This window comes from Bos indicus, chromosome 14, assembly GCF_029378745.1.
Source record: "Bos indicus isolate NIAB-ARS_2022 breed Sahiwal x Tharparkar chromosome 14, NIAB-ARS_B.indTharparkar_mat_pri_1.0, whole genome shotgun sequence".
Lineage (NCBI taxonomy): Eukaryota > Metazoa > Chordata > Mammalia > Artiodactyla > Bovidae > Bos > Bos indicus.
In genome coordinates this window covers 695,651-959,083 of record NC_091773.1, presented here as the reverse complement: position 1 = coordinate 959,083, position 263,433 = coordinate 695,651, and the positions used below count along the sequence as shown (strand labels likewise).

At 58.2% G+C, this 263,433-nt stretch overlaps 24 protein-coding genes, 1 long non-coding RNA gene and 2 other non-coding genes across 80 annotated transcripts in view; 15 read left to right on the top strand and 12 right to left on the bottom strand.

Annotated features, from left to right (window-relative positions):
* Positions 1-18,161, top strand: part of SPATC1 (spermatogenesis and centriole associated 1) — a 29,854-nt gene extending 11,693 nt beyond the window's left edge. Inside the window, exons 2-5 of one of the 3 annotated variants that reach the window (XM_070803037.1) lie at positions 10,517-11,173; positions 11,680-11,790; positions 11,899-12,038; positions 17,206-18,161. In XM_070803037.1, coding sequence (XP_070659138.1) covers positions 10,517-11,173; positions 11,680-11,790; positions 11,899-12,038; positions 17,206-17,535 — 1,238 coding nt within the window. In that variant the 3' untranslated portion in view covers positions 17,536-18,161. Of the gene's footprint in view, positions 1-10,516; positions 11,174-11,277; positions 11,791-11,898; positions 12,039-17,205 lie in introns of all 3 variants that reach the window. The other 2 variants (XM_070803036.1, XM_070803038.1) reach the window with 2 other exon arrangements.
* TRNAG-UCC (transfer RNA glycine (anticodon UCC)) lies at positions 2,365-2,437 on the top strand. Its single transcript has one exon. It is a non-coding gene; the product is annotated as a tRNA-Gly (tRNA).
* Positions 18,162-18,874: 713 nt separating the features above from the next.
* LOC109568415 (sphingomyelin phosphodiesterase 5) lies at positions 18,875-22,224 on the top strand. Of its 3 annotated transcripts, XM_070803047.1 has the most exons (8): positions 18,875-19,326; positions 19,576-20,487; positions 20,582-20,780; positions 20,869-21,009; positions 21,123-21,212; positions 21,308-21,371; positions 21,448-21,583; positions 21,655-22,224. In XM_070803047.1, exons 2-8 carry the CDS (start codon positions 19,663-19,665, stop codon positions 21,745-21,747), a joined length of 1,548 nt encoding a protein of 515 aa, XP_070659148.1. In that variant the 5' UTR covers positions 18,875-19,326; positions 19,576-19,662; the 3' UTR covers positions 21,748-22,224. The 3 variants fall into 3 exon arrangements, with proteins under 3 accessions (XP_070659148.1, XP_019829258.2, XP_070659147.1); XM_019973699.2 differs by lacking the exon at positions 18,875-19,326 and having other exon boundaries at positions 19,403-20,487; positions 20,582-20,654; XM_070803046.1 differs by lacking the exon at positions 18,875-19,326 and having other exon boundaries at positions 19,403-20,487.
* On the bottom strand, positions 21,808-32,872 carry OPLAH (5-oxoprolinase, ATP-hydrolysing). Of its 3 annotated transcripts, XM_070803028.1 has the most exons (28): positions 32,638-32,872; positions 30,729-30,952; positions 30,466-30,657; positions 29,872-29,971; positions 29,670-29,793; positions 29,479-29,500; positions 29,305-29,349; positions 29,072-29,237; positions 28,848-28,986; positions 28,688-28,755; positions 28,294-28,559; positions 28,095-28,207; positions 27,837-28,007; positions 27,562-27,699; positions 27,343-27,481; positions 27,096-27,208; positions 26,708-26,859; positions 25,979-26,139; positions 25,797-25,898; positions 25,552-25,726; positions 23,900-24,084; positions 23,635-23,781; positions 23,413-23,547; positions 23,086-23,235; positions 22,819-22,976; positions 22,573-22,733; positions 22,302-22,399; positions 21,808-22,016 (listed from the first exon to the last, which is right to left on the bottom strand). In XM_070803028.1, exons 1-28 carry the CDS (start codon positions 32,870-32,872, stop codon positions 21,870-21,872), a joined length of 4,026 nt encoding a protein of 1,341 aa, XP_070659129.1. In that variant the 3' UTR covers positions 21,808-21,869. The 3 variants fall into 3 exon arrangements, with proteins under 3 accessions (XP_070659129.1, XP_070659128.1, XP_019829113.2); XM_070803027.1 differs by having other exon boundaries at positions 29,305-29,500; XM_019973554.2 differs by lacking the exon at positions 32,638-32,872 and adding an exon at positions 31,412-31,564 and having other exon boundaries at positions 29,305-29,500.
* A 6,498-nt stretch (positions 32,873-39,370) lies between these two features.
* Positions 39,371-41,261, top strand: EXOSC4 (exosome component 4). Its single transcript, XM_019973668.2, has 3 exons — positions 39,371-39,616; positions 40,551-40,757; positions 40,860-41,261. Exons 1-3 carry the CDS (start codon positions 39,446-39,448, stop codon positions 41,217-41,219), a joined length of 738 nt encoding a protein of 245 aa, XP_019829227.1. The 5' UTR covers positions 39,371-39,445; the 3' UTR covers positions 41,220-41,261.
* Positions 40,230-42,425, bottom strand: LOC139187005 (uncharacterized). Its single transcript, XR_011570701.1, has 2 exons — positions 42,342-42,425; positions 40,230-40,780 (listed from the first exon to the last, which is right to left on the bottom strand). It is a non-coding gene; the product is annotated as an uncharacterized lncRNA (long non-coding RNA).
* Positions 42,426-42,494: 69 nt separating this feature from the next.
* Positions 42,495-45,787, top strand: GPAA1 (glycosylphosphatidylinositol anchor attachment 1). Its single transcript, XM_019973587.2, has 12 exons — positions 42,495-42,634; positions 42,858-43,037; positions 43,123-43,234; positions 43,402-43,549; positions 43,629-43,730; positions 43,818-44,014; positions 44,087-44,283; positions 44,382-44,535; positions 44,698-44,781; positions 44,935-45,125; positions 45,206-45,376; positions 45,477-45,787. The coding sequence occupies exons 1-12, from the start codon at positions 42,561-42,563 to the stop codon at positions 45,718-45,720; spliced, it is 1,854 nt and encodes a 617-aa protein (XP_019829146.1). The 5' UTR covers positions 42,495-42,560; the 3' UTR covers positions 45,721-45,787.
* A 10,098-nt stretch (positions 45,788-55,885) lies between these two features.
* On the top strand, positions 55,886-58,289 carry CYC1 (cytochrome c1). The gene is made up of 7 exons (XM_019973386.2): positions 55,886-56,061; positions 56,639-56,835; positions 56,918-57,044; positions 57,130-57,287; positions 57,373-57,533; positions 57,785-57,885; positions 57,987-58,289. The coding sequence occupies exons 1-7, from the start codon at positions 55,933-55,935 to the stop codon at positions 58,089-58,091; spliced, it is 978 nt and encodes a 325-aa protein (XP_019828945.2). The 5' UTR covers positions 55,886-55,932; the 3' UTR covers positions 58,092-58,289.
* A 1,225-nt stretch (positions 58,290-59,514) lies between these two features.
* On the bottom strand, positions 59,515-63,613 carry SHARPIN (SHANK associated RH domain interactor). The gene is made up of 9 exons (XM_019973641.2): positions 62,826-63,613; positions 62,362-62,536; positions 60,741-60,878; positions 60,525-60,666; positions 60,350-60,440; positions 60,118-60,271; positions 59,920-60,038; positions 59,709-59,837; positions 59,515-59,638 (listed from the first exon to the last, which is right to left on the bottom strand). The coding sequence occupies exons 1-9, from the start codon at positions 63,021-63,023 to the stop codon at positions 59,555-59,557; spliced, it is 1,230 nt and encodes a 409-aa protein (XP_019829200.2). The 5' UTR covers positions 63,024-63,613; the 3' UTR covers positions 59,515-59,554.
* Positions 63,614-63,644: 31 nt separating this feature from the next.
* On the top strand, positions 63,645-66,687 carry MAF1 (MAF1 homolog, negative regulator of RNA polymerase III). 3 transcript variants are annotated; one of them, XM_019973662.2, is made up of 8 exons: positions 63,645-64,002; positions 64,724-64,846; positions 64,950-65,078; positions 65,154-65,319; positions 65,450-65,571; positions 65,661-65,780; positions 65,940-66,080; positions 66,207-66,687. In XM_019973662.2, exons 2-8 carry the CDS (start codon positions 64,764-64,766, stop codon positions 66,226-66,228), a joined length of 783 nt encoding a protein of 260 aa, XP_019829221.1. In that variant the 5' UTR covers positions 63,645-64,002; positions 64,724-64,763; the 3' UTR covers positions 66,229-66,687. The 3 variants fall into 3 exon arrangements, with proteins under 3 accessions (XP_019829221.1, XP_019829222.1, XP_019829224.1); XM_019973663.2 differs by having other exon boundaries at positions 64,598-64,846; XM_019973665.2 differs by lacking the exon at positions 65,940-66,080.
* A 116-nt stretch (positions 66,688-66,803) lies between these two features.
* On the top strand, positions 66,804-75,431 carry WDR97 (WD repeat domain 97). 6 transcript variants are annotated; one of them, XM_070803023.1, is made up of 24 exons: positions 66,804-66,938; positions 67,109-67,239; positions 67,418-68,046; positions 68,222-68,343; positions 68,538-69,243; positions 69,315-69,457; positions 69,544-69,780; positions 69,854-69,944; positions 70,121-70,253; positions 70,325-70,464; positions 70,721-70,781; positions 70,929-71,078; positions 71,154-71,384; positions 71,463-71,588; positions 71,675-71,758; positions 72,589-72,717; positions 72,809-73,015; positions 73,099-73,293; positions 73,383-73,580; positions 73,657-73,778; positions 73,848-74,010; positions 74,283-74,845; positions 74,942-75,003; positions 75,103-75,431. In XM_070803023.1, the coding sequence occupies exons 1-24, from the start codon at positions 66,809-66,811 to the stop codon at positions 75,303-75,305; spliced, it is 4,956 nt and encodes a 1,651-aa protein (XP_070659124.1). In that variant the 5' UTR covers positions 66,804-66,808; the 3' UTR covers positions 75,306-75,431. The 6 variants fall into 6 exon arrangements, with proteins under 6 accessions (XP_070659124.1, XP_019829255.2, XP_070659125.1 ...); XM_019973696.2 differs by having other exon boundaries at positions 70,343-70,464; positions 70,929-71,384; XM_070803024.1 differs by having other exon boundaries at positions 70,929-71,384; positions 74,583-74,845.
* Positions 75,432-81,141: 5,710 nt separating this feature from the next.
* HGH1 (HGH1 homolog) lies at positions 81,142-84,105 on the top strand. The gene is made up of 6 exons (XM_019973650.2): positions 81,142-81,839; positions 81,912-82,012; positions 82,103-82,201; positions 82,409-82,500; positions 82,590-82,712; positions 82,789-84,105. The coding sequence occupies exons 1-6, from the start codon at positions 81,277-81,279 to the stop codon at positions 82,966-82,968; spliced, it is 1,158 nt and encodes a 385-aa protein (XP_019829209.1). The 5' UTR covers positions 81,142-81,276; the 3' UTR covers positions 82,969-84,105.
* A 119-nt stretch (positions 84,106-84,224) lies between these two features.
* On the bottom strand, positions 84,225-87,854 carry LOC109568166 (testis-specific serine/threonine-protein kinase 5-like). Its single transcript, XM_070802998.1, has 8 exons — positions 86,756-87,854; positions 86,290-86,397; positions 85,928-86,130; positions 85,788-85,843; positions 85,357-85,489; positions 85,147-85,262; positions 84,600-84,734; positions 84,225-84,520 (listed from the first exon to the last, which is right to left on the bottom strand). The coding sequence occupies exons 1-8, from the start codon at positions 86,957-86,959 to the stop codon at positions 84,225-84,227; spliced, it is 1,251 nt and encodes a 416-aa protein (XP_070659099.1). The 5' UTR covers positions 86,960-87,854.
* Positions 87,855-93,999: 6,145 nt separating this feature from the next.
* Positions 94,000-143,793, top strand: MROH1 (maestro heat like repeat family member 1). 18 transcript variants are annotated; one of them, XM_070803018.1, is made up of 43 exons: positions 94,001-94,101; positions 108,506-108,586; positions 109,214-109,359; positions 110,191-110,322; positions 110,755-110,917; positions 111,090-111,188; positions 115,932-116,083; positions 116,446-116,586; positions 116,823-116,915; positions 119,803-119,881; positions 120,010-120,123; positions 121,034-121,107; positions 122,167-122,289; positions 123,975-124,082; positions 124,220-124,364; positions 124,446-124,486; positions 124,771-124,912; positions 125,215-125,267; positions 125,753-125,860; positions 126,251-126,367; positions 126,448-126,570; positions 127,301-127,447; positions 127,536-127,562; positions 128,354-128,476; positions 128,582-128,661; positions 128,732-128,843; positions 129,004-129,099; positions 129,536-129,640; positions 131,256-131,391; positions 131,510-131,622; positions 132,597-132,749; positions 137,344-137,498; positions 139,416-139,581; positions 140,153-140,349; positions 140,915-141,052; positions 141,307-141,421; positions 141,707-141,853; positions 142,030-142,218; positions 142,350-142,505; positions 142,574-142,708; positions 142,778-142,880; positions 142,989-143,054; positions 143,528-143,793. In XM_070803018.1, exons 2-43 carry the CDS (start codon positions 108,565-108,567, stop codon positions 143,611-143,613), a joined length of 4,920 nt encoding a protein of 1,639 aa, XP_070659119.1. In that variant the 5' UTR covers positions 94,001-94,101; positions 108,506-108,564; the 3' UTR covers positions 143,614-143,793. The 18 variants fall into 18 exon arrangements, with proteins under 18 accessions (XP_070659122.1, XP_070659119.1, XP_070659117.1 ...); XM_070803016.1 differs by having other exon boundaries at positions 128,732-128,882; XM_070803010.1 differs by having other exon boundaries at positions 124,717-124,912; positions 125,215-125,327; positions 128,732-128,882; positions 128,989-129,099; positions 141,626-141,853.
* On the top strand, positions 104,498-104,620 carry LOC139187017 (small Cajal body-specific RNA 15). Its single transcript, XR_011570723.1, has one exon. It is a non-coding gene; the product is annotated as a small Cajal body-specific RNA 15 (non-coding RNA).
* A 77-nt stretch (positions 143,794-143,870) lies between the features above and the next one.
* Positions 143,871-182,285, bottom strand: BOP1 (BOP1 ribosomal biogenesis factor). Its single transcript, XM_070802997.1, has 25 exons — positions 182,239-182,285; positions 182,043-182,160; positions 181,289-181,671; positions 179,995-180,097; positions 179,457-179,638; positions 178,246-178,327; positions 177,762-177,928; positions 177,431-177,607; positions 164,141-164,161; positions 162,398-163,106; positions 160,758-160,958; positions 156,346-156,426; positions 146,579-146,733; positions 146,385-146,502; positions 146,207-146,308; positions 145,916-146,128; positions 145,672-145,833; positions 145,521-145,601; positions 145,374-145,443; positions 145,155-145,287; positions 144,893-145,073; positions 144,524-144,812; positions 144,367-144,451; positions 144,184-144,291; positions 143,871-144,104 (listed from the first exon to the last, which is right to left on the bottom strand). The coding sequence occupies exons 1-25, from the start codon at positions 182,283-182,285 to the stop codon at positions 143,951-143,953; spliced, it is 4,122 nt and encodes a 1,373-aa protein (XP_070659098.1). The 3' UTR covers positions 143,871-143,950.
* SCX (scleraxis bHLH transcription factor) lies at positions 148,134-150,101 on the top strand. Its single transcript, XM_019973677.2, has 2 exons — positions 148,134-148,924; positions 149,776-150,101. Exons 1-2 carry the CDS (start codon positions 148,352-148,354, stop codon positions 149,812-149,814), a joined length of 612 nt encoding a protein of 203 aa, XP_019829236.2. The 5' UTR covers positions 148,134-148,351; the 3' UTR covers positions 149,815-150,101.
* On the top strand, positions 162,720-182,406 carry HSF1 (heat shock transcription factor 1). 7 transcript variants are annotated; one of them, XM_070803042.1, is made up of 14 exons: positions 162,720-162,943; positions 177,443-177,551; positions 177,822-177,958; positions 178,196-178,320; positions 179,476-179,551; positions 179,618-179,679; positions 179,766-179,862; positions 179,942-180,078; positions 180,160-180,429; positions 180,785-180,868; positions 181,405-181,510; positions 181,589-181,654; positions 181,755-181,824; positions 181,895-182,406. In XM_070803042.1, the coding sequence occupies exons 1-14, from the start codon at positions 162,827-162,829 to the stop codon at positions 182,098-182,100; spliced, it is 1,662 nt and encodes a 553-aa protein (XP_070659143.1). In that variant the 5' UTR covers positions 162,720-162,826; the 3' UTR covers positions 182,101-182,406. The 7 variants fall into 7 exon arrangements, with proteins under 7 accessions (XP_070659143.1, XP_070659142.1, XP_070659141.1 ...); XM_070803041.1 differs by having other exon boundaries at positions 181,752-181,824; XM_070803040.1 differs by having other exon boundaries at positions 178,163-178,320.
* Positions 182,407-183,659: 1,253 nt separating this feature from the next.
* On the bottom strand, positions 183,660-192,430 carry DGAT1 (diacylglycerol O-acyltransferase 1). Its single transcript, XM_070803049.1, has 17 exons — positions 192,064-192,430; positions 188,360-188,447; positions 186,376-186,416; positions 186,211-186,296; positions 186,066-186,118; positions 185,745-185,850; positions 185,542-185,655; positions 185,367-185,441; positions 185,192-185,295; positions 185,063-185,101; positions 184,947-184,988; positions 184,829-184,873; positions 184,642-184,754; positions 184,489-184,554; positions 184,314-184,401; positions 184,164-184,226; positions 183,660-184,091 (listed from the first exon to the last, which is right to left on the bottom strand). The coding sequence occupies exons 1-17, from the start codon at positions 192,252-192,254 to the stop codon at positions 183,936-183,938; spliced, it is 1,470 nt and encodes a 489-aa protein (XP_070659150.1). The 5' UTR covers positions 192,255-192,430; the 3' UTR covers positions 183,660-183,935.
* Positions 192,431-196,250: 3,820 nt separating this feature from the next.
* Positions 196,251-202,595, bottom strand: SCRT1 (scratch family transcriptional repressor 1). Its single transcript, XM_070803052.1, has 2 exons — positions 201,766-202,595; positions 196,251-199,810 (listed from the first exon to the last, which is right to left on the bottom strand). Exons 1-2 carry the CDS (start codon positions 201,878-201,880, stop codon positions 198,867-198,869), a joined length of 1,059 nt encoding a protein of 352 aa, XP_070659153.1. The 5' UTR covers positions 201,881-202,595; the 3' UTR covers positions 196,251-198,866.
* Positions 202,346-203,979, bottom strand: LOC139186994 (nascent polypeptide-associated complex subunit alpha, muscle-specific form-like). Its single transcript, XM_070802996.1, has 2 exons — positions 202,951-203,979; positions 202,346-202,624 (listed from the first exon to the last, which is right to left on the bottom strand). Exons 1-2 carry the CDS (start codon positions 203,977-203,979, stop codon positions 202,346-202,348), a joined length of 1,308 nt encoding a protein of 435 aa, XP_070659097.1.
* A 5,735-nt stretch (positions 203,980-209,714) lies between these two features.
* Positions 209,715-212,069, bottom strand: TMEM249 (transmembrane protein 249). Its single transcript, XM_019973385.2, has 8 exons — positions 211,931-212,069; positions 211,825-211,847; positions 211,478-211,675; positions 211,253-211,403; positions 210,804-210,898; positions 210,503-210,698; positions 210,260-210,345; positions 209,715-210,016 (listed from the first exon to the last, which is right to left on the bottom strand). The coding sequence occupies exons 1-8, from the start codon at positions 212,067-212,069 to the stop codon at positions 209,834-209,836; spliced, it is 1,071 nt and encodes a 356-aa protein (XP_019828944.2). The 3' UTR covers positions 209,715-209,833.
* Positions 212,070-212,490: 421 nt separating this feature from the next.
* On the bottom strand, positions 212,491-215,531 carry FBXL6 (F-box and leucine rich repeat protein 6). 2 transcript variants are annotated; one of them, XM_070802255.1, is made up of 9 exons: positions 215,083-215,531; positions 214,664-214,822; positions 214,437-214,500; positions 214,015-214,146; positions 213,833-213,940; positions 213,714-213,746; positions 213,333-213,564; positions 212,999-213,245; positions 212,491-212,736 (listed from the first exon to the last, which is right to left on the bottom strand). In XM_070802255.1, the coding sequence occupies exons 1-9, from the start codon at positions 215,478-215,480 to the stop codon at positions 212,586-212,588; spliced, it is 1,524 nt and encodes a 507-aa protein (XP_070658356.1). In that variant the 5' UTR covers positions 215,481-215,531; the 3' UTR covers positions 212,491-212,585. The 2 variants fall into 2 exon arrangements, with proteins under 2 accessions (XP_070658356.1, XP_019828943.2); XM_019973384.2 differs by having other exon boundaries at positions 213,633-213,746; positions 215,083-215,530.
* A 73-nt stretch (positions 215,532-215,604) lies between these two features.
* SLC52A2 (solute carrier family 52 member 2) lies at positions 215,605-218,310 on the top strand. Of its 12 annotated transcripts, none has more exons than XM_070802252.1 (6): positions 215,605-216,088; positions 216,305-216,497; positions 216,599-217,472; positions 217,567-217,690; positions 217,768-217,906; positions 218,132-218,310. In XM_070802252.1, exons 2-6 carry the CDS (start codon positions 216,368-216,370, stop codon positions 218,293-218,295), a joined length of 1,431 nt encoding a protein of 476 aa, XP_070658353.1. In that variant the 5' UTR covers positions 215,605-216,088; positions 216,305-216,367; the 3' UTR covers positions 218,296-218,310. The 12 variants fall into 12 exon arrangements, with proteins under 12 accessions (XP_070658353.1, XP_070658350.1, XP_070658348.1 ...); XM_070802247.1 differs by having other exon boundaries at positions 215,606-215,667; positions 215,976-216,088; positions 217,768-218,310; XM_070802253.1 differs by having other exon boundaries at positions 215,607-216,088; positions 216,599-216,714; positions 217,105-217,472; positions 217,768-218,310.
* Positions 218,311-225,927: 7,617 nt separating this feature from the next.
* On the top strand, positions 225,928-239,535 carry ADCK5 (aarF domain containing kinase 5). Of its 4 annotated transcripts, none has more exons than XM_019973600.2 (15): positions 225,928-226,007; positions 232,574-232,677; positions 233,111-233,260; positions 236,977-237,052; positions 237,161-237,361; positions 237,442-237,582; positions 237,655-237,768; positions 237,840-237,971; positions 238,130-238,213; positions 238,311-238,392; positions 238,474-238,552; positions 238,632-238,723; positions 238,785-239,037; positions 239,107-239,223; positions 239,302-239,535. In XM_019973600.2, exons 1-15 carry the CDS (start codon positions 225,996-225,998, stop codon positions 239,405-239,407), a joined length of 1,743 nt encoding a protein of 580 aa, XP_019829159.1. In that variant the 5' UTR covers positions 225,928-225,995; the 3' UTR covers positions 239,408-239,535. The 4 variants fall into 4 exon arrangements, with proteins under 4 accessions (XP_019829159.1, XP_019829160.1, XP_019829158.1 ...); XM_019973601.2 differs by having other exon boundaries at positions 237,643-237,768; positions 239,112-239,223; XM_019973599.2 differs by having other exon boundaries at positions 237,643-237,768.
* On the bottom strand, positions 239,524-254,002 carry CPSF1 (cleavage and polyadenylation specific factor 1). Of its 3 annotated transcripts, none has more exons than XM_070802241.1 (38): positions 253,903-254,002; positions 253,667-253,825; positions 247,579-247,606; positions 247,347-247,513; positions 247,187-247,267; positions 246,954-247,105; positions 246,727-246,873; positions 246,472-246,611; positions 246,279-246,389; positions 246,113-246,206; positions 245,937-246,024; positions 245,741-245,863; positions 245,611-245,662; positions 245,246-245,340; positions 245,102-245,176; positions 244,932-245,012; positions 244,772-244,861; positions 244,492-244,602; positions 244,282-244,423; positions 244,020-244,198; positions 243,801-243,937; positions 243,471-243,645; positions 243,189-243,395; positions 243,026-243,115; positions 242,802-242,945; positions 242,563-242,715; positions 241,729-241,845; positions 241,512-241,602; positions 241,356-241,440; positions 241,114-241,255; positions 240,889-241,041; positions 240,636-240,812; positions 240,487-240,553; positions 240,369-240,416; positions 240,132-240,287; positions 239,932-240,061; positions 239,713-239,851; positions 239,524-239,637 (listed from the first exon to the last, which is right to left on the bottom strand). In XM_070802241.1, exons 2-38 carry the CDS (start codon positions 253,808-253,810, stop codon positions 239,590-239,592), a joined length of 4,359 nt encoding a protein of 1,452 aa, XP_070658342.1. In that variant the 5' UTR covers positions 253,811-253,825; positions 253,903-254,002; the 3' UTR covers positions 239,524-239,589. The 3 variants fall into 3 exon arrangements, with proteins under 3 accessions (XP_070658342.1, XP_070658343.1, XP_070658344.1); XM_070802242.1 differs by having other exon boundaries at positions 243,801-243,934; XM_070802243.1 differs by having other exon boundaries at positions 247,347-247,489.
* A 3,989-nt stretch (positions 254,003-257,991) lies between these two features.
* SLC39A4 (solute carrier family 39 member 4) lies at positions 257,992-262,934 on the bottom strand. Its single transcript, XM_019978079.2, has 12 exons — positions 262,196-262,934; positions 261,474-261,758; positions 260,905-261,100; positions 260,662-260,804; positions 260,398-260,569; positions 259,873-260,045; positions 259,624-259,761; positions 259,416-259,544; positions 259,181-259,235; positions 258,899-259,051; positions 258,354-258,541; positions 257,992-258,266 (listed from the first exon to the last, which is right to left on the bottom strand). The coding sequence occupies exons 1-12, from the start codon at positions 262,394-262,396 to the stop codon at positions 258,138-258,140; spliced, it is 1,962 nt and encodes a 653-aa protein (XP_019833638.2). The 5' UTR covers positions 262,397-262,934; the 3' UTR covers positions 257,992-258,137.
* Positions 262,935-263,433: the final 499 nt, after the last annotated feature.

Genomic DNA, 263,433 nt, shown 5'->3' with positions numbered 1-263,433 from the left:
GCTTTAGTCCTTCCAATGAATATTCAGGACTGATTCCCTTTAGGATGGACTGGTTGGATCTCCTTGCTGTCCAACGGACTCTCAAGAGACTTCTCCAACACCACAGTTCAAAAGCATCAATTGTTTGGCTCTCAGTTTTCTTCATGGTCCGATTCTCACATCCATACATGACTACTGAAAAAATCATAGCTTTGACTAGATTGACCTTTATATGCAAAGTAATATCTCTGCTTTTTAGTACACTATCAAGGTTTGTCATAGATTTTCTTCTAAGGAGCAAGCATCTTTTAATTTCATGGCTGCAGTCACCATCTGCAGTGATTTTGGAGCCCAAGAAAATAAAGTCTGTCACTGTTTCCATTGTTTCCCCATCTATTTCCCATGAAGTGATGGGACCGGATGCCATGATCTTCATTTTTTGAATGTTGTGTTTTAAGCCAGTTTTTTCACTCTCCTCTTTCACTTTCATTAAGAGTCTCTTCAGTTCCTCTTCACTTTCTGCCATAAGGGTGGTGTCATTTGCATATCTGAGGTTATTGATACTTCTCCCAGCAATCTTGATTCTAGTTTGTGCTTCATCGAGCCAGGCATTTCAAATGATGTACTCTGCATATAGGGCTTCCCTTGTGGCTCAGCTGGTAAAGAATCCACCTGCGATTCGGGAAACCTGGGTTTGATCCCTGGGTTGGGAGGATCCCCTGGAGAAGGGAAAGGCTACCCACTTGGGTATTCTGGTGTGGAAAATTCCATGGACTGCATAGTCCATGGGGTCACAAAGAGTCTGACACGACTGAACAATTTTCACTCACTCACTCACTCAGCATATAAGTTAAATAAGTAGGGTGACAATATACAACCCTGACGTATTCCTTTCCGAATTTGGAACCAGTCCGTTGTTCCATGTCCAGTTCTAATTGTTGCTTCTTGACCTGCATACAGATGTCTCAAGAGGCAGGTCAGGTGGTCTGGTATTCCCATCTCTTTAAGAATGTTCCACAATTTGTTATGATCCACACAGTCAAAGGCTTTGGCATAGTCAATGAAGCAGAAGTAGATAGTTTTCTGGAACTCTCTTGCTTTTTCTATGATCCAACAGATGTGGGCAATTTGATCTCTGGTTCCTCTGCCTCTTCTAAATCCAGCTTGAACATCTGGAAGTGTTTGGTTCATGTATTGTTGAAGCCTCGCTTGGAGAATTTTGAGCATTATTTACTAGTGTGTGAGATAAGTGCAATTGTGCGGTAGTTTGAGCATTCTTTGGCATTGTCTTTCTTTGGGATTGGAATGAAAACTGACCTTTTCCAGTCTTGTAGCCACTGCTGAGTTTTCCAAATTTGCTGGCATATTGAGTGCAGCACTTTCACAGCATCATCTTTCAGAACTTGAAATACCTTAACTGAAATTCCATCACCTCCACTAGCTTTGTTTGTGGTGATGCTTCCTAAGGCCCGCTTGACTTGGCATTCCAGGATGTCTGGCTCTAGGTGAGTGATCACACCATCGTGATTATCTGGGTTGTGAAGATCTTTTTGTACGGTTCTTCTGTGTATTCTTGCCACCTCTTCTTAATATCTTCTGCTTCTGTCAGGTCCATACCATTTCTGTTCTTTACTGTAAAATGTTCCCTTGGTATCTCTAATATTCTTGAAGAGATCTCTAGTCTTTCCCATTTTATTGTTTTTCTCTATTTCTTTGCATTGATCACTAGAGAAGGGTTTCTCATCTCGCCCTGCTATTCTTTGGAACTCTGTGTTCAGATGGGTATATCTTTCCTTTTCTCCTTTGCCTTTCACTTTTCTTTTCTCAGCTATTTGTAAGGCCTCCTCAGACAACAATTTTACCTTTTTGTATTTCTTTTTCTTGAGCATAGTCTTGAGCACTACCTCCTATACAATGTCACGAACCTCCGTCCATTGTTGTTCAGGCACTCCGTCTATCAGATCGAATCCCTTGAATCTATTTCTCACTTCTACTGTATAATCATAAGGGATTTAATTTAGGTCATACCTGAATGGTCTAGTGGTTTTCCCTACTTTCTTCAATTTGAGTCTGAATTGGAAATAAGGAGTTCGTGATCTGAGCCACAGTCAGCTCCAGGTCTTGTTTTTGCTGACTGTATAGAGCTTCTCCATCTTTGGCTGCCAACAATATGATCAATCTGATCTCAGTATTGACCGTCTGATATCCATGTGTAGAGTCATCCCTTGTGTTGTTGGAAGAGGGTGTTTGCTATGACCAGTGTGTTCTCTTGGCAAAACTCTGTTAGCCTTTGCCCGGCTTCATTTTGTACTCCAAAGCCAAATTTTCCTTCTTTTCCCATTCATCTCTTAATAACAATTTTATTAAGATATAATTCACTGGACTTCCTTGGTGGTCCAATGGTTAAGACTTTGCATTTCCAATGCAGGGGGCACAGGTTCAATCCCTGGTCAGGGAACTAAGATTCTCATGCCACAAGGCAAGGCCAATAAACAAACAAACAAAAGATATAATTCACATACATACCATACAATTCACCCATTTAAAGTGTACAATTTAATATTTTTTGATATATGCACAGATATGTACAAACACCACCATAACAGCTTTAGAACTCTTTCATCACCCCAAAAATAAATCCTTTAGCAATCACATTCCTACCACTCAATCCTCCTCAGCTCTAAGCAACCACTAATTTACTCTCTGCTATTATGGATGTTTGTTCTGGACATTCCATATAAGTGGATTCATATATAAGTGGCTTTTATGGCTGGTTCCTTTCATTTAGCATAATGTTTTCAAGGTTTATCCATGTTATAGCATGAATCAGTACTTCTAGGTGGGAGATGGGGGACATTGTTTTTATGGATGAATAATATTCCATTAATGGATGTACCACATTCATTTATCCATTCATCAGTTCATGGACTTTTGTTTCCTCCTTTTGGCTATTATTAATAATGATGCTGTAAGCCTTCACGTACAAGTTTTTGTGTGCATATATGTTTCCATTTCTCTTGACTGTATAGCCAGGCGTGAATTTGCCGTGTCCTATATAGCTCTATGTTTAACTCTGAGGAACTGCCAGGTTGTGTTGCAGTGGAGCGGCATAATTTTACATAGGCCACCATTAATGTAGGAGCATTTCTGTTCCTCCACATCCTGCCAATACTTATTCTCTGACTTTTTGATTATAGCCACCTTGGTGGGTTAGAAGTGGTATATCATTCTGATGTTAATTTGCATTTCCCTGATGACTAATGAGATTGAGCAACTTTTCATGTATTTATTGGCCATTTTTGTTTCATCCTTGAGAAATGCCTGTTCAGATCTTTGGTCCATTTTTAAATTGGACTATTTGGTTTTTATTATTGAGTTGTAAGAGTTCTTTATATAATCTGGATATAAGTCCCTTATCAAATATATGATTTGGAAATATTTTCTCCCATTTTGTCTTTTCAGTTTCTTGAGAGTGTGCTTTGAAACACAAAAGCTTTTAATTTTGATGAAATCCAACTTATTGTTTCTTTTATTGCTCTGATAGGGAGTTCATGGAATCTGTAAATCAACTAGGGGAGTATATGCTATCTTCACAATATTAAGTCTTCCAATCCATAAACATAGGATATTTTCCATTTATTTAGAGTTTCTTTCATTTCTGTCAATAATGTTTATAGTTTTCAGAGCATAAGTTTTGCCTATCTTTTGTTAAATTTATTCCCAAATATTTTACTCTTTTTGATGCTATTGTCTTAATTTTACTTCTGGATTATTCATTGATAGTATATGGAAATACAGTCGACTTTTGTAGACCTGCCAATGAATCTTGCACTCTGTATTCTAAGGACCACACAACTCCTTCAGCTAGTTACCTGTTACCTGATTGAGTTTGGGATCTCACATGGCTGGCACAGGGGTCACAGTTTATAGGGTCATTCTGTGGACAATTCCTAGACTGACCCTTTTTTTTTTTCTTTTTAATTTTTTTTATTGAAGGATAATTGCTTTACAAAATTTTGTTGTTTTCTGTCAAACCTCAACCTGAATGAGCCATAGGTATACATATATCCCCTCCCTTTTGAACCTCCCTCCCAACTCCCTCCCCATCCCACCCCTCTAGGTTGATACAGAGCCCCTGTTTGAGTTTCCTGAGCCATACAGCAAATTCCCATTGGCTGTCGATTTTACGTATGGTAATGTAAGTTTCCATGTTACTCTTTCCATACATCTCACCCTCTTTTCTCCGGATGTCCATAAGTCTATTCTCTGTATCTGTTTCTCCATTGCTGCCCTGTAAATAAGTTCTTCAGTACCATTCTTCTAGATTCCATATATATGTGTTAGAATACCATATTTCTCTTTCTGACTCACTTCACTCTGTATAATAGGTTCTAGGTTCATCCACCTCATCAGGACTGACTCAAATGCACTCCTCTTTATGGCTGAGTAATATTCCATCGTGTATATGTACCACAACTTCTTTTTCCATTCATCTGTCGATGGACATCTAGGTTGCTTCCATGTTCTAGCTATTGTAAATAGTGCTGCAGTGAACAGTGGGATACATGTGTCTTTTTCAGTTTTGGTTTCTTAAGGTTATATGCCTAGGAGTGGGATTGCTGGGTCATATAGTGGCTTCATTCCTAGTTTTTTAAATAATCTCCATACCATCTTTCATAGTGGCTGTATCAATTTACATTCTCACTAACAGTGCAAGAGTGTTCCCTTTTCTCCACACCTTCTCCAGAATTTATTGCTTGTAGACTTTTTATGATGGCCATTCTGAGTGGTGTGAGGTGCTATCTCAATGTAGTTTTGATTTGCATTTCTCTAATAATGAGCAATGTTGAGCATCTTTTCATGTGTTTGTTAGCCATCTGTATGTCTTCTTTGGAGAAATGTCTGCTTAGGTCTTCTTCCCACTTTTTGACTGGGTTCTTTGTTTTTCTGGCATTGAGTTGTATGAGCTGCTTATGTATTTTGGAAATTAATCCTTTGTCAGTTGTTTAATTTGCTATTATCTTCTCCTATTCTGAGGCTGTCTTTTCACCTTGCTTATAGTTTCCTTTGCTGTGTAAAAGCTTTTAAGTTTAATCAAGTCTCACTTATTTACTTTTGTTTTTGTTTCCATTACTCTAGGAGGTGGGTCATAGAGGATCTTGCTTTGATTTATGTCATTGGGTGTTCTGCCTTTGTTTCCTCTAAGAGTTTTGTCATTTCTGGTCTTACATTCAGGTCTTTAATCCATTTTGAGTTTGTCTTTGTGTATGGTGTTAGGAAGTGTTCTAATTTCATTATTTTATATGTAGCTGTCCAGTTTCCCCAGCACTATTTATTGAAGAGGCTGTCTTGCTTCCTTTGTCAAAAATAAGGTACCCATAGGTGCATGGGTTAATTTCTGGGCTTTCTATCTTGTTCCATTGGTCTATATTTCTGTTTTTGTGCCAGTACCATACTGTCTTGATGACTGTAACTTTGTAGTATAATCTGAAGTCAGGAAGGTTGCTTCCTTCAGCTCCATTCTTCTTTCTCAAGACTGCTTTGGCTATTCGGGGTCTTTTGTGTTTCCATATGAATTGAGAAATTTTTTGTTCTAGTTCTGTGAAAAATGCCATTGGTAATTTGATAGGGATCACATTGAATTTGTAGAATAGTCATTTTCACAATATTGATTCTTCCTACCCAGGAACATGGAATATCTCTCCATCTGTTTATGTCATCTTTGATTTCTTTCATCAGTGTCTTATAATTTTCTATGTACAGTTCTTTTGTCTCCTTGCTGCTGCTAAGTCGCTTCAGTCGTGTTCGACTCTGTGCGACTGCATGGACTGCAGCCTACCAGGCTCCACTGTCCATGGGATTTCCAGGCAAGAATACTGGAGTGGGGTGCCATTGCCTTCTCCTTAGGTAAGTTTATTCCTAGAAATTTAATTCTTTTTGTTGCAATGGTAAATGAGATTGATTCCTTAATTTCTCTTTCTGATTTTTCATTGTTAGTATATAGAAATGCAAGTGATTTCTGTGAATTGATTTTGTATCCTGCAACTTTGCAAAATTCACTGATTAGCTCTAGTAATTTTCTGGTACTATCTTTAGGGTTTTCTCTGTACAGTATCATGTCATCTGCAAACAAAGAGCTTTATTTCTTCTTTTCCTATCTGGATTCCTTTTATTTCTTTTTCTTCTCTGACTGCTGTAGCTAGGACTTCCAAAGCTATGTTGAATAATAGTGGTGAAAGTGGACACTCTTGTCTTGTTCCTGATCTTAGGGGGAATGCTCTCAGTTTTTCACCATTGAGAATAATGTTTGCTGTAGGCTTATCATATACAGCCTTTACTATGTTGAAGTAAATTCTTCCTATGCTCATTTTTTGAAGAGTTTTAATCACAAATGGGTGCTGAATTTTGTCAAAGGCTTCTTTTGCATCTATTGAGATTATCATATGCATTTTATCTTTCAATTTGTTAATATGATCTATCACATTGATTGATTTGTGTATATTGAAGAATCCTTGCATTCCTGGAATAAACCCAACTTGATCATGGTGTATGAGCTTTTTGATGTGTTGCTGAATGCTGTTTGCCAGAAGTTTGTTGAGGATTTTTGCATCTATGTTCATCAGTGATATTGGCCTGTAGTTTTCTTTTTTGTGTTGTCTTTGTCTGGTTTTGGTATCAGGGTGATGGTGGCCTCGTAGAATGAGTTTGGAAGTGTTCCTTCCTCTGCAATTTTTGGAAACAGTTTTAGAAGGATAGGCATTAGCTCTTCTCTAAATGTTTGACAAAATTCTCCTGTGAAGCCATCTGGTCCTGGGCTTTTGTTTTGGGGGAGATTTTTTTTTTTTATCACAGCTTCAATTTCAGTGCTTGTAATTGGGTTGTTCATAATTTCTATTTCTTCCTGGTTCAGTCTTGAAAGATTGAACTTTTCTAAGAATCTGTCCATTTCTTCCATGTTATCCATTTTATTGCCATACAGTTGTTCATAATAGCCTCTTATAATCCTTTGTATTTCTGCATTGTCTTTTGTAACCTCTCCTTTTTCATTTTTCATTTTGTTGATTTTATTCTTCTCTCTTTTTTTCTTGATGAATCTGGCTAAAGGTTTGTCAATTTGTTTATCTTCTCAAAGAACCAGCTTTTAGCTTTATCTTTACTATTGTTTCCTTCATTTCTTTTTCATTTATTTCTGCTCATATCTTTATGATGTCTGTCCTTCTACTAATTTGGGTTTTTTTGTTGTTCTTCTTCTTTTTCCAGTTGTTTTAGGTGTAAAGTTAGGTTGTGTATTCGATGTTTTTCTTGTTTCTTGAGGTAGAATTGTATTGCTATAAACTTCCCTCTTAGAACTGCTTTTGCTGCAGTTCAATACATAAGGAGCACCTCAATACATAAGACAAATACTAACAGACATAAAAGGAGAAATTGACAGTAACTCAATCCCATAAGTTTTGAGTTGTTGTGTTTTCATTGTCATTTGTTTCTAGAAATTTTTTGATTTCCCTTTTGATTTCTTCAGTAACCTGTTGGTTATTTAGAATGTGTTGTTTAATCTCCATGTATTTGTGCTTCTTACAGTTTTTTTCTTGTAATTGATATCTAGTCTCATAAGCCTTGTGGTTGGGGAAGGTGCTTAATATGATTTCAATTTTCTTAAATTTACTGAGGTTGGATTTGTGACCCAAGATGTGGTCTATCCCAGAGAATGTTCCATGTGCACTTGAGAAGAAGGTATATTCTTCCGCATTTGGATGCAATGTCCTGAAGATATCAATGAGATCCACTGCATCTAATGTATCATTCAAGACTTGTGTTTCCTTATTAATTTTCTGTTTTGATGATCTGTCCATTGGTGAGAGTGGGGTGTTAAAGTCTCCTACTATTCTTGTGTTCCTGTCAGTTTCTCCTTTTATGTCTGTTAGTGTTTGTCTTATGTATTGAGGTGCTCCTATGTTGGGTGCATAGATATTTACAATTGTTATGTCTTCCTCTTGAATTGATACCTTGATCATTAGGTAGTGTCCTTCCTTATCTCTTGTAATATTCTTTATTTTAAGGTCTATTTTTTCTGATATGAGGGTTGCTAGTCCAGCTTTCTTTAGCTTCCCATTTGTATGGACTATATTTTTCCACCCTCTCACTTTCTAGACTGACCCTTTTTTAAGTCTCAGGTTTCATCTGTGCTCATATATAATCATATTCTTCATGTTTATTGAACACTTCCTGTGGCCCAAGCACTGCTCCAGGCACAGGGCAACAGCAGCACACAGACGAAGCCCTGCCTGCATGGAGCTTCCATGCTAATCGAGGGAGCCAGGGCAAACCAGTAAGTTGTTGCAGAGTGTCTTAGAGCGGGATAAGTGCCAAGAAGGAAGTCATCGAGGAGAGGGGAAGGAGCAGGTGGCCTGAAGGAACCTGGCAATTCCGGATGGAAGACCTCCCTGAGAAGGTCTCACCTGAAGGATGAGTGGCAGTGCAGGGCCAACCAGGCACACAGGAAGAGCAGTCCAGGTGGAAATGATCGAGTGAGTCACTCAGTCACGTCCAACTCTTTGCGACCCCATGGACTATACAGTCCATGGCATTCTCCAGGCCAGAATACTGGATTAGGTAGACATTTCCTTCTCCAGAGGATCTTCCCAACCCAGGAATCAAACCCAGGTCTCCCGCATTGCAGGCGGATTGCAATGGGACCAGCCAAGGCAAAGACAGAGGCAAGGGCGTGGTGGGGGCATCAGTGAGATGGTCTCAGAGACCATGAGGACCGACTGTGCAGAGATTGTCTTCTCTCCCGAGTCCTGGAGATGCTGCCTAAGTCATCCAGACCCCAGGCTCCTGGAAGAGGAGGCGGGCCGAGGAGGACGGACACTCAGCTCGGATGTCCATGCCCTACCACCTCTGGCCCACCACTGCCCAGTCCCTCACACACTTCCTCCCCATGGGCTCTTCCCTTAAGCATTACTGTCTCCTCAATCCTAAAGCAAAAATCCCAAAAAGTCAAAACAAGAAATCATCAAAGACTGATTCTGAAATTTTAATTTATTTGTTTGGAAAAAATAACAAAACTTAAAATGTTTGGCTGGATGTCCTGGTAGTGTAGCACCAATGTACCACCCCCAGGACTTCGAAGGGAACATCAGATGTTCTAAGGGGTCTTAAAGCAGAGGGGCTCGGCAGTGTGCATCGAGAAACTGTAAAATGTCTGTTTTCAGAGGGTGGGGGAATAACAAAGATTTATATAGTAGTATTTTTGTTCCTGGGAAAACTGGAATCAATAGAATCCCCCAACTGAAATCGGCTCGATAAATAATGGCACGTACACAAGATGGAAACCACCATGGCCAAATAAGCACTGTTTTCCAAGAATGACACAGCTGGAGGGAGCATCTCCCAGAGACGGGGCACATAAGGACATAGGGACATAGAGTCAGTGTACACGTGTGCGTGGCCTGGGAGCCAGGAACAGCTGGCTTCACCTTTTTTTAAATGGCTGAGAGAAAAATCAAAGGAGAGGACTATTTCACAACATGGAAGAAGCCCATGAAATTCAAATACTAGCATTCGTGAATTTTTGCTGCCACACATCCACGTCCATTTGTTTCCACGTTGTCCTTGAAAACTTGAAAACAGCCACGATGACAGAGCTGAGAAGCTGCAGCAAGAGTGGCCAGGAAGGCTGGAGGTCTGTAGACAGCTCCTCACTGAGGGGTCTGCCAGCCCCTGACCCGCATAACCACCTGGAGACGTCTTCAAGGCCACACACACAGGGCTTTGCAATACGACGCACTGCAGGGCGACAGGTCGACCAGTGGTGTTCATCGCTTTTTGACTTGTCTGTGTTTCCATTCTTTCCTTATCATAAGCATGTTCTGCTTTTATTTTTATAACGTGGAAGCTTCCATCAAACTGCACACTCACAGACGCCTTTCCCACGCCCTCCCTAGGGGACTTCTCCTTCCAACAGGGGTCACTTGGTCATTCTGGAGCAGTTTCCTCAGGAACCAGGGGCAAACAGGCCCCCAGGCCGCATGCGGGGGTGGGCACAGCAGGCCCTCCTGCAGCCGCATCCCCTGCGGGTAGGCAGGGGCCAGGCACACCCTGGGCTCCAGCCACTTCCAGTTCCGGCCCCCTGACGGTCCCTCATGTTGTGAGCTTCAGCTGTCCTTAGGAGGACAGTGGTCAGGAGGCCTGGGCCCACCTCTCCCCACCAGGGCACAGAGGGGTCAACTTGGCCACCTGTGTGTTCAAACCGTCCCCTCTTCAGCAAGGGGTCAGCAGCTCAGGGCAGCGGCTTGTCTGAGGGGCAGGTAGCGTGGAAGGTCCTGGCGGCGGGGGCAGGCGTTTAGGGAGGTGATCCTGGGAGGAAGCAGGTGCCCTCAGAGGATAGAGACGAGGAGCCAGATCCTCGCGTGGGATCCGCCTAGAGGGGAGGCTCAGAGAGTTGGTCAGCTCATCGGAAGCAGATGGGCCTCGTGGTCCAGGCCCTGCCACAGTGGGAGAGAGCCTGGCGTCTCAGTGCTTTCTCTGTGTCCCCCAGGTGTCTTCCTGCCCCCGTCCCCGGCAGCAGCAAACGAACCCATCCTGGAAGAAGTGGGGATTGTGGCTCTGGCACCCCTGGCCGACGTGCTAAACAGCCCGCAGCCCAGCCCCGTGGCAGGCCCCATCGTGAGCCCCCTGGCAGGCCCTCTCAACACGCTGCTGCCCGGCCCAGGGCCCACCTCCCAGAGCAGCCCACTCACCAGCCTCCTGAGCAGCCACCTGGCCAGCCCCCTGGTAGTGCCCCAAGTGGGCACACCAACCAGCTCTCTGGGCCTGCCCTCCACCGGCTCCCTGATGCCCAGCAACCCCCTGGCGGGCCCCACGGCAGTGCCCCCAGGGGGCACACCAACCAGTTCCCTGGGCCTGCCCTCCACCGGCCCCCTGACTCCAGGAAGCCCCCTGGTGGGCCCCCTAGCTGTGTCTCAGAACGGCCCCCTGATGCCCGCTATGACAGGCTCGGGGGTCCTCTCCCTGAACAGCCCCCTGCTCACCTCCACGGCCGCCCCTCTAGGTGTCTCTCAGAACGTTCTGGCCAACCCCATGAACAATCTGGTGCTGTCGGAGGCCCCACGGGTGAGGCTGGCAGAGCCGCTCCGAGGATATCCCCCGGGACCCCACCCCTCGGCTGACAGGGGACCTTCTGCCACCTCCAAAGGTAACAGATGCGGGGATGGGGGGTGGGCCCTGCCAGGCCAGTCCTTGGTCCTGCCTCGCTCTAATCTGCCTCCTTTCCTTTCTGCCCCTCCCGCACATCACTAGTTTCACTCCCCACTGAGCACCCCCAGCCAACCCAGGAGCCGGAGCCCCTCAGCATGACATTTGTGGGTGCACCCATCCAGACCTCCACCCCTGTTGGTGCCCTGGGCACTCCAGGCCCCGTGATAGCCTTCTCCTATGGCACCTCAGATGCTCAGACACAGCCTGGCGGCCCCCAGGGACAAGTGATCCCTGCCTCTGTCCCTGTCTCAACTGCCTCCAACATGGCCATCCTCACCTCTGCCCCTACCCCCACCCCCACAGTGACCACCAGCTACACCCCCTCAAGCACACCGCACCCCTCTGCTCGAACACACCACTCCCCATCCCGGCCCTCGCCCACCCCTCACTCCCCTCCACGCAACCCCCGCTCCCCACCGCGAACCTCGTCCTCCCCGGCTTCAGTCACCGACGCCCGTGGTCCACGCGGCCCAGAGCAGTCTCGGAAAAGCATCCTGGAGTTGGAGCGGAAGCTAGCCCACCGCAAGAGCAGCAAGTTCCCCGACAGCTCTCGAGGTCAGCGCGAGGCTGGGGTCCCCTCTGCTGCCCATGGAGACCTCCCAGGCACCCCTTGGGCTGCTGGCCACAGCCACTGATCACTCTGTCCACCCCTGTTGTCCCCAGAATCAAAGCAGCTAGCCTGGGAGAGGCTGGTGGGGGAGATCGCCTTCCAGCTGGACCGCAGGATCCTGTCCAGCATCTTCCCCGAGCGTGTGAGGCTCTATGGCTTCACAGTCTCCAACATTCCAGAGAAGATCATCCAGGTGTGTCCTGCCCATCCCCACTGGCCACCGGAGGGCCTGCCCGCCACTGCAAGGGTGGGGAGCTTGCTGGCTCTCGACGGGCTTCTGGGGGCCAGCCAGGCAGAGCACAGCAGAATCTGAGGGCACCCAGGGATGCAGGAAGCTCAGTGCTCAGTCCAGCGGCCAGCAGGTGTCCAGGGTGTCCGGCCGCAGGGGCCTGTGTCCCAGCCCCATGGGAGGCCTTCCCAAAGAGCAGAGCAGCGAGGGCCCCCTCAGGGTCAGATGTGCGCTCCCAGCCTTCTCACTGCGTGGCCTCTGGACCTCCGAGCTCTGCTCCCAAGGGCCCTTCCCCAGGCTGGCAGAGCTGAGGCCTCAGCCTTCTTCCCCGAGGGGTCTGAGTCCTCAAGGGTCACAGGTGGACACAGTGGAGGCTGGTTTTCGGAGCCTCTGAGTAGCTGGCAGCCTGGTGGCCATTGAGGCTGGGCTAATTCCAGTCCATTCCCAGCCTGCCCTCCACTGAGCCCACTACCCCCAAGGGACATGGAGAACAGTGCTTCCCAAACGAGTCTGGGCGCTTCTTGCCGCCACCGTGTACTAGGCGCTGACGAATGGGAGCCTGGGGGTGGGGGGGCGTGGGCCGGACACCCTGCGGCCCTGCTCCCCAAAATGAGCGAAGGCACGCCCTTCGCGACTGACGCCCCGCGGGTGGGGGCGGCGGTGAGCGCACAGGAGTAGGGGGCGCGAGGGTGGCAGCCTCTGCCTCTCAGCTTTCATCCGCGGGGACTGAGCCCTCTGTGCCCCTTCCTCTCTCCTTGGCGGGGCTGTCAGCCTGAGTCTGAGTGGGCAGAAATGACGTTCGGTTACAATGGGCTCATCAGTTCCGCGGGTTGCATTTGCCTTCTCCATTTGTTAAGGTGTCCGTTTAGGTTTTTAATTTTACCCTGGCCAGAATTATCTGCCTTTTCCTTTATCTGTGCTTTTCAAGTCTTGTGTAAGACTGGAGCTGCCAGCCCCGCCTCAGTCCCCTCTTCCAGTCCACGTGTGTGGGCTCCGGTCCTCCCTTCCAGCCCTGCCACAAGCCGATGTCCTAATCCAGCTGCAGAGGTAGCCTGGGCATCCTTCTTCCAGACTGTAGTAGCTCCTCTTGGCCCTTCACTCTTCAGTAAGAATTTCAGGGTCTGTCAAGTTCTAAGAAAAATCCAGTTCAAATGTTTGGGTTTTCATTGGTTTACAGGTTGAGCTGGGGACGTTTCCCATCTTTGCCCCATTGGTATCCTTGTGTTACTGGTGTCAGCAAGCCCACGTTGCTAACATCCGGTTTGACGACCCTTGACCTGTCTTGGGAGCTAAAATTCAGACTTAAATTGAAGTAGGGAAAACCATTAGGCAATTCAGGTATGACCTAAATCAAATCCCTTACGATTATATAGTAAAAGTGACAAATAGATTCAAGGGATTCGATCTGATAGACAGAGTGCCTGAACAACAATGGACGGAGGTTCGTAACACTGTACAGGAGGCAGTGACCAAGACCATTCCCAAGAAAAAGAAATGCAAAAAGGTAAAATGGTTCTGAGGAGGCCTTACAAATAGCTGAGAAAAGAAGCAAGAGGCAAAGGAGAAAAGGAAAAACATACCCATCTGAATGCAGAGTTTGAGAGAATAGCAAGGAAAGATGAGAAATCCTTCTTTGTGATCAATACAAAGAAATATAGGAAAATAGAATGGAAAAGATGAGATCTCTTCAAGAAAATTAGAGATACCAAGGGAACATTTCATGTAAAGATGGGCTCAATAAAGAACAGAAACAGTATGGACTTAACAGAAGCAGAAGATATTAAGAACAGGTGGCAAGAATACACAGAAGAACTGTACAAAAAAGATCTTCATGACTCAGATAACTACAATGGTGTGATCACTCACCTGGACCCATACATTCTGTGGTCCAAAGTCAAGTGGGCCTTAGGAAGCATCACCATGAACAAAGCTTGTGGAGGTGACATAATTCCAGCTGAGCTATTTTAAATACTCAGAGATGATGCTGTGGAAGTGCTGCACTCAGTACACCAGCAAATTTGGAAAACTCAGCAGTGGCCACTGGACTGGAACAGGTCAGTTTTCATTCCAATCCCAAAGAAAGGCAATGCCAAAGAATGCTCAAACTACCACACAATTGCACTCATCTCACACGCTAGCAAAATAGTGCTAAAATTCTCCAAGCCAGCTTCAACAGCTCATGAACCAAGAACTTTCAGATGTTCAAGCTGGATTTAGAAAAGGCAGAGGAACCAGAGATCAAATTGCCAACATCCACTGGATCATAGGAAAAGCAAGAGAATTCCAGAAAAACATCTACTTCTGCTTCATTGACTAGGCTAAAGCCTTTGACTGTGTGCATCACAACAAACTGTGGAAAATTGTTAAACAGATGAGAATACCAGTCTACCTTACCTGCCTCCTGAGAAATCTGTATGCAGGTCAAGAAGCAACAGTTAGAACTGGACATGGAACAATGGACTGGTTCCAAATTGGGAAAGGAGTACATCAAGGCTATATATTGTCACCCTGCTTATTTAACTTATGTGCAGAGTACATCATGCAAAATGCCGGGCTGGATGAAGCACAAGCTGGAATCAAGATTGCTGGGAGAAATATCAATAAATCTCAGATATGCAGGTGACACCACCCTTGTGGCAGAAATCAAAGAGGAACTAAAGAGTTTCCTGATGAAAGTGAAACAGGAGAGTGGAAAAGCTGCCTTCAGTTCACTCGCTCAGTTGTGTCCAACTCTTTGGGACCCCCATGGAGTGCAGCATGCCAGGCTTCCCTGTCCATCAGCAACTTCCAGAGCTTGCTCAAAGCTGGCTTAAAAATCAACACTCAAAAAACACAGATCATGGCATCTGGTCCCATCACTTCATGGCAAATAGATGGGGAAACAATGGAAATAGTGACAGACTTTATTTTCTTGGGCTCCAAAGTCATGGAAGATGGTGACTGGAGCCATGAAATTAAAAGATGCTTGCTCCTTGGAAGAAAAGCTATGACCAATCTAGACAGCATATTAAAAAGCAGAGACGTTACTTTGCTGACAAATTTGTGAATAATCAAAGCTATGGTTTTTGCAGTAGTCATGTATGGATGTGAGAGTTGGACCATAAAGAAGGCTGAGTGCCATAGAATTGATGCTTTTGAACTATGGTGTTGGAGAAGACTCATGAGAGTCCCTTGGAGAGCAAGGAGGTCAAACCAGTCAATCCTAAAGGAAATCAATCCTGAATACTAACTGGAAGGACTGATGCTGAAGCTGAAACTCCAGTACTTTGGCCACCTGACTCAAAGAACCAACTCACTGAAAAAGACCTTGATGGTGGGAAAGATTGAAGGCAGAAGGGGACAACAGGGGATGAGATGGTTGGATGGCATCCCTGACTCAATGGACATGAGTTTGAGCAAGCTCTGGGAGATGGTGATGGACAGGAAGCCTGGTGTGCTGCAGTCCATGGGGTCGCAAAGAATGGGACTCAACTGAGTGACTGAACTGAACTGAACTGACCTGTCCTGGACCACAGCCACCACTCCTGCTGTGTCATGCGTGCAGGCACGGCGGCTATTCAAAAATGGGCACATGACACAGAGAAGCACAATATTTATGTCTCTAAAATGCTGCGTCTGATATCTAGTTGGCAAAGATTACATTAAATTGTAAGGTAAAGTCTAGTTGCCCATGTAGATTAGACATCAAACCGTGGAAAGAGGGTTTGAGTTGTTTGAAACTGCCCATTTAAATGGAAATAAGCTCGGTCTTTCAGTGCCTGGGCTGTGCAAGTCCTCCCCTTCCCCACCACTCTTCGCCCTGCCGGATTGTTTCTACTTATACTGGGCAATAGTCACAGCCCTAAATGCAACTCCCCAGAGAAGAGGCAAGAAGAGGAGGCAGAATGTCTGTAAGGCAATTTTTCAGTGTTTAAGAAAGTCAATAGTTCCGCCAATACTCCAGCACTCCAGCCTCCACCTTGCTGGCCTCCAGCAGATGGAGCCAGATGGAACCCAGGTCAGGAAGACAGGCCTGTCCCAGTGTTGCAAAGTGGCTCAGGGTTGCCCCTGCCAGAAGTCAGAGGCTGCTTTGGCTGAACCCTAACATGAGCCTGGTGCTCCGCTCACACGACCACCCAGGTAGGGGCAGACAGGGAACTAACTGGAGAAGGCGATGCTTGAGCGGACTGGGCGACCCTAGGAGGTGGCATCTAGGGAACTGCGGGCAGAGGGTGAGCAGGGCCAGATGGGGGCCTTGAGGGTCAGCCCTGGCCCTGGAGCTGGAGCAGCGGGAACCACACGGGGGCTCTAACTGGGCAACACCCAGCCAATTCCGTGCACTGCCAACCCACTGTTTCATGGGCCTGGGGGCAGCGGTACCAGCGACAGGTACAGAATTTGCAGGACCAAGTGCACAGGAAAACACAGCACTCCTTGTTCAAAAATTAAGACCTCGAGATTGCTTCAGCAGAACTTCAAGCTGAGGGCACCAGAAGGCAGTGGAGGGAGGGATTGGGAGGCGGGGTGCAGGCCCAGCCCGGCAGGGACAAAGTAGGTAAAGACCGACCTCAGGCCCAGACACCGGAGCCGGCGCCCGAGTGACAGCAGTGCTGGGACTCAGGGCCTTGGCTCTGGGCCCGGGGTTGTCAGCACATGGTGAGGGCTGGAAGGGACCCCCGCAGGGTGTGGGCACAAGATGCTAAGGATGGGGTGTTGGGACAGGGGGCCTAGAGAACAGCCTGAGAAGTAGGAAGGCCGGACCCAGGAGGAGGCCTGGGAAAGACCCTGGGTGGCGTTTTCCCAGTCAGGCAACCCTGGGGGTTTGGGGAGGTCCCCTGGTGTCTCATCACCAGCAGCCACGCCCTCCGTCCTCTGCTGCTTGTGGCCCCAGCTCAGTCCAATTCCAGGTGGTGGATGGAGCTGGTGATGGGGCTGCTGGAAGCTCTGAGCTCAGGCTCAGCCCACAGGGTTCCCCCACCCTGGATCCCTAGAGGCGCCTCGGCCAGGGCCTCCAGGAGACCTCCCTGCAGGTCCCGCCCTCCGACCGTGATCCTGGCGGAACCACACCCCACAGCCTCCTTTGCCCCCATGTGTTTGCCTGCTCTTGGGCCAGGGTGGAGCCAAGGGTCCCTGACCATTGCTGTCCCCTCAGGCCTCCCTGAACCCCAGTGACCACAAGCTGGATGAGGAGCTGTGCCAGACGCTCACACAGCGCTACGTGAGCATCATGAACCGGCTGCAGAGCTTGGGCTACAACGGGCGGGTGCACCCGGCGCTGACGGAGCAGCTGGTGAATGCTTACGGCATCCTGCGGGAGCGGCCGGAGCTGGCCGCGTCCGAGGGTGGCTCCTATACAGTGGACTTCCTGCAGCGCGTGCTGGTGGAGACTGTGCACCCCAGCATGCTCACTGATGCGCTGCTGCTGCTCTCCTGCCTCAGCCAGCTGGCCCACGATGATGGCAAGCCCATGTTCATCTGGTGACGCCACCATTAAAGCTTCCCTCGGACGCTGGCCGTTGGGCCCGGGCCGGTACTCCTGGGTGGTGCCGCCTCCTCTGGGGCCCTTCCGTCCTGTCTGCTCTCAGGGCTCCTGCCCCTCGGGGTCCCCGGAGAGAGCCCCAAGGCCAAATTTCAGCAGCTGTCATGCTGAGGGGGTGTTCCAGAGGCCCCACATCTCCCCTCACATGGCCTGAGGCCTGGAATAGCCAGAGCAGGAAGCGAGAAGGAGCCGAGCTGGCAGCGGGTGTGTGGGTGTGCCCGCAGCCCTGACCACCTGCTGGCGGCCAGGTGAGGCCTGGGCCCAGAGCAGAAGGCAGAGTGGGCTCCAGAGGAGGCTGTGGGCACAGGAGCGCCTCCCTCTGCACTAGGCAGGGACAAGGAGGGTGGGGACATGTTTTCTGGACCCTCATCAAGGGCAGGGGGACATTAAAGGGACAGGAGCCAGGAGAAAGAGACTCACTCACACCTGGGCACTGGGCAGCCCAGGGAGGTGGGGGCCCTGCAAGGCCAAAGGCTCCCGCAGGAAGGGACTAGACTGTGAGAGTCAGAACTGGGAGGGCAGCTCCCCACTATTGAAGGGGCACAGCTGAGCAGCACAGGAGAGCTGGAGTGGGGTGGGGTAGGAGGGGACACGGGAGGTAACCTATAGACTCAGAGAGGGAAGGCTGGTGGGGAGTGCGAGATGCCCTGAGTGTAGGCCAGGGTGCTTGTCCCTTCAGGACCTGCATGAGGAGCGGAGAGGGCCTTCCTGCAGGAGGGGAAGAGGCCAGAGGTGGTGGTGGGGATGCGGACCCCAGCCAGGAGGCTTCCCGAGTACCGCTGCCCACCAGCCTGAGGATCACCAGGGGACAGAGGAGCCACCGGGCATGGGTTAATGTCAGCTACCAGCAAGAGGGTACAGAGGAGAGGGGGTTAGTGTGAGCTGGGGTCTCTGGCCCCAGAGCTGCTGCCTCTCTGCAGCCTTACTCCCCTCCCCCCAGGCCTACTTCAGCAGATGAAATCAGACCCCTGGGAAAGGCAGGGAGGGCCCCTGCATACAGACAGGCAGAGAGCCCTAGGTGCGCCTAGCTCTGTCTGCTGAGAAGGCTGAACAACAGGACAGACGGTAGGAAGGAGCACACCCAGCACCAGACCTTGATTTCTACAGGGGATCCGGGATTTCTGGAAAATTTGGGGGGGGGGCGGTGCGAGGAGCAGAACCCCTTCTCTGTGTCTGCAGGCGGGAAGGGCAACCCTGGCCCAAGCTTCAGGGCAATTTAGGAGCCAACCGTAAGAGCTCTAGGAACCGCTTCGCAGCTGGAATGAGAAAGATGGGGGCCAGGGAGGGGAGGGCAAGGCAGCACCTGAGCAAGGCTAAGCAGCTCGGTCCTGGGACCCAATAGAGTGGCTCCCATCTGGCTCGCGTGCCCCGGAGGGCCAAGCCGGCCGCGCAGAGCTGAACCAACGGTCCTTCCCCCAGACTGGAAGTTTCTCGTGGTAGGCCTACAGAGCCGACGCAGAGCTGGCGGCTGGTTAGGCTGCTCGAGTCCGCCCCTCGTCTGCGGGCGTGTCTTCGTACTCAGGTGCTAGACGTCACGAACCGGGGCACAGTTCGGGGTTGGGTATACGCCGCAGTCTGGGCAGCAGGAGCGAAGGGCCACTTCACCCTGACTGGCGGGAGGAGGCAGAGAGCTGGACGCAGCGCGCGTCGCACTCCGTCTGGCCGCCGGACACGGGAAAAGTGCCGGCCTCCGCTGGGTGTGGGCTGCACCCGGGAGCTGCGCTGGTCCGCGCGGTCTGCGAGTTCTCCTTAAGGCTTTTAGGGGAGGGCGGGGCGAGGGGCTTCTGGGGCGGGACCAGGGTCCCTTCTGCTTTCCTTTTGGTTCTCTCCAACCGCCGCAGAGACTCCGCGCCAGTGAGCAGAGGGCGGTTTCCCGGGCGGCTCCGCCAGCGTCCGCACCCTCAAGCTCGCGGGGCACAGCGCCTTCCCGACCCCGCGCACAAGCTGTGCCACGTGGCCTTGACCCCTGCGACTCCCCTGCAGCTCCCGCGGACGAACGCACGGATCGACTCGCACGCTGGAAGCCAATGAGTCGTCGGAGACTCACACTGCCGAAGAGCCTCGTGCGCCATGCCATCCCCGCCCGACTGGCCCCCGACGCCCTGCGCCCTACGACCCTCGCCCTTCCCGCACCCTGTGCTGCACGCTCTCCACCGCCTGACCCGCGCGCTGCTTTTCCCGGCCTACTGGGCCCTGGACCAGCTGCTGGGCTGCTGGGCGCCGGCCGAGAGCCGGAGCGAGCAGAGCTGGCTGAGAACCGCCGCAGGCGCCGGGGTCGCGCTGCTGCTGCTGCTCGCGGCCCTGCCCCTGACTCTCCCGGCGCTACTGCTCTGGCTGCTGCTGCAGGCCTGGCGCCGCCCCTTCTGCTACCAGCCTCCTCCGCGGTGCTGGGCGCCCCCTGCGCCCTGGTGCCCCCGCACTGAGCCCGCGCGCAGCTTCGGCTTCTTCAGCGCAAACCTGTGCCTGCTCCCCGACGGGCTGGCGCGCTTCAACAACTTGCCGCACACGCAGCGGCGGGCCGCGGCTGTGGGCGCCGTGCTGCTCGCCGGCCTGCGGCGTTCGCCCTATGGGGCTACGGGCTGCGGTTCGCCAGTGCAGGCGATGCCGTGCGGGGTGCTGACAGGCGCCATGCCAGCGAGTCTGGACTTCGTGTGTCTGCAGGAGGCGTTCGATCTTCGCGCAGAGCGACGCCTGGTTAGCCTCCTGGCATCTAATCTGGGCCCGGTATTGTACGACGTGGGCACATTCGGCCTGCAGCCCGGCCTACACCTCAAGTTGCTGGGCAGTGGGCTGCTGCTGGCCTCGCGCTATCCGCTGCTGCGCGCCGCCTTCCAGTCCTTCCCCCACGCACGTGGCGAGGATGCTCTGGCCTCCAAGGGACTACTTTCCGCGCAGGTACCTGTCCCCTGTACGCGGCGCTCCCAGACCAGGGAGGGGCGGGGCTTGGAGTGGAACACGCGAAGGAGCACCAAGGTCCGTGGTGTTGCAGGCGCAGCTGGGCATCCTGGACGGGCGCCGCGTCGTGGGCTTCCTGCACTGCACACACTTGCACGCGCCCAGCGGTGAGCCCTGCCGGGTTCGTAAGCAGGAGGCCCCTCTGCGTGGCGGCGGCGGCGAGTCCCAACCCTGGCCAGCACCTCCCCTCCTTGCAAAGTTTATGCACTGCCCCAGCCGCCGCGAGTCCCTAGGTGGGCTAGCGGATCAGGATGGGGTGGGGCGGGGGGCGAAGCTGGGTGTCCAGGATGCGGACACCGGCTCCTCCGCCCCGCCCCGCAGAGGACGGGCTCCTGCGCTGCAAACAGCTGACGGTGCTTCTGGACTGGGCCGAGCAGTTCGAGGCGGAGAGCCGCCAGAGTGACGAGGCTGTGGCCTTCAGCGTGCTCCTGGGTGACCTCAACTTCGACAACTGCTCGCTAGGTAAGACGGCCCGCCCCCCCCCCCCCCCACACACACACCCTGCGCGCGCGTGCACACACACATACACACACACTCACATATACACACACACCCCGAATGTCACCTCTCCACAGACCACCAGCAGGAACAGGAGCACCGGTTTTTCAGCTGCTTCCGGGACCCCTGCCGGCTGGGCACGCGCCGGGAGCAGCCCTGGGCCCTGGGTACGCCGGGGCGGGGCAGCCGGATGGGGGCGGGCGGACCTCAGGCGGGCTCCGCGGAGACGCCCACTGATAACGCCCTTCCCCGCCCACCCCAGGGACGTTGCTGAGACCCTCGGAGCTCCGCCGCTCCGTGGCCTGCTCGCCGGAGATGCTGCGTAGGTGAGTGGCTACCTGGGGGTCAGACAAGGTCGGGAATGAGGGCTGCCCTGACCCTGGTGACACGGCCTCTCCTCAGGGCCCTGGAGCAGAAGAAAGGGCGCCGCCGCTACCTGGCAGGCCCTCCCCGTGGAGGCCCCCCAGCTGAGTCCTGGCGGGGCCGGCGCCTGGACTACATCACCTACCGCAGCGCGCCTGGAGGCCTTCTGAGCCCGGTAAGTGCCAGAGCTCAGGGTATGGGCCTGCCGTGCTGGGGCGACTCTCCAACCTGCCTCCCGCCCTCCAGGAGGTGGAGCAGGTGACATTCAGCACTGCCCTGGCCGGGCTCACAGACCACCTGGCCGTGGGACTTCGGCTCCGAGTGTCCACGTCCTCCTAAGGCCAGCTTGCAGGAGACAGGTGCCAGAACGGGTGGAAAGACGGACGGTGACACAGAACGTGAGCCTGGCCAGTCGCCAGGGGAAACGGCGACTTCAGGGATCTTTATTGTGTGGGCCCTCCTCACACAGCCTCCTGGGCCCTGCGGTACTCATACACGCTGCCCCTCTCCGGGAAGGCTAGGGGCTGCAAGGGCGAACCTGGCAGTGGGGCGGGGTCTTCCGGGTCCCCGTAGCCCCCACCGCCTGGTGTGTGCAGACAGAACACGTCCTGTGGAGCAGAGGGGCAGGATCAACCTGGGCCTGGCGCTGCCCTGCCTCCCGCTGCAGGCCCCATCCCCACGGGGCAGCGTGTCCATATCGGCCAGCTTGGACCCCGGAGCCCGGGTCCTCGGCCCCTTATTCTTTTTTTTTTTTTTTTTTCGGCCCCCTATTCTTGCAGGAGCCAAATTAAACTCGGTCTCCGCTTATCTCCACAATTCCATTCACCCTCTGTGGGATGAGGGCCACTGGGGTGGGGGAGTGAGGATGGGACAGGCCAGGCCGCAGTCCTTACCCCGGGGTACACGGGCACCGAGGTCTTCCCACCCAGGTTTACTGTCCGGCCGTCCTTCCGGATGAGTAGGTTTAGGCCCCGGGCACCAGGCTCACCCCCTGCAGGAAGAGGCAAGGTGGGAGTGGCCCAGGAGGCAAGGAAGTGAAAGATGGGGGAGGGGGGTTGTTTAGTGGGGAAACAGGAGGACAGATGGGACAGGAGGTGGGTGGGGAACAGAATCCCCACGGCGATAGGGGCTGGGCGTGGCGGGGGGGGAGGGGGAACCACTTACCCATCAGGCCATACGGCTGGAAGGCGCGGCGCTCAGTCAGCACGGACAGCAGCGCCTCCTCGCGGAAAAGCAGCTCACGGATAATGCCATCGCCGCCCCGGAAGCGGCCGCGACCCCCGGACCCCAGCCTTAGCTCGAAGCGGCGCAGGATAACCGGGTACCTGCACGGTCCTGGGCTCAGCCCAGCCGGCTCCGCCCCCGCGCTGCCCAGCCCCGCCCCCCCCGGCCCCCCCCCCCAGCCGTCACCTGCTCTCCAGGATCTCGGGGTCGGTGATGCGCGTGTTGGTCATGTGGCTGTGCACGCCGCTGCGACCGTGCCAACCCGGTCCCGCGCCCGCACCGCCCGCCACCGTCTCGTAGTAGCCCATGTGGGCGTTGCCCAAGGTCACGTTGTTCATGCAGCCCTGGCAGGGGCAAGGGGTCGCTGCGCTGGCTGCGAGTGCAGCCCCTCCCTGCCGCCCGCAGCCCTTCCCCGCCTCTGGCCGCACAAAGCGTCCCCTGGGCCCACCGCACCTGGGAAGCGGCGCAGGCCCCGAAGGCCCCCAGGATGACGTCCACCACGCGCTGCGACGTGAGCACGTTGCCGCCCACCACGGCCGCGTCGGGGGAAGGGTCTAGGATGGAGCCTTTAGGAATCACCACGCGCACCGGAGCCAGGCAGCCCTGAGGGCAGAGGGCGGCTGTCAACAAGGAGGGGGGGTGCGGGGGTGTGTGTGGAGGGAGGTACACCACCTGCTCCCTAAGATCTAGCCGACCTTGAGCTGACCTCTCCCGGTCACTGAGGGTGACCCGGGCTTGGGATGGAGCCGCTGTCCCTGCACACAGCACAGCCCCGCGCACCTGGTTGAGTGGAATGTCGCGGCCAACCAGACAGCGAAGACAGTAGATGAGCGCAGACAGCGTGATGGCCCGCGGCGCGTTGAGGTTGCCGAACACCTCCGGCCCTGAGCCGCTGAAATCAAACACCGCGCTACCCTGCCCACCAGAGTGGGGGAGAGGTCAGCAGCCCGGCAGGTGTGCCCGTGATGCCCGAGGAGGTACCCACCCCCTCCCAAGACTGACCTGACTCATGTTGATCTGCACTCGGAGTCGGATAGGGGAACCGTCGTCCATGTGGTCCTCTGCAGACACCTCCAGGGGCAGGCCCCGGGCCTGCCGGGCAGTTCCAAAGGCCCGGAGCATGTCCCTCACAGCGAGCTCCGCGTTTGCCTGGCGGGGAGTTCAGCATCAGCCATGTCCCTTCCAGGTGGGCCAGGTGCCCCTTCCTCCTCTGCCCACCCACCTGGGGGCGAGCACAGAGCTACCCGCTCTGCTGCCCCCGGCTCACCTGAATGTGGCCCATGTAGGCCTGCACCACGTCCAGGCCGTACTGCCCGATGAGCTCGCCCACCAGCTGGATGCCCTTCTGGTTGGCCGCCACCTGGGCGCGCAGATCCGACAGGTTGTCGTGCAGGTTCCGTGTCCCGCTGCAGCCTGGAATCTTGCCTGGCGCCCGCAGGGCTTCAGTCACCGCTAAATGGATGGGACCGCCACTGAGCCACCTGGGAGTCCCAGGGCCGCCTGGTGCCCTGCTCCTCTGCCGGGGCACTGCAGGCTCCACGTGTTGGCCCAGCACTGGCTCCCTACTACTCTGCTGACTCTTCCCCCATCCGCTGAACCTTCTCATCACACCCCAGTCCCCCAGGGCACCCTAGAATAGACAGGTAGCTTTGCTGTGACCACACATGGGCTGGAGGTAAGGGCAGGGGCAGGGGGCAGGTTCCCCGAGCAAACTCTCCCCACCACCTCCATTCCTCCTGCCCTACCTCCCACTGGCCCACTCTCCAGCCTTTTCTAGGCCTCCCGCCAAGAGGAAAAACCACTTCCCTTATTTAACCCCCCCCTCCCCACCAGGGCCTACCACTCGCAGCCACAGCCAATCACTTTGAAAGAGCATCAGCATGGCTGTCTGTTCCCCCATCCCTGGCCCCAGCAGACCAGGACAAAGCCTCCACCCATGGCAAGCAGTACAGGTTCGACCCCAAGGACCACTCCGTGCCTTGGGAAAGCGCCTCTCCTGAGTCTGGGTCAGGATCCTCTCTGAGGCTCCCTGGCCACCGGGTCCTCTGCCTGTCCATGTCCCTCAGGGGTCCCTGCCCTCTGCCCCCACCCCGCACTGACCCAGGCAGCAGCCAGGCCTCGGCCCCTTTATCTGTGTCCTCACACCCACAGCAGCACATGGTCTGGTCACCCATCACCTGTTCTCACTCTGAGATGCCCCCGGGGGTCTCACCCCTGGCAGCCTCACACTGGCCGTCCCGCCCCCAGGTCCCACCAAAGCTGCTGCCCCACCTCCTCAGCAACCACAGAGCCAGAACCTCCGTCCTACAGCTGTCCAAACTTCATTCCCTCCCCCATGCCCAAATCCCACCAGACACCAACCCTGACCTCCAGACCACCTTCACCCTTGTCCCCAGCTTGAGGCTCAGCATCCCCCAGGGCAGGAAGAGCCCTCACCCCACCCCACCCCCGCCTGGCCTGCAGGCCATCCTCCGACCCTCTATGTACTGCATGTCAGCAAGTGCACCAGCAGACCAGCTCGGGCCCAGCTGAAGCCCTTCACAGCTGCCCCGCCACCTATTGCCCTGACCCAGGCCCATGGAAGCTCTCCAGGAGCCTGTAGCCCCTGGCACCCCTGTTTGTCTGCAGCCCCCAGACCCAAGGCAAACCAGTGTATGAATTATAAACAGAAGCAGCTGCCCACCTTGAATTAGGCTTCTCCCTCTCCTGCACCCTTGGGTGTCCTGGCCAACAACCCACCCCCAAACCACTGAGGCCTCCCTGGGCCCAGGCACAACTTAGCTCAGCGCCTCTGATTATCTCTGAGAGATACTGTGCAACCACTCTGCGGGGTCACTGCCTGGCTACCCCAGCCTGGAGGCTGGCCTGGGGGGAGGGCAGGTAGGAAGCAGCCAGATGTACCAGCCCAGTGCCACTCACCCTCTTCCTGGAAGACTCCCCCATGCACAAGTTTGAAGGAAAGGAAGACCGCGCCCTCCTGCTGCAGGCTGGTGGAGTGGGGGGGCATGGAGCCTGGTGTGATGCCCCCAATGTCTGCATGGTGCCCACGGCTGGCCACATAGAACACAGGCCGTGTCTGACCCGGCCAAAACACCTAGGGGTGGGAGCAACGGTCAGCAGCGCCGGTGGCCCTCCTCCACAGGTCCCTGGGCAGTGCCCCTCACCGGTGTGATGACAGTCAGGTCTGGCAAGTGGCTGCCCCCCGCGCTGGGGTGGTTGCTCAGCAGCACATCGCCGGGGTGGAGATCAGCCCCCAACTGCTGAATCTGAAGCCAAGAGACAGGTGCAGAGTGGGGAGGGGGAAGGGCTGAGGGGTAGGGGCGTCAGGGGAAGGGGCCTCCCGAACCTGGAACTGCACCGTCTCCTGCATGGCACCCAGGTGCACAGGGATGTGAGGGGCGTTGGAGACCAGCCCCCCGTCGGGCCCAAAGAGGGCGCAGGAGAAGTCCAGACGCTCCTTGATGTTGGTGGAGATGGCCGTGCGCTGCAGGATGCGGCCCATCTGCTCTGGGGGCACATAGTGACCAGATGCCCGCTGGCCCCATGTTGCCCACAGCCCGGCCTGGGTACAGAGGGGCGGGGCCCACCGCCTTCAAGGCCTCTGAGTCCCAGACCCAGGACCCGAAGCGGGTGATGGTGACGGTGTACCTAGACACGTGAGGACGTGGCCAGACGTCTTGCTCGTGCCAAGGGCAGCCCTTCCCTTCTCAGCCCTGCCCGGTGCCCCCATCAACCCCACGCCCTGCCTCCTGCAGTAAGAACCCAATGTTAGTGGCCCCAGCAAGCACCTAGCCTGACCCTGAGCCTGGGTTCCCTGTGCAGAGCCCAGATCACACGGTGCTGGGAGGGCAAAAGCACCCCCCTGCCCCAGACCTGCAGGTGCAGCAGGTCCATCCCAGGGCTGGGGCCACACTGCCTGCCCCACTGCTCAGAGGCTCTGCTTCTGCCCTTCCCCCGATCGCACTTTCTCCCTGCATACCCCTGCCAGGCACCCCAGCACACACTGCCCAGCGTGCAGACCCCCACCCTGCACCGCAGGGAGCAGGTGAGGGAGCAGGACTGTGCAGCCACTCACCAGCAATGCTCATGAAGCGGTGGGAGAAGATGGAAAGGTGGATGGGGTCAAGCTGCGTGCCCACCACGCTGGCTGTCTCAGCCCCCACAGAGATGCGGATGTCCCCAGTCTCAGTCACCTCTGCCTGGCAGCCTGGCTCCACCAGGATGGTACTGGGGGCAGGGGAGCAGAGGGGCTGGAGAAGCCAGGCCAGACCCCCACCCAACCAGGGTCCCCACATACCCAGGCCAAGGAACATCCCAACCGTGAAGGGACCCCAGAGTCCTCCAGACTCCTGCAGCTGGGGCCAGAGGACCGACCCACCCCCCCCACCCCCGCCCACCAGGGCCCCACAGTTCACCCTGGGCCTCACCCCACACACCCCCACCCCAGCCAGGCCTCAGCCCACCTGTTGCTGTCAATGATGAGGCAGGGCCCCTGAAGCTTGTGCCCACAGCCCAGCTCTCCCAACAGGTACACAGGGGTCTCCTGGTAGCCCCCCTCAAAGTAGCACTGGGTCATCTGAGGAGGGTGTGGGGTGAGCAGGGTTCCAGGCCCAGAGCTCTCCCTGACTCCCCCTCCACTCCTGTCCTCACGTCCCAGTGGCTGTGGGTGGGTGGGTGGGCGGGTGGGTGGGCACACGTGGGATCACTAACCTTATCTACCCGGGGAGGCCCACTATGGGCTTTTGGGACGTCCTCGAGGTGAAGGCTGCTGCTGCCGGTGCCCCTGACCCGCACGTCATCCACCACCACCGGCCGCTCGGGAATAATGAAGCCGAACTCCCTCATGTACCTGCGTCCCGAGGGGACTGTCAGGGGCGGCAGCCAGGCCAACCCATGCGCCCGGGCTCCTGGGAGGCGGAGGTCACATACCTCTCCACAAAGGCTGCCCCAAAGTCACCAGCTCGGGGTGAGCGGGCACTGGCCGGGTGCTGGTGGGCAGACACCATCAGGGCGCAGTCCGTGCCCTGGTAGCGCAGGTGCAGGAAGCTCTCGGTGCTGATCTGGGACCTGCAATGGTGGCAGGTGGGGGTGCTAGCACAGGGGGCCAGGTGGGGGCGCCTCCTGCAGCTCTCAGAGCCTGGCCCTCCCCGACTGCCACTGACGGGACCCCAAGTGAGGTGGCCTGGTAGCCCCCAGAGCCCCACCTGGGGAAGCCCTGGGCCCGCAGGGCCTCCACACACTGCTCCTCCAGGCGGCCCAGCCTCTGGTCCAGCTGCGCAAAGGTCTCGGGAGCATATGGCAGGGAGCAGGGCTCCTGCGCCTCATGCACCACATCAGCCAGGGCCAGCCCCAGCGCCGACAGCAGCCCACTGTGCCTACAGGACAAGGACGGCAGAGCGGTGGGTACAGTGTCTCCCAAAGTGGGACCCCTCCCCGGACCCATGCACTGCACCCAGACACACCTGTGAATGTGCACAGTGTCCATGCCCAGGGCCCGGGCAATGGCACAAGCATGCTGCCCACCAGCTCCCCCAAAGCAGGCCAGCACGTGGGCCGAGGGGTCATGACCTCGTGCCTGGGGAACCAGAAGGGGATCAGTGGCCCCTACATCCACCTGGCCCCCCCAACTCCCCCTACAGGCAAGGGCAGAGGTGGGCGTACCTGCGTGAGTGCACGGATGGGCCGACACATGGCCTCGTTGGCCACACGCACAAACCCCATGGCCACCTCCTCCAGGCTCAGCGGGGAGGCCGGGCAAGGCCCATTGGTCAGGAAGCTGTTGACCTCCGTGGCCACAGCCTCCAGGGCCTTTCGGGACGCCTCCGGGGACAGTGGCTGGTCCTCTCCCGGCCCAAAAATGCAGGGGAAGGAGGCAGGCAGCAGGCGACCCAGGACCAGATTAGCATCCGTCACTGTCACAGGGCCCCCTGGGAGGTGTGGACAGTGTGGGGGCTGGGGGCTGTAGGTGGGTGCCAGGCGTGGCCAGTGGGGGTGGGGCTGGGGGAGGGGCTGGGCTGTGCCGGAAGGGTCTCAGGGAGAGTATGCCGGCGCTTACCTTTTCGGTAGCAGGCGGGGCCAGGGTGGGCTCCCGCAGACTCTGGCCCCACCACGAAGAGGCCCGACCTTTGGAGAGGGGACTGGCGTTGGAGGCGGGTTGGGAGGCGGGTTAGGAGGCGGGGCTGGGGGTCCCCGCACAGGTGCAGGATGGTACTGACCTGAAGAAGAGGCGGGAGCCCCCACCGGCTGCCACAGTGTTGATATCCAGCTGGGGGGCCTGGAGGGTGACACCAGCCGTGCTGGCCTCGAAAACATGCTCAAACTCGCCAGCATAGCGGCTCACGTCGGTAGACGTGCCTGGTGGGGGTGGGGAGCAAGGACACCCAGATGCTGCCCAGCCCAGCAACTGAGGCCCCCGGACCCCACCCTCGGGCCCTCATACCTCCCATGTCAAAGCCGATGACTGGCTGGCCGCCCTCCACCCGGTAGGTGGTGGCTGAGTAACCAACCACGCCCCCCGCAGGGCCGGAGAGCACAGCGCGGGAGCCGCTGAAGGAGTCCATGGGCGCCAGCCCACCGTCGGAGCGCATGAACAGCACCTGCACGTCCTGTGGGCAGGCGAGCGGTGAGGGGCGGGTTGGGGCGGGCCAGGGGCGGGCAGGGAGGGGGTCTCACCTTGAGCTGACCCTGGAAGCCACGGCGGAAGCCCTGCACGTAGCGCTGGATGGTGGGCGTGAGATAGGCGTCAGCACAGGCCGTGTGCCCCCGGGGCACAATGCGCACCATGGGCATGGCCTCCGAGGACAGCGACACATGCGTGAAGCCCAGTTCCCGGGCCAGGGCGCCCACCTGCTGCTCGTGCTGGGCCCACCTAGGAGGACCGAGCGCCACTGAGACCCAACCCCACCCGCCGGCCCGCACGCCGCATGCCCGCCCCTGCTCCACCCGCGCCCCGCACGCCGTCCCGCCCCCCACCCCCAGCATGCCGGCCCAGACCCCGGCCCCCGCCCCGCGTCCCCGCCCCACCACAGCCCACTCACGTGTACGAGTGCATGAGCACCACGGCCAAGCTGCGGATGCCCCGGGACAGGAGACCTTCCAGCTTCCCTCGCAGGCCCCCCAGGTCCACAGGCTGCTGCACTTCCAGTAGGTCCCCTGTGCAGCCTGCGGGGAAGCCGCGGGGTCGGGGTCAAAGGCTGTCAGTGCCTGCTGCCCCGCCCCCAGCACTTGGCGGCGCCGTACCTTTCACGGGTGTCCCAGCACCCGGCTCCCCTCGATAGAGCACCACCCGTTCGTCCACTTCCAGCACCTCCTCGTACAGCGTCTCGGGCATGGGCACGGCCTGAGGGCGGGCAGAGGCTCAGAGGGGGCCCAGGCCTGAGGGTCCTTGCTGGGGTCCTGCGTGGATGGGGCGATGCAGGCAAAGGGGATGTGTCCCAGTGGGCAGCCCCAGGAGACACAGTCAGACGGGATGGTCCCAGGAGACAGTCAGACTGGGTGGCCCCAGGAAGGCCCACCCGGTGTGGCTTTCTGCCCCCAGGCATCTGAGTGCCGTCAGCTGTCTGCCCTCACAGAGCTGCTCCATCCCAGAACCCCCCAGAGGGGCGAGGGTCAGCGTCCAGGACAGGGCAGAGTGGAGGACAGGCCCAGGACAACACGTGGCCACTCAGGGCTGGGGGGGACTCAGTGTCCCACCATGAGTGTCCAGAACCTGTTATCAGCTGTGGCCTTGGGCTAGCACTGACCCTTCCAAGGACTGCCCTCCCTGAGAGGCCTAGGCACCCCAGGGAAAATGTGCTCTGCGGAGTCAGCCACCGCTGAGGTGGATGAGCTCACCAGGTCAAAGAGGTCCGCGCGGGCCTGGGTGCCCACGTGCAGCAGGTCTCGGAACCCGCGCGTCACCAGCAGTGCCACCCGCTCTCCCCGCCGTTCCAACAGCGCATTGGTCGCCACCGTGGTGCCCATGCGGATGCTGGCGATGCGACTGGTGTCCAGGGGCCGGTCCCGCGGCAGCAGCACGCCCCCCTCCTGGAACCACGTGGTCAGACTTCAGGCCTCTGGCCCAGAGACCCCTCCACCCGCCACCCTGCCCTGCCCACCTGCTCCAGGACGCGGCGGATGCCTTCAGTGGGGGCGTCTGCATAGTTGGCAGGGTCTTCTGAAAGCAGCTTTAGGACCCTCACGTGCCCCCCTGGGCACTGGGCAAAGACATCTGTGAAGGTGCCTCCACGGTCGATGGCAAAATGGAAGCGCTCCTCCGGGCCACCCATGGTGATGGGGCTGGAGTCCAGCAGCGACTCCTCAGCCGGCAGTCCTGGGAGAACTGGCCAGAAGCAGTGGGTCATCCATAGGCGGGCAGCCCTGAGCAGAGCTGGGATGGGGAGAGGACGGGATTCCGGGCCCAGAAGGGGCCCTGGGTGGAGTCAGAGCTGGGCAAGTCCGGTCTGGGCCTAATGCCCCCTGTGCCTACTCCCCAGTTCCAGTGCCCAGGGCTGCGGCGGAAACCCAGGGCCTCCTGGAGCAGGACTTTCCGAGGAGGAGGTGCAGCAGGAGCCCTGGGGCTGGGGTTTCTGGACCCTTTAAGCAGGAAGAGGCACTTGCGTTGGGGGCAGGTGAGAGAAGGCTCACTGCCCGAAGGCTCGACCTTGGAGCAAGAGGGGACGGGGACCGGGCGGAGCCTGCGCAGACGGCCGGCCGGGGCCGGGGCCGGGAGGCGAGGAGGAGCGCGCGGCGGGGGCGATCGGGGGCAAGGGGTGAGGAGAAGAGCGGGGAGGGTCCCCACCTGGCCTGTCGGCTCCGGGTCGCTCGCCGTCAGTTCGGCAGCCTGCCCGCGCCCGCCCCCAGCCCGGAAGCGGGACCCGCCCCCCGCACGACCGGTCCCGGCGCTCCGGGCTCTCCGGTTGCGTCAGGATCGGGCGGCCCGGAGCCGTCCCCTCCCTCGGCCGCGAGCCATCCCGAGTACGGCGGGGCGGGGCCGAGCTGGGCCGGAGGGCGGTGGGCGTCTCCTTGCCGATCCCCGCGGAGGCAGCCCTGTGCCGGCGCGGCCCCACCCCGCGGCCCGGCCCGCGGGCACCTGGGCTCGGCGACCGCCCGGCCCTCCGCCGGCTCGGAGCTCGCTGGGTGTGGACGCCCCGGGAAGCCTCTTCCAGGCGCCCCGGGAGAGGGGAGCAAGCTGCCCAGACGACCTCGGAGTGCGCCCCAGCGCGCCGCGGTTGCAGGGACGGGGGAGTCGGGGAGCGACGCGGGAGGCTGGAATTGAGGGTCCTGGCAGCCAGGAGTTCGAATCCTGGAGAAAGCCTTCGCTCTCCACAGGCGCTGTGGGCAGGGGGCCCTCCACACCACCCTCCCTGGCCGACCCTGCGGCACTCCTGCTGATGTAGCCAGACAGCAGGTCAGTCCCGTGACCACCAGGGGGACGGCTGCCCCTCCCTGGCGTGCTCCTCTGTGGACTGAAAGCTGCCTGGCTGCCTGCCCAGGTCTGAGGTGGGCTCAAGCTGTGAAGGGCTCTAGAAAAGGAACGGTGGGGGATAGGCGGTTTCCCAAGAGCAGCAGCAGGTGAAGGGGGCCCCCTTACCTCAGAGATCAGGCAGACAGGGGGCCAGACGGCTAGGGACATCATCCACACCTTGGCCCCTGGCCCACCCCCGGCTTTGCACTCCCTTGCTGGCCTTTGAAGCTGGTCCCAGGAGGAGAGGGGGAAGTGGGCTGCTTTAAGGGCGCAGGCTCCGGGCTGCACGCTGGCTGTGGCAGGGCTCCCCACTGACCGGCCTCTAGCCACCTCAGTGTCCCCCATATGTTGGGGGGTTGAAGGGCAGTCACATGGCTCCCTCCCTTTGGTCCACCTCTGCTGCACCCCTGAAAGAGCCCCCGTTCCAGACCCCCCTTCCTCCACAGCCCCTGTCAGCACCTGACAGGACACGGCCCAGGGACACAAAGGGCCCCCACTTTGCTACACGGCTGAACTGGTGGAGCCTGTGGCCCCCGCAGAGTCCCCGGCCCGGCGTGCACCTCTCTCCACATCCTTGAACTTGATGGTTCTGCGCCGGGGGAGCCGGGGACTGGCAGCCACCTCAGCCAGGAGCCCGGGGCCACAGAAGCTCAGGCTGCTGCCCCGGTTCCTGAGCACCAGCTTCAGCTCCTGGTTCTCCTGGATGAGCTGCACCAGCCGCCGCAGCTCCTCGTTTTCCTGTGCCAGCCGCTGGATCTCCTGCCGCAGGCCCTCGTAGCTGCTGAGGAGGGACATGCCCGGCAGCGGTGGGCAGCAGCTGCTGGCGGCAGGCAGGCTGGCCAGGGGGCAGCGGACCCTGCCATTGTGAGGTCAGCGGCTCCCTACCCCCCACCGCAGCCACATTCCGGGGCTTCAGAGCCAGCACCCAGCAGTTCCGAGCACCCTGAGCGGGGCACCTCCCGACCTCTGGCCTCTGGCTCATGAGTAGAGGAGCCCAGATCTGCCCCAGACTTGGGAGTCCCTCCCGGAAGCCCCTCCTGGTGGACAGAAGGTTCTGGGTCCCAGCCTATCATGGTGGTGTTGCAGGAAAGGAGCTGAATGATTCAGGCGTCCCTCCTCCCCACTGGCCACCCGCTGCTCATGCCAGGTTGTGGGGCTGGGTCTCTGGGCACAGTCCCAGAGGTGGTGGTGGCCAGCACATCATCTGAAGGGGGCAGGTGGGTGGACGTTTGAGCTGCCCTGAGGGAGGGGGTGTGTCTGGCCCAGCAGCAGCAGGAGCTGGACTGGCCTCAGAGACTCTGGGGGGTCAGAGCTTGGGGGCGCGGGGTAAGCTCGCAAGCACCTTAGGGTAAGCGCAGGAGGTCCTCCCGTGCGGATGGCAGGGAGAGTCATTGTCCCATGAAGGACAGGCACCCCAGATGAGGCACCACGTTCAGGGCCACAACCTCAGGGAACAGGGTGGGGCAGGCAGCAGGGAGGCCCCAGCAGACAAGGACAGCAGTTCCTGAGGGCAGGGGAGCCCCCTCAAAGGCAACAACTGGGTTTGTACTTGAGAACATATGAAGGCCTTCCTTCCTTCTCCCCATGTGTTTTCTAGTGGGATGGTTCTGTGTAGTTGCCATTATTTTGAGTCATTTCTTCCATTATGATTTATTTCATGTCGTTTTTTGCATTTTGCGGGCCTGCTCACTGCAGTTTCCACTTGTTAGCCAGTAGTGCAGAGGAACCTAGGAAAGATGAGAAGACAAGGCCTCCCCCTCAACACCCACCCATGGGTCAGACCCCAGCAGGGTGAGAGGCCAGGCAGAAGGACTAGCAGCTCCACAGGACGGCGGAGCAGGCTGACTCTCCTCGACGCCAAGCGTGGAGTCGAGGAGGACAGTGGAGGTCTCAGTGAGAAGTTACCTAAGAGTTCAAACACGTTACCAGAAACGTGAAGGCTTAAAACAGCAGACATTTATTCTCTTCCAGCTCTAAAGGCCAGAAGTCCAAACTAAGTCTTATGGGCTAAAATAACAGATAGTTCCTTCCGGACGGTCCGGGGGAGAGTTTGTTCTTTGCTGTGTCCAGTGGCCAGCACTCCCTGGCTTGAGGCTGCCTCACTCCACAACTCTGCCTCCAAGGTCACCTCTCCTGCTCTTCTGCATCCAAATACCCCTTTGCTGCCACCTTGAAAGGACCGTCATGTTTCCATGGGGGCCCCCTGGATACTCCAACACACATGCTCCTTCTCAAAACCCTTAGCTTAATCATATCTGCAGAGTTCCTTCTGCCACAGAAGGTGACATTCATGGTCTCTGGGAATCAGAACCTAGCTATCTCTGCGGGTATTCTCCAGCCTATTATGCCGGCTGGATGTGGGGCAGACTTGAAAGTGTTCCCCAGGTGCACCCTGATTCATCAGCAAAGGACAGCTCACCACTGACTTGGGAGCTGAAGCACAACCTTTGCCCAGCCGGTAGCTGAACGCTCCACTGACTCAGACACGACTTCTCAGCAGCTGGGCTTAACTGTAAGAGGGGGTGGGGGGAGGCGGGGGGCTGAGTAGTACGTCGGAAGCTTCACACCGTAGAGGAACATACTCCACAGAACCGCTCCGACAAGCCCCAGAACTAATGAACTAACTGCAACAGCAACAAGGCCAAGGAAGAGCCCGCTGGTCACAGCCCAGAGTTCCTGCAACAGATCAGTAACTCTGCCAACTGGCCGCTGACCCCTCTTGGGATGGACCACCGCTGAGATGCATCCATGCTGCCCGGGGGGCCTGGGGCAAGGGCCAGATTCACTGTGAAGTCAGGAGGCTCAGGATCCCTCCAGGTCAGGGCCTCAGCAGAGTGTTCACAGGGTTGCACACTCTGTAAAATTTCCAAAAGCATGTCATCACAGTGAGGTTAATTTTCTATTCCCACTGCACCCAGCATTGTGTCATTTCTTCCCCTGCTGTTGGGGATGGGTGGGGGCATGGTGGGCTCTGCTCAGGCAGGCTGAGGTGGGAGCAGCTGCTCCCTGGTGTTGTTCAGGTATTGCTGTCATTCTGGTACAGAAGTGACTCTCAGGAACACAGCCGCCTCTCAGTGCTGGGCGTCACCAACATCAGGCTGATGGAGTTGGCTAATTTCTTCAATTCAAAAAACATCTAAAATGTGATAAACAGCCCCTAAAGACCCTGAAATCTTAGGGCTCATATGTAAAAGAAATCTGATAGAGGTTTTCTCAAATTTAACAATTCTGAGAATGTACACAATATTAGATAAAGCTACCATCTAGTAGCTCAGATGGCAAAGAATCTACCTGCAATGCAGGAGACCAGGATTCGATCCTTGGGTTGGGAAGATCTCTTGGAGAAGGGAAAGGCTACCCACTCCAGTATTCTGGCCTGGAGAATTCCTTGGGGTCACAAAGAATCTAACACAACTGAATGACTTTCACTTTCACTTTCTAGTATTCTTGCCTGGAGAATTCCATGGGCAGAGGAGCCTTGCAGGCTACAGCCCATGGGGTTGCAGAGTCGGACACGACTAAGCAACTAACAAACACAGCTAAAGGGAGATGATTGGACAGCATCATCGACTCAATGGACATGCATCTGAGCAAACTCCAGGAGATGGTGAAGGACAGGGAAGACTGGCCTGCTGCAGTCCGTGGGGTTGCAGAGTTGGACATGACTTAGTAACTGAACAAGCTGAAGGGGCTGTTACCTGAAAACAACTTTATACCCAAGCTAGTTAAGTTATAAAAATAATCTTTGATTAAACATGTTAGAGGGGAGACTAAACTATCCTCTCTTTATATAGAAGGGGACATCATGAAAGTGTCACCATCTTAAGACGCCATCAGATTTTGTATCCACAAAGCACAGGGGAAACATGTTAGAGAAATATATCAGGAAGTTAAGTGAGGACATTATGTTTGTTTTTTGTGTTTTGTGATGTTTGTGATATCGGTCAACTTTAAAAATTTGTGTTGAGACCTCCTTGGTGGTACAGCCAGTGGTTAAGAATCCACCTTCCAATGCAAGGGATGCAGGTTGAATCCCTGGTCAGGGAACTAAGGTTCCACATGCTGCAGGGCAACTAAGCCCTCATGCTGCAAAGACCCAGTGCAGCCAAAAAAATATTAGTGTTCTGTGTTGGGACTTCTTTCCTCGCTCTGTTCCCTTAATTTTGGATATACGATCTTGTCCTCCTTCTTAAAAAGGGCCCTGAGATGGCTCTCCTTCAGAAGACAGTTGCAAAATTGCTGTGTCTGGGAACCTAGGTTTCAGGAGGGCTCCTGCCATTCCCCAGTGAGAGGGGCTCAAACCTCAACTCTTTGTACAAATAAATGTGCTTTATGCCGAACCCCTGCTTTCCTCTTAGGAGTCCAGGTACGTACCAGGCAGAGGGTGCCTATGACTGTGACCAGCCCCTATGAACACCCTGGGCCCTGAGTCTCCAGTGAGCTTCTCTGGTGGCCAGCATGTCACGCACCATGTTGCAATCTGTTGCTGGGTGAATGGAGAGTGTCCCCTGAGATTTCTCAGGGAGAGGACTTTGGAAGGAGGCACCTGGTTTCCTCTGACTTTGCCCCAGCAGGCTTTTCCCTTTGATTTTCATTAACATCCTTTCCCTTGAATCCTGGTCATGAGTACAATTCTGTGTGCTGAATTCTGTGAGTTCTAGTAAATAACTGAATCCAGGGCCACGGCTGCTCTTGGGGATCTTCAACACAGCTCCCAAATCTGTATAAGCTTTATACCCCTCAAACCTGAATCCACCCAGGTGTGTATGCTGTGACTAGAACACAAAGGCCAGAGAACCAAGGGGTTCTCATTCCTGAAGTGCCCAGACCTTAAACCAGAGATACTACTGGGGGTGGGGGGTGGGGGCGGGAGAGGACACTTCCACGAGGGGCACAGCAAGGCATGCACTATGAAAAGAACAGCCAGCCCCCCCAGTCACTTTGGGCTCCTTAGGCCCAGAACCAACATTATTCTGATTATCCTGAGCTGCTAGGGCCAACCATGCAACAGGCAGGGCACCCAGGGGCTTCCACCTGCGTCAATGGACTACAGCAATCTTGACCTAGTGAGAACAGAAACACGAAGTGTCCACAGTGCTGAGAAAAAGGCCTGTGTGACTCCACCGGTAACCTGCTCAGTCCAGCTGAAGAGCCGAGGGTGAGGGCACTGAGCCAAACAGAGGATGACAGCCATCACGGCCATGGCCCAGGCGCAGTGACAAGGCCTCGTGCAGCAGTATTCCAGACCACCTCAGAGGGGTCACTGTGCCTGGGACTTAGGCCCAAGCCCACCACAGCATGTCTGTTCCACCTGCTCTTCCCACAGCTTGACATTGAACTGCTCCTGTGGACGGGGAGGGGGCACCATGTCACCTCCCCTTGAGCCTGGCAGACCTTTGTGACTGCCTTGACCCAGAGTCTGGCAAGAGTGACACTACTGACTTCTGGAGGCTAGGTCTTAGAACGCCACGAATACCCACTTTGTCTTGGGAGGCCACCTTGGTGCCGTGCTTTGCGGAAGCCCAAGCTGGATGGAGAGGCCACATAAAGGTGTGCTGTCTCTCAGAGCCCCAGTTGAGCCCTGGCCAACAGCCAGCACCTGCCACCAAAGACGTGAGGGAGGAAGGCTTCACGACAATGCTGGTCACCATCAACAATGACCACAGACAGGAAAGCCCCAAGTGCACACGGCCCTCAGTCCCTGTCAATGTCGCCTCCCTGTGGTCAGTGTCACAGCCCTGCTGATTTATCCTTCCACGCTCAAACCTGAAGCATGGGATCTGGCTTCTAAGCACTGCAGAGGAGCTGAATAATGCCCTAAGTTTAGTCCTAAGTTGTGTCTGACTCTTACAACCCCATGAGCTATAGCCCACCAGTCTCCTCTGTCCGTAAGATTCTCCAAGCAAGAAGACTGGAGTGGGTTGCCATTTCCTTTTCCAGGGGATCTTCCCAACCCAGGGATCAAACCCAGGTCTCCTCCACTGCAGGTAGATTCTTTACCAGCTGAGCCATAAGAGAAGCCCGAATAATGCAGATGAGGAGGGGAATGAGCTCCCTGATGGTGACCTTGACCACCAAGCAAAAGGTATCTGGAAACAAGAGGCAGCTGTGGAGGAAAACATTTCATCTCTCCTCCTGTGAGCCCCTCCGCTGTTCCAGGGCACTTGCATCAGGCCAGGAAATTCAAGAGGAATGGCAGTAACCCTCTGAAGGGGGAAGGATTATGTAACTTTTAACATTTATTCCAGGTGGGAAAGGAGGGAGAATGTAACTCCCACACAGCCTTCACTCAGAAAGTCACTGCACTGGGGTTCCATCCCCCAGACCCCCGGGACACACATCCACTGCCCACAATGGGGTGGTTGCTGGGTACATTCTACTTATTACTTGATACTCGTATCAAGCAAAAAATTAAGAGTTCCACAGGATTACTTGGACAGATCTGATAAAATATTTTTGAGTTAAATGCAGAAGTGTATGAAACAATGCCATTTTTAAAAATAAGAGTTCCAAAGGCCATTATATGGCTGTACATGTACAACTGTATATACATGTGTCTGTGTGTGACTTGGATGTAATTATGAGTGTGGAGAAAAACATGGAACCATTTTTTAAGCTATAGTAGATAGGGGGATGCTTGCAGAGAAAGAAGGCAACATGGAAAACTGAAACTAAAAAATCTGACCATGTGTACGTACAACATAAATATGTCTGCTTTTTAAACGGACAAATGTAAAACCTAAACGGTTAAAAAATTAAAAACAAACAAACAAGCGAACAGAGCGTATATCTCAGCTTGGGAGAACGCCTGCATTTATGATTGCGGAAGAACTTAAGACCAGCAGTGGCGGCTATCCTCGCAAACCTCGAGGGAGATGCCAAGCGTCAAGCAGAAGTAAAGGCGAGCCAGCGGCGCGGGGAGCGCGAGGCTCAGTGGAGAGGCAGAGGGAGAGGCGGCGGCGCGGCGGGAGCCCCGCACCCCGGGTCCCGGCAAGGGCCCGGGCCGGCGGCGACCAAGGCGGCGTGGGGCGGGCAGGCCCGGATGGTAGAAGGATCCGCCCCCACGACAACCCGGGAAGAAACGACACGGCGACTCCACGTCCAGCATGCCTCCAGCCCTGCAGGCGCGAGCCCGTACCGCAAAAGGCCTCAGGGGTCCCTCCACGCGCCCCAGAGCCACAGTTCCGCACGGACCGGAAGTGAGATATGGTGCCCTCGGGCACTCTGGGAGAATCGCAGGGCTCCAGAACCGGAAGTTGGAGTCGGTGCCCCGGAAACCGTAGTCCCCGGGAATCGGAAGTGGGGAGTCAGTTCTACCGGGAATTGTAGTTCTGCCGAGCGCTCAAGCGGGGTTAGCGCCCGGGCAGCATGGCTGGGCTGGAGCTCCTATCGGACCAGGGCTACCGAGTGGACGGGCGGCGCGCTGGGGAGCTGCGCAAGATCCAGGCGCGGATGGGTGTATTCGCGCAGGCCGACGGTTCGGCCTACATCGAACAGGGCAACACCAAGGCACTGGCGGTGGTCTACGGGCCTCACGAGGCGAGTGGGCGCGCGCGAGCCGGGCTTCCTCCGAGGGCAACTGCGTCTGTGAAGGGCTACCAGGCTGAGTAGAGGCCTCGGGGGTGAGGCTGGCGCCCGCCGCCTTGTGGGGCCGCGGCCAAAGTCCTAACAGTGTCCTGCACGATGGTCCCTGCCTTTCCCCAGCGCTCGCCACTCCCCTTTGTTACTCCTAAAACCGCCAGGGCCGCTCCCACTCGCTCCCTCACCTCTCAGCTCCACTCCGACGTCACCTCCGGTGATACCTCACCCCATCCCACCCGACCACCTTACCCACCCTTTACAAGTCAAGTTTCCTCCTTTACATCCACACACTTATCTGGTTTCCCGCACCCGCCTCCTCAGACATAAATTTAACTTATTTCTCACTGTTTGTCTCCTCACTGGAACATAAACTCCGTGAAGACAGAGAGTGTTAATAAAACCGCTTGGGTTTATCACCACTCCAGCGATGGAGACTTAAGGCCAGAGAGGTAGAAGCATGGCAGTCTTGCAGAGCAGAAAGGCTGGTGATGGGGAAGGAGGGGAGGGTAATTCCAAATGAGACTGAGGGATTTCTAGGGAAGCAGGAATTCAGGACCTTTGTAAACAGGGAAAAGATTCAAGATTTTTAATCTCACGCGTGATGGAACCCTTTATAAGGTAAGCAGTATATGTATTGCGTGGAGGAGGTAGAATCAGACGATATATGTAAACAGATTCTCATACAAAGGAAGCATGGGTCGGGAGAGGACGAGTCAAGAGTGGAAACAGGGAGGCCTGTCAGGAGAGAGATCCAGGGGCGATGGTAGCTTAGCGCCTGGCCCAATGGCCCTCCCTCGGGCTGTGTTTTGCAGGTAAAGTGGTTGCTTGTTGGGATGTTGGAGGTAGAGGGAGGAAGGGCCTGGCTCATGTGTTCTCCCCCACCCTACCCCAGATCCGAGGCTCCCGGGCACGAGCCCTGCCTGACCGGGCCCTGGTAAACTGTCAGTACAGTTCTGCAACCTTCAGCACAGGGGAACGCAAACGGCGGCCACACGGGGACCGCAAGTCCTGCGAGATGGGTCTGCAGCTGCGTCAGACCTTCGAGGCAGCCATCCTTACACAGCTGCACCCACGCTCCCAGATTGACATCTATGTGCAGGTGAGCAGGCAGCAGCCCTCAGCCTGTGGAGAGGAGAGAGAAAAGAGGAGGGGTTGGGGTTCAGCGGCTTGAAGGACTGATGCCACTGGGGGGTTCCTGCAGGTGCTGCAGGCAGACGGCGGGACCTATGCAGCTTGTGTGAATGCAGCCACGCTGGCAGTGTTGGACGCAGGGATACCCATGCGGGACTTTGTGTGTGCCTGCTCAGCTGGCTTTGTGGATGGAACAGCCTTGGCAGACCTCAGCCACGTGGAGGAAGCAGCTGGGGGCCCCCAGCTGGCCCTGGCCTTGCTACCAGCCTCAGGCCAGATTGCACTGCTTGAGATGGATGCCAGGCTGCATGAGGACCACCTGGAGCAGGTGCTAGAGGCGGCTGCCCGGGCTTCCCGGGATGTACACACCGTACTGGACCGTGTGGTCCGGCAGCATGTACAAGAGGCCTCTGTCTTGCTGGGGGACTGAGCACATGGCCACCCAGGCCCAGAATAAAACCCAAGCACCTTCCACTGTACTTTTATCTCTTCCCCACCGCACTTCCTTGCCCTTGGATCCTGGCCTGGTGCTGGCTCCAGCAGTGACTAAGGGTCCGCCCCCCAGACATGCACTACACACCCCTTGCAGTCAGTCCTGCTCACCCTGCTCATCAGGGTGCTTCAGGTGAGCACCCTGGAGAAGGGGGATGTCCCTGAATGAAGTGAGCAGCCTGGGCCAAGAAGGGTTTGAGGCAGCTGGGCAGTGAGACACAGCCTGGTATAATGAGCCACGCCCCAGGACCATGGAGTCTGTCATTCTTATCCCAACACATCCAGAGTCCTGAGCACAAGTCCTGAGGGGTGGCTTTGGGTATTCACCATGGTCATGTGGGGGCCGTGTCCCACATCCTCTGGATTGTGGCTTGGACTGAAGGGTCTCTTGCCCCCTTAGGAGCCTTTTGGGCCTGTCCTGCTACTTACCTTGGGCTACAAAAGTACAACAGACACATAATGTCACCTGGAGTCTTCTCAGTTCTGACCCTAAGTCATACAGACACTCCCTGCTGCCCCACCACTGCACCTTCGTCTTTCAGGCTCCCCCTTCTTCCACCTCAGACCTGAGCCCTGACCACCAGCCCCTGCAGCCTGAACCAAGGGGCTGCTGCTTCTCTAATATCCCAGGCACCTCCTGGCCCAGACAGGGGTGCTTCCCACTTTCTACTCAACACACCCTAGCTCCTTTGAAATCCTTTGGCCAGTAGTATCATGCACCTTCTTCCCTGTGGTCATCTGACCCCAATGATTTTGGTTCTGGGCACATGCTTGATTCCACTCAGCTGGTTTTGGTTACCGACATCCATTGGAATGGACCCGCCAACGCCTTGGCTTCTCTGTCCGCGGAAGCCCCCTCACATCCTACCACGGCACTCAGACCGGTCAGTGCCAGTGGGAGCACCTTCAGAAATCTGGCGTCTATGCTCTGATCGCCGCTTCCCCTTTTACTCTCAGCTGCCCTATTCATCACTCTTCTCTGATTCCAGTTGAAGCCGAGCTTTCTCGGGCGGCCGGTAGTCTTCATTGCCTCCGGTGCCGCACACCGCGGGTAGCCTACCTGGAGGCCGCCCCCTCTCGACCGGCTACGGGCTGGGGAACGCAGACCCGGCTTCGCTCCCTCCACAGCGGTTCTGCTTTGGGCATGCGCAGCGGCGCGAGAGCTGTCGGGACCGGAAGTACGGGCGGGCGCGGAGCCCGGGTCTGACAGGAGCGGCGCGCGGGGTCGGCCGCCGTAACTGGCAGTTGGAGCGCCGTCCCGGAGCCGCCCGGCTCTGCCATGGGCCTCCTGTCGGACCCGGTGCGCCGGCGCGCCCTCGCCCGTCTCGTGCTGCGCCTCAACGCGCCGCTCTGGTGAGGGCGGGGCCCCGGGGGCAGAGGCCCCTCAGACCGCTCGCGCCCGTCCCCTCCCGCCCACCGGGATCAGTCGGGACCTCAGGCTTGGGGCTCAGCTCTCCCGTCAGGCGTCCCGGGACTCGGTCCAGGTCCCGCAGATATGCCCTCTCCATTCCCAGTGCAGAGACCGAGAGGCAGGGCCTCTAACGCTCCAGTGGTCCCTCCGTCCCTTTCCCCGCAGCGTGCTGAGCTATGTGGCGGGCATCGCTTGGTTCCTGGCGCTGGCTTTCCCGCCGCTGACCCAGCGCACTTACATGTCGGAGAATGCCATGGGCTCCACCATGGTGGAGGAGCAGTTTGCGGGCGGAGACCGTGCCCGGAGCCTTGCCCGGGACTTCGCTGCCCACCGCAGGAAGTCGGGGTGAGCGGCAGAGCCATGGTTATCAGAGAAGCAATGTCAGTCAAGGCCAGTGAACTCTGCTCAGAAGCTCTCTTTGTGTCTCCAGGGCTCTGCCAGTGGCCTGGCTGGAGCGGACGATGCGGTCAGTGGGGCTGGAGGTCTACACGCAGAGTTTCTCCCGGAAACTGCCCTTTCCAGATGAGACCCACGAGCGCTATGTATTGTGGGGGAGGGGTGTGCCTGCAACCGTGAAGCACCTTGAGGGGACGGGGGGATGTCCTGGGGCCAGAGCAGTCACTGGTGGGCATTCTAGGACTAGAAGGGGAGGCTCTCAGCCGCCTCGAGTGCGGTCGTGCTGAGGCTCCCCCCCAAATACTGCGTGCAGATGGTGTCGGGCATCAACGTGTATGGCATCCTCCGGGCACCTCGCGCTGCCAGCACGGAGTCCCTGGTGCTCACCGTGCCCTGTGGCCCTGACTCTACCAACAGCCAGGCTGTCGGGTTGATGCTGGCTCTTGCTGCCCACTTCCGGGGTGAGGCTCAGGGGCTCCTGCTGGCAAGAGAGGGTTTGGCCACCGCCTCAGACCGTGCTGACCCGCTTCTGGTCTCTAGGGCAGATTTACTGGGCCAAAGACATCATCTTCCTGGTGACGGAACACGACCTCCTGGGCACTGAGGCTTGGCTTGAAGCCTACCACGACGTCAACATCACTGGTGGGTGCTCTTGCCTGGCCCTGGCCCCTCCCAGGGCCACTGTCCTCACTGGTCACTTGTTGGCAGCTCACTCACCTGCTTCCACAGGTATGCAGTCATCGCCCCTGCAGGGCCGGGCTGGGGCCATCCAGGCAGCTGTGGCCCTGGAGCTGAGCAGCGATGTGGTCACTAGCCTCGACGTGGCCGTGGAGGGGCTCAATGGACAGCTGCCCAACCTGGACCTGCTCAACCTCTTCCAGACCTTCTGCCAGAAAGGGGGGCTGTTGTGCACGCTGCAGGGCAAGGTAGGGCCACCTGCCTGGGTAGCATGGGACCTGTGTGTCGGGCCTATCTGACTTTGTCCCCAATCTTCTAAGCTGCAACCCCAGGACTGGACCTCAATAGATGGGCCACTGCAGAGTGTACAAACGCTGCTGCTCATGGTTCTGCAGCAGGCCTCCGGCCGCCCCCACGGTGCCCATGGCCTCTTCCTGCGCTACCGCGTGGAGGCCTTGACCCTCCGTGGCATCAATAGCTTCCGCCAGTATAAGTATGATCTGGTGGCAGTGGGCAAGTAAGTGGCTTCTGATTTCCCCTTTGCATGCTTGGGGCAGGGTAGTGAGTGGGTGCCTGGGGGTCTGGCCGTCTATGACCCTGGCCCACACCCGACAGGGCTCTGGAGGGCATGTTCCGCAAGCTCAACCATCTTCTGGAGCGCCTGCACCAGTCCTTCTTCTTCTACCTGCTCCCTGCGCTCTCCCGCTTCGTCTCCATTGGCCTCTACATGCCGGCCGCCGGTTTTTTGCTCCTGGTCCTCGGTCTCAAGATATCCTCTGCCTCCACTGTCTGTTTGTGGCTCGCTTCAGGTCCCCCCACTCTAGGCTGGGGAGAGCTCTCCATCCTTGGGGCAGGGGAGTAGGAGTGAGCCCTGGGTCCCCCACTGGGCAGAGCCCATTACACCTCTCATCAGAGTCCTTAACTCATCCACGCTCTGGAACTGTGGATGCAGCTGCATGAGGCTGGAGTGGGTCCTGAGGAGGCTGGGGAGAATCCCCCCCACCCTCTAACACAGGTGATGGTTCCCCCTGCTGCTATTGGGGTGAGCTTTTAGGGTCCCAGGTGGTAATTACTGCTGCTGTTCAGTCTCAGCTGCAGTGGAATGGGGAGGGTCCTTGGGACTCCCTTGGTCCTAGGATCCGTCTCCAAGTGCCCATGTGCCCTGCAGGGTGTGGGGCTGGCCTCGCTTGTGGCACCCTTGCTGGTCTCCCAGGCCATGGGCCTGGCACTCTACATCCTACCAGTGCTGGGTCAACACGTGGCCACCCAGCACTTCCCCGTGGCTGAGGCCGAGGCTGTGGTGCTGACGCTGCTGGCCATCTATGCAGCTGGCCTGGCACTGCCACACAACACCCACCGGTGAGGAGCTGGGCTGGGTGGTCGTGGGCAGGTGCACCCTGGACGTGCAGGCAGCTGCCTCTGAGCCCCTTGCCTTGCAGGGTGGTGAGCACACAGGCCCCAGACAGGGGCTGGATGGCACTGAAGCTGGTGGCCCTCATCTACCTGGCACTACAACTGGCCTGCATCACCCTCACCAACTTCTCTCTGGGCTTCCTACTGGCTGCCAGCATGGTACCCGCTGCTGCCATCACCAAGCCCTCTGGGCCCCGGTACGTGCTGCTCAGCCCCCACTGCAGAGCCCGCACCCCTCCCCATGGGTTCTACCTCACACGTTCCTCCTCCCTGCCTGGTGCCTCTGCTCCTCCCCAGGGCGCTCTACGCTGCCCTGCTGGTGCTGACGAGCCCAGCAGCTACACTCCTGGGCAGCCTGTTCCTGTGGCGGGAGCTGCAGGAGGCACCGCTCTCCCTGACCGAGGGCTGGCAGCTCTTCCTGGCCACGCTGGCCCAGGGCGTGCTGGAGCACCACACCTACGGCGCCCTGCTCTTCCCACTGCTGGCTCTGGGCCTCTACCCCTGCTGGCTGCTCTTCTGGAACGTGCTCTTCTGGAAGTGACGGAGGCAGCTGGGAGTTCCCCATGTTCTCTTCTTCCTAGGAAATAAACAGTTCTGTTTCAGATGTCCTTTGGGCTCCTGGCCCACTGTCTGCTGTGTATGTGGGGCCACAGGCCCTGTGGTGAGAAACTGCTTGCAGGGCCTGGCACCCTGCTCGGCTGCTTCTGGTCCACTTACCGTGTGGCAGGAATGAGGGCCCCAGTGCCAGCCTTGGGAGGAGAGCCTGGGTGGACACTCAGACCTGACTGCAGCCCCAAGTGGACTCTCCCAACGTCGGGGGTCTCTGTGCATCATGGTCCAGTGCTGAGTAGGAGGAAGCATGGCGGGCAACGCTTGGGGCCCTGATGGGAGCTGAGGCGCCAGAGACCCCCACGGCGCCATCTCCAGTGCTGGAACTAAGGGGACACAGGAGGCCCCGGGTATGGGGAATGTCGGCCAGAACTTTGATGTGGGCTTGGGGTGCGGCAGGAGGAGCCCCTCTCCCGGCCTCCTGGGAGTGCCCACGAGAGATGGGACGGAGATGGAGCTGCTGAGCCCACCCAGCTCCACCCAGAGCAACAGCCCAGGACAGGGGCGACCCGAGTTCTGAGGGGCAGGGCACTGACGCGGGGCTGCACAGAGGCCTCAGGCTGGGCCAAGCCTCCTGAGAGGGACTAGGATGTCCAGTGCCTGTTGGGGAGGGGGAGGAAGGCAAAGTGGGCCATCTGGTGATGCCAGGGCCACATGAGGCCGAGAGTCAAGGTGCCCTGCCAGGGTGGCGATCCCAGTACAGTCCTGCAAGCCTCAGTGCTGAAAGGAGCGCACCAGCTCCGGACACTCTCCTGCAGCACCACATCCTGAAATGGGGTGACCTGGGACCGTCCCAAGGAGGAAGCTCCAGGCCCCAGACCCCCCACCCAGGCCTGCCTCTGTGGTGGGGCTCCTCTTCTTGTGGGAGACTTTCCTCAACACCTAGGGGTCCCTGACTCCACCGTGGGAGAGGGCCAGCACCTGGAGGGCTTTACTCTGGGACTTCTCAGCATTGAAGGGTACAGGCACCCTGGGTCCAGATTGTTCTGGATGGGCTGGAGCAAGGGTGTTGGAGACCACTGTGACTGCAGCCTGCCCTTGGCCTGTGTGTCTTCTAGTCACTTCCCTGTTGAAAAAACTTCAGATCCTGAGGCTGGGCAAAGACTTGCAGCCCACCCCCCACCCCCGCACCCCTAGAAATGCCTCCAGGCTACCTCTCTCAGGACTCTCCCCTGGTCGATCAGGCACCATTGGTCTGCGGGCTCCCTGTCTTACAAGGTGGAAGAGATCTCGGCTCTGCTGTGGTCTCCCTGTTGACTGCAGACCGGCATTCTACCAGGCTTCAGCCTCGATCAGCCATTTTTAACTAGACTTCGGCAGTCACTTAAAACACAAATTGTGGAAATATATTACTTCATGAAACGACTATTTGCTGTTTGAGCTTAGCTTTGCAGAACTGGATTTTGGCACTGATTTTCATTAATGTCACTTTGTGTGCTGTACGTTTTATAAAGAAAGAAAATGTCAGGCTCTCAAGATACAGATGAGATGTACAAGGGCTGCGTATGTGGTCCCACAGGGTTAACTCTGAAGGTATCCCTCTCCCTCAGTCACGGGACCCTCATTTTGGCATGAGCACAGGCCACCATGTATAAAGACGCTCCCAGACTACGTGCAGCTAGGTGAGGTCATGTGACTACAGAGGCCCCTAGACCTGAGCAGAAGCTTCAAGGGTGAGTCCGGTTCAGTTCAGTCGCTCAGTCATGTCTGATTCTTTGCGACCCCATGGACTGTAGCACACCAGGCCTCCCTGTCCATCGCCAACTCTCTGAGTTTACTCAAACTCATGTCCATTGAGTCGGTGATGCCATGCAATTATCTCCCTCTCTCATCCCCTTCTCCACCTGCCTTCAATCTTTCCCAGCTGCAGGGTCTTTTCAAATGAGTCAGTTCTTCGCATCAGGTGGCCAAAGTATTGGAGTTTCAGCTTCAGCATCAGTCCTTCCAATGAATATTCAGGACTGATTTCCTTTAGGATGGACTGGTTGGATCTCTTGCAGCCCAAGGGACTCTCAAGAGTCACCACACTTCAAAAGCATCAATTCTTCAGCACTTAGCTTTCTTTATAGTCCAACTCACACATCCATACGAGACTACTGGAAAAACCATAGCTTTGACTAGATGAACCTTTGTTGACAAAGTAATGTCTCCTTTTGAATATGCTGTCCAGGTTGGTCATAACTTTTCTTCCAAGGAGTAAGCGTCTTTTAATTTCATGGCTGGGGTCACCATCTGCAGTGATTTTGGAGCCCCCCAAAATAAAGTCTGATACTGTTTCCATTATTTCCCCATCTATTTGCCATGAAGTGATGGGACCAGATGCCATGATCTTTTCTGAATGTTGAGTTTTAAGCCAACTTTTTCACTCCCCTCTTTCACTTTCATCAAGGGGCTCTTTAGTTCTTCTTCACTTTCTGCCATAAGGGTGGTGTCATCTGCATATCTGAGGTTATTGATATTTCTCCCGGCAATCTTGATTCCAGCTTGTGCTTCTCCCAGCCCAGAATTTCACATGATGTACTCTGCATATAATTTAAATAAGCAGGGTGACAATATACAGCCTTGATGTACTCCTTTTCCTATTTGGAACCAGTCTGTTGTTCCATGTCCAGTTCTAACTGCTGCTTCCTGACCTGCATACAGATTTCTCAAGAAGCAGATCAGGTGGTCTGGTATTCCCATCTCTTGAAGAATTTTCCAGAGTTTGTTGTGGTCCACACAGTCGAAGGCTTTGGCATAGTCAATAAAGCAGTAGTAGATGTTTTTCTGGAACTCTCTTGCTTTTTCAATGATCCAGTGGATGTTGGCAATTTGATCTCTGGTTCCTCTGCCTTTTCAAAATCCAGCTTGAACATCTGGAAGTTCACAGTTCACATACTGTTGAAGCCTGGCTTGGAGAATTTTGAGCATTACTTTGCTAGCATGTGAAATGAGTACAATTGTGCGGTAGTTTGAGCATTCTTTGGTATTGCCTTTCTTTGGGCTTGGAATGAGAACTGACCTTTTCCAGTCCTGTGGCCACTGCTGAGTTTTCCAAATTTGCTGGCATATTGAGTGCAGCACTTTCACAGCATCATTTTTTAGGATTTGGAATAGCTCAACTGGAATTCCATCACCTCTACTAGCTTTGTTTGTGATGATGCTTCCTAAGGCACACTTGACTTCACATTCTAGGATGTCTGGCTCTAGGTTGGTGATCACAGCATTGTGATTATCTGGGTCGTGAAGATCTTTTTTGTACAGTTCTGTGTATTCTTGCCACCTCTTCTTAACATCTTCTGCTTCTGTTAGGTCCATACCATTTCTGTCCTTATTGTGCCCATCCCTTGGGTGAATCCATGCAGACATCAAACAGCTGCTTCTTTCCCATCCTTGGGGATGTGGAATGAAGCACGTCAGAGATGTAAGCTTCAGCCCACCCTGAGGGTTGGAGGAGACAAGAGGGGGACTCCCTGGACCTCCAAGACCCTGGGCTGCTAAACTAGGCTTCATTTGCAAGAAAGAGAAACAAATCTCTACCATGTTTGAGTCATTATTTGGAGTTTTCTGACACTACAGTCCAGTTCCTACAAGGTGTCTGTTGCTGAGCCACCCAGGAACTCTCAGGCAGTTGCCAGCTGGAAGCATCTAGAAGTATGTATGCATCTACAACTGTGCGTATCTGTTGTGTTGATCACCAGCCTTAGTAATAAGTACTCGATATTCCTTTGCAGGTTGCCTCCCACGCCCCAGAACAGGAGCTCTGTGGGGCAGGGCCTTTGTCTTACTTTCTGCCTCTTTTCCAGCAGAGCCAAGGACTGGAAAGGTAGAATATACACCTGTGTTTGTTGAATGAAAGAAGAAAAGAATCAGAGGGATCCCTTCTGGAAGTCCAGGAGGAAGCTGGGGTCAGGCCCGTTGCCATCCTCGGGGCTCAGGGCTGGGGATACGGGGTGAAGTCTGGGAGGTCGAGGGTGCAGGACCCGCCTCAGGACACACAGCAGCTTCCCCACAGCCAGGCCTTCTGCAGACACCCTGTGGTTGGCTGGCTGTCCCAGGTTAGCTCTGTGCTCTTCTCAGACCCTTTGCCAAGTCACCCCATTCCACCTGGGGCTTCAAGGTGGGGGCTCTGGGCTGCCTTAGGGTCCTTTCCAGGCTCCAGCTGCCTTCATGCCCACACTCAAGTCCTGCCTCCTGTCTAGGCCCCTCTTCTGAGGCCACATCTATCACCTCTGCCTCCTGGATCTGCCACGGTCCCCTTTAAGTCATCTCTTCCCAACCTGAACACCTACTCTGCATGCACCTCCTCCCTGTGCCCTCACCCAATTCTGGACCTGGGGTCCACTTTGCCTCCCTTCCAGGGATGCCCCTTGCATCTGGGATAAAATTAAGCCTCCTCACCTTGCTCTCCAAGACCTGCACAACCAACTCCTGCCTTCACAACATTTTTATTGCACACAGAAGTAACACTGTACCCCCGCTCCCCTTTTATCCTTACCCTATTTTCTGTCTCTGGGTTTCTGGAAACTGGACTTTGATAAGAATGAATAGGATCCCTTATCTGCGGGGTATCCATTCCAGGACTCCCAGTGGATGCTTGAAACTCTGGATAGCACTGAATCTGACTTTCTGTTCCTGTCTTCCACCCACAAATTTAATGCCTTTTCCATCGTAACCAAGCACTTAGGGTTAGGGTTAAAAGGCTTTCCGTATTTGTGGCTTGTGGGCTCTAAAGCACTGGCTCAGTAATTGTGGTGCATGGGCTTAGATGCCCCGGAGCATGTGGGATCTCTCCAGACCAGAGATCGAACCCGTGTCCCCTGCACTGGCAGGTGGATTCTTATCCATTGTACCACTGGGGAAGTCTAATAACAGCAATTTAGAATTCTAAATTTCCCTCTTAGCACCTCTCTTGATGGTGCTAAGTTTTGATATGTTGTGTTTTTGTTTTCATTCATCTCAAAGTATTTTCTAAGTTTTTCTGTGATTTCTTCTTTGGATTTTTTTTTTAGGAGTATGTTATTTAATTTTCACATAATTGTGAATTTCCCTACTCTCCTTCTGTTATTGATTTTTAATTTCATTCTGTTGTGGTCAGAAAACATACTTTATGATTTTACTACCCTTAAATTTATTGAAACTTGTTTTATTGCCTAACATATTGATCTATCCTAAAGAACATTCCATGTGCACCTGGGAAGAATATGTACTCTCCTGTTGTTGGGTGGGGTGTTACACGGATGTGTTTAGGTCTGCTTGGCTTGCTGTGTTGGTCAAATCTTTCTTTTCTTTGCTCATGATCTGTCTATTTGTTCCATCCATTACTGGGAGTGGGTACTGAAGTCTCCCAACTGTTATGTTAAATGTTATGTTTCTCCCTTCAATTCTGTACAGTTTTGCTTCATGTATTTTGGGGCTCTGTTAGTCTAATGTATCTTTATAACTGTCATCTTGATGAACTGACCTTTTTTTTTCCATTATAAAATGTCCTTCTTTAATGCTAGTATCAACATCTGTCTTAAAGTTTATATTGTCTGATATTAGTATAGCCCCTCTAACTCTCTTTTGGTTACTGTTGATGTGGTGTATATTTTTCCAAATTTTTACTATTTGTGTCTTTGAATATAAAATGTGTTTCTTATAGGCATTGTATAGTTGGATCATGACTTTTTAAAAATTCATTATTCTAAGCTCTACCCTTTAATTGGTGACTTTAATCTATTTACATTTAACGTAATTAATGATATAGTACAGTTATATCTGCTGTCTTGGTATTTGGGCTTCCCTCATAGCTCAGTCAGTAAAGAATCTGCCTGAAGTGCAGGAGACCCGGGTTCGATCCCTGAGTCGGGAAGATCCCCTGGAGAAGGAAATGGCAACCCACTCCAGTATTCTTGCCTGGAGAATCCCATGGACAGAGGAGCCTGGCAGGCTACAGTCCCTGGTGTTGCAAGAGTCAAACGTGATTTAGCGACTAAACCACCACCATCTTGATATTTGTTCTCTATGTGTCTTATGTCTTTCTCTCCCTCAGTTTCTTCATTATTGTATTTGTGTGTGTGGTTAGATATTTTACAGTGTACCATTTTAATTCCTTTGTTATTTCTTTGACTATATTTTTTTATTTATTTTCTTAGTGGTTGCCTTTGGGATCACAATTGACATATTAATTTGTACAATCTGATTCAGATTAACATTAAATTAATTTTAATTGTGTTAAAAAATGTTTCTCCTATATAACTGTTTCCCCCTTCTTTATTTATTGCCATAGATTCCATCTCATATAGTGCATCTGTCTACATAGGGTTGTTTTTTTTTTTGGTCACACTGTGCTGCTTGTGGGATCTTAGTTCCCTGACCAGGGATTGAACCTAGGCCCTTGACAGTGAAAGCAGAGAGGCCTAACCACTGGACCACCAAGGAATTCCTTATACTCATAGATTTATAATTATTGCTTTATGCTGCTGCTGCTGCTAAGTTGCTTCCGTTATGTCCTACTCTGTGCGATCCCAGAGACGGCAGCCCACCAGGCTCCCCCGTCACTGGGATTCTCCAGGCAAGAACACTGGAGTGGGTTGTCATTTCCTTCTCCAATGCATGAAAGTGAAAAGTGAAAGTGAAGTCGCTCAGTCGTGTCCGACTCTTAGTGACCCCAGGGACTGTAGCCCACCAGGCTCCTCTGTCCATGGGATTTGCCAGGCAAGAGTACTGGAGTGGGGTGCCGTTGCCTTCTCTGCAGGAGTTTTTAAATCAGATAGAAAAAAGTTACAAAAAGCATTTGTACTTGTCTATGTAGTTGCCTGTGCTGGTGCTTTTATTTTCTCATGTGGATCTGAGTTATCGTCTAGTGTTCTTTCATTTCAGCCTAAGGACTCCATTTGGTATTTCTTGGAGGGCAGGGTGTTTGTGACAAACTCTCAGTTTATCTGGAAACGTCTTAATTGCCTCCTTTTTTTTTTTTTTTTTTTTTGAGAGATGGTTTTGCCAGATATAGAATTCTTGGTTGGCAGATTTACCTGGTTTATTCTTTCAGCACTTGAACCAACTCATACCACCACGTTCTGGCCTCCATGGTTTCTGGTATGAGATTTTCTGTTAATTTTATTGAGGACTACTTGTATGTGATGAGTTACTTCTCTCTTGCTGGTTTTTTTTTTAGGTTTTTTTTTTTTTTTTTTTCCTTTTTAACAATTTATGATGTGTACAGGTGTACTTCATCCTACTTGGGGTTCTTTAACTTCCTGTATGTGTAGAATACATACATGTTTGTTTGTTTCAGTCAAATTTGGAAAGTTTTCAGTCACAATTTCTTTAAATATTGTTTTTGTCCCTTACTTTATTTCTCCTTTGCTCCTGAGAATTTTGTATAGGTTGGTATGCTTAGTGATGTCCCACAGGTCGCTGAGGCTCTGTTAATTTTTACTCCTTTTTTTTTGGTTTGTTTTGCAGATCAGACGATCTCAATTGACCTAACTTCAAGTTCGCTAATTCTTTCATCTGCTTACTCAAACCTGCAGTAGAGCCCTTCAGTAAAATGTTTCATTTCCATTGTTGTACATTTCAACTCCATCATTTCTATTTGGATTCTCTTTGTAATTTCTTTTTATTGACATTCTCTATTTCATGAGACATTATTATACTTTCCTCTAGTTTTTTAGATATTATGGCTCATTGAACATACTTTTTAATTCAATTTTTTATTAAAAGATTTTTACTTTTAGTGGAGTATAGTTTATTTACAATGTTGTGTGTTAGTTTCTGCTATACAGCAAAATGAAAGTTATACATACACATACATCCCCTCTTTTAGATCTTTTCCCATGTGACTCATTACAGAGTATTGAGTAGAGTTACCTGTGCTATACAGAAAGTCCTCATTAGTTATCTATTTTATATGTGGTGGTATGTATATATCATATTTAGCCCCTCCTTCTTTAAATTATATTTAGCTAAATTTCCCCAGGAGTAGTTCCTATTGATTGGTTCTTTTTATCCCCATTTATAGGCCAGACCCTCTCCTTTCTTTAGATGTCACATAATTTTTTGTTGAAAGCTAGACATTTTAAATGATTTGTTGTTGTGGTTGTTCAGTCACTCAGTCGTGTCCAACTCTTTGAGATCCCATGGACTGCAGCATGCCAGGCTTCCCTGTCTTTCACTATCTCCTGGAGTTTGCTCAAACTCATGTCCACTGAGTTGGTGATGCCATCCAACCATCTCATCCTGTGTCGCCCCCTTCTCCTCCTGCCTTCAATCTTTCCCAGCATCAGGGTCTTTTCCAATGAGTTGGCTCTTTGCATCAGATGGCCAGAGTACTGGAGCTTCAGCTTCAGCATCAGTCCTTCCAGTGAATATTCAGGGTTGATTTCCTTTAGGACTGACTGGATTTAATGATACAAAGTGGAAATTCTGGACATTAGATTCCAAGTTTTGTTACTGTTGCTGCTGTGGTAGTTGTATTGGTATAGTGACTTTTCTCAACTAATTCTATCAAGTAAGTCTACTATTTGTCATGGGTAGCCAGCAAAGTCTCTACCTGGTTAGCTCAGTGGTCAGATAAATGACTGGACAGAAATTTCCTTAAGTGTCTGGAACCAATAATTGTTCAGTTGCTCAGTCATGTCTGACTCTTTTTGACCCTATGGACTGCAGCATACCAGGCTTCCCTGTCCTTCACAGTCTCTTAGAGTTTGCTCAAACTCATGTCCATTGAATCCGTGATACCATCCAACCCCTTTATCCTCTGTTGTCCCCTTCTCCTCCTGCCTTCAATCTTTCAAAGTATCAGGGTCTTTGCCAATTAGTTGACTGTTCACATCAGGTGGCCAAAGTACTGGTGCTTCAGCTTCAGCATCAGTCCTTCCAATGAATATTCAGGACTGATTTCCTTTAGGATGGACTGATTCAATCTCCCTGCTGTCCAAGCGATACTCTCAAGAGTCTTCTCCAGTACCACAGTTCTAAAGCATCAGTTCTTCAGAGCTCAGCCTTCTTTATGGTTCCACTCTCACATCCATACATGACTACTGGAAAAACCATAGCTTTTACTAGAGAGACCTTTGCTGGCCAAGTGATGTCTCTGCTTTTCAATACACTGTCCAGGTTTGTCATAGTTTTTCTTCCAAGGAGCAAGTATCTTTTAATTTCATAACCAATAAATCTCTATCTTTTTCTAAGTGGCTCTGGGTGCATGTAGGACATGCTTCAGAATTCAGCCAGGCAATTTACAACTCTGCTTTAGGCTTCAACTGTGCACAGAGCCTCAAGGTTAGCCAGAAGTGAGCACTTAGGGCTTTTTCTGGTCTTTCATGAGATACACTGTCCTACTTATGTTCGGGATTTTCTGTATTCTGGAAATACGTGCTGTGCTGTGCTTAGTCGCTCAGTCGTGTCCGATTCTTTGCGACCCCCATAGAATGTATAGCCCGCCAGGATCCTCTGTCTGTGGGGATTCTCCAGGCAATACCGGAGTGGGTTGCCATGCCCTCCTCCAGGGAATTTTCTCAACCCAGGAATGAAACCCAGGTCTCCTGCACTGCAGGCAGATTCTTCACAGTCTGAGCGCCCTGTGGACATTGTATTCCCCTTTCTTCCTTTCAAACTTTTTGGTTAGTCTATTACTTGCACCAGTTGTTCTCCATTGCCTCGGGGAAATTACAACACTTGCCAGAATTGCCTTCAACAGTCTTGGGGGTTAGGCTAATAGCTCTGGACAAGCTGAGTAGGCTTGGCAAGTGGGGTTTACAGGGGGCCATCAGACTGGTTAAATAATGGCAATTCTTTGCAATGAAGGTGTTCTTCCACCGCTCCAAGTCGGGAAATATTGTTGGACGAAAGCGTGCAATAAAGCGGTGGATTCCGGGTTAGGGGCATCTAGGCGTAGGCGCGCAGCACAGCTGAGCCTTGGAGAGATCAGCCGCGGGACTAGGGTAACCAGGAAGTTGGGCGTTGTCACGGCAACAGAGAGACACAACACCGACTTGCACAACCTCAGGCTTCCACAACGACTGGAGTAGCACCGCGATGCGGTGCGCGGCCCTGAAGGACAGAGCCCACCCCCCGCCCCGCCCCGCCTCCTCACACGCCTCCCGGCTATCGCGAGGTTGACTATCCTTTGCCGCCGCAGAGGCCGACGGGAGCGGTGGCCGCGCTGAAGAGGGCCAAGATGGCGGCGGCGGCGGCTACGCTTCGCGGGGCGATGGTGGGCCCGCGGGGCGCGGGGCTGCCGGGAGCGCGGGCCCGAGGTCTGCTGTGTGGCGCGCGGCCCGGGCAGCTCCCACTACGGACACCCCAGGTGAGCTCTGGCCCTGAAACTGGCCGCCGCGCGGCCCCGCATCCCGCTGAAGGTCACCGCGGGGAGGCTCCCGGCGCGGGCTTTGGCAGCGCGGGAGCGGCCTCCGCACCTGGGCCCCCGCCCCGGCCGGACCCCCGCCGCCTGCTGACCTTGGGCGCCTGGGAGCAGGGCTGGCCTCCACTCCTCCGAGCAGCACAAGGGCCTGATGCCGAGCGTGGGGGGCTGCGGGGCGGGCTCGCCGCCGGCTCGGGACCGGGGGCTTCCCCGGGGGTCGCGCCGAGGCTCGCTCCGGCCCCGGCCTCCCAGACTGGGCCCGCGTCCTGAACTGACCTCAGCCTGACCTCAGCAGCTGCTTGTGACCTTGGCCTGTCCCCGCACCCTTGCTCACTTCGGCCTGATTCCCGGCCCAGGATCCAAGATCACGCCTCACATCTCCTCCTCGGGGACAGAGCGGGTCGAGGGGTCCGCGGCGGGGAGGGCAGTGGCGCGCGAGGTGGCCGGTGTTGGGTGCATGAGAGTCAGATCCACAGGTAGGGCTGGGTGGTGTTCTGAAAGGCGCTGAGCGGGACTCTTGCAGGCAGTGTCGTTGTCGTCGAAGTCTGGCCTGTCCCGGGGCCGGAAAGTGATTCTGTCAGCGCTGGGCATGCTGGCGGCAGGGGGTGCAGGGCTGGCAGTGGCTCTGCATTCTGCTGTGAGTGCTAGTGACCTGGAGCTGCACCCTCCCAGCTATCCGTGGTCCCACCGTGGCCTCCTCTCCTCCCTGGACCACACCAGGTGTGTGGCTGGCTGGGGGAGTTTATGGGTGGACCGGGTGGGGTGGAATCCTTGGCGCCCCTAACCCTGTCTCTCTCTCCAGCATCCGGAGGGGTTTCCAGGTGTACAAGCAGGTGTGCTCCTCCTGCCACAGCATGGACTATGTGGCCTACCGCCACCTGGTGGGCGTGTGCTACACAGAGGATGAAGCCAAGGCGCTGGCTGAGGAGGTGGGCACCGGGCATGCAAAGGACCCAAGTATTGGGGCTCCTGCTGTGCTGGACAGCAGGGTTGTGATGGGTCTCTCGGTGGCAGGTGGAGGTTCAGGACGGCCCCAATGAAGATGGGGAGATGTTCATGCGCCCAGGGAAGCTGTCTGACTACTTCCCCAAACCATACCCCAACCCCGAGGCTGCACGTGCAGCCAACAACGGAGCACTGCCCCCTGACCTCAGCTACATCGTGCGAGCTAGGTAAGGGGCTGCCTGCAGGGTGGTGTGGGGAGTGAGGAAGGCCCACCTCAGGCCAGAGGCTGAGGGCACTCCAATCTGGTCCCAGGCACGGTGGTGAGGACTACGTCTTTTCCTTGCTCACCGGCTACTGTGAGCCGCCCACTGGGGTGTCGCTGCGAGAAGGCCTCTACTTCAACCCTTATTTTCCTGGCCAGGCCATTGGCATGGCCCCTCCAATCTACAATGAGGTCTTGGAGTTTGATGATGGTGAGAGGCCCCCACCCTGGGGATGGGCAAGTTGGGTCCTGCTTTCCCTGTTTTCTTGCCCCAAGAGGCCTTGCCCCTTCCTTGGTTTGGGGCACTATGTATGTGTATGGAGAAGCATGGGTCAGATTCATATGACCCATGGTCAGATTCATACCATCTGTGTACTGGGGGTAGGGTTGGGTCTCATCCCTTTTGAAGCTTTGGGCAGGGACCCCCTCGGACAGCCCTTAGACCACTTGTCCTTGACTCAGGCACCCCAGCTACCATGTCCCAGGTAGCCAAGGATGTGTGTACCTTCCTGCGCTGGGCAGCTGAACCAGAACACGACCATCGCAAACGCATGGGGCTTAAGGTGAAGGGACTGGGCCGAGGGGCACGGTGGGCCTGGGGACAGGCTGGGAGCTGAGCAGGGGTTCTTTCTGCCTCCCTCCTCTGAGCCTGCCTCGTCCCCAGATGCTGCTGATGATGGGCTTGCTTCTGCCCCTGGTCTACGCCATGAAGCGGCATAAGTGGTCAGTCCTCAAGAGCCGAAAGCTGGCCTATCGGCCACCCAAGTGACCCTACCCGGTGTCTGTTTGCTGTCCTGAGCTTCAGGGTCCTCAGGCCCGGGAGCCACACTGGGCCTGCTGAGGTCTCAGGCAGCCCTCCGGCCAAGCCCCTCTTCCTCTGGGACAAGAGGGGGAGGGGCAGGAGCTGGGGCTCCAGTTCCAGATCGTTCAGCGCCCACTGTGGAAATAAATTAAGTTTCTCAACACACCTACCTGAACTATTGTGTGATGGGAGTATAAGTTTGCAGGGGACTCTGGGCTTCTCAAGTGGTGGTAGTGGTAAAGGACCCACCAGATGAGGGTTCAATCCCTGGGTCGGGGAAATCCCCTGTAGGAGGGCATGGCAACCCACTCCAGTATTTTTGCTTGGAGAATCCCATGGACAGAGGAGCCTGGCGGGCTACAGTCTATGGGGCCACAAGAATCAGACACAACTGAAGCAACTTAGCATGCATGTGTGTGCGTGCGCGCGCGCACACACACACACACACACGATGGGACTGGGACCCTTGCCCTGAGAGCTCCTGGGGGTGCCCAGTGTAGTGTGGTCAGGATTGCCCTGCACGGACTGTTGGCTGAGAGTCCAGTCAGCACTGAATATAGGACAGGAGGCAGAGAACTGGAAAATAGCAACATTAATTAGAGTGGCGAGTACTTGGTCACAGGTGAAAAGGGGGTCCTGAGCCCTGCTGCAGTAATCAGAGTCAAGTAAAACCACTTGACTTTCAGCCTGAGGACAGCAGGGGGCCCTGGTGCATATCAACCATGGAGAGGCTGGCCTCAAGTAGGAGCTGCAGGAGTTGATCCTAGGACTGGGGCTGGCTGGGAGAGGCGGGCAGCTCTCAGCCCTGCCAAGAAACAGGCAGGCAGAGGCCAGTGGAAGGAGCTTCTGGTCTCTTGGCTGGGCAGCTGGAGGTGCTTGCTGTAAACAGAATGGTCCCCATCTCTGAGTGGATGGCCCCCCCCGGCAGTCCACAGGATGGCTGGGAGTGGCCAGGTTTACACAGCCATGGACCTGTTAGTGGGTGGAGGGCCAGGGCGGTGCTTCTTGGCACTGGCCTGTGGCCCTGGCCAGGGCTCTTTGCTTCAGAGTTTTTCTTGTCCCCAAGCAGGGAGTGTGAGGGGCAGCAGGGTGGGAGCAGCCTAGAGAGGCGGCCAGAGTGGGGAGGGTGAGCGCCAAGAGGAGGGCAGGGTGTGTGTCTGAAGGGCCAGCCCAGGGGTCAGCAGATGGGGGGCGCCCTGCCCACCCTTGGCACCTGGGGAATGGGTGCCAGGCCCCCACGCCTTGCGACCTGCATTCCAAGTGTGCTCTTCGGTAGCCTCCTGGGCTCCACTGGGAAGGCCCCACCCACCAAAGACTGCCAGGGTTCCTCTCAGAGGGCTGTCTGCCCTCCATCCTCCCAGGCTGCAGGAAGGCACAGTGAAGGGGCATGTGGCCAGCTCAGAAGTGTCTTTAATGACTCCAGCGAGCAATCAGCAGAGGTTCCCTGAGAGGTTCAGGAGGGGGTCCAGGGACCTTGGGCCTGGAAGGGAAGGGCCATCCTCTCTCCGCGTGACCTGGAAGGAGGGGAAGATGGGTCATTCTGCTTGTTCTGTCCTGTCCCCTCCCCGCCTTTGCTCCTGGTACCTTTGGGAGCTGCTGGATGGAGGCTGTGGGAAGGGGGTCCCAAGCACAGGGCCTCTGGGTGCTGCACATCTCACAGCCGGGGCGGCTTGGGGAGTTGATGAAGGTGCACGATGGGCAGGGCCAGCCGGGCTAGGGAGGTGAGCACACGGTTGCTGCTCACCTGCTTTCAATACCCACAGTGCCAAGGCCACCCAGCCCAGTCCCTGCTCACCTGAAGGGGGCTGGGCAGGCTGGAGCTGGTTGGCTGAGGGGTTGGGGGCAGCCCCAGTGACTGTGGGAACAGGCGGCCTAGTTCCCCATCCACCTTCTGGGGACGCTGAGGACTGCGTCCTGCGACAGAGGGGGTGAGACTCGGGACCATGGCGGGCTGCACTCCACCTTCCTCATCCCGCCCCAATCAAGGACTGACCTGGGGCTTCTCGGGGAGCTGAGAGCAGGTAGAGGAAAGCAGGGTCTCCATCCCGCTGGACCCCATAGAAAGCGAGGCTGTGTTCAGGGACACACAGGCACCTCCCGATGACCCAGCGCTGCACGGCCGGTGGGAAGCCAAACTCTGAGAACACCTGGGGCCAGAGTGTCAGAGTGTCACCCAGGCCGCCTCCCGCCACCCCCCACCCGGGTTCCCCAGACCACGTGCTCGCCTGCTCCTGGAGGGCCCTGATGGTGCAGTGGGGGTGAACCTGCAGTGAGACATGGGCAGAGGACGCAGCGTCTTCAACTGTGACCTGGAGCCTGGGCCAGAATGGAGGTCACAGGTAAGGATGGGGGACCTGAGAGGCCTGGGGGTCCGGGTGAGAAAGAGGTCCCAGGCCTTACCTGATGGGGCCAGGAGGAAAGTAGGCCTCCTGGAGCTGGACCCTGAGGGCCACATGACGCTGTGCCAGGATGGCTGCTGCTTGGGCTGCTCCCTTCTCATCCCCACCCTCTACGGCCCGGGTCAGGCGCCCTGCCAGCTCTTCTGCAGGGGAAGAGAGAGCCATCGCAACCCCACACTGGCTACTTCCCCCAGCCCCTCCGGCCACCTGCCTTTACCTTTCTCCATCAAGTCTCCAGGGCTCCAAGGAAGATCCACCTTGGGCTTGGGGGCCTTGGGTGTGGGCACTTCAAGGGGACTGGGCGGGGAGACAGGGCGCGTTTCTGGGCCTAGGGCTGGGGGCAAGCTGTCACTACCTAGGAGGAAAGATGTGGGGTGGGCTGGTGGTCTCTTTGAGATCTGGCCCCCCACGGAGTACACACCAAGGCCTCTGCTGTCTCACCTCAGGCTTCCAGTACCTTTGTCTCCTCCCTCCTTAGCTCAGCCCAGCCCATGCCAGGGCCTTGCCTTGGCCCAGTCTTGGGCCTTGCACACCCCAGAGGTCCCTGCTGACTCCACTCAGAGTTGCACTTGGCTCTTTTTTGGGCTCTGGAGTCCTTCTGGCCTCCTTTGCTGCCCAGTCCCACCTGCAGCCCTCCTCCACAGGGGCTGGGCCACCTCTCTTGGCCTGTACAAGCCCTCTCAGCCAGCCAAGAAGCTCCCTGGGCCTCACAGCAGAACCAGCGGAAGTCTCCAGGAGTCCTGCAGTCAAGGTGGCCTCCTTCCAGGGAACTCCGACGTCTCTCCTGGCTCTGCCATCAGCACAGAGCACTCTGGGCTGATCCCATTCCAAACAACCCCTCTCCAGCTGGTGCTTGCCCTGAGCGTGCAACCGGCTCCCTTTCTTACCTCCCACTTACGCCCTGCCCATGTGGTGCAGATGCAGTTCCTTTGCTTCAATATTCTGAGCCATCTGCCCACTCACATAAGCAGGGCTCCCGAGCACCCAGCACCAGGCCTGCCTGGACTCTCTAAGGCCTTGAAGGAGTGCTTACTACAGGTGCAGAATACACATGTGGTGAACCAACCAACCAATGTATGCATGAAAGGCAAGTGTCTTTCTCCCTCCGCAGATGCTGCTGTCTGGACCTCTCTTCCATCTCACTAGGTGCTTTTTGCTCACCAGCTCACCTGTAGCATCTGTGAACTCCTTCCCTGATGCACTGGCTGCCTGCCGGACCCTCTCCTTGTTTCTGTCTTCTAGTGACCTTGGTTGACCTTTTCTACCCCCAACTTTTCCTCTTCAGAACCCAAGCTCCTTCTACCTCCTTTCCCTCCCACATGTTTTAAGAACCTGACAACTTCTATGCTCTCCCAAACAGGCCCTCTGCAGTGTCTGTTCCTTCCAGCTTCTCAACCATTAACTTTTCCATTCAAACCTCCAGGAAATCCAGCCAAGTCCTCTCCTAAGCATCTCTGGAAACATCCTTCCTCCCTCCAGGCCTGTCTGCATCACTCACACGAATGCAAGGCTCCACCAGTTTTCAGAAACTTGAATCTGAGCCTGTCACTCTCCCACTGAGTATCTTCCACGCTTCTGATAGTCTTGTCTTCTCACCCCGGTCCTGAGGGTCTGCATACACTGCCCCTCCACACCTGTCTGGCACTGCCTTCGGTCTCTGTTCCTTTTCTCTACTGCCTTACTCCTGGGAGTGCTCCCAAACCCCAGCAGCGGGCAAGAGGGGCTCAGCTTTCCCCATTACTGCCCCCATCCAAGCCTGGGGGGTTGGGGCTACTCCTGCCCTCCTGCAGAACAAACACTGGCCCTGGCCTGGTGAATCTTCACTCCAGGGCACTGACCATTCTGTCCTTCCACGGTAGCATCTCGGACTAGGGCTGCCCACCGCTGAGCTTCCTGAGGGTTGGCGAAGTGCAGGCTGAGAGTCCCAGGCCCTCCCGGTGGAGGCTGCAGCTCATGCTGGCAGGGGCCTCGGACTGTGTAGGAGACTGACTCCAAGGGCCACTCCAAAATGACCTGAGGAGAGGGAGAGTCCAGGCTCAGTGCCTCCCCCAGCACATACTGCATGATAATCAAAGGAATACAAGGTAACGTTTGTCTACTACTTACAACGTCCTAAGCCTTTTACTAGTGTTATTTTATGAAACCCTCACAGTAATCCTACAAAGGGAAGTACCAGCATTATCCCCATTTTACAGACAAGGAAACAGAAGCAAGGAAAAGATAACGGCACGCGGCTAGCAAACGGAAAAGCCTGGCTTCAGGCTCAGTGGCCAGGCCGCGCGCCCCCGCCGGCCCCACTCACCGCCCCGGGGCCCGCGCCCAGCATTTCCAGCCGGAAGCGCCCTGGTCGCTCGGGGTCCGCACTCAGCTGCAGCCTCCGCGGCTGGGCCGCCACGTCCAGGCCGGCGCCCAGCGGCCTCACCGCGACATGCACGGCCAGGAGCACCGCGGCCGAGCCAGGGTCCGAGCCCGCGGCTGTGCCGCCCGCCGGCGGCGCCATCTCCGGTCCGGCCCCCGCACTGCCCCCCCGAGCCCGCTTCCGTGGCCTTGGGTCGTTGAACGCCTACACCGGCCGGAAACTGTAACCACGAGCCCGGGGTTCCGGGCGCTGCCCGAGCGTCGGAGCCTTCTGCCGCTCCCGCTTCGCCCACGATGGCGCTTGGCCCAAAGGTCTCCCGACAAAAGCGGGTGAGGCTGGGCTTGGACGCCTGTACTCCAGGCAGAGCGTCAGAGACGCCAGCACCGGCCACGAATGGAAGGCCCTAGAGGCTCGGGTTGGGGCTGAGCTCGGCGGTCCTTGTGAACCCAGTATCTAACTCCCAAGCCGAACGCTACTCCGGAGCCCCTTCTGGGCCGCAGCCCACCTCCCGCCGCTCACGCGGTTGCCTCTCTAGTCCACTAGGCCCTCCGGGGAACTGGGAAGCCACTGGGGCGGGGCCTCGAGGGCCGCGGCCAATGAACGCTAAGGTGGGAGGAGGGTTCGCACGGTCGGAGAAGATGATGGACAGGGGTCGTATCCAGTAGGAGCGGACATCGGGACTGAGCGGCGGATGCCACCCCCAATGACTGTGCGAGCCCCCGGTTCCGACGGCTGGAGCGGGCCATTCAGATGCGTGGGGCCGGACCTGGCAGACGCTTGTTGTTGTCCGGCTCCGGGAGGCAGAGGTCGTTCGCTCGCTTGCTCGGGCCCTCTGTGGCGGTCGGCGGACAAGTCGGTCGCGATAGTAGGGCGCCGTGCAGGGGCGAGGCTATGTCGCGGTGGCAGTCCGCAGGGGCCGGCAGGGCCGGGAGTAACGGGACGTCGCAGCGGAGCTTCTTCCCCCGGATACAGTGCGGCCCGAGTGGAGGCCGCGGCGCCTCCGCCCGTTCTTGAGAAGCCCGCGCCGCGCAAGGCCCACCCCGCCTTTTCAGCCGTATCGACGCCCATCGACCTGACCCTGCCGAGTCTGGCCCGGCCCGATTGAGCGCGGCGCAAGCAGGTAGGTGTACGCCCTGTGCCCGGCGGCTACCCGGGCTGTCCGGACTACAGTGCCCAGCGGGCTTCGCGCCGGCGCGCATGCGCGCACCCCCAGGCGCACGGCTGCCTGGGACGCGTAGTTCGTGCGCCCCGGCTGGGGTTTCCCCCGAGACCCGGCGGACGCTGGGGCGCCCTAGCGGCCTGTTTGGCCGACACTCCGGGGGCCTCAGGGCTTCTCTCCGCCTTCTCTCCTACTTTTGAAGGAAAACGGAGGAGCTCATGGGTTTCCTCTCTCCCTCACTAGAAAGCCGTCTGTAGAACAGGGAAGAGCGCCGCGTCCAGGCGACGGCAGAGCCGAGCCCCAGATGTCCTGGTTCCTTACCGGAAGCGGGTTTTCTGTCTTGCCCGGGGGAAACTGCAGGAGTCACGCCCCTTCGCGGACTCCCAGGGCTCTCCTTGGTGGGATGGGGAGTGTTGAGGGAGAGACTAACCCAGCGTCCTCGGGGTTAGCAGGATCCCCAGTGGGTCCCCCAGCCTGACCAAAGAACTTCTGTGAGGTGCAGGAGGTGTAGCTGAGCTGGGCCTGGACTTGCCGATCTTACCGTTTCTCCCGCCAGTGCTGAAGGGCTGGAAGCAGGCTGCAGGAGGGGCCCAAGTTGTTTACAGCAGCACCTCTTACTGTGAGGAGGTCTGAAAGTGGAACCCCACGGGCCAGATTCCCATGGACTGATCTCCGTCCTCAGGCAGCACTAGCCCCTGGAGCACAGAACCCTTCCCGAGGACATGAAGCTGCTGGAGAACTCCAGCTTCGAGGCCATCAACTCACAGCTTACCGTGGAGACGGGAGATGCACATATCATTGGCAGGTGAGGTTGGGGCTCTGGGGGCTGGCCTCTTAGAGGCCACTCTGCACTGGTTCTGGTTGAGCATGGGAGGTGGCATGCTCCACGGTCCTGCCTGCGTCTCTAGGATTGAGAGCTACTCGTGTAAGATGGCGGGTGACGACAAGCACATGTTCAAGCAGTTCTGCCAGGAGGGCCAGCCACATGTGCTGGAGGCTCTGTCCCCACCCCAGACCTCAGGCCTCAGCCCCAGCAGGTGAGTAGGGGCAGGGCCTGCCTATAGGGGACTGGCGAATGGGCCAGCACGGGGCTGACACTTGTCTCTGTGCAGACTGAGTAAGAGCCAAGGTGGCGAGGATGAGGGCCCCCTCAGCGACAAGTGCAGCCGCAAGACCCTCTTCTACCTGATTGCCACGCTCAATGAGTCCTTCCGGCCGGACTACGACTTCAGCACAGCCCGCAGCCATGAGTTCAGCCGGGAGCCCAGCCTCAGCTGGGTGAGGGTGGGGCTGGGGAAGGGACCTGCAGGCCCACAGCCATCCCAGGTGTCCTCCCTAACTTAGCATGCTCAGCCCGGTTCATTCCTGCTGCCGGGCTCCTTGTCAGCCCCGACTGTGACCATCCTAGGTGGTGAACGCAGTCAACTGCAGCCTGTTCTCAGCTGTCCGGGAGGACTTCAAGGCCCTGAAGCCACAACTGTGGAACGCGGTGGATGAGGAGATCTGCCTGGCTGAATGCGACATCTACAGGTGGGCTGGCGTCCCTGCATGGGGCGGGAGTCCTGGGTCTCCGTGGCACTGGGATCTCACACCATGTCTCACCCCCCACCCCGCCCCAGCTACAACCCAGACTTGGACTCAGACCCTTTTGGGGAAGATGGCAGCCTCTGGTCCTTCAACTACTTCTTCTACAACAAGCGGCTGAAACGGATTGTTTTCTTCAGCTGCCGCTCTATCAGGTTGGCTGGCACCTGTCTCCCTCCGTCCCCTACCTCCCTGTTTGGCCCACACACCTTTTCCCCACCCCATTCCTAACTTTCTCCTTCTCGGACATCCTCCCTGGAGTCAGCAGTAGGCTGGGGGCAGGCGATTTTAAGACTGGTCTCCCCTCCCCCCAGTGGATCCACCTACACTCCCTCGGAGGCAGGCAATGAGCTGGACATGGAGCTCGGGGAGGAAGATGAGGAGGAGGAGGAAGAGAGTGGAGGTGGAGGCAGCGAGGGTGGGCCTGAGGAGCCTGGAACCATGGAAGAGGACAGGTGTGAGATTGCCCCAGCAGCCTCCCTCCATGGACCTTGGGGTGGGCAGGGCAGGACAGGGCCCGCTCTGCCTGGGCTTCTGGGTGTGGGCTCCTCAAAGCTTACTGCACGCCACCCTTTGTGCAGGGTCCCGGTGATCTGTATGTGAAGAGAAGAAGCAGAGGCCCTAGCTTCACCCAGCTTCGAACAGGGCCTGGACCTGCCCACCTGAGGGCCCAGGTCCCGGCGCTGCCACAGCACCAGCCCACCCTAGGCCATGCCTGCCTAGCCCTTGGCTCTAGCCTGTGGCTGCCCACTCACCCCCACAGGCTGCTGCTGCCCACACTGTGGCTGGACTAGACAGCACAGGGCCTGGTGGGAAGAGCCACTGCCCTGCTCCCACAAACTGACACAGGCAGGGGCTGCTGGACTGCAGAGTTTATTTTTGTATTTTGTGTGGGCTCAGGCCTGGGCCTTCACACTCCAGCCTAAAGGGCCGGAGACCCAGCAAGTGGTCCCAGGGGTCATCTGCCCACTTGTACCCCGCCACCTTGCCCATTGGGCAGCGTGCACTGAGTGTCACTTTGCTGCAGCTGGTTTGTTTCCAATAAAAGTTTCTGTGACTTAGTGTGGACCTAGACTCACAAGGCGTCAGGGCGGGGCCTGCGTCGAGGGCGGGGCCTGCTGCGGCTGGTATCCTAGCAACGGTCTTAGGGGCTGTTGAGCCGCCTGGACCCGCCGGTTTTGAAATGGAGTCGGAAGTGTTGGATGCAAGCAACCCGTATACAGTAGGAGGCGACTACCTGATTGTAGACCAAGAGCCATATGAGACCGACATTTATGAAGTCCCGGACCCGGGGCTCCTCAAGGAAGAGAGGGGTGAGGTGGCCTGGGCTAACTGAGGCACAGGTTCTGTCCTCGGGGAATGCAACGCTCCCTGGGCAGTCTTCTAACTGGGCAGGGCTCCGAGGAGGGCCCTTGGCTGCCCACGACCTCCAGAGTTAGGGACCCAAGACCACACTGTGATGACTTCCACTGCCGGTTCGCAGAGTCGTCATTTTCGGAGCGGGCCCCACAGCTTTTTACCAACAACTCGCAGTGGCAGAACATGGCTCAGAGTGCCCGTGCCCGCCAGCTGTGGCTGCTCCTGCGTACAGGCCTCCAGACCTTTGTGGAAAAGGTGCGGCTCGGCCATGGCATCTGTGTCAAGGCCTCTTTCCTGACCTGGCTCTTCCCCTAGGGGTCCCCAGTAGGATCCCAGCCGGGGTCCTCTTGGCATCCCTAGGCAGGTGCCTTGCCTACCCCCAACCCCAGGCCCCCGCCAAGTTCACTGCAGTCTTGTTGATTCTGGCCCATAGGAAAAGAGAGCTGAGCTGCATGTGGCGCGCTTGACGCACGGGCTGGAACCCCTGCGGCGCCTGGAGGTGGCAGCCGGGCTGTGTTCGGTGGCACAGGACCCCGTAGGCAGACGCTTCGTGGTGCTGGATGGTGCAGGCCGCCTGCACCTGCACAGAGAGGATGGCTGGGCACAAGAGAAGCTGCTGGCTCCAGTTGCACTTACAGGGCTAGTGGCGGTGCTGGGCCCTCTGGGCACTGTGGGCCGTTTTGTGGGCTGGGGCCCAGTGGGGCTGGCCATACTAAAGTCCGACCTTAGCCTACTGTGGCTGAGTAAGCCAGGGGAGCATGGGGTGCCAGGCCACGAGCCCATCTGCTGCCTGCCGGTGCCAGATCCCGGGCTGCTACTGGTGGCGGAGGCAGGCGGAAGCCTGGTGCTCTGGAAGTTCCGTTCAGGGGGCCGCTGCCTGGTTCCCCACGGGTCACCTCTGCAGCTACCGCCAAGCATCTCGGGTGCGCTTGCGCGTCTGGCTCTGGGGCCTCGGTCTCCCCATCACGACCCATGCTGCTTCGCAGCCTATGGCTCAGCCGTGCTCACCTTTGATCTGCAAACCTGGGCTCTCACAGATGTGCGTCGGAATCTGCACAAAACGTGAGGGGGGCCCAGGGACGGGTGAGGGAGGGCGGAAACCATGAGGCGAGGCTGCGACGGAAATCCAGTCGTCAGAGGTGCAGGTGGGCGCATGCGCGTGCGCCCACACGGCAGTCCATGGGCACACGTGTACACGGCAGTTCTGAGTCCACCCGGCCTCCCTCTCACTCCTCAGCACCATCTTCGACCTGGCGTACTGTAAAGAGGTAGAGGCCATGGTGACAGCTTCCCGGGACAGCACGGTGAAAGTGTGGGAGGCTGACTGGCAGATCCGGATGGTGTTCGTGGGACACAGAGGTGCGCTGGGCCACGGTGGCTCCTGAAGCCTGGTCTCCCTCCACCCTGGGCACAGCCCTCTGCCTTCAAGAGCCCCTGGCACAGAATGTCTGCTGCTTCCTTGCCAAGCTTCTCCATCCTGGCCACGACCCTGACCGAAGGCTCCCCCTTCCTTGGTCCCTGGGACGCACGAGTGACACTCGCCCCTTCTGCAGGCCCGGTGACCGCGGTGACCGTGCTCCCGAACACAGCCCTGGTGTTGTCGGCTTCACAGGACGGGACGCTGCGCACGTGGGACCTTCAGGCAGCAGCGCAGGTGGGTGAGGTGGCACTCACCTGCTGGGGCCGCGGCGTGCCGTCGGAGAGTGTGAGCCGTCTGCTGGCCCCCGCCGGCCCGGGCTGGCCCTTGCTCTCCTTGGAGGCCCGCAGCGTGGGGCTGTGGCGTGCGCGGGAGCTCTACTCACCGTTGGCGCAGCTATCTGCGCCGGTGCTCCACCTGCAGTTGGCGCCGGCGCTGCCCAAGCCCACCGCCCCGCACGTGGCGCTGCCCGCCCGCCTCGTGTGCGCCTGCGCTGATGGCTCGGTGTACCTGGTGTCAGTCTCTGGCGGACACACCGTGAGCGCGCTTCTTCTGGAGCCCGAGGACTGCGCGGCTGCCGTGGCCTACTGCCTGCCTCGCGAGGCGCTGTGGGTGCTGACGCGCGCCGGACACCTGCTGTGTGCTAATGCAGCACGCTCCCCAATGCGGGTGCTGCGCCGCCTGTGCCCGCCGCCGCCACCCGCGCCCCAGCCCTGCTGCCTGCACCTCTACAGCCACCTCACGGACCCCACCAGCGCGTTCACCAACTGGGAGATAGTGTGCCAGTACAAGGGCGAGCTGTGCCGCAGCGACGTGGCCTGGGCCTGGAAGGACAAGAACCGGTGGGTGCCGCAGCCAGCCGGGGCTGGGCAAGACAACCGGGCCCGTGCCAACGGGCTGTGGTCGCCAATAGGTACCTGCCCGTGGTGGGGCACACTGATGGCACCTTGTCCGTACTCGAGTTGCGCTCCTTGAAGACGGTCTTCCGAACGGAGGCACACAGCCCGGGCCCCGTCACTGCCATCGCGTCCACCTGGAACAGCATCGTGTCCTCTGGTCGGTACCTCTCCCCCCTCCCCCGCCACGCCGGCAGGGGACTCCTTCCCTCCCCAGAGGCGCCACTGTGGCTCCTGCCCGCACAGGGGGAGACCTGACTGTGAAGATGTGGCGCGTCTTCCCCTACGCCGAGGAGAGCCTGAGCCCCCTGCGCACCTTCTGCTGCTGCCACCCGGCGGTAGTGCTCTGCGCCCTTGGCAAGCGCGTCACGGTGGGCTTCGAGGACCCGAACAATGCCACCTATGGCCTGGTGCAGTTTGGCCTGGGCAGCAGCCCTCGCTATGATCACCGGCCCCAGGACGACCCCACGGACCGCATCACCGGTGAGGGGGCAGGGCCAGGGGAAGCCCAGGCCTCCAGATGGCTCTGGCCCTAAAGCTGAGTTCTGGCCCCCAGGCCTGTGCTGCTGTCCCACGCTCAAGCTGTATGCCTCTTCCAGCCTGGACTGCACCATCCGGATCTGGACAGCGGAGAACAAGCTGCTGCGGTGGGCTGGGGAGGGGTGGGGGCGGGGAGCAGCTGCCTGGGTTTCCCGCCTTCACCCTACCAGGGAGCCGGGCAGCTGGAGGGGGTGCAGGGGTGGCTGGGGCCTTGCCTCTGTTCCTGCCTTGGTGTTCTACTCAGAGAAGCAGACCTGGACTCCCACCCTGAACCCCCCTCCAGGCTCCTACATCTGAACGGTGCCCCTCAGGCCCTAACCTTCTGCAGCAACAATGGGGACCTGGTCCTGGCACTAGGCTCCCGCCTCTGCCTGGTGGACCACAGACTCTACCTGCCCACATCTTACCTGCTTAAGGTGTGCAGTGAGCACAGGTGGGCGGGGCGGGGCTGCTGTGGGCAGACGAGCTGCTGAGGCCAGGGCTCCAGGCTCCTTTCCCTGTTCAGAACCTGTGCCAAGAGGTCCCTGATGGGGTGGATGATCCTCCACTGCCGCTGACCAGCCCAGAGTTACTGACTGCAGCCCAGCTACAGAGGCTCGCCAACCTGCGTGGGGTGGCCAGCCTCAGGTCTGCTGAGAGGCCTGGCTGAACTGTCCCAGAGGCCCCCACCCGGCTCCCCTGGGTCAGGGCCTGGCCACATGCCCCCACAGGAGACTCCAGAGCTCCCAGGCCCCTCAGACACTCACCGCAAGCCCATGCCAGTCCTGACCGTTCATGGTTCCCCACCAGGGGCCTAGGCACCCACCCTGGGGCCCCAGCCCAGCCTCTGCCCTACCCCGCTGGCAATGCCATCCGTGTCCCATGTGCCCCTCCCTGTCTGCAGCACAGCCTTGTGTTTCATCCATCGCCAGACAACAGCTCCTCAGCAGCCAGTGTTGGAGGAGGTGGGGTGGCTCCCAGTGTCCCCCCAGCCCCCAAGCTCAGGGCCCTCCCCTTCAGTTCCTGGGGCAGGCCTGGGATCCCTGCACTTGTCTGGGTGGCACACGACAAGGCTCAAGGAAGAGTGAGCTGACCCCTGACCCCCACCCCAGGACTTGGAAGTCCTGGTTGTCCGGAACCAAGACCTTCAGCAACTGAGACTGGGGCTGGAGAGCCCGGCAGCCCGGCCCCAGCTGACTTGGCAGCAGCGCCAGCAGGCCTTTGATAACTACCTACATCTGATCTACGGCCCAGGCATGCTGGTGAGCATAGGGCCTCCCCAGACCTCCCTGTGCCCTGGGCCTCTGACCTGCCTGTGTGTCCCGCACCCCCCCCAGGGTCTGGATTCTGAAGCAGAGCCCCAGCAGCAGTGGGGCACGGTGGCCCTCACAGTGGAAAAAGAGACCTGGGACCCAAGTGCCCAGCCCAGAGATGGCCCTGCTCTCAGGGGCACCGAAGCCCCACCACTGCAGGACGTGGGGACCCTGGGCAGGCGCTTTGCCCGCCCACCCCGAGTCCCCTTGCCTCTCCCACCCACCTACCGGAGGGTGCACAGCAGAGCATCCCAGGTGAGGCCTCCCACTCCTCCCACCCCTGCCTTCACCTCATAATTCCCACCCCCCACCCTCTGACTCCTTCCGCCGCAGCTACTGGCCCGCTCCTCCCTGAGCTGCGAGCTGGGCCTCAGTCTGGACCTGCAGCTGCAGTGGGATCGGCTCAGCAAAAACCCTCTGGCCTGGGATCCACCGTCCCCCGACCTGGGGCAGAGCAGGGTGAGGGTCTGGTGGGAGGAGGCTGCCACTGGGGGCAGAGCTGCAGGGACACTGGAGCCCCAGGCCTCTGTCCTGTCCCCTCCTAGACCTCCCTGCTGCTGCAGAGGCGGCCCCAGGAGCTTCTCTCCAACCTCAGCGGCTTCTTCCCTGCCACCATCCATCCTTACAAGGTGAGAGCCCCAGGCTGAGCTAGAGGTGCCTTCCTCCGCAGGGCGCCCTTCTTGGAGACCCCATCTTCCCCTGGCTGTGCACCTTTGTGCCAACTCCACCCTGAGGGCCAGGCCCACCCACACTCCCCACCCCCAGCCCAGTTTCACAGCTGCTGCTCGCACTCTGGGAACCAGCTGCCAGAGGGCCAGAGCCTCTGCTGCCTGCCCTGCCTGCAGCCGCTCCCAGCAAGTGTCAGGGGCGGGGCCTCTGGACTGTGCGTGGGAAACCATTGTCCTGCCCCAAGGGGAGCGGAATCACTGGGAGCCACCTTCCCACTTTGCACCCCTCTGCCCCCCAATGCCCAGACAGACCTAGCCCCTCCCCGACGCTCACGTCTGGCATTCCCCACTGAACCTTCCAGCTACTACTCTATCTACCCAAGCCTCCAGTACACTCCCGGGGGCTCCTACTGCCCCCCTCCCTTTTTTCCTTCTTGGCTGCTGTGCATAGCTTGTGGAATCTTAGTTCCCTGTCCAGGGATTGAACCCTGGTCCTGGGCAGTGAGAGGGAAGTCCCTCCTATGGCCCCGGGCTGAGCTGGTGCAGAGCATGTGGGTGTCAGGGCTCCCAAAGGCTAGCCTCACCTGGACTTCCCTTCTCGGCCACCACAGTGGACCGCACTCTGCCTGTCCTTCTGCCTGACTCTGGGAGGTTCTCTCTTCCTGACTGGGGTCGTGAACAGGGCTGTGAGCCTGGCTTAGCTCCCGGACGTGGAGCCGGTGCCCACCAGGGTGGTCTCTGGGGTTGGCAAGTTCAGGCCCTCAGCCCAGCCCGCTGTGCCCTGCCCGCAGTACTGGCGGCGGCCCATCCGCTTCCCGGGCTGCGTGCCCAACTCGGTGGTGCTGCAGCAGATGTGGCTGCCCGAGGAGGTCAGCGGCCTCGGAGCCCTCGGCGGGCTCTCGGGCAGCCTCGAGAGCAAGGTGAGGCAAGCTGCAGGGCGGGGTCTGCGGGAGGGTGAGCCCCCTCCCCCGTCCCCGGCCCGTGGCCAGGGCCTGGCTCTCGCCTCTGCAGCAGCGCAGGGGCCAGGAGGACCTGTGGCTGGTGCGGGGCATCAGGCGGCGCCATACCAAGCAGCAGCAGAAGCTGATCCAGTGGCTGAGGGATGAGGAGGATGAGGACGAGGAGGAGCCGGACCTGGACTGGGGCTTGGAGCCCCCGAGTCCCCCGCACAGGCTGCCCTCCGACCCGCTGCTGGTGCCCGTGAGGCTGCGGGCGCAGGTAGGCATTGGGGGCTGGGCCGGTGGCAGCGCAGGGGCGGCTTAGGGAGGCAGGGTCTACAGCTGCCGCTGCTGCTGCCCTAGAGCGCCAAGGACCCTATCCTGAGCCTCAAGGGCACCCACGAGGACACCGCCAAGACCGAGACCTACCTTCACCACCCCCAGTTCCACTACGCGCAGTTGCTCTGGGAGCAGTGCTACGGGCGTCTGCCAAAGTTCCTGCAGTTCTTCGTTGAGCAGAACTGGTTCAAAAAGCTCTTCCCCATCTTCACCCTGCAGGTTCGGGGGGGTCTCGGAAGCACGGACTCGGGGGTGGGAGCAGGGGGGCTGGAGCGCCCAGGGTGACAGCAGGGGGCGGGGCTCGGCAGGCCTACCCCGAGATGGGCACGGTGGAGGGCCTGGCCTCGGCGTTCATGGACCTGCTGGAGGAGGCCTCCTGGGCTGACCGCGTGCATGTGCTGCGCGCGCTGCTGCGGCTGCTGCCGGACCTCAGCAGAGATTTCTGTAGCCGGCTGCAGGGCACCCTCCTGCACTTGCTCAACCTGGAGCAGCCCCCCAGCCTGCAGGTGAGTGCCTCGCCCCCAGCTGGCCCCACCCTGCCCCAGGCGCAGGGCACTGATTTCGCTCTCCACCTGCGCTCAGGACCGGGTCCAGAAGCAGTTTGTGATGCTGGCACTGCAGCTGCTCCTGGCGTGCTCCCTGGAGTCTCGAGAGGTGGTGGTGGAGCTGATGTCCTACTTCCTCTACTCACCAGCCCCCTTCCGGTGAGTCCTTCTCCCACTGGCCCTCCCCGCTGTGGGAGGCCGCCCACAAACCTCCCACACCTGCTCCAGGCCGGAGCTCAGGAGGCTGCTGGACGGACTCGGCCTTCAGGACCCACAGGGCTTCCTGTTCAAGGAAATGATGACCTGGGTCCAGGGCCCAGACCCCGAGTCCAAGGCCACACTGCGCAGGCGCTGCTGCCAGAAGCTGGAGGAAATGATCCAGCAGCTGCAGGTCTGGGCAGCCGGGGTGGGGACAGGGCTGGGCAGCCTGCCCATGGAGCCTCTTGTCTTCTCCCCAGGCTTTCCCCAAGTCTAGGGGTGGGGCAGGGAGGGAACCAGGTGAGGCCAGCGGGCTCCTCTCCCTACTCCCGCTCTGTGCCTCCTCCATCCTCCCCTACCCTGTCCCCATCGCCCAGGATCTTCCTGAACTTCCCCAGGAGGAGGGGAAGGTGGGGTCTCTGCCTTGGACCCTGGTGCACCCTCCCCTAGCCGCCTCTCCTGCAGATGGAGACCACGCAGCTGTCTGTAGCCAAGATGTCAGAGGTGCTGCCCAAGGTCTCAGAGACCTCAGGACTTCACCCCCCTTCTAAAGAGGCCCTGTCGCAGATCTCGATGCTCTCTGGGGCAGCTGGTCACGTCTCTGTGACATCCTCCAATGTCTCCCAGACACCCTCTCTGGTGGTCTCACCGGGGGTGTCAGATTTGACCACCCTGGAGCCCCAGGCCCAGCAGACGCTGCCACAGCTGCACTTTACGCGGACCCGACGTGCACTGTCGGAGACCCTGATGCACTTCTGCCTCCAGCCTGAGGTCGTCTTGCGGTCCTCCGCGCCCGCCATACTGCCCCATGAGATGCCGCCGCGTGAGATGCTGCCCCTGGCGCAGATGGTCTGGTCACAGTCCAAAATGCTGGACCTGGGGCCCATTGATGCACTCAACTTCTTTTGCGAGCAGCAGCGCATTCGGCACCAGGGGCCCCTGCCCGAGGAGCCCTACAGCCCACCCCCAGGCCCTCCCCTGCCCCCGCAGTTCTGTGGCATGGTGCTGCCACACTCCCCGGATCCCCGGTGAGCAGGCCATGGGCTCCAGGGTGAGGCTGGGGCAGAGCCTGTGTGGGGCGGCTTAGGCGCTGGCTCAGTCAAGCCCACCTCCCCACCCAACAGGCACGACCGCATCCTCCGGCTTCAGGAGGCCAGGGTCCAGAGGTCTCCCATGAGACTGAGGGGTGAGTGGGGTCAGGGATGGAAATCGGACCCCAGCCCAGCCCAGTTCCCGCCAAGCATCCACCCCACACCGCGGTCTCACCATCCTGCTGGCCCACCAGGCCGAATGCTGTCCCGGCTCTGTGTGGACCGCTCCCTGGACAGCACCATCCGCATACTGAAGCTGCCACTGCCTCGGGTGGAACTGCAGCCTTTCCCCCCAGACTGGCCCAGGTCTGCCCGTCCGCTGCCCCCACGGCTCCTGCACCCTGCCCTGCAGCGCTACTTTCTGCCAGATGACACCAACCCTGACAACTACCACTGACCCAGCGAGTGGCCTTGGCCTGGCCCTGGCTCCCCCTTCCCTCCAGCATGAAGACACAGCTCTCCAGCCAGCTGTTTGCCCCAGCTAAGGCTCAGGGCTGGAATAAAGTCCAGAGGCCACAACCCACACACTGAATGCCACCTTCACCTTTGGGGGCCACTGAGCTGGGCAGAGGGTCTGGTGTGTGGTGAACCTGCTGGTGGCCAGTTGCACGTGTGAGGAATGTGTAGGGGCCTGGTGGGGTCTGGGGTGGGACAGCATCTGGGCTGGGGTCAGCACATGTTGAGCAGTATTCCTGGTGGGGGTGTGTTTGTCTGCCCAGAGAAGGAACCCATAGCACGGGCATGTCCCTGCTCAGGCACTCAGCCAACCTTTCCTTGTTAGTTACTGGGGTCAGGATGGGTGGGAGATACCAACAGGTGGGCCAGGGAGAGGGGAAGGTCTGGGTGGTGGCAGGTGTGTGTGGGGGAACCTGTTCGATGCAGATGAAACCAGGAGTGGTCGGAGCTTTGCTACGTCTAGGCTGGAAAGGAGAAGACTGATGAAGGGGCCCCGCATGCTTTACCCACAAAGCAGTAAAGGGGCAGTGTGTCCTCTGGATCTTTCCCCTTAGTCACCAGGAGACGGACCTTGTCTGGAAGGTACAGGGTCTCAGAGGGCCTCGGCTTTCTTCTGCACTGCCGTGACCTCACAGAGCCCTGCCCCAGCCCCCACTAGGCCCACGTGTGCACTGGCTGTCAGCACAGCTTGTGTGAAGGGCCAGTGCTCGCTCTTCACGTCCTGCTGCTGGGAGGCCTGAGCGACGACTTCTTTCCTGCGCCATCAGCCTCTGACTTTTGACGTTCCTTTTCAATGGTTTCGTGTTAAAATTGGTTGCTCACACCTTCCCCACAAACCCCTACCTTGTTGTGGGGCTTCCGGTGGGCAGCTCTTGATGGTTTTCAGTACATGATGTTCCTTGGGGGCTCAGACGGCAAAGAATCTGCCTGCAATGCAGGAGAGCCCGGGTCAGTCCCTGGGTTGGGGAGATCCTCTGGAGAAGGGAATGGCTATCCACTCCAGTACACTTGCCTGGAGAATTCCATGGACAGAGGAGCCTAGCAGGCTACAATCCATGGGATCGAAAAGAGTCAGACACAACTGAGTGACTAACACTTTCACTTTGGGGCTTCCTTAGTGGCTCAGATGGGAAAGAATCTGCCCACATTGTGGGAGACCTGGGTTTGATCCCTGGGTTGGGAAGATCCCCTGAAGAAGGGAGTGGCAACTCACTCCAGTATTCTTGCCTAGAGAATTCCATAGGCAGAAGAGCCTGGCAGGCTAGTCCATTGGGTTGCAAAGAGTCATACACAACTGAAAAACTAACACACAGACACACGTGATGTTTTTATAAAGAGGAACTGCGCCCCCTAAAACAAGGATTGGGAAGCCCATGGTAGTCTGCTTCTACTGGTGTCTCTATGGTTCAAATTATAGAGGCAATAAATGCTTTAGAAAATACAAACATGGGAATTCTGGTGGTCCGCTGGCTAGGACTCTGCTCTCTCACTGCCAAGGGTAAGGGTTCAATTCCTGTTAAAGGAACTAAGATCCCACAAGCCCTGCGGTACGGCCCAAAATTAAAAAAAAAAAAAGTTAAATATATATTTTGTGTTATTTATATTACAACTATTTACAAAACTTAATACATCACAAACCATGGAATTTAAATAGATGATCTGTTATAGTATGTAAATTTTATCTCAAGTGTGTTAGTCATTCAGTAGGACACTCAGTCTTGTCTGACTGCCACTCCATGGTCCATAGCTCACTAGGCTCCTCTGTCCATGAAATTACATGTTGAATTATATCTCAAGACATAACCAGATGGAACTAGGTCTGCCCCCTGATGCACAGGAAGCCACTTGCGAACACTGGGTTGTGGCGAGGAGGGTGTAGGGTTTGGGCAGGTGCCCGTCAGAGAGAACAGGCAGCTCATGTTCAAAAGATCCGAGCTCCCCAAGGCTTTCAGGAGAAGGTTTTAAAGACAGCGTGAGGAAGAAAGTCATGGGTTTCATGATTACCTCACGCACAGTTCTTTGGTTGATAGTGAGGTAACCGGGTGGTGTCACTGCAGGCAGCCTTATCAATTTTCAGGTTCCAGTTGGTCTGGGGACTAAGTGCTGGTGGTCAGCACACAGTTAATTTCTTCCACCAGCAGGGGGTTTCAGTATCTGCAAAACCACTCCATGGCTATTGCTCAGGTTATTACTTCTAACCTTTGTGTAGAAGTACTTAGCTTTGTTTTATGGCTAAACTATTACTACTTTGTCTTGCTTGACTGCTTTTGTCTTTGCATTTTCTCACTTCTCTGACAATTTTGCTCACTGGTACTTGGCGAAGGCCTAGGAGGCTAAAGCCCTTCTACAGAGGTGGGGGACATTCCAGTGGGGGAGGGGGGTCTCTCCTCCTAGGAAGTCCTGTTTGATTTCAAATAAAGCTATTTTAAAAAACACACAGAAACCTCCTTGAAGGGGCTTCCACTGACCAAACTGAGGACAACTTGAGGATCAAAATAATGACAGTAAAGTATTATATTTCTTTGAATAAACTAGGAATACGTGTGTCTTCTTTGATATAAATAGGTAAAGAGAAAGCTTTTTTCCCTACAATAAACGATAAAATTAGAAAACAGCCACTTGGCAACCATCATGGTAATAAATAATTCAGAGAAAAAAACAGTACATGCAAAAACTAGGGAGCGAAAGTTGTTGAGAAACAGCGTATTCACACAGTCTCAAAGTATCCTTCCATATACCAAAAGAAAAAGAGTAACTTGACAGGGAAGAAGCTTGGGCCACTCCACCTTAATTAAGTGATCAAGACAAGCCTCTCCAACAGACCAAAGCCATGCTACCCAATTGGACAAGAAGAAAAGAACCCAGCATCTCCTCCAGAGCACTCCTGCCAGAAAGATACAACCTGAGTCTAGTCAGGAGGCAACCAGACACATGCAGATCAAGGAACGTGCTCCACAACAGCTGGCTGGGGGCCTGTGTCAAGGGCATGAAGAGCTGTTCCTGCCTGAATGGCACAAGAGGTGACACACAGGTACTGGGGTAACTGGGGTTATCTGGGAATCCAACTGAGGCTTATGGGTCAATGCTATATGGGCTTTCCTTTAACTTTAAATCACTTCTAAAGACTTCGGATCTTTTAATTCATCTTAGGAATAGTTAGAAGGCAATGGCACCCCACTCCAGTACTCTTGCCTGGAAAATCCCATGGACAGAGGAGCCTGGTAGGCTGAAGTCCATGGGGTCGCGAAGAGTCGGACACGACTGAGCGACTTCACTTTCACTTCTCACTTTCATGCATTGGAGAAGGAAATGGCAACCCACTCCAATAATGTTCTTGCCTGGAGAATCCCAGGGACGGGGGAGCCTGGTGGGCTGCCGTCTATGGGGTCGCACAGAGTCAGACACGACTGAAGCGACTTAGCAGCAGCAGCAGCAGGAATAGTTAAGGCTCCCTACTGGTGAATTCTAAAGGAAATCAACCCTGAATATTCATTGGAAGGACTGATACTGAAGCTGAAGCTCCAATACTTTGACTACCTGAAGCAGGGAGTCAACTCACTGGAAAATACCCTGATGCTGGGAAAGATTGAGGGCAGGAGAAGGGGGTAACAGAGAATGAGGTGGTTAGATAGTAACACTGAGTCAGTGGACAGGAGTTTGAGCAAACTCCAGGAGATGGTGGAGAACAGGGAAGCCTGGCGTGCTACAGTCCATGGAGTAACAGAGTCAGACATGACTTAGCGACTGAACCTGGTGATTTCTGTAAACACTTCCTTGAATCATTCAAAGCATGGGTCCTGAAGGTGCACATTTTTGCCTCAGTCAAAAGTACCCACCAGAGGGCATCATTTATCTAGATTATCCATGATATTTTAATTCTACATCTTGAGGAATTTTCAACTCTTCTGCCTAGGATCTGTGTGGTTGCCTTAGAGAGGCAGCACTTCCTTGGACTCGTCCACCCTCTTCCTCAGTTTCCAGGGGACTTTCAGGAAAGTTGAGGTTGGGATTGAGGCTATGAAGTCTCTTCCTTTTGGTCTAAGGCTCCTGCACCTTCTGACCTGCTGACTCGAGGGGCACACTGTTCCCTGCAACTGGCTGTCCTGGGTGCTACGGCCCCTCGAGGCTTTGTCCTAGCCTTTAGTGTGAAACAAAAGTAATATCCACCTATTAAGGGGCATATAGCTGTGGAAAAGTAATGCACATAACAAATAACTCAAGAGTCAGGTAACAAATGGGGAAACCCCTACGTGAGAAAAGTAAGGTCTCCAATTAGTGACCCCAGCTTCTACCTTAAGACAATAGAAAAAGAACAGCAAATTAAGCCTGAAGTAAGCAGAAGAAAGGAAAAAGGCCAAAGTAGAAATCAATAAACTTGAAAAAGAAAACAAAAAATAAATTAATCCAAAAGGCAGTTCTTTAAGATCAATAAGACAGACAAACCTCTGGCAAGACAAAAGGAGAAAGGAGACACAAATTACCAATATAAAGGATGAGAGAGGTGACACCACGACACAGTAAAAGGATAAGGAAATATTACGAAAAACTTTATGACAATTAACAATTTAGATGAAATGGACTAATTAAAACACACAAACTACCAAAAGTAACCCAAGAAGAAAAGGACAACTTGAATGGCCATATTTCTATGAAATGAATTGAGTTTGCAGTTAAAAAACCTTCCCAAAAAGAAAATTTCAGGCTTCACTAAACGTTTACGAAGTAACACTAGGTTTAATTCCCAGGTGGCACAGTGGTAATGAATCGGTCTGCTAATGCAGGAGATGAAAGAGACATTGGTTCAATCCCTGGGTCAAGAAGATCCCCTGGAGAAGGAAACGGCAATTCACTCCAGTATTCTTGCCTGGAAAATTCCATGGACAAAGGAACCTGGCAGTCCATGGGGTCAACAAAGCATGGGATACGACTGGGAACTAGCACCTACGCATGCAATGTTAGGTTGACAAACTCTAACGTAAAATTCATAAGGAAAGAATACTTTCTCCAATCCTTCTGAGGCCAGCATTACGCAACACAAGGCGAAGACATCACGAGAAAATAAAACTACAAACCAATATTCCTCATGGGCAGAGATGCAAAAATTCTAAACAAAACTTCAGCAAATTGAATACAACCATAAACAAAAACGAAAATATATATCGTGACCAGAGATTATGTCAGGAATGCACTAGAAAGTCAATCACTGTAACTGATCATGCTTTTCTTCCAGAGAAAACAGATCTCTGTCAATCCCACGAAGGAACAGAGCCAACGTACACTATGAGGGGGTCGGCTGCTGCTGCTGCTAAGTCGCTTCAGTCGTGTCCGACTCTGTGCGACCCCATAGACGGCAGCCCACCAGGCTCCCCCGTCCCTGGGATTCTCCAGGCAAGAACATTATTGGAGTGGGTTGCCATTTCCTTCTCCAATGCATGAAAGTGAGAAGTGAAAGTGAAGTCGCTCAGTCGTGTCCGACTCTTCGCGACCCCATGGACTGCAGCCTTCCAGGCTCCTCCGCCCATGGGATTTTCCAGGCAAGAGTACCAGAGTGGGGTGCCATTGCCTTCTCCGGAGCGGGAAGGTCGGCAGGAGCCCCCAAAAGACGGCTGTTACTTCTCCAGCGACTGTCACGCTCCCCGCGGGCCCGAGCCTGCTTCCGGGCGGCATCCAATCCCACAATCCCTGGGGCCTAGACGTGGCCCCGCCTCTGCGCTCAGGTCCCGCCCCTTGGGTAGAGTCATGGTCTCGGATTGGTTACTGCGGCTTCCGCTACCTGGTGGGCGGGGCCGCTGACCACCTGTAGGTTCCGGGCCTGGCTGAGTGTGCTTCCCCCGAGCTCACCGACCTGCTTGTGGGAGGACGGGGGGGACAGGGGTCAGTCAGCCGATGGCCTAGCTCCCGTAGGGTCGCCGATGTCGGAGACCAGCCCGAAGGCGGAGGCGGCGAAGCTGCTGCCTTTCCTGGCGCTCGGGGAGCGGGCTGACCTGCAGGCGGCGGCGGCGCAGCATGTGCTGGCTCTGACTGGCTCGGGGCCTGGGCGCACGCTGCTGGCCGGCCAGACGGCACTGCTGCGGGCGCTGGTCGAGCTGGCGGTGGCCCCTCCTCCCGCCCCAGCCCGAGACGCCGCTCGCGCGCTAGTCAACCTGGCTGCCGACCCCGGCCTGCACAAGCCGCTGCTGGCGGCCGAGCCCAGACTGCCTGTCCGCCTGCTGGGCTGCGCGTTGGACCCACAGTGGCCCTGGGCCGAGGAAGCGGCCGCCGTGCTGGCTAACCTCAGCCGCGAGCCGGTGCCGTGCGCTGCGCTGATAGAGGCTCTGGCAGCCGCAGAACCCGGGGAGTCGGGCCTGGAGCGGCTGGTGCGCGCGCTGTGCACTCCGGGCTACAACGCCCGCGCGCCCTTGCACTACTTGGGACCAGTGCTCTCCAACCTCAGCCAGCGTCCCGCGACCCGCGCTTTTCTGCTGGACCGCAACAGGTGAAGCTCCGGGCGCTCGCGGGGAGGGGTTGGAAGTGCGCAGGGACGGCACTGAGTGGCCCTTCCCTCCAGGTGCGTGGTCCAGCGGCTGCTGCCCCTTACCCAGTACCCGGACTCCTCGGTGCGCAGGGGCGGGGTGGTGGGAACACTGCGAAATTGCTGCTTCGAGCACCGTGAGTCGTGGTGGGGATGCTGCCTTATGGGGGGAATAGGCTGTTCTCTGGGGCCTCTCTGGACAGGTCTGCATTCCTGTTTCTCCCCAGGACATCATGAATGGTTGCTTGGGCCCGAGGTGGACGTTCTCCCCTTCTTGTTACTGCCGCTGGCTGGGCCAGAAGACTTCTCTGAGGAAGAGATGGAGCGTGAGTGGCTAGGGTCGAGCCTCAGGGTTGGTTTAACAGGAGGGGGGGACGGTAGGGGAGAGGCAGAAGGAGGTGTCCAGATCAGGGCCCTTCTGAAACCTCCCAGCAGGGAGTTGCTGAGCACAGATGAGCCTTACAATGGCAGGGTCCTGCCTAGTGGCCCAGGGGCCAGCATGGAGACCCACTGACTCACAAATTCACCCCTAGGGCTGCCTGTTGATCTGCAGTACCTGCCACCAGACAAGCAGCGAGAGCCTGACGCTGACATCCGTAAGATGCTAATTGAGACCATCATGCTGGTGAGCAGGGGTCCTGCTTCATTAATGCTACCCCCCCAACACACACACATTAGCACACTGACACCTGGGTACCCTCTGCCCTCTTCCAGCTGACAGCCACGGCACCTGGTCGGAAGCAGGTGAGGGACCAGGGAGCCTACTTGATCTTGCGAGAGCTGCATAGCTGGGAGCCTGAGCCTGATGTGCGGGTGACTTGTGAGAAACTCATCCAGGTAGGTGCAGGGTTGGGGGAGGGGTGGGCGTCCAAGGTATGCCAGCCAGCTCCCCACGTGCCTCCCCTGCTGGCAGGTACTTATTGGGGACGAGCCAGAGCGCGGCCTGGAGAACCTGCTGGAGGTGCAGGTGCCTGAGGAGGTTGAGCGGCAGCTGCAGCAGCAGGATCACCAGGAGCGGGAGCAGTGTGAGCGGGAGCAGCAGGAGCTGGAGCTGGGCCCAGAGCCACAAGCAGAGGGAGCTGTACCCACGTGAGGCCCCTGAGGCCTGCCAGCATTTCTGGGCCCACTTCTCTTCACAGTCCGTCCAGGCCTCCCAGACCAGGCCTGCCTGCTGTCCCCTGCTCTGAGAGTGTATCTGGCTGAGAAGCAGAGCTGCCCTTAAGCTCCGCTCCAGGTCTTTGCTGAGGATTGAGGGTGCCTCCATGTGCCCTGTTGCTTCCAGCAAGAATGCTGGCTGCTCAGAGGAGGACTGTTCAGCCAGGGCTGCCCCAGACCTCTGACTCGCTCAGGTGTCTCCAGGTGGAGGGCTGGCAGGGCTGGACAGAAAAACATTGCAGGCCTGAAGGGCCAGCTAGAGCTTCCCAATGAGTCTCAGGGGTGCTCTAGGGGTCTGAGTGCTTGCAGTGCCCCTTGCTGCCAGTTCCAACCCAGGTCCCTCCACCCTGGGGGCCCTCGGCTGGCCCTGCCTGAGACCTGGCCTCACAGGGCTGACCTGTTGAGAGTTTCACCAGCCACAGCCTGTCAGGGTCTCCCAGGGCTGCATCCCCCTGGCCTGTCCTTGGGGTGTTTGCTGGTGCTGCCTCCTCTTCACTCTCAGCACCTTCCCTGTGCCCAGACCCAGCCCTCAGGCCTTTGTGAGCACTTCAAGTGCTATTTCCCAGTCCTGGACCGACCTGATGCTCCCACCTTCCCTGTCTAGCTAGGCCCTCTCCCTGTTCAATTCCCCTGAGCCTTAGCCCCCCAGATCCCATGCCCACCAAGCTAATAAGCCTTGCCCTTGGCCCAAGTCTTCCCCTGGACCACGCTCTGCCCCTTTGGAGCCCGTTGGCCCCGTATGTAGTGCTGAAGGCACTTGAAGAGTCCACGGCCCCAAGCCCAGCAGGCTGTCCCTCACCCCACTGTATTCCCTTCCTGGGCCTCCCACCAAATCTAGTGCCATCTTCTGCCGTGGATCCCTGTTTCCCTGCCCTTCCAGGCTTCTCTCTGCAGAGCACCCCACCACCAACCCCCAGCCCTCTTGTCCTCAGTCCTGGTACTACCTCCAGAGCTGGGGCCAGCTCTACTGGAGCTCAAATCAAAGCTGAGTTCTTTGTGGGTACCAGGTGTCTTCCTCTTCTGTGGTCCCCTCTTCATTCTCCCTCCCCCAATTAAATTAAAGCTCTGGCCTGAAGGTATGTGGACTGTTTTCCAGATGCCCCAACATCCCTCTTCCTGCATTGAGAAGTCCACACCCTTGGCTCTATAGAATAAATGCTTTATCTGGCCTCGCCCCTGCCCTCCCGCCCGCCCTCAGCTAACCAGGTAGTGCCCAGGCACGCTCCAGATGGAGCATAGCAACAGTGGATGCCTGGAGCGACCCACCCTGCGACCGGCTGTCTCCGTTCTCCAGAGCTGAAGCCCGGCAGAGTCTGCAACTTGTCTTGGGCAAGCCCTTGGGGGCTCAGGCGTCAGACTAGAGGCACTCTCATGAGAGGTGCCCTGTAGCTGGGGTCGCCACAGTTGCAGGAGCGACCTTGGGGGATCGGAGTCTGCGCTGGGCTCCACATTGTCCAGGGATGTTTGGAGCTGGGGCTTCTCTGGTTTTTCTGCAATGGATCACAGTGGGAGGGTTAGGAGGGGCGCTGAGGAGCCTCCTACCTGCCCACCCAGCTAGGCCTGCCACACCTGGTATAGCACAGAGTGTGGTGCAGAAGAGCGCATGTGCAGCAGGCAGCATCCAGTGGTGGGTGGCCACCTGCTGCAGGGCCAGGCGAGCTCGTGGGCGCAGCTGGAGCAGGCCTCGGATCAAGTCCTGGCATTCTGTGGGCGAGGACTCCAGGCTGCAGCCTCACGGTAGCGGCCCCCTCCTGCCACCTCTCATGCCCCCAGCCCACGGCCCTCACAGCCAACGATTCTGGCCCCTTGGTGGGGTTGCCCCATGCAGTCTTCCCAAATGGCTAGAGGGTGTCCGTGTTTCGCACGTGGACGGACAGGCAGCGAGAGGTGAGGCAGCCTGACCTAGGGCTAGTTCAGGGTTCAAGCTTAATGGGGCCACCAACCCCAGTTTCCCCTGTCACCACAGTCCATCCCCCAGCCTGGGCTGGCAAAGATGCCAGGTCAGCATCCCCCATGCCACAGCACATGTGGCCCTTCTCTGGACCTAGGTCTGTCTTGCTGCCCCCTCTCCAGGCACGGCTGGGACTTGGGAGGAACACGTGGTGGAGGTGCTCACCTGGTGACAGGCCTGGCCGGAAGGTGGGGCCCCGGCGCATCAGATACAGCATTCGGTGGGGCTGGCACTCCTTGAAGGGCAGCTTCCCAGTCACCATGGCGTAGAGGATGACACCTCTGGGGGTATGGGCTTCTCAGGGCCCACCCCTCCTCCCCGGCCCCTGCCCCTCTTCCCCACCCAGGGTCCTGGAGCCCCTGGGGTGGTGCTCACAGGCTCCACAGGTCGGCCTGCTCCCCGTTGTATTTCTTGCTCATGAGGATCTCTGGGGCTGTGTAGGCCACAGACCCGCAGAAGGTGCTCAGCAATGAGTTCTTGAGCCCGGAACGATTGGCAAAGCCAAAGTCTGCAAGGGACGTGCAGGGAGGGCGGGGCAGGTTGCTAGAGAGAGGGCTCCTGAGGGGGCTGTGGGCATGGGGCACGTGGGTAACTATAAGTGTGGCTGTGGGCAACTGTTGGGTGTAGGCCTCATTGGAGGCTTGAAGGACAAGGCAGACTGGGGTCAGAAGTCTGGAGCAGACCAGTGTAGAGGCTGGAGCCCTGGGCTTGGGGCAAGAGTGGGGTATGTGCGACCCAGGGAAGTTGAAGGTGATCAGGGCTGGCCCAGGCTGGGAGCCTGGTTGGGGGCCGGGCCGCAGGCTCACCACTCAGCTTTAGGCAGCCTCTGTCATCTAGCAGGATGTTCTCACACTTCAAGTCCCTGCGTGGGGAAGGGGAGGCGGGGCTGGACCTGAGCTCAGGCAGGTCTCCACGCGCTGGGCAGCAGGCTGGGTGGCGCCCTCACCGGTGCACGATGCCTGAGTTGTGGCAGTGTGCCACGGCGCTGACCAGCTGCCACAACAGCCTGCGAGCCTCCTCCTCCTCCAGTCCCGGGCAGCGGCGATGAGCAGAAGTGGCGTTGATGTGCTCCAGCAGGTCACCATGGGCCGCCAGCTCCAGTACCAAGTAGGTGCGCCGGCTGTTCGCGAAGGTCTCATACAGCTGCACCTGCCGGGCCACCCCCACACTGTCACCCCCAACCAGGGCCCTCGGGTGCACAGGGCTGGGGTCTCGGAATGGGGCCAGCCCGAGTATAAGGATCTCAGGAGGTGAAGGGGCGGGCCTGGGGTAGGTAGGAAGGGCCGGCTGCCTGGGGTCTCTGCCCACCACGTTCAGATGCTTGTATGTAGCATTGAGTGATGAAATCTCACGGGGCAGGAACTTGCGGGAGAACTCTGCAGGGGCCTCCGCAGTGGAGACGATCTTGATAGCCACCTGCAGGTGTGGAGGGTGGCCACTGTGCAAAGGCCACAACCCCCCTGGGGACAGGATGTGGTAGAACAGGCCCCATGGCCTTTGTGCATGTGGCCGAAGTTGACTAGGGCAAGGTTCGGTGAGCAGCAGCCTTGGGAGGCAGCACTGACCTTCCCCCTCATCCTGTCCTGGTTACTTATGTGTTCAATGGGTCCAGGAACTGGGAGGGATCAGACTGCCAGAGCCTGGGCCTTCTAGAAGATGTGGGACTAGGAGGAAGCCAGAGCACCTGGGAGGTGCCTGAGTGGAGTTAGGACAGGGGCCACTGGGGCTGACTATGGAACCCCCACCCCGTGGGGAGGAGGCGAGCCTGCCTCACCATGGTGTGGCGCTTGCCCCGCAGGTCAGAGGCCAGCTTGGAGTTGTGCCGCATGCGCTCCTGCGTGGCGTAGGCCAGGTAGACTTTGGAGAAGGCCCCAGAACCAATCTTCTTGGAGGACAGCAGGTAGCCATTGTCCCTGCATTCATGCACCTGCTCCAGAAAGGCTCTCTGGTCCAGCTTCTGCCTGCCGGCAGCCTTCATAAAAATCAGGGCTCTGTGGGAGAGCTGGGGCTACCCAGCACCCCGCAGGGCCGTGGGGAGGGGCTCTGGGAGGTTCAGCTGAGGCTTGACTTGTGTTAGAGGGATGGGGTGATGGGTTGTAGACGGATGGAGCAATGCACTGTGGAGTGATGGGGTGATGTACTGCAGGAGGCCAGCTGGGGCCTGCAGGCCCTCAAGGCTGCAGCCAAGTTTCTGAAGCCTCTCTGGGACAGGAGCAGAGATGGGGAGGGAGGCTAACACAGCCACACAACCATGGACTGGCATGGGGTTGGACAGGCTCTGGGAAAGCAGGAGCAGATTCTAGAATGGAAGGTTCTAGAGCTGTGCTTGCATTGTGCCCTCAAAGGGGTATCCTTCTATTCCCCAGGCATTGCTTGCCCTGAGAACATCTTGTTGGAACCAGCCCTGCCCTGTGTGAGGCCCACTCCACGGGGTGAGAACCCCAAGGGCCACAGACAGCCCTTTTATGGTTTTGGCTGTGCGGCGCAGCATGGGGCATCCTAGTTCTCCAACCGGGAACTGAACTCGGACCCAGCAGTGAAAGGACGAGTCCTAACCACTGGACCGCCCACCTCAAGGAGGTGAGCCAGCATGCACCTCCCTTTTCCCGGCCCCTGCAGTGTTCTGTGAGCGCTGTTACTCGGGGTGGAGCTGTGTTGCCTGCGGGCGCTGTTTGAAGCTGCAACTACCTCCCACAATCCTGCTTCTGTGCACACCAAAGTGCCTGTCCCATGGTAGGCAGTCCACACCCAGGATTTCAAATGTGAACATCACCAAGTGATGCCCCCTTTACAGACGAAACAAGTAAGGGCCAAGTTCACGGTCTCTCTTCTGTGAGCTGGACAGCATAGTGTCTGCAGACCAGATTTGTCCCCACAGGATCCGTGGTGCCTGCAGCACTCCCTCTGCATGGAAGTGAGCTATGGATACATTTTCTCCTCCCTGTTGGACTGTGGGCCGCTGGAGGGCAAGGCTTGTGTCTGATATCCCCTGGCTCACCCACAGCCCTTGTCTGGCAAATTGCCTGGAGGATAGAAAATATGGACAGTTTAGCTGGTTTGTTGCTCCATGCGGGTTAGGAAGAGAGAAACTGAGTATTTCAAGGGGAGGGGATTTAACTCGTGATGGTTACGAAAGTGTTACATGGGCTGGAGATGGGGGGAGCCTACACCGCCTCCCTGGCTCCCCCTCATTCCAGAACACAGCTGGAAGCCAGTGACTGTTGCTCAGATAGGTGACAGGCAGGGTTCAGAGTGCTCACCAGCTCTGCTCACCCTCCTCTTTCTCTGCACCCCAGGTCATCCATCTATTTCAGAGCATTGCTGAGTACCTCCCTGTGCTGGGCTTGGTGTCAAGCCCTTGGGAGCCAGTCACAGGCACGGGCCTTTCTCACAGAGCTTACTGTTGCAGAAGAGAGACTGCCCTTAATACTCTGTTTTGAGGCGGGGGGCCTCGCGGCATGCAGGGTGTTAGTTCTCCAACCAGGGATCAAATTCACGCCCCCTGCAGTGGAAACAGAGTCTTAATCACTGGACGCCCAGGGAAGTCCCTGGCCTTAATAATTTAATAAAAATTGAATGATGCTGTTATCTGTGCCAGGGCAGCGTGTGTGCGTGCTTAGGAGTGAAAAAATTCAGCTGAGCCTGGGGAGGGTAGGACCAGTGGCGTGTCCTGAACCCTGGCCATGGGGACAGCGACGGGAGAGTGAGCCATCCAGGTATGAGCCTCCCTTGGATAACCCTCCCTTCCTGCCTATGTAGTACCTGGGGGGTGGGAGCTCTTTCTTGGGGGCCAGGCCCCATCTGTGGAGCAGAACGCTGTATCAGCCGTCTACAAGAGTTCTGTCCCGCTCTCTGCACTCTATCCCTAGGACAGAAGGCTGCAGCCCTTCTCTCTGTGAAAAAAGAATCCCCCCATCCCTGCCGTACTGTCCAATGACCAACCTGCCCCCATGTTTAAACTGAGGCCACTTTGCCTCCTCGCCCACAGATCCCTGTGGACCCAGTGAGACGCAGACAAGTTGTTAATGCCGAGGATGTACTGTTGCTGACTGGCCCTTTCTTCTCCAATTGCTTTTCCTTTCCTGAGCTTCTGGAACACCACTTGCTCCTTTCATTTTGGTCTGTGGGCACACCCAGGTGATTTCAGCCTCCGGGGCTCTGCGGGGGCCAGTGTGTCTGTCCAGAACCTGGGCTCCTCTCCTGGCTTCTCTCTTTCTCAGCCCCCAGCTGCAGTTCTTCACAGCACTTTGTGCAACTTACGAATCATTGACTTGCTTGTTGTCTGCCTCCCTCTCCAGATCCCAAGGTCCCAAATGCATATACTTGCTTTTTGTTTTTTTAATCTTTTATTAAAGACTAATAAAATATTTTTTATTTTTTTTAATGTTTTGCTTTTTATTGAAGTATAGTTGATTTACAATGTTGTATTAGTTTCTGGTGTATAGCACTGTGATTAGTTATGCATGTGTATTTATATTCTTTTCCATTACAGTTTATTACACGATATTGAATAGAGCTTCCTGTGCTATGCAGTAGCGTCTTGCTGCTCGCCCACTCTGTGCGCGCTCATTTGCATCTGTTAAGCCGCAACGCACAGCAGCCCCCGCCTTTGGCAGGCTCATGTCTGTTCTCCATATGAGTTTGTTTCTCTTTCATAAATAAGTTCATTTCTGTCATATCTTAGGTTCCACATATGGTGATATCATATGGTATTTATGACTTACTTTCTGACTCTCTTTCTGACTCACTTCACTTAGTATAGTAATCTCTAGGTCCATCCAAGTTACTGCAAATGACGTAATTTCATTTTATTGCTCAGTAGTATTCCATTGTACATATGTACCACATCTTTGGGCTTCCCTGGTGGCTCAGAGGTTAAAATGTCTGCCTGCAATGCGGGAGACCCGGGTTCGATCCCTGAGTCGGGAAGATCCCCTGGAGAAGGAAATGGCAACCCACTCCAGTATTCTTGCCTGGAAAATCCCATGGATGCAGGAGCCTGGTGGCCTACAGTCCATGGGGTCACAAAGAGTCGGACACAACTGAGCGACTTCACTTTCACCACATCTTTATCCAGTCATCTGTCAATGGATATTTATGCTGTTTCCATGTATTGGCTGTTGTAAATAGTCCTGGGGTACATGTATCTCTTCAAATTATAGTTTTCTCCAGATGTATACCCTAGAATGGGATTGCTGGATCATACAACAACTCTAGTTTTTTGAGGAACCCCCTTACTGTTTTCCATACTGGCTGCACCAATTTGCATTCCCACTAACAGTGGAGGAGAGTTCCCTTTTCTCCACACCCTCTCCAGCATTTGTTATTTGTAGATTTTTTTTTTTTTTAATTTATTCATTTGGCTGAGTTGGGTCTTGGTTGCAGCATGTGGGATCTTCACTGTGGGCTCTGTAGCTCTGCAGCATGTGGGATCTTAGTTCCCCAACCAGGGACTGAACCTGTGTTTCTTGCATTGCAAGACAGGTCCTTAACCACCTGACCACCAGGGAAATCCCTAGAGTTTTTAATGATGCCTATCCTGAGTGCTGTGGTACCTTACTAAACTTTTGATTTGTATTTCTCTAATAATTAGTGATGTTGAGCATCTTTTCATGTGCCTATTGGCTATCTGTATATCTTCTTTGGAGAAATGTCTGTTTAGGTCTTCTGCCCATGTTTTTCCCCCAGACTTTAAACTTTTTATTTTGTATTGGTGTATAGCCAATTAATGTTGTGATAATTTCAGGTATATTCTGCATATAAGTTAAGTAAGCAGAGTGACAACATACAGCCTTGACGTCCTCCTTTTCCGATTTGGAACCAGTCTGTTGTTCCAAGTCCAATTCTAATTGTTGCTTCTTGACCTGCATACAGATTTCTCAGGAGGCAGATCAGGTGGTCTGGTATTCCCATCTCTTTCAGAATTTTTCCACAGTTTGTTGTGATCCACATAGTCAAAGGCTTTGGCATAGTCAATAAAGCAGAAGTAGATGTATTTCTGGAACTGTTTTTCGATGATCCTACGGATTTTCGCAATTTGATCTCTGGTTCCTCTGCCTCTTCTAAATCCAGCTTGAACATCTGGAAGTTTACAGTTCACATAGTGTTGAAGTCTAGCTTGGAGAATTCTGAGCATTACTTTGCTAGCGTGTGAGATGAGTGCAATTGTGCGGTAGCTTGAACGTTCTTTGGCGTTGTCTTTCTTTGGGATTGGAATGAAAACTGACCTTTTCCAATCCTGTGGCCACTGCTGTGCTTTCCAAATTTGCTGGCATATTGAGTGCAGCACTTTCACTGCATCATCTTTTAGGATTTGAAATAGCTCCACTGAAATTCCATCACCTCCACTAGCTTTGTTCGTAGTGATGCTTCTTAAGGCCCACTTGACTTCACTTTCCAGGATGTCTGGCTCTAGGTGAGTGATCACACCATCGTGGTTATCCAGGTCATGAAGATCTTTGTTGTATAGTTCTTCTGTGTATTCTTGCCACCTCTTCTTAATATCATGTGAAATGCCGGGCTGGATTAAGCACAAGCTGGAATCAAGATTGCTGGGAGAAATATCAATAACCTCAGATATGTAGATGACATCACCCTTATGGCAGAAAGCGACGAACTAAAGAGTCTCTTGATGAAAGTGAAAGAGGAGAGTGAAAAAGTTGCCTTAAAACTTAACATTCAGAAAACTAAGATCTTGGCATCTGGTCCCATCACTTCATGGCAAATAGATGGGGAAACAATGGAAACAGTGAGAGACTTTCATTTTTTTTGGCTCCAAAATCACTGCAGATGGTGACTGCAGCCATGAAATTAAAAGACGCTTGCTCTTTGGAAGAAATGCTATGACCTAGACAGCATATTAAAAAGCAGAGACATTACTTTGCCAACAAAGGCCCGTCTAGTCAAAGCTATGGTTTTTCCAGTAATCATGTATGGATGTGAGAGTTGGACTAGAAAGAAAGCTGAGCGCCGAAGAATTGATGCTTCTGAACTGTGGTGTTGGAGAAGACTCTTGAGAGTCGCTTGGACTGCAAGCAAATCCAACCAGTCCATCGTAAAAGAAGTCAGTCCTGAATACTCATTGGAAGGACTGATGCTGAAGCTGAAACCCCAATACTTGGGCCACCTGATGAAGAACTCATTGGAAAAGACCCTGATGCTGGGAAAGATCAAAGGCAGGAGGAGAAGGGGGTGACAGAGGATGAGATGGTTGCATGGCATCACTGACTCAATGGACATGAATTTGAGTAAGTTCCAGGAGTTGGTGATGGACAAGGAAGCCTGGTGTGCTGCAGTCCATGGGGTCTCAAAGAGTTAGACATGACTGAGCAACTGAACTGAACTGAGTTTCAGGTGACCAGAGAAGAGACTCAGCCATACACAAACATTGTCCCCCAAACCCACCTCCCGTGCATGTTGACATAAAATATTGAGCAAAGTTCCATGTGCTCTGCAATAGGTTCTTGTTGGTTATCCATTTTAAATAGAGCAGTGTATACATGACCTTCCCAAAGTCCCTAACTCTCCCTTCCCCACTGGCAACCATAAGTTCATTTTCTAAGTCTGTGAGTCTCTTTCTGTTTTGTAAGTTTATTTGTATCATTTCTTCTTAGATTCCACATATAAGGGATGTCATACAATATTTCTCCTTCTTTGTCTGACTTACTTCACTCAGTATGACACTCTCTATATCCATTCATGTTGCTGCAAATGGCATTATTTCCTTCTTTTTAATGGTTGAGTAATATTCCACTGTATATATGTACCATATCTTCTTTTTCCATTCCCTTTTGATGGATATTTAGGTTGCGTCCATGTCTTGGTTATTGTAAACAGTGCTGCAATAAACATGTATCCTTTTAGATCATGTTTTTCTCTGGATATATGCTCCGGAGTGGGATTGCAGGGTCTGAGCGACTTCACTTTCACTTTTCACTCATGCATTGGAGAAGGAAATGGCAACCCACTCCAGTGTTCTTGCCTGGAGAATCCCAGGGATGGGGCAGCCTGGTGGGCTGCCGTCTATGGGGTCACACAGAATCGGACACGACTAAAGTGACTTAGCAGCAGCATGGTAGCTCTAGTTTTAGTTTTTAAAGGAACCTCCATACTGTTCTCCATAGTGCCTTTGCCCATTTATATACATATGTGTATATATATATATATATATATACATTGTATATATTGTATATATGTGTGTGTGTATAGATATATGTATATATACACATTGAGTTCTACGGCCTGTTTGTATATTTTGGAAATAAAAGTCTTGTTGGTCACATCATTTGCAAGTATTTTCTCCCATTCTTTAGGTTGTCACTTTATTTTGTTTATGGTTTCCTTTGCTGTGCAAAACCTTGTGAGTTTAAGTCCCATTTATCTAGTTTTGGTTTTACTTCCACTGCCTCAGAAGAGTGATCTAAGAAAACATTGGTACCATTTATGTCAGAGAACCTTTTCCCTGTGTTCTGCTCTAGTTTTATCGGTGCCTTCACATTGTGATTCCCAGGGACTATTGGCAGACTAGATATGTGCCTCGTGTGTTCAGGTGTGTACCTGTGTGTAGAGGGGCCTGTGGCCCTGGGCTCTTTGGGGTTATTTGTTGGGTGTTCGTGTGTGAGAGATATAGGGCATGACAGTTCCTGCCTGTGTCCAGGTCTAGCCCACCTGGCGTGTGTTCCTGGACAGGTATGTGTTTGCAAAGGGACTGGGTTTGGGTACATCGGTGCCCCAGGTATCTCAGGGTATGTGGGTCTGTGTCTGTGTGACAGGATCACCGTGGTGTGTCGGGAGGGGTCACAGAGCAGAGTGGCAAGCAGGCCCGGTCCCTCACCTACGCAGTAACCTGCCACACCCCTTGAGGCCCACAGGGCGGCCAGACTGGAGCCCAACAGTCAGATGTGGCGGTCACAAGCCGGCTGGGGGCGGGGCCGAGAGAGAGAGAGAGGAGAGACACGATCTCTCAACCAATGAGCGCAGAGATCGTGTGGGGGCGGGGCCAAGTTACCGCGCGGTGGGAGGCAGTTGGCAGGGGGCGGGCTCGTCGCGTGGCCCCGCCCACTCCGGTCAACGGCTGCAGCGAGGGCGGCTCCGGGGGCCGCGGCCGCGGCGCCTCCTCTGGTAAAGGGCGGACAGGTCCCGGGGGTCGGAGCCGGCCGCGGTCACTCGGGGAGGTGCCCCTCGGGAAAGCCTGGGTCGCAGACCTTTGGGTCGCCCCCTTGGCCCGGCCGCCGCGGGAAACCGAGTCAGGGGGTGCCTCTCCAAAGTCACCAGGCGAGCGCAGGGACGGTCCCGGGCTTCGCGGGGCTGAGCCCGCCCCCTTCCTCGGGCTCAGGTGCGCCCAGCCCCGCACAGAGACGGATTTGCCGCGTCACAACCCGGAAGAGCGGCCTGGGAGTCCAACCGCTCACTTTCTTCCTCGCCTGGCGTGCGGAGCGCGTCCCCCTGTGCCCGGCCCCTCCCAGGGTGGGACTCGGGATACTCGGCCCGTGCCTGTCCCTCCCCCCACCCCGGGGGGCGTTCATTCTGTCACTTTTCGGAGGCGTGTGGTCCACCTCCTTGGTTCCCCAGGGGAAAACGGGGGTCCTCTGTGGGAAACTCATTCTAAACCCGAGGGTCCCAAAGCGCAGGTACCATTGTATTCTTTCTACTTTCTCTTTGGCGTGAGAGGAGGAGGCGGTCCAGAGCCGGGAGGTAATGTGTCCTCAGTCCTGAGGGTTACTGGTCATGCCCTGTAGGTGTGAAGCTGGAGAGGCTGCAGGAAATTCCTCTCTAAATCTGGGTGAGAGCTCGGAGGTGCTTGGCCACGGCTGGCCCCCAGTCCCTGGACTCTTAGGCCCAGTTTTGGGTTCCGGTTTTCTGTAGCATCAGCTGAGCTGCAGTGCAGCCGTAGGGCCTGGTAAGAGGGCTCTGTGTGCGTGGTGGTTCCCATCTGCACACTCTACAGAGGTTCTCCTTTGCCAGCCCAGCGGCATAGGGGAGGGGCTGACTGGAAAGCTCAAGGGTGATGAGGCACAAAGGGGGGTAGGGGGCAGAGGGGACTTTTGTGGCAATGTTAGCTGGAATGGCTGTCTGCTGCGGGGCCAGGCGGGGTTGGGGTGGAGGCTGGTTTGAGGGGACCACTTTGGAAAGGGAGGTGGTAGAGGTGGAGAAGGTGAGTCACTATAGAGTGTGGGGATGGAGGTGGAGGAACAGGAAGGGGTGATGCTGCTTCTGACCTGAGAGCTAAGTGCATGATGACACAGAAGAGGCAAGTGACCTGTGGGTTGGGGAGGGGTTGGGTGACAATCGTGTTGGAGCTGTTGGGTTTGTGGCGATGATGGTCCTGGTGGAGATGGCCAGCAGGCCCTGGGCCCCAGGAGACCTATGTGGGAATCATCTGGTGGGACACTTGAGTGGTGGCAGGATTATGATGTGGTCACCCCTTTGGTCCTGACAGCCAGAGGGCCTGGGAATGCGGTTGTCAACAGGGCTTTTGGCTGCCACGACTCAAGTGAGCACGCACCTCAGGTCTCTCTTTGTTGCTAAAGTGGAATGACCAAGTTGAGCTGTCTTGGTTACCTTGATATCAATGTCCAGGCTGACGTGGATTGTTGTTGCTGCATCTTACTCCACCAGGACTGCCTGCTGAGGGCCCCAGTAGATCAGAGGTGGAACCCTGGGGTTCTTGCTTGCTCCCTGGAGCTCATAGCTGCCGCCTATGCCTGGAGGCAGGTATCTGTGCTTAGTTCAGACCCAGGGCCTACCGAGGCACCAATGAGCAGCCCAGATTGCGTGAGCCCTTTCATGGAGCCAAGTTACTTGACTTTCTTGAGGCAGGCGCTCCAGGAGAGTCCCTGCTGTTGTTCAAGGAATGCTGGCTGCTGGGCGTCTTGAGATGCGTGCTTTCCTCACTGAGCTGGAGAGCCAACCACTTCTGGGGGGTGACACCGCTGGCGTGGCTTACATTGAGAAGCAGTGCTCTCCAGGAGCTGTGAGCAGTGAGCTGTGGACTGTTTCCAGGTCATCTGCCCCAGTTCTTGTTGGTGATTCTGGAAGTTGGTTCCTGCTCTGGCTCCTGTGCTGGGAGGGAAAGACCCTGGGCCTGGTGGGGCTATCCTGTGACCCCCTGCTGGGCTTCCTGACTTCCTAGTCCCCCCTCACACACCTGCCTTCCATACCACTCCTGTTGCCTCTGGGCTGGGAGGTATGTGACCCTCCTAGCCCTCCCACACCCCATTCTGAGCCCCACCCAGCTCAGTGAAGTGGTCCTGTACCACGGTTAGGTTTGTCAGCTCACGTGGCAGTTGAAATACAAGTAGGCATCTTTCAGGCCAGGGCTCTGTGGGCAGGGGCAGTACCTGGTGGGCTTTTACTAAATGTCACTGAATCAATGCTGACTACTGGTGAGCATGGGGGAGGGGGCAGCTGCTTCCTCACTGGCCCACAGTGTGTCCAGTGCAGGGAGGGAAGGCCCTGATGGCTCTGCCCTGTGCCATGTGCCAGGAGCATCAGGGTGGGCAGGCGGGCAGCCGTGGAGGGGAGTATAGGAGCCAGTCCTGGTGGAGTCCTGCCCCACTGCTGACCAGCTGCTCACAGTGTGCCCGTCTTGGACTTACTTGGCCATGCAGATTCAGGAGATGGTGCCTCTAAGGTGCTTCCCGCGGGAGGCAGGGGGCCTCCTGGGCCCTCCCCTGTCTGTGTGCCCCCTTCCTCTGTGGTGGTTACACCTGGCTTTGCCATCAGCACTGTGCTCACAGGTCAGTTATCTCCTGGCCTGGGGCAGGGGCCGCAGGTGGAGACCTTCAAAACCAGTCAAACCCAGGTAATCTATACTTACCTGGCTCCCACTTTTTTTCCAGTGCTTGTTTTTTCAAATCTAACCAGATCCCTGATTGACATATGTGTTTTTATGACACTCCGTGGGCTTCTGTAGATGGGTATTGGAAGATGGACGATCCCATCACAGAGTGGGACCATTCAGGCTTGTAGGGAACACTTCACAGGCTCTGCTGGCTGTCCCCACCTATGTGTGGCCACTGCAGGCCTTGCTCCCCGCCCCTCAGTCCTGTGGGGCAGTGAGGGGAAGTGGCGGTGCACGGGAAGTGGAGTCCTGGACTGGTGGTCTTCTTTGTGCCGCCTGTTTTCCTGTTCATCTTGTTGATGTGGGTGCACTTCTGTGCATGTTAATGTTAGGCAGATTGGGCTCTTGTCATACCTATAATGAATGGTTTGACCTATTTTGTCTTTCATTTACTTAATGCTCTATTGAGGATGGGGTGAGGTCTGAGAGTGTACAATTGTGGGCATAGGTGTATGTATGGATGTGGTCTTGAGTTTATGTATGCTTCTGATTTTCAGAAATTAAAAAATTTCATATAGTCCAACTGAAAGCTTTCATTAAGATATGTGGAGTTTTGTGTCTGGCTTAGAAAGTCCTTTCCTACTCTACGACTGTAAGATATGTCTTTGTATTTTCTACTTAGGACTACATTTACTTTTTACACATGATCCTTATATCCATCTAGCACTTATTTTGGGGTAAGGAAAGATGTAGGGAAAACTAATTTTTTCCCCTGAGTGCCTACCAAGCTGTTCCTACACTATTTGTTGGCTAATGTCTTTATTATTTAAAATTTTCCCTTTTTATTCCTTATTGGTGTTTATTTCTGGATTCTCCGTACAGCTCTGTTGATTTGTGTGCCTCTTATAACAAAGGCATAGTTTTAATTATGGCAGCATTTTAGTACATTTTAACATAACATAAAATGGACTGGAATGGGAAAATTTAATTCAGATGGCCATTATATCTACTACTGGGCAACAACGCAGCAGTGGCCACAGGACTGGAAAAGGTCAGTTTTCATTCCAATCCCAAAGAAAGACAATGCCAAAGAACGTTCAAACTACCACACAATTGTACTCATCTCACACGCTAGCAAAGTAATACTCAAAATTCTCCAAGCCAGTCTTCAACAGTACGTGAACTGAGAACTTCCAGATGTTCACGATGGATTTAGAAAAGGCAAGGAACCAGAGATCAAATTGCCAAAATCTGTAGGATCAGCGAAAAAGCAAGAGAGTTCCAGAAAAACATCTACTTCTGCTTTATTGACTATACCAAAGCCTTTGACTATATGGATCACAACAAACTGTGGAAAATTCTGAAAGAGATGGGAATACCAGACCACCTGACCTGCTTCCTGAGAAATCTGTATGCAGGTCAAGAAGCAACAGTTAGAAGCAGACATGAAACAACAGACTGGTTCCAAATTGGGAAAGGATTATGTCAAGGCTGTATATTGTCACTCTGCTTATTTAACTTATATGCAGAGTACACCATGCCAAATGCCAGGCTGGATGAAGTACAAACTGGAATCAGGATTGCTGGGAGAAATATCAATAACCTCAGATATACAGATGACACCACCCTTATGGCAGAAAGCGATAAAGAACTGAAGAGCCTCTTGATGAAAGTGAAAGTGGAGAGTGAAAAAGTTGGCTTAAAACTCCATTCAAAAAATGAAGATCATGGCATCCTGTCCTATCACTTCATGGAAAATAATTAGGGAAACAATGCAAACAGTGACAGACTTTATTTTTGGGGGCTCCAAAATCACTGCAGATGGTGACTGCAGACACTTGCTCCTTGGAAGAAATGCTATGACCAACCTAGGCTGCATATTAAAAAGCAGACATTGCTGACAAAAGCCGATCTAGTCAAAGCTATGGTTTTTCCAGTATTCATGTATGGATGTGAGAGTTGGACTATAAAGAAAGCTGAGCACCGAAGAATTGATGCTTTTGAACTGTGGTGTTGGAGAAGACTCTTGAGAGTCCCTTGGACAGCAAGGAGGTCAAACCAGTCAATCCTAAAGGAAATCAGTCCTGAATATTCATTGGAAGGATTGATACTGAAGCTGAAGCTCAAATAGTTTGGACACCTGATTCGAAGAACTGGATTAGAAAAGACCCTGATGCTGGGAAAGATTGAAGGCAGAAAGAGAAGGGGATGGCAGTGGATAAGATGTTTGGATGGCATCACTGACTTGATGGACATGAATTTGAACAAGCTCTGGGAGTTGGTGATGGACAGGGAAGCCTGGTATGCTGCATTCCATGGGGTTGCAAAGAATTGGACACGACTGAGCGAATGAACTGAACTGAACATAACATAGGACAAATCCCGCTGTTCACAGACTTTTCAGAATTTAGTTGGCTACTGTTGTATGTTGATTCTTCCATATGAATTTGGAACCATTTTATCAAGTGGAATCCTCCAGTAGCCTGATTCACATTTTTATAAATGAAAGAGAATTGACAGTTTTATAATATTGAGTCTTAGATGAGGATTTTGAGTCTTTTCCTTCAATGAACAGTGTTTTGTTTGTTTTTTGAAATTGTGTATATGCCAAGAATATAAATCAAAGCTTTATCTGTGTGCATGGTGGGCTGAAGGCAGATCAGCATGCATATCTGCTGTTCAGAAAGAATGCCACTATCCCTGTAGGAGCGAGGACTGGGGAACCCTGGGTCATCTGCTGGAGGGGTGACAGTGTCCTGGGGGAGGTAAGTGATTGACCTCTGAGGAATGAATGTGTTCTGTGGGGTGAAGAGGACAGGGTGGGGTGTTTGTAGGGAGCAGCAGAAGCAGAGGTACAAGAGCCCAAGCCCTGGCCCAGGGCATTCAGGATGCCTGAAGCATGAGGGATGAGAGAGGAGCAGAGAGGGACTTGGGTCTGGGTTGCAAAAGTCTTTGTCGAAGGTATTGCTTTGATTCTGTGAGCAGCAGTGAAGACCACTGAGCAGTGGTGTGGCATGATACAGCCTGTGTTTGATGAAGACCAGCACTCTCAGGGTGGAGGAAGTGGCCAAGGCAGCTTTAGGAGAGGCAGCCATCAGAGATGGGCTCTCAGAGGGGGAGCAGGGCACCTGCTGCCCGATATGAAGGGTTGGAGCAGGGTGAGGAGGCGGGTGGCTAATGTTGATCACAGTATGTCTGTCACTGAGTGGTGTGATGTGTGTCTGCTACCAAGTGGTGTGATGTGCCATATAACTCTTGAAGTCATGTAGTATAGGTTCTCCATTTTTTTTATTCAGAGTTGTCTTGGCTATTTTAGGTCCTCTGCATTTCCGTATGAATTTTAGAATCAGTCTGTCAGTTTCTACAAAAAACATGCTGGGATTTTGATTGGGAATGCATTCAATCTGTAGATCCATTTGCAAAGAATTGATTTCCTTGTACAGTATTTCTCTCCATTTATTTAAGTTTTCTTTTATATCTCAGCAGTGTTTGATAATTTTACTGCATTGTCCATCTTTTGTCAAATTTGTCCCTAAATATTTCATATAATTTTTGCTCAATGGCAGATGTTGTGGCTTTTTCAATTTTTGATTGTTTATTGTTAGTATATGGAAATATAGTTGATTTTCTAATATTAATGTTTTTTAAAAATTTAATATTTATATTTTGTGATCTTGCTAGATGACTTATTGATCTGGTTCCAACTCTAGATTCTGTAGCATTTTCTGCATAGATGATGACATCACCTGTGAATAAAAATAGTTTTACTTCTTTTTCAATTTGGATGTCTTATTTTTTTTCTTGCCTTATCTCACAGACTAAATCCTCCAGCTGACAGTGAATAGAACTAGTGAGAGTAGGCATCCTTGCCTTGTTCCCCATCCTGTAGGGATTGCATTTAGTCTTTTACTGTTAAGTATAATGTTCCTATAGATTTCCCTTTGGTGCTCTTTATCAGATTGTGGAAGTTTTCTTCTGTTCCTGTTTGTTGATAATTTTTATTATAAGTGGATGTTGGATTGTGACAAATGCTTTTTCTGCATTTATTGAGATGATTATGTGGTTTTTATTTTTTGGTCTGTTATTGTGATTTACAGTGGCTGGAGTTAAAACTACCAACCAACCTTGCACTCATGGAATGACCCAATTTGGTCATGAGGTATTATCATTTTTACCTGTTGTTGGATATGATTTGATAAAATATTGTTAAGAAATTTTGCATCTGTGAAGGATATTGATCTATAGTTTTCATTGTTGTGTCTAGTTTTGCTATCAGAGTAATGCTAACCTCAGAGAATCAGTTGTTAAGTGCTTTTTAGGTTCAGTTTTTCTGGAAGAATGTGTGTAGAGTTGGAGTTGTTTCTTCCTTAAATGTTTGATAGAATTCCCCAGGGAGGTCATGTAGGCCTAGAGTTTTCTCTGTGCGAAGGCGTTTAACTACAACTTCAATTCTTTGTTAAATATAAAGCTATTTTTTTCTTTCTTTTTTTTTTTTTGACTGTGCCACATGGTATGGGGTATCTTAGTTCCCTGACCAGGAATCAAATCTGTGGACCCTGCAGTGGAAGTGTGGAGTTTTAACCACTGGACCACCAGGGAAGTCCTAGATTATCTATTTTTTCTTTTTGTTTTTAATCTATTTTTTCTTGAGTGAGCTTTGATAGTTTGTGTTTCAAGGAACTTGTCTATTTCTTTTGTTTTTTGATTTTAATAATTTTTTATTGAGGTAAAATTGACTCATCTATTTCTTTTAAATTGTCCAATTTACCTTCGACAAGTTAGATATATTCTTATTATCCTTTTAATATCTGTAGAATCTATTTGTTCTCATTCTTAAGATTGGTAATTTGTGTTGTCCCTCTTTTTCCTGATCAGTCAGGCAGGTTGGTTATCAAATTTATTGATCTTCTTAGATAACTAGCCTTTGGCACTTTTATTTTTTTTCTTATTTCTTTATGTACTGATATTTATGATTTTAATTCTTTTGCTTCTTTTGCGTGTGTAATTTCTTAAGGTAGGATTTAACGTTGTTGACCTTAAAACTAAAAGAGGTAATTATTTTACCAGCAGAATGTGTTTATCTGGGAATAGCAGAGAATTGCAACTCAGGACAGCCATACTATAGCAAAAACTATATAAAACTAATTCCAGCTGAGCTATTTCAAATCCTAAAAGATGATGCTGTGAAAGTGGCAGTAAACATGCCAACAAATTTGGAAAACTCAGCAGTGGCCACAGGACTGGAAAGGTCAGTTTTCATTCCAATCCCAAAGAAAGGCAGTGTGAAAGAATGTTCAAACTACTGCACAGTTGTACTCATTTCACACGCTAGCAAAGTAATGCTCAAAATTCGCCAAGCTGGGCTTCAGTAGTACATGAACCAAAAACTTCCACATGTTCAAGCTGGATTTAGAAAAGGCAGAGGAACTGGAGATCAGATTGCCAACATCCATTGGAAGAAAAAGCAAGAGAATTCCAAAAAAATATCTGCTTCTGCTTCATTGACTATACCAAAGCCTTTGACTGTGTGGATCACAATAAACTGTGGAACATGGTATGGGGTATCTTTGTTCTTGTATCTTAAAGAGATGGGAATATCAGATCACATTACTGGCCTCCTGAGAAACCTGTATGCAGATCAAAAAACAACAGTTAGAACTGGACATGGAACAATGGACTGGTTTCAAATTAGAAAAGGAGTACATCAAGGCTTTATTTCGTCACTCTGCTTATTTAGCTTCTATGCAGAGTACATCATGCAAGATGCTGGGCTGGATAAAACAGAAGCTGGAATCAAGATTGCTGGGAGAAATATCAATAACCTCAGATATGCAGATGACACCACCCATATGGCAGAAAGTGAAGAGGAACTAAAGACCCTCACTTGATGAAAGTGGAAGAGGAGAGTGAAAAAGTTGGCTTAAAGCTCAACATTCAAAAAATGAAGATCATGGCATCCTGTCCCATCACTTCATGGCAAATAGATGGGGAAACAATAGAAACAGTGACAGATTATTTTCTTGGGCTCCAAAATCACTGCAGATGGTGACTGCAGCCATGAAATTTAAAGACACTTGCTCCTTGGAAGAAAAGCTATGACCAACCTAGACAGCATATTAAAAAGCAGAGATATTACTTTGCCAACAAATTTGCGAATAGTCAAAGCTATAGTTTTTCCAGTATTCATGTATGGATGTCAGAGTTGGACCATAAAGCAAATTGAGTGCTGAAGGACTGATGCTTTTGAACTGTGGAGTTGGAGAAAATTCTTAAGAGTCCCTTGGACTGCAAGGAGATCAAACCAGTCCATTGTAAAGGAAATCAATCCTGAATATTCATTGGAAGGACTGATGCTAAAGCTGAAACTCCAATACTTTGGCCACCTGATGTGAAGAGCTGACTCATTAGAAAAGACCTTGATGCTGGGAAAGATTGAAGGCAGGAGGAGAATGGGATGACAGAGGATGAGATGTTTGGATGGCATCACTGACTCGATGGACATGAGTTTGAGCAAGCTCTGGGAGGTGGTGAAGGACAGGGAAGCCTGGTATGCTGCAGTCCATGGGGTTGCAAAGAGTTGGACACAGCTGAACGACTGAACAACAACAATAATAGGCAAGTCCAGCAAACAAAGGAGAGGAAGTTACTTTGCAGAGAAAAGGAGGGGTTGCTCTGAAAGAAAGTCTATGGGAGGGAGGGATGTTTAGGATGGTGGTGGCTTCCCACTCTCTGAGCTGAGAAGGTTCCCATCTGCTGGGCTTGTGGCCTGTCCCAAACCAGAGATGTCTTCCTGCTGGGAATGCAAGTCATGGCTCTTCTTGTTGGCTTTGTGATTCACTTGAAGTGGTGTGTGTGGGATTGCCCCCTCTGGCTTCCCCTGCTAAATGAGGTTACTGTTGTTCAGATCCACAGTGTCATTCTTTTCTAATACAACCATTTAGTGCTATTTATTTCCCACACATTTTTTATTTTTTTTTTAATTTCTCCCACACATTTTAATATGTTTTCATTTTCATTCACTTTAATTTCATTTTTTGCATTTTTTTGGTCTCATGAATTATTTTAAAGCATATTCAGTAGTTGATAAATACTCAGATTTCTCAGATAGCTTTCTCTTATTGATTTCAAATTTAATCCCATGTGGTCAGAGAACAGGGGCTTTCCAGGTGGCGCTAGTGATAAAGAACCTGCTGGCCAATACAGGAGACTTAGAAAACGCAGGTTTGATCCCTGGGTGGGAAGATCCCCTGGAGGTGGGCATGGCAACCCACTCCAGTATTTTTGCCTAGAGAATCTCATGGACAGAGGAGCCTGGCGGGCTACAGTCTATAGAATCACAAACAGCTGGACACGACTGAGCGACCTGGCAGCACAGAAAACATACTTTGTATGACTTGAATACTTTTAGGTTTATTGAGACTTGTTTTATTGCTCAGAATATAGTCAATCTTGGTAAATGTTTCATGAGCTTTTTGAAGAAATATATATTCTTCTGTTAATGAATGGAATGTTATAAAAGTACTGTTTGAACCAAGTTGATTGATGGTATTGTTCAAGTCTTCTGTACCTGCAGTGATTTTCTGTATACTTGTTTTAACAATTACAAATAGAGGGCTGTTGGAATTTCTATTGTATTTTGCATTTGTTTATTTCTCCTTGAATTTTTTTAGTTTTGACTTTGTGTATTTTAAAGCTTTGTTATTAGGTGCATAAATGTTTAGAATTGTTATGTCTCTGCTAAGAAAATAGAGTCCTTGAAGTCAAGCTGACTCTGCTTTTAGCCTCCTGAATGAAAAGGTAGATAGAACAGGTCTTGTTTGCAAAATGAATTCATGACCTACATATCTACCAATAGCAATGATATAGTTTCCATTGTTTCACTGTAGAAAATAGGAGTAGTAAATAAGAGATGAGTAAGGGTGAAGAAAGACTTAGGGAACCCATGAGGATCTTGCCCTAGTTGACAGGAAGGTGACTGCCAACTGGAGAAGTTGGTTAGGAAAGTGGACGAGAGGACCTTTCCTGTAGTACAGGTTTCAGAGGGTCCAGGACAGCTTCTGGTGGCCAAGCCTCCTTGTAGGGAGACCAGCATAGTCTCATTTGCAGAATGCTGCATCATGGTGAATCATTCTGGGCAGCTGCCAGTGTGGGAGCCATTTAAAACTCTTAAAATGAGTTAAAATTTTAAATCATTCTGGAGAATGAGAAGAGCAGACTGATGATCAAGCACAAGCTTCAGAAATATTTTATTGGATGTGTACAAGTGCTTGCATCATGTTGATTGAACCAGTAGGAAGTCAATTATTAAGCATACACTTTTCCAAATAAAAAGCGATTAAAAAAATAATTGCTATGTCTCTGAAGTCTACTTTATTATCTAATATTAATATAATCACTCCAGCTTTAAAAAAATTATTTATTTATATATTTTTGGCTGCATTGGGTCTTCGCTGTTGTGCATGGGCTTTCTCTAGTTGCTGTGAGGAGGAGCTACTCTCTGGCTGTGGTGTGCAGGCTTCTCATTGTAGTGGCTTCTCTTTTTGCAGAGCTCAGACTCTAGGATATGTGGGCTTTGGTAGCTGCAGCACACAGGCTTAGGAGTTGTGTTGCACAGGCTTAACTGCCCTGAGGCATGTGGGGTCTTCCCAGACCAGGGATTGAACCTGTGTCCCCTGCATTGGCAGGTGGATTCTTAACCAGTGGACTACCAGGGAAGCCCCTCCAGCTTTTTTGTGATTATTGTCAGCCTCATTTTTCTTCTCCCATTCTTTTACTTTAGCCTCTTTATGTTAACATACTTAGTGTTTCCTGTGGTTTCTAGAATATATGAAATACAGTTGTAATCTAAATGTCTTATCTAGTAATTCTTTACTCTGCACCATTTCCAGGTCATTGTCTATTGACTGATTCACCCTCATTATGGGTTGTGTGTGTGTGTGTTTTTTTTATTTATTTTTTTATTGACAGATAATTGCTTTACAGAATTTTGTTGTTTTCTGTCAAACTTCAACCTGAATGAGCCATAGGTATACATATATCCCCTCCCTTTTGAACCTCCCTCCCATCTCCCTCTCCATCCCACCCCTCTAGGTTGATACACAGCCCCTATTTGAGTTTCTTAGCCAGACAGCAAATTTGGGTTGTGTTTTCTTGCCTCTTTGTGTGCCTGGTCATTTTTGATTGGATGCCAGACACTGTTATTTTTCTTTCTTATATTTGTTTGTTGGTGCATGGTGTTTTGTTTTCCTCTTGTTATTCTCAAGCTTTGTGCTGGGCTGGTCTAAGTTACTTGGGAACAGTTTGATCCTTTCAGGTCTTGCTTTTAGCTTTGGTAAGTGAAACCAGAATGGCATTTTACCTTTTTCTTCTTTTTCCATTTTTGGCTGCATGGCTTGGCTTGCAGGATCTCAGTTCCCCAACCAGATATTGAACCTGGGCCATGGCAGTGTGAACCTGGGATCCTCACCACTGGGCCCCTAGGGAACGCCCTAGTTTTACTTCTTTACTGAGTTGAAACCCTCCTGAGTGTCCTTCCCAGCCCGCTGAGAGTTGTGGTATTCCCCTGCTGCCAGGAGAGGCCCGTTCCTGGCTCACTTGTGAGCCCCACAGATTGTTTCAGCTAATCATTTTGGGCAGTTCCTTCCCCCGCCTTGGGTCATCTCTGGCCTCCTGCCTCCATCTGCGCAGCCAGCCACAGTGGGTGTTCTTCCCATGCTTTGTTTTTTTCCTCCCTTCTTCATCTCATGTCTCTGGTGCAGTTGAGAAAGGTTCTTTGCTCTTAAGAACTAAGGCGGGTCTCACTCACATAATCTTGAGTTCCTTGCCTTAAGGTCTGTGCCCTTGACCCCATCTGCTAAGTCCCTTTTGCCAGCTAAGTAACATACTCATGTGCTGAGGATGGGGACATGGGCATCCTTGGGGACATTATTTTGCTGCCCCTGTGCTGGCCAGTAAATCAGCTGAGTGACTGGGGACTCTCTGCAGGCCTCTGAGGTTCTCCCTGGTACTGGACCCTGTGGACTCCAGCAAGACCCAGGCCTCCCGGGTTGTTCCTGGGCCCGCTCTGTGTGTCCTCAGCTGGACGTGCCCTTCAGGCGATGAGCTGGCATGATCACAGGCTTTCCCACCCTTTGTTCCTGATGCCCATCAGCTTGAGAACTCTGGTTCCATGTGTTTCATTCAGTTTTTTTAGTTGTTTGGGTTGAGGCGGCAAATAGGTCCATTCCTCCCAGGCAGGCTGGGAGCTGATGTCCCTTATGTTCCTGTTTGTTCCTGCTCGAGTTGGGTGTGCACAGCTGTCTGCATTTGTATGAAGGATGCTCCAAACTTTGGAGCTGGAGCTGTTCAACCCATCTTCTCTGAGGCCATGGAGATGGGTGGCTGTGGCTTTTCACAGGCAAAGCCCCTGTGCCAGGAGTGGGCTGTGTGCTTATAACCCAGACTGGCCCAGGGACCTCAGAAAGCAGGTTCCATGCGCAGGGGTGCCTGCCTGAGAAGAGTCCTCATGGCTCTCTGTGGAGCCTGCGGCCAGCACCTTCATACCTGCCTGACAGCTGTGGCATTTCCAGCCCTTCACCTTTGTGTGTGTGTGGGGGGGCGGTTTGCCACCTCCTTGCTCTGCTGCTAATGGAATATGTGTCTTTATTTCTTGTTTTCCGGGTTATTTTTAGATGTTTTCCAGGAAAAGAGGTGAAACACCTTGCTGATCCCACCAGCCTCAAACCAGTCTTCTCCATCTGCTTTCTGTCTGCCTGGGATTCCTGGAAGTGTCTGGTCTGCTAATTTTATCTGTTCTTGTGTTCTAGCGCCCTTGTGGGCTTGTTCTTTTAAAACATGCATCTTTTCCGTCATTGCACTGAGGTTTTGGTGGGATGGGTGAATGCCTAGGACCAGGGTGCCTTCTCCATCTAGAGTTCTCACCTGTTGTAATCCCCCCACTCATCAGACACCTCTCACAGCCCCTTCCTATGTGGCCACAGCCAAGTGAGTGTGTCTTCCTGCTCAGGAGCAGGTGGAGGCCTGTCTTCTTTGCTTCCTCTACCTTCACCCTTTTTTGGATGGGCAGTGCCCAAGAATGAAGGTGGTGCCCAGAAAATAGAGGACCCCAGTGTGAGAAAGCAGTCCTGTACCAGTTGTTGGAGCCTGTGACCACGTGGGGAAGTGCAGAGGCACTTGCATATTCCATGGGCTTTATTCTTTGGGTCCAACTGTTGCAAGTGGTGCTTTGAGGCACATGATGTTTGAAAGCTGCAACTCTCAAATCCTGTGAGCTGTCTGGATGGTTGGTTTCAGACACCAGAGAGCCCACCAGCTCCCTGAGCTGCCTGTCCAGTCTTGTTCAGCCAGCAGGAAGTGGGGGGTCCCAGCCACATAGTGACCAAGGTGGTTGTTCTTGGCCCTCAGGGAGGGGTGTCCCTCTCCGCACAGTCCGTCAGCAGCACGAGGCCTTACATGCACAGAGTGAAGGAAGATGCTGTCAGTGGAGATGGTGATCGCGCTTGGCCTGGCACCCTCTGCGGGCCAGCCAGGATGAGACCCTGTGGGCCCAGCACATGGCGGCGGGGCTGCCGGCTGCTGGGGTGGAGCGGGTGCTGCCTGTCCTCTGCACACCACCTAGCCAGAGTGTGGCAGAGATTGTTTCCCAGACGAACCCCTTCTGATCTTGTGTTTTACACAAACACACTAACTACTCGTAAACTGAGGAGGCCAGTGACTTAAATGTTGCACGTCTGGTGACTCCAGGTCTGAAGAGAGGCATCCAGGTTCACACCAGGAGGCAAAAAGAAGCTCGTACCACAGTGATGAGCGAGACCTACGCGAAGAGTGAGTGTGGGCCCCTTGGCTGGCCTCCATGGCATGCTGTGGATTTCTGAGTAAATGCACTTGGGAGGAGTGATGGCTGCTTGAACACAATTTCTTTAAAGTTTCATTAGACAAGAAAAGGAAGCTCTCGCCTCTGCCGACGCTGGCTCAGTTTGGTGTGGGGACAGTGTTTGCCTGACACAGTGGCTTTGTGCTCTGTAGGGGAGAGTCCCTGTGCCTTCCTCCTTCCTACAAAAGCCCCAGAACCAGTGTTCACTCTGACTGGCCACTGTACCTGCAGCCAGGGCCAGCTCTTTGCCTAGGGCATGGTCCAGGGCAGAGTGTGGGCCAGAGGTCCTCCTGGAGTGGCTTCATGGGGCTGAGCCCACACCGCCTGCTTTTTATAGGAGCTCGGATCCAGTCAGGCTGGAGAGGCGGCGAAAATGCGGCCTGGGTTGGAAGGTCGGGGTAAAGGTGGCCAGAGTGACCTCAGAGCAGGCAGCCAGTGGGTTCCAGAGACCTCGGCCAGTACGGTGGACGGAGGGAGCGGTGTGTGCGCCTGAGGCTGCAGAGGCTGGGCCGGTGAGGCTGAGCCAGGTGGTGGGCCGGGGCTGGGCCTGACCCTGCCTTTGGACTTTGTCACTGTAGGGCTGTCCGCCATCCTGCTGGACGCTGTCACTGACAAGGACCCTCAGATGCAGGAGCAGGTATGTGGCGCCCTGTGCGACTTCGGAGAGTCGAAGCCAGCGGAGGTTCTTAGCGCCTGCGAGGAGCACCTGCGGCTGCACGAAAAGGTATTGCTCCTCGCAATATGATGGAGTGAGGCCTGCAGGGAGGGGCGGGACCTGTGGGCAGGGTTCATGGCAAGAGGCGGGGTCTGTGGAGGGGCGGGGCCTTTGGTGAGGGGTGGGGCCTGCAGGGCAGTGGCCCGGGTGGGTCTGAAGTATGCAACCAGGCTGCTGTAGGTGGAAAGTCACACTGGCAAGTCCAGAACCCCTTGAAGCGGCAAGTCCAGCATAGGTGACCCACTCTGTCCTGTGGGTCAGTCCCGTTGTGGGGGACCGGGTGGTCGGCATTGTAGTGTCGGGTTGCCCTTGCGCAGGCCCAGTCCACCGTTCCTCTCATCTACCAGCTAGTGAGAGAGGACCTGGGTCCCTGTGGTAAGCAGAACGCCTCTGCTCCCTGCCCAACCATAGACTCCACTGGTCAGGCCCTGCTGAGACTGCACCAAGGGCTGTGCCAGCTCTGCCTCTCCTGGTCCCGGCTTCCGGGTTCTGTGACACTCCTATCTCCCTGTAGTGGGACATAATTTCAGTTTCCACAGTGCATGGTTTAGGCTCATTCCTAGGAGTTAGACTAAAAAAAGACCGTTTTTCTTTTTATTTGAGTTTGGGGCTCTCGTCTGTCAGCTGCCATTTCAGGGTTAGACAGCTGAGTCTTGACAGGGCCCCTGGGCTCCTGAACCAGTTTGATGACCCCTCCTCTCCAGCAAGGCCCCTTCCTGCGCCTGCCCCCACCCCCGCCACTGTCCCAGTTTAAGGAGACCAGGGCTCATTTCTGAGCTCAGGGAGGAGCCATGAGAGACAAGTGAGTCCCGGTCCTTCCTCCACCATCTCTCTCTACAGCTAGCTCATCCATACCGGACGATAATCCTAAGGGCCATGGAGATAGTCGTGAGCAATCACATCAGCGAGCTGGACAAGGACACGGCCAGGGCCATCATCCTCCTGGCCTCCAATGAGATGACCAAAGTGAAGGTGTGGGGGATACCTGCCCTGGCCTGGCTGACCTGCCCCTGGCTGGGTCAGGGAGCTGTTTTCTTCCCGAGTGCATTGAGAACATGGGTTTGTGTCTGGCTGCCTCAGGTCTGGCCTGTTGGTCCTGTGTACTGACTGCCCTTGTGGGGTGGGGCGGGTCACCCCGCCATCTCAGATGTAAGCCAAAGTGGAAAGCAGTGCTCCCAAGCTCTCAGGGCGAATGTAGGAGCACCAGGACCCCACTTGAGTGTGCATGGGCTCGGGGCTCAGCCTGGGGCCCTGCTCACAGCAGCCCGAGAGCGTCCTGAACACTGGCGGCCTGTCCTCCAGTGGAACTGAAGGCAGAGTGTCCAGTTTTCCTCCTGGGCACCTTCAGGGTGGGTGAGGTTTGCCTCCTTTGGTCAGGGTGTCAGTTGAGGTCTTTGGGGACAGGAGCTGGTCTCTGATTGGCAGCAAGCCGCCAGCAGCGTCCTGGTGGCGGTGGGAAGGCGGTTCATCAGCAGCGTGATGGAGGAGCTGCTGAGCAAGTTCCAGCCTGGGCTTCTGCCACACCCCTGCACCGTGCACACGCTCGCCAGCCTCTCTGTCTCCAATGGTAGGTGGCAGCCCCGCCCCTCCACCCACATGCTCAGAGATTCTGAGGATGGCACCTCGGTTCCTCTGGTCCCAGTCACTCCACCACATGCCCCAGGCTGTGCAGAGAGAGCTCAAGGTGTGTGGCGGGGTGGGGGTGGCCGTGGGCCTCTGTGACGCACCCCTTCTTGCAGTGTTTGGCGTGGTGCCCTTCCTGACGTCCATCCTCAGCACCATGCTGCCCATGCTGGGCGCAGCCAAGCACGACTCAATGAAAGTAGTGTTCTGCTGTGGTAAGACAGGGCCTCTGTGGGGTGGTGGGTGGGTGTGGCCTGCCCACAGTTGGGGGGGTCTTTTTTTTTCCAGTGCTCCTTTGTGGGGGGCTGGGGGGCCTTCAGGCTGCAGGAGGAGGGTGGGATGATTAGAGGAAGGGTGATGCAGGTGGAGGCTGAGCGGGCACTGCTGTAGGTAGAGAGCTGACCTCTGCTGTCTGGCGGCTTTTCTCTGCTGTTGGAGACCCCCCCACCAGGACCTTATGGCATATTTCCCTGAGCCCTGGACACTTGATGGGGGGCAGGAGGAGACTGACCAGAGCTGCAGCTCCCTCCCACTTTTCTCCTTGTTCACGCTGGCAGAGTGACATTTCCCTGGGTGTCCTGGGAGTGTTCACTCTCCCACCCTCTGTGTGCCATGGGCAGTGCCTCATGGCATGACTCCTGATGGGCAGGAGGGCACTCCTATAGGGGGGAACAGAGAGTCTTGAAACATGGGGCGTGAGGGAGCCTGGCCTCTTCTAGTGGCCTGCACACAGCTCTTGTCCCTTGGCTTCCTAGTGTCCCTAGCGTCCCCTCCTGTCTCAGGAAGACAGCTGCTACTGAGGGGAGGGAGAGGGAACACCTAGGCCCATGAGGCCCCGTGAAGACAGGATCCTCTTTTTAAAATAGTTTATTTTTGGTTGTGGGCTTCCTAGGTGGCACTAGTGGTAAAGAACCCACCTGTCACTGTGGGTTTGATCCCTGGGTTGAGAAAATCCCCTGGAGGAGGGTACGGCAACCTACTCCAGCATTCTTGCCTGGAGAATCTCATGGCCAGAGGAGCCTGGTGGGCTACAGTCCATAGGGTCACAAAAAGTCAGACATGACTGAGCAACTTAGCATGCATGCACACATTTTTGGTTTTGCTGGGTCTTTGTTGCTGGCGAGGGCTTTCTCTAGTTGTGCAGAGTAGGGGCTACTCTTTGTTACGGTGGCTTCTCTTGTCGAACATGGGCTCGAGGTACCCCAGCTTCAGTAGTTGTGGCGCACGGGCTTAGTTACCCCGAGGCATGTGGGATCTTCCTGGACCAGGGATCAAACCCAAGTCCCCTGCATTGGAACACGGATTCTTAACCACTGGAGCACCAGGGAAGCCCTAAGGACCCTTTTTAATCCCCAGCCCAGGCTGTTAGAGGTCCTGGGCTTCCACCCCCATGGCCAGGCTAGAGGGACGTGGTTAGGCTGTGGCCACATCGAGACAGGGGTTGGGAGGCTGGTAGCCAAGCAGAGAGTTGGTGTTTGCAGAGGAGTCCCAGTGAAGCTGCCTGTTCTGTGCACACCAGGGGACTTTCCTATCTGGGGCCTAGAGCTTTGGGCTGCAGCCCTCCTGTTCATGGTGGCTTTGGGTTCAGGTTCCTCAGCTCTCAGGGACTCTAGGAAGAGCTCTAGCCCCTCAGAGCTGCGGCATTCCCATTCTCTCTATTCCACGCCTTCCTCTTGAGGGCCCCTCCCACATGTGGGTGATAGCAGGCTGTTGGACTGAAACCCTCTTTGACCTGGTTTCTGCTGAAAAGGGAACTTGTGACAGGATCCCTGAGCAGCTGGGTGGGAATCACTGCTGAGCTCAGAGTGCAGGGGCAGGACACAGAGAGGACCGAGGCAGAGCTGGGGGGGCGGGGGGGGGGGGGGCGAAGCACGCCAAGGACAGTACACATCCCAGCTGGGGGGACACAGGAGGGACTGGGGAGAGCTGTGGGGGCTGGGGGAAAAGAGCTCCAAGGACAGCACTCATTCCAGCCGGGAGGGAGAAGGAGAGCCTATGTTGGAGCTGAGGGCTGGTCCCTGGCATCGCTGGAAGTGCTGGCATAGCTCCAGGACTTGCAGAGCCCTGTGCAGGAGGCCCTGCCCCTCACAGACTGCAGGCCTACAGTGTTCACCTGGCTGCCATGTCGTGTGTGGAGGGCTGGATGGGCCAGGAGACACTGCCTGCAGCCGCCCTCTGGCTGAGGTGTGTGCTCCTCACCACGGACAGCGCTCCAGGTCTGCAGTTGAGGGAAGCATGGTCCTACCCACTGGAGCAGCCTCAGTCAGGCCAGGAGGGTCCACATCAGCTCATCCGTGGCCTGGGTGGGCCACAAGAGGACTGGGACCTCTTGTTCTTCCAGGCAGTCTCCGATTCTGGGCAGATTGTGTTCACTGTGCAGGAAGGTGGCCCAGGTGGGCCATGGGGCCCAGAATAGGAGCGTGTGTGCACTCAGAGGTTCTTGTCCAGCTCGCAGAATGCTGCGGCCAGGCAGGGGGAGGGCGGGGAGGAGGGCCGCAGAGGTGGATGGACAGGACCCAGACAACAGGTGCTCAGCTGGCCTGGACACACTGCCAGCGCTGGCAGGCAACCACAGCTCACCACCCACCAGGAAGGTCTAATGAGAGAGGCAGCAGCAAAATAGACAGAAAGGGAGACTAGGGGAAGCAGACAGTTGAGGGAGGGGAAAACAGGTAGGAGAGGAAACCTGGTTGATATTTCATTGAGACGAGAAGATGCATTCATAAAACAGAAGCACCTTGCTCTGAAGAAGCTACGTTTGGACAATGCAATAAAGCTTTTGGGAATTAGCAACATGATGAAAATGGAAGGTAGAAGTGGAAGTGTTGAGGAAATCCTCTAGAAAATGGAGCCAAAAATGCAAGTATGTGGAAAACAGAAAGAAAAGACTTAGCAAGTGAAGCCATGAAGCCAGTCTTGGATAATCACCCTGGATAGAAGGAACAGAGAAAGCGGAGGGGGTCGCTGTGGGAGGTGCCACAGGTGGAGAGGCCCTCCCTGTGCCTGCTTCGGGAAGCTTCCTCGGGGCAGGTGGTCAGGAGAAGGCCAAGGGCTTGCCTTCTGCTTGAGGGAGAATGCTAGAAAGCTCCAGAGGAAGGCACCACTGTGAGGCAGCACCCTGCCCCAAGGCTTGCTGAGCAGGAAGGTGTAGAGAGGCTCCTTGAGAAGGCAGGATCCGGAAGTGTGTGGCCCATGTGGTGAGGCTGGAGGAGCCTCAGGATGTGTGGCAAGAGGTGTGGAGGTTGCCACAGTGACTTGGGCCTGGAGAACGAGGGAACTCAAACCCCAGATGGTCCTTAAGTCAGAACACAGCTGGTCATGGAGGGAGTGGTGGGCTCAGAGCCACGGGGGTCTGGAGGGGTGGACGGAACGGGCTGGCCCCGGCCTGGGGTACGTGGGGAACACTGCGTACATGTGTGTGGAGAGAGAGGCCCAAACCTGGTGTTTGCTTCTGGAATAAGGAAAATCAGGCTGGGGGAGGGGCTTGAGTGGCTCGTTTACCTGAGGCAAGTATGTCCTTGATTAAAAGTACAAACCTGGTAAGTAACTCAGGGAGGGGGGTGGTTCTACTTCTGGCCACCTGATGTCCTGTTATCCTGAAAGCCCTTCCCACACAGGGTACCTCGAAGCCCTGGTTAGCTTGATCAGTAGTCTGATTGAGCAACTCAAGGAGCAAGAGTAGGGGGACGCAGGGGTTGGGGTGGCAGGCAGGGACCAGGGCCCACCTAAGCAGACCCCCTCCCCCAAGGCACCTTCAGTGGGAGGACAACCAGACGCAGGCCTCCTGCTGTGGGCCCCGGCGGGGGAGGGGGGTCCTATATGCTCTCTGAGTGCTTGTGACCGTAGCTGCCTTCCTGTAGGTGTAGGGCTGGGCTGCAAAGCATAAGCTGAGAAAGTAGTCTTGCAAGTGGTCCAGGTCAGAGGTCATGAGCTGGAGCACGTGGTCCTGTCAGTCAAGATCCTGGGGGTGGGTTCTGGCCTCGTGGCCAGCTGTGAGCCGACAATGCTGCCAGCCATCTAGTTCTCATCTCCTCCACTGCCCAGGCCTCAGTGGAGCTGCGTGGCCAGGTCCTGGCCTCTGACTCTTTGTGGTCCCATCATCTCCATTGACCCACAGTCCAGGCCCTGCTGACCACTCACAGGTCTACACCTAAGTGGGTCCCCCGGCTTCCCTGCCTGGGCATCCATGGCACCGTCCCTTGCACGGACACCGTGCCCCCCCAGGCTGGTGCTCCCCACCTTAAGCACCACACTCGCACCCAGGCTCACATACCCGGGTCTTCCTGCATGTGCCCTGGGGGGTCCTACGCCATCTTGGACAGCAGCCCTTGAAAGCATGTGGTATGTGTGTCTGTGAGGGGAGAGGTGGGCACCACAGACCAGAGCAGGTGGGCGTGGTGGCTTGGTGGCATTTGGGAGAGGTTGGTCATGTACTGGTGTCCACTGTGACACAGGGCTACAAATCAGGGGCTTAAGACAACGGGGCTGTCTTCTACAGCTTAGAAGCCCAGTGTCTGAGAGCAGGCTGTTGGCAGGGCCGCTCACCTTCTGTGACTCTGGACAGAGTCCTTCCAGGCTCCCCTGGTGTCTGGAGGTGTCTCTCGATCTGGGCATCTGGGCTTGAGGCTGCGTCACTGCAGCGTCTACCTCCGTCATCAATATGTCTGTCTGTTTTCTTACGAGGACAGGGTCCTGGTGGGTTAGGGCACACCCCACCCCACCCTACCCCACCGTGACCTAGTCTTAGTGTATCTGCAGAGACTGAATTTCTAGAAAAGTCATGTTCAGGTTCTGGGAAGGACAAGAGTCAGGGGACCCTTCACCCTGCCCCACCCTGTAGTCCTGAGCCTGGCCGGAGTGCTCAGGAGGGTGTCTCGCAGGCGGGCGTGGGATGTTAGAGGGGTTGGGTGAGAGCCAGCGTGACCATGCCTGCCGCCTCACCACTGGGGTCACTGCAGCCCTGCAGCGCTTCAGTGAGAGTATCCTAGAATACTTGGCCAACCTGGATCAGGCCCCAGACCCCACAGTCAGAAAGGACGCCTTTGCCTCAGACATCTTTGGTGCTTACGACATCCTTTTCCACCAGTGGCTACAGAGTGGGGGAGCGAAGGTATGCTCTGTGGGTGGGGACTGGTGGCTGCACCTGCCCTCTCCCTCCCCAGCCTGGGGGTCCTGCCACAGACCCCTGGGCCCTTCTGCCATCCCGCAGATCTTGGTAGAGATTTGTGTCCACCTGCCCACGCCAAGCCTTGTGTTGTGGGGTCTCCCCTGCAGGTCCTCACAGCGTTGGGCTGCTTTGCTGAGGTCCCACCCCCACCTTGGGGCCTCCACGCATTAGGGAGGAGGCTGCCTGGCCGCTCTGACCTCTCCCTGGGCCCACTCCCCCCACCTCACAGGAGCCTCTGCTCCAGGTCCGAGGGGAGGACTCCTTGCCTTTGTCCCCCACCACTGACCGTGTCCCTGCCCCTCTAGCTGCGGCTTGCAGTGGTGGAGGCCCTGGGGCCCATGAGCCACCTGCTCCCCAGCGAGAAGCTGGAGGAGCAGCTCCCCAAGCTGCTGCCCAGGGTTCTTGCCTTCTACAAGAAGCACACCGAGACCGTCCATGTGTCCAAGGTACGCACAGTGTGGCTGTGAGCCTCAGTGGCTGAGGCCCTGGCCAGGTGTCGGCCTCAGCAAGGGACGTGGGCAGAGCTGGAGAGCCAGGCCCCTGGCCTCACAGGGCCCCCTTCCTGGCACCGCTCCCTCCTTGCTCCAGCCCCAGGGTGGTGTCCTGCTGGGAGGCTCTCAGCCAGGTGGGGTGGGGCGGGGCTGGGGGCGAGGAGGTCCTGACAGGCCACTCCTCCCTGCAGAGCCTTGGCCAGATCCTGGAGGCAGCCGTGAGTGTGGGCAGCCGCACTCTGGACATCCACCTCAACTCTCTCCTTGCCGCTCTGCATGCTCAGGTGGGCCGGTGGAGAGGCTTATGAGCAGGCTGGGGCTGGGCGCTTGCTCCTTCTATGGGGGTGCCTGCTGAGGGGCCCAGGGAGCAAGATTCAGGGTGGGGGTCCAGCCAGGTGGACCTCTGCAGGCTTCCTGAGTCGTCTGGGTGCAGCCCTTAGGGGTACACTGACTCAGGCAGTGGGGCACCAGACAGCCCTACATGCAGGGGCAGGAGGGGAGGAGGTGGCCAGCAGGGCAGGGGGAGTGTCTGTGCTGCCTGCGGGTCCCCGAGGGTCGGCTCAGGCGGAGCAAAGGAGCCGCATCAGCAGCTGAGGCCAGCAAGGGGAGGGCCTGAAGGCTTTCCTGGAGAAAAGGCTTCAGGGGGCTTCTCAGCTGTAATGAGCCTGAAAAACTATGAGGTGGATAGATGCCTAGAAAAATCTTAAAAATGTCACAATTGGTAGAAGAGAAATAGAAAATTTGACTAAACCAGTAAAGAAATGGAGACCACATTCCAGGCCCTTCCTTTCTGACAGCAAACCCGGGACCCAGTGGTGTTCAGGTTGCCTCTTCCAGACTTTTGAGGGATAGCCCATTTCCACCTCACACAGGTGGGCTTGGAAATGAGAAAAGTATCTGGAGCTGCCTGACAGGTTCTATGGGACTGGTCTTGACTCCAAGTCAGGACCACACAGAGAAGTCTGGGCACCCGCGGGTGAGCTGGCATGAGGGTCTGTGCGGAGGAGAGTTGGCTGCCCACCTCGTACTCACCGCACATGGGCCCCAGCGGGAGGGGCTGTGGGAAGGTTCTCTCTGATCTCAGCGATGCAGAAAAAACTTTTGAAGAAGTTCAGCACCTATTTGTCACTGAAACTCTTAGCAACCAGGATGGGAAAGGAACTTCTCTTACTTGGCAAATTTTAAATACCTGGTCCATCAGCATGCATCATACATGTGATGGATACAGTTTGCATCACAGTAGATAGGAGCGACCACCTTCCCTTACCGTCCAGAGCAGGAAGGGGCCCCAGTCGCGTGTCAGCAGGGCCTGGGGTGAATCCTGGAGGAGAGAAGCAGAAGAGAAGGACCCCGGACAGACCTGTGGTTTGCCTTCGCCTGGCCGCCTGCCCACCCTTCATCCTGGCGGGCCGCTGCTCCCCATGCTCAGTGAGGCGGCACAGCCCTGAGGGCAGGGTTGCCTTGTTCTGGCCCCCGCCATGTCTGCTCCCAGCAGATATTTGTTTTGGATGGTTGATGCACTCATCTAGAAGTTCATTCGTACAAGAACTGAATCTATTTACAAGTCCTAGAACTCTGTTCAGCAAGGCTGCCAGTTACAAGACCAACCTGTAAAAATCAAGAGTATTTTCCCCCATCAGTGGTGACCAGCTATAAAGTACCAAAAAAAAAAAAAAAAGGTGTTTACAGTAGCAACAGAAACTTAATTGTAAAGTATCAGGGAATTAACCTAGCGAAGAATGCCTAAGATCTCTGTGGAGAAAAAGTTTACAACTTGGAAAAAAGTGAGGAAAAAATGAGAGATGGAGTATTATTTACTTAATACAAAGTGATGGCCTGAAACTAAAAACTGTAATCTGTGGGGGGTGGGGGGAGGTTTAAAAGGAGAATATTTGTGGAAAAGCTGAGAAGCTAGAAAAGTGTGATATTTCCTTTTCTTAGTGCTTTCCATTCATGTCTTTTGTTTTTCTGTTGATTTTAGGGTGTTTTTTTTCCATATTGGTCTGTAGCAGTTATTTATAGTCTTGTGTCATGTATGTAGATATTTGTTTCTGCTTTATTGTTATCTGTGGCTCTGCTTATGATATTTTTTTGCCATGGAACATTATTTAATTTTTTAAAGCCATCACTTATCTTTCTTTATACACTCCAGGTTTTGCTGTACTTAAAAAGGTTTTCCAATTCTGCAGTGAGTTTTTAGGTTCTCTCATTTCCCCTATACTTTTTAATTGTCTAGAGTGTATTTTAGAGGAAGAGTGAAAAGCTAGTTTTATCTTTTTTCCAGGTGACTGCCCTCGTCACTAGTTATCTCTCTGATCTATCGCCTTTTAATCAATCACTGCAAACCTTAGCGCCTGGACTCAGCAGCGGTTTGTGCTCCAGTCACCGAGGAGTTCTGAGCACCTCATGCATCTTCTGCAGGCTCCCTGGGGCGGGCCAGAGCGTCTGCTTCCAAGCTGCTCCCTCGCTGGCCCCCAGCCCTGGTGGGAGGTGCTCCGTGGGTCGCTGAGTGACCCCGGGAGCAGGCAGCAGGGCCCTGGGGACCTGGAGCCAGCCTGGCAGCCCTGCCTGCACCTGCTCCACCTGCTCCAGTCCCCTGGGAACTGGCAGGGCCAGGCTGGGGTGGCACCTGTGATCCCTGTACCACGTCTCCCTTCTGGTTGGGAGGCTGGGCTTTCCCACGGGTCCCCTCAGAGCCCTGCAGGTCCTTTGTTGTGACCTTGGGGGCTGAGTGGGGACAGGGGCGCCACCCAAACTCAGCCCCAGAGTGTTGCCCACAGAGGTGCAGTGGGGCCCAGGGGCGCCGCCGCCTGCAGCCTCTGCCTGCACCCCTGCCAGGGTAGCTCCCTTTCTGTCTCGGTTTGGATGGACAGACTCCAGCGCTTTCTGTGCTCGCGTGTCCTGCCCGAGAAAGTGGGCCGCTGTCTCCTTCCTCATCAGGAAGTGTGTCTGGGGAGTTTGTTCTCCTGGCTGCTGGTGGGTGGGGTGGGGTGCAGGAGGAGGGCCAGCTGTGTGTCCTGCGTCCCCGCCCCAACCGCAGGGCCTGAGAGCGTGTCTTGGCGCAGGCAGGGGTTCCTCACCCAGGTGAGCACGCCTGAGGACCTGCAGCTCTGGCAGCTTGAGACACCCCTCCAGCACCCCCAGCCGCTGACTGTCTTTTGTCCTGGACAGATCTGTGTGCCCGTGGAGTCGTCCAGCCCGCTGGTGATGAGCAACCAGAAGGAGGTGCTGCGCTGCTTCACCGTGCTGGGTATGCAGGCGGAGCCCTTGGTCTCATCAGGGTGCTCACCGCCCTGAGCGTCTGTCTTCCCCGCTGGGCCTGGGGGATGCAGGCAACCAGCAGGGAGCAAGACGGTCTTGATGAGCACTTGCCCGTAGCCTGCTGCTCGCCGGACCGCCTGCTGGCCTTCCTGCTGCCCAAGCTGGACACCAGCAATGAGAGGACCCGTGTGGGCACCCTGCAGGTTCTGAGGCACGTCATCAACGCGGCGGGTGAGTACCTTGTGGAACGGAGATGGGATAGGCCCACCTTGTCCATCTTCAGCATGAAAAGGAGCATTTTGCTTTGAGTTCTTAAAATACTTTCCCCAACTTTCTATTTCGCAAAATTCCCTGCTTTTTGAAGGGTTGCAGCAGTGGTGCTCACCTGCCTGCCAGCAGGTTGTCCATCTCTGATGTTTGCCCTTGGCAGGGGCTGTAGTCGGCAGGCCATGGCGCCTCGGCATGGGGGGCTGGTGGCTGAGTCCTGCCGACGCCCCCCACCTGCAGCCATCTGCTGCAGTGGCCCCTCATTGTGGAGGCCTGGCCATGGGCACAGCTCTCTCCGCTGTCTCTTAGACGTGGACCTTGGGAGGAGTGGAGGCCAGTTCAGTGGAAAGTCCCTGGTTTCCATGTGTCTGAAGATTTCCTCACAACTGGATAGGAGAGTTCAGGTTTCTTGCTTTTAAGCAGTTTTAATCAGCAATAAGCCTGAATGGTTTTCACACCTGAATTTGTGTGTGTGTGTGTGTGTGAGAGTCTTGGTTGCTAAACAGTGGCTGTGGCCACGTCAGGCCTTCAGGTTGGAGCTGGGAGCAGGGAGTGGTGCTAAGATTCTGATGACCTTGGAGGCGCCCTCACCCCACACTTGAACCTGGGACCCCTGACTCAGCTCTGCTGCCCTGAACTTCTAACCTCCTCACTTCTTAATCTGATAAAATAATGTCATTTGCTGAAAAAAGTCGTTTTTCCCTCGGAGAGAGATAAGTGGGCCTGTGCTTAGGTGGCCTTCTCCTCCCCCCACGCAGAGGGCCACACTGAGGCCAGAGCCCTGCAGCACGGGCTCAGCCCGCATCGTGGCGGAAGGGCTGCCCAGCGTCTGCCTATCGGCAGGCAGGCTGAGCCCCCTGTTGGTTTCTTGCAGCTGCTCAGATGGAAGTTAAGAAACCCGTCATTCTCTCTTCCATGAAGCTCCCTCTTCTGGACACCAACAACAAGGTGAGTCAGCGGGCAGCTTGGTGCAGCCTTGCACAGTGACAGGCGGTATGGCCACCGCTGACAGGCAGCTGCCACCTCAGCACACCAGGCCTCGGCAGGCCTGGGTGTCTGCTGAGCTGCATGTCTGGGCCCCCAGCTTCCTCCTGATGCGTTAACCAGGTGTGAAGCTAGGAAGCAATCCTCAAGACCACCTTGGGGCTTGATCGTTCTCTAGAAGAACCCCCAGAACTCAAGAGCTATTACACCAAAAAGACCTACGTGAGCATCAGCCACACAGACGCCCATGGGGTGGCCTGGGCACTCGGAGGCTTCGTCCTGGCCCTGTGGAGCTGTGGGCAGCGCTGTGCTGGCTCGCATGGAGGGCTGCCCAGGGAAGCCCCAGCCTTGTGTCTGGGGTCTCTGTCAGGCCTCTGTCATGCAGATCTAGGCATCCAGCCCTTTGGGTGGCCTGATGCCCCACCCGAGTCACAGGGCTAGACGACTTGGTACAGTGGAAGCCCCAGGGAACAGGAGCTTGGACTCCAGCAGGATATCCACAGCTTGGTGGTGACCCCAGAGCTGAGGGCGAGGCTGGCCCTCCCTGCTTGGGCTCAGCAGCAGTGGGTCCCCTTCCCGCGGCTGCCCCAGCCTTTGTGCTCATCCTGCACCCCATTCTTGGGGACTGTCTGTGAGAGTCCCAGAAGCTACTGGAATGGAGCCCAAACCACCAAAGCTGCGTCTGTTTCAGGGCTCCTGTGCCCTGTGCCACCCTCAGAGGGGCCCAGTGCCTGCCCGCTGTGTCGGTGGCCAGAAGCACCCAGCCTAGGGGCCCTCAGGCTGCCACATGGCTCAGTCCCTCCAGACCCATCAGCCCATGGTCACTCAGGACACACATGTGACCTGGGATCTGGGGAGGAGAGGTGTGACCAGGACAGGGGGAGGGTCCCAGAGAGGGGTGCTGGGCTGGGGGAAGGCGGGAGGTGTGGGCAGAGCGGGGGTGAGATGCCGGCCCCTGCTGGGCTGTCATGCTGTGGCCAGCACTCCTCTGAGGCCCCTTCCTGCGCCCCCTGCTCTGGGCAGGTGAAGCGGGCGGTGGTGCAGGTGGTCAGTGCCATGGCCCACCACGGCTACCTGGAGCAGCCTGGCGGCAAGGCCATGGTCGAGTACATCGTGCAGCAGTGCGCTCTGCCCCCCGAGGCTGAGGTAAGGCACGCCGTCCCTCTATTCCATCATTGCGTGTTGTCTCTTGGACCCGTGGTTTGTCGTCTGACTGCTGAGTGGCGCTCTGGGGGTGTGCTAGTCTGCTAGCCACGTAACAGGTGTGAATAAAGCATCTGTGAAAGTGAGGGTGCAGGTTTCTGCAGGGCATGCGTTTGTCCCCCTGTGTAAGCAGCTACTGTGAGGTGCTGAGATGTTTAATTTCATAAGAAGCTTCCAGGTGGTTTTTGAAAGTAGCTGTGCCATCTCGTGGCCCCAGCAGCAGCTCTGTTGGCACACGGGGTTAGGTCAGTGCTGTGTGTCTCATTTTCTAGCCACTGTGACAGGCTAGCGTTGTGCCTGTGACCAGTGATATTGGCATCCATGTGTCTGCGTGCCTGCTCACAGCTTTTACCTGCTTTGGAGTTGGGCTGTTGCCTTTCTTCTTCAGGACAGAAGTGCTCTTCATATATTTTAGATGCAAGTCCCTTATCAGATTTATGGTTTGTAAATATTTTCTGACGAATCTGTTGCCTCGTAGGCATTTATTTTCTTAACATTGTATTTCAAAAAGCAGAAGTGCTAATGTTTTAGAAGTCCACGTCATTGGGCTTTTGTTTATAGCTCTTGCTTCTGGTGTTGTAACTAGTAAATCCTTTCTTTACCCAAAGCCACAAAGATGTTCCCCCATGCTTGCTTCTAGAAGTTTTACACAAGGTCTGTGATCCAGCTTGAGGTCATTTTGTTTAACGTGAGATGTGGGTTCAGGCTCAGTGTTTTGCACGTGGGTGTCCTGTTGTCGCAGCACGTTCACTGTAAAGACTCTTCTCCCCACGTGGACCAGCTGCCTTTGCCTGGATGTCGAGAACCCAGTGACTTGGATGTTTATAATTTCCTAGGTGATCAACCTTTTGTGGCTACTGTGGGCTTGTAATTTTATTGCATTGAATCTGGCCAGGTATATTTCTGCTTCTAAGTGTTTCTTGAGATTTTCTTTTTGGCCTAATAACCCTAATAGGCAGTCAGGCGTTCAGTGTTGATTGTGTGTATTTGGTATGAAGTTTTATCTATATTTTTAGAGCATGCTCTAAAGCTTGCTATTCAGGCCCTAAACATCTCTATTTTTTTCTTCTCGATCTTTAATTTCTTGGTGAGAGGGGCCAAATGTCTCCAACAGTCATTGCAGTTTTCCCACTTTTGCTTGGTTTTCAGTGTTTGCTTTTCAGAATTTCAAAGCATGAATTGAAGACTCAGAATTTAGAGAATAGAGTCCTTTTTTGCCTGGAAGGTTCCAGGGAGCCAGGCTCTGGAGCACTGGCTCCTTGGGTCTGAGAGAAACCACTGGCCCGTGGGGCAGCAGGGCTTGTCTGTGTTCTTGGTGGGAATGGCATTTTCTCAGGCAATGACCGCGTCCACAAGGACGGAACACCACCTGTGAGGATGCGGTTAGCAGCTCTCAGGAAATGCTCACAGTTTTTCTAGTCTGGATGCTGGAGCTTGGCCCGGGGAGCAGGCTTTCTTGGGCGATTTTAGTGGAGGGCGAGTGTCCTGCCAGTGACCGGGGATGGTCCCCTCCTTAGGGGTTGGGCAGGGCTTGTCATGCTTCCATTCAGGCCGTGTCCTCAGGGCCAGAGCCCACGACTGGTGACCTGCAGAGCAGAGTGCACAGCATCCTGCCCTCCCGCCCCCAGATTCAGAAGCTGGGTGCCGACAGTGAGGCCCTGGCGGCCGATAGCGTGAGGGCCATCAGCGTCAGCACTCTCTACCTGGTCAGCACCACTGTGGACAGGATGGGCGAGGTGAGCACCCCTGCCCTGGGGGACCCACCACCCTGCTCCTGACCCCTCGGTCTGGGAGCAGGTGTGGGGAGGCTGTGGGTGTGAGGAGGCTGCAGTGCAGGGAGGCCACGCTCCTACACACCCTGCACTGCCCCCAGGTCCTCTGGCCGTACCTGCTTGAGTTTCTGGTCCCCGTTCGCTTCACCAGGGCGCTGAGTCCACTCTGCAGGAGCCTTGTGCACTTGGCCCAGAAGAGGCAGGAGGCGGGGGCCCATGCTCCCCTCATCCAGTACAACGGCAACGGTGTGCCCCTGCCCCAGCCCAGCCCTCCCTCCCTGCCCCCCAAGGGGGCAGCCCTGAGTGCTGTGGTCTCTATCCTTGCAGTGCACCTCCCGTCTCCCTACGCCATCACCACCAGACTCCTGGTAAGCAGCTGCTCAGGCCCCAGTGGCTTCTCCTCCTAGCCAGGTGGCCTCCAGGCAGTGCCTACTCTGAGGGGTGTTGGGGTGGGGGTGGACTCTCCCTTAGTCCCTGTTGCCCCACCCTTGTGCTGTCACTTCCCCGGGAAGGACCATCAGGCACTCCGGGAGGGATTTGGGGAGCTGTGTCTCTGGGGCCTCCTTGCCCCCACCTGGGTGTCCGTGCTCGGCCTCAGGTGGAGCACTGTGGCCCAGGACGCTGGTGGAGGCCCCAACTCTGCCTTCTGCAGGCCGTGTCTTCCCATCCCTATGTGGGGGACGGTCGCGGGGCAGCCTCGCTGCGCCTCTTGAATGTCTTGCATCAGGACATCCACCCGGCCCTGGGTCAGCGGTGGGTGACCGCCATCCCCCTGCTGCTGGAGCACCTGGACGGTGAGGCCCAGGGGTGGGCGCTGCCGCTCTTCCTCTGACCCCGATTGTTGCCTGTTGGCATCAAGGCTGGCCACTGGAGACCAAGGTTTTATAAGTTGGAAGAAATTGCCTTTGCTGTGGTTCAGGAAAGGGCCTGGAGAGTGGGCTGGAAAGATGCTCCTTGTCTGGTGTCACCCGCAAGCTCACTGGATGTGGGCCCTTTCTTCCTCTATCCTGGAGCCGAAGGGGCCTGGGCCTGGTGGAGGGGACTCTGAGCTCTCCACTGCTGTCTGCCAGGCTGAACGGGTGACTGGTCATTTCAGAATACAGTGAAGAAACGCTGTCACAGAAGGAGTGGGAAGAAAAGCTGCTGGTGGTGAGAGAAGAGGAGAAGACGAGAGTTAGCCTGCTTTGGGAACAGGAGGAGAAGACGAGAGTTAGCCTGCTTTGGGAACAGGCCCTTTTCTGGCCGGGTGGGGAGGGCTGGGCCGTGGGTGCTGGGGGCACTGTACCCCCCGAGTGGTGGTGCTCGCCGTGACCTGAGGTGGTGGGGAGGGGCGCGGGGACAGGCGGGTGTCTCTGGGTGAGGACTGCGTGCTGCGATGGGGTCATATCACAGGGGCTGCTCTGGCCAGAGAGCCCTCCGTCCTGTCCCCTGCTTGGTTGAGGCCCCAGTGCCCCATGTGCTGCACACCTGACCACCCAGAATTTCTGTCTCAGCTTCAAAGTTACCTATGGCCATTCGGAGCTATGGCACAGGACCTGTGGTCACCGCCTGTGGCACCTGGGGCTTTGGGTTCTCCCCTAGGCCGGCCAGTGAGAGGCCGAGCCTGCCCTCATTGGTTGAGTTCCTGTCCGCAGTTTCTCCGGGATTCCCTGGCTGTCGTGTCTGACAACACCTGGGTCTGCCACCTGACCCTGGAAATGTGCAAGCAGCTACCCAACTACAACGGGACGCCCCTGGAGAAGGTGCATGGGGAGGGGAGCCCCAGGAGGAGGGGAGGGGGAAGGGGAGCCCCAGGAGGAGCTCCCCCAGGAGGAGGTGCAGGAGGACACACCGCCAGCAGTGCTGTGGGCACGGCCCTTGATCCTGTCCCCTGATTCCGTCTCTTGCTCCCTGAGCCTGTCTGATGGCCGCTGTGGTCCTGGCAGGACCTGGAGCAGAAGGCTGTGGGCTGGCGGCTGGAGACGCAGGGCTCCGCACCCACCTGCTGCTCCTCAGACAGTGCGCAGAGCACGTCTGGCCCTTGCAGTGGTGTGCAGTGGTGTGTCTGGCCTGTGGTGCAGGCACTGAGTGCCCCGCTAGGGGCATCCCTCCACTGGGGAGCTGGCACCAGCCCTTGTCTGGCTTCATTGCAGAACTTCCTGTACAAATGTGTCGGGACCACCCTGGGTGCCGCTTCAAGTAAGGTGGTGAGGAAGCACCTGCGGGAGCTGCTGGAGACGGCCCGATACCAGGAGGAGAGGGAGCACGAGGTGGCTGCCCCCCAGTGTGTGTGTGTGCACGCCTCCCCACCCCACCTTGCCCAGGTGTGAGTGCACCTGTGCCTCCCCAGGGCCTTGCCTGTTGCTTTGGGATCTGTGCCATCTCCCACCTGGATGACACCTTGGCCCAGCTGGACGACTTTGTGAAGTCAGACGTACTCAGAAAATCTGCTGGCATTTTCAACCTTTTTAAGGTAGTGAGGTCAGGCTGACAGCTGAGGGGGAGGCCTGGGGTGGGCTGGCCCGGGGTTTTGCCTTAGCTGCGGTGCCAGCATGCTGAGGTTCAGTAGGGCGGACAGCGTTGGTCCTAGAGCTTCCTGGGCTCGGTGCCCTGCAGGCCGGGGGTGGGGCAGGGAGCTGGCCTCCAGTCTCTGCTTCCTCATGGGTGGGGCCGGCATGTGTGGGCTCTCTCCCACACTGGGGTGGGGGGCAACGAACCGGCTCTGGGCAGCAGGATGGGAGCAGCCCCTTCCTGTCCCACCCCTGGTTTGTGTGTCATCTGCCCCCTGGTGGCTAGTGGGGGCTGCACATGGGCTGAAGCCAGTCGTTGGGGAGCATCTGCGCTGTCTGCTCCTACCCTAGCCCGTCTTCCTGGACCAGGGTTACCAGTGCCGGAGTCTCGGGCTGGTGTAGTATGAACAGGGCCCTAGGACAGAGGGGCCCTGGGCAGCTACCCAAGCGAAGACGGGGACCCCACCTGGCCCTTTGGAAGCTCTCAGTCCCCAGCCCCTCCGCCTGCTTGCCCCTCCCACTGTGGTCCCGGCCTGCGTCCTTTCCCTTTTGACCCTTGGTCCCCAACAGGCCCCAGACTCCTCAGTCAAGTGGCATCTTCCTTCAGACTGGCTCTGCCGTTCTTTGGCACCTGGGGTCAGAGGGCGCGGCTCCTGTTGGGGGTGTGATTGTCACAGAGTTCTGACTTCTCAGAATCGAAGTGAGAGTGAGGCCAACAAAGTGAGGAGTGCGCTGATCCTGTGCTATGGGCATGTGGCGGCCGGGGCCCCGCGCGAGCTGCTGCTGGCCAGGGTGGAGGCGGACTTGTTCTGGAACATGTCCGAGTGCTTCAGCACCAAGGTGGGCGTCTTCTGGGTGTCTCAGTGGCTTGGGGCAGGGCGCTGCCTCAGCAGCCGCTTATGTGACTTGTCTCACTTCTGTTGTCCAGGTTCTGGGGATAAAGGTAGAAACCCAGGTACAGTGTGCGGGGCCTGGGCTCTCTCCTCTGTCTGGGCTGGCCGGGGTGGCAGCGGGGCACTCCTGGGGCATCCTAGTCCCAGTTCAGGCAAGGCCTGCAGGACGGCCCTCTAGGGCCTAGGAGCTCCTGCCCTGCCCAGGCCCCGGAGGTTGGGGGGACGGAGGGGAGGTGGTGGCTCCCAGGCCGGGCAGGGGCCTCAGTGTGCCCCTCTCCTGGCTCCACTCCATCTCTGCCAGGGCCTGGTTGGGGGAGTTCTGCAGCCAGGCAACAGCCTCTGCCTCACTAACACAACTCCCTTGTGGACTCTGGCACTAACCTGGGAACTTTCTCTGGGAGTGGCTGGGCTGTCCCCTTGAAGAGCGGACCCCCACCACCCTGGGTCTCCTGGGGTCTCTGGGCCGGGGCTGTTCTGTGAACTCTCTCTCTGACTCAGCCCTTTAGAGCTGGGGGCCAGCCCTCTGCTGGGGCTCTGCCAGAGCAGCTGCGTCCCCTCCACTTGGGGGAGGCAGCTGGATAGCGCCTGGCGAACCTGCAGTCATCTGCCCAGGGTTGTGACCCCGGGACCCCCAGGTTGGGCCCACAGCCAAAGGCCTTGGGTTCCTTCGCAGACCCATCTTGGCCTACGTGGAGGACTGGCCGAGAGCCCGTAGACTGGAGGGGAGTCCACGTCTGGCTTGCAGGAGAGTGGCTGGCGCCCTGGCCTCGCCACTGTGGGTGGCCCCCTCCCATCGGGCTCAACCCCTGGGCCTCGGGCCTTGGTGGCTCCCACAGCCCAGTTGTCCTTGCAGGACCCGGCCCTGAGACTGAGCCTGGTGCAAAGTGTGTGCATGGCCACCCAGGCCATCTGCAGCAGTGCCCACAGCAGCTCCTTCCACCTCTCGAGGAAGGCGGAGCTGGTGGCGCAGATGGTGGTGAGTGTGGGCGGGCTGGGGAGGACCGAGCCCCCGGCTTGTGGGGCCTGACCCGGGGGCAAGCTGGAGCTTTGGCCAAGGGCTGCCCTGCGGCTGCTCTCCCAGGAGTTCATCAGAGCGGAGCCCCCAGACTCGCTGAAGACGCCCATTTGGAAGAAGGCCATGCTTGCCTGCACGTACCTGGTGTATCCTTTCCTTGGGGGGCGGCTGTGGGGGGCCCTCTGCGTGAGAGCTGGGCCTTAACTGGCGGCTCAGTACCCTGGAGCCGGCCCTGGAGGAGCAGGTGCAGGCGGACCTGATTCACAGCTGCCTGCACCGTGTCATGGCCGTGCTGCCGGAGCCAGAGGAGGGGGACAGCCCCCAGGAGGTATCAGCGGCCCCCACAGTGGGGGGGGACCCCCAGGAGGTATCAGCGACCCCTGTGGTGGGAGGTGGGGGACAGCCCCCAGGAGCTATCAGCGGCCCCCATGGTGGCCCTGTCCAGGGGTGGGGGCTCACAGCAGGACTGGCAGCTTCTCTTGTTCCAGTCCCTGTACCTGGACACCGTGCAGGTCCTCAAGGACTTGCTGACGAGCCTTCTTCTGTGGAACATGACGCCCCTGGGTCTGCAGGTCATGTTGGAGGTGTGTGGCAGGCAGTGGCACTCTGTGCAAGCGGGGGGCGGCCTGCGAGCCAGTGGGCAGGGCCCCTCTGGCCTGGGGGTTATGCAGATGGGTGCAGTCTGAGCAGACAGGGGTTCGGAGCTTGATCTCTCTGCTCCCCCATCGTGGGGCCTGGACAGAGAGACCCTGAGGTGCCCCATATGGGCACTCCTGACCCTCTGAGGCCATCATGATGGTGGATGGTGTCTAGGAACACCATGTCCTTGCATGGGCATGGCTAGAGATTACGCCAGGGGTGGCCGTGGCCGTAAGCCACATCAGCAGGACAGAATGAGGGGGTGGGGGAGCGCTGCCCAGGGGGCCCACTCTGATCTGGTGCACTGGCCCCCGTGCCCAGAGGGTGGCCTGGCAGGGAGGCTGCCCCAAGCTGCACCTATTGAAGCCCCTTCTTCCTCAGCACCTGAGCCCATGGATCAAGTCCCCGAGGGGCCACGAGCGGGTGCGGGCGGTCGGCCTGAGTGCCTGCCTGCTGCAGTTCTTCCTTCAACACCTGCAGATCAGCGTGAGTGCCCCAGGGCGGCCTGTGAGGCCCCTCTTCAGCCGCATGCCCATCCCTTGGCCCGGGGCCACAGCATGGGGCCCTCGCGTCTCCCACTGCCTGGTGCTGTGAGTGGCACTGTCCTCTCCTGGGCTGTGGACAGAGGACCACAAGGGTCAGCAAGTGTCCCCAGGGCTGGCCACTCAGCATTGAACCTGATGGGCAGCCTCATCCTTAGGAGCCTGCCCGACACAGGGAAGGGTGATGGGTGTTGGAGGCAGAAGCCGCAGCTCCGGCCAAGGTAGGGACTTGTGAACCCCTGGAGCGCGGCAGAGAAGACAGCACCGTTAGTTGGAACAGTGGGAAGGAGCGCCTCCCAGAGCCCCGTGGTTACTTTGCATTTTAGTTTTTGTTGGGGTTCAGCAGCTCCTCTTCCCTTGTTAGAACCTCGCAGTTGTTCTTACGAGGCCGTTACTCTGCTGGCTTTAGGGTAGACGGGCATGGTCCTCCTACGCTCCCGCGTGGCCTTGACAGGAGTGTACCAAGGGCTCCTGTGCTGATAATGGTGGACCTGGCCACCCCAGCCCCCGGCCCTAGCAGAGGCACGGTCTGTCGCTGCTGTCTCCACTGTACATAATCATTTACTTATTGTGGTAGGCAGGAGAACTGGACTTCTGGATACTTAGGAACTGGTAGGAACTGGGTAGTTTATAAGGAATAAAATTTCTCTATGACTCTTAATGAGTGTTTAGTTAATTCTCTGCTCTTCAGACACACAGCCACAGCCGTTCACAAAGGCCATGAGTTTGGCCTTTCTCACCATTTCGACACCTGCTGGCTTGTGCTGCTGACTGCAGGAAGGTGGACACTGGCGGTGGCCCCAAGCCATTAACTCTCAAGCAAGATGCTCGTTGGTTGGCAGTGTTTATTTTTTTGTTGTGTTCAGGGCATCGTCTGTTGGCTGGCTTTCCTACCCAGGTTCTCCCATGGCCTGTTTTTCACGTAACCCTGGTCCAACCAGAGTTCATTTTGCATTCGTGATGAGACAGGGCTCTGCCCTTGTGGAGAGGAACGCAGCTGGTGGCCCTCAACCCCCGTCCAGCCTCCCCCTGGTTTTGGGAGGAGTAACAGCGTGGAGCCCCACACCTTTCAAGAGCCTGTGCTGGGCAGGCGCGTGGTGGCCCCTCCCAGGGAAGCCACTTGTGTGTGGGCTGTGTGTGGGTGGTGGGTAGCTGATGTCCCCCAGTTTGGGGCATAGGAAACAGGGCCCTTTGCTCAGAGCACGGTTGAGAGGCTCTGTATTCAAGGAAAGCAGGAAAGGCTCTGAAGAACAGGCCCAGTCCCCATGGGGATGAAAGGGCTTGTGTAGCACCCCTTGGCTTTTGGGGCAGGAATTCCACGTGTCTGAGGAGTGATCAGAAGCCGACCATGCCCTGTCCACACCGCTGCTTTCCCAGCTCTCGTCCCTCTTGGGACCCACCCTGGGCTGGGGGAGGGCTGCCCTCTGGTCACAGGCCTGCCCATATCTGGGTCCAGGGGGTACAGGTACCTGCCCACCCCAGCGACTCCTGAGCCCCAGTGCCATCTCTGGCTATCTGCCCCCAGAGTCCCCACGGCAGCCCTATGTCTGCCTCTCCAGGCCCTGGTGCCCTTCCACAACCTGGGCCTCCTCATTGGCCTCTTCTCCCCACGGTGCGCCGACCTCTGGCCTGCCACTCGCCGAGAGGCTGTGAGCTGCATCCACTCCCTGCTATACCTGCAGCTGACCTGTGTGGGTGAGCCCCCCTGGCTGGGCAGCAGTGTCTGTGTGTTAGGGGGATGAGGGAGCAGAGGCTGGGCCTCTGGTGGCCAGGGAAGGCCTGCATCCACCCCACGTGCCCTGCTGCCTTGCAGGCTTCTCGCGAGACTACCAGGACGACGTGGCTGAGCAGCTCCTCAGCCTCAAAGATGGCCTGGTGCACCCTGACCCTGCCATTCTCTTCCATACCTGCCACAGCATTGCCCAGGTACCTGCCAGTGGCCGCTGCAGCAGCTCCTTGCACGTACGGGCTGTGTGGGTGCCAGCTGGGCAGGCAGGCAGGTCTTATCAGAGTTCTGTGTCCAGCACCAGCCCGCCCCTCCTGCACTTGCTGGGCCCACCCTCCGGGGCCCAGTAGGGCGTGGCAGGAGCTCAGCCTCTGGCTCCACAAGGTTGAGAAAGCTGCCCTAGCCCACCCGGTGACTCCCAAGCCAGGACAGTGCTTCTGTTCCACTTGGTGACTGGAAATGACCCTCAGGGGTCTGGAGGCTTTCTCTCCTGCTGAAGATGGAAGGGAAGGGGGTTAGCAGGGCCCTTTGTGGGGGTCAGCAGGGCTGAGACATTGAGAAGCAAAGACCCAGCCCAAGGGGAGTCCAGGGGGAGTGGGAACTTCATGTTTGGGGGTCAGACTTTCTAAATATTCATCCACTTTTGTGATTTTATTTCTTCTCTGTACAGAGTTTATCTGCCCTAACTTCTGGTTGCTCTCTGTTATGTGGAGGGAGCACAGGGACTCTCTTATGTGGGAGGAGCTGAGGGTGCTTTGGAGCCTCTGAGGCTGGGGAGTCCAGGATAGAGCATGCCCCCATCTGCCCTTGACTCTACTCTAGAGAGGCTGCACACCAGGACCACTCCTAGTCTACCCCGCTGGTCAGGAGAAGCCTCTGGGAGGGTGCTGACCTGGGCCCTGCAGATGCCCAGGGACCCCCTTCCAGGGGCCTGGAGGCCAAGGGCTGCACCTAGACCTGGCTTCAGTCTGGGTAGGGGTCCTGGGCGTGGGCCACCCCACCCCGCACTGGCAGAAGCTCTAAAGGCTTTAAGGGCCTGTAAGAGGGTGGGAAGGGCTGGAGGAGGGGTTTGAAAGGGGCCAGTCCTTCCCTGAGAAGCTGTCCCTGGGATGCCACGCCCCGAAGGTGTGCTGAGCCCCTCCTCTCTGTCTTCCTGACACAACTGTCCTCCTAGCTTATTGCCAAGCGCCTCCCTCCAGATCAGCTCATCAACCTCTTGCTAACCTTGTTTGAGAGCCTGGGAGATCCCGACAAGAACTGCTCGAGAGCTGCCAGCGTCATGATCAACTGCCTGCTGAAGGAACGGGGCAACATGCTGCAGGAGAAGGTGGGGCCTGGGGGCGGGGCCAGGGCCTGGTCTAGAGCTCCCTGGGGGCATGGCGTGGGCGTGGTCATGTCCAGAGGGTCAGCCGGGAATGCCGGTGGGCAGGGCTGGTAACCTGGGGCTCCCCACCCAACTCCCTGCTCTGTGAAGGTTTGGCCCTCAGCACTCTGCACTTCTCCCTGTGGGCCTGATGGGATAAATCTTCCTCTTCTCTTTGAAGACTGAACTAGGCGAAAGTAACTGCTCAGAACGTAAAGATAGAAAAGGCAATTGAAAGGGAAAGGCCAGTGCTAGGGTCTGTGATTGGGCACTGAGCCGGCACAGGCTGAGCACCCTGCTCACATTGCTGGTGAGGACAGGGGTCCACAGGGTCACTAGGTGCTGGCACAGAGGCTTCCGCGGCAGGTCCAGCCCAGAGCAGAGGCGTCCGGGACACGCAGATCCTGCCCTATCCACCATCCCATCATCACCTTTGAGGCCTTCTGGCCATGAGCTCATGTGGCGGCCCACGTGGTCCCCAAACAGTTGCCAGCCACCCTGACAGATGTGCTCAGGTCCTGAGGCCTGAACAGGCTCCAAAGCTCAGGTGACTGCTAGATGAGTGCTAGATTCATGGCTGCCCGTGAGTCCTATGAACTACATGACCCAGCAGGTGCGTTCCCATGTGCTTGGACAAAGATTTAAGCTCCCTATTAAAGTGAAGCATAGCAATAGAAAAGGGGGGTTGTGCTAAGTGGACAGCCTTGGGGTTCACAGGAGCAGAGGCCCTACCAACCCCAGAGCCCCTGGCACCCCAGCTGGCTCCACAGGGTGCCACTAGCTCTCTGCAGCACAGAGCAGGGCTTGGGATGCACCTCGTGTAGCAGGAGCCTCACGTCTGGTGTGCATGGCCGTCGTCTGTGGGACGGCGTGTCTTCCAGGCCTGGCCCACGTGGGTCGCCCCATCACTCCCTCACGCCCACCTCAGCAAGTGCTGGGCAGTTCCCAGTCTGAGCACAAGTGCTGCTGGAGTCAGGCTCCTTTGGACCTGAGGGTGCATTTCGGTTGGAGACACGGCCAGGAAAGTGACTGGGGCCGCAGGAAAGCTGTCCCAGGGCTGTCAGAAGGCCTCGGGGCTGTCCCAGCTCCTTCGCGCATGTTTCTCTGTGGCTTATGACCTGGAACACTTGCATGTTTCTTGGCTACTCAGATCTCCTCCATGAGGAGAGTGATCTTGGCCATTTTCTTCTGGGTGGTCTGTGCTTTTCTTACCAGTTTGCAGAAGTACTTTGTATATTCTGGGTACAAGTCCTGTATTGGATGGGTCCCTCACAGGTGTTTTCTGGGGGGAGGCGAAGCAGGAGCTGCCAGTGGAGAAGCCCTGTGTGGAGGGGCCACCTGCCGAGGTGGGGGTGGGGGTGTGTGTGGTGTGGCGCCTGGAGGGGAACGTGTGCCATTGTGGGACCCCAGCCAGGGCCTGAGGCTGTGGGGCAGGGAGTGGAAGGAGGATGGAGGAGGGTGTGACTGCAAGCGACGGCCAGGGGTTGACGGGCCAAGGTTCAGGTTTTGCACTGAGTGGGGCTCCTGGGTCAGCTCTGAGTGGTAGAAAGGTAGCCTTGGGGCTCTGTGTGGGGGGAGGGGGACAGCCGGACTGCAGGCCGTGGCCGCTGGTGGTCCTGGTGTCTGTATATACATGCACACGTTTTGTTGATTCGTTCCTTTGTCGTGGACACTTGGTCTGCTTCCTTCTCTTGGCTGTTGTGAGCCATGCTGCTGTATAACGTGGGTGAAAGGCATATCTCTTCAGGATCCTATTTTGTTTTGGGTAAACATCTGGAAGTGGAATTGCAGGATCTTATGGTGATTCTATTTTGAATTTTCAGAGGAACCGCTATACTGTTTTCCATAGTGACTACACCCGTTTACGTTCCCACCAGCAGGGCACGGGGGTTCTGGCCAGTATTGGTCAATGCCTGTGTTTTTAATAGTGGCCACCCTGATGTGTGTGAAGCAGCATGTCATACTGGTTTCAACTTGCTATTCCTCTGCAGTGAGTGATGTGGATATGCTTGCCAGCCATTTGTCTTCTTTGGAGAAGTCAACATCCCTGCCCATTTCCAGATCAGGTTATTGGATTCGATATCATTTTGGAACTGTAGGAGCTGCTTGTACTCTGAAATTAACACATTATCAGATACATGACTGGCAGGTGTTTTTGCATAGGTCGTCTTCTCCCTAGATCGTGTCTTTTGCTGCAGCTCCACATGCAGTGCTTTGAGGCTCATCTCCAAGGAGTCATTACCAAATCCAGTGTCCCGAAGATTTCCGTTTTTCTCTAGAAGTTTACTAGTAGTTTTGAGTCCTGCCCGTACTGGATAAATCAGGGTGCCTCTCCCGGGGCCCATGTGCTGAGCTGGCTGCCGGCCTCCAGAGCTGCTAGGCTGTCTCCTCCGGCTCAGCCTGCAGACCCACTCAGCACACCCACCCCAGGGTGGTGTCCCTGCCCCACGCTTCCAGTCTGTCTGCAGCAGGCCCCTCTAGCTCACGTGACAGGGACACTGGCATCAGCGCCATTGGTACCATTTCCTTTCTTGCCCTGAGAGCCTGCTGGGGGACCCCCAGAGACACCTGGACAGTCGGACTTGAGTTTCTCTGATACCGAATCAGAAAAAGGAGTCCTAGTCGGTGACCTGTGGCCGGGCTGACCCCTGCCCCAACACCCCAGGATGGTCAGGTGGGCGCAGAGGGAACTGGGGGTCAAGGGCAGAGGGACATGGCAGGAACGAACAGCTGCCTCCCAACGTGCAGGCATGGGAAGCAGCGCCGCTCCACAGAGATGGCCGGCAGACCCGAGGCAGAGGGTGCCCCAGCCCAGTGGTTCCTCCTGGGCATGTGCCTGGGTGAGGCAGCCGTGCCCACAAAAATCTGTGCAGGTTAAGGAGTGGGGGGACCCCATGAAGAGGGTTCCCAGTCTGGAGCTGCGGGTGTGGGCTGCTGAGGGCGAATGTGGAGCAGCCCAGCAGGCCTGAGGTGGCCCTGAGCCCCCTGGGCAGGGTGGGCCCCGCTCACCAGTCCCGGGAAACCGAGAACCCGGTGCGGACACAGCCAGAGCCACCACACCTGAGCACTGGAGTACCATCACGGCTCCAGAGAGGTCCAAGCTGCTCTTGGGGCTCATGGGTATTGCTGCTGAGAAAGTCTGCAGAAGCAAAGACAACAGAGACAGATGAGCTGAGACAGTGTCTCAGACTGACACCCAAGGGAGCAAATGGAAACAGGGAAAAAATTACACGCAGAAATTTGAAATGCAGTAAAGTAGACATACAGGCAGTTATGTTCCAGGGGACTTTGAGAACCTGGGGTGAGGGACAGGCCTCCGCAGGGCGCCACCATCACCGGCACCCACGAAAACTGTACCAGCGCCAGCCAGCCAGGCCTGGGGTCTTCTGGGGAGCCCTGCCGCTCATGGCTGAGAAAGAGCCCAGGAGACTGGAGTGAACCACGCTCCTTGCCCCAGAGACGGTGTGGCCTGTTCCAGTGGCACTGTGAATGGGACGATCACAGCCCATCTACCCACGAACGTCACTGGGCCCACGCCAACGGCCAAGACGAGAACCCAGCCACAGTTGGCTCAGGGCCACCCTCCTGCCAGGCTTCCTGAGCAGGCTCAGTGTGGCGGCAGCCAGCTGGTCAGGGAGGCGCAGCTGGATGGGCTGAGGGTCGGGGCCGATGGGCGGAGCCATAGCAAAGAGGTCCAGGTCCTTAGAAGGTCGTCAGCCTTGTGGACTCGGGTCATAGAAAGAGGACTTGGTTATGTTTACAAATCCTTTGAGAACTGTGGTGACAGAGCCCCTCCTTCAGGCTGGCCACACGTGTGCCTACATTTCCCCCCTGCCCCTGTCCCCGCTGTGGGCGTGGGTCCCGTCAGAGCTTGGCGGGCCCTTCCCTCTGCTCTTGGGCCCAGGGCCCCCGGGGGGTCCTCAGCCAGCCCTGCCCCAGGGTGGAGCCCACGACCGCCAGCTGCCCCATGCAGGGGGCCCTGTCCCTGGGGCCGTGGCCAGCACTGTCATCAACTTTCGCCTCATACCAGGACACTTCCTAGCTGTCCAATATGGACGGTGCGGGGCGGCACCCCATCGGCTCGGGCCGCCGGGTGCCCTTGCTGCCCATCGGCTGCTGCTCAGCCGCCACGGCCAGAAAGCCCGCCCCTCCTAGCCAAGCCTATGGCCTGGGAGGAGGGACGGAGCGCTTTCCGGTGAGGAGTGGGCAGCTGTGTCTTGCCTGCAGGGGTCCAGGCAGGGTCACCCTGTGAGCCTCAGCACTCACCCCCGTGGCCTGGCCCTCCCACTCTGTCCCCTCAGGTTGTGTGTTTCTGTCTGTCCTGGCACCTCCCGCCAGCAGGCCCCTCTTGGGTTCCTGTCCCTTCCCACATGGACTCTGGGGCCATGAGTCATCTCCCTTGGCCCTCAGGGCTCTGGCTCCTGTCCTTCTTCATCAGGGCTGGGAGCAAGGAGCCCCGACATCACCGGCGGGTGAGGGGTGCTGGCTTCCCTGGCCCCAGGGATTGGTGCGCACGTGGGCATGTCCTGCCGCTGGCCTGACTGCCGCCTGCCCACAGGTGCCCGAGATTGTGAGTGTGCTGCGCTCCAAGCTGCAGGAGACCCAAGAGGAGCACATCCTACAGGCCGCACAGCACAGCGTGTTTGCCCTGGCCACCCACCACTGTGCCTCTGTGGTGTCCAACCTTCTGGGCAGCCCCCTGCCCTTTGACAGGTACCTGGTGCTCACCCACCTGCAGGGATGGATCGGGTTCCATGCTCTGGTGTCCCCACGCCTGACCAAGTATTTGTGGGCCCCCTAATCCTGTGTGTGGGAGCCTGGAGGCCCTGGCACTGGGCCGGGTGGAGATGGCTTGCTCTCTTGGGCAGTGCTCGCCAATTTTCTGGGGCTGGTGCTCTGCCGGGCCTCCATCCACCATCATCCATGAGCAAGACCCTGGCCCAGGGCCCTCCTCGAGCCAGGAAAGGTCTCCATTTGCCACCCTGGCTCCCGAGGATACCACTGGCGCATCAGTGACACTCCAGTTGCCGCCATGGGGTTCTCAGGGCAGAGCGTGTCCACACCGGGCCTGTGCCAGGCCCTGTGGGTCCCCAGTCCCCAGGGCCCTTGCTTCTGCGCTAAGGCCTCCAGGCAGCCTTTGCTCTGCTCCCAGTGCTTCCAGAGCTCAGGGCCCGCTGGGCATGCCTTTCTTTGGGTCCACGTGGTGGATGGAGCCGGCACCTGTGATCTGGAGACCCCCACGCCAGGGGACAGGGAGGCAGCGCATCCTTCCCTGTGGTTGCGGCCTGAAGCGCCTGCACCTGCCCCAGAGTGCGGCTCCCACGGCCTGCTTGGCTCTCGCTTAGACAGCGGGCACCACTCCCCAGATGCGGCGGTCCTGTTTGCCACTGCCCCTCCTGCCATCACTGTCAGCCTTTTACCCTTTGCGCTCCAGGGGTCCCTTTCCCAGAGTAAACCACACTTGATAGCTGATATGGTTGGGATTAAACCAACTGCCTATTTTTCTTCCCTTGGTCTTTTTTATCTTCCTTCCTGTCTTTTTAGATTGACAGGGCCTTGTTGCAGTTTCACTTTTCACTCGGTTAGTTTGGAAGTTGCACTTCTGTGTCTGGACCACGTTTACTCAGCCATCCCTCTCCAGGGCTGTTGCCGGGTTTGGAGCTTGAGCTCAGCACATGCCTCCCTTTAGCTTGAGTAAGAGGATGTGTCCTTTCTGGCTCCTGTGAGCCCAGATTAGGCTGAGGCCAAGGGACGCGCACGGGGTGTCCCTTGTTGATGGTGCTCTGCATCTTCTGGCAGAGAGGAGTCGGAGGCTTTCAGTTCTTAGTCCTGCCAGGGGGCTCCCTGGCTTCTCGAGCCTGTGAGTTAGTGTCAGTGTCTGTCAGCAGCTCTCCCGACTTTCAGCCTGTCTCTTCAGACACCGTCTCCCTTCTGCTTGTGAGACGCCACTCGAATGTGCGCTCACCCCCACCACCCTGCCCCTGACACCTCTGCTTCTGAACATCTGATGACCCTTCCCTGCGGGGTTCTGGGCAACTTCCTCCACTTGTCTTCCAGTTCACCATTTCTCTCTCCTGCCGTGTCCAGGCTGATGTCAAGTACGTCACCGAGCACAGCGCTGCGTGTCTTGTCTCATCATTTCTAAAGGGCTGTTGGTTCGCTTCCAAATGTACTCTGTGTTTAGAGTTTCTGGTTCTGGTTAGATCTCTGATGTCTGTCGCTTCTCCCTGTAAACGTACCGTGCAGCTGCAAACCTGTGTAAACGCTGGGGCTGGGGTAGCTCGGGCCTCCTGCAGCCTCTGCCTGACTTCACCTGCATGCCTCTTTGGCCACGTGCTGCTCTTTGCTCAGAAGTGACTTGCAGGCGTGCTTGGGGCTGGGGTGACAGTGACTCCTCTAGGGAGCCCAGTGTCTGCTTCTGGCAGCTCCAGGGGACACCTCCCCACGACTGGGTCTCTGCTCACCATCAAGCTGCCTGGTTAGGATCCTGGGTTGGAGGAAGGGGTCACTCAGGGCCTGGAGTCAGGGTGCTGTTTGTGGCCTGGCTGGAGCCGAGGCCGGTGGGCATGCCGGGGCTGTGGAGCTGGGGCCGGCAGAGGCCTCAGAGGAGTTGTTCTCCTGCCCCTCCAGCCACACCTGCACCCTGTGGCGAGCACTGGCCTTGGAGCCCGGCCTCGCTGCACAGGTCCTGGGGCTGCTCCTGGAGAAGATAAGCAAGGACGTCCTGTTTGAGGAGAGCCAGGCCTTCCTGCTGAGCAGCACGCCGGACCGCGTGGCCACCCTGCTGCCCCTCGCAGTGAGTAGGGGCTGGGCCGGCACGCACCGCCCCCTCTGCCCTCCCCCGTGGGCCCAGAAGGCGATGAGGGGCCACGTGGCCGCTGCCAGAGGGCCCCATGGGGAGCCTGGGTTGCGCCTTGCTGGCACCTGGCAGCTGATGGGAACCCTGGAGCCGGCGAGCTGTGAGCCCAGGCTCGTAAAGTCCCCGCAGGTGTAGGCCCCCAAGGGAGCCCACTCTATTTCATCCTACGGGAAAAAAAATAAACCCAGCTTGGCAGCATTTCCACAGTGAAACAGCTGCAAGAATTTCCTTCTCCTGCTGAGGAGCCAAGAGCAGATGCTGGGAGCTGGTCCTCAAGGTGGCCACGTTGCCCCGGGCCTGCCTTCTGCCCCGTGGGCCAAGCTGGACAGGGCTGGGCTCCTCATCTCACCCCCACAGCTACCCCTCCCAGGGCCCAAGAGCTCAAGGAATGCCGGGTGCCTGCAAAGAAAGAGGAGCTGTAGGCTGGTTTTTGTCCCGGGTGCAGGGTCCAGCATTCTCTGAGCCTACCCTGAGGGTAGGGGCAGAGGCTGAGGTGGCCCGTCCACAGGCCACCTGTGCACTGCACGAGGTCGCATCTGCCCCGGCGTCCGGGCCAGCAGTGCTGGAGCTCTACCCCCAGCTGTTTGTGGCACTGCTGCTGCGGGTCAGCTGCACCGTGGGTGTCCAGCCGCCCAGGCAGCTGCAGGCCAAGGAGAGGAGGAGCGCCAGCTCGGGCCTGGCCTCACGGAGCCTCGAGCCTTGCAGGTGAGTGGGCCTGGCCTGGCACCCCCAGGCCGTGACTGTCGGCTGCTGGAAGTAGCTTCCCAGCGGTTGGGGGCGGGGGGCCGGGCACCAGCTGACCCTGAGCTGCGCCTTCCCTGGGGAATGCTTGGGGTCAGCAGGTTCCAAGCCAGCCCACTCTGAGTGCAGCCTCAGTCCTCAGCCACACTAACTGGGGCCCCAACTTGAGACCCTGCAGGGCCCCCACCTGCAGTTGGCCACGGCTCTGGCCCCAGCCCTGTAGGAGCGCAGCTGCCACATGGGTGAGGCCCTGCTGGCTTGGAGCAGGGCCTGGTGCCACTGGCTGTGCCCGCGCCTTCTCCATGTCTCTCAGTCGGGGGGTCTGGGGACAGGCTGGGGCCCCTTCAGCTCTTGCAAGAGCAGAGGGCCCACAGTGCTGCCCAGGGGAAGGGACACTGGTAGCAGGGAGCAGGCTGGGGATCCCTGGGCATGTCTTCTAAGAGCATAGGCGGGTGTGTGTGCACATGCGTGCGAGGGGCAGAGCTGGGCCCTGCCTGCGCCAGCCGAGCCCGTGCCCGTATCTCCGCAGCTCTGCGGTGGACGCGCTGCAGGCCGTGCTTGTCCGCGGTGGCAATGAGGATGTGGTCCAGTGCATGGAGCTGGACGGGGGCTGGCAGTTGCTCAGGACCTCGGCTGGGCACGAGGAAGGTGTCACCCGGCTGGCCAGGTGAGCGGGCAGCACGTGGGGCAGCGGGGAGTCCGTGAGGGCAGCAGGTTCTGTAGGTGCAGCGGACCGGGCACAGGGGGAAGGCCTCTTTGGGGGGGTCGTGTCTGAACGGAGGATGTGCAGGGCAGCTGGGGGGCGGGGCTAGCGGGCCAGACGGTACAGGGTGGGAGGCAGGCACGCTCCCCAGGCCCCCGGGACTGGTGTGCTCTGGGCAGCCTAAGGCCCCAGCTCTTGCCCGCGTGCCTCCTTCCCAGTGCCATGGCAAAGTTCGCAGGCCCCCGGCTGCCCCTGGTGATGAAGCTGCTCTTCACCACACAGAGTAGCATGTATGAGGTCCAGAGGGTCACCTCCACAGCCTTCCTGGCTGAGGTACGAGCACTTGCTTTGCACCATGAATGGAGGGGGGAGGGGGGCAGTGTGAAGTACCCCCCATAGGCAGGCCTGGGTAGGGCAGGGGAGCCACATTGAAAACCCACCCCAGACCAAGGCAGTGGGGGCCAGGGAGGGGCTGGGGTCAGGAGTCAGGGGAGGTTGAGGAAAGGCCAAGAGCCCCCCTTGGCCTGCTGGCCTCAGCCATGTCCCCTCAGTGACCAGGGGCCGGTGCTGCCTGGTGCACTTGGGTGGGTGTGGTGGTCAGCACGCCTCTGCCCCCAGCTGCTCAGCAGCAATGTGGTGAACGACCTGATGCTCCTGGAGTCACTGCTGTACAACCTGATGGCACGGCAGAAGGACACGAGCGCCCGCGTGCGGAGGCTGGTGCTCCACGGCCTGGCCAACATCACCTTGGGCTCCCCAGATAAGGTGACCGTCCGGTAGCCCTCTGGGGCCCTGCTCCTGGGCGAGGGAGGGACAGCAGAGCCACAGCTGGTGAGGAGACCCGGGCAGACCCAGCAGCCACAGGATCGGAGGTGGTGCTCGGAGGGTGGGCAGCTGGGCATGGCATGGCCTGGGCACACAGGAATGTGTGGCCTCCCCAGGTACAGACCCACAGCCCCCAACTCCTGACAGCCATGATCGGTGGGCTGGACGACGGGGACGACCCACACAGCCTGGTGGCGCTGGAGGCCATGGTGGGCCTGGCAAGGCTGATGGACCTGGTGGACGCCTGGGACCTACATGCAGTGCTGCTGCACATTGCTGTCCGCATTCGGCCCTTCTTCGACAGCGTAGGCCCCCCCCCCCAGCCGCCCCTGGCCATTACAGCCTGGCCCACTCTGCCTCTTGCTCCCCCTTCACTGCCCTGCGGTTGCCCGGGAAGCTGGGCTGGGAGGGCCATGTGACACCTGCTGTTGCCCAGGAAAGGATGGAGTTACGCTCAGTGTCCATTGGCCTCTTCGGGCACCTCAACAAGGCCTGCCGTGGGGACTGCAAGGACGTGTTCCTGGAGCAGGTTGTGGGCGGCCTGGTGCCCCTTCTGCTGCACCTGCGTGACCCCCACGCACCCGTGGTCACGGTGAGCAGAGCGGGGGATGGGTAGGCCCGGCCAGCTCAGGGACTTGGGGCTCAGCGTGTGCCCTGCAGGCCTGCAGGTTCGCCTTGCGCATGTGCGGCCCCAACCTGGAGTGTGAGGAGCTGGCAGCTGTCTTCCAGAGGCACCTGCAGGAAGGCCATGACCTGCACTTTGGAGAGTTCCTCAACACCACCTGCAAGCACCTGGTGAGGGGCGGGGCTAGGCAGGGCCGGGCTGGGCGGGGGGACCGGGCCTGCCTGACCGCCTCTCTGCAGATGCGCCACTTCCCCGACCTGCTGGGCCGCTTGCTGAGCACCAGTCTGTTCTACTATAAGAGCAGCTGGGAGGATGTCCGTGCTGCTGCCCCCATGCTCACAGGTGAGGCCGCCCCAGGCAGCCCCCACACCGACCTGGCCCCTGACCTCGGTCCTACCCCTGGCCCCCAAGCCCCCTCACTGGCCCCTGACTGCGGCCCCACCCTCACAGGGTTCTTGGTGCTGCACATGGAGGCTGAGCAGCGGCCACAGGTGGACCTGGAGCAGCTCCTCACGGGTGAGCCCCAGTCCTGCCAACCCCACCCCACACAGCCAGGAGCCCAGAGGGCCCCCGCCCCCCCAACATGCTGGGCTGCACTGACCCTGTGGGCACCAGGGGGGACTAAGTGATTTTCCTGGATTTCAAGGATTTTTTCCCTGTCACTGGTGACCTCATCGTCTCTAGTAATTCACGGAAACTTCTTAACTGTTCCAAAAGAGCTTAAAAAACACTAAAAAAGGAAAAACTATCTTTCCGTTGGCTCCTGAGCCCTCCCGGCAGAGGCCTGTCTTAGGAGGGCGGTGGGCGGGCGGCCCCACGCACAGGGTGGGGTGTCAGCCTCAGGGTCCTGGCCCCCAGGCTCTGTGCGCCCGGAAGGGGTGGGGGCAGCCTCAGTCGCAGCTGTTAGCGGGGTGTGGGCGGGATCTTGGGCTCAGTCAGTTCTCCAAGGGCCGTGGCGGAGCCCCCAGCAGCGGCTCCTTGTCCCCCAGCACTCCAGCTGCTGCTCAAGGACCCAGCCCTTAAGGTGCGCTTGAAGGCTGTGAAGACTCTGGGCCGCTTGGTGAAGTTCGCCTGAGGCTACCCCAACACCCAATACCAGCCTGGCTGGCTGGAGGGTCCAAGACAAGGCCCTAAGGAGTCCCCTGCCCACAGGGCCACAGGGGAGGCCTTGGGCCCACACAGCAAGGGAGGGCTGGAACACAAGGGTGGTCAAGTCACCAACCCCCATCTTCCCAATAAAGCCATTTGCTGATCAGCAGGTGATGTGGTAATGTGACCTGGCTTGTGGGCAGGCCAGCAGCCCCCTCCCCCGTTAGGAAGCTGACTCAAGACTACCCAGCAAATTCCTGTATTGAGAGTCCAGGGCACATGTGCTGCCCACCCCCACCTGCCCCGCCCCAGAAGCAGGGTGTCTAAGTGAAGAGGCGGAGAGTGCCATCAGCCCCGGAGGAGAAGACCCAAGGCTGGGTGGGGTGGAAGGCCACGTCAAGCACCCCCAGGTCTCTGGTCAGGGCGTGCCCCTTGAGCACCTTCACGGGCACCAGCAGTGGGTTCTGCAGCAGGTCACTGTGGGGGAAGGAGAGACTCAGGACGTGGGTGGAACCGTCCCCAAGGGGCGCGGGCAGGCGGGGCCGTTGACACTCACTTGTACACCATCCCGTGGCAGACGATGACACTGCCGTCGTCAGAGCCAGATGCGAAGAGCGGGTACCGGGGGTGGAAGGCCACGGCCCGGAGGGCCTTCTTGTGATGCCTGGGGTGGGGGGAACCAGGTTCAGTGAGGCAGGGGTAGGGGAAGGAAGTGACCGGTTGCCCACCAGCATCTCACCTTAGCACTCTGTATGGCTTGGTGGAGAGGTCCATGTCAAACCACACGAGCTTGCTGTCATAGCTGCCGCAGATGATGTTGTCACCTGGGGGCAAATTCGGTGGTGGGGACTTGGTGGCCCTCCAAGTGCCACCCTCCCACCAGGACACCCCCTTACCTGCCGGGTGCACTGCCAGGCTAGACACCCACTTGCAGTTGGGCATCAGCTTTTTGGTGAGCTCCTGGCGCAGCAGGTGGTAAAGGCGGACGCAGCGCTGGGAAGCCACGAGCAGGAAGGGCCGCGTGGGGTGGAAGGCTACACGCTGCACCTGGCCATGGCTGCGGCGGAAGGGGCTCTGGCTGCGGCGCCGGCTCAGCTGGTGGATCAGCACCTGGGTGTGCCCTGGAGTGGCCAGCACCGCAGCCAGGTAGTCCCCGCGCCCGTGCCAAGTCACCTGCGTTACTGGCTGCAGGGAGGTGAGGCTGGGTGAGATGCGGCCCCTCCCCGGGGCCCCGCCCTCCGCCCCACGCCCCGCCCTCCGCCCACCTTCCCGTGGTGGATGCGCAGCCGCAGGCCGTCCTGGCGCTCCTCCTGGGAGGCTTCCAGCCAGTGCGCGGGCTGTGAGGCGGGGTCCAGGGGTGGGGTGAAGGCGCTCAGCAGCTGGTCCGTGCTGCCCACCACCAGCCGGTCCCCCAGGGCCGGGTTCAGCAGCAGCACCGTGTCCTCCCTGCAGTCAGAGCCACATGGAGGTCCTCAGGCATGGGTCTGTCCCCCCACCCCGACCCTGGGCACCCCGGGCCTCACGCACACTGCAACAGCCACCAGGCAGACGGTGGGGTGAGGGTTCCAGGCGACACTCTTCACCACACCACCCACGGGCACAGTCCTCATGCAGCGGGCAGTGGCCACCTCCCAGAGTCGCACCGAGCCATCATCTGAACCTGGACACGCAGACAGGCCCTCAGTACCTGGCCCTCCAGGCCAGCCCACCCTGCCCAGCTGCGGAGCTGCCCCACTGCGTGCCCACCTGATGCCAGCCACTGGCCATCTGGGGAGACGCTGAGGCAGCGGACAAGGCTGTTGTGGCCCCTGTAGACCTGCAGAGAAAGGGCAGGGTGGTAAAGACCAGACACTCAGAAGCTTTTGCTCCCTGCCACCTGCCCTGTCTGCTCACCAGGGCCTGGCACGTGGGGAAAGGCTGCAGGTCCCGTGGCCGGGGCAGCTTGGGGATGAGGTCTTCAGGGTCCACGTTCACCTGAGAAGAGGATACAGGGTCAGCTGCACCCACCCCCACTCCACGCCCCTGCCTGGGCACCCCGGCGTACCCTCATCTTGCGCTGCCGTGGGCACAGGTAGAGGTCCAGGCAGCGCTCAAAGCGCTCCTGGATGAAGCGGCCGTAAGCAGGCACAGCCCGCAGGCTCGGGAACCGGCGCGGCAAGAAGCTGAGCTTCCTCTCCTCAGGCTCCTGCTGCTCCCAAGCCAGGCACTGTGGAGGCAGGAGTGAGCCAGGAGCCGGAGCCGGGGCCGGGCAAGGGGTTAGCCCAGACCCCACCATGCACCAGGCCCACCTCCTCCTCGCTGGGCAGGTACTCGGGAGGCGGGTTGTAGGACTCCGAGTGGCCAGGCAAGGCCAGCTTGGGAGCAGGCACGTGCATCTTATGGCGACCCAGCACCGCGTTGGGGTCCTCCTGGGCCCACAGGTCATAGAAACTGGGACTGTGGTCCCGAGGCCGGCGAGGCTGGATCCAGCCCATCTTGATGGCATGAACCATGCGGGAGACCTGCAGAGACGGCAGGGTGAGGGGGGCCGGGGCAGGGGTGGGGTGGGCAGGTGCACCCCCAGGATGGCCTACACCCACCTTCTCCTTCTCCACCAGGGAAGGGATGAAGCTGCGCTTGTCTGCAGGCCGGTTGGTCACTGGGTGGATCATGAGGTCCCCACTGAAGAAGTCCACAGCTGGCTGGGGGGCGAGCAGAGGAGGGTGGGCCTGGGCCCTGCAGGTGCCCCCAACCCCAGGGCCAGCAGCTGCCGCCTACCTCGTAGGGATTGAAGCTCACGTCCCCGAACTGGCCCCTCTGCAGCCGCTGCACCAGGGCCACCTGCTCGCCCGTCAGCCGTACGCTGTGTCCCGTCATCCGGTCCCGCACCGTGCGCCTGGGGGGACCCAGTCAGAGCCCTGGCCCTGGCCCCGCCCCGCCCAGCCCGCAGGCTCCGCCCCACGCCCACCCACCAGTAATCAGGGTCGTCCATCTTGTCCAGAAACTGGTCCAGCTCGTCGCGGGTGCGCAGGGGCTTATAAATGCGCCGGCCGTCCAGGTCATAGCCCACATGGGGAAAGTCATCGTACCACTCCAAGGGCACATTGCCCACCGTGTTCCGGATGTCCTGGGGCAGGAGGCCTGCGAGTCAGCAGCAGATACCCACCGTGCCCACCCCTCCCTCGAAGCCCCTCAGAGAAAGACACAGGCCAGGAAGGGGAAAGGCAGAGCAAAGGGGCTGGCCTCCAGGCTGCAGGAGCAGCACCCAGGCACCCTGACTTGAGCTTCTCCCCAGGGTGTGACGTGGCAGGACGGCCAGCACTATCCGCCCCCCCACCCAGACCCTCAGAGGCGCCGGAGTTGTACCTTCACATTTTCCACTGAAGTGGTGCCAACCCCAGAGCCTCCCCCCTGGATTCCTTGGCCAGGGCTCTGGGCAGCCACAGGCAAGGGTGACCTCATCGCCCGTGGGCTCCCTCCCCTGGCTGGGGCCTTAGGCAAAACTGGGTAGCCATGGGCAGGGACTCAGGGAAGACCCCACCAAGAAGTCCACTCCAAGAAGAGACAAAGTCCGCTGCACTGAGCCTGGCACACTTTCAGGGGCTCCCCCAGCCTCCCAGCCCTGCCCCCACCCCACCCTCAGTGGGCAGAGCAGTCACATTCCTGGACACACATTCCTGGTCGAGGCCCCTGCCAGCCGCCACCCTCCCTCCACCCAGCACGGAGACTGCTGCCCAGGCGGCCGCTTCCTGCAACAGTAGCCACAGGGGGAGGGGCCCAGATGAGACTGCACAGCAGGCAACCTGGGAACCCGGACAGGGACAGGACCCTCTGGGCACGGCCCCTCTGCACCTGCCCAGCCCCCAGCCTGCTGACCTGAGTCCTCCCTGCTTGCCTTCCTCCATATGTGCCCAGGTCCCTGCCCACTGCTGGGAATGCCCGTCCTTCTCCTGTGCTCCCCGAGTCCACACAGCCATCCCTGGACTGGACAGATGTGGGCGGCCCAGGAAAGACCCATGGGGCATTTAGCAAGGAACAGGGTGTGGGTGGGGGGTTCTCCAGGCAGGAGTGCAGGCAGGAGCCAGACCTGGAGGGTGGTGCCAGGAGGGGCAGGTGCAGGAAAGACAGGCTGTGCTGTCAGGTGAGCCCCACGACAACCTGAGGGGGGCAGCTGAGGGGGCCAGGGGCTGGACTCCAGCTGCTCAGAGAGCCTCCGTGCCCTCTTTTGGGCACAGAAGGCCCAAGTGTACATGAGAGGGAGAGACAGACAGGGTGTGGCCAGGCGCTGGGGCCAGGGCATCTGGGTTAAGGCGGTCATGCCAAGTGAGAAGGCCGGGGTCACGGATCCTTCTTGACCCTCCCTCCTGTCCCCTGCTAAGAGGGAGGAGGGGAGGCAGCAGCACTTCGCACCCCCCGGAGGGGCGCCCACTCTCCCCTCCCCGCAAAGACAGCAGGATGCTCCAGGCCCCTTCACCACGGCGCGAGAAGGCAGAGGGACGGAGGGCCCCTGCTCCAAGCGGCCTCCAGGGGCTGGGAGGCGGGGAGGAGGGCGGGCCGGCGCGGGGGAGGGGCCGCCGTGGCTATAAAGGCCCGGCCCGCGGCCCCGCTCCAGCCCGGGACGCACACGTGCGCGCTGCGCCGCAGCCGCCACCGCGGGAGCCCCGAGACCCGCGTGCCCCTGGCCCGGGCGGCAGTGGCGGCGGCATGTGCGGCGCGCGACGGAGCTGACGGCGGCCGCCGGCCCCATGTCCTTCGCAATGCTGCGTTCGGCGCCGCCCGGCCGCTACCTGTACCCTGAAGTGAGCCCGCTGTCGGAGGACGAGGACCGAGGCAGCGAGAGCTCGGGTTCAGACGAGAAACCCTGCCGTATGCACGCGGCGCGCTGCGGCCTCCAGGGCGCCCGAAGACGGGCCGGGGGCCGGCGGGTGGGGGGCAGTGGCCTGGGGCCCGGAGGGCGGCCGGGCCGCGAGCCCCGGCAGCGGCACACGGCGAACGCGCGGGAGCGGGACCGCACCAACAGCGTGAACACGGCTTTCACCGCGCTACGCACGCTCATCCCCACCGAGCCCGCTGACCGCAAGCTCTCCAAGATCGAGACCCTGCGCCTGGCCTCCAGCTATATCTCACACCTGGGCAACGTGCTGCTGGTGGGCGAGGCCTGCGGCGACGGGCAGCCCTGCCACTCGGGGCCCGCCTTCTTCCACGCATCGCGTGCCGGCAGCCCCCCGCCCCCGCCACCCCCACCCCCTGCCCGTGATGGCGAGAACGCCCAGCCCAAACAGATCTGCACCTTCTGCCTCAGCAACCAGAGAAAGTTGGTGAGTGTTGCCGCGGGGTGTCCACGGAAAGGGAGGCTAGGAGGATGGGGCGTCCCCCACCTCCAAACCACCCCTGCAGCCCACACCTGCTGGGCAGAGAGGGCAGGGCCAGAAGCAGGCAGAACCCCCAGCAGCGCCTGTGACACCCGCAGCCCCAGGTCCAGGGAGAGAGAAGATGAGGAGGGCCCAGCTAGAGCTGGCAGGTCCCCAGGACACAGGCTCCTGTGGGGACAGAGAGGGAAGAGACCCAGGCAGGACCCACACCAACGGGGAAGAAGCTAGGGGACCAGACCAGGGTTGATCAAGCAACTCTGGCCACCTACCCTGCCATCAGGGAAAGGGCACTTGGGGGCAGTGAGGAAATCCTGCTGGGGTCCGCTTGCTCTACGTGGCCTAAGGCTTACCGGGCACCTGCCTGCCCTCCCTGGACCCGGCTGCCCACTCTGACGCCAGTGTGGCTGTGGGATCCGCTGGCAGGAGGCTGGCAAGAGACTCGGGGGCTGGGGGAGAGGGCCCCGCTGCGGGAGACGCTGGCCGGCTCTGATTTACGGCGCCTGCTGCGCGTGGTGGCACCGGAAGAGCAGGGTGAGCAGGGAGAAAATACGGCGCGGCTCTCCCCAATCCCCATTTCCTCTCCAGACAGCACGCGTGAGCTCCTGGGGCCTGAACATCTGGGAGATTTAATTTTACAATTTCGGCTGTGCAGCAGCGCACTCTCCTCCCCAAACTGCTCGGGGAAGCCGGGGTGAGCGTGGAAGGGGGGTGCTTTCAGCGCACCCCATGGGGAAGTCCAGAGGCACAGGCTGGTGCTGGCCTCCGCTTGGGCCCTGACACTGCCCTCCCCTCCGCAGAGCAAGGACCGGGACAGAAAGACGGCGATCCGGAGTTAGAGGCGACGCCGGGCCATCCACGGAGAGCCCCAGACCTGACTCAGGCACAGGCCTCGCTGAGGGCACCCCCAGGCCCACCTGGCCCCAGCTGCAAGTGGGGCTGATGGACAGACAGGCGGTGGGACGCGCGGCCACCGCAGCACTTGCCCGGCCCCACTGGAACTTTCCGTGCTGGCTCGCTACCTGGTTCTCCTCTGGCCATTATGTGCTAGCATTCTGTGTCTTTGATATGATAATATAAAGTCTGGAAATTTTGTATAATTAAAAACAAAACAGTATCTTCCAAACGCAGATGCACAATGTCCTCTGGAGCAGCCCAGAACCCGTCGTAAGCAGAGCCGAGCCCACACTCTGGCCCTCAGGGCTGTGGTCTGTTCGTGTCCCGGGCACCCTAGGCCAAGGCACCTGGTTCCTGGGGAAAGCCCCCACTTTCCAGGGCTCAGGGTCAGCCCCCGCTGCCAGGGAACTGCAGCACAGGGTCTGCAGACCAGCGAGGGGAGAGGGCGAGGAAAGACGACAGCCCCCCCCCCGCACTTGGCAAGGGACAGAGCGGGACAGGCTGAAGCCAGGGAGCACTCCCGCCCCACCCCCGCTCCAAGGGCCACCAGGGGTCCAGGCGCCCTGAAGGCAAGGGCAGTGCGTACAGCGTGCAACGTGCTGGTCTCCTGGGCCTTGGCACCTCAGGCCCTGCTCGCAGAGCCCCAGAAGTGGGAGGCGGGGCACTGTCTGGCAGAAGGAGCTCCCAGTCTGTGCAGGCCTGAGGGTGTGAACCAGGTGGCAGGTGCCCACCCTAGGCCGCCCTGGCCCCAGAAGTCCTGCTTACAGTGGAGGACCCTGGCCGCCCGCCCCTGCACCCACCCAGCTAACCTGAAGGCCCCACCTGCCCATGAGGAGGGCAGTTCAGGCCTCTCGGAGCTGCGCACAGCTGGCTGACCATTAAAATCTTGCAGGTGACAATTACAGCTTAGTGGCGTAAGCTCACAGGCACAGCAGAGAAGCAAGCTGGGGGCAGCGCCTTGCGGCACCCCCCCCACGCTGACCAGCAGCCTGACTTCCGGCAGCCGGGCTGAGAGTGCCAGGGGCCGACCCGGGGCCCCAGGAGAGGCCAGGTGCCGAGGCCCACGTGGGCACCCCAACAGGGCAGGCCCAGAGCTGCCCCCTCCTCTTAACAGACGGGCTCCAGGGAACCAAGAAGCAGGAAGCACTGGTGTAATTTTGGAGGAAATTCTCAAAGCCAGAGCCATTAAGGGTTGGGGGGGTGCTGTGTCCAATCTGATAGAAATGTAACAGAATAAAAAGTCACAACGGCAGGTTCCACTCAGAGAGAAACCCAACCCCAAATTTCCTCTCCTTAATCCTGCAGGAGCCTACAGCTGGCCAGCAGGAGGGGGAGAGGGCACGCTCGGTCACTGCAGAAGCCCCCCACCCCCACCTGCCTAGAAAGCCAGGACTCTCAGGCAGAACCTGGGGGTCCTGCTAAGGGCTGAGAAAGGTACCTCTTCTGCTCCTGGGCACTGAAGACACTTGGAGAACCGACCTGGGAAGGGCGTTCCCGAGGGCCTCCAAGCTTGCCGCCCCTGCTCCACTGGGCACCAGCAGTCCTGTGGGGACAGCCTGGGGCCTACCTGTGCTAAACCACCCACCTTGCCCACGCATACGTGGGCCGGGTGAGGGCCCAGACCCCCTCATAGATCCTCCAGAGACGACAGACAGGTAGTCAGGCGTAGTCAGACAGGTGCCCACCTCACAGCCAGGCTGGTGCTGGGCAGATGGGGGAGAGGTGGGAAGCATGCCCCGCACAAAGGTGGGGGTGAGCGTGAGGGACTCCCCACAGAGCACAAGGACAGGCAGAGTGAGGCTGGAGGGTGTCTCGGGGGTGCCAAGTCAGTAGGAGAGGACAGGCCGCTGGGACGGTCCCTGCGGGGAGCAGGTCCTGGCACAGGACGTGCAGCCAGGCCCTCAGCTGCCGGGCCTGGGACTCGACAGCGGCTGCAGCTTGGCCGGCCTCAGGCCTGGGCAGTGGGCCCGGTCGCTCCCTGAGCTGCACCGGTAGCAGCAGAGGCCGAGGGCCTGGCCCGCCAGCCAGCGGGAGAGGAGGGGCGGGGGCGGGGAGAAGCACACCATCACCCTCCACGGCTCCAGAAATTCAAACCAGACTGGGGGTGGTGGGCCGGCCGAGCCCCAGCGGGCGCGAGTCCACTCGGCCGTCCACTGCAGCAGCCGGGCCCCCCGTGCACCAGAGCCCCACTCCCTGCCCAGGACCCAGCGCCCCACGCGTGCCCTGTGCGGCAAAGTGAAAAGTGGGCACGGCTCACACCCTGGGCCAGCAGCCGCTCCTGAGGCCAAGCAGGCCTGGAAACGCTCCGATGGCCGTCAGGGCCGGGCTGTCAGCTCCCTGTCCCCAGCCCGGGAACGAGCTGCTGGCGGCACCACGTGACCCATCACCAGGCTGCCCGCCCTGGGCTGGCCCGCCCCCACCCTGCACAGCACCTGCGGCTGCCAGGAAGCACATGTGACCCCACAGGGGCCGCGCCCGCCGACCCCTCCAGGGCCCAGACGCCCCGGCCCGCACTCTCGGCCGCACTCTCCGGGGAGCGGGGAGGGGGACACGGAAGCGCATCCGTGAGGCGCCCCGCCCCCGGCAGCTCCGGACACCGCGGCCACCGCTGATGTGTCGGCTGGGATTTTTCCGCTCTCGAAGAGCCCCCTCCCCCTCCCCCTCCCCAAAGTGGCTGCAGCTGTCAGGACCGCAGATTGGAACTGCAGGTACGGCGCTGGCCCGCTGCCCGCCTCCCTCCCGTGTCTGTCTGAGGGAGAGGAAGCCGGCCCACCTCTGGAATCCTTCACTCTCTCCTCGTTCGCCTCTCCCACCTGTCCCCTGGGAGCTCGGGGTCAGCCGCCCTCACTCTGGCGCGCTCTTCCCCTTGCCCCGCTCCGATTACAATGCCGGCAGTGTTCCCTCCACTCCCCCTCCTCCCGCAAAGCGCCCTCTGTGGTGGGGGGTGGCCCAGCCGCGTGCCCCAGGCCACCTGCTGCAGCTGGACCTCCACAAGGTACCCACACGAGGAGCCCTGGGCGACAGCCCCGAGGCAGAAGGCCAGGTCCCTCTGGGCCTCCTCTGGTCCCAAAGGCCAAAGCCAGCAGAGGGGCCTTGCGGGGCTTGGCTGAGTGGAGCCCACCCGCTGTACCGTGGGGGTGGGGGTGCCGGGAACTCGGACTTGAAGCTCCCCTCCCAAACCTCCCCTGTCAAACTGCCCCTGCCGTGCATGATCCTCAGAGAAGCGCTGTCACCCAGGCCCGCTGCTGAACCTCTGGACACGTGTGGGCCCTGGGACCCTCCGACCCACTCCTTGGCCCCTGACCCACTCCTCGGTCCCTATCAGTGCCTCAGGGCTGTTGAAGGGCAAAGAAGCAAGTCTGCCTCCACCAAGGGCCCCCCACCAAGGGAGGCCCCCTGCTCCCGGGTCCTCAGATACCCAAGACACCCCCACCCCCTCCGTTGTCCAGGGAGCGTGGGCGTCCCCACGTGTGGCGGTGGCGGTGGCTCCCAGAAACGCCTCAGGTCCCTGGAAACGGGTATGGCCCCCACAGAGTGCCAAACACCCATTCTGAGCTCCATGATACTGCGGCCACCTCCAAGATCCCACTGCGGGGACTCGCCCAGAGCCTCCAGCGCCAGCCCTGCCTGGTCCCCACTCTGCAGCCAAGCCGTCAACCACTTTTCAGACAGGACTTGCCCCCCATACACCTGGCTGCCAGCCCCCAGCTCCTGGGGCCACGCCTCCAGTCTGAGGGCAACCCCACCCCCTTCTGTCCCTGCAAAGACCCCCAGCTTGGGCTCCTGCCACCCAGAAAACTGGCTCCCGGTGGGCACATGGCAGGCCAGGCCTCTATAGCCCGCGTACCCAGACCAGAGAAGGGTGGGCTCTGAAGGCGCCCCACCCTCACCTTCCCCTCCCCGCCCCCCCAGGGGAGCCCTGTCTCCTGACCAGGACCACTGGACCCGGGTGGCTGGTCCTGGAAGAAGGAGGGCACCCCGCACACCGGATCACGGCGGGCCTGGCTCAGAGGTGGCACTTGGCAGAGGGACCCGGGGCACCCCGAGGTCACGGCCACCACACCCAGCCCTTAAGGCCACCTGCGAGGCCCCGGGCCCCAGGCCCCTCTCTGGCGAGGCGGTGGGGAGACGGCAGGGGCGGCCGGAGCCTAGTCGCGGGTGTGGGGGCGGCCAGGGAGGCCGGCAGCCCACGAGGCCCAGCCGAGCCGAGAGGCACGCTCTGCACAACAGCTCGAAACCCGAGCCGCCGCCGCGCCGCCAGCAGCGAGCGCGCCGAGCGCCGCGCCGGGGCGGGCCCAGCGAGGCTGCTGCCGCTCGGTAGCGGGAGGCCGTCAGCGGCGCCTGCGGGAGAGCGGAGGGGGCCGCCCGCCGCCCGCGCTCTCGGCCCACCACCCCCCGGCCTCAGTTTCTCCGGCTTCTCCCAGGCTGGAGCCTTCCCCCAGGCTGGAGCCCGACCGCCTGCGAGGGCCCCCGCCCCCGCCCCCGCCCCCCGCGGCCGGATGAGATCACGTCTGTGGGGGAGGGGCGCGCGCGGATGGGGGAGGGGCTCCCCCACTCGCGGCCGCAGGGACCCCCGCCAGGCTGGTGGCTCGGCCAGGGGCCGCAGGCCAGGCGCTGCCCAGGGTGAGAACCGGGAGGATGGCACCGTCGAGGCCGAGCTAGGACGCAGGGCGCGGGTGTCCCTCTGAGAAGGGGAACCCTCACTCACCGGCCAGCGCCCAGGGCAGGGGACCCCAAAGCTGGGCCCAGCAGGGGCCAGCAGCCAGAGCACCTAGAAGCCCCAGGGTCCCCCAGCCCAGGCCTTAAGTTCAGACAAGGCCCAGGGAAGAGGAGGCTGGGCACTGCCACCCCTCAGGTTCTTCCCCAGAAACACACCTTGTCCGGACGCCCTTGCCCACTGCTGGAGGCCGGCCAGGGCCAGAGTGGGGTCCTGGCACCATGAACCACCTCCAAGGATGCTGCGGAGAAGGGGCTGCCCAACACCCCACGACCAATGTTCTGGGGCTGCGGGCCCTTACAGGTGCCAACCAAAGCCCGGGGTGGGGGTCCCTGAGCCCCTCCTGTGCTCTCGCACCCCAGCCTCCCAAGCCCCTTCCTGAAGCCCACCCTGCAGAGATGCCGTGACGGGGTGGGGGGCACTTCTCAGGGAGGAGAGCCTCAGCCAGGCGGGCCTGGCCCCGAGAGCCAAGCCCTGCCGCCCCCTGGGCCGCGGCCGGCTGCACTGGCAGAAGCCGGCTCCTGCTGTCACTCAGGCCCACATATGGGATAGTCATCGCCGGAGGAAGCGGGCCCCCCCAGCCCCCGCGGCGGCTCCAGAATGGGGCAGGCCAGGAGGAGCACCTCCCCGCGGGCGGGCCGAAGCCCCTCCCCCGTCCTCTGCACTCCATTTACAATCATCATCGATTTCTCAAAATACCGAATATAAAAAAGTAGCCGACAGGATGTGGCTGCCGACAGCCAGAGCCCCTGGGAGGGGGAGACAGGCCGGGAGCTGCGCTGCACGGCCCCCCTTCACTGAGTGCGCCCGCTGCTCCGGCCAGGAAACCAATTTATTTTGTTTTGTCTCTGTTCTCTGAACGCACAGAGACTGAATCGGGCGGGCGGCCAAGGCTCCTGCAGCCGCTGCCAAAAGAGCGGAGGATGGGGGTAGAAGCCGTGCAGGGGAGGGGGCGCGTGTCTCCCAGCCGGGGACAGCCCCTGACAGGCAGCAGGAAGAGCTGCTAGGGGTGGAGACCGCGGTCTCTGCAGGCCCCCCAGCCCGAGGAGGCTCACATCCGGGGGGCTGACACCAGGGCAGTGGGCAGAGGGGCCTTAGGCCCTGCCCCCAGGCGGCAGGGACACACCAGTGAGGGGGTGGGCAGGGGAGCACCCATCACGTCCAGCAGGGAGCCCCTGAGCCTCAGACCCCCCAAGAGCCCATGGGCAGCCCTGGGCAGCGGAGTCACAGCCACCTCTGGCCAGATGGGGCACCCCAGCCTGTCAGCAGGCTTTCCCTGTGAGACGTAAACCGGGAGGACCAGATTCACCCAGGGCCATGGCAGTCGGGCCTCTGAGACACCGGGGAGGAGGGGACAGAGCACAGGGCGCCCGCCTCCTGTCCCTGGGGTCCAGTGCAGACGCCGGCTGGGCTTGCCCCTACCCCCACCCCCACCCCAACTCGGGCAACAGCACAGGCTGGCTGCCGGGGGAGGCCTGTCCACGTCCACCCAGAGTGGAAGCACAGCCCCCACAGAAGATGCGGTGCCCTCTGCCTGCCAGAGGCACCCCCACAGTCCAGGGCCAGGACATGGGCACAGGGTGGCCGCGCCGCGCCCAGCCGCCCTGCCCGTGATGACACACACTCCTGCAGTCATGTGTCCCCGACCCTGAAACTGCTCTTCCAGACAGGCCTGGGGCCACGCCAGGACGCCCACTCAGGCCTTGCAGTGGCCACACAGCCCACCCTGCAAGCGGGCAGCCTCCAATGAGCCTACCTCCTCATCGGAGCTGTCCTCCGCATACTCGTCCTCGCCTGGCATGCTTGCCACCTCCATCCGCGAGCACGGGGTCCTGGCCTGGGAAGGGAAGAGAGTGGGAGAGGTTACTTCAGGACCTGGGGCAGACTGTGGGCCAGGGCACCCTGCCCCTCCTGCCCACACTGGGGCTGAGGTCCCGCACCACAATCTCTAAGCAGCTTTGACCTGGTCCCACTGCCAGGAAAAGAGTGTGGACACCCCCAATCTAAGTGGGTCTCTTGGGGAGGAGGGTTCCACCCAGGGTGAACCTCTGTCAAGGGCCATCAAGATATCCAAGCTCAGGGGGAAGACCCCAGAGAGGGCCTGACACCAGGTGAGCCACCCCCGCACTCCTTAAGGTAAAAAACAGCTGCAAGGCTCCTGGCTCAAAGGCCCAGCTGAGCCCAGAGCCAGCCCAGGGTCAGAGGACAAAGCAGGGGTGGCCTCTTGGCAGCAACAGATAAAGGCCAGTCCATCTAGGGGAAGCCAGGCTCTCGATATCAGCCACTAGCACAAGGGCCACCCCGGCCCATCCTAGGGCCAGACCCTCAGCCTGAGGACAGCACATTTAGCCCAGCTGGCTGAGGGCCTGGAGAGGCACCCACACCCTCGGAGCACTGGGAGGACTGGCCCTGGGCTGACCCCGCCCACCAGGCCAGTGAGTGGGTGCCACTGGGCATTGACACCCCAACCTGGAAACAGATCCTCCCCTGGTGGGGTGGGAATCGGTGTACCGGAACTGGGACTGATGGGGAAAACAGCCCGTATCTTCCCCCGCCCCGGGGGGGCAGTAAAGCGTCAGGAGCAGGAGCCCCGCTCCCCTGCCCAGGCAGAAGCCAGAAGCCGCCCGGCAGCTCTTCCTCCCGCCCGCCAGCTTTTCCCTCCGTGTGAGGAGGCTGGGACAGTAAGTTTTTTTCCAGGCCAGGAAAAGGCGAGATTCGGTTTCCACGTCTCTCCCACCCTTACTCCCCAGGCTGTGCGCTGTGGGAGCCCTGCCCACTGAAAGTGGGTCAGCCCTACCAGGCGGGCGGCCTGTGGGGAGGGGGCACAGGGGCCAGCCCGGCCCAAGCTCCCCGCCCACCCTGCCCGGAGCATCCAGCGGACACACCTGCCCAGGGCCCAGGCCGGGAGGACCCTGCAGGGAGCTGCTGTCAGTCTCCTCGAGACCCTGAGGCCAGCCCGTGGCAGCCAGGACCCGCATGGGCCACCCTGCTCTGGCCGCCGGCCGCTCAGGCCCCAGGGGCCCTGCACCACCTGCACCACAGGCCGTGGTCCCGGGCCCTGGCAGCAACCACAGGCGTGGCAGCCCCAGTGCCATCTGGAGCCAGACACCGGCGGGGGCTTGGCTGGGGGGACACCCAGCCGTGGGGCTCCGGGCTCCTGCCAGAGCCGCCGGCAGCGAGGGCCCTGCTCAGGGCACGGGACAGCCTCTCCAGAGGCACCGGCAGTGTCGCCGGCCGCCACCAGGGGGCAGCCGCAACGTGGGACCCGGCGGAGCGGGGACCAGGCCGACTGAGCACCCGCAGCCCTCCAAAGCCTGGAGACCGGGGCGGGGGGGGGGGGGGGGGGGGTGGTGGTGCCAGAGTCCTCTTCCTCCTCTTCCTCACACGGTCCAGCCCCGGCCCCCACATCCTCAGACGCAGGCACCAGATGGTGGGGTCTGCCCAGAGCCACTCAGCACACAAGCCACCCACACCCACCCCCAGACGGGCTCAAGGCCACGTTGTGTGGGGGTGCCCTAATGGGCCCACGTGGATGGCTGGGGGCCCACGGGCGAGACCAGAGGGAAGTGAGGTTTTGAAGGCAACTGCCTGAGCCAAGGGGGCCAGGCGACCACGATAGGCCTCTCCCGGGAAGGGCTGCAGCCTCGCATGGCTGAGGCAGTTTTTAACTTTGGCTACAAAGGTTTGAGTTTCTTCCTGAGGAGAGGCAGCGTCTGTGTGCTCCCATGCTGATCTGGGGGACCAGCCCCGGGGGAGCAGCCCACAGCGGGGGTCTTAGGCGGGCTGCTCTGCCCTCCCCTCTTGCTGCCCTCTGCACCAGGTTCTTACCAGGACTGCTGTGAAGAGCTGCTGTGCTGCACGTGAGAGCCCCACACAGGTTACCCCACCTGGACCCCTAAATGGGATGTGTTAAGCCTCTGAGGAAAGAGCTACCAGAGCTCTGGGGAGCACAGAAGTTGACATGCTTCTGACCAACTGAGAGGTGCCGTGGGAACCCTCAAACCCACTCATGTCACCCCAGACTGACACCACCACTCTCCGCCTGAACTCTCATCACCAGAGACAACAGAGTCCAATGCTGAGCCAGGCAGGGCACAGCTCCCCCACGGGGGCCCCCGCTCCAGCCTCTGGGTCGCACCGGGGTTCTCTGGGACAGGCCCAGAGTGCCCTGCCTCAGGTGGCCTCACTAAGCAACCTGTGAGACACGGCCTGCTCCCTCCCCAGACACCAGACCCGCCTAGCACCCTGCCCACTGCTTCTAGAAAAGCGCCTCCTGCCCAAGGGTTTGCAGTAAGCTCCTAAGCTCCAGGCACAGACAGTTTGGGCAGAACTCAATGTAAGTTACCTAGAAAACGGTAATTCCACATTGGGCACCTTTAGTGAGTCTTTTGTTACATTCTTGAATGTGGTAAGCAGACTGAACTAATAGAAATGGGAACTTTTGTATGAAAGAGTATGAAAACAAAATAGGAGAAAACCCACACAAGTGTTATAGAAAGGACCAGACCAAACACAACAAGTAGGAAAAAAGAGATCTAAAGAAGCATGATGGGAAAGAATGGCAAAAAGTACCTGATACACTCCATGACAAGAGCCAGACATCTCTCCTGACAGAGAAGCTGCCCAAAGTGCCCCCGAGCACTGCTGGGGGTGCGGGGCGAGGCCAGGTGCCCGGGAGGGGCCAGGCCCAAGGTGGAGATGGGAGGGTGGGGCGGGGTGCAGGACGGGAGCGGGGCCAGCGGAGGTGAGGTGCGGGGAGAGGCAAGCCAGTGGAGGATGCGCCAAAGGCGAGAGTGAGGCTGGAGAGGCTTCCTGCTTCGCACGGCCCATGGCCCGCACACCTGGAACCCACAGAATCAGGGGACAGGGCTCCCCGGAAGAGTGACCCTTCCACCATGGAACTCTTAGCGGAAGAGAGAGAACAGGCTCCCTCCTGTGTTGGCCACTGGCTACCTTTGTCCCCAGGTAGGCGTCTGGACCAGGCACTTCCCACTCCAGGCAGAGAGAGGCCTGGAGAGGCACACCCCAAGCTGGGGCCCCTTGCCGGCCTGCACCCAGGTCTTTGACATCTCCCCAGCATGCCCCTGAACACCGCAGGGGCTGCCCCCAATCCTTAGCAGGAGCCAGCAAAAGCCTCGAGACAAGTTGCAGGCGATGTGTCCTGCCAAGGGTTGAGGAGGGCGCAATGAGTGGAGCTGGTGAAACGCCAGCCAGGAGCCCCGCTAAAGCGGGGCCGCTCAGGCAGCCCTGCTAAGAACTGGCGGAGAGGTGGGGGTGGTGGTGGGGGGCAAGTCACCTAAGTCCACATGTCGTCTAAACTGTACCAGGAAAAAAAATAAATAAACTGTACAAGGGCCATGGCTGTGGCCAGCATCACAGGAGCTCGAGGCTGCCATCCCAGAGCTGGGCCGCTCGGTGGAGGGGCTGGTGGCCGCCGGAGCGTCATCACCACATGCCTCCTGAAGCTGTGGGGTGGGGACACTCCCTGCAGAGGCTGCGCGAGGACCCACGGCAGGGCATCGTGACACAGGGCGGCCATGGGCTGTGACAGGGGAAGGTAGTCAGCGGACCCTCGAGAGGGCCCTGAGCCAGCGAACAGCCCTTGTGGTGGGAAGGTTTCATAGGCGAGCAGCCCTTCATTGGCTTCAGGATGCAAGGAACAGGCTAACGCGGAGCACGACAGGGCTGTCACAGAGGCAAAACTGTCCAGCCATGAACTACAGTCACCAGGACAGTTAAGGGAGTGGACAGGAACACCTCGTCTCCCAAATGGTGCCGCTTGAAGATGTCACTCTTTGTCAAGGAGGCGGAGGAGAGGCCCACCTTAAGTCACTGCACAGAAATCCCACCTCAGGCTTCGCCCCGAGGAAGCCAGCTGACAGCTAAGTCTAGCAGGCAGCCTCAGACCCAGGAGAAGTAATGTCAGGGTTCCTGGGTTACTGTGAACAGAGCACAGGACTGTGCTCTATAGCTCAGGACTCCTCGGCTCCAAGTGGCGTTCTGCCCCGCCCTCGCTGTGCCCAAGGGAGGAGGGAGGGGGCCCTGGGGTCACAGAGCAGGAGAGATCAGTGCCAGGGGCCCTCAGAGAGCCCGATGCCCGGCAGGCGCTATCTTGGCCATGGTCATCTGGGGTGCAGGGAGCCCTCGGGAGACTCCTGGCTCACCCACCTGCTGCCCAGGACTCCTGTCCATCCTGCCGCGCTGCTCGCTGGTCCCCTCCCCCTCTTCCTCTGAGGCAGTGGCATCCTCAGTGCTGTCGCTGCCGGAATCTTCCAGGCCTGAGAACACACTCTCCTCGCTGTCGCTGTCGCTGAGGCCAGGATCACTGCCAAGCCTGCGGCTGGGAGCCGGAGCGTCGAGGAGAGAAGGCTGCAAGAGGCATGGCACTGATGACCCCAAGCCCACCCACCGGGCACCAAGCGTTGACCCACAGCCTGTGCGGCCAGCCTCCACGGCCATGGCCCTCAGGCCACAAGCCTCCAGCTCCATCAAAACCATCCACCCAACCCAGGCCTCCCTCACCACCCACCTCCACCGCCAGCAGGCCTCCTGCCCTTGGAGGAGACATTCAGTTAAGAGTCTCACAAGAGAAGGACTTTCCAAGGAGCTCAATTCCCATCACATCACCCGTACCAGCCCCTCCACCCTCCACGCCCGAAAGCCACTCCCTGTAGCTCTGGCATTCACATCTCCAGAGCTACCAGGGCACCGGGGTGGGGTCTGGGACAGGGAGAGGACCACAACCTGAGGCGCTTTTCCCGCCAGAAGAGGACTCTATCCAACCAGATTGGGACTGACAATTTTATCAGTAAATTGTAAAGACTGGTTGAAGAGACATAAAAATCATGCAAACTTTACTTAAAGGCAAGTGTTCTGGTTCACCACCCCATGGGATAGGACCAGAGCTTCCTCTGAGCAGAGGTCTGCTGACCAGACACCACCTAATCCCTAAGTTCACAAGACCCATGCACTTAGAGAGGGGAAACAAGAACTTACAGACTTTCAGCAAGCACTTACTCGAATGGAGAACCCTAGATTTCTGCTTTTTAATAACTACTAATTCTCTCAGCTAACAGGAAAACCTGCACTCACCAATTATTTGGCAGCATTCAACTGAACTTCCACAGAAGTAACTCTGATACACACTATCTTCAACGCTTAGTAAGCTACACAATTACCACAGCAAAAAAAAAAAAAATGGCACAAACACAAACGGCTGCTGAGGGTACAGAGCTGAGTGGTGGAAGCAGGCGAGCCTGGTGCCCAGAATGCCTGCTGGCAGGAGAGCAGCAGGACTGGTCAGGGGAAAGGGGCTGCCTGACAACCCAGTAACGTGGAGTGCTCCCTTAGGCAGGCGTGGTGGACAAGCTTTGGAAGGCTGATGACACCCAAAACCCACCTGGGGTTCTGCTGCATAGCAGGAATGGCTTTGAGTGCAGTTAAAAAGGGATGTGGCCAATACAGCAGGCACTGCCTTCCTATTCTCGTGCCCTTTTACAACGTACCCGACATATCGGTAACGTACTAACAGGCTCAAACCTCTTTAATGCAGGAACCACAATTCAAAGGGCTAGGGAGGCCACGAGCACGATGCCAGCCCCTCTTGCTAGTTCGCTCCGGCCCACACTTCTCCAACCACACTACGGGAGCCCCCTGCCCAGGACGCCCCCACGAGGCCACCGCCAGCAGAGAGCTGGCAAACCGCCTCCTCGCACTCCTGGGCCCTGCTCCCCGGCGCTGGCCGTCCCGGAGCCGCCATGTGCGGCCCAGCCGCGCCACGCTGTCCCGCTCGAGCAGCCCGCGGTCACCTCCTCCAGCTCCGGCTCCGGCTCCGGCTCCGGCGGCCGCTTCCCGGGCTGCGCCACTGTCGCCGCCGCCACCGCGCGCCCCGCGCCCCGCGCGCAAGCCATGCTCCCGGACCGCCCAGACCCGCGCCGCCACTTCCGGCAGCTAACAGACCTCGTGGGTCCGGGGGCGGGGCCCGAGGGGTCAGAGGGCGAGAGGCGGGCCCAAATGGGCTGGGCCGGCGCGCACGCGCGCGCCGTGGGGACGCAGGCGGGCGGCGCCGGCGGGAGCGCGCCCGTCGCAAGATGGCGGCGGCCATGCCAGGCCCCGGGGCCGTGTGTGCGCAGCGGGCGGCGGCAGCGCGGCCCAGGCAGCAGGCTCGGCGGCTGCGCTAGCCCGGCCCTCGGCCTCTCTTTGCGGTCGCTACCTCCTCCTCTCCCGCCTTGCCTGGTATGGATCTGCCCGTGGGCCCGGGCGCGGCGGGGCCCAGCAACGTCCCGGCCTTCCTGACCAAGCTGTGGACCCTCGTGAGCGACCCGGACACGGACGCGCTCATCTGCTGGAGCCCGGTGAGGGGCTGGACGCGCCGGCCCGGGACGTGTGGGGGCGGACAGCACGGGGTTCGGGAAAGAGCGTCCGAGGCCTCCCCTCGGTGCGCGCTGCCCGGGTCTGGGCAGGGCCTCTCCTCGGTCTCTCGCCGAGTAACTGAGACGACGGCGGAAGCGCGCCTGGCTTGAGGGCAGCACCCAGTGGCGAGCGTGGTGGCCAGGTGACCCCACAGCTTTTCACATGAGTTACCAGGGTGGCGGGGTCGGCAGCTGTTGCGAGGAAATGAGGTTTTGGCGCAGGTATTGGAGGGCGTTGTTCGACTGGGAAAGGAAAGGGACCGAAAAACAAAGCACAACGTCATAAAGTTGTGGTGGGTCTCGAACTCCTGTCTGGACACCACAGCTGGGTTTCCCCAGAGCCGCTTTGGTTTTCGTTCCTCTCGGGCCTCTTTATCCACGCCCCTGCCTCCAGTTGCCTGGCAGCAGGCTCGTCTCCATAGTCTGACCCTGCAGGCCGGACAGCTCCTCCGTTTGCAGAGGTAAAGCAGAGACTATCTGGAGTTGCGGCTGAGAGTCTGCGTCCGGGCTATGACGTCGCGTCCGGGGAAGGCCGGAGCCATAGCTCCCGGCCCGCAGATGTGCGGCCTGGGCCGCCCTGGTTTGGGGAACCTCTGGGTGCCTCCGGACACACTTGCTCTCCTGAGGGCCCGGACGCTGGCTCGCCCAGACTCTCCTAAGTACTTCTCTTTCGCACTGTTAAGCCCTTAGAAAGGAGGAGCAGTCTGAGCTGAGGCGAGCCCAGAGCGGGAGGCCGGGTCCTCTGGTTCCTGGGCTGTTTGCTGAAGCTCTGGCTCAAAGCTGGTAGAGAGAGTCAGAATCATACAGCGTCCTTGTAGGGAACACTTCGTGTTGGTCCCAGTGACACACCTGTGTGCCACGCTCCATCCCTGTTGTCTGCTTCTGTAACTGTGCGCAGCGTTCCCCAAGAGGAGGCTGTATTTCCTTCCTCACAGCCTGTCCTGTTACCACCATCCCCTTGTTCAAGGCCCTAAGCTTTGCTGACCCAAGGAAATGACCCCAGGTTTCTGTCTTTATTCTTCCTTTCTCTTCTTTTTCCTTCCCCTAAATTCCCAGGAGATACTCTTACCCAGGTTGGGGAGGGGCATCGGAGATCCTTTGGGATAGTCTGAGTTTAATCTACCGGGATAATCGCCTCACCTCTTGATCTGCTCGATGTTTCTGCTTAAAGATGGTGAGGCAGAAGCCAAAGCCCTGCCAGCTAGCTCTGCAGGTCCCACTTCCTGTGTTCTGAGCGAGACCTTAGACCTGGAAAGCAGGATGGATCAAGCCTGCCACAGCCTCGCACACAGTGGCTGCACCACCCACCAGCCCTGCTGGAACGTAAACTGGAGAGGGTGGGAGCAGCCGGCTGGAGCCCATGCATTTGATCCCCCTCCCCTCTGTCCTTAGGCCAACCAGGATGTGCTTGGTGCAGGGCGCAGCGGGCAGGGGGCTTGTGCTGCCAGGCAGGACAGAAACTGAGCACTGGTTCAGCTGTGGAAGGAAGCCCTTTGCCAGGCTGGGCAGGGGCTGTGGAGCTGCCTGGCCCTGAGAAAGGAGATGGCCCTCTGCCTGAGGCCTCCGCGATGCCCACACAAGCCCCAGGCCTCTGGCAGAAAGTCTGCTGGGGGAGACTTCTGCGGTCTTGAAGCCCAGAGTTGGCTTCCAGAGGCCTTGGAATGTTCTGGCGTCTGTTCTCTTGGTGCCTCCCCTCCAGCTGGAACTTTTCTCCCCATTCTGCCTGGAGGACCCTGTGTTTGGCCCCAGAGACAAGGGAAAGGGGGCGGGGTGGAGGGCTTTCCAGCCCCAGCAGCGCTGTGCATCCTCCACACAGTCTGAGGCCCTGCCTGGAGAGTCGTGTTGGTTTCCCCTTCCCTCCCAGACCCCCAGTCAGTTACCATGCTCGGTGTGGCACCACCACAGAATAGGCCAGGGCTGCCCCTCAGACAGCCCTGTGGGACCAAAGGCCCCACAACCTTGGGAAGGAACCTGGTGAGCGTGGCAGCTGCATCCATGGGACGCTCCATGAGTCAGGCCTGTTTGGCCTCAAGACAGCGTTAACAGTGGTAGGAGGGTGGGTGACTTGCTGAAGGAGGCTCTTCTTGTTAGGCTGTGGGCACCATGAGGCCCTAAGAGCAAGGGCCTCCTTTGCCTAGGAGCTGGGTGTCACCAAACCAGGCCCCATCCCAGGTGGCCAGTGTGAGCGCCTGCAGTCAGGATCGCTCTGGAGGCCCTGGCTGGAGAGCAGCCTGCAGTCAGGTCGCCAGCTCTCTGCGGGACTCCTTGAGGAGGGCCCCAGTCGCACCTGGCCACTCTGAGGTGGCCGAGGATTGTTCCTGGGGCTCCCATGACCACCTGGCCGGGAGCCAGGTGGGTCCCAGCAGACCCTCCATCCTGCCCTTGGGGGTTGGCAGTGCCCGAGAAAGGCTGGAGGAGTGCCCAGCACGCAGCACAGGCTGCAAGGGGCGCTGGGGCCTTGGAGGCTCCTGGTGCCCCCTGAACTTGCCACCCAGGACCCGGCAAGCCCTTTCTGGCCCTCCACATAGCAGGAAGCCCAGCTCTGGGGCATCAGTTCACCTCCTCCCACAGCACCACGCAGAGGTGGCTGCTGGCCTTTTACAGATACGGGAACTGAGTCCCAGAAACACTAGGAAACAGATGAAAAGCAGGAGGACGGCAGGACCAGACCCGGAGTCCACGGTCTCTTACTGGTGTACAGCTGTGGCTCACGCCTGCCCTCGCTGCGTGCCGCGTGTCCTGGGTAGAGGGCAGCCCGAGGCCCATGCCGGTGGGGTCCAGGCTCTGGTTTCACCCCACCTGCTTTCTTAGCTGGACCAGAGCCATACTTGGACTGATCAGTACTCAGGTGTTCATAGAATTGTATTGAGTTTTTACAAGAGAGTCCCTGTTTCACTTTCCGTAGAGGTACACAGATATATACGTGGACAGATAGAGAAACGGACGAGCCAGGCAGAGATCTATACAGGACGGGCTCCCTGTCTGTCCCTCCTGCCGAGGTGGGCTGGGGGGGGGGGGCGGGGGGGCGTGATGAGGAGGAGGGGCACAGAGGCTCGGAAGGGGCTGGAGGGAGGGAGGTGGACACAGTGGACGTGAGTCCGCCTGGCTCCACAGGCCGCGTGTGCTCAGAGGGATCAGGGGGCCCACAGGACCCACCGTGGGCAGAGCAGTCAGCTCCATCGGGTATCACAGGCTAGGGACCCACGTCTGCACCTCTGGCTGCAGGGATTCCCGACCTGGGAGCTCTGGCAGCCACCCCAGAGCCCCTGCCCCTGGGCCCAGCGGTGACTGAGTCAGCAGAGGCCCCTGCGTTCAGTTGGGCCTGGAGACCCAAGTGTGGGGTGGCGGCCGGAGAGCTTGACCCTGAGCACAAGTAGGACGGGGACGTGAGGGGGGTGCAGGTGGGCTCCTTCTTGGCTGAGGAGACAGGCCGTGAAGGGCACCGAGCTGCTCTGCAGCCGCGTCCACACAGCGCTGGCACTCTTACTGCACGCGGGTGCCCGCTGCATGCCCGCGACTCCCAGAACACATCACGCAGACCTATCGCTTTGGCTGGAGGACTAAGACGGGCTTTCTGTTCTGGGCAGACTCTTGAAAGGTGCAGGTGGGCCACTGGAGTCACCGTGGTGGTTAATCCTGTTGATGTGGAGCCCTTGGAGAATCTGCTCACAGACAGAGACCCTCCCTCTGTAAAGATGTGCGTATGTGCAGAACTTTGTATATGTTTCAGGGAAACGTTTTGTAGGAAATAGGGCCACAGGCTCCAAATTTACAGCAAGACTGGGTATTCACTAAGCCCTGCATTTCAGAGGCAAAGGTGTTGCTTGCCAGCTAGCAGCTGGGCATCGGCTTCTCCCTTCCCCTGCTGTATGTCCCATCACTAGTCCCTCCGTGTCCAAGGGTAAGCCAAGACCTTCTTCAGGAATGACATGGGGTCAGCAGAGAAGGAGGGGCCTTGAACTTCTGAGGCACGAGGGAAGAGGTCCTGTGAGGGACTCACCATCAGGCCTGCCAGGCTTCTAACAGCCCTTAAGGTTGGGCTGGCAGGACACACCCAATATGGACTCACCCTCTGACAGTGTTCAGGTCTGTTACACGAAAGGACGGGTGAGCCCTTGCTTTCTGTCCAGGCAGCGTTCAAACTCGAGAGCCTGGTCTTTGGTGAAGCTGAGGCAGCCAGAATTGGCAGAACCTGGTACTAGCAAGAAGGAGCTATGCGAGAGGCCCTGCGCGGGTCTCAGCTAAGTGCTGCTTCACCCACCGGTGGCGTGAGACCTGGGCAACTGCCCAAGAACCTTCCAGGGAAAGAACAGCCACTAGGAGCTGTGTGCAGTCCTCGCAGCTGGGGCGTAGAGTCTGCTCTGAGCGTAGAGCCTGCCCGGTGCCTCAGAACTGCCGAGGCTTGAGGGTGCAGCTGGATTGGCCCCAGAGAAAAAGCTGCCCCGACGCCGTGTGAACGAACTTAAAGACAAGCCTGAAAGGATCAGGCTGATCCCTTCCTTCAGAACTGAGGGTGCAGCCCTCTTGAAAGGACGACAACTGGACGACTAAAGTCAAACAGAATGTGGTAACATGCCTCGTGTCTGGGATCCAGTTGAAACTAATAGATGGGCCACTTGGCGGGAGAATGTCACCGGTAACAAGGGAGTTAGAGTAACAGACCCAGGTATGATGGAACTGACTAGCAGGAAACTAGTAACTGTTAAAACAGTTACTAAAACGCTCTGTGTGCTCAAGAATGTAGAGCTAAAATCTTAAGACCGAGAAGTAGAAGATGTGAGAAAGAAGGCGGATAAGCAGAATGTGTCGGGAACAAGTGTCCGCTGCAGAAGAATCACCGCTGGTTACCTCTGTGTTCACTCCCCCTTCAAAGAGGTGGCCCATAACCACAGCCTTCACTGGGGGCTGCACACGCGCCTTCCTGCTGAGAAGTCCCGCAAGGCGGGGGGCTGCACAGTGGAGGCGCTGGACAGGCAGGCCTCCGTCAGCAGTGATGAGTCACATTGACGGCTGTGCCCTGACGTGCCATGATGGGCCAGGCACACCACCCCTGTGGTCTTCCTTTCCAGAAACTTATGTAACCTCAACTCATCATGAGAGAAAAACATCAGACAGATCCAAATTGAGCAACATTCTACACAATACCAGCCCAGTCCTCAAAACCATCAAGGTCGTCAGAAACCAGGGAAGTCTGAGAGATTGTTAGTCAAGCATGACATAAGCAGATATGAATGTCGTGTACTGTCTTGGATGATGTCCTGGAACAGTAGGATGTTTGGTAAAAACTAAGGAAATCTGAGAAAAATGAGAGCCTTGGTTAAGGATGAAGCACATCGCTATGACACTGGGGGCAAATGCACTAGTGCAGGCTCTTAATAACAGGGAGAGCGGGTGTGGGACATACAGAACTCTACTGTCTTAGCTTTGCGGTAAGTCTAGCATTCTGACATAAAAGGCTTGTCTTTATTAAGTCTTTGAAGGGGATTAAACAGCAGACTAGAAACTACAGAAGAAAAGATCACTGAACAGCACAGTAGCAAAAGAAACTATCCAGAGTGATCACAGAGAGGAGGAAAGACTGCGAAAAAAGTGAGCAGAGCCTTACAGGGTTAATACCACATGGGCTGGCACACAGTTCCAGAGTAAAGGATGGAGGAAAATTTTGGAAATAACTGGTTTCTTTCTTTATTTTTAGAAAAAGCTAGACATTTTCCCGAATTTTTTTTTTTTTAATGTAAACCCACAGATCCAAGAATTGCATTGACTCCCAAAGAAGATAAAAACACAAAATATACCAATGCATGTCACTATCAAAGTGTTGAAAACAAGCGTTGGAGAGAAAATCTTAAAAGCAGCATGGAAAAAAAAGGAAATTGCATGTGGAAGAACAGGACAAGAATGAGACTGACTTCCTGGCAGAGTCGGCGTGAGGCCTGGGCTGGAAGAGACCTTGTAAGCTGAAGTCTGCTCAACACTCAAGACTTGGAGTAACTCACCACGTTGACAGTTTTCTCAGTGGAGGCAGAAGAAGCATAATGGTGTATTAGGTGTCCTGGTCAGGCAATATGGCAAATACATAAAGATATCAAGATTGGAAAGTAAGAATTAAAAGTATATACATAGAAAGCATCATTATTTACTTAGAAAATCCTAAAGAATCTACAAAACCTTATTAAAACTAATGAGTGAATTTAGTGAGTTCATAGGCTTCAATGCCAGTATACAGAGATTAATTCTGATTCCACGTACTAGTAACGAGCTGTTGACAATGGAAGTACAGTGCTCCAAACACTACAGAATATGTACTGGTTATATTATCTACAGCTGTGTAGCCAGGCACCTCCAGACTAACTTCCTAAAACAGCTGAGGCTCCGTGGCACCTGCCACCACCATCATGACTCGTGAGAGGGCAGCCTTCATAGGAGCCTTGCTTTCTTCCTCATCTTCCATCTGAGGATCTCCACCTGCTGTGCCAACATTCCCCATCCGTCCACCAGACGCTTCCTGTCCGAAAGATCCACCTAAAGTCGTGCCAAAAGGGAAATAAGAACTGCTTCTAAGCTTCCACGTGAAAGTTAGTAGAGTAAAACCAAAGCAGGCAGAATGAAGAGAATAATACAGACAAGGAAAACCAATGAAACTGAAAACAGTAAAACATGATAAATCAATTCAATAGCTGAATCTTTGAAAAGGTTGGTAACTTGCAGCATGACAAAGAAGAAAAGACATAAATTCCCAACATGATGACCATCAGAGGGTGTATCACAACAGACACCACAGGCAGTAAGAGGGTAATGAGGAAGTACAGCTCTGCACATGTAAATTTAATAAAATGAACCAATTCCTTGAAAAGCACAAACTGTCAAAACGCACCCAGGGTGAGACAGGTAACTATTAGTAGTCTTGATTATATTAATGAAGTAGAATTCGTAAAATTATGAACCTTTCTAAAAAATCTTCAGATCAAAATACCTATAACGAAACCGTCCCAAGAAAATTACCAATATGCTTCATAATGTTTATAAAACTTTCAGTTCAGTCACTCAGTCCCATTCATTTCAGTTGCTCAGTTCTGTCCGACTCTTTGTGATCCCATGAAAGCATGCCAGGCTTTGCCATGGCGCCAGCACGCCATGAAAGCGCGCCAGTTGTGTCCGACTCTTTGTGATCCCTGGCAGTACGCCAGGCTTCCCTGTCCATCACCAACTCCTGGAGCTTGCTCAAACTCCTGTCCATCAAGTTGGTGATGCCATCCAACTATCTCATCCTTTGTTGTCCCCTTCTCCTCCTGCCTTCAATTTTTCCCAGAATCGGGGTTTTTTCCAATGAGTCAGTTCCTTGCATCAGGGGGCCAAAGTATTGGAGTTTCAGCTTCAGCATCAGTCCTTTCAATGAATATTTAGGACTCATTTCCTTTAGGATTGACTGCTTGGATCTTACAGTCCAAGGGACTCTCAACAGTCTTCTCCAACACTACAGTTCAAAAGCATCAATTCTTCGGCGCTCAACTTGCTTTATGGTCCAACTCACATCCATATGTGAATGTGACTACTGAAAAAACCATAGCTTTGACTAGACGGACCTTTGATGGCAAAGTAATGTCTTTGCTTTTTAATATGCTGTCTTGGTCGGTCATAACTTTTCTTCCAAGGAGCAAGGGTCTTTTAATTTCAGAGCTGCAGTCACCATCTGCAGTGATTTGGAACCCAAGAAAATAAAGCCTGTCACTGTTAACATTGTTTCCCCATCTATTTGCCATGAACTGATGGGACCGAATTCCATGATCTTAGGTTTTTGAATGTTGGATTTTAAGCCAGCTTTTTCACTCTCCTCTTTAACTTTCATCAAGAGGCTCATCAGTTCTTCTTCGCTTTTTGCCATAAGGGTAGTGTCATCTGCATATCTGAGGTTATTGGTATTTCTCCCAGCAATCTTGATTCCAGCTTGTGCTTCATCCAGCCTGGCATTTTGGATAATGTACTCTACATAGAAGTTAAATAAGCAGAATGACAGTATACAGCCTTGACATACTTTTTTCCCAATTTGGAACCAGTCTGTTGTTCCATGTCCCATTCCAGCTGTTGCTTCTTGACCTGCATACAGATTTCTCAGGAGGCAGGTCAGGTGGTCTGGTAGTCCCATCTCTTTAAGAATTTTCCAGTTTGTTTAGATCCACACAAAGGCTTAGCCTAGTCAGTGAAGCAGTAGTAGATGTTTTTCTGGAATTCTCTTGCTTTTTCTATGATCCAACAGATGTTGACCATTTGATCCCTGGCTCCCCTGCCTTTTCTAAATCCAGCTTGAACATCTGGAAGTGCTCGGTTTACGTACTGTTGAACTTAGCTTGAAGAATTTTGAGCATTACTTTGCTAGCATGTGAGATGAGTGCAATTGTGTGATAGTTTAAACATTCTTTTCCATTGCCTTTCTTTGGAATTGGAATGAAAGGCGGGACTTTTCCAGCCCTGTGGCCACTACTGAGTTTTCCAAATTTGCTGGCATATTGAGTGCAACACTTTCACAGCATCATCTTTTAGGATTTGAAATAACTCAACTGGAATTCCATCACCCCCACTAGCTTTGTTCATAGTGATGCTAACGCCCACTTGACTTCACATTCCAGGATGTCTGGCTCTAGGTGAGTGATCACACCATCGTGATTATCCTTTTGTATAGTTCCGTGAATTCTTGCCACCTCTTAATATCTTCTGCTTCTGTCAGGGCCATACCATTTCTGTTCTTTATTGTGCCCACCTTTGCATGAAATGTTCCCTTGGTATCTCTTAATTTTCTTGAAGAGATCTCTAGTCTTTCCCATTCTGTTGTTTTCCTCTATTTCTTTGCTTTGACCACTGAGGAAGAGTTTCTCATCTCTCCTTGCTATTCTTCGGAACTCTGCATTCAGGTGGGTATATCTTTCCTTTTCTCCTTTGCCTTTTACTTTTCTTTTCTCAGATATTTGTAAGGCTTCCTCAGACAACCATCTGGCCTTTTTGCATTTCTTTTTCTTGGGGATGGTCTTGATCACTGCCTCTGTACAATATCATGAAACTGTCCACAGTTCCTCAGGCACTGTCTGTCAGATCTAATCTCTTGAAGTTATTTGTCCCTTCCACTGTATAATCTTAAGGGATTTGATTTAAGTCATATCTGAATGATCTAGTGGTTTTTCCTACTTTCTTCAATTTGAGTCTGAATTTTGCAATAAGCAGTTCATGATCTGAGCCACAGTCAGCTCCAGGTCTTGTTTTTGCTGACTGTATGGAGCCTGTCCATCTTAGGCTGCAAAGACTATAATCAACCTGATTTCGATATTGACCGTCTGGTGATGTCCATGTGTAGAGTCATCTCTCATATTGTTGGAAGAGGGTGTTTGCTATGACCAGTGCGTTCTTTTGGCAAAGTTCTGTTAGCCTTTGCCCTGCTTCATTTTGTACTCCAGGGCCAAATTTGCCTGTTACTCCAGGTACCTCTTGACTTCCTACTTTTGCATTCCAATCCCCTATGATGAAAAGGACATCTTTTTTTGGTATTAGTTCTAAAAGGTCTTGTAGGTCATCCTAGAACTGTTCAACTTCAGTTTGTTCGGCATTAGTGTCTGGGGCATAGACTTGGATTACTGTGATATTGATTGGTTTGCCTTGGAAATGAACAGACATCATTCTGTCATTTTTAAGACTGTACCCAAGTACTGCATTTCAGACTCTTGTTGGCTATGAGGGCTGCTCCATTTCTTCTAAGTGATTCTTGCCCACAGTAGTAGATACAGTGGTCATCTGAAATTAAATTCACCCATTCCAGTCCATTTTAGTTCACTTATTCCTAAAATGTCAGTGTTCAATCTTGCCATCTCCTGTTTGAGCACTTACAATTTGCCTTGATTCATGGCCCTAACATTCCAGGTTCCTATGCAATATTGTTCTTTATAGCATCAGACTTTATTTTTTCCATCACCAGTCACGTCCACAAGTGGGCATTGTTTTCGCTTTGGCTCCATCTCTTCATTCTCTGAAGTTCTTTCTCCACTCTTCTCCAGTAGCATATTGGGCACCTTCCGAAATGGGGAGTTCATCTTTCAGTGTCATATCTTTTTGCCTTTTCATACTGTTCATAGGGTTCTCAAGGCAAGAATTAAACGTTAGCAAATCAAATTTGGTAGTACATAAAAAGACTAATGTCACAACAAATGGGATTTATCTCAGGAATGTATGGATGGTTCAGGATTTTTGAATCAGTATCACCCAGCATGTTAATAATCTAAAGAAAAAGCACATAATCATATTTGTTTCAGAAAAAGCATTTGACAAAATTTATGTTCGCGATATTTAAAAAAATCACTCAGGAAACCAGAGATAGCAGGGACCTTCTTCAGCTGTTACAAAAACAAACTGCACACCTAACGTCATGCCTATTGGTGAGCTCCTGAGCGCTGTCCCCACAGAATCCGAACAAGGCAGAAACCTGTTTCCACCAGCGCTAGCAGATGTTGTATGGGAAGTCCTACCCAGTACCTTAAGATAAGAAAAAGAAATTAACGCTAACTGGGGTGAGGGTGATTGAAACCCCAGTATTCTGAGCCTGTCATGCTTGGGTAGAGACTCCATTTTGTAAGCGGGGACAGAAAGGAGAAGGAGACCCTCAAACTTTGAGTTGGGCAAGATGAGAGATGCTGGTGGCCTGCCCCCTCACCCTCTCAGGAGGATACAGAACGTGCTGATTGTAAACTGAGGGGTAAGAAATCCCCACCTTCTTGGCCAGAGCTCCCCAGAGTGTGCCATCAATCCAGGTGAACTCTCAGGAGGAGGAGGAAGCAGGGTGTGGCCAAAAATGCCATCGTTCACTGTTTCTGTTGAGTTTTAGATTTTCTTGAATAAGTGTTTCTTCATTTGTTATATGCCTTCAGGACAATTTCCAGAGACTTAGGTGATTTAAGCTTTGTTTACCCTGAGAGTGGTTCACAGGATCTCCTTAGCTGCCTTCCCAGGCATCTTCAGAGGATAGTTTTGCTGGATATAGAATTCTTGGCCAAAATAAAAACGCTGTTTTCTTTCAGCACTTTTGGCATGTCATCCCACTGGCTTCTGGCCTGCATGGTTTCTCATGACAGATGAGCTGCTATTCAGTTCAGTTCAGTTCAGTCACTCAGTCATGTCCGACTCTGTGACTCCATGGAGTGCACACGCCAGGCCTCCCTGTCCATCACTAACTCCCAGAGCTTGCCTAAACTCATGTCCATCAAGTCGGTGATGCCATCCAACCATCTCATTCTCTGTCGTTCCCTTCTCCTCCTGTCCTCAATCTTTCCCAGGATCAGGGTCTTTTCTAATGAGTCAGTTCTTCACATCAGGTGACCACAGTATTGGAACTTCAGCTTCAGCATCAGTTCTTCCAGTGAATATTCAGAAACTGTTATTAGGGATTCCTTATGTGTGATGAATTGGTTCTAACTGCTCTGAAGAGTTTTCCTTGGTCTTATGGATGTCTAGATGTGAATCTCTGTGAGTTTATCCTTCTTGGAATTTGTTGAGCTTCTCAGATATTTTTCATCAAATTTGGGGTCGTTATTTATGCAGATATTCTTTCCGCCCCTCTCCTTTATGCGTGTGTTGGTCTCTGCTGGTGTCCCGTGTGTCACTGTCTTTATTCACTTCTCTTTCTGTTCCTCAGTCAGGAAATCTCAGTTGACAATACTCCTTCACGTTTGCTGGTTCCACCTTATTCCTGCTCAGATCTGCTCTTGAGCCCCTCAGGGAATTTTAAATCCGATTTGTTACATTTTTCAACTCCAGGACTTTTCATATTTGTAATTTCTGTCTTTATTGTTATACTTTCTTCTAAGAGGTATCAATCTTATGCTTTTCTTTATTTCTTTCAGTTCAGTTCAGTCACTCAGTCGTGTCCGACTCTTTGCAACCCCATGAATCGCAGCATGCCAGGCCTCCCTGTCCATCACCAACTCTCGGAGTTCACTCAGACTCACGTCCATTGAGTCAGTGATGCCATCCAGCCATCTCATGCTCTGTTGTCCCCTTCTCCTCCTGCGCCCAATCCCTCCCAGCATCAGTCTTTTCTAATGAGTCAACTCTTCGCATGAGGTGGCCAAAGTACTGGAGTTTCAGCTTTAGCATCATTCCTTCCAAAGAAATCCCAGGGCTGATCTCCTTCAGAATGGACTGGTTGGATCTCCTTGCAGTCCAAGGGACTCTCAAGAGTCTTCTCCAGCACCACAGTTCAAAAGCATCAATTCTTCAGCACTCAGCTTTCTTCACAGTCCCAACTGTCACATCCATACATGACCACAGGAAAAACCATAGCCTTGACTAGACGGACCTTTGTTGGCAAAGTAATGTCTCTGCTTTTGAATATGCTATCTAGGTTGGTCATAACTTTCCTTCCAAGGAGTAAGCGTCTTTTAATTTCATGGCTGCAGTCACCATCTGCAGTGATTTTGGAGCCCCAAAAAATAAAGTCTGACACTGTTTCCACTGTTTCCCCATCTGTTTCCCATGAAGTGATGGGACCAGATGCCATGTTTTCTGAATGTTGAACTTGAAGCCAACTTTTTCACTCTCCTCTTTCACTTTCATCAAGAGGCTTTTGAGTTCCTCTTCACTTTTTGCCGTAAGGGTGGTGTCATCTGCATATCTGAGGTTATTGATATTTCTCCCGGCAATCTTGATTCCAGCTTGTGCTTCTTCCAGCCCAGCGTTTCTCATGATGTACTCTGCAGATAAGTTAAATAAGCAGGGTGACAATATACAGCCTTGACGCCTTTTCCTGTTTAGAACCAGTCTGTTGTTCCATGTCCAGTTCTAACTGTTGCTTCCTGCCCTGCATACTGTTTTATTTTGCTCTTTGAACATATTTCAAATGAATTTGAAGTCTTCATCTAGTAAGTCCAGTATCTGAGCCTCCTTGGGGACGGTCTCCCCTGGCTGCTTGTTTCCCTATGTGTGGGTCATACTTTGTCTCTTTGCATGTCTCAGAGTGTTTTGTTGAAAGGTTTTCCATTAATATAATACGCCATTTGTTAAACTCAATATCATATTTTACCCACCCACCAGGATTTGTTGCAATTTCCTGTTGTTGCTGTTTGTTTAGTGGCTTTTCTGAATTAATTTTATGCAACTTGTGTTGTTTGCTATGTGTGATCACTGAGGTGCCTACGCAGTGAGCGCAGTGGTTAGGCAGTGTGGGGAGCAGGAGTGTTCCTTAATGGCTGGAACCAGTAAATCTCCCAGTCTCTGCGGCGAACTGTGTGTGCTGGGTGTGCCTTTAGCCCCCAGCCACGTTGTCGGCACCCTGACTTTCTCCTCAGCTTCCTGCTTACACAGAGCTGCCTTGGACCTCTCACGGACATGCACACAGCTGTACATGCACGTGTGACTTCTGGATCCCAGGAATATCCTGGAGCTTTTCAAAGCTCTTCTTGAAATCTTGTTCCTTAGCTCTTTTATGTTTCCTGGCTGGCCAGTTTTCTCCATCTGTGGTCCACTGTGTTCGGCGTGATGAGTTGGGTTTTTTTTTTTCCGTCATGAATTTAAAATTGCCTCTTGATGCTTTCAGCAAACATCTCTAGGGAAAAGCCTTTTTCTGCTAAGAGCTTCAGCATAAAAGGTCAGATCAAAAACAGCCTTGGAGGTGGAACCTTCCAGGGAGACACTGCAGGCCTTGAATGAGCCCTAGCCCCATGGATGCTAGAACGTTTATTCCACCATGATTTGAGCTGTTGGCTTTCTCAGTTACAGGAGAGGAGGTAGGGACATGGCAAGTTAGAACACCACAGTTCTCGGATCTTACTGAGATTCAACCATTTCTTGAATAAATTCTTGTGGGTCATTTTCAGAGTTCTGAAGAAGTTGTCTCTAGCATTTTTTGCTGGTGTTCTTACTGTGTCTGTGGAGGAGAAAAGCTGTAGAAGGTCCCTTTTCCACCCTTCCCCTCAGCTCACGCTCTTCCATTGTGTCTTTTCACGTGTGCGTCCGTGTTGACACCACGGGGCCCTTCCTGCTCCTCCCCAACCCCATCCTGCACCCCAGCGGGGCCCATGCCCAGCCCACCCTGGGAGCTTCTGGACCGAGGTCTGGACAGACATGGAAGAGCAGTGTAGCGGTTTTTTCATCTTGTTCTCATCTCTGTTCCCAGAAGAAGAACCACAAAACTTCAGTTCTGAGCATGATTGTGTTGTCTTCCTCCCGAGGACCTGATGTTAGGTCCCGTCTCCTTGGCTGCCTCCTTTTGGGGTCTTAGCCGTACGTAGGGAAAAACTGTGGATTGGCGCTGACATGGGGCCCTTCAGGGAAGGGCCCACAGTGCTGAGGTGTGACCTGGCGGGCCTCCAGCAGGGATGTGGGATCCCAGGTGAAAACTGTCACCCAGCCTAGGGTTGGGGTGCAGCCCCTGCATGGAGAGGCTGTGGTGACCCCCACGTCTCCCGGCAGAGTGGGAACAGCTTCCACGTGCTGGACCAGGGCCAGTTTGCCAAGGAGGTGCTGCCCAAGTACTTCAAGCACAGCAACATGGCTAGCTTCGTGCGGCAGCTCAACATGTGTGAGTGTACTGCCTTGGCCCTGCATACAGCCCCACGCGGCCCAGAGCCCACGCAGCTGAAGGGGAAGGGGTGTCTCAGGGACTCTCCCTGAGACTAAGACCACCCAGCCACCACAGGCAGCGCTTCTGGGAGGGCAGTGCTGGGCATTCCCTGAGCCAGGCCCCGCCCGCCAGGGCCTCCCTCCATCCTCCCTGGGGTAGGGGCCTCACTGGAGTGAGGGGTGAGACCCCAGCCCTGAGGCAGCACTGCCCCAATTCCATCGTGCGCAGATGGCTTCCGGAAGGTGGTCCACATTGAGCAGGGTGGCCTGGTCAAGCCAGAGAGGGACGACACCGAGTTCCAGCACCCGTGCTTCCTGCGAGGCCAGGAGCAGCTCCTCGAGAACATCAAGAGGAAAGTGACCAGTGTGAGTAGCCGTTCTCCCCATCATGGTCTTAGATCTCCGCCCAGACCCCCGGCAACAGCAGCATCCACTCGCTGGCCTGGCTTAACGTAGCTGTGCCAAGCCTGCTTTCTACCAGGTGCCTGTCCCCCGTTGGCCACCCCAGAGAAGGCCCATCCACCCCAGCAGCCCCTCGGCCCTTTCTGCTATATCCCGCCCCGCCCCCAGGCCATCTCAGTGACTGCTCCCCCGGGGACCCAGGTGTCCACTCTGCGGAGCGAGGACATAAAGATTCGCCAGGACAGTGTTACCAAGCTGTTGACCGACGTGCAGCTGATGAAGGGGAAGCAGGAGAGCATGGACTCCAAGCTGCTGGCCATGAAGCAGTAGGTCCTGGGACAGCCGTGGGAGCAGGGCGCACCTCCTCTGGGATGCTGGGGTTACCGTGGGGGGTCCAGCCTGGGGGGAGCTTAAAGCTGGTTCTGTCGTAACCAGACTTACCCCCGGGAAAGGGTTCCAGAAAGAACTTCGTGCAGAGTGATGGGGTGGGGACGTGAGAGGCCTCCTGCACAGTGACATGGGGGAGGTGTTGCTGGCGAGGCCGCTCCCCAGCCCTGGTCCTGTGGGCTCCGGGCCTTGCAGTCTCGGGCCAGGGCCATGTCTGGACTTGCACAGGCTCCCGGCCCATGCCAGGCTGGACTCGTTATTGGGAGGTGGGGTCAGGTGCGGTCCCGTGGTAGCCCGCAGAGCTGAGCCCAAGCACCAGCTATGCCCTCGGGCCCCTCACGCCACCCACACATGCGCCTCGCACCAGTCAGTGTGTGTCACCTCTCATCGGGCCTGGCGCAGGAGGCCTGCAGGTTTGGACTCCCTTTCCCTGGGGCATGTCTGGTCACCACAGAACCGGTTTTAGGCCCCCCAGCCCCCCACTGCCAGGACCCCCATAGGGGCCAGTTTAGACCTCCTCCTGTGTACTCGGGGCCCTCAAGCACCCCAGCCCAGGGTGGCCTCAAAACCACTTGGGGTGCAGGCCGTCGCACCCCTAGACCGTGGAGGAGGCTCCTAGCCCCTGCCTAACTACTCATGTCAGAGCCCAGCAGGAATGCCTGGCTGGCTGGAATCCAGAGGTGGGATTAGGTGGCCTTGGCCTCCAGGACAGGGATGCCTCTTAGAGTGAGCATAGGAGGGTCTGTCGCTTGTCAAGAAGACATACTGGTGCTGAGCAGGGCGTGGGCTGCTGCGGTGGCCCTTCGAGCTCTTTAAGGCCACTTCTGACCCCCTAAAGGCACAGGAGAACCTGCACTTGCAGCCCTGTGGCCTGAGAGCCGCACTGCCTCTGTTCCCTGGAGCCCCATCCTCGGTCCAGGCAGAGAGCCTGGAGGCTCTGCCACCCTGACTGTGACCGAGAGGGCCCTGGGGTCTCAGCCTGGCCTCTGGCCCGTGCTCGGCAGCGGGCAGGGACGGGCCAGTGGGTGGGCGCATGGTGGAGCGAGGTATCCCGAGACTCCCGCCACCTGCTGACCACGCCTGGTCTGCTGCAGCGAGAACGAGGCGCTGTGGCGAGAGGTGGCCAGCCTGCGGCAGAAGCACGCCCAGCAACAGAAAGTCGTCAACAAGGTGTGCACCGGGCCGGCGGGGAGGGGGTCCCTGTCCGCACTGGGCTGACCGCCTCTCCCCCTGCAGCTCATCCAGTTCCTCATCTCGCTGGTGCAGTCAAACCGGATCCTTGGGGTGAAGAGAAAGATGTGAGGCACGGGGCACGCCCGTCTCCCGTGGGCTGCGACCCGGGGGCCACAAGGCCGGGCCGCCACTCACCCACCCTTCCCCACAGCCCCCTGATGCTGAACGACGGCGGCCCTGCGCACCCCATGCCCAAGTACGGCCGGCAGTACTCGCTGGAGCATATCCACGGCCCAGGCCCCTACCCGGTGAGCTGCGGGCGCCCAGGGCGGAGGCGGGGGTGGGGACGCAGCACGCACCACCGTGCTCACCTCCCTTTGGTGGCAGGCCCCTTCCCCAGCCTACAGCGGCTCCAGCCTCTACTCCCCAGACGCTGTCACCAGCTCCGGACCCATCATCTCCGACATCACCGAACTGGCCCCCGGCAGCCCCGTGGCCTCCTCAGGCGGGAGTGTAGACGAGAGGTGCGGCCCAGCGCCTTCCCTGCAGGCAGGAGCGGGTGGGGCCGGCAAAGGCACCCGCTGATGCCTGTGCCCCACGGACAGGCCCCTGTCCAGCAGCCCCCTGGTTCGCGTAAAGGAGGAGCCCCCAAGCCCGCCACAGAGCCCTCGGGCAGAGGGTGCCAGCCCCGGCCGACCATCCTCCATGGTGGAGACGCCTCTGTCCCCGACCACCCTTATTGACTCCATCCTCCGGGAGAGCGAGCCCACGCCCGCTGCCTCCACCACACCCCTCGTGGACACCGGGGGCCGCCCCCCCTCGCCCCTGCCCGCCTCGGCTCCCGAGAAGTGCCTCAGCGTCGCCTGCCTAGACAAGTGAGTGCCTTCCAGGCGCCCTTCGGTCTCTGGAAGCGCAGGGGCCTCCGACAAGGACAGTGCCGGGCTGGACACGCATGGCCCTCAGGCCCTCGGCATGGGATTTGCTGGGGGAAACTGGCCGACCTGGCCCAGAGCATGGAGCTGGGGAGGGAGACATGCCAGCCAGGGGGTCCCGCAGCCCCTGCACCGTGGGAACCAGGCACGTGGCGGGCACCCCTGCCCCCTGAGCCGCCCTCCCCGGGCCGCCTGGTCTGTCTGTCCTACCACCCCAGAGGTGGGTGAGCGGGGTGGGGGCTTGGAGTCCGCCTGGCCCCCACCGGCAGTGGGGGGCTCTTGTCTTTCTATCTTGCAGTTTGGCTCGCACTCCAAAGATGTCTGGGGTCGCCCGCCTCTTCCCCTGCCCCTCCTCCTCTCTGCATGGCCGAGTCCAGCCAGGGTTAGCGCTGTCCCACTGGGGAGGGAGGAGGGCTCCGCCAGAGCTTGGGCCCCTCCCCAGCCTCTGAGCAGACCCCTGCCCAGCCTGTGAACAGGCTCCCCACCCACCTCTGGGGCCTGAGGCAGCACCCCGAGGTACTGCCTGGCCTCCTCGAGGGGGCAGGCCTAATCTATCCTGGCGCATGCTGGGGTAGGCTGGCCCAGCCTGGCCGAGCACAGCTCCACCCTCCTGCTGTCCTCCAGTGTGAAGGGCAGGCGTTGCTGAACCTGAGAAGCTGGGGCCCCGGCCCTTCTGAGCCCTGAACTCAGCCCCCTGATGTCTTAGCCGGCCCAGCCTGACGTGCTGCCTTACGGGGCCTCACGGTGATGAGGGAGCCTGAGCCACCACCGGTGGCCAAGTGTCCCAGGCCCAGGGCCCCACCTCAGGGCCTCCCGTGAGCCTGCGCAGGGCAGGCTGGCAGCTGGGCGCAAGGGCCGGCAGGACTGCACCTGGGGGTGCCTGGATGCCACGTCACCTGCTCCCCTTCCTCTGGCCAGGACCGAGCTCAGCGACCACTTGGACGCCATGGACTCCAACCTGGACAACCTGCAGACCATGCTGACAAGCCATGGCTTCAGCGTGGACACCAGCACCCTGCTGGATGTGAGTCCTAGCCCTGCCCGCCCCGCGCCCAGCCCGCCCCGCTCCCAGGGCAGTCTGACCGCCCCCTCTTCCCTGCAGCTGTTCAGCCCCTCGGTTACGGTGCCCGACATGAGCCTGCCCGACCTGGACAGCAGCCTGGCCAGCGTGCGTAGGCGGGGTGGCTGGGGCGGGGGGGGGGGGGGGGGGGGGGGGGGGCAGGGCCGCGCGGGAGGCCTCACTGTGCTCCCTCCTGCTGCCCCAGCAGATCCAGGAGCTCCTCTCTCCCCAGGAGCCCCCCAGACCTCTGGAGGCAGAGAAAAGCAGCCCAGACTCAGGTGAGCTGAGCCCCCCACCCCCACCCCGCCCCCCGGCCCCACCGGCACCCTGACCCAGTCGCACCCCTAGGGAAGCAGCTGGTGCACTACACCGCCCAGCCCCTGCTGCTCCTGGACCCGGGCTCCGTGGACGTGGGGAGCAGCGACCTGCCGGTGCTCTTCGAGCTGGGGGAGGGCTCCTACTTCTCCGAGGGAGACGACTACTCGGATGACCCCACCATCTCCCTGCTGACGGGCTCAGAACCCCCCAAAGCCAAGGACCCCACTGTCTCGTAGAAGCCCCAGGAGGAGAGCAGGCCTTGGGCAGGCCTGGTGTCCAGGAGCCTGGTCCCCTGGCTGGCGGAGGGGGGGAGAGGGGGTGGGGCGTGGCCCCCGGCCAGCACCGAGGGCCTAGCCCTGTGAGCCACAGCTCACCTGGGCTTCACGGCCACACTCAGACTGACCAGGATGCAGGTGTTCATAGAATTGTATTTTGGATTTTTACACGAGTCCCCCTTTCCCCTTCCATAGAGATATACAGATATATACATGGACAAACAGACCGATGAGCCAGGCAGAGATTTATAAACAACGAGCTCTGTGTGTGGTCTCCCTGTCTGTTCCTCCTGCCAGTGTGGGTGGGGGTGGAGGGGGGCATGATGCGCGGTGTCTCGGAAGGGGCTGGAGGGAGGCAGATGGACACAGCACACTGGAGCCTCCTGGCTCCCCTGGGCTGCATGTGCTCAAGAGTTCTTTATGAAGGGACCAGGGCGGGATCAGCGTGGGCCCACAGGAGCCCTGTGGCCAGGTCCGCACTAGAGGACCAGGTGGGTGCACTGGGTCAGCACCGTGGGTCTGGAGTGAAGGAAGCACAGGACCCCCCCCCCCTCCTGAGTCAGGCAGCAGGGGGTGCAGAGGTGCATGTGATGGAGGTGGCGGGCCGTAGCAGCCCACGCACCCCCAGCTCAGCCCTGCTCGCTGTCCTTGCTGATGAGTAGGGCCCAGGGTGGTGGCTTCCTAGGAGGCAGGGGTCAGGGAGACGCTGCCTACACCTGCTGTAGACCAAACAGTGCCTAGCCAACCAGCCTGTCTCGCCCAGACGACCACCATGGGCTAGAGCGGCTTCTGGTTGGGGCGGGGGCAGCACAGCTGGGTCCGCTGCCCAGGTACCACCTCGGGCACCCATCTTACTGGGCCATGGCTGGCTGTCAGGGTACACCTGCCTGGCACAGCCTCAGGGTTTCCAACCCAGGCGGCAGAGCCAGTAGAAGGGGGAACAGCCCGGGGTTGCCCTTGCCTCACTGCCAAGCTTTTTGAGTGGCAAGCTCTGGGACCAAGGTATCCTGAGGGCCACACCCAACTACCTGCTGAGGGCCTGGAAAAACGGGGAGCCCCTGGCATCAGGCCAACCTCTGCCCCCAAGGGAGGCCCTCGGTGAGGGCTGAGCCAGGCCACCTGCTTTGTCCAAGCAGCCCAGAGCCCAGCCCAGGTGAGCACCCCAGCAGGGGACTGTGCGCATAGCCTCTGAGACCTCTGCAGCCTTGCCTTGGAGTCTTTGCTGCCGTTCAAGTCAGCCTGATTCTCAACCCTCTTCCACACCTTAGCCTCTGGCCTGACCCAAGTTGAATCCACTTGTGTGCAGACCTCAGGCACAGGGGGCCTTGGAGCATGGAGTCTCCACCTTGCAGGGCAAGACGTCTGACCACAAGACGTCTGACCACAGAGCCCTGTGAGGCAGGGAGGGTCACCACAGCCCCAGCTCCTCTCCAGGCGCTGGGGCCTCCTTCCCACAGCATGGCCCCACGTGGGAGGGCCGCCCCCTCCTGCCAGCCCTGTGCCCTGGAGGCTGAGGGAGCTCACTGTGCACAGCACTTTATTGACACATTCAGACCCTTGGGCGAGATTTGTAGGGTTTCCAGAGCATGGGCACCTCCCAGGGGCCAGAACTGCGTCGGGCCTGCTCTCCCCTGGCAGGAGGAAGCCCCTCAGGCAGAGGCCTGGTGGGGGCCAGGAGGCAGCTTCCACCAGCCAGGCCGCCTCCTGCTGCGCCCAGGTTGGGGCAGGCTCTAGTCCAGCCGCAGGCAGCGCGGCAAAGCAGTCCAACACCCACGAGGGGGCCAGCCTGGAGGCGCTCAGGTGCCGGCTGCCGGCGCCTCACGGTTGAGCACGTAGTAGTCGTGGACGTACATCAGGACGGCCACCGGCTGCCCGATGATGAGTGACAGCCACACGGCCGCGTTGCCGTAGTTGCCGCGGAAGAAGCGGCCCACTATCCAGGCCAGCGGGATCTGGGGACACAGGACGGGAGTGAGCCTCTGCGCTCGCGGGGCGGGGCGGAGCGGGGGTCCAGGGCTGCTCACCTGCGCCATCATGCCGGTGAAGGCCCAGAGGCGGAACATGCGCAGGGGGATGCTCACCAGGTACTGAGGGGAGAGGGGCGTCAGCGAGCCCCCACCCCCACCTCCACCCCCACCCCCACCAGGGGCAGGGCGCGCCCTCAGTGCACTGACCTCGTGGAAGAAGGCGGAGGCCAGAAACACTGCCGTCCTGGCTGCCCACTTGCTGCTGCCCCGCCGGAGCATGGGCTTGTAGAAGTGTCTGCGGGGGAGGCGGCAGTGGGCTGGGCGCCCGGGCCACGCGACCCCGTCCCACCCCCCAACCCCCCGCCCCCAGGCGCACACCCACCTGATGCACCACTTGTGAACAGGGATGTTCCAGTTCTGCCAGAAGTAGGTGATGGACTCGGAGTTCCTGCGGGGGCGGGGCAGAGTGGGCAGGGGCTCCGGCCCCAGCCCCAGCGGGGGCCCCCACCACCCCCGCCCCGGCAAGGCCACCCACCACCAGTCCCGGTAGAACTCGCGGTCTCCAAACTGCATGAGCTCAGCCACGGCGTTCAGGCAGGAGTGGAAGAGCCAGTAGAAGAAGATGAGCCAGATGAGGTGGTTGGGGACCTGTGGGGAGTGGGTGCCAGGTGCCAGAACAGCCCCACCCGCCCCCACGCGTCCCCACCCAGCAGGCCACTCACCGCCAGCTTCAGGAGGCGCTCCACGATGCGGGAGTAGTCCATGTCCTGTGGGCACAGGGCACAGCTGGCTCCCTCAGCCCTGACCCCGGAACCCACCCTGCCAGGCCTGCCTGCTCACCTTGAAGGGCTTCATGGAATTCTGGATGGCCGGGACCATCCACTGCAAAAAGCGCAGAGTCAGCTCCCCAACGGCCCCAGAGTCCGCCCCCCCGCCCCCCCCCCCCGGGCACGTACCTGCTGGATCAGCCCCACCTGGAGCTGGGTGAGGAACAGCTGGGGAAGGAAGCAAGCGGACAGTGAGCTGAGCCCCGGTGCCGGGTGCCGGCAGGCCAGCCCACCCTGGCCCGCGAGGCCCCGCCTCACCATCTCCAGGAGTCGCCGCAGCAGGAAGCGCTTTCGGATGCGGGGGGAGCGGGGGAAGTTGAGCTCGTAGCACAGGGTGGGGGCGAAGAGGAAGTAGTAGAGATCTGGAAGGGAGGGCGGGGCTAGCAGGCCAGGCCGCCGGGCAGTCCCCCCCAGCCCCCGGCAGGATCCTCACCGCGGTAGGTCAGGTTGTCGGGGTAGCTCACGGTGCGCTGGGCAGCTCCCCCGTTGGCCTTCTTACCTGCCAAAGCTACGAGCAAGCGGCAGGGGGCGGGTCGGGGGTGAGCCGAGCCCCTGCCGGTCCCGAGGCAAGTGGCAGCCCAGTGGCCCCAGCCCGAGGCAGCCCTCACCAGCCTTGGCCTTGGCCCCAGCCCTGCGCTCTCGGCACCAGAGGTTGACGTCCCGGTAGGAGAACAGCTTGAGGAAGAGGATGGTGTAGACCATCAGGGCCAGCACGGAGCCCACTGTGGGAGAGGCAAGCTCAGGCCACGCCCCCCGCGCTGCCCGTGGCCGAGACAGCGGGGGCGGGGGCGGGGGCGGGGGTGGGGCCCACCTGGAGTGATAGACTCGAGGAGAAAGGCCACGGCCGCTGGGAAGCAGAGAATGGTGGCCAGGTTGACCCCGTGCAGCAGCAGCCCCGCCTGCTCCGTCAGAGCTCCCTGGGGTGGGAGCAGAGCGTCAGCCAGGGACCCCCCTCCCTGGTCAGAGGACCTCCCTGAGGAAGAGCCACCAGGCCTGAGGTGCAGCCCCTCTCAGGAAGGCCACGAAAGGCCCAAAACCCTGAAGCACAGTGGGACCAGCTGGTGGCCCGCCCTAAGCCCGACTGGTAAGGACCTTGAGGCAAGTCAGGGGAGGGCGTGAGGGCACTGCTTACCACGGCCAGGCGCTTCTCCACCTGGAACGCAGCCACGGCAAAGATATTGGCCACTGAGGACAGAAGCAACCCAGGGCAGGTTCAGGCCCAGATCAGCCCTGTCCCACCCACCGCCGGCCTGAGGCCTCCTGGGCACCCAGCTCACCAATGACCAGGCACAGAGCTGGCCAGCTGTAGGGGTCCTTCAGGAACAGAGACACCACCTGGATGGGGTCCACCAGGATGCCATACCTGCAGACGCAGGTGGGTGAGGGTCTGTGTAGGCGAGGGGTGAGGTGGCAGGGGCTGGGGCAGGCCGGGGCCCACTCACTTGATGAGGTTCTCTAGAAATAACCGTGCGTTGCTTAAGATCTGCGATAGAGAGAGAGGGACATAACGCTGTCAGCCACGGCCCCAGAACGCCCACCCCAGCTCCTGCCAGCACCTGCAGCTCAGGACAGTGGCCTCCATCCTGCAGGCCCAGCCCTGCGGGACCTCACGCCAAGCTCTGAGACTCCCCACCCACGGCCTGTGTGCCTGCGCAGGGGCACGCAGCCCCCGCCCGCCTGGAGCCAACCACAACCCCAGGTGCCTGTGCCACCGCGGCAGAAGAAACCTGCTGCCCAGCGGCCGTCCGTCCCACCAAGCGGGTCAGCGCCCCTGGCCACAGCGACAACCCCAAGCCCCAGTGAAGTCCAAGCCTGCCCGGCGCACTGCCACCCTCCCAGGGCTCCGCCCTGCCAACCCGGCCCATCCTCACAGGCGGGGTGTGCCCACGCACTTGGTGGGGTGGTGGGAAAGAGCAGGCCGGTCCTGAGGGGCTGGGGAAGCTGGGCCTGGGTCTCCACCCCTACTCACGCCCCCGCCTGCCTCGGCCGCTCCTGCAGCAGCAGCAAAGGACAGATCCCCCAACACAACGAGCTCTTGCCAGTGGCCTGGGGCCAGATGCCTGGCTGGCCTCTGCAGGAGCAGGGGCCACCACCTCCCCCACCCCAGGCTCAGGCCCCACGGGGGTTGCAGAAGGCTCTGTGGAAAAGTGATGCTTCTCCAGGCGACATGGGTGGAGTCCCCCACCCAGAAGGCTTCCCGAGGAGGTGACAGGCTCAGAGATGCAGGGGCCACCTGCCACACCATCCCCCAGCTAAACACCTAACCAGCCAGCTTACCAGGACACACGTGGTCCTGCAATGTCTGCCGACTGGCAGTTGCCTGTCCTGAGAGCCCACCACAGGCAAGAGTTGGAGCTGCTAAGAGGCCCAGCCACCTGGAAGCCCAGGCTGCCGAGAGGACGCAGCAGGCGGCCCCAGCTCCTGGGGGAGGGGGGAGCTTTGTGGGTGCACCAAAGGGCCAGGAGGCTGGGGGCTGCAGGAGAACAGACAGGCTGCTGAGGGCCTGCCCTGCACGACCACCTTGCCACAGTCCTGGACCAGCCACGGCCTCCAGAGACCAGGACGCGTGGACTACTGGGTCTGGACTGGCACACAGCCCCCACCGCTCCCCAGGGGACTGCCCAGAACCACAAACAGAAGCGTGGGGGCCCCTGGTACACAGGCAGCCTCTGGAGCCACACCCAGGGCAGGCAGACACGTCAGCTGGAGGGGCGAAGGCCTCGCGCCACATCAGCCCTGAGCGGTGGGGCTGGGCCCAGTCGGGCCTCACCCTGCCCCACCCTGAAGGCTGCCCCTGGGGTCCCTGCACTCCACCTTCTGCTGGGCAGGCCTGCTGGGGCCCCACAGCAGTGGCCTCGGCCAGGTCAGAGCAAGGCGGACACAGGACTCCAGTCCTGCTCCCTCCAGGGCTGAGGGAGGGGCCAGAGTCCTGCAGAGTGTGGCCTGGAGCTGTGGGCTGGGCTGAGAAGCATGTCCTCACCCTGCTCCCCCAGGTTCACCCAGGCATGCCGCACCCATGAGGGCAATTTGGAACAGAAGAGGAAGTTCTACGTGGACCCCCAAGACCACTCACCTGTGCTGCCAGGGAGGGCCTGGGCCCACGGAGCAGCCATCCCCCACCCAGGGCCACCAGACCATCCCTGCCTACTCTCTCTCACCCCCTGGGGAGACTCCAGTGCCCCCTGGGGCGCAGACCCCAGCTCAGAGGCTCCCAGGCTGCCCTCTGCAGGCATCTCCTGGGATTCAGCAGGGACGGCATGAGCATGCTCCCGGTAGGGTCCCGGGGTACGGCTGCTCCAGGGACCCCCACCGCCAGCACAGAGCTCCATTCACCACAGCTACACAAGTACAGACACCTACCCCTGGAGAAGAGCCCATGGCCCCCCGGCCGTCAGGACCCTTGCTCCAAGGTGTCACTCTACGTACCAGCATCACCACACACCAATTCAGGATGCCACGGTAGTTGCTGAAGCCACTGTCAGAACTGAACAGGGAATCCTGCAGGCGGTGACACCTGGAGAGCGGAGACGGACACTCGGGGCAGAGCATCTGGCAGCAAGGCCACCCCGCCGCCCACACATCCCCCTCCGCGGGCAGAGCCACCGGGGGCCTGCCGCTCCCACTGGGGGACGGGGCGTGGGGAGTGCCACAGGAGCTGGTGATGCAAGACGGAAGTGGGGAGGGGGCGGCCCCCACAGCAGCTGGTCCCTCCGGGGAGCCCAGGGGCCACCATTCAAACCACCCATGCCCTGCATTTGGCCCTTCCGGAGGGGAGGACCCAGCCTTCACGTGGCTTCGCAGGGTGAGTGCCATGCGAGCCCCCTGGGGGCTCGGCGCCTGGAGTCCACTGCAGAAGCCAGCAGGGGACTTTCAGAGCCTGCCTCTGAGAGCCCTGTGCCCAGTGCTGGGCCTGGTGGAGATGGAAGCCAACCCTCAGCTGGAGGCAGAGGTGGAGGGGTGCAGCTCAGCCCAGGCCCAGGCCCGCTGGCGGGTTCTAAGCAGCAGCCCCACCTCCCACCAACCACCCTGCCACCAGGAGGCCATCCAGGGCATTGAGCAAGGCCTCCAGTTTTGTAAGGGGAGAGGCCGGGGCTTCCCTTTCCCTCCTGTGGACACATGTCCCCAGCAATAGGGCACAGGAGAACAGCCAGCCTCCAGGGGCGGCTGGGGTCAGCACTCAGATGGCTGCACCCAGGAGACAGACGGCTGGGGAGGACAGGGTGCCAGCATCCTCAGCCAGGCAGCGCTGACAGTCTGGCCCTGCCTCCCTGCCACACCAGGCCCCCCCACCCCAGGCCCCGGCCGGCCCAGCCTGCCCACGCACCTCCTCCAGGTCCACCCTGGGCTGCACACACAGTGGGGCTCTGAGCCCCCAAGCCCTCTTCTTCGTGACTCTGCGCCTGCCTTTTGGCAAGGCAAGCAGGGCTCCCAGGCCCAACTATCCCAAGAGGACAGTCTGTGGGGGTATCCGCTTGATGGACCTGCCCAGAACCCCCCAGATCCAGCCCACTCACTGTCACTGGAACCGTCCCAAAGCCACCTCATGCTACAACCTGCCAATCACCATCTGCATGTGCATGTCTGCACCACATACCCAGGGGACGGTTTCATAACAGTGTGACCCCTGCCACCTTGGGGGCCACCAAGAAGACCACACTGACCAGATGTGCAGCAGTCTCTAAGATGAAAGAGGGGGAGGGGGGAGGGGAGCATTTCCCAATCCTGACAACAAATAATGTTATTAAAGCTTTTCCAGATCCCTGCTGTCAAATTCCTGAGGCCTGCCCCCAGCCACCACACAGACCCCTCAGGTCCCTCTACCAGCCTTCCGACTGTCCCACCCGGGCAGCGCCCTGCCCCCAGAGGTCAGAGGCCCCAAGCGGGAAGAAAGCCCACTGCCCACCAATCCCCACAGAGGTCCAGCCCCATGGCACAGTTCACTGCAGTGGACCAAAGGGCAGCAGCCATGGCCAGAGTGGAGGTGGGGCCTCACCCAGAGCTTCTCTGTCACCCTCTCCCTGACTGAGGCACTGGGTGTGCCTCTGTGCCCCCCAGCGGCCCCCACCTGCTCCCCAGTCCCACCCAGCCAGCAGGGCCATTCCAACTCATTACAGTTGGCACCTCATTCAACCTGCACATCAGTACTGGGAGGCGGGCACATGAAAATGAGGCTCACCAAGCTTCCCAACTTGCCCAGAGGCACAGCCCCAAGTGGGGATCACACATGCGGGGCCATACGGTCCAGCTCCAGGGCCGGACAGAACAAGGAGGGACAGGGTGCCAGCTCGCCTCCCGGCTGCCACTTCCTCAGCACTTCCTGCACCCAGCCTAGAGGCTCTGGACTAGAAAGCTGTGCCTGGAGGACCCATGAACCAATGGCTGAAGGACGCACCAGGTGTCGGGGCACAGGGGAGTGTGGAGGACCTGGAAGGGATGCACTCAGAGGCGAGGCAACAGCAGCGGCCTTCCTTCCGGCACATAGCTACACCTTGCTGCCGGAAGGAGTGAGCTCACACCCGGCACCTGACCCCGCCTGCCCAGACCTAGGTGAGCAGGAAATGTCCGGAAGGGCCTGAGGAGAAAGAGAGGAACAGGCAGGGAGGCAGAGGTGGGAGGATGACGACTGGGAGGCAGGGAGGCAGAGGCGATACCAAGAGTAGCCAGACCAATGCCCAGCCCTGCCCCAGGAGGCCCCCAGCCCTGTGGCATGTGGCCTGGGGACAGGCACACACAGCTGCGTGTCCTGGAGGTCAGGAGGGTCTCTGGTGGCCCATCCCTGCCACCAACTGCTCCTCTTCCCGAGGGTCCAGACCTCGAGGATGGGCCATCAACAGGACAGGAGCAGCTTCTGGCCATCTGGCCTATACAGAGCAGGCAAGTGATGGCCCATCCAGGGTGACAGCTTGGCCCAAAGCTGGTACCCGCCCCCACCTCATACAAAGTGACCCCAAATCCAGTTCCCCAGGAGTGGGCAGAGGGGCCTGTGGGCCTCCTGGCCTTTGCAGCCGCCCCCTCAGGACCACCTGGGGCCTGTAGGAAGCCAGTGCCCCTCACAGAGCCACCCTCCCCTGGTGTCATCCTGAACTCTGTGCCTGACCTTTGCTCTCACTCTTCAGGGCTGCGGCTATCTTATCTCTCAGGTGAACTGTGTGCCCCCCAAGGGCAGGGACAGTGCCTGCACCCCAACTGCCCTTGTCCCTCCCCTCCCCACAGCACCCAGTGAAGATAGCAAATCCTTGCTGACTGACCTGTTGCCCACTTCCTCCTTGATAACCTCTAGCTCTGGAGCTGATCCCAAAACCAGAGCCCCTGAGAGCCCTTGACCAGGATGAAGGTCAGGGCTGGGGGGAGGGGCGTGGAGGATGGCAAAGGGGGCGCCTGGAGGCAGCCAGCAGGACTTAGCTGATGCCCACGTGGGTCAGATCCTCCCTTTCAGCCGCAGCTTGCTCCCCCAACTCCTTCCCATCAGTCCTTCAGCTAAGCAGGGCGCCCACCTGTGGGTGTGCGCACTTCCAACTCCTCCCCTGTACCCCAACCAGGGGTGAGGGTCCCATTACAGGACCCACTTTGACCCTAGAGCAGCCATTTGTGCTGGTAATAAGCAGGATCCTAGGCCAGTCAATCGCCGGGTGACGGATGAGGGACCTTTGTGAAGACCATTCTCTGGAGGGTCTGCGAGGGATGAGAAATCCCCTCGCACTGCCCCTGCCTCTGTTCTCCGCCGGTCCACCCTCCTCCTCCGGGAGCTTTATCAACCCACAAGGCACCCCTCATAGCCCTCAGGAAGGACCCCTGTATCTCCTTCCAGGTAGAGGACACTGTGCGTAGTGGGCTCACCCTGGGAAAGTTTCAGAACCCACCAAAGGAAGGCAGAGGGAGGGCGTCTAGAAGTTGAGCCGCTGCCCTCCCCTCGGCCCCCGTACCTGGGTGTTCCGGGCAGGAGACCCTCCGCCCCCAACCTCCCGCTAAGTTTCCCCGTGGAGGCCCGAGGGGCACAGCTGTGCACCAAGGTCCAGGCGCCAGACTCTCGGACTCGAGCCCGAGCTGCCGCCGACAGGCCTGGGCCACCAGGTTGGGTCGCAGGGGCCCCGTATCAGGGGTCAAAGGTTAGGGGTCACGCGCACCGCTACCTCAGGTCCCAGTGGCCGCTGCCCACGTCTACGTCTCCGTCCTTGTCTGTGTCCCGGACCGGCGCGTCCCCTCCGGCGCCCACATCCCGCACCTCCTCTTCCGCTGCCGCGGGCCCACTGCCGCCCTGGATCGAAGGCCGCGACCCCGTCCTCCGGCGCCGGGAGCCGCCCGCGCCGCCGCGGTCGCCCATGGCCTTAGTTCGCACCCCGCCGCGGCCAAGTCGTAGCCCGCCGGGCTGGCAGCACCCGAGGCCTGTGGCCCCGCCTCCGGACCCTTGGCCAACTGCCGCCACCGCCTCTACTACGCCACTGCCGTGGTCCGCGCCGCCAATCAGCGCGTGCAAATCCGTGCCGGACGGCTCCTCTCGGAGTCCTGGGAAGCGTAGTTCCCGGAGCCGCTAACTGGCCCAGGGCCGCGGCGCGCATACCTTTGTAGTCCGCTGGCGCGCGGTGCACCCTGGGAGTTGTGGTCTCCTGGCAAATGCAATCCCGGACAGACGAGGAACACGCGGGGCTTCCGGGCAGCTGCAAACAAGCCTCTGCTGACCGCTGCCTGCCCCTTGTCCCGCTCTATAAACACAGGATTTCGTCATTTCTCAGCTCAGGCGCAGAATTTGGGGTTGTAGTTATTTATGAAATGCCTAGTGCGTTAACGTCAGGCTGACACCCAACGCGTCTACCGAACGTACATCCCGCGGCACGGTCGTGCTCTGTGAACCCACTAATTACCACCGTAGGCACCCACTTTTCCTCCACTTAGGCTGTTCAAACACGCGCCAGGTCAGAGAACGGAGGGGGAGAAAGGCCGCAGTCCTCGCATTCCGGGACTTGTGCCATGCCCACCTATTCCCAGGGTGGCCACCTCTCCCCTGCCCAGGCCCCCACAGTAGACAAGCCAGCCCGCCTCTCCACCCGCCCCGCTTCTGCCTTCATCTGCAGACTTGCAGAACTTCCCGCCTTCCCCACTTGGGCCAGTTTTGCCAGGGAGTTAGGATCCTGGGGTGTTGATTCGCAGGGACCCAGAGGTTTCTGTTTCATTGCACAGTCGGCAGTCATCCAGTCGTTGAATGAAGCAACCAATACACCAAAACAACTGCACAGTGAGGCCCGTGCGCGGGCAAGGCCGATCTTACTTGGTTTCACAAACATTTGGCAAAGAGCATGGAGTGTGAGTATCCTGGATCTCCAGATGCGAGGGTTCACCGGGAGTTTAGGCCTGGTTTACACAAGAAACACCCCTAGCCACAGAACCCACTCCGTTCACTCCCATGGGGTAAGCAAAGCTGGGAAGACCGCCTCTCTGAAAGCAAATAAACCAAGAGGCTCAGCCTGAGATCAAGCCTCCTTCCTGCCGGACTCGCTCCTGACCCTCTTACCTCAACCAACAGGCACCTGGGACCCTGGTGACATGTTCTCCCACTGGACCATTTGCGGCTGAGGCCAGCCTGACATCCTTACCTGGCAGGCTGGAGCTACCTGGCCCGTGTCTTGGAGTAGCGTGTGGAAGGGCTCGAGCGACCTCATCAGGCTGGAGAACCCCTCTTGCCTCCTCACAGGCCCGGCCTCGGTGGATCAGGAGTATCCCCTTAGCCAGTGTCCAAGCACCTTCGTCTATTCATAGGCAGAGTTGGGCCACTCAGCGCTAGGACTCAGTATAGCTCCCAAGGGAGGATGGAAGGAGGAGAGAGTCCTCTCAGGAACGCGCAGCAGGGCTGAGTCCCGGGAGCTCTGCCTTTCCCTCCCTATCCCTCTCCCAGGCAGCTGGTGGGAAGCCCCCTAACCCGTGCGCACGCGTCCCTGGGAGCCTTCGGGACTTGCCATCCTTCAGTACCGAGCCCTGGCTAGAGGGCCAGCCTGGCTGGCGCGCTGATTGGCAGAGGAGAAGATTGACGGCTCAGGCTGCCTGTTGGCCTGGAGAGGCTGAGCACAGTAGCCACTGACGAGTGAAGGTACGTGTTGGGGGCGGCTCCCTGTGTCCGCGTCCAGGCTCCTTTGCCTTCGGCTAACATGAAGCAGCTGGAGTGAGGACACCAGGGTGGGCCGAGGGTCATCAAAGAGAACCGATCTGACCCGGGACGTGAGGGAACCAAGGGTTCCACCGCTGGAGTTGAGAGATCAGGGCCTCAAGCCAATGAGAAGGCACGGACTGTGAAGGCACCAATCAGGAAGGGCCTCTGTACCAAGGCGGGGCGGGGCCTGTTTGAGGAAGACGGGGTCCAAGGTTGATACAGGGCGGGGCCTCCGGGGAGGGCGGGGCCTCCGGGGAGGGCGGGGCCTCCGGGGAGGGCGGGGCCTACAGCCCTGGTACCTCTGGATCCTGATTGAGGTGCTGCCAGGGTCACAGCGAAGAGGCACGAGGGAAAACGTCAAGATAGGTGGGGTCTTTTGGGGACAAATGTGCGTGAGGAGTTGTTGAAAGAAAGCTCAATGAGGAATCTCCCCCTGGTGGAAGCAACATCTGTCTTGGGACGAGGAATCTGCAGGCTGGCGGAATGAAGGGCTGGAAGGGTTTGGGGATTTAGAAAGAGCCTTGGGCTGACTCCAGGTTGGAGGCGCCTTGGGCCCGTGAGAGAAGACCCTGGACACAGTGGTCAGCAGCCTGCACCACACCACCCATCCTCTGGATTGCAAAGTCCTGTCCATGGACACCTGTGGAGACAAGGCTAGGCCTGTCCCAGTCACTGGGGAGGCAGCCTCTACCCGTCATCCACCCCAGCCGCCCATCAGAGTCCTGGAACAGTCAATCCAGGCCCCAAAGCTGAGGAGCCTTGGGGAGGACTGGGCCTCTAGGAGCCTCTCTTCCTGCCAGTGGGACCCACTCAGGTATTCAGGTTCAGATGGGTGGGGTATTGGGGCAGAAAGTGAAAGTGTTAGTTGCTCAGTCGTGTCCGACTCTTTGCGACTCCATGGACTGCAGCCCGCCAGGCTCCTCTGTCCGTGGGATTCTCAGGCAAGAACACTGGAGTGGGTTGCCATCCCTTCTCCAGGGGATCTTCCCGTCCCAGGGACTGAACCCAGGTTTCCCACATTGCAGGCAGATTCTTTAGGGTCTGAGCCACCAGGGAAGCCCAACTGGAGCAGGGCTTAAGTCAAAGGCAGCCCTTGGCAAGCTGCTTCTCTCCCTGAGGGTCAGACTCTTCATATGCAGATTGGGCAATGATGCCTACCTAAGCTCTACCAATACTGGGGGCTTTCATCCTGAGGTTATGAAGGCTGACAGTGCTCCCCAGAAGGGGGTGCCCACCTCAGGTGATCCCACCCTGAAGCAGCAGGTCTACTGCAGGTCAGGCTTTCCTGCTGTCCACACCAGTGGAGTCTGGTGGGCCTGTCCCCTGCCAGGGTGCAGACAGCTGTGCTGGCCCTGGGCTGATCCAGTTTGACCACATGTCTGCAAAGATTTGGAGCCTCTTAGCTCATGCCTACCTACCTGGTTACCAAGGGCATTTGCTGGGGCAGGAGTCTATGTTCCTTGGTTGTCTGAGCCCAGCACAGCCCTGCCATTCATCTTCTCAACTTGACTCACCCTGTCTAGAGCCTAAGGGCTGGGGGTGGCCATGGGAGGTTCTTATTCCTTGGGTATCTCCTCCCCACAACCAGCCTGGTCCAGCTACCAAGGAAAGCCTCCTCAGTGTGGGGACATGTCCCCTGAATCTGGAAGTCAGGATGTGGAAAGCAGGCTGCAGGAAGGGGTCTGCACTTCCCATTTCTCTAGTGGCATTGAGGAAGGCTTGTTGTTGGTTGTCAGGCCTGTCGGGGCAGCAGGAGGTCTTAACAGAAGAGTGAGGATACCCCAGGCCACAGGATTTACAGGCCCTGCTGTACCCACTGTGGCCGTTCTAGATCAGTCCTGGGCTAGACTTGACTTAGGCTCCGCACTTCCTGGCACAGAGAAGATTTACCTGCCATGGGAGGAAAGCCAGCTGCTTTGCCTTCAGGAGTGTCCTCTTGCATTTGGTCTGCCGAGCCGGCCCTCCAGGGTGGAAGACTGTCCTCTTGCCAAAGAAAACACATGCCCAAAAGGCAGCGGTGAGACTCCAGGGCTGCATGGGTAGACTGCCACTCCCAGCGCAGGGCCTGCACCTGCCTGGCCTCTGAGATGCTGCAGGCCCAGAAAGATGCCCCCCAGACTCCTCAGTGTCTCCTGCGGCGCGGGCCCAGCCTTGTATACATCAGCCCGACACTCCAAGTTCTATCAAGAGTGGCATTTATTCTCCTCGTGGAGGTGCGGCGCTCCGGGGAGCTGGTGCTATTGTGCTTAGGAAGGAGGTCTGTCCGTCCGTCCGTCTGTCCGGCCGGCCCGGCCCCAAACGGGGGCGGAAGAGGGGCGCAGCCCGAGTAAAAATCCCGGCCTGTTCCGGGTGGGAGTATGTACAAGGCGGCGGGGTGCAGGCGGGGGTGGGGGCAAGGCAGGCCGGCGGCCGCAGCCCCCACCCGAGGGCCCCCGCATCTCGGGCCCTACTTATAGAATCAGTACAAAATAGGTGCTACCTAAACGTTCCTTCTACCTGAATTCGCTAAGTCGGTTATTGTGCTGCTTAGTTACAGGGGCGGGAGGGGGCCCATGGCTTTCCACGGCGGCGGGGTGTGGGGAGAAGCGGGAGACCCTGGCCGGCCCACGGCCCTCCGGCCTTCTCCTTAGGTAGGTAGGTAGATAGGCGTGTAGGGTAGGGTGGGGCACCTGTGTGTGCCTGTGCATGCGGGTGTGCCCAGCACAAGTGGGCAGGCCCCGGCCTGGGAGCTGTGTGAACACTGAGCTGGGATGGAGGGGTCTTGGACATGAGCCCTGCTGTGCCGGGCCCTGAGGCCCGGGTCCACCCCTGTGGGAGCCGCTGGGCCTGGTACCCACTGGGATAGGGCTGGCCAGGTCAAATGCTCCAGCATGCACCTTGTCCTCTGACCTGGGACCCTGGCCTGACGTGACAAAGCTGCCATTGCCAAGGGATGGAAGGAATGGGATTCGGTATGGGTGGCACTGGGCCTTGGGGCCCGGGTCTGTGCCACCTGAGCTGAGGACCCGGGCCCAAGTCAAAGCAGAGCCCCCTGTGCCTAGCACTGGCCCCAGCTGGGGTGGGGAGGAGTGAGGGGCCCACGCTTGGGTCTAGGGACCGCGGCTCTCTCTGCACCTGTGACCATCCCTGGCCCACCGAAGCCGGTTGGATCCCTCATCAACATGCACCTTCCCGCAGGTCGCCGCACCCCTGGCGGACTCAGCAGTGGGCCTGGCACATAGTAGGTGCCTAATGAAGTATGGGTGGGTGATGGACGACTGAAGGAGGGGTCTTGGGGACAAACACCCCGCCCCGCCCCTGAAACCATTACACCCGCCGGCCTCTGCCGTGGGAGGGGGGGAGGGGAGGGAGGGAAGAGCAGGAGAGGGGGGAGAAAGTCTGCGCGTCCGGCCCCGCGCAGCGTCCCTGATCTAGGGGCCTATGGGGTGGGTAGGGCGGGGGGATACCTGATTCTCAGTAACTCTAGAGGCGGCGGCAGCTTCGCATGCAGTGCGCATTATTGCTCTATAGTCGGCTTCGGACTAACTAAGAGGGACTGGGAGCGGGCAGCTCCGGGAAGGGACGGGAGGGGCACTGGGGCTGCATGCAGTGACGTCACAAAGGCGGCGGCCAATGGGGCGGGCCCTTGGGGCGGGGTCGCCGCCGAGGCTTTGGCATAGACGGGTGTAAGTTGGCAACAGAGTGAGGGCGGGGTCTGGGGCTCCGGGAGGGGGCCGGCCTTTGAGAGGCGGGGCCTGCGGCTCCCGAGAGGCGGAGCCCAGGTGGGCGGGGTTCGGGGGCGGGGAAAGTGATCCTGGACGTCCCAAGCCCCCGGCGTCGGCGGGAAGGATAGGGGCTTCTGCGCCCCTTCCCGGACCCGAGTGCAATCCGTTCATAAATAAAACGTACAAATACAGAAAGAAAACCCGACGCATCCGCAACCCCCCTAGGGGGCTTTACCCGCAAAGCGAATACAGAGAGGTGTGTAGAGGGCCGTGCCCAGGCCTGCCTGCCAGGCCCCAGGAATCCGTCCTCCAACACCGAATGCCCGGGTACGAGGGAGGGGGCCCCAGGGCAGGGCGGGAGCGGGATCTGAGGAGGTCGGATAAGTCCATGCGGTTTGATATGCGTCATTATTATTCGTTATGGAGGACAGAGCCCGGGAAGCTGGGCTGGAAGAATTCGGATTTGGGCAGAGGATGCGAGGCAAGGGTAGGAAAGCGGCTCGGACTGAGGCCCCGGAAGGAACCCAAGGGAGAGAGGTGCCGCCGTCCGCCCCAGTCCCCGATCCGCACTCGTCTAACACTCCCGGGGCTCAGCGGACACCGAGAAGGAGGCGCAGGTAGCCTCTGCGCCCCTCACCCTGCTCCTCCCCCGTTGTTGCTCCCCGACGTCTAGGCCGCAGGCCGGGCTCTGGAAGGCTTGGGAAGGGGTGGGGAAGACCTGAGTCTCTGCCACGCGATCCAGGGGCGCAGAAGAGGGAGGAGGGGGCGCTCCCTACCTCACCCCACCCCGGTCTCAGAGACCTAACTCGGAGATGAGGTTCGGTTCTGGGTCTCCTCGACCCTATTGCTGGGAAAAAGCCTGGGGCACCCTGGAGGGGAAGGGAGGGGGCTCGGGGTGGGTCTCCCCTCGGGACCCTATTGCTTGAAGGGGCCGGGAAGGCCCCTGGCGGGCGGGGCGGGGCCGGGCCCCCTCCCCCTATTGCTGTGAGGAGGGGCCCGCCCTCCGGCCCCTCCGCCTGGTCGCCGGCGGAGACCTCCCTGGGGGCCCGTATTGCTGAGAGCCAACCCGGCTGGCGGAGGTACCGCCGCCCTAGGCCTGCACAGGGCTAAGCTGCGGCGGCGCGGTGGGCGCAGGGGCCGAGGGACCGCCGGCGGCGGCGCCCTTGAAGCAGGCCGACTCGTAGTGCTTGTTGAGATAGGACTTGAGCGCGAAGCTCTTCTTGCAGCGCTTGCACTGGAAGTGCTTGAAGGCGGAGTGCGTCTGCATGTGCGCGCGCAGGTTGGAGCGGTCGGCGAAGGCCTTGCCGCAGTGCGCGCAGCCGAAGGGCTTCTCGCCGGTGTGGGAACGCATGTGGCCCTGCAGCAGCCAGGGCCGCGAGAAGGCCTTGCCGCACACGCCGCACTTGTGGCGCAGGTCGTGCGTGAGCAGGTGCATGGCCATGGCCGGCATGGACACGTACACCTTGCCGCACGTTGGGCAGCGCCGCGCCAGCTGGCTGTCCAGGCTGCGGTGCGTCTGCTTGTGGCGGCTCAGGTTAGACGACGTGGCATACGTTTTGCCGCACTCGCCGCACGCGTGCCGGCCTCCTGAGCTGCCGGCCCCAGGCCCCGCGCGGGCCTCGGTGCCCGCACCCGCGCGCGCGCCGCCCCGACCCCCAGCCCCCGACCCCGCACCGCGCGTGCCCGCCCCGACCCCGCCTCCGCCGTCGCCGTCTGGGGCCGGCGCCGAGGCTGCGGAGGGGGCGGCGGCGGCGCTGGCGTTGGCTGCCTTACGACGGGAGCGCCCGTCGGTGATGAAGAAGGCGTCAGCTGCGTAGCCCTCGCTGACCGCCGCGTCGCCGTTGATGTAGCCACCAGCGGCTGTGGCCAGCTCCGGGCGCGGGGTGGGCGGCGGCGCCGAGCCCGCGGCCGCCGGGCCCAGCTCTCCCCGCACGGCCGCAGCGTACATGGGCTCCGGGGATGGCCCTTTGAGCAAGGCCGCCTCGGCATCGCCATCGTAGACGGAGGCGGGCCCCGCGTAGTCGTTGAGGTATCCTAAGGGCCGAGGCGGACAGACAGGCAGACAGCGGGAGGGGAACAGGGCAGCAGGCAAGACACACAGGAGGGTGGCAAGAGACACCGGGGCCGGCCAGAAGGGAACGGGGAGGACAAAGGAGAAGGGGCCGAGGGAGAGCGGGGCAGGGAGGATGGCGACGGCGGGGAAGGGAGGAGAGAGAGGAGAGATGAGCCAGGGCCCGGCCGGGCTGCACCCCGCCCTCGCTGGAGGAGGGAAAGACTCGCATCTTCGGGCGCGGCTGCCCCCCCCCCCCCACCTTCCGCGGAGCTTCAAGGTCAGGGGGGAGGGGCGGCGCTTCCCTCGCCCTCCTTCCCCTCCTCCCCTCCCCCTCTCCCTCCCCCTCGGGTTCTCCCCACTTCAGCAGTTTTCCTTGATTATGCAACACACTGCAGAACCGCAGCGCACAAAGCCAGGACCGCCTGTCCAGGGACCCCGTCGCTCCTGCTCTCACGGTTCCCACTGGCTCATCCACCGTGCCCAGAGCCTGTGTCCAGCCTCGATGCTCACCTGTTCTGGTGCTCGGGGTCTCCCAACAAGCCCTGGAGAATTCTACCTCCCTTTCATCTTCCAGGTCTCCCACTACTCACTAGATTTGACCACCTTCCGTTCCAGCCCTGTCTCCCTCCATCCACTCTTGTTTCTCCCCACCACTCCTTTCCGTCATCCTGCACCGTTGGGTACCACCTTGTTCCACATTACTCCCTCTCCCCAGGCCCTAATCCTTTGTGGGGCCTTCCTGAACCCCAGGAAAGGTGACCAGGAAGACACTGTGTTGGAGGCAGTGCCAGGGCACGCACCAGTGGACACCTTCACAGAGACAAGCTGCAGGCAGGCAGCATTATTCATGCCTGCAACTGCGGTTGTTCTCAAGGCATGAGATGGATCTCACAACCTCAAAGTCACAAATACACACCCCGCACGACGCAGAGTCTGGCTTCTTCAGAGTTACCCTCAGCCTCTCAGACTGTAAATTCTGGAGTCCCCTCAGGGTGGGCCGCACCCTGAGCCAGGCCTGCACCACCTACTCACGCAGGGTCAGACATGTAGCCAACCAGACACACTCTCAGCTGGGGTTGCCAATCACATGGGCACATCACGGCCTCAGAGTCACATGGTCCCATGTAGTGGCACACAGACAGGCACACACTGATACAGGGTCACACACAAGTGCACATAGTCACATGGCCACACGCAGTCACATGTGCACACAGGCTTGAACACAGGCTTATGCTCCTGCAGGTCACACTTATTTTCCACCCCAGGCTGCTGGCACTCCCAGCCCCCTTGCCCACTTGCTAGCAATTGTCCTTGAATTTGGGCGCCCTAGCACAAAGAGCCTCCCCCTGCCTCCAGCACTTGGACTTCCCTGCCCACAGCCCACCTGCCCACACCCTTCTCCCTGACCCTGCTCCAGGGATGGGGGCACTGCTACTGCCTCTGCCCCGATAGGTGGGCGGCCCCCACTGGACCACATGGCTACTCCCTGGAGCTCCTAGCACTTCCCTGCTGGCCCTAGAAGAGGGGGCTAGAGGTGCAGCCAAAGAAAAGAAGACGGTTCTGAGGCAGGCTGTTTCTGAGTGTGGTTTGCATACATTGCTGGTTCCTGACATGGCAGCAGGGTCCATTCTGTGTTGGTCAGGGCGCGGGTCAGTGTGTTCCTCCTGTTCCTGACCCCTGTTCCCCACATTCTTTCCTGCATCCATGTTCTCCCTGCTCAGCCTTGGCTCCGTTCTGGCCTACCTCTGCGTTCCCCTCTCCCCACCCCCATCCCCATCCCCTCCCAAGTCCGCTTCAGACACTGCCTCCTGCTGGTTCTGATTCCTCCGAGCCTATAGCCTGGGGTTCCTGGTCCCTCCAGCCCCACTCTCTGACCCTCTACTCCTTCCAGCACTGAGCCCCTCGCCCGCCGCCCCAGCCCCATACCAACTCGCACCTTTCTCCTGCAGTCGCACGCCGAGGTCGCTCCGGGCGCGCCCGTAGGAGCTCTCGAGGTCTGCCGAGGAGAATGTGTCAAGTTTGACCTTCTTGACCAGGAAGGATCTGGGCATGATTCCTGCGGGGCTCCGGCGCTGTGGGCCTGCGGAGCCGGGACGCGGGGGGGCTGCGGCCGCGGCGGGGCCCCGTCACCATCCGAGGAGCGGCTGAGGCAGCACGGGTCCCCACTCTGGCCTCTGGATGCTGCCGCACGGTGCCGTCCTCTCTCCTGCCTGCCCGTCCTGCGTTTCCTCCTCTGCTGCTCCGGACCCCTCTTTTTCTCCTTCCTTCCTTCTCTTCTTCTATTCTTCACTGCTCTTCTCTTCTCTCTTCTCTTCCTTCCTTCCTTCCTTTCCTCCTCTGGTCCCGGCTTCCCAGCCCGCAGTGCCGCCCCTGGACAGGCGGGGGAGGAGGCTGGGGGGGCGGGGAGGGGGGGGGGAGCGGCTCCGTCCCGGGCCCGGAGGCTGCGAGTGGGTGCAGGGCTGGCCCGGCTCCGCGGCCCCCTTCCCCTCCCCCCCGCCGCCGCGGCGGAGCTTCAGTCAGCGACCCCCCATGCCCCCGGAGGTAGCGGCGCGGGGCCTGGAGAAGGCGGCGGCGGCGGTAGCGCCGGCAGCTTCAGCACCGCGGCCAGCGCCGGCCCGGCCAGCACCTCGGCCAGCGACCGGGCGCGCACAGCCAGAGGGAGCGGCGAGGGGCGGGCCGCGGGGGCTCGGCCGCCGGGCGGGGGTCCTCTGCGGGGGTCTCTGGGAGCCTTGCTTTATTGTTCTGCAGCCGGAGCGAGCGGCGGCGGCGACGGCGGCGGGCGGGGGGCGGGGGTCCTGGGGGGGAGGGGTGCTCGGGGAGGGCGGGCCGAGGGAAGGTGGGAGGGAGGGATGGGGGCTTCGGGGGCGGGGCTCGGCGCTCGGACAGCTCCCGGGCCCAGCCTCCTGCGCCCGCGGCCGCCTCTGCCTGCGGCCCGGCCCAGCCTCCGGCTTTTAAAGCCCAGGAGCGACAGCAGGGGGAGGGAGGGATAGGGGAGAGGACGGCGGAAATGGCTGCGCGGGGCCTGGCCCCCGCCAGGGTCTCCTGGGAGGGGTCTTGGGGATGCCGCGGCTCCAGCTCGTGTGGAGTTCCCCCGAGAGGTTCCGGGAACGGAGGCCCAGACGTCCGCAGCATTGTGCGGCGTGGGAGGAGAGGTGGGAGCAGGCCTGGGGCCCACGAGCCCGGACTCGGGATCTTTGAGGGAAGAACACAGGGCGGACCCCAGAATGGTCGGTCCGGCCAGCCCAGCTGTCGGGTGTGGAGGCGAGGGATCTGCGGGGGCAGGTGGGGGAGGCGAGCGGAGAAGCAGCGAATGCTGAGGCAGCGAAAGCGCCGTGTGGAAGTGCTGCGCGCACCCCGTGCCGCAGTGTGTCCCTGCCGCTCGGTCACCCGGGCTGACCCCGTGCCCGCTGGAGAGGCCTTCTGCACCCCCGCCCTTCCCCCAAGGGGCGGAGGTCGAGCGCAGCGGCGTCGCAGCGAGAGGAGTGTGAAGGCGGAGAGGGGCTGCTGTGCCCTTGCTCCAGAAATTCGGTTTCACTGGTGGTTTTCCGCCCTCCCGCGCGCCTGCAGCTCCCCCACGCGGCCCCGCAACCAGGCGGATAACCCTTCCCCCGGCCGCCCGCCCAGAGTTTGCAGCCCGCATGACGTCAGGCCCAGTGACCAATGGCTGGCGCGGGGGTGCGGGGAGTTCCGGGCCGCACAATGGCCGCGCGCGGGGACATATGTCCCCAATTAGGGCCCGGCGCCGCCATTGTCCCCTCACGCACCCCCGCCCGTGGCTCGGGTCTCCCTGCTCCGAGCGCGCCCCCACGCGGCCCGCTGTCTCTGGGGACCAAGGTCGCAGGGGCGGCCCCGGGAGTGTGCGGGCGCGCCCCAGCCGGGAGCGCGTGCGAGGCGGGGGTGCGCGTACCCGTCGCGGCGAGCGGTGACCTTGTGCGGGGCTGCTGGTCGGGCCCGCGGACCCGGCCGGGCGCGCGGCGGGAGGGCCGCTCTGGAGGCGCGCTTTCGGCGGCTCCCCGCCCTCCGCGGATCTCTCGGCTTTACCTAGCGTCGCAACAGAGGAGCCGAGCGAGCGTGGCTGTAAGCGAACCGGCCCGGCGCGGGGCGCGGCAGGGACCGCAGGCCCGCTTTGTGACGGCGGCGGGATATTCATCTTGCGTGGCTGGTGCTCCCGAGGGGCGGGGGCGGGACGCGGCCGCCCCCTTATCGCGGAGCCGCAGCCGGCGGGACCGCAGTGGGGGTGGGGGCAGGGATCCCCCTCGGCCGAGCGGTTCATCTTTGCCCCTTCCCGGGGGTCCCAGCGGAGGCGCAGCCGGAGGCGCGGGGCCAATTAGCATTTTGATTGCGGGACTGGGGGCCCATCTGGACCGAGGCCTAATTACCGGGCGAACCCTCGGGGCGCCAGCGGGACGTGCCAGGCGCAGTCCCTTCAGCCGGAGCTCCCCACCTCCCGCAAAGTCCGCCCCAACACTGCAGTCGGACCGCGTCCCTGTCCCCCTCCGTTGGTCCCATCGCCCGGTCGTCTGTCATGCGCTTTTGTTCCTCCACCTCGTCCTCTTTCACTCCCCTGGCCCACCCTTTGGCCCCACTCCGCCACCTCTTTCCTCAGTCCCATTCCTCCATCGCCCTCCACTTTTCCCTCATTTCTGTCTTCCTTCAGCCAACTTCTCTGTTTCTCCTTCCCCGGCTCCTGGTTGCCAGTTCCTGCCTCTCTGTCAATTTCCCATCCCCTGGCTCCCAACGCTCTTAATGACAGGGCGGTGTCAGAGCACCGACACATGTGTCCCCCGGCCAGGCGCTCCCAAGGGGATCGTCTGGGCCGCCCTTGCTTGCCCTCTTGTGGGTAGAGCCTGCAGCCCCTGGGGCGTCCAGCAGGGAGGGGCAGCTGGGCCTAGGCCCTGGCCATCAGTCCAGAACGGCCGTGGTGTGGAGCACACATGGGGCCCGTGAGCAATTACTTAGTCCTCCTTGCCTGCCTCTTTTCAGGCATCCTGAGGTTGAGGTCACTGTGCCCCACGATCGGGTCCAGCCCACCAGGGAGAGGCTGGGAAAGGACAGTTGGAGATACTAACACTTTTGGAAAGTTGCAGCCCCTTCCCCTCAGGCCACCATGAGTCTTCCACTGGGAGCTGGAGGTATAAGGGGCCTTGCTGCAGAAGAAGAGACCGGGGTCTCAGTGGCAGACCCAGTGGTTCCGTGCACTCCAGCACTCCAGGTGTATGCACATGCTGCGCCCCGAGGAGCCTCTCAGCCTGAAGGTCTCGGTTGCCCCGTCCTGTTTCACACTGCAGCAGCAGCTCCTCATCCATGTCAGATGGGAAGGATTTGGTGTTGGTTCTGTTCCTCTGCCTGCCTCTGCTTCTAGGCATGTGAGGCCTGGCAGGTCCCAGGTAACCAAAAAGTTAGACTTTAGCGGGACACTCGCAGGTATCTTACTACACAAGAAATGAGACTTCACCAGAAAAGACATTAAACAACAAATATGCAAATTCAGGTTTGGGGGTTTGTTTTGTTTCTTTTTACATTTCATTATAGAAAATATTAGATATGCACGAAAGTGTAGAGCGTCAGACTGTGTGCCTGTCACCACCATCACCTAAGACCAGTTCACAGCCAATCTGGCCTCCTTTCTGTCCCTCCCCCTATCACAAAATGGCACTTTTCTCTTAGGAAATAAAGACATGAGAGCAGGTGGGTCTGGCTGTTGTATCAGAGACCCCCTGCCTCCTGCTGTGAGTCAATCTAGCCCTGCCTGGGGATACTAGGAAGTCCCACCAGACCCTGCCTGCTTCCTTTTTGGGCAGGAACATCCCCTTAGCCTGCTGTGTCCAGGGTCTGCAGCTGGCTATTGGAGAGGCCAGCCTCCCCAAAGTGGCCCAGGTCCCTCCTCAGTCCAAGGGATCCAGCTGCCAGAACTGCTCACAGCCTCTGTCTCTCATCCTCAGCCTGAGCTGTAACTCCCAGAGAACTGAAACATCTCTGTGTCGAGTTCCATGTGTTAACACAGTGTCTGCCCGATCAAGTCACGGGGCACTTGAGTCCAGGAGTGTTCTTTGGGGAGTTTTAAAGGAGACTCCAGAGCAGGGGCAGAGTGAGCCCTGGGGAGGAGGGAAAAGGTGACCGACCAGAGGAAGGCCAGCAGCGGGGCCACCAAGGTCGGCTCTGGCAGCCACTCTCACAGGAACCTGAGACCACACTTCCCCACCAAGGGCACTGGTCAGTCTTCTGAGCACTTGCTGGCCTATGTCCCACTCCCCATTGCCACTCCTGGGACTTTTCTCTGGGGTGCACATATAACACATGGTCTCTATTGTCCTCCTGGGAAGGACTCTGGCTCCACTGCCTACGGGGGACACCTTCAGCTGTCAGAGGCTCCAGGGGTTGCCCCTGGCCCCACATCCCAGCCTCCTAGTTGTGGCCAGCACCCAATGGCTGATCAATGCAGGACGCAAAGGCCTGGCATCTCAGCATGATGCGTGACGTCATCCTGGTGAGCCATTCTGATGCCTCAGCCCTCGCAGGGTGCTGGGCTGGCCTCGGCCCTCCTGCTTCCTCTCTTTCCTCCTCGGGGTTGACCAAGGGGCATGTCCTCACACTGCTGCCTCAGTGGTTCCCTCTTGGAGAACCCAGACAGGCATCAGGAACAAACACTCCAAGAAGGCAGGCAGCAGGAACTTGGGCAGACTCGCCTACTGCCTGGCTGGCAGCGAGGACCCATCCATGGTGCAGGCGGAACTCAGGCGGAAGCAGAAGGCCGAGGTCCAATGGTTAGACCTTTGGCCAGTGGTGAGCAGGGATCACACAGCAGGGAGGAAACGCGGCAGCGGGCCCAGGACCTGGTGTTCGGGAAATAGAGGAGCAGCAGTCACTGAAGGGCTGGGGGTGCGATGGCTGTGGTTCAGTTCTACTGATGCCCCAGAGGGAGGACAGCAAGGGCCGGAGAGTTTTGTCTAGCCGCTGAAGGCCCAGCCCCTTGGTCGCCTGCACTGAGGCAGGCTCCCAGCTCTTCAGCCAAAGTGCAGAGGGTGGTGAGGGTCAGGCCTTGACTTAAGCATCAGACTAGTTGAGCTCCAGAGGAACTAAGGTGGCTGTCACTTCCAGCACAGAGTGCAGACAAGAACCAGATTTACCACCCTACCTGGAACAACTAGAGAGCCGGACAAAATAGGGCTTCCCTGGTGGTCCAGTGGTGAGGAATCTGCCTTGCAGGGGACACGCGTTCGATCCCTGGTCCCAAAGGATCCCACACGCCACAGAGCAACTAAGTCCATGCAACACAGCCACTGAGCCTGTGCTCTGTAGCTCACAAGCCACAACTACTAAAGTCTGGCACCCTAGAGCCCATACTCTGCAACAAGAGAAGGTACCGCAATGAGAAGCCTGAGCACCGCAACTAGAGAGTAGCCCCTGCTCTCCACAACTAAAGAAAGCCCACACACAACAACAAGGACCCAGCGCAGCCAAAAATAAATATTTTTTCAAAACTGGACAAAATAAATGAAACAATGGGCCTCAAGACATTGGTACTGGGCAGCGAAGGACAGTGACCCCTGAGAGGGCCATACCCAAGAAAGGACACCTGAGAAACCTCATCTGTATGTGGACTTGACTTAGATGCAAGATCTTGGACTTGCAGTCTGAGCTGAGTTCTGGGATGGGAGGAGATGCTGGAGGTCTTGGGAGGAGCCAGATGGTGGACTGTGGTGGGCTACTTACATTCGTGGCTCCCAGGATCCTGCTGGTGTTCACACATTTGGTAGACCCTTCCCATTCTGGCTCTGGGTTTGGCCACATGACTTGCTTCTCCACTGGGATGTAGTATGAATGATGCATGCAGATGGTGCACACTATGGCCCACTGGGTCTTGTCCTCTTACAACACTCCCTCTTGCACACCAGCAGCAAGACAGTCTGCTGAATATTGACACACCACTTGAAAAGAGGCCCTGGAGGATGGGGGTCATCTTGGACATTCTGGCTCCAACTGAGATCCCAGTTGATGCAGCCATATGAGCAATTGCAGCTACACATACGGAGGGGAACCGCACAGCTGAGCCCAGCCAGCCCACAAAACCATGACAACAAGTACATCATTGCTGTTTGAAGCACCCGAGATCAGGGTGCTTGTTTGTATCCACTTGTCCTCCACCCTTGAGTCCTTCCTTCACTGTTCTGCCTGCCCAGCTCAAGTCCCACCCTGGATTCCTTTCCAGCCTGCATCCAGCCCTCCTGCAAATCCTGTCTGCTATGGCCTCAATGGGGCTCAGACCTGCCTACGATCCTCTCTGTTCCCCTGTGCCCTTCTCTCCCTGCACAATTCCTGCAGCCTCCTGGTCCTTCCCCACACCCTCCTCAGATGGCAGTGCATCTGTGCTTACAACTCCCCAGTGATTTCCCGAGGCCCCGGTCCCCTTCCTCAGCCCAGCCTGTCTTCTCATGTCTTCTTCTACACGTCCAGTTCTACCCTGCATTGCACCTCACACCTCCTCTTCCCAGAAGTCTCTCCCCCAGAGCTCCACAAGACCGCAATTTCTCGTGTCAGCTCAAATGCTGAATCCTTGCAAAGCCCTGATCCCCTAGCTGAAGGAACACCACCCTCCTCCAGCCACTTTGCCAGCAAAGAAGTAGGTGCTTCAACCTGGGTCACCCTTAGGTCATCAGCTCCAAGTGGGAAGAGGCTTTGGGTCACTGGGTGGAAACAAAGCCCACCCTAAAGTCTCACTGACTGACCGAGCGGAGCCCAAGCTTTGGGAGCCCAGGCAGCTGGCATGCCTTTCTAGCCCCTGTCCACATCTGACAGGCAGCCTGGGCATCCCAGGCCTGGCTTGGTCACAGGCACTCACCCAGGCAGCCAAGCCCCTGGCTCACATTCCACACTCCATGCCTCCCTTGCTGCACTGACCCCCAACCTATCCCAGTACCTCCACAGCTGGGTTCTGCCCAACCTCTTGAGCCCATCTCCTGGTAGAACACCTCCTGAGAAGTAGGGGTTCCTAGCCTTGAGCCATGAACAACAATTGCTCCCTGGGATTGCCTAAAGCCATTCGCCTAGCTTCTGGGCTCCACTCCAGAGATGGGCAGAGATGCTGGCAGCCAAAAAGTGAGCAGTGCTGAGCCAGGGTTCCAGGCAGGGGCAGCCGTCACGAGCATGTGACATGAGGTCCAGGAGCCAGAGCTTGTTTAATGCTCTAGTGCTGCCATCTGGAAATTGATAACTTTTTAACAAGGACTTCTGCATTTTCATTTTGCATGGGGCCCTGCAAATTATGCAGGTGGTCCTGGTTCCAGGGACACTAAGCTGGCATGATGCACAAAGACCAGACCGGGGTCATGTTGAGCATGGCCCTGAGGAAAAACCCTGACAGGAAACCGAAGTGACTTCTCTGCTCCCACAGCAGCCTCCAACACCCAGGAAGCAAAAACACCCACTGCTCAGAGAACGTGGAACTGGGGCCACACAAGTCAGGCAGGAGCATGCTCCAGGGGCACCATGGGTCTGTCCTCCAGCAGGCCTTGAGCTCTGGCCTCGGGCGCAGCAGCAGCAACTCTGGGGAGTGGAGTCCACCAGAAGACACAGGGCTTGACCTTTGGCTGTGTCCTTGTCTCATTTCTGATTGGACTAGAAAGGGCATCTGGCCCAGACTGGACCAATCAGATTCTGAATCATGGATTCTGCTCATTGGTCAGCACTTCTACTGACCGTGAAAGGCAGTGTGTCCCACACATGTCCTAGATGCCTGACTGCTTGTCAGGCTCAGTCCCACTACTACCATCTTCCAACCCAAACTCCCCATTGCTTCCTGGCAGGCTCCCTGAGGCCCTGTGAGCTGTGCAGGAGGGGAGGATCCTGAAGAGGCAGCCCCAACTCGCACAAAGAAAACCCCCAGGCTTGAAGCAAGAGGTCACTTTATTGAGAAGAAGGCCAGTGGTGGGGGTGGAGGCGGGGGACTGGAGGGGAAGGCAGAACGCCTCTTGGGGTGGGAGAAGGGTGGGTGCCTGCTGGCAGCATCACACGTCCGGGTCCCACTGAGGGTTCCCCCCGTAGGCACCGGTCTTGCGCAGCACGATGCCCGGGCTGAAGGTGGTTCCCAGCGGCCAGTGGCGGACCACGTGCCGGTACGATGTGGCCAGGCAGTCAAAGTAGTTAATGTTGAGCTTCCGGGCAATGTACCGGCCCAGATATTCCATTTGCTGTGTGAACGGGTGGCGAGTGGCGGTCAGGTCAGCTCTTGCTCGTCCCTCCCCTTGCCAAACTGCACCTCCAGCCCTGACCGTCAGCCCTGGCACCCTCTCTGCCAGCGACCAGCTTGAGGGCCCGGGCCAGGAGCCCGTTGTATGCACCATCCACCTGCGAAATGTCCCCATCTTAAGAGCCCAAACAGTGGTCGGAGTCCCGTTGGACCGAGAGGGGAGAGGATTGTCTGTCGGACGCACCTCATAGCGCTCCGACAGCTGCACCAGCACTAGCGGCTCCAGCTTGTGGCCGCACAGAACCAGCTGGAAGAAGCACCTTCGATAGGCTAGTAAGGGGCAAGTTGCTCAGCTCCCGGACTCTGGTGAGCGGGGGTGGGGCTCCGGGGACGGGGTATGGGCCCGCGTGTCCGCCCCTCCCCACTCCACGTGGCTTCCCGTCCCTTGCGCGCCCTCCCCTAGTCCGCGGCCCTTCCCTCGCATCACCGTCCGAGTTGAGCGCCAGGCGCACGTAGACCAGGTGCATGGGGCCCTGACACACGGTGCGGCCCTGGATGGAGAAATGGTACACGCCACGCGCGTGGTTCAGCACCAGGCGGCGCCGCGGCAGCGACGAGATCATAAGCCACAGGCCCACGCCCACGCCGTAGGCAGGGAAGCCCCAGGTCTCCTGCTTCTGCACCTGCGGGCGCCGCGGGGACTCCCTGAGCCGCCGCGGGGCCGGTGGCGAGGCGGGGCCGGGTCCCCGGGGTAGGAAGGTCGTGGGGGCGGGCCCGGGAGCTCAGACCTCGCTCACGAGACCGAAGCTGATGAGCAAGATGCATACTATGAAGAGCAGCGTCCCCTTCCACAGCGTGTCCAGGTAGTACTCGAGCACGAAGACTGGGGGCGACGCGGCGAGGACGCATGAGGACAGCGGGCTCCTGCTCGCTGCCTGAGGTGGCAGCGCCAGGGCTCGGGCCCGGAACAGCCCGCCCCACGTAGGGCCCGGGCCTCGGTCATGGTCCAGCCTGCGGTTCCGGAGCCTAATCGGGCAGCAGCAGGCCAGGCCCGGGGCTCTGGCCCAGCCCCTCGCTTCGGCCCCGCCCCTCCCCGGGCTCTGGCCCCGCCCCTCGCGTCAGCCCTGACCCAGGCTCTGGCCCCGCCCTTCCCCTCCCTATTCGGATTCCAATCCCCGCCCCGCGTCTCCCCGCTTCAGTGTCGGAGTCCCAGTCCCTGACTTCGGTCCGCGCGCACCGTTGGGCTGCTGCTGCATGAACGGGTAGAAACTGTTGTTCTTGAGGCGCCTGGCGAGGCTGCGCTCGGTGCAGAAGAGTCCTTGGGCCCAGAGCTGGAAGGGCTTACCGCTAGAGGTCGTAGGCAGTCCGCTGAACCGGCCCTTGGGGGCCTGGGTCGGGTACGGACGGTCAGCTGGGCGGCTCGTCTGTTGCCACTACCCACTGCCCACAGCTACGCTCATACCTGGGAGAATAATGCTTCCAGGGCTGCGGTCAGGAAGGAGCAGGAGCTCTGAGGCGAAGACAGGGGAGCGACACCAGGTGGCGGTCTAGGCTGCGCGGCGCCGGGTTCTAGAAGCTCTGGGCAGTGGGTTCTAGAAGGGACTATTCTGTTGTGGTGGGCGTGAACTTCCCGGCTAGCCCCTACCCCACTGGAAGCCCCCTATACAGCCTGACTCACATCACGTGCTCGAATCACTCCTGCCGGCCTGCACGATGTGCCATGTCAGGGTCAGTGCTTCCTGGGTAGCAGGTGGGCAGGCTGGATGCAGGGATCCTTCCCCACCCAAAGCTCATGCCCACAACTCTCACCTCCAGAGCTGGAGCAGCTTCACCTGGGCCTGTACGGCATGTCAGACCGGCTGACTCTAGCCCAAGGAAGGCAGCCCTCTGCTCACCCAGAAGTGGTGTCACAGACTGCGGGAGCTGGATTTGAGTAGCCAGGGCTTCAGTGAGAAGGACCTGGAGCAGGCCTTAGCTGCCTTCTCAGGCACCCCTGGGGGCTTGCACCCAGCCCGTGCTCCCTCAGGGCTCGGGCCCGGAACAGCCCGCCCCATGTAGGGCCTGGGGCCGCCTGCAGGCGGGTTCAGCCTGCGATTCCAGCGCCAAATCCGGCCACAGCTCTGGCCTGGCCCCTCGCTTCGGCCCCGCCCCCACCCCAGTCCCCGCCCCGCATCCCGGCCTTTTAGTCCCTGACTCGGGTCGGTCAGCCTTAAGAGAGAGACACCCCAAGCCTAAGTTGGAGAGAAATCGGCAGGCAGGTGCCCACAAGGAGCCCATGACTGGGCGTGGTCACTCTCTCTCCATTGCCAGCTCTGTCCTAGTCAGCCTCACATACTATCAGAGGCAGCTCACCTTAGTGCCCTAGGATGGGGCACACAAGCACAGGCACTCAGTCCAGGAGTGAGCTGGCAAGGCACAGCCTCCCTCAGGGACAACCCTTGTCCCCTCACTCTGATCCCAAAGACCACACAAGAGTTCCAAAAAGGGTTTTATTATAACAAAACACTCAAATATCCAAAACTGGGAAAAGAGGCAGAGCAGGGCTGGCTGGCAGAGGGGCCTGAAGCTGGCTAGCTGGGGGAGGGGAGGCTGGTGAGCAGCTGCTCCAGGCACCATTGGACTTCCTCTGGGCCCCTGTAGGCCCGCTTCAGGCCCCGGGGAAGGCAACGGCAGGACTCCAGGTTGAGGTACCGCAGACCTGGGCAGCTGCTTATCACAGAGCTGTGGGGGCAGGGCAGGCCACAGCAGGTTAAGCACCAGCAGGGCTGAGCCAGTCTAGGGAGCCCTCGCTGCCCTTGCACCACAGCTGGCTATGCCCCTTACACCTATCAAGGCCCACCCTCAGTACCCTGGGTGTCCCTGAGGCCAACCCCAAGCAGGGACTTGGCCAGTATGGGCTCCGTTTTCTGACTCCTGGAACTGGCAAGCCACGCAGGATGGGGGCTAAGCTATACTGGCTCCACGGAACTAGGGGGTTGCTAACCTGACTGTGCCCGGTGTGACCCGAGTGCCCCTGAGGTTGAGGGAGCACAGGGCCAGGTGGGAGCCCCCAGGGGTGCCTGAGAAGGCAGCTAAGGCCTGCTCCAGGTCCTTCTCACTGAAGCCCTGGCCACTTAAGTCCAGCTCCCGCAGACTGTGACACCACTTCTGGGTGAGCAGAGGGCTGCCTTCCTTGGCTAGAGTCAGCCGGTCTGACATGCCGTACAGGCCCAGGTGAAGCTGCTCCAGCTCTGGAGGTAAGAGGAGTGGGCATGAGCTTTGGGTGGGGAAGGATCCCTGCATCCTGCCTGCCCACCTGCCACCCAGGAAGCACTGACCCTGACACGGCAGATCGTGCAGGCCAGCAGGCGTGATCCGAGCACAGCCGCGCAGATCCAGCAGGCGCAGGTGAGGGGAGCCGTGGAGCAGGCGGCCCAGGACCTCGTTGCTCACAAAGTTACAGGTGGAGCTAGCAAGGCAGAGCTCCTCAAGGCTGGGAAAACCTGGGCCAGGAGTCATCGCTCGCCCGGAAGGCTTGGGCAGCCACATCAGGTTCAACAGCCGCAGCACCTAGGAGCGAGGCCCAGGCTGCAGATGGGGAGGGGGGTGACAGGTGCAAGAGGTGGGGCGTCAGGTACCTGCAGCTGAGGGCAGCCTTTCTGCAGGGCCTCTACAGGCAGCTGGAGGGGAGTGATGTTGTGGTTGAGGCCAGTGCTCACCTCCAGGACCTGGAGCTGTGGGCAGCAGCTGCCCTGTAGAGGTGGGGAGAACACGAGGTCGGGCGTCTGGCAGTCCCTGGCTTGGCACCCAGCTCTGCTCCTGGCTGTCACCAACCTACCAGCAGTGCACCCAAGATGGCTGTTGTCTGGGAGTTGTAGGTCAGCCACAGCTTCTGCATTCGGGGTCCAGCTTCCTCCAAGAAGCCTACCACAGCCGTGGACTCCACCTAGGGACCCAGCACAGGGGTACCTGCCACCTCAGCCCAGGCTTCCTTGGGGCCCCTGGGGACATAGGGCTCACCATTGAGTGCTGTATGTCCAGGCTGTGGAGCTGAGGGCAGGCTTTGGCTAGCATGATCAGAGCGTCAGGGGTCACACCATGACAGTCAGAAAGCTTGAGGAAGCTGAGCCGAGGACAGGACTCGCTAACCAGCTGTGGAAGACAGAGGGCCAGCTGGGGGTTGGAGAAGGGAAAGAGACCAATGGCTGGTGCCAACGCCACTTCACTGTCTCAGCAATGAGCTCCTTTCTGGCCATTCCAGGCCTACCTGGGTGCTCCCACTTCTCACTCCTCCCTCCTGGAGGAGATGCCAGGAAAAGAAAACCAAGCAGGCATCCTCATGGGGCATCACTGGGCCCCCACGGTACCTGACTCACTTCCTGGAAGTACTGGGCAACCCCAAAGTGTCATGGCTGGCGTGTAGGGCAGCCTCACGCTCTCACCTTCAACACAGGGTGTAGCTGGGACTTCCAGTGGATGAGAGTCAGCCTCTGGAGCTGTGAGAACCTGGGCCGACAGCAGAGGCAGAGCTGCAGGCCGTTTCCTTGCTTCCCTTCTGCCAGCGTTCTCCCCGCCCATCCCCTTTGTGCAGGAATGCAGGAAGGGGCCTGGGGCTTTCACACAACACAAAAGTGACGTGAGGGAGTAAGAAAAAGATGGAATTCCTCACCGATTGGGCATAAGCCACTCCAGGGAAGAAAGGAGCTTTTTCTCAGCCTTGGCCCCACTCTTAGCGGGGCGGCCAGCCAGCGGGGGAGACAGGGTCAGGGTGTGCCAGAGTGCAGGCTGGGAGGCGGCCTCGTTCCAGCGGCGGCACACGCGCGCAGCCCTGGGAGAAAGGATCTAGTGAGGGGCTGGGCTTTCTGTGGCCGACGCTCGCCCTCATTGGCTGCCGCTGTGGGGTTTCCTAAGAGGGACCTGCCCCTCCCAACTCTCACAGCGGCGCGGTCAGTTCAAAGTGTGGCCCCGGGTGTTCCAAGTAGACCCTGAGAGGCTGCTGCCGTGGACACGTGTGTGGGCGCTCGGGCCCCCGCTGCGTGCCTATTCGGTCGGCCTGAGCTACGGTGCTGCGCGCAAAGGGTAGGGTACCTGCCGAGAAATGGTATAGGCCCATCAGCCGCCACCAGCAACCCGAAAATTTGCAGCAGGATTTCCAGGGGAACGCGGTCACCCCAGCCCGGGTCGGGCTCCTGCAGCGGCGTGGGCGCGGGCGCGGTCCTGGGTTTGGCCTCGGCCGCACGGGACCCCGGGGACCGCAGCCGCTGAGCTCGGCGGGCGGCGCGCCTCTGCGCGCGGGGGCGGGCGGGCCCCGGGCCTGGCAGCACCAGCAGCATGCTGTCTGACTGCAGCAGGTGGTACCCTGAGCCGCTCGGAGCAAGTCGATCCCACCACCAGTCTTCCGCCGAGCGGGTCCGCGCCGCGGCCGGGTGCACGACCCGGACTCTGCGCCGGGCCCGGCGGGCCCGCCCTGCAGTCCCTGAAGCCATAACCGCCCGCCGCGCTCCAGATTCCGCGCCGGGGACGGAAGGGGCGGGGGCCTGAGGCGGAAGGGCGTGACCGGGGCGGGGCCTGGACCCCGGGCCAGCCCCTCGCTCGGGCTCAGCATCTAACTTCCGGGGCGGGGCTTCCGGCGCTGGGGCCGGTCGGGAGAGCGCGTTCGACGAGTCTGGGAGGGTGAGTTGAGGCTCTCGCTCCGGCTCAACTGCGTCTTAGTTCTACTGTCGTAGCCCTGGGCGGAGGCGGCGCCCTCAGAGGGTGGCTGGACGGACGGCCGCCGGGCCTGGCAGCGCGCAGGTTCAGGACCCGGAGGCGCGGGACTTGGGCGCACCGGTCGGCACTCCCCGGCTCCCCGACGTAGGGCGGGGCGGTGCCCGCCGCGGTCACACCGCCTAGCCCCGACTCGGCTCCGACTGTCCCGCGGCTCGCAGAAGCCGCAGCGGTGTGCGGTGCCCTGTCCCGGAGTCCTTGTTCCATGTCCATAGGTGCGAGTGTGGTGGCGGCGGTCTCGGCCACTCAGACCCGAAGGTCATCCTCCCTCTTTTACTCATTCTGCCCTGGGCTTCGGCGCTTCCCGCTACTCTGTCTGCCCGCGGGGGTATGTGTATCCTGGTGTCGTGTCCCGGGTTTGCTTGGCCCCTCCTACCTCCCATTCCCCACCCCTGGCACCCCACTCAGTATCCCTGGTCTTGGCTCCCTGGTCCTCTCCTTACTCCGGTTTTGTGTTTTTCTGTCGTGATCCTGCATGCGAGTGTGTTCCCTTCAAGCCAGACCAGGTTTTCAGTTCCCAGAACCGAAGCATCTTTGGACCTAGGTGGGGAAAAGAAGAGCTGGCTGTGACCTTTGCCCTGTCCTGGAGGCGCCAGCCTTGGTCTGAATGGCAGCACCCCCGCTGGGCCGTCTGGTGTTGACCCACCTGCTCGTAGCCCTCTTTGGCATGGGCTCATGGGCTGCAGTCAATGGTATCTGGGTGGAGCTCCCTGTGGTGGTGAAGAACCTACCCGAGGGTGAGTGGGGGGGTGCGGGTTGGGGGGTGCCGAAGCTGCAGCTCCTTTCCTTCCCTGGGCGTCCTGCCTCTGACACAGCTGCCTCCTTTCTTTCCTTGCAGGTTGGAGTCTCCCCTCCTACCTCTGTGTGCTTGTGGCTCTGGGGAACCTGGGTCTCCTGGTGGTGACCATGTGGAAACGGCTGGCCCCGGGCAAGGGCGAGCGGGTCCCCATCCAGGTGGTGCAGGCACTGAGCGTGGTGGGCACGGCCCTGCTGGCCCCCTTGTGGCCGCAGGTGACCACAGTGGCGGGGCAGGAGCACTCTGTGGCCTTCCTGGCACTGGCCTTCGTGCTGGCGCTGGCCTGCTGTGCCTCTAACGTCACTTTCCTGCCTTTCCTGAGCCGCCTGCCACCTCCCTTCTTGCGGTCCTTCTTTCTGGGCCAAGGCCTCAGCGCTCTGCTACCCTGCGTGCTGGCTCTAGTGCAGGGTGTGGGCCGCCTCGAGTGCCCACCAACCCCCACCAATGGCACCCCTGGGCCCCCCCTCTACTTCCCAGAGCGTTTTCCTGCCAGCACCTTCTTTGGGATCTTGTCCACCCTATTGGTCATTTCAGCTGCCGCCTTTCAGGGTCTCCTGCTGCTGTTGCCACTGCCGCCGTCTGTACCCACGGGCGGCCCAGGGCCTGGCCTGCGGGTGGGAACCCTAGGAGCGGAGGAGGAGGAAGAGGAAGAGGCCTCGCCCCTGCAGGAACCCCCCAGCCCGGCGGCAGACGCCACCCCCAGCCCAGAACCTGTGGGCCCCAGGCTGCTCTCCACCCACGGTGCCTTCCTGCTGGGCCTGTTGGCCGTCACCAACGCTCTGACCAACGGCGTGCTGCCCGCTGTGCAGAGCTATTCCTGCTTGCCTTACGGGCGCCTCGCCTACCACTTGGCTGTGGTGCTGGGCAGTGCTGCCAACCCACTCGCCTGCTTTCTAGCCATGGGTGTTCTGTGCAGGTACACAGGGAGCCCAGGCCCCTCGGGATGGGATTTCGGGGTTAGGGCCTGGGCCAGGCACAGCCAGCTCTGAGTTTTGACTCGCCCTTGGCAGGTCCCTGGCAGGGCTGGGCGGTCTTTCTCTGCTGGGCATGTTCTTTGGGGCCTACCTGATGGCACTGGCAGTCCTGAGTCCCTGCCCACCCCTGGTGGGCACCTCTGCAGGGGTGGTCCTTGTGGTGAGTAATTGGGACAGGGCAACAAAAAGGGTGGCCATCAGGAGGGGTTTGCCTTAGAGCAGGGCGTCTCTGCTCAGCCTGCTACTATGTTCACCCTCCCAGGTGGTGTCGTGGATTCTGTGTCTGGGCGTGTTCTCGTACGTGAAGGTGGCTGCCAGCTCGCTCCTGCATGGTGGGGGCCAGCCGGCGTTGCTGGCCGCTGGCGTGGCCATCCAGGTGGGCTCCCTGCTCGGCGCCGTGGCCATGTTCCCTCCCACCAGCATCTACCAAGTGTTCCACAGCGGGAAGGACTGCGTGGACCCCTGTGGCCCCTAAGCCTAGTGTTGGGGGGGACTCTGCTCCCCCCACCTGTCTTCAGGGTGCCACAGAGACTGCCTGTCCACTGCCTGGAGAGGCCCACCTCACATGCGGCCTGCTCACGGACAGTTGCACACTCCACAGGCGAACCTGGCACTGCAGGCAGGTGGAGGACACAGCAGGCTCAGAGCCATGGCCCATCTGGAGACATGGACTTGGCCCAGGATTTGTGTGGGATTTGTACAATAAAGCATTTTTATTCCGTGAGTTGGAGTCAATCCCAGGAACAACTTTTACGGTGCAGATAGACTTCCTCTGATCTGGAGCCTTGGTCTGACCTATTCAGGAGGGGCTGCCGCTCCCTGGGGCAGTGTCTGGAGATCCCGGGTTCGTGGAACTTTGTCCTCTACACACAGAGAAGTGCCCAGAGGGACAGAGAAGGCCTGCTCCCGGGGCCTGGGGTCTGGGCCAAGGACCCACACAGGTTACAGCAGCCAGAGGCTTTGTGGTGGGCCAGGCCAGCCAGGCACAAGGGCCCGACCGCATGGGCTGCCTGCTGGTCGCTGGGTCTGTGGCCCAGGTGTGGCAGCATTTCCCTGCTGCTTTATGGAGGATCCTGGGGGGGATTTACACCAGGGGCTTGTTGCCAGGTCCCTGCATGGAAAGGGCTCTGTGAGCGGGACTCAGAAGACTGGGATGTGAGGGTCTAGCCAGTCTCGGGATCCTTCTGCCCAAGGATGTCACCCCCTCCCCCAAGCCACCTGTCCCATTTTTAGCTCCTGTGATCAAAGCTGCCAAGCCCCAAGCCATTGTTAGGTGGACGTGACAGCGGCTGCCTTCTCTCTGGGTTGCTGGCAGATGGCCTTGGCTTTGCACAACCCACACTCTGCCCCCGAGGCCCCAGGATGGCGGTTTGGGCCTCTGCTTCGTGGTGTCTGTAGGGAGCCAGGCTGTCCTGTACTTGCGGGCTCCCCCACTCAGGACTGGCGCAGCCTATAGAGAGCCCTGAGCTGGGAGGGGCTGGGAGGGGATTTGGATGGAGGCTGCTGTGGGGCTGGGCCTGGGCTTCCTCTGTCTCCTCTGTGCCTCCAGGGCAGGTGGGGAGCAGAGAGAGGCCTGTGGAGGACAGGCTCCCAGCGGGGCCCTGAGCTGTGGTCCAATGGGACCGGCCTGGTATGGAGACCCTGTTCTCACAGACCAGGCACCCGCTTCCACAGGGGGCCCTGAGGCCTAGGGTGTGGACTCAAGGCAGTGGTGCTTGCCTTGCCACCCAGCCCCTTCCGGATGCCCTTAACTTCAGAGGCTGGCTGTCCTTGACTCGGGAAGCACGTGGGCTTCTCAAGGCCCCGGCCTTGGCTGGACCAGCTGAGCAGGAGGAACTTCCCGGTGGGAGGGAAGGATTTCCAGGCCTTGACCCTCCAACAAGCATTCAGCTGGGCCACACTCCCATGGAGCTCAGACAGCCCAGCCCCGAAGACAGGCCCTAGTGGTGCTAACCAGCAGGCCACTTGACCTGACGGGACTGGGTAGGGGGCAGTAGCAGCTTGACTTGCCTCTTGCATTTGGGAAGCAAGGTGACGGGCAGCTGTGAGTTAGGGACACTGCTTTTGGTTGCAGCGAGCAGAGGCTGAGGGCATGAAATGGGTGATGTATCCTTCCCCGCACCCCCTGACACTGCCCTTGTCCCTCCCTTGCCCACCCTGGAATGGCTCCCAGTTCCTTCCTGCCCGCAGCCCCTCCCCCTCCACGTTGGGAGTCCAGGGAGCCTCTGCCTGCCTCTGTGTCTGCCAGATGTGCCAGGCTGCGTAGAACGTGCATGGTCTCCCGAAGAGGAGGGGGGCAGGGGAACCGGAGGGGGTTTGAGGAAGCAGCCGCCCTTTGAAGTTTCCAGGACATTCCGGCCAGCGTCCCCGAAGCAAACAAGTGGGGGCCCAGATGACAAGGGGAGGAAAGGCCACAGGGCCAAATCCTGGAGAGCCACTCGCTTGCTTGGCACACCCTTCCCACTCTCAGCCACCCAGGGATGAGGGCCAGAAGCGGGGCAGCCCACCAAGCCAGCCCTTCAGAGCAGAGTGTCCCCCAGGACTGCACCCAGGCATGATGCCTCCAGCTGGATGGCATGTGGCCAGTCACTCGGCCTCCCAGCCCTGCCCAAAGGGTGTCTCAGACTTTGAAGGAGACCCCAGACATTCTGTCCACTGCACTTTCCAGGGGTCTCGGAGGCAACTGTAGTTCTAGTGGGTTATTAATCACAGACCCCTCTGGCCCACACCCTGTGGCTGGGTGGGTAACCCAGCTGATCCAGCCATGGTGCCCACACCAATTGAAATGGGGGAGGAGAGGTGACCCTGTGGAGCAAATGAGGACCCAGTAGATTGGTATTAGGCGTGTCAGTTGTTCCAAGAGTTGTAAAAACTACCCAAACTACTCAGTGCACACCAGACGGTGAAGATACCACAGAGGGAACAGAGCAAGGGGTGGAGGGAGCCAGACCCTGACATCATCCTGCAGTTGCCTGGATCCAGCTGTACCTGAAGCTAAACCCCTTGGACTTACAAGTTATGTCAGCCCAAAATTTTGTGCTTATTTTAGTTGAGTTGTCTTCTATCTGTCACAGCTGCAAGAGTTGTGAGGTCCTCTCTCGTCTCTGAAGCATCTGGGACCATCCAGAAGTTTGCATGCCGAGCACTGGCTGACCTTTCCGTGCCTGGGGGAGGATCAGTCACCGTCCTGCAGACTCTCCCGTTGTACTCCCCATGTCAAGAGCCCTAGGCTCCCCCACCAGCTCCTGAGCAGGATGCTTCGCTGACCACTTCCACCCTAGAAAGGAGAGTTTCCTGGAGATTGGACCCTCTCAGAACACCTTGAGCCAGGCCGGGCAAGGAAGGAGGCAGGACCTTCTTCAGCTGGACTATCCAGACAAAGCCCTGGAGGGGGTTTCTGTTTTCATGTTTCCTCTCCTTTGCAAGTGTGGCAGGAGAACTGAGCTCGTTAGAAAGCAGATTGCAAAAGGGCCCCTACCTGACCCCTCACAGGCGTCCTGCTACCCATGTCCCCCTGCAAGTGCCCACCCCACCCCACATGGATTTAGGTCAGAGGGATGTGAAGAGATGCAGCGGCCAGGGTGCTCAGGCATCCAGAGGAGAAACAGACAGATCCCCAGATGAAGGTGTCTGCTCTCTGTCTCCATTCAACGTTGCACTGCGGGTCCTGGCAATGATGGTTACACAGGAAAAAGGGCATCCAGGTGGGAAAAAAAGTAAAACTATCCTCAGATGACAGGGTTCTATGTATAGAAAATCATAAGGAGTCCACAAAGAACTTGTTAGGACCGAAAACAAATACAACCAAAATTTGCAGAATACAACATCAATATACAGAAATCAGTTGTATCTTTATACATGTTCAGCCGAAGATCTGAAAGTGAAATTAAGGAACATTTTTTTACAGTAGCATCAAAAAAAATAAAGTACCTCGAAGTGAATTTAACAAAGGAAATGCTAAACTTGTACATGGAAAACTACAAAATGTTGACAACAATGAAAGACATGAGTAAATATTCATAGATCAGAAGACTTCTGTTGTTAACTTGGCAATACTGATCTACAGATTCAACTAATCCCTATCAAAATCCCATCTGGCTTTTTTTTGAAAAAAAAAAAAAAAAAAAAACCACAACTAATCCTAATATTCATAACAAAACAAAATGCAGGAGACACGGAATAGCCAAAACAATCCTTTTTGTGTGTGTGCCATGCCACATGGCTTGCAGGGTCTTAGTTCCCTGACCAGAGATTGAGCCTGGATCTTTGGCAGTAAAAGTGCTGAGTTTTAACCACTGGACCGCCAGGGAATTCCCCAAAACAATCTTTAAAAGAATATAGGTGGCTACAAAACTACAGTAATCAAGACAGACATATAGGTCAGTGAAACAGAACAGAGAGCCCAGAAATAAACCTGCACACTTACGATCAATTAATCTACAAGGAAAAGAGACAAGAATATTCAAAGGAGGTGGGGGGGGGGGGCTTCCTAGGTGGCAATAGTGGTAAAGAATCTGCCAGCCAATGCAGGAGAATATACAAAGGGGAAAAGGCAAACCTCTTCAGTACATGGTGTTGGGAAAACTGGACGCTGCAAATGTTAAGACTCAAACTGGAGTACTTTCCCATTCCAGATACAAAATAAACCAAAAATGGATTAAAGACTTAATGTAAGATCTGAAACCATTAGTCTCTTAGAAGAAAACATTGTCATCGGCCTCGGCAATTTTTTTGAATATGTCTCCTCAAGCAAGAGAAACAAAAGTAAAAATAAACAAATGGGACTACATCAACCTAAAAAGCGTTTGTACAGTAAAGGAAACTATCAACAAAATGAAAAAGCAGCCTACTGAATGGACAAAGATATTTGCAATGGTTATATCCAACAAGAGATTAATATCCAAAACATTCAAAGAACTCACATGATGCAACCTCAGTAAAACAAACAAAGCAGTTAAAAAATGGGCAGAAGACCAAAATAGACAAAAGAAGACATACATATGGAGAGCAGGCACATGAAAAGATGCTCAACATCATCAGTCACGAGAAAAATCAAAGCCACAATGAGATCTAACTTCACACTCACCAGAATGGTCATTATCAACAAGACAACAAATAAGTGTTGGAGAGGGTGTGTAGAAAAGTGAACCTTGTATGCTGTTGGTGGTTACGTAAACTGGTGCAGCCACTGTAGACAACAGTATGGAGTTTCCTCAAAAAGTTAAAAATAGAGTTACCATATGATCTATCAATTTCACTTCTGAGTATTTATCTCAAGAAAACAAGAACACTTGTTCTTAGAAAACATACATGAGCCCCTATGTTAATTGCAGCATTATTTACAATAGCCAAGATACAGAAATAATCTAATTGTCCATTGACAGATAAGTGGATAAAGAAGATGTGCCACATGTATTATATATATATACACACAATGGAGTATTAGCCACAGAACCCTGTCCTTGGGCTTCCCTGGTAGCAGAGTGGTAAAGAACCTGCCTACTGATGCAGGAGACACAAGAGACGCAGGTTTGATCCCTGGGTTGGGAAGATCCTCTGGAGTAGGAGATGCCAACCCACTCCAGTATTCTTTTTTTTTTTTTCCCACTCCAGTATTTTTTCATGGAAAATCCCATGGATAGAGGAGCTTGGTGGGCTACAATCCATGGGGTCACAGGAGTAGGGCACAGCTGAGCAACTGAGCACAATTAGCCATAGAACAGAATGGAATCTTGCCATTTCGACAACATGGATGGACTGAGAGGGTATTTTGCTGAGTGGAGTAAGACAGTGAAAGACAAATACTGTATGATTTCACTTATAAGTGGAATAAAAAGCATAACAAGTGAACAAACATATGAAAACAGAAACAGACTCATAGATGCAGAGACCAAACAGGTAGTTGCCAGAGGGGAGAGGTATGTGAGATGAGTGAGATAGGTGAGGGAGATTAATAAGAGGTACAAGCTTCCAGTTACAAAATAAGTGAGTCATCAGGTATGAAATGTACAGGAGGGAATATAGTCAATAATATAGTAGTAACTTTGTGCAGTGACAGATGGTAACTAGACTTACCCTGGGGATCATTTTGTAATGTACAGAAATATTGAATCACTACATTGTTCACCTGGAACTACTGGTGGTGTAGGTCAACTATGCATCGAGAATAAATTCATAGAAAAGGAGGTCTGATTTGTGGTTACCAGAAGCAAGGGGTGGGGGAGGCAGAACTGAATAAAGGTAGAAGGGGCAAATTTCCGGTTGTAAGGCAAGTACTAGGGGGACTTCCCTGGCCGTCCAGCGGTCAGGGCGCCTTGCTTCACTGCAGGGGGTATGGGTTCGATCCTGAATTAAGAGCTTGCATGCCCAGCGGCAGGCTTCCCAGGTGGTGCTACTGGTTAAGAACTCTCCTGCCAATGCAGGAGATCTAAGAGACATGGGTTTGATCCCTGGGTCAGGAGGATCCCCTGGAGAAGGGCATGGTAACCCACTCCAGCATTCTTGCCTGGAGAATCCCATCAACAGAGGAACTTGGTGGGCTACAGTCTATAGGGTCACAAAGAGTTGGACACAAGTGAAGTGACTTAACATGCATGCATGCCGAGTGGCACAGCCAAAAAAAGGTAAGTATTAATATTAGGGATGTAATATACAGCATGATTAATTAACTGCTGAATGTTACATATGAAAGTTTGTCAGAGTAAATCCTAAGAGATCTCAACATAAGGAAAAAAATTGTTTACCTTTTATGTTTATACAAGATGATGTTCAGTGAGTGTATTGTAGTGACCATTTTATGATGTATGTGAGTCTAATCATGCTGCACACCTTAAACTTACACAGTGCAGCATCAGTTACATCTCAATAAAACTGGAAGAAAAAAACATTTTATTTCAAAAGCATATATATATGTGTGTGTGTATGTATGTATATACATATGGGCTTCCCCGGTGGCTCAGATAGTAAAGAATATGCCTGCAATGTAGGAGACTGGGGCTCGATCCCTTGGTCGGGATTTACAAGATAATGTAGAAATACGTAGTCATATATTTCATATAATATACATACACGCAATAACATTTTAAAAGCACTAAAAAAAAGAATAAAGTTTCAGGAATCTCTCACACTTCCCAATTACAAAACTTACTACAAAGTTATACTAGCAGAGCCTTCCCTGATGGTCCAGTGGTTAACACTGTGCTTCCAAGCAAGGGGCGCCGGTTCAATCCCTGGCTGGGGAACTAAGATCCCACATGCCACAGGGCAATGGAAACCCTCCGGCTGCAATGAAGACCCGAATCAGCCAAAAAATGGAATCAATCTGTAAATAACACTTGCTTCTCACCAACTTGCATCCCTGATTCTCACACTGAGACTTTTACTGAGTCTTACTCTTCACAGCAGCATAGATATATATGCACAAGTTCAGTTAGAGTCTATCTTTCTTTTTACCAAGACAGAATTGGAGAAATTTGCTGTGTGCAAGAGGCCTTGTAAATGGCCACACCAAGAGGGTGGCTCATTAACAGGAGTGAGTCACTTCTAGGGAACATGGGTCGACCTCCTGGAGCGAATGCCTACAGAACACTACCAGGGTTTCGCACTCCATGCCTTATAGGCAGTCAGGAAGGCCTCTTTCTAGCAGGCTCACAAACAGAAATTCGCTCATAAAATATACATTATGTTTCTCACCTGGGATAACAAATAATGGAGGCCTTTGAAAGTCCAATCTGAGAGTTTTTATAATAACTTCTAGCAAAGCAAACTTAAGGTGGCCTGCGTGGTATCTTAGCATCCTTAACTTGTGAGCCAGGACCTCATTTTGCAGCAAGAAAAGCGAGGCTTGAGCAGTTAGTCACCCTAATCCATCGCTTGCAAGTGCTGGGCTGAAACGGCTGCCCCTTCCCCGCCCTGGGTTCAACTCCAGCTGCCGGCGCTGAGCCCCTAGTGGGGTCTCTTCTCCCTCCCGGCTTCCGCCTTTGCTGTGAACTCCTGGGGCAACAGGTGACCTGACCTCCCCAAACCTCAGCTTCCACTGGGGGTGGGAAAAAACCCTAGCAGCAGCAGGGTCTGGGGTCGACAGAGGAGGAGATGGTTGATGGCATCACCAACTCGATGGACGTGAGTTTGAGCAAGCTCTGGGAGTTGGAGATAGACAAGGAAGCTTGGCGTGCTGCAGTCCATGTGGTCGCAAAGACGGACACGACTGAGCGACGGAACTGAACTGAGCGGTTTCAGACCGCGTGCCTTGACCGAGCGCCGGTACTGGCCCTAAACCTAGTGGGCCGGGAGCCGCCAGGGGGCGCTGCTCCACCGCGGCGGCGGGACTACTCGGGGCGTGGCCTCCAGTCCCGCCCGCCCATCGGACGGCGCGCGCGTGCGCACTGTGCCCCTCCCGCAGTGCCTGCTGGGCCGGCGGAGGGTGTGCGGCGTGTGGCGAGCGGGAGCTGAGCGGCGGACCGAAAATGTGGAGACCTGTGAGACCCCGAGCGCTCGCGCCCCTGCCGCGGCCCGGGTCGCCCAGCCGGGACCCGCAGGGCCCAAGACTCGCCCCCCAGGGATCCTCCCGGCTGGCTGGAGCCCGTCACAGCCGTCAGGCAGCCTGTCCTCGGGTCCCCGCTTCAGCCCCCAGGCCCTGTGAGGGAGACATCGGGCCTTCCCCGCCGCACGCCGCAGCTCCGCTTTTCCGAGGCTACTTCTTGGTGCGGGAGTCTTGTCTCAGAGGCGACTCTCCAAAGCCTCCTTCCCCGCGAGGGACGACCCTCGTCCCTTACGGACGTTCCTCCCCAGGGAGACGCCCTTTCCCGAGGCGGCTGCCTGGCGCCTGGCGCCTCCGCCTGCCCCGTGTCTGCCTCAGACCCCTCGCCGCTGCAGGCTCTGCCCGAACGAATCGCAGAGCGGACCCCCCCGCCCTTTCTTCACCTGATCCCTTGGGCACCCTTTTCTCCTTGTCACCAGCCCAGCCCGGGTCATCCCGGGCTGACTGCTGCCCCCCGCCTCTGGGGAGACAGGACTTGCGGGGGCGGCAGGTGGGCTGACAGCTGCTGCGGCCCGGCTGTGCCTCGGGGTCACCCCGCCTCTCAGGCCTTCCTAGGTTTCTGCCTGGCCCTGGGCTGCCCGCCTAACTCAGCTTCTTTTGGTCCCGAACATGGCACCTGCCTTTCCAGTCTGCGCCCCGTGGGACCTCCCGGTTTATTGCATCTCTGCCGTTTGAATTGGCACCTTTCAAGCAGGGTGTCATAGTCGTTGACCCAGGTCTTAGCCACTCCCTCTCCGAAAACCTAGCCCCTTGGTTTAGAGGTGAGGAGACTGAGTGGGGCTCATCACCATTTTCAACATGGAATTTTCTGTAGACCTCATAGTTTTCTAATAAGCCTAGCCTTGTGGGCTTAGGTGTCAATACAAATGAATGTCCATTGGCTCTGTGGCTTGTAGAGCATCTCCATTACACAGGGGTGTTTTGTGGGTGAGATGATGAAGCAGCGTTAGTCTGAGAGTCAGGCAGAGACAGTGAGTTGGTCTTTTCTAGTTTATAAAGCGGCTTCACTCCTTCAGGTCACTCCGTCCTCTAGGCAGCCCTCGGGAGTGGGCAGGCGGGCTTTGGCCCTTGAGCAGGAGATGCTCATGACCAGTAAATAGAGCAGGGCCCAGTAGGCTTCTGAGTCCTGACTGGTGCTGAGAGGGTCAGAGACCCGAGAAAAGCAAAGGACATGGTGTTCAAGGTCATCTCCACTCCCTTTCCCGGGCCCAGACACCCAGCCTCTCTTCCTGACCTTAAGAGCAGTTCGGGCTCAGAGCTTGCTTACTCTCCTGCTGTGTGCGCAGGGCTGTTGACCTGCCCTTACAGTGCCCAGATTCTTGTCACCTCTTTGTAGTTTCAGGTCTCGTGAGATTCAGCAGATGCTTCTTCTGGGGTCCGGCTTATCTGCAGTGACTTTTCAAATCTGCTGTGTCTAATCTACAGGGTGTTAGGAAATCCAACAGCTCAGCTTGTACCTAAAGCATGAGGGCAGGTGCTCGTGGCTCGGTGTTGATGTGCACACGGAGTTTGTGAGCTCTGTAGTGTCTGTCTGAGTGACACTGCTGGATAGATTGTTAGCTGAGTTCCGGATGAGCATGGTGCACCTGGGCTGAGAAAAGGGCCCTCTCATCTTGTCCCAAAGCGGGAGGCTTCGGGAGTGAGAGGACCGCCCCAGGAAGGCTGTGTGTGTGTTCATGCTGCTGAGGAGGCGCCCTCTCTGTACCTGTTTGCTGCCGCTCTGGGTGTGGTGCGGGTTACATGTGATGCGTGGATATTGCCCTGGACTGGCTCCTGGGAGTTCTGGCTGCTGGCTCTGCCGCATTTATAGCTCTGTGACCCTCGGGTGTCTCCTGGGTGGTGGGGATATTTGGGGAGTCCCCGGCATCCAGCTGGCATGAGCCAGCAGGGCCCCGTGAGGGCTCTGGTGTCGTCAGCAGAGGCCTCATTCTCCCGGGGAGCTGCTGCTGTCTCTCTCCTGACTGCGGCCTTCGACCTGTTGCTCAGCACATGGCCTGGGCCATGTGGGGTTCTGCATTTATCTGAGGTCAGCAAGTGTTTATGATAAAGAATTTCTGCTGTACCTTTGAGATGATTAAGAAAGAGATGGCCCTGCCCAGCCTGGTGGGGAGAAGCCTGCAGGCTAACCTGTGCTCCTGTGATAAGGACAGTGGAGTGGGGTAGGGGAACAAAGAGCCCTGGTGAATGGGGGCGGGCTTCAGGCACAACAGCGGCCTGGAGAGCAGGCCTGGGCCAGGCTCCTCGTGGCTGTGCAGGGTCTGCCAGAGGGATGTTCGTCTCGGGCGATTGAGTGAGGGGTCAGGGCTGGGAATGAGGCAGTGTGGCCAGAGCGCCTGCTGTGGTGCTGATTCCTCAGAAAACGACAAAAAGCTGCTCTGGGGGCTGTGGTCAGGGGCCATTACTTTTCTGGCCGTGCCCCCTTGGCATTGGCCAGGTGTCCGGAGGCTGTGGACGCTGGTCTTCAGCTTCCCTTCCAGAGCCCCAGCCAGTGGTGGACAGTGGTCAGGAGGCTGTGGGAGCAGCCAGGGCCCTGAGCTTTAGAGTCAGTGATTCAGGTTTGGCCTTCTGTGAAAAGAACTGTGTTTAGTAAGAACGTGATACGTAAACTTACTTGTTAGGTGATTTGCCTTTTTCTCACTGGACTCTCCTACTAATGACTCCAGGGACAGTGTGCTCCGCCTGGTGGCTGGTTTGGGGATGGGAAGGGTATGGGCTGGGGAAGTGGTTCGATTTCCCAGCCTCTGGCTTCTCTGCTGTGCTGTGGGCCTCGTGAGGAAATAAGCCCCGCCTCAGAAATGCGTGCATTTTATTGAGCACCTGTTAGGTGCCAGGCCCTGAGCAAGGCGCTTTATTTCTGCCATCTTCCACCTTTCTAGCTTGGCAGGGCACAGCAGGGAGCCGCCCCGCAGGCACAGAGTGCGGTCAGTGAGGCGGCTGGGCAGGCCTGCGGCTCAGTGCAGGGCTTGGCCCGCGGGCACTCTGCCCCGCTCTGCAGCCCCTGTCGGCCCGGGGCGCCGTTCCCCTGGAGGAGCACCGACTGGGGCTGCGCCTGCTTCTCCTCTGGCAGTGTCCTCGCCATGTGCCCCGCCGCATCTCCCTGATGGACTCTGGGCCTTGCCCAGGTGGAGGCCTTGATGGCAGTGCCCTCTCAGGGCACCGTCCTCGCTCGCAGTCTCCTGCTGCCCCTGAAACACACCCGGAGCACGTGTGCGGGGTCCCTGGCGGAGGAGATGTGGCCCTGGGCTCAGCCGTGGTCTTGGAGCTGCTGTGCCTGCCCTTTGGTGTGGCAGCCCCTTCAGGCCTCACCTCAGCCTTGGCGCCGGCAGCCTTGGATCTGCAGGTCGTTGGCATTCTGGCTAGAATAACTTGTGGATCTGTCCTTTCCTTGCCTCTGAATGGGAACATTTCAGGGTAATCGTTACCTGTCAGCTTTGGCCGTTTTCCTTCGCTGTCTCGTGTGCGTCCCCACCGGGACTTGGCAGCGGCCCATCCGCTCCAGAGCTGAGGATTTCTTTATCAGCGTGTGTAATCTGCTCCACACTTTCTACCTGTTGATCCCTGACTCATGATGGTGCGGAAGTGATGCACAGTCAGTAGAAAGTACTTCCAGCTTTGAGTTTGGCCCTTTTCTGGACCGGTGGCGGGAAGCGGATGCTCTCTTTGATGTTGGGCAGCGGCCGCAGCAGCTCCCCGTCAGCCTGCAATCTCCAGGGCACACTCGGGTGCCCTGACCGTGTCCTGTATTCACCGTCGGCGCGGTGTGCAGTCAGTTACAGAACTGGTCCCCGCTTCAGTGTGAAACAGGCTTTGTGCTAGATGGTTTTGCCCACTTGTGAGTGTTCTGAGCAGGTTTCAGGAAGACCAGGCTAAACTTTGGTAGGTTCAGTGTATTAAATGCATTTTCGACTTTTGACATTTCTCAACTTACAATGGGTTTAACCCTAACCCCATCGTAAATCAAAGAAGATCTGTAGTCTGTTTTCTCAGCTTAGTTCAACCCAGCAAATAAGTGCTTGTTTGTGTTAGGTGGGGTGGCCTGCGGAGCTGGGAGGGCAGGGTTGCTGGGAGGAGGGTGCCCAAGGGAGCACTGGGGACCAGCGGGCAGTTTCTTGCAGCGAGGAGCACCTGGAAGGGCCTGCCCTCTCCTTGACCACAGGCTGGCCTTGGCGGTGCTTCACCTGCCCCCACACTGGGCACTGCCCAAGGGCTTTCCAGATGTCAGTTCACTCACCCGCGCTGCAGCAGTGCAGTGGTCCCACCCCGCAGACAGGGAAACTGAGGCACAGAGGAAGGAACTTACCTAAATGGCATGGCTGGCAAGTGCTTCAGCCCAGATTCCAGCCCCAGCTGTGTGGCCCCAGGGTCCGCCCTGAGCCGCGGCCTCGGCTCAGCCTGAGGCTCTGGGGAGCCCAGCCAGTGGCTGGTGGTGAGCGGTCCCCTCAATGCCGGGAGCGCCTCCGCCCCGGGTCGTGACCGCTCAGCGTCTCCGGGCAGTGCCAGGTGTGCCTGGACCCACCGCCTCCCGGAGAGTGCGGCAGACGCGCTACCCCTGTGACTGTGAAAACGGTCAAGTGTAGGGTCCCCGAGAGTTACTTACCCAGGTGCTTCCACCTAGGTCTACCCAGTGTTAGCATCTGGCTCCAGCTGATTGTGTCCGTTTGAAACCATACGTATTTTGAAAGTAAGACACAGACTTCTTGACGCATAATCTCGACACTTCATCGTGCACCCCTAAAGGAGGAGGGTATCCTCTGATGTGACCATCAGAACCATCTCACCTCAAAATCCTGACTGTGGCTCTCTGCTGACTGTGGTCCCACAAGTGTTTCATAGGTGTTTTCTTTCAGAGATTCAGTTAGGATTCATGCTTTGCATTTGGTGCAAGTCCTCCCAGGTTTTTTCTTGTGACTCTTTTTTAAAATTCTAATGAAAACTAGGCAACATGTACAACAAGGAGAGAGAATTGATAAGTGCTTGTACCAGGTACCAGTAGTTGTCAACGCGTGGATCTGAACAGGTTTCGGAGAGGCCAGACTGCTGTGTAAAGAGTACCCCATGCTCAAGAATCCTCTGGGTCACAGATAATGAACCAGAAGCCCCAGGGCTGCTGGCTGCCGTCATTTCTTTTTCCGTGGGTTTGTGGTCTCTCTGAGAAGACTGAGCCGCATCAGACTGCTCCCTGGCCGGAGGCGCAGGTGGCTGGTATGAGGGGAATGGCAGCCTCTCGACTCAGGCACCGGCCTCGGCCCTCGTGCTGGCTCCTCATGCCGTCTCCCTGATCGCCCCAGAGGCCCAGCTCTGCCTCGGGCTGCAGCCGGTCTTGCTGGGCATCTGGCCCTGCCTGCTCCTACGGCCTCCCTGCATGAATCCCCTGGGGTCCCTTGGGACACCCCACCTGGCTGAGGCTCCAGTGTTCCAGGACCAGGCCTTGCGGCTGGGCCAGCGCAGCACACGGGGGCATGCACCTCCTGCTGCAGGACGATGGTGGTGAGAGGGCTTGAGGGGGCCTGCGGCCAGCATGTCTCCACCGGACACGCGCAGAGGGCTCTGCTGGGGAGGAGACGGGCTCGTGTTGTCAGCGGGCTGGGGGTGGGGGATAGGAAAGGGTGGGCACCGTCTGTGGCGGCTGGCCCTTGCTGCCCGTCTGCCCGAGGCTGCCTCTGTGGCCCCTGCGGGGTTTTCCTCGAGGATCTGCACTCACTGCGGGGGCCTTGGGGAGCAGCGCTCTCTGTCAGCCCTGGTCTCCTCTGAGGACAGTGGGTCATTGACTTTTCCTTTGACTTCTGTGTTGTTTTGTATCCTTGAAATCGTCTCCAGGGCTGTGTGCTTTGGCCAGAAAGTGATTGGAAAGTCAGTTCCTTGTTTGGCTCAGATTTCATAATAATAACGTTAACATCTGTGCTGTGGGCTATGATTTAGTTTGCGAAATCTTTTTTTGTCCCCGAAACTGAGACTGTTTACAGTTTGGGGAACCTGAGGCTGAGAGCCCTTCAGGTCTTACTCCAGTAAGATCGGGAGACTAAGGCTGACCGTGGCGTGCCGTGGTTTCTTCCGTGCCCCTCAGCCAGGGCAGCTCGTGGGGCCTTGCTTCTCTGCCTGCCCCTGGCTGTGCCCCCCCTGCCTCCCACCCCAGGTCTCACCATGGGGCTCAGAGACACAAGTTCTTGTGTCTGTTTACTTGCCCAGTGCCAGTCCCCGAGGCCCTGCCTCCTTTCTGATCCTGACCCTTCCCTGGGAAGCTGCTGGTCTCAGAGGGGAAACAGGCGGTGAGGGCGCCAGGACTCTGCCGGGAGCTGGGGGCAGGGCCAGTGGGGGGCGGCCTCCTGGTGCAGACGCGGCCTTGCTTCCCTCGTGTGACACTGCCCTTGCCCGCGCTCTGAACCTGGAGCTGTTGCTGCTCCCGAGTCAGACGCGGGCCCAGGAAGCACTGACGCTCCGCAGTGATGGGTCGTGGGGGGCAAGGGGGATTCCTGCCGCCAGCCCTGTGCCCTCTGCTCTTTGCAGGCACAGCTCTGCCACTTCCACTCGGCCCTGCTGCAGGGCAGGCCCAAGCCCTGGCCGTCCCCTGCCACCTTCTTCAGGAGGAACCTCGCAGCCCCACCAGCAAGGTGGGGAGCTCGCCACAGGCACCCTCTGGCACATGCCCCTCATCATACAGGGTGCCCTCCATTGGGGGGCGTAAGGCTGGACCTTCTCTGCGCACCCTTCCCACGACGGGCTGTGCCGGCCCCCCACCGCCAGGGCCCTGGTCTGGGACCTGGTGGGGGCTGTGGGCTGAGAGTGGTGGGGGGGCACGCCTGTTGGAGACCAGGGGGCAGCGAGGGTGGGGGCGGGAGGATCCAAGGCCTGGTGGACAGTGGGCAGGATGGAGCCCATGTGGGGTCTGGGCGTCTGGGGGGCTCAGTGGGGTGACCTGGACCCGCAGGTCAAGCGCCCGAAGTCAGTGCCGCCTGCCGAGGTCCTAGTGCCGCTGCAGCGCCTGTGGCCTTAGCCAGGGCGGAGCCGCCCGGGTGACTGGGCCGTGCGCCCGTGTCTGTGCAGGCCCCTGAGGCCCCAGCCCCTGTGGAGGAAGGCGCTGTCGGCCGCGGCCCTGGGGGCGCCCCTGCTGCTCGGGGTGCGATACCTGACGGCGGGAGCCCAGGAGAGGAGGCGGATGCGGCTGGTGGTGGACGGCATTGGGCGCTTCAGCAGGTAGGGCAGGCGCGGCCACGTTGGGGGCTGGGGCTGCAGGTTTCTGCTGGGCGCTCTGATGCTGCCTCCCTGGGGCGCTGTTCTGCCCCGGGGCGACTGAGCACTGCAGGACCGAGCTGTCTGCACAGGGTGTGGCCCCCACAGACCCATCTCTGGCCGCTGCCTTGTCTCCCTTCTGGCCACCCCTGCTTTCCCAGGGATAGCTCGGGGTCGCGGGGGCTTCCTCCTTGCCTCCACTAGCAGGTGCCTGGACCAGCACCATGCCCTGCTGGTCACTGGAGCCTGGGGCTCCTTAAGCTGAAGGCTGCCTCACGCTCCTGCATCTCCTAGGCAGGATTCTGGGGGTAGTGTGGGCGGTCTTCCTTCTGAGAAGCCTGGGCAGGCGTCCTGCTCCAGCCAGGTCCGAGCCTGCTGCCCACAGAGGCCTGAGAGCCAGCTTCCGTAGTGGGAGACCTCAGCCCACCCCACCCTACCGAGGGGCCGGGAGGCGATGGCCCGAGGCGGCTCCTGCGCGGCCTTGCGTGCGGAGGCCACAGTGGCTGTCCTGCTGTGCCAGCTCTGAGCCCCCAGCCCTTGGGCAGCCCGGGTCCAGGCCTGGTGGAGGATCAGGATGCCTAGGACAGGGCCGTTTGGCTGCCTCTTTGTTGAGATTTACCCCAGCGGCAGCTGCGGGTGGGCAGACAGACAAGCACCTCACCTCCACCCTCCTGAGGGTCTGCCTGAACTCCTGGCTGCCCTCCTGGGCAGGTTCCAGGCAGCGGACTCTGTGTCCTACAGGGTTTCCCAGGCTCCACAGCCCGCGGCCTCAGCGGGTCCGGGCCGTTTCCCCTTCCAGCTCGCATGGGCTGCTGTCCCCCGTGTTAGCTGCAGGCTCGGCGCGCCCACCCGCTCCTCTTCCTTCAGGGGGCTTTCACAGCCAGTTTTCAGAAGCCGAGCTGGGACTGAGTGAAGGAGCGCTAGAGAGGTTACCTTCCCCACCAGCTGTGTGGCCTCCTCAGCTCTCAGCCCTGACAGTTGCCAGAACGGGTGGGCCTGGCCGAGCCCTGGTGGGTGCAGGGCAGCCACGGGGCCCCTGGAGACCCGGGAGCCTGCAGTGTGCTGGCAGGAGCCCAGGAAGTCGGGCCTGGCTCGCCCAAGGGTGGCGGCTGGTCCTGCTGTGGCGGGGGGGCTGGGACGCAGCGCACGCGCCAGGCCTGCTCACGGGGCCGGGGTGCTTAAGGGTGGTTTCTGATCCCACCTCTTACTTAATTTTAACTTTACAAACCCTGTGGGGTTTTGTTTTTGTTTTTTTTGGACACAATTTTAAATGTCCAAAGAAGTTGGACTAATAATACAACTTTTTTCTTTTTGAAACATTGACAAGTATGTTGTCAACATGCTCCATTATTCCTGAAATCTTGAGAATTTCCTAAACAAGGATGTTCTCCTCCACAGCCACGATCAGGGAGCTGACAAACACATTGTGACCCTCTAACGCTCAGACCCCGTCCTGTGTCACCAGGCCCTCCAGTAACAGCCATTTCCACATGAGGTCTGGGCCCGTGTCTAGCCTCCTTCAGCCTGGAACAGCTCTCAGAGTCTCCTCGGCTCTCGTGGCTAAACTCAGGCTCAGGACACGGTCCCCAGACCCCCCTTGCCCAGGGCGTCTGACAGCAGCTGTGAGTCCCAGCATCCCCAAGGTTCCCTCCCCTCAGACCACGGGCTACACACGGGGCGGTCCCCACCCTCCCTCAGTTTTGATAGTTTCCTAGGATGGCTCAGGAAACACCATGTTGGTTTTGGTGTTTTTACTACAAGAAGGTGAAGTTAGACTCAGCACGAGAACGGGGTGCCCAGGAGGGGTCTGGGCGGCCCCGCCTCAGAGCTCCCACACCCCTGGCCTCTGACTGTGGTGTCCAGAATCTCTGCTGGGGCTGTACTCCGTAGGCCTGACTGAGCGAAGACCCCCAACTCTAATGCCGTGGTTGTCCTTTCTGGCCGCCATCAGCTGCCTCGCTCGGGAGACCTCTAGGTTTACAGGAGCAGGCTTACATTAATTCTGCATCGTATGATGACTTTGACATGTCTGCGGGCCGATAGGCCTTATGACACCATCAGGTCAGCACCCTGGCCCTGTGCCATATACAAGGTCCGAGGTGCTGCCTGCTCCGTAGAGCGAGCTCCGTGGAGGACATCCCTGCCCCTTCTGAGGCTGCCCCTGAGGCCCAGTGTTCACTGTCTAACCTTTCCAAGAAAAGCTTTGCCGAGCCCCGACGTGTGTACTTCTGATGTGTGCTCGTGGTTTGTCCCACGTTTGGCCTTCGGCTTCCCTCATACTTTGACGCCGGTGCCCTGCCCTCTCCTGTTGCTGCTGGTTTAGCGCCTTCCCTTCCGGTGCTTGTCCGGTGAGCTCGTCCTCCTGGCTCAGCCGTCATATCCACCCCCAAGGGCTGTTCTGCCGTCAGGGAACCCTGTCCTCCTGTGTGTCTCCCCCAACCCTGCTCGCATCAGCCTCTACCGGACACATGGCGTCACTGCCGGCTTGTTGCTGCAACTCTTGAGGGTTGTTTTGTAGGAGCTCCTGCACCTGACTTGTGACCCTCTCTTTTAATCTCTACAATTTTATTGTAAATCATTTCAAACGTACAACATTTTATTTCTGACATTTCTGAATCCTTCTGACGTGATCCATCCTTCAAGCATTTTACTCCCGCTGGCACCACAGTCACTCCAGGCTCAGCCTTGTGACCATCCACCCTCAGGATGGGCAGGGACCCTGGCGCGGCGCCAGTGTGTTTGCCGCTCCGGGCTGCATGTACAGTCAGCTGTTTGCCGTTGTCAGAGGTAAACGTGCCGTTCCATTTTCAACGTGAGTCCTCCAGATTTCCGCTCTTTCTGTGTCTGTAACCTTTTCTCTACCTGGGAGACACCCGGCTGCCCTTGTCCCTAAATTAGTGACTTATTAGGTCACCCCCATGAGTGTAGACCTCACCCCACCAGCTGCACCTCACCATCAGCCCCTGTGCAGACCTTGCGTTGGCTTTTGGACAGAGTACTCAGGAAGGAGTGCAGCTCCCTCGGGTCCCGGGAGCTCAGAGAAACGTGTGTCCTTGCTCACCCTGACGTGCTCAGACAGCCCTTCTTGCTGGAGTGGCTGGGTGGACCTGGTTTGTGGTGCTCAGTGAGGGTCTGGAACCTGGTTTTGGATCCTCCCCTCTCCAGATCCGGGGCTTCCATGTCCATAGCCTGGGGTGCAGAAGGGAGTGATGACCTCAGCCTGCACCAGAAGGCCAGGGCCCGTGGGACTGCTCGGGGTGCACCCGCAGCTCCGGGGTTCGACCCAGGGCTCCAGTCCACAGGGCGCAGCCGAGTGCAGAGGAGGCTGGGCCGCTGTGCAGGGTCCGCTGTGCACGGACACGAGTGTGTCCACAGACGGAGCGGCTTTACTCGAGGGTGGGCTTTCCTATTAACAAGTGCTATCAAAGAATGAAGGAACACGTCTGCTTGTTAGGGACTGCGCCCCCTGCTGTCCTGGGCACCCCTCATCTGCATACAGGGACCAGGGGGTGGCGTGCGAGCAGGCTGCCCAGTGCCCAGCCCAGGAGCTGAGATGGACCTGCTGGCTGTGCAGTCCCGAGAGCCCCGCGGCATCCCCTAGGTGCTCACAGCTGTCCGAGGCGCTGGTGGGGTGCCTGCTGCACGGGCCAGCTGGGGCTGAGGGCGTCCTCTGCCCGCAGGTCTCTGCGGGTCGGCCTGCAGATCTCACTGGACTACTGGTGGTGCACGAACGTCATCCTGCGTGGGGTGGAGGAGGTTTGTACCTGCGTCCTGGCTGGCCCGTCCTGTGCCTGTGGGGTGGGCATGCCTGGGGGGCCCAGGGTCCTGCCTGCCCCCATCCCTGTCCTCTCTGCCTGTGGTCAGAACAGCCCGAGGTACTTGGAGGTGATGTCTGCGTGTCATCAGCGGGCGGCTGACGCCCTGGTGGCGGGGGCCATCAGCAACGGGGGTCTGTACGTGAAGCTGGGCCAGGGGCTCTGCTCCTTCAACCACCTGCTGCCCCCCGAGTACATCAGGACATTGCGGGTGCTGGAGGACAGGGCCCTCACGCGGGGCTTCCGGGAGGTGAGCCCACCCCCCGAGGCGTGAGGCGGGGAGTGTGGCCCCATGGTGTCCCCCACGCTGCTCGAGGCGTGTTCCTCCAGGTGGATGAGCTGTTCCTCGAAGACTTCCAGGCCCCGCCCCACGAGCTCTTCCAGGAGTTTGACTACCAGCCCATTGCTGCAGCGAGCCTGGCCCAGGTGCACCGTGCCAGGCTGCACGATGGCACCGTGGTGGCCGTGAAGGTACGAGGGGTCCCCAGGGCATGTGGGGGGCGCGGTGCCGGCAGCCGGCCCTCCCTGAAGCCTCCTGTGCAGGTGCAGTACATCGATCTGCGGGACCGCTTTGATGGCGACATCCACACCCTGGAGCTCCTGCTGCACCTCGTGGAGCTCATGCACCCCAGCTTCGGCTTCAGCTGGGTCCTCCAGGTACCGCGGGGCAGGGGGCTGGGGTGGGCCGGCTCCCAGGCTGGACCCCCAACTGCCCGTATGGTTCCCAGGACCTCAAGGGGACCCTGGCCCAGGAGCTGGACTTTGAGAACGAGGGCCGCAACGCTGAGCGCTGTGCACGGGAGCTGCAACACTTCCGCCACGTTGTGGTGCCCCGCGTGCACTGGGGCACGTCCAGTAAGGTGGGCTGGCCCCCCTGGGTGGTGCCCGCGTGCACTGGGGCACGTCCAGTAAGGTGGGCTGGGCCCCCCTGGGTGGTGCCCACGTGCACTGGGGCACGTCCAGTAAGGTGGGCTGGGCCCCGCTGGGTAGGGGACCTCTGACGCCTGCTCTCTCCCAGCGTGTGCTGACAGCGGAGTTCTATGAGGGCTGCAAGGTCAATGACGTGGAGGCCATCCAGAGCATGGGGCTGGCGGTGCAGGATGTGAGTGCTGTGGGGCTGGACTGGAGGGTGTGACCCGCGTCTGGCGTGATGGCGTGTGGTCTGACCCCATCCCCACTCCTGCCTGTCCTCGGCCCAGATTGCAGAGAAGCTGATCAAGGCTTTTGCCGAACAGATCTTTTACACGGGTTTCATCCACTCTGACCCCCACCCCGGCAATGGTAAGGAGAGCCCCACGGCTGGGGGCGGGGTGCTGGGGGCTGCACCCCAGAACCAGGGAACTAGAGCCCGCCCCTCCCCAGTTCTGGTGCGGAAAGGCCCGGACGGGAAGGCTCAGCTGGTGCTGCTGGACCATGGGCTCTACCAGTTCCTGGACGAGAAGTAAGCGGGCCTGTGGGCTGGGTGGGCACGCCCCCCGACTGGCCACCACCCACTTCCCTGCTCATTGCTGGGCCTGCAGGGACAGGCTCGCCCTGTGCCAGTTGTGGCGGGCCATCATCCTGAGGGACGAGGCGGCCATGAAGGCGCATGCAGCTGAGCTGGGAGTGCAAGGTGAGGCCGGGGGGTGGGTGTGCAGCCCGGAGGGGGCACAGCCTGGCTCAGGCCCCCCCAGACTACCTCCTGTTCTCCGAGGTGCTCATGCAGCGGCCCGTGCGCCTGGGGCAGCTGTGGCGCTCGCGCCTGCTGAGCCGTGAGGAGGCGGCCTACATGCAGGACATGGCCCGCGAGCACTTCGAGGAGGTCATGGCCGTGCTCAAGGCCCTGCCGCGCTCCATGCTGCTCGTGCTGCGCAACGTCAACACGGTGCGCTCCATCAACAACGCCCTGGGCGCCCCGGTGGACCGCTACTTCCTCATGGCCAAGAGGTAGGGCCGCGCAGCCTGGGGCGGTGGGGGTGGGAGGCCGCGCTGACCTCACGCGCGGTGTCTGTGCAGTGCAGTCCGGGGCTGGAGCCGCCTGGCAGGTGCCATGTACCAGAGCATCTATGGTGCCAGCATCCTGCGCCACATCAGGGTCATCTGGGAGACGTTCAAGTTTGAAGTGGCCCTGAGGTGAGCTGGCGTGTGGGGGTCGGAGGATGGGAAGCCAAGGCCCACTCCCCACCTACCTGCCCCCCGACCCCCCCACAGGCTGGAGACCCTGTCGATGCGGCTCACTGCCCTCCTGGTTCGAGTTCTGGTCTACCTGGGCATCATGCCTGACACCAAGGGGCTGTCCAAGTACCTGGAGACCTAGGCATCCTGGACAGGAGGACCATAGAGCTCGTCCCACCGCGCACCCAGCCAGGGCCAAGTGACTGTGATTTGTTGGAGTAGGGGATGCCCTGGGGCCCCGAAATAATCACAATGCTCTTCTGAAAACAAGTGTTTTTTATTTTGTACAAAAAAGGGGTGGGGTGAGTGGCAGTGTCCAGGGGTCTAGAAGTGGGCGGTGACTCGGTCCGTCTCCAACAGGTCATCTAGGATCTGCAGAGAGAGGGCTGGGTGAGGCCGGGGGGCCGGCGGGGGGCGGGCGGGCAGGGGCTGGTGGGGGCGGCTCACGATGTCGGGTGTGGTGCCGATCTTCTTGGCCAGCTCCCCGCGCTCCATTGTGCTCAGGTACAGGTAGCGGTTGAGCAGCTCCCCGTCCAGCACGTTGCGCACAGCGTTCTGTAGGACGCGCCTGTCCACATGCAGCATCCTGGGGGGTGCGGAGGGCACAGGCCATGAGGGGGTCTGGGCTGACCCAGGGGGTCTGGTCGGGCTGGGGGGTGGGCTCACCGGAAGGCGCGGGGGTTGAGGCCAGCGTGGTGGGGCAGCATGGTGGTCAGGGCGTTCTGCAGCATCAGTAGCCGCCGGTAGGTCTTCTCTTGCATGGGCAGCAGCAGCCCGATGCCACCGTCCAGCGTGGCTGAGGGGACAGGGAATGAACCCAGTGCACCCGCCACGGCCCGCTGCCCCCACCCCGGCCCCATGCTCACCGAACCACGTGATGTGCTTGTTCTCCCACACGACGGACTTCTTGCTGGGCCCCTCAGCGGCCCCCCGGCATGGGGTCCTCCAGAACGTGTTCACATGGGCACCCACGTGGAAGTCCGCCCGGCGCAGCAGCCTCATACCCCCAAAGCTCTCCTTGGCTGGGCCACAGGGGACCTCAGGTCACTGCCCGCCTGGCCCCCACCCGACCCCACCCGGCAGAGGAGGGAGGGAGCACTCACCTTCTGGCAGGTACATGTAGACCATGAGGTTGCGGTCACGGTCCGACACTGGGGATCAGAGCCGAGTCAGCCCCTGTGCACACCCAGGGGTCTCAGGGGCCCCAGCCCCCAAACTCACCCAGGAAGCCCAGCTGCGCGTTGTCCACCATGAAGTCCACACTGTACACCTCCAGGGGCTTGGCATCCTGAGGACAGGAGGGCCATCAGGACGGCCCGGGCCAGCCACCAGCCCCCAGCCCCCACGGCACGGCACAGCCCCCTCCGCACCCGGGACACGAGGCTCAGCGTCTTGCTCTCCTCCTGGTAGCGCAGCAGCGAGATGCTCTTCATGACGTCCGCGGCCAGGATGAAGTTCTTGACGCTGATCATCTGGTGGATGTATAGCTGCGTGTCGATGAAGGCCATGCCCGTCAGCTCGCTGGCCCGCAGGCTCCACAGGAAGATCTGGGGGTGGGCGGGGGAGTGAGTAGCTGGGGGGTGCCTGGGGGGTGGCGATGGGGGCCGCGGGGGCGGTGCACACCTTCTGACCGATGGCCGACACCAGGTGGCCATTGCAGTGGCACAGGGCGGTCACGGGGCCCTTCTGCTCCTTCTCGTACAGGACCTTAAACTTGTTCTTGGTCAGAGGCTGGCCAGGCTCAGGCACCACCTCGATCACATCCATGATCAGGATCTGCCGAGGAGATGGGTGGCTGAGTCAGGGTGCTGGGCACTGTCTGCTGTGAAAGCCCTGCTGGCCACTTACCCGCCCTCGGCATGTGACCTCCTCCCCTTGCATGAGGCAGGTCCCAGCGGCCACGTAGCCCTTGAGGCCTGACACAGTCTCCTCGCTGCGCAGCGACACGGTCTTCATGCAGGTCACGTGCTCCCACTCCTCCAGCTCGATCCTGCGGGTGGAGCCCCGGTCAGAGCCAGCCCCGGCCCGCCCCACCACGCCCCGCTCAGGCACAGCCTCACCCACCACGCCCCGCTCAGGCACAGCCTCACCTGGCGTTGGGGATGGCCTCCCAGCTGACTGGGGAGATGAGCTGGATGCAGAAGGCCTCCTGCTGAGGGTGGACGTACCGCTCGTCTGTAAGGACAGAGGGGGACCATCAGGGAGGAGCGGCCCCCAGGACAGGCCCGGCCTGGGCCCCCGCGCACCTCTCTCGATGGTCTCAAACTCCTTCTCCTCGCCCGTCATGCGTGGAACGCGCGTGCAAGGTGTGCTGGTGCTAGTGGCGACGGCGTACACCTTGGGGAGAGCAGGGTGTCAGGAGCCAGAGCCCACCCCAGCCCCGAGAGTTCCTGGCCAAGTGGGGGCGGACCCTGGACTCCACGTGGTCCAGCCCCAAGGGTCACCAGCCGAGTGGGGGCAGACCTTGGACTCCACGTGGTAAGCCACGTAGTGGGCGGTGCAGCGCAGCGGGATCTTCCGAACAGGCCATGGGGCGTCGTAGGACAAGTAGGCGGGCAGAACGCTGATCCTCAGCTCGCCCTGGGTGGGCACAGGGGTGAGGGAGGCCTGGTGCCCACTGAAGGCCGAGCTGGTGAACCCAGGCCTCGAGGGCTCCCTCAGGTCAGCCCTCGGGTCCGCTGGAACGGGCAGCGACAGAGGCTGTGGCCCACTGTCCTGCTCTTTGCGGGCTTCCTGTCCCTTCACCCAGGTTTGCCCAGGGCTGGCATGGGTGTGGCCTGAGGCTGGGCTCGGGGGGGTGGGCGCCGGAGGCCGCAGGCACAGGGTGGGACGCGCACGCCACGCCAGCACCTGCACATGGGGCCCAGCGGCTCCCCTCCAGCCCAGGCCTAAGTGCACTGGCGCTGCCGAGTCCTCGGCGGCCCATGGGGCTACTGCTGTCATCTCTGTGACACGAAGAAGCTCGGTACGTGAGCATCCCAGCCGGTCACCCAGCGCCTTGAGCAGAGCTGGGTGCCCAGTGGGCAGACCAGCGACTGAACCCGGCTGGTGCCCTTGTGGGCCACACCCTCCATTGCCAATCTCCTCGTCCTCCAAGCCTCTCCAGCGTTCAGCCCCACATCACCTCCTTGACCTTGGCTCCCACCACCCACCGGACAGCCCGACTCTCCACGCCACGGTGCCCCCATTCCCAGCCATGGGTTGAGGGCCTCATTCTTGGGCCCCAGCACCTGGTCCTGCCTAGTTGTCCTCGGAGGGGGTTGGCACGCCTGGCCGGGCCTCGTGGGGCCTCCCTACCTGTCTGTTGAAGTACAGGAACCCTCGGGGGCAGTTGATGTTGTGGAACGGGGCAAAAGAGTCGATGGGGCCGTCGATGCCCATGGGGTGCAGCCGCAGGGCCCCCCGGCCAGTCACCAGGAGCCAGTGGGGCGAGGGACCGCAGATGAACACCTGGGGGCAGACAGTGTGAGGAAGCCCCTCACACTGTGGGGAGGCCCTGTGCTCGCCAACCCTGCTCTGCAGAGCAGCTGGCCTACCCCGGAGTAGCCATAAATGTCCTCGAAGTAGCGGAACCGCGCCACGCGGCCTCGGGGCCCTGTCCCCTCCTCCGTGCTACCCCCTTCCGCCTTCTTCTTGGACGGCTTTGGCTTCTTCTCCCGGAAGTTGATGTTGTGGGGGACCTGGAGGGTGCTGCAGTTAAGGGCTGGGACCCCTAGCCCTGCCTCACCGCCCCCACACCCAGCCCTGCCGGTCACTGCACCTTCTTGAAGCGAACTTTGAGGTTCCCCTGGCCGAGCTGTGAGTCGTGAGGGAAGGCCTCATAAATGAGGAGCTCCTGGTCCACGTGCACCTGGGGACAGGGGACGTCAGGGGGCAGGGCCGGCAGGCGGGCCGGGTCAGGGCGGGCAGGTGGGCACACTCACCAGCAAGTAGGGCCTGCGCTGGCGACTCCCCAAAGCCACCAGCAGCACCTCCTTGACCAGGGGCAGCTCGCCCTGGCGCGTGGCCTCCTCCTTCCGGGCCTCGCCCTGGGTGGTGGGCTGGCCAAAGGAGCTGTCCACCAGGACGCGCTGGCCCACAGGGAAGTTCTTCACCAGGAACACGAGCCGCCAGTCGGGGAGCTGGTAGATCTGTGGGGTGGTGCGGTCAGCGGTGGGGCGGGCGCCGGGCAGGCCTGGGGGGCGTGGGCACAGGGTGCCACCCACCTCCATGGCTCCGTTCTCCCGCACCAGCAGGCACCAGTGGGTGGGCTCGGCCCGGAAGGGCGCGGGGTCCCGGTCGGCGGGCGGCTGGCTGCTCCTGCGCGCCTCCTCCTTGCTGGGGCTGAAGAGGGAGCCTGAGTCCCCGTAGAGCATCTCCTCCTCGTCGTCCACCGTGGGGCTGCGAAGGGCAGGTGTCACAGGTCACAGGCACAGGCGCGTGGCCTAGCCTCCCTGCCCCGCCGCCCTCGCACACCTGGTCTCTGCACCCGCCCCACCCCGCTGCCCTCACACATTTGGTCTTTGCACCCACCCCGCCCTGCTGCCTTCACACACCTGGTCTCTGCACCCTGGCCCTCAGCCTCAGGGCCGCCGCGGCCCCCCAGTTCGTCGCGGACTCCTCCCAGGCGGCTCTCGGTGGTGAACATGCCGCTGACGTCCCGGTATACACACAGTGTGATCACCTTGGACTGCTGCGGGGAGAGAGAGTGCTCAGCTGGGGAGGGGGCACGCGGGCAGAGGTCAGCAGGCCCTGGGACAGAGCAGGGCGCCTACATGGTGCAGGGGTGGCTTATGCAGCGCCAGGCGGTGATGGCGGCCCCCGTACGAATCATTCTTGAGTAGGAACATGGTGACGTGGCCCTCAGCGCTCATGATGACCACGTAGGGGTCAGCCACGGCACACTGCACGATGGGGGAGCCCAGGTCCACAGGGATGAAGTGCAGCTGGTTCACTGCGGACACAGGCCAGTCAGCCCCGGGCAGGGGGCACGCGCCAGCCCCGGGCCCGCGCCCACCCGCCCGAGGCCTGGCGCACCTCCTTCCAACAGGCGGATGCCGAGCGGCGACACCTGCACGATGTAGCGATTGTCCCCAATGTTGCCAGCAAAGACCGTGGGGCCCTGCGTGGCAAAGCCGCTGGCATCCAGCTCCATGATCTCCTGCCCCGTCTGCAGGATCTGTGGGCAGCGGTGGGTGAGGGGCATTGCTCACAGTAGGGCCCCAACCCGGGCTCCGGGTGCCTCACCATGGTAGAGTCTTCCCGGCTAAGAATGAGGAACCCGTGTCTCCGCCCGTCATCCTCGGCCTCAGGAGCACCAGGCTCTGGCTCCGTGCCCTCCCCTTTGAGGGTCTCCTCCTGTGAAGGCAGAAGAGGGCAGGGATTCCCAGCCCAGGCCACGCCACCTGAGCAGCAAGCCTGAGCGGCACAGAGCCGGGTCCCGGGCCCCGTGGCCCCTGGGCACCCGCCACAGGCCAGGCGCAGGCCAGGATCGCTGGCTGGGTGTCGCCAACCTGGGCGCACTCACCTGCTCCTTACGCACGGGGGCAATGACGGTCCACATGTCATAGCAGCCAGGGAGCTCAAAAGTGGTCACCACCTGGGGCCGGATGCTCTTCTGGAAGGACAGGCGGGGGTCAGCAGGTCACCCAGGCCCCACCAGGAGGCGCCCCCTCGACGCCCCTCACCTGCAGCACCGACAGGGCCCCGTTCTTGCCATAGCCGGAGCACACCACGATCTCCAGGTCTGGCTCCGGACTGTTCTGAAACTGCACGGGGCAGGGGCAGGGGTGAGGGCCGGACCTCTGCTGTGCAGCCTGCCCCGCCCCGCCGTGTGCCCCCCTCCCCCAGTGGGCACCTCTTCAGAGAGGAAGGCAGGCTCGCCCATGGCGGCGTTGGCACAGGGTCCAATGTTGAGGATGCTGTCACACACCTGTGGGCACGGCAGTGGTCAGGAGGCAGGCTGGCCAGGACCGGGCAACCACTCTGAGCCCCACCTCACCTCAAAGGAGTACGTGGCCAGCTGTGTGCCTGACTGCGCCTCGCTGCCATACACTTCAATCTCGTCCACCTCATCCTGCGGCACTGACTTGCTCCCTGGAGCATGACGAGAGCCCACCTGAGCCCACCTGCTGGCCCGCACCTGACCAGCCTGACACTCAGCCCTCCCGCACCCAACCAGCCCCTCACCCAATGCTCAGCCCGCACCCGACCAGCCCCGCACCCGACCAGCCCTGCACCCAACCAGCCCGCACCCGACCAGCCTGACGCTCAGCCCTCCCTCACCCGACCAGCCTCTCACCCGAACAGCCCCTCACCTGACGCTCAGCCCACACCCAACCAGCCCCGCACCCGACCAGCCCGCACCTGACCAGCCCGTGGTGGCGTCCACACGCTTCTTCTTGGAGGGTGGCTCTTCCTGTGAGGTGGGAGGAGTAGGGACTGAGTACCTCGGAGGGCGCCTGTAGGGGCTGCATCCCCACGGGCCTGAGCTCACCTTGTCGGCAGCCTCGCGGGCGGTGCTGGCCGGGGGCTCCTGCAGCTTCTCCGTGTACTTGAGGAGCAGCGAGTTGCCGAGACGAGAGCCAAGGAACAGATACCCAGGCTCCATGGTGACCATCTGGGGGCGGGATGGGTGAGGGTGCGGCCTGCCCAACCTGGGGCCCGGGGCCGCCCTCCGAGACCCCACTCACGCTGGTGGTGAGGACACTGGCAGCAGCCTTGTCGAAGTGGAAGGCCCGGACGCTGCGCATGCCATCCGTGATGAGCGTCAGCACGTAGCTGCGGGGGCGGGGGTGGGAGGACACTCAGCTGGGGCTGGGGGACCACTCCCCTGCCAGGGAGGACGGGCCCCAGAGCGGGGACTCACATCTCACCGCCCTTGAGGGAGATGACCATCTTGTCATAGGAGATGAAGGCCGCCTGAGCACAGTCCAGGGTGATCCGCACACCTTCCTGGGTGCCTGTGGGCAGGGGTGGTCAGCCAGGCCCAGCAGCAGCCCCCGCCACCCCGGGCCCTGCTCCCCAGCACTCACGCAGGGGGAAGGCAGTGGTGCCGGTGGTGAGGCTGTTGAGAGCCACGCCGTAGGGAGGGACGCTCTGATTCAGGTACAGCAGCGAGTTGACCGCGAAGATCACCACTCCACCTGGAACAGACACGCTGGTGGCAGGGCCCAGCACGCTCCACACACACCCCACCCCCGCCGCCCCAGCCCAGGCCCCTGTCACCTATGGGCTTGGGCACCGCCAGGGCCTGGGTGCAGTCGAAGGGCAGGCTGGTGAGGGACCAGATGACGGGGTGCACCTTCTGCGTTATGTTCAGGGAGATGGCCACGATGGAGCATGTGTCCTGCCGCACGGCCACCCGCCTGGGGGCCAAAAGGAGTCAGCGTGGGGCCGGCATAGCAGACCCGCTCCCCCGGAGACCAGCCAGGTTCCTCCCCCGCAGCAAGCCCTGTGCACAACCAGGCCGCAGGCCCTCACCCAGGCCACGTCTGGTTGGGCTCAAACAGGATGAGCAGGGTGGGCTCGTAGTAGCCATGCAGGAACTGCAGGTCGACGATGTTGAGAAGCTTCTCATCCAGGGCCCGCACGTCGATGATGTAGCTAGGCAGGAAGCTGGACCTCTGCCTAGGGGCAGCAGGCGTCAGTGGGGGCAGTGTGGTGCACACCTGGACTCCGTGGGGCCCCCACCCCGCCCCCACACTCACCCCTCTCCCACGAGCCCCTCGTGCTCCTCGGCCAGGCTCTCCCTGCGGAAGGGCAGGACCACCAGCCGCGTGCCGTAGATGAGCATGGCCGCGCAGCGCCCGTCGGGGTCCACACGCACCCGTGGCGTGTGTACGTTCTGCACGAAGCCGTCCTGCAGGAGAGGGGCGTCAGGCAGGAGCACCCCCCAGAGACTGGGCTGGGGCTGGGCTGGGGGTGGGGAGTCGAGCCCTACCCGCAGCTCAGGCTCCTCGAAGTAGTGCAGAGACAAGGTCTTGAGGTCGTGGGTGCCTGGGTCGTACTCCACCACCGACAGCTGGGGGCGGCAGGTCAGAATGGGGCCCGCCCCCCACAGCCCCCAGATCCCACCCCTGCCCACCCCACCCCCGCCCCACCTTGGCATCCTTGAAGCTCAGGAGCAGGGCATCCCGCTTGGCGCCGGCCAGCTGCACGCTGGCCATGGACATGACGTTACCAAAAAAGGAGAAGGAAGCCACCAGCTCCAGCTTTTCCCGGTGCTCTCGGTGGGCCTTCCCATCTGCGGAGAGAAAGTGAACAGGGCCTGGGGCCCACGTCCAGCCCCCGCTCCCGGGTTCACGGCTGGGCAGCCACCCTGAGCTCACTCACCTGTGCTCCTGTCATTTTTGGTCGGTGCCTGGAGGAGGGAGGAAGAAGGAAAAAACTGTGAGGGGCCCACCTTACCCACAACCGGCCCTGTGGCCAAGAGCCCTCAATGGGGAGCGGGCGACCAGCCCGCAGGAAGCACCCCCAGCTCCCCCAACGCTGGGGCTCTCAGGGTCGAAGGCTGGACAGCACTGTATGTGCCCCCCAAAACCACTCAGACTCACCCTGGGCCAGCCAGTGATGACACGTGCTTGCTAGGAAGAAGGAACCCCAGCTCTGCTGAGCCCAACTGGTTGTGACAGTGACCCTACCGGGGCCGTGGCCTCACCCCATCTGCATCCTCCAGGTAGGCCCAGGGCCCAGGACCCTGGTGAGGGGAGGCGGCCACACCAACCCTGAGCTGCATCCCGGGAACGCCCCTCACTACAGCCCACTGCACCCAAGCAGGGAGAAAAACCATCTACTGTTTTCAGTGACTATGTCAAGCACTTGATAACAGACGAGACCCATTCATGACGGAAACCCCTTGCTGACCCAGAACACAACTTCCTTAATCCAGAAAAAGTCATCCCCGGCGGGTCTCTAGCAGGGACACACTTGCACTGAACACGACAGTTGCCCTCAGCGATGGGTCCAGCCCAGGGCACCGCCTCCCTTGGCCAGACACAGGGTCAAGATGCAGACTGACTGCCACTCTGGGCAGTAACAAGACACAGAGGGAAAACATAACAGATTTTAAGACACACGTAGACGTAATTAAATAATCTAACACACCACTGGCAATTTAGAAGGCAGAGGCAGGAAAAGGACAGAACCTCTAACTGAAGACATAACCGAAATATCCTGATGAGAAGCATCAGCCTACAGACTCAAGGTCAGTAAGTCCCAAAGCAGGACAAACACAAACAAACTACAGCCAAGCACATCGCAGTTGAAAGACAGAAAATCAAAGACAAAGACAAGTATCATAAAAGCAGTCAGAGGAGAACAGAAATGCCACCTTCATTAAAACTGACTATAGGAGCCAGAGACGGTCTTTAAAGTGATGAAAGAAGAAAACAGTCAACTTAGAATTGTAAACCCAATGAAAATATCCCTCAAAAAGGAAGTTGAAATAAAAACGTTTTCAGACAAACAAAAGTGGACCAAGATCATCAACATCAGAAACACTCTTCAACAATTACCAAAGGAAGGTCTTCAGGCTGAAGACCCCAGATGACAAAAAAAGACTACAGCCTCCTGCACAGAGTGTGAACTGCTGAACGTGTGATAATAAATGAAGGAAGGACTCAGGGGAGAGAGGCAGGCGCACCTGGAGGTGGGGAGAGGGTGAGTGAGGTGCGCCCCAGCCGCCCCGCCACCCCACAGATGCCAAGCGCAGAGGAAGGTCTGAGCACGAGATGGCACCTTCCACCTCAAGTCCGTGTCACAGTGGGGAGGCTACCACCCACCTCTCCAAGCCACCGACACCAGCGCCCAGGACCACACCAAGGATCTGACCAGGCCTGGACTCTCACGGGCCTGTGGTCCCAGCAGGGACTGTGGTGTTGCCTGGATGCACAGGTGTACTGACCTCTGGGAAAAGCCAAGGGGATCCTCCAGGCCCAGGGAAAAAGCCAGAGATACAGCAACACGTTCAGGACTGTAGACGAGGGTATGCAGGAAATTCTGGTGCTTATGCAGCTTTTCTGAGAGTCTGAATTTATGTAAAATCAAAATGCTAACAACAGTATAATGTTCTGCAGGAGCAAGCCTGTGACAACAGAATGCAGCGAGCAGGGAAAGAGGGTGAAGGGTTTCAAGGATTCTAGGCTGTCTGGGCAGGCTCCCTCGAGCCAGAGACTGCTGTGACCTCAAATGTAAGAAAAAATGCACAACCCGAAGTCAACAGAAAAGATGAAATGAGCGACTCCCCTGGTGGCCCAGTAAGGAGCTAAGACCCCATGCTTCCAATGCCAGAGGGCCAGATTTGATCCTGGTCCCACATGCCACAACTAAGACCCAGCATAGCCAAATAAATAAAACGAAAAACAAGCGAATAAATAAAATATTTCTTGAAGAGATAAAATGAAACAAAATAGCTGATCAATCCAAAACAATAAATAAAAGAACAGTAAGATGCAAGAGGGTGATTCAAACCCAACTACACGAGACATTCCCTCAAATAACTAGACCAGATCAGATCCATTCGTGACAGAATAAATAAATAAACCAAACATTCAGGCCAGAAGACAATAAAAATCGTCAGAATAATAAACAACATCCAACTATTTGCTATTGGTTCACTGAAAACATAACAACACAGATTTTAAAAAGATGCTCTATGCAAGGACTTAAGAAAACAAACAAACGAAAAACGCGTAGCCAAGTTACTACTAGACAAAGTAGATCTTAAGGCAAAAAGTATTAAAGGGGGACGTTTCCCGACAAAAAGCTCAGTTCAAAAGTAACTCTTTCGGCCTCACAAGCATGTGGAGATGGTTCCCCAACCAGGGGTGGAACCTGCACTCCCTGCAGTGGAACCACCATGAAGTCCCCCAAAGTGACTTGTAATTTGTCTTTCTGTACCTAATAATTCAGCTTACACACTTACACACACACACGATTCCTGACAACCCTATAGGGCAAGTGCTCCATCTTGTTCATCTCTAAAATTATACGTTCTTGATTTTTGGCTCCTCCATGTAAATCTGAGAATCACGATAAATTAAACTGTTGAGAAACTTTACTGCAACTTTGAGAAAAAGGACATTTAATTAATTAAAAGGACAAAATTAATTAATTAATTTTGGATTAATTTGTGCGGGGCAGGGCGGGGCGGGTGACATCTCTACAGTATTGAGACTTCCCGTCCATGATACCTTTTCTGTTTACTTGGGACTGTCATTAATTTTAGGAAGTGCCCTACATTTCCTACATGTCTTTTCCTCTCAAAGGTCACAGCTGCCCCAGCCAGCACTCACCCGCTTCCCACACACAGCTACCCTGCCCCGGCCGCTGTCCGCGGTCTGCCAGCCCAGGACCCGAGCCAGGCACACACCCAGCGCCAGGCCCACCACCTGCTCGGGACCCTCTCCCTTCCCTGCCGCCACCCTGCAGACCTTGCCCATGAACCTGGCTCCCTGGCGGAGACTGCACATGGCCCCGTGGGGCTCACCATCCTCTCTTCATCCCAGTTGGGGGCTGCTCTGAAGGACAGGAGCCTCAAAAGAGAGGCAGTGCCCTGTGAGTGGTCTGGCCCTGGCCTCGTCTCACCACCCAGGAAGCTCAGCCACCGCGAGGCCACTGGTCAGACACCAGGCTAGCCCCGTGGAGAGAGAGGAGACAGGCCCTTCCCGTCACGCAGACCGGGCCCAGGCCGGGCGTCCGTCCGCATGGTCCCTGTGGTGCTGTCCTGGCTCCCGGCTGCCCTCAGGACTGTGCCACCCTGGTGACAGTGTGTCTGGGGCTCCAGGCAGGCTGTCCTGCAGCAGTGACTAGGCTGGTCCCCGACGGGCTCAGCCACTGAGGGCTCTGCCCAGGCGCCACACTCCCTCCTGCCACTACACTCTGTGCTCTGTCCAGGAGCTGGAGGCTGCCCTACGCTGAAAGGCTGTGGAGCAAACACCTGACTCAGGCCTGGCAGCCACATCCGGTCTGCCGAGGGCCTCCTGTGGGATTCTTCACAGCTCTTGAAAGGTATGCAGAGCCTCTGAGGGTCTCGGTGGGCTCCATGCGGGGGCTGCCCAGTGCTCCTTCCCTTCAGGGCACTAATGTGCCCTCACTCACCTCACAAAACCCTGCTTTTCCTACCAGTTCCTGTTCCATTCCTTCCCTTCCCTTTGCACAGATCTCCCCCATGGAGTTGTCTCTGTCCACTGGTGCTAACTCTCCTGCTCTGGGCTCCTGGCCTCACCAGCCCACATCCTGCCTGACGCCAGGCTTCCTCGTCGGGGTCGCCAAGCGCGTCTAGGTCTCAGGACCCATCTGAGGCTCAGAAACACAGGGCCCAGCATCCAGATTAGGCCATGAAAGGCTCCACGGCTTCCAGCGTGGCAGGTCTCTCAGCCCTTGTCCTGGGGGAGGCGGTGATGCAAGGCCGGACGCTTTCTGCAGTAGCTGCATGCGTGCATCGAGAGATGGTAGAAACCATACCCCAGTGGGGCCTGCAGGTGGCAGAGCTCCTGGCTTCCTGACGACAGACGCTGAGGCGCCGGCGGTGCTTCAAGCTGCTGACAGCAACACACACTCCAACAACGTCCAAAGTGCACTCTTTGCCCCTATGCCTCTCACCCCGCAACCATCGCCCCTGCAGTGCCAGCAACTTCACTTGCAGGGTGAGTCTGGCCCCAAACCCAACTCTGGCAAAGCCTCTGCACAGCCCACAGCTCCGCTCCCTTGCGCGCCTCACATCCTGTCTATCCTGCCTCCTTGCCCCACCAATGACCACCCAGCCCAGTCGCCTTCTACTTGTCGCAGCCACGGTGACCCCAGGACACAAGGGTCAGATCAGCTCACTCCTCTGCCCAAACCTTAACTCACCATTGGCCTCAGGTCAACACTCAGCTCCCAAGACTGCCCTCAAGGCTACCCTGCTGATGCCCTGATCCAGCCTTGCAAGCCCCGTGACCAGCCACTCTTCCCTCCCTACTGCCCTGGCACCTTCACTCCGCCTCAAAGCTCTTCTCCCCCCCACACCTACAAGGCTCCCCCCATCAGCTCCTCCTCACCCACTCAAATCTCACCTTTCCAAGGAGGTGAGCTTTAGACCTCGCCTGGCTCCCCACTCCCCATCCCGTCCTGGTGGTATGCATGGGCACTCTGGCCTTCAGCAAGTGCTGCACTGGCAGCGTGTGGCCCCCTACCCCCAGAACCACAGCCATGAGGGCAGCTCATCAACCCCTCTCAAGATGCCCACACAAAACAGGCTCTTAACAGATGACCCCTAGAAAGAGAAGTGAGTGATCGCTAAGGAAGGGGCTGCGAACCCAAGTGCAAAACATATACAGATGTAAAAACATTCAATTTGTCCCTCAAAGTTGACTGAAAGCCAGTGTCAGATATAGTATATACAGCAAAGATGCTCTCATTCAATGTAGAGCCGTATGTATTTATTAGCAAAATTTCATTTTCAGTTTTGACTGAAATGTCGACAAAAGCCAAATACTGATCTCAAAACTGCTGTATCACAAAAGCTTAAACTAATATTATTTACTGACACAAACAGTCACTAACCTCTCACACAGTCTTCTGTATTTTGCTTGCTTCATCATGTGTGGATTAGTACAGCTGTACACACATTTAACATAAAACAAACACTAGTGTCCTGAAGTAAGTGCCCGGGGAAGGCGGCCTCCTCCCTGCTGCCCCAGCCCTTACTCAGAACCCTGCCCTGCGGAGGACAACCCTTCCTGCCCCACTTCCACTCTGCACCCCAGTCCAACCCTGCCTGCCCTCAGATGCTTCTGGCCGGCACGCTGTCCTTGCATCCACGTGGAACCCACCCCTCCCTATCCTTGCATCTGGCTCTTACTCCCCTTCCAAGAACAGATGCGAAGATGCCTTTTGAAGAAGCCACCCCTCACCACCAAAACCCTCACACCTCTGGCAATCAGAGCACCCCCGGTGTTTCCCCCACCGAGGGATTCATCACACCTTACTGACCTCCAACCCACAACCTGCCCCCACCCTACACCCAGCCCTGTTCCCTTTGCCAGGAATGTTCTTTCCCCAACGAATTCCTACTCTGTCTAAAGGAGGTTCCTCTGATCCCTCAGCCCTCATCTATTTCCTTCGCTGTTTTTGCAGGGTGTCCACAGGTGTGTGTTCTCACGCGTGTATTTAGTCAGTAGGTGTCCTCCTGCTCCAAGTGTGTGCAGATTTTGTTCTCTACCGTATCGCTAAAACCGAGCACACGGTACATATTCATGCGATTTGTTGAGAAATAGAGCAAATGAGATGCCTAGGGTAGGCCGCCGAGCCCAACAGAGCTTCAGGAGGTCGAGGAACATGGTTCCCGGACACGACCAAGCGCGGCGCTGTCGGCCCGATCGGCCTCGGGCCGGGGCACCCCCTCGCCGCGGGGCGCAGCGGCCCCAGCGGGCCTGCCTACCTCGGAGTCCCGGTTGAGGCGGTACACGTAGAGCTGCGAGGTCCCGGCTACCACGAGGTTGCGCTCGCTGTTGTTAAAGAAATTGCAGTACATGGAGAACTCGAGGCCGGTGGGCGGATGCGCCTGCTTGTACACAGCGTACATGGCGCCGCACTCGGGCTGCACAGGAAGGGGACAGGGTGAGCAGGAACGCCCGCGCGCGACCCCGGGCCCGCCCGCGCCCACCCGCCGCCCACCTTGCAGTTGGAGCCAGCTGATGGGGGACCTGTACGGCGCCGAACACGGCCCGCCCGGACGCGGAAGCCGCGCGCCACGGTTCCGGGTCCTGCGCCTGCGCAGCGCCACAGAGGCGCGGCGGCCGCAGCGGCCCCTGGCGGCCGGGGGCAGCCTCGCGGCTCCGCTCCCGGGTTCCACATACAGCGCCCCGAAAACCCAGCTCGCGGGAGATCCAGGGTCTCACTGCGGAGAATGCAGAGCCGGCTGGAAGCCGGACGGGGGCTGGGCGGCTCAGGGCTGGTTGGTCAGGACCTGCTCGCCCCCCGGATCCCAGAATGGGGTCACTGCAGAGGGTCTCTCCCGCAAGAAGAGGCGAGGTCTCAAGCACCCTGCTGGATGCTGGCAGCAGTGTGGAGGCCGGGGGAGCAGAGACCCCCGGGCCAAACACGCGCCGAATTAGGCCCCGGCGGCTGCCGGAAGCCTGGCGGAGCCCGACTAGCACAGGGGTCTGGAGAGCTTCCTGGAGGCGTCTTGTCCTGTCCCTGCTCGGCGTTGTCCCCGCAGGACGACCTCCCCCCCCCTCCCCGCCCCCCGCGACACCAGCACCAGAAGGCGAGCTCACGACGCGGGGCCCTGGACTGTCCCTCTACGAGCCCCTCCCCTGAGGACACCTTTTCGCCCGTCTTGCCCACTGCTCCCTCCCCAGGCCTGGTAGTTGCCCGCTTCAAGGGCCCATGAGCCAGGACCACAACGCGCAGCTAGGCAGACCTCTCTTGACTCGGCTCGGCAGGCTGCCCTGTGGCTTGCAGGATCTTATTTCCCTGCCTAAGGATCGAATAGAGAAAGCTGAGCGCGGAAGAATTGATGCTTTTCAACTGTGGTGTTGGAGAAGACTCTTGAGAGTCCCTTAGACTGCAAGATCAACCAACCTATCCTAAAGGAAATCAGTCTTGAATGTTCATCGGAAGGACTGATGCTGAAGCTGAAACTCCAATACTTGGGCCACCTGATGCGAAGAACAGGCTCATTTGAAAAGACCCTGATGCTGGGAAAGATTGAAGGCAGGAGAAGGGGACGACAGAGGATGAGATGGTTGGATGGCATCACCAACTTGAGGGACATAAGTTTGAGCAAGCTCCGGGAGTTAGTGACGGACAGGGAAGCCGGGCGTGCTGCAATCCATGGGGTTGCAGAGCCGGCACGACTGAGCGACTGAACTGAATGAAAGGATGGAATCTGTGCCTTCTGCAGTGCAGAGGGGAAGCTCGGAGCCCTAACCACTGGACTGTCAGGGAATTCCAAGAAATGGAATCTTAAGAAATAAAACAAGTAAGAAAATATAGGCAAAGCCAAGAAAATAGCAAAGTATGTGTTTGTTGCATCCAGAGCTGCCCACTTAGTCATGTCAGCATCAAGACTTGAGCTGTGAACCAAGGGGTCACTTGGGTGCCTGGGCAGGTGTGTGACCCCAAACCACACCAGTGCCTTTAAAAGTCATAACAAAATTGAACCCTGAAGAGAGGGGTGGACTGGGGCAGGGCTTACCATGGGCCTGGGAGAACACAAGCAGCCCTTCCTAGAATTACTGAGGCCTGTAAATGTGTCCATATGTCAGCAGGCTCTCCGTGGGGAGCCTGCCTCCCAGATTCACTATTGTATGTCATGCATTTACAGGTGTTTTTTTTTGTTACAGAAGTCGTGGGGGAGTGGGGAGTAGCTGCTACTCTCCCCACTCAAGCCCCTTCTCTTGTAGCAAAATAAGCCCCCCTCCACCTCAGCCCTACATGGCCCCCTGGAGGGCTGTGTCTGAAGAGACTGCTTTAAAGTAGTTTCAAGGGCCCATGAGCCAGGACCACCAAGCGCAGCTAGGCAGACCTCTCTTCACTCGACTCAGCAGGCCGCCCTGTGGGGTCAGACAGCAATGAAGAGTCATGACTTATCTTCAGTTCAGTTCAGTTCAGTCGCTCAGTCGTGTCTGACTCTTTGCGACCCCATGAATCGCAGCACGCCAAGCCTCCGTGTCCATCACCAACTTCCAGAGTTCACACAAACTCATGTTCCTTGAGTCGGTGATGCCATCTAGCCATCTCATCCTCTGTCGTCCCTTTCTCCTCCTGCCCCCAATCCCTCCCAGCATCAGGGTCTTTTCCAATGAGTTAACTCTTCACATAAGGTGGCCAAAGTATTGGAGTTTCAGCTTCAGCATCAGTCCTTCCAGTGAACACTCAGGACGGATCTCCTTTAGGATGGACTGGTTGGATCTTCTTGCAGTCCAAGGGACTCTCAAGAGTCTTCTCCAACACCACAGTTCAAAAGCATCAGCTCTTCGGTGCTCAGCTTTCCTCACAGTCCAACTCTCACATCCATACATGACCACAGGAAAAACCGTAGCCTTGACTAGACGGACCTTTGTTCACAAAGTAATGTCTCTGCTTTTGAATATGCTGTCTAGGTTGGTCATAACTTTCCTTCGAAGGAGTACACGTCTTTTAATTTCATTCCTGCACTCACCATCTGCAGTGATTTTGGAGCCCCCAAAAATAAAGTCTGACACTGTTTTCACTGTTTCTCCATCTATTTCCCATGAAATGATGGGACCAGATGCCATGATCTTCGTTTTCTGAATGTTGAACTTTAAGCCAACTTCTTCACTCTCCTCTTTCATCAAGAGGCTTTTTAGTTCCTCTTCACTTATCTTGCTTCCTTGTAAAAACAGCATCTGAGTTTCATCCCTGTGTCATTATCCCTCGCTTTTTGAGAAACTGGTCCTTTTGTCATTTGTCATGTTCTCCTCCCTCCAAATCTTGATCTGGGAGTAGCAGAGGTATATCCCTTGCCTCTCACCCAACATAAAAGTGGCACTGGTTTGTCTCCATATGGGCTGGGGCTCCTGCTTCTGGTCCGGTCTTGTCCTCAGAGACTTGCCTTATTCTGGTGGAAAATTTTTAAAATATTTGTTAAAATATATGTTAAATATTTAAAATAACCTAAATTTGTGCCCAGAGATATTCAGCCAGTCATCTCTCCATTTAAAAATCAGAGATATTTTCATCCCAGTGAGAGTACATCTCCAACCAAAGGTTTCTCTGTTCTGCTTGTGCTGAACCAGGTGGGTGACTGTCTCAGAGGTTTTCTCTCTCTTTTGCCCAAACTCCACCTAATAAAGTTCTGAGAGCATGAAAAAAAAGTCATTAAAAAAAAAAAACAAAACTGGAGCCAGGGCTTCCCTGGTGGCTCAGTGGCAAAGAATCTGCCTGCCAATGCAGGAGACATGGGTTGGATCCCGGATCCAGGAAGATCCCACATGCTGCAGAGCTACTAACCCCATGCGCCACGACTATTAAGCCTGTGCTCTGGAGCCCGGGAGCCGCAAAGATTGAGCCCACGTGCTGCAAATACTGAAGCTGAAGTGCCCCAGAGCCCATACTTCTCAACAAAAGAATCCATCACAATGAGAAGCACACACACGTCAACTGGGGGGTGGCCCACGATCTCCGCAACTAGAGAAAGCCTGAGCAGCAGCGAAGACCCAGCACACCAAAACTAAGTAAAATCAGAAAAAACCCAAATCAACTAGCCAGAGCCACCCCGAGGACGTGCTAGAGGAGGGAGTGGGCAAAGCGGGGGCCACGGCCAGGACACGGGCCCTCCCCGTCCGAGTCAGACAGGCAGTCACAGCACTCACATCACAGGGCAACTGTGACGGCTAAACAGCTCAGTGACCACAGAACCCTCAGACTCAAGCCTGGCTCGTGGTACACGCCCTAACAATGTGCGATGTGTCTGTCTGTGGGAGAAAGGGGCCCAGGGTGGAGAGAGCCAGAGGCACTGAAGCAGCTCCGCCCTGGGAAGAGCCGCAGCAGGCGGGCAGGAAGCGGAGGAGGAGGGCCGCTGCCTGAGCCCCGGACCCACTTCTCTGGGCTTCGCTTCACACATGCATCACAGATGCGGGTCTGAGGCTGGTTTCTTGGAGGGCCCTGAGCTCAACTGTCCTGACTCCCCATCAGGCACCAGGCACTGCTGTGGGGATTGGACCCCCCACCTGTCGACGTTTCTTGGTGGGAAACCCTCCTCTCCTGGGGAGGAGAGATGAGGCGAGCAGGCCGGGCTCCAAGTCGAGAGAATTTATTGAAGCTGGGAAGCAGGGCGCGGGGGAGAGGCTGGGGCGCTCAGGGAGCCGGCGCGTCTGAAGGGCTGCGAGAGCCCAGGGTCAGGAGCCAGAGCCAAGGGGAGAGGGGCGGGGGGGCAGAAGCTCTCAGAAGGCGATGTTATCCTCATACAGCGACAGCAGCAGCAGGACGGTCCAGCCGCCCAGCAGGCCAACGTTGTGGAGCAGGAAGAGGAGCCAGGGCCGCCGGTCGCGGACGTTCAGCATGGCCGGGAGCTGAGGACGGGGCCTGAGTCAGGGCCGGCTCAGAGCGCCCGCCCAGCGCACCCCCCCCGGGGCAGCCCCGGCCCGCCCGGCTCTGACCATGTCGCAGAGCGCCACGTAGAGGAAGAGGCCGGCGGCCACCGCCAGGATCCAGGTCTCGCCGTCTTCGCCTACGCCGGCCGCGAGCGCAACGTAGAGGCCGATGAAGGCCGTGAGCGCCGAGGCCACGTTCAGGAGCAGCGCGCGGCGCACCGACAGCCCCGCGTGCAGCAAGGCCGCGAAATCCCCTGGGGCGGGCGGTGGGGGTTGTTTAGTCGCTTCGTCGTGTCCGATTCTTGAGACCCCATGGACCGTAGCCCCCCAGGCCCCTCTGTCCATGGGATTCTCCAGGCAAGAGTACTGGAGTGGGTTGCCATTCCCTTCGCCAGGGGATCTTCCCGACCCAGGGATCGAACCCGGGTCTCCAGCACTGCGGGCGGATTCTTTACTGTCTGAGCCATGAGTCGCGGGCGGGGCTGGGGTCAGGTCAAGGGCCGCGCCCACTCCCCGATAGTCCCGCCCAGCTACGCGGTCGACCAGCCACACCCAGACCCCAGCTGCGGGCAGGCCCCGCCTCCGGCCGGCTGGAACCCCGCAAGGCTCACCCAGCTCGTGCGGCACCTCGTGGCAGAACACGGCCAGCGAGGTGGCCAGCCCCGTCTTCCAGGAGGACAGAAAGGCGGCGCCCACGGCCAACCCGTCGGCGAAGTTGTGCACGGCGTCGCCCAAAGTGATCACGTAGGGCAGCAGTCTCAGCCCTGCGGGCGCGGCGGGCGTGGGTGCGTATTTGCCCCGGCCGGTTCCTCCGCTCCCCTCCCCGTCCCGGTGCCTGCGCCGCGCACCGAGACCCTGACCCCCAACGCTCCAGGGCCTCCCTCAGGGCTCACCTGGGCTCAGTCTCCGGGGCTCCGGGCTCAGCAGCTCGGGGCTCTCCTCCGCCACCTGGAGGGGGAGACCAAGTTGGTGGGCGGGCCGTGTAGATTAGGCTCAGGGCAGGAAGGTGAGGAGGCGCTGGCGGAGCCAAGTCCCCAGATCAGGCCAGGGGCGGAAGCTCTGGAGGGGTGACTGGGACCACAGACAGGGCTCCGCCAGAGGGGTTGACGCCGGGCAGAGCGGGCTCACCAGATCTGCGCGAGAGCCCTCATGGAGCTGCTTGGGCTGCCGGAAGTCGCTGGGCGCCAGCTGCAGGGACACGCCATGGCTATGGCCGCCGTGACTGTGGCCATGGCTGCAGGCCCCATCCTTTGGGTCCTGCGGGGACGGAGGCTCAGGATCCACCGTGCCTCCGCCACCCCGTCCCCACACCACGTCCAGCCCCCAAGCACCTGACCTCGGGGTCCAGGGGCAGCAAGAGGTTGAAGAGTCTCTCGAAAAGGAAGAAGGCATAGAGCCCGCCGAGCACAGCTAGGAGGTGCCAGGTGGGCTGGAAGCCATGGTCCTCCCCGTCATGGGTGTGCAGCCCCAGCACCTGGTGGGGGAGTGGGCAGAGGACACTGGACTGGGTGCCTTGGGACCTCCTCCTCCCAGACAGGCGGGTAGAGATTAGGGGTCAGGGAGGGCTCTGGCGGGCTGGGGCAACCTTAGGCATCAAGTGCAGGAGGGCGTCGCCAGTGAGCGCGCCCACAGCCATGCTCAGGAAGGCCTGGATGATGTAGTGGGAGGTGGTGCTGCAGCTGGCACAGCTGAGGAGCAGGAGCCCGAGGAGGGAGCACAGGCAGATCAGCAGCGTGGCCAGGGAGCCGTACAGGTACCCTGGACAGGGAGGACAGTGAGCGCCTCCCTCCCAACTGTGGCCCTTTGCTTTCTCGGGAGGGGCGTCCAGACCGAGTCTGGGAGAAGCAGGAGCCCCCCCGCAAGGTTGCAGGCACTCGGGTGCAATCCTGACCTCGGCTTCCTGCTGGCCCCTGGCCTCAAGCCCCCATCCTCTTCCCTCACAGCACCCCCTTCCCTGTTGCCCCTCCACCCCGCTGCCTGGTCTGCCAACCCTGGTCCCGGCTCTCCGCAGCCCAGCGGCTACTTTCTCCTCCCTGTTTGGTTCCATCTCCATGCTGCCAGCCCCTTGGACACCACCAGGAAGCAGCTAGGCAGTAGGGTGGACACTCACTCTCAGCCTGGCTGAGCTGATCCTGGGTGGGGAGCGTGGGCTGAGGGCTGCAGGCCCCGCTCAGTTGCTGCTGGAGCAGAGCGGGGCTCAGTCGGGCCCAGTCGTCCGGCGTCACCCCGGCCTGCTCAGACATTCCGTACACAGCCATGATGTCTTGAGCACTCAGGCACAGCTGGGGTGGGGGTGACAGATCTGGTGTTCAGGGCCCTGAGCAGTCCATGGGCCCCCACCTCTCTCCGGGACTCAGGCACATGGACGGCTCACCGTGTCCCACGTGCTGGCGCTGCTGTTGGGGGCGGCAAGGGGCACGGGGCCCTGGCCCTTTCCCAGAGGACTGTCGTCACTGTGGCTGTCGTGGGGCTCCGTCGCTCCGCCCAGCCCCAGGCGCTCCATCAAGGCTGCCAGCTCTGGCAGAGGGTGAAAATCTGCTCCAGCCCTGCACTCCCCAGGGGGGCGGATGCTGGGGTTCAGGGCACTCCCTGCCCTGTAGCCCAGCTCAGGCCTCACCGTCCAGTGTGATGTTGGGGTTCTCGCTGCTGTGCTGCCGGAACACAAAGTCTACGAAGTACTGGGGGGTCGGCAGGGCGTGGAAGCAGGCGCCGCTCCAGACGTGGTCCAGCAGGGCAGCCAGCACGGGGCCAGGGCTGCTGGGAGCCCCGACTCCTGCCGCCTCCCCCAGCAGCTGAGGCGGGTCCACACAGGCCTGGGGGGGAGCCGGCCTCAGTGTCTCAAGCAGCGTGGCCACACTGGCCTCTCCCTCTCCGGTGCCCTTGGTGCCCCCGGCCTCTGCTGAAACCCAGGCACCACAGCTGTCCCCTTCCCTGCCCAGCTGCTCCCAGCCCCGCCTCGTCCGGGCTCTTCTTTCTCGGCCCCGTCGAGGATCAGGGCCCTGTCGGGATGCCCGCAGCCCTGCCTGGCTCAGTGGTGAGTGTCCACTTGTGACCGCCCCAGCCCAGGCTCCCCCGTGCACCCAGAAAGGTGCTGAGGCCCAGCGCCACCCGAGTGGTCCCCCTTCTCTCAGTCCCTCTCAGACCCTCTTCCTCCAGTGCCCGGGGGCAGCTGGCCCAGGTGCCCACCTGCTGAGAAGCGGGCTGGCCAGCGGCGCGGGCTTGGATCTGCTGCAGCAGCCTGGTCAGGGCCACGCTCAGGGCCTGAGAGCTCTCGAGCAGGACCAGGAGCTGGTCGGCCCGGGCAGCCCAGCGGCCAGCCCGGACCTCGGCGCAGGTGCCCGCTGGGTCGCTGAGGTAGAGGGCGGCGGCGGCACTGAGGCGGGCGATGTGCCTGGGCTCCAGGACCTGGCCCGAGGGGGCCCCGGGCTGCTCAGGTCTGCCCAGAGCCAGGGCGTCATCCACAGACAGGCACTGTTGGCACAGACGGACAGGCGGGGGCCATACACAAGGGCTGCCACCCTCCTGTCCCTCACGCCGGTGCCCTCCACGGTCGGCTCGCTCACCGACCCCCGCCGTCCCCCGTGACAGGCAGGCACACCCACGGAGGGTCCCCCATCCTAGGGAGGTTTCTGCCTGGAACCATTATCAGTTTGGAGGTGGGCGCTGACGGGATTGGGGGGCAGCCATGGGATCCCAGAGCCATACCCTGCCCCCTCCCCAGGGAGCTCAGGGGGTTCTGAAAGGGAGCTGAGGAGAGTGGGCTTGGGCCTGCGGGCAGGGCCCGGTGTCAGGCCGCCGCGCGGCCCGCCTCCTGGAGTTTGCCCAGGCTCTTTGCAGCCAGCCTCGGCCTCAGGGTGGAGCGGCGGGCTTGGGCTGGGGCCGGAGGACCCGTCGGTTGGGGGTGTTACCTTTCCACACGGCCCGTCGGCACAGTGCACACGGGCCGCCAGTGTATTTAACAGGCCGCCCAGCGCCACGCGGTCCAGAGCGCCCTGGCCCGAAGACAGCAGGGTCAGCAGATGAACAGGACGGGTCGTCGTCCCTGACGCCGCCAGCGCGGCCAGCACAGCCAGCAGCGGCCCCAGTCCGGGCCGGCCCAGCAGCGCCATGCTGCAGCCGCCGGGTGCCTTGAGCTCGGGGTAGGCCGAGCTCGCCTGGGTGGCTGCGGGGCGCAGGGGCTGCCTGATGCCGGACTGGGGCTGGGCCAGTACCTCTCACCCAGCGAGGCTCTCCAGGTATTTCCTGCGGGGCCCTGTGATTGGCTGCCAAGGCGTTGCCGCAGGTTAACCATTCCAGTGGCAGTCCTCCCTGAGCCCGGGGCTGCTGCCCCAGGGTGAGGCCGGGGTCAGGAGCCACATTAGGCATTACTGACAAAATGGAGGCAGGGCCCTAAACCCCCTCCCTTTGTTCCGTAGGCACGGACCCGGAATGAAGTAGTTAGGCTTTGTGATTCTGACTTGTTTCTTCCTTTCCTCGGCTGAGTTGACTGAAGAGAATATTAAGGTGCTTATTGTTTTTGAGAGGAGCATAAGAAGGCATAAAGCCTTCTGCAGCTGTGCTCAAAGAATAATTCATAAAGTTAATCACTGACATTTGTTCAAGGACTTTTACAAAAAAGTGTTCCAGGGTGAGCACACAGGCCGCAGCTTGAGACCATGGGAGGGATTGCTGTCTGAAGGCCATTTGTGAGAAGTGTTTATTGCAAAGGAGTTTGCTGAATTTAGGGCTTAGGAATAATTAAAATAGTTAGAAGCTAAAGATACAAGGATTGCTGTAATGTTAGCATATTCTACTATAGCTTATAGAAATTAGGGACTTTAGAGGTAGTATTAGCTAGAAGCCCTTTCTAAGAAATAGTGAGCTTAGGACACTAGGGGCAAACAGGGCTTAGATAAGAAAGAAACTGAGGAATGTGGTATGCAGCCCAGACATTAGCATGAGTTACAGTGTATTCACAACGACACTTGAGAAAAAGTAGATAAGAGAATCGCTGAGGGAGGAACTCCTTTTGAGGGGCAACAATGATTTTTTGAGAAAAATAAATCTGGGTCAATGGGAACTAAAAATATCAAACCTCTGACCTAATGCTTTTGTAAAAGTATAAAAGAGAATCATAAGCTTGAAATAAACAGGCAGTCCAAGAAAA

Coding starts and splice junctions, on each gene's coding strand:
- LOC109568415 (XM_070803047.1), top strand. CDS start 19,663: ATGCCATCCCCGCCCGACTGGCCCCCGACGCCCTGCGCCCTACGACCC. Junction 21,010..21,122: donor CTTCGACAACTGCTCGCTAG/GTAAGACGGCCC, acceptor ACCTCTCCACAG/ACCACCAGCAGGAACAGGAG. Junction 21,213..21,307: donor GGAGCAGCCCTGGGCCCTGG/GTACGCCGGGGC, acceptor CGCCCACCCCAG/GGACGTTGCTGAGACCCTCG.
- GPAA1 (XM_019973587.2), top strand. CDS start 42,561: ATGGGCCTCCTGTCGGACCCGGTGCGCCGGCGCGCCCTCGCCCGTCTC. Junction 43,550..43,628: donor TCTTGCTGCCCACTTCCGGG/GTGAGGCTCAGG, acceptor TCTGGTCTCTAG/GGCAGATTTACTGGGCCAAA. Junction 43,731..43,817: donor CCACGACGTCAACATCACTG/GTGGGTGCTCTT, acceptor CTGCTTCCACAG/GTATGCAGTCATCGCCCCTG.
- LOC139186994 (XM_070802996.1), bottom strand. CDS start 203,979: ATGAATATCCCGCCGCCGTCACAAAGCGGGCCTGCGGTCCCTGCCGCG. Junction 202,625..202,950: donor CGCCGCACAATGCTGCGGAC/GTCTGGGCCTCC, acceptor CCTCCCCCCCAG/GACCCCCGCCCCCCGCCCGC.
- BOP1 (XM_070802997.1), bottom strand. CDS start 182,285: ATGAACACCTGCATCCTGGTCAGTCTGAGTGTGGCCGTGAAGCCCAG. Junction 156,427..160,757: donor ACAGGAGTCCTGGGCAGCAG/GTGGGTGAGCCA, acceptor TTCCCTTCCCAG/GCCAGGACCCCGTGCTCGCG. Junction 146,129..146,206: donor CCCTGGTGGAGAAGGAGAAG/GTGGGTGTAGGC, acceptor CCGTCTCTGCAG/GTCTCCCGCATGGTTCATGC.
- WDR97 (XM_070803022.1), top strand. CDS start 66,809: ATGGAGTCGGAAGTGTTGGATGCAAGCAACCCGTATACAGTAGGAGGC. Junction 70,782..70,928: donor AGCAGCCAGTGTTGGAGGAG/GTGGGGTGGCTC, acceptor CCCCCACCCCAG/GACTTGGAAGTCCTGGTTGT. Junction 71,589..71,674: donor CCGACCTGGGGCAGAGCAGG/GTGAGGGTCTGG, acceptor GTCCCCTCCTAG/ACCTCCCTGCTGCTGCAGAG.
- SLC39A4 (XM_019978079.2), bottom strand. CDS start 262,396: ATGGCGCTGCTGGGCCGGCCCGGACTGGGGCCGCTGCTGGCTGTGCTG. Junction 259,762..259,872: donor TCCTGCACTTGATGCCTAAG/GTTGCCCCAGCC, acceptor CTCCCCCACCAG/GTGCTGGGGCTGCACACCCA. Junction 259,052..259,180: donor GCCCCGGAGACTGAGCCCAG/GTGAGCCCTGAG, acceptor CCGCGCCCGCAG/GGCTGAGACTGCTGCCCTAC.
- CYC1 (XM_019973386.2), top strand. CDS start 55,933: ATGGCGGCGGCGGCGGCTACGCTTCGCGGGGCGATGGTGGGCCCGCGG. Junction 57,288..57,372: donor AGCTACATCGTGCGAGCTAG/GTAAGGGGCTGC, acceptor ATCTGGTCCCAG/GCACGGTGGTGAGGACTACG. Junction 57,534..57,784: donor GGTCTTGGAGTTTGATGATG/GTGAGAGGCCCC, acceptor TCCTTGACTCAG/GCACCCCAGCTACCATGTCC.
- SLC52A2 (XM_070802249.1), top strand. CDS start 216,368: ATGGCAGCACCCCCGCTGGGCCGTCTGGTGTTGACCCACCTGCTCGTA. Junction 216,498..216,598: donor GGTGAAGAACCTACCCGAGG/GTGAGTGGGGGG, acceptor CTTTCCTTGCAG/GTTGGAGTCTCCCCTCCTAC. Junction 217,691..217,767: donor CTGCAGGGGTGGTCCTTGTG/GTGAGTAATTGG, acceptor GTCTCTGCTCAG/CCTGCTACTATGTTCACCCT.
- SHARPIN (XM_019973641.2), bottom strand. CDS start 63,023: ATGGCGCCGCCGGCGGGCGGCACAGCCGCGGGCTCGGACCCTGGCTCG. Junction 60,441..60,524: donor TTTCCTCCTGGCCCCATCAG/GTAAGGCCTGGG, acceptor ATTCTGGCCCAG/GCTCCAGGTCACAGTTGAAG. Junction 60,039..60,117: donor AGCTCCCCGAGAAGCCCCAG/GTCAGTCCTTGA, acceptor CCTCTGTCGCAG/GACGCAGTCCTCAGCGTCCC.
- DGAT1 (XM_070803049.1), bottom strand. CDS start 192,254: ATGGGCGACCGCGGCGGCGCGGGCGGCTCCCGGCGCCGGAGGACGGGG. Junction 186,417..188,359: donor ATTGGTGTGTGGTGATGCTG/GTACGTAGAGTG, acceptor TCTCTATCGCAG/ATCTTAAGCAACGCACGGTT. Junction 184,874..184,946: donor ATTCCATGAAGCCCTTCAAG/GTGAGCAGGCAG, acceptor CTGTGCCCACAG/GACATGGACTACTCCCGCAT.
- LOC109568166 (XM_070802998.1), bottom strand. CDS start 86,959: ATGAAGGCTGCCGGCAGGCAGAAGCTGGACCAGAGAGCCTTTCTGGAG. Junction 85,263..85,356: donor CAGGCCGACCTGTGGAGCCT/GTGAGCACCACC, acceptor CCATACCCCCAG/AGGTGTCATCCTCTACGCCA. Junction 84,735..85,146: donor CCGGCCAGGCCTGTCACCAG/GTGAGCACCTCC, acceptor CCTCGCCCACAG/AATGCCAGGACTTGATCCGA.
- HSF1 (XM_070803039.1), top strand. CDS start 162,827: ATGGATCTGCCCGTGGGCCCGGGCGCGGCGGGGCCCAGCAACGTCCCG. Junction 180,079..180,159: donor GGCGGGAGTGTAGACGAGAG/GTGCGGCCCAGC, acceptor CCCCACGGACAG/GCCCCTGTCCAGCAGCCCCC. Junction 180,430..180,784: donor AGCGTCGCCTGCCTAGACAA/GTGAGTGCCTTC, acceptor TCTATCTTGCAG/TTTGGCTCGCACTCCAAAGA.
- CPSF1 (XM_070802241.1), bottom strand. CDS start 253,810: ATGTACGCTGTGTACAAGCAGGCGCATCCGCCCACCGGCCTCGAGTTC. Junction 241,441..241,511: donor GTTTGAGACCATCGAGAGAG/GTGCGCGGGGGC, acceptor CTGTCCTTACAG/ACGAGCGGTACGTCCACCCT. Junction 241,256..241,355: donor GAGGCCATCCCCAACGCCAG/GTGAGGCTGTGC, acceptor CTCCACCCGCAG/GATCGAGCTGGAGGAGTGGG.
- ADCK5 (XM_019973599.2), top strand. Junction 232,678..233,110: donor CTCGCAGCCCCACCAGCAAG/GTGGGGAGCTCG, acceptor GTGTCTGTGCAG/GCCCCTGAGGCCCCAGCCCC. Junction 238,724..238,784: donor AGCTGAGCTGGGAGTGCAAG/GTGAGGCCGGGG, acceptor AGGCCCCCCCAG/ACTACCTCCTGTTCTCCGAG.
- SCRT1 (XM_070803052.1), bottom strand. CDS start 201,880: ATGCCCAGATCCTTCCTGGTCAAGAAGGTCAAACTTGACACATTCTCC. Junction 199,811..201,765: donor CGTGCGACTGCAGGAGAAAG/GTGCGAGTTGGT, acceptor CTCGGCCCTTAG/GATACCTCAACGACTACGCG.
- MAF1 (XM_019973662.2), top strand. CDS start 64,764: ATGAAGCTGCTGGAGAACTCCAGCTTCGAGGCCATCAACTCACAGCTT. Junction 65,079..65,153: donor TCAGGCCTCAGCCCCAGCAG/GTGAGTAGGGGC, acceptor GTCTCTGTGCAG/ACTGAGTAAGAGCCAAGGTG. Junction 65,320..65,449: donor GGGAGCCCAGCCTCAGCTGG/GTGAGGGTGGGG, acceptor TGACCATCCTAG/GTGGTGAACGCAGTCAACTG.
- EXOSC4 (XM_019973668.2), top strand. CDS start 39,446: ATGGCTGGGCTGGAGCTCCTATCGGACCAGGGCTACCGAGTGGACGGG. Junction 39,617..40,550: donor TGGTCTACGGGCCTCACGAG/GCGAGTGGGCGC, acceptor ACCCTACCCCAG/ATCCGAGGCTCCCGGGCACG. Junction 40,758..40,859: donor AGATTGACATCTATGTGCAG/GTGAGCAGGCAG, acceptor GGGTTCCTGCAG/GTGCTGCAGGCAGACGGCGG.
- SCX (XM_019973677.2), top strand. CDS start 148,352: ATGTCCTTCGCAATGCTGCGTTCGGCGCCGCCCGGCCGCTACCTGTAC. Junction 148,925..149,775: donor TCAGCAACCAGAGAAAGTTG/GTGAGTGTTGCC, acceptor TCCCCTCCGCAG/AGCAAGGACCGGGACAGAAA.
- FBXL6 (XM_019973384.2), bottom strand. CDS start 215,480: ATGGCTTCAGGGACTGCAGGGCGGGCCCGCCGGGCCCGGCGCAGAGTC. Junction 213,747..213,832: donor CCATCTTGGGTGCACTGCTG/GTAGGTTGGTGA, acceptor CCACCTCTACAG/GGCAGCTGCTGCCCACAGCT. Junction 213,246..213,332: donor GCACGATCTGCCGTGTCAGG/GTCAGTGCTTCC, acceptor TCTTACCTCCAG/AGCTGGAGCAGCTTCACCTG.
- MROH1 (XM_070803004.1), top strand. CDS start 108,565: ATGAGCGAGACCTACGCGAAGA. Junction 121,108..122,166: donor TTCTGGACACCAACAACAAG/GTGAGTCAGCGG, acceptor TGCTCTGGGCAG/GTGAAGCGGGCGGTGGTGCA. Junction 127,563..128,353: donor GGATAAAGGTAGAAACCCAG/GTACAGTGTGCG, acceptor TTGTCCTTGCAG/GACCCGGCCCTGAGACTGAG.
- HGH1 (XM_019973650.2), top strand. CDS start 81,277: ATGTCGGAGACCAGCCCGAAGGCGGAGGCGGCGAAGCTGCTGCCTTTC. Junction 81,840..81,911: donor TTTCTGCTGGACCGCAACAG/GTGAAGCTCCGG, acceptor CCTTCCCTCCAG/GTGCGTGGTCCAGCGGCTGC. Junction 82,713..82,788: donor CTTGTGAGAAACTCATCCAG/GTAGGTGCAGGG, acceptor CCCTGCTGGCAG/GTACTTATTGGGGACGAGCC.
- OPLAH (XM_070803027.1), bottom strand. CDS start 32,872: ATGTCCCTCCTCAGCAGCTACGAGGGCCTGCGGCAGGAGATCCAGCGG. Junction 28,560..28,687: donor CCCCGCCTGCTACCGAAAAG/GTAAGCGCCGGC, acceptor CACACCTCCCAG/GGGGCCCTGTGACAGTGACG. Junction 25,727..25,796: donor ACCTGACTGTCATCACACCG/GTGAGGGGCACT, acceptor TCCCACCCCTAG/GTGTTTTGGCCGGGTCAGAC.
- TMEM249 (XM_019973385.2), bottom strand. CDS start 212,069: ATGGGGCGGGCTGTTCCGGGCCCGAGCCCTGAGGGAGCACGGGCTGGG. Junction 211,404..211,477: donor TGGAAGCATTATTCTCCCAG/GTATGAGCGTAG, acceptor TACCCGACCCAG/GCCCCCAAGGGCCGGTTCAG. Junction 210,699..210,803: donor GCTTCGGTCTCGTGAGCGAG/GTCTGAGCTCCC, acceptor CGGCGCCCGCAG/GTGCAGAAGCAGGAGACCTG.